Source organism: Pholcus phalangioides, unplaced genomic scaffold, assembly GCF_987345545.1.
Source record: "Pholcus phalangioides strain wild (caught in Gottingen) unplaced genomic scaffold, Ppha-v1.0 ptg000022l_1, whole genome shotgun sequence".
In the NCBI taxonomy this organism is placed as follows: Eukaryota; Metazoa; Arthropoda; class Arachnida; order Araneae; family Pholcidae; genus Pholcus; species Pholcus phalangioides.
Window position 1 is genome coordinate 13897251 of NW_028301615.1, and position 288358 is coordinate 14185608.

Below are 288358 nucleotides of genomic sequence, written 5' to 3' on the forward strand. Positions count from 1 at the left end.
GGCCTTTCCGTCTCAGACAGAAAAAAAAATATTTTCGTCGTCTTATAGCAATAATCGATCAGTTATCATGAGAGGAAAATTATAAATAAGAAAATAACTATGTTTATTCTTCAAAATGTTTTGATATTCAGTTTATGTATATTTATTCCCGGTTTTTTTTTAAGATTCCGCTGTGGTGGGAAGTCCTAAATGATCAGAAATGCCAAAATTATCCATGGAGGAAAGAATAACTATGGAGTATTCTTTCCTCTATGAAAATTATCACAAAACATTCATAAGGCTGATTTGTTTACAAAATACTGTACGATATTTTTTTAGTACCAGACGAGATTTTTTTTCCAAATCAAAACGATCAAGTAAAATAATTTGGAAGTTGAGCTTTTGCAAAAATTTTGTTTAGAAAATCCACTGCATAATGTAAACAAACTGTGAAAGTGAAAAAATTTTCATACTTTAGTCCCGTTGTGGTCATTCCGCCCAAATGGAAATTTTATTTTTTGTTTATAGCCACAAACACTTCTTAGCCATTAGAAAAACATTAAAAAAATATATTTCATGCTTATGTGTATATAGATATATATATATATAGCTTTATACGAGATTGATATATATTTAATTCAACATTTCTTTTTAGATTTTGCTATGGTGAAAAAACCAGAGTATTCTGAAATGCCAAAATTGTCATCTATCGTTTTTTAGTTTGTTTTGGTTGCAAAATGTGGTACGAAATTTTACCAGTGTTTTCCATTTTCTCGACGTTTTTGATCATCCCAGTGTTTGGCCCGAATGTTATCAATTACGTAATGAATGGAAGGGTAAGTTAATGACCCGAACAGCCTCCAATTTACAATCTCAACCGATGCCCTTCATAAAGCTTTGACTCTAAATGTTTTAGATTTGTAAATGTAATCTTATACTTGGGAAAAAAGAAATTAATGTTTTGTAAATGTAAATTTTTCGCAATTTATATGATTAATGCATCCGTTATCAAGATTCAATTTAGAATTGTTTTAATACTTGATTTCACTTTTTTTTATGTGTATAGATTCTCGCCAATGTCTATGAAGTAGAAATTGGGAACGGCTATAGTAAAATCCCGAGTTGGAAATGTGTTGGCGATTTTTTTTTAATTTGGCGAAATATACGTCCGAAAGCATGATGAGAAGTTGCCAAAAGTGAAACGGAGTCATACTTTCGGATGTCTTTCTTCACGAGAAAAAAAAATTGCTCAACACATAGCTGAAACGGGATAACGCTGTGGCTGTTGAAGTGAAAAAATGATTGTGAGAAATCCACAATGAAAACAATAACTTGTACAATAACGTGATGATATGTTAATCTAGAAAAAGTATGTATGATACGAGGTATAATGAACAAAAAAAAAAATAATAATAATAAAGGTAATGTCAAAATTAAAACACTAAATTCAGTATTCATGAAAGTATATATATGATATGACTTATAATGAATGAAGAAGAAAAAGATGCATGTCAAAACTAATGGACAAAATTCAAATGCCACAGCCTATTATAATTATAGCAAACTTCTAAATTAAAATAATAATTGTAGCCAGCAGAAGGGAAAAAGACGCACGATGGAATAACCCGGTTTTAAAACACTGTGAAAATATGCCAGCTGCATACAGATGTAGAAAAGAGTTCTAGAATCTAGAAGGAAAGAGCAGGAACAGCAACCCAGTACCAATAGAGGACCAGAAAAAAGGTTGCCGAGGGAATCCTGTAGCTGTTCTGAAAATTGAATTTTATGTGTTTTTCTCCCTGGTGGATGACTCAGATGATATTCGGTTTCATACTTTGATTTCCACGTGCATTGTATGGTCATGACTATATAGACAGCCCCCAAAGCAGAATGTTTAGCACTATTCTGCAACGAGCTCTCGGCTGACTGGAAATGTTCTGCGGTAAAAATCCCCATACATATAATAGTGTTTTTTGCACATTTTCTTAAAATTCTTCCAAATTGTTCTGTGATGTACGTCACAGATTCCGGCACATTCTGCTTTGGGGCAGACAGCTTGATAGATGAATTTCCAATATGTGGCTTATATTTTGGTATCGCTGAAACAACAAATATGTTTCCAGTATCATCCTCCTTGGCTTAAAGTTAAGTTTAATAAGTGGATACAGGCTCGTGATAAAATTTTATCACTAAAATTGTATCCACACCTATGCTTACAGTTATAGCTATAAGAGCAAGAAACTTGTAAGCTGAAGAGGATGATACTGCCAACATATTTGTTGTTTTGGCAAAGTCAAAATATAACATAACGTTGGTATTGCATCTCGAAGACCGGTATATTAGGCATATAGAAAGGCCTAGATGATGTATTTTTGTCAAAAATGTTTTTTTTTTCAAATATAATTATTATCGAAAGTAAGTGTAAAATGAAAATGTGAATGAACTAAATATGCGTGTGCATGCTGAAAATAAATTGTAATGATTTTTTTATCCCCACCAAACCTTACTAAAGTGCGCAAATTAAAATTAATTTCATGAACTCATTTTTTTCCAGATTAGACGGCGGACAGCGATGACTCCAGAAGATCGCAAATTTGCCATGAGAGATGAACGTCTCACGGGGAACTATTATAAATTTTTAGTAAGTAATATACACTTATCAGAAATCCATTTTTGTTTTGTATAAACATTATTTTACATTGCATTACATACACTATATTGCCAAAAGTCTGTGTCTTTTTAGTAATTCAGACATATTCTTAAATTTCTAGAAAAATACTGGGTGAATAATTCTAAAATTTCTGTCACATGTAGGCTTACCCTATGCTACTGCTCACAATTTCCAGTGAAAATTTAGGCACGAGTGCATTTAGGGGACCGAGGAGAACTTAAATAAGAAAAAAAAGATTTTTGATCAACCCTGTATGATAAAACACTGTGAATGACTTGCAACTTTTACAAAATATTTTACTAACTTTGTGCAATACTTGTGGGCATCTTTGTGAGAATAGCATGTATAGCCTATTCTCTCATGAGAATAGCATGTATATCAGGGTTTAAGCTAGATAAAAAATTCCCTTTGCAAAAAAAGCGAAAATGGGGAGAAAAGTTTTAGCAAAATGCTACAATGCTAATGTAATGATTGATGGTTGGATGTCTACTCATTCTGCACCTCTTGTATGCATTTTTGCGAAAGTGGCTACCACTTCTTTTGCATTCTAAGATTTTCTTTTGCATTTTGCAAAAAATGCGGGCGTAGCTTAAACCCTGACATATATTCATATGCAGGTCCCTCATATTCAAGGTTTCTGTATTATCAGTTTTTTCCTTTATTGGAAAAAAATATTTTAGCAACATACAAAATCGTCATTCATGTGTTTTGTGTATGTGATGTTTATTTGAGTTGTGCATGTTTAGGATGACTCATTTTTTGTTGACTCGCAAATGTTGTTACTGTCAACAGTAGAGCTGTGGCAGCTCCCATGAGAGAAACAGTCACCTCGGGTTGGGTTAACCTTTGTCCACACAACCATTTCTACAGAGCCAACTGAAGAGATTAGAAAATACATTGCCACATTAGCGAAACATGTGGGTGGAGAAGGGTTCAATGATATGAATGTAGACAAAATCACACAGCTAATTGATAGCAATTCAAAGGCCTTCACCAAGGAGGAATTAATGCAGCTGACTGCTCCTGAAACTGAAGTGGTACCAGCCGAAGAAGATCAAGAAGTGGAAGACAAGTTCATCATGAGTAACATAGCGGAAAGGCTTTGCCAGTTCAAATCAGCAATAGATTATTTTTATGATATAGATCCCATAGTTCTTCACATGTAGAAAAATTGGTAGAAGAATAAGCCTTGTCAACATATTCCAACGTACTTAGATGGCAAACAGAAATCACAATGTTTCTTCAGAAAACATTGCCAACAATCGCTGCACCCTCTTTTACATTCCCTTCTACCTCTGCATCACCCTGCTCTTCTCATGATGTGCAATAAATGAGATATACAAAAAACCCATGGTTTCCGCTATTCACGGATTTCCCATATTTGCGGCCACTCCCGGAACGTAACCCCTGCAAATACAGGGGGCCAACTGTAAATATTTTCCATAAAAATTCCGATTTTAATCGCAGATATTTTGCTTATTGTATGCAGACTTTTTCGACCAATTTTTATGAAATTTGCTGAAAATCTGGCACTGTATGCATGAGATACCGCATATAGAAACTCAAAATGTGACAATTCATTATTCAATAAGATATAAGTATATTTTTAGTAAATAGTTTTCAATTGCACATGTGCAGAAAGTTCCTATTCTATTTTTTCATAATTTGGTTGACATATATAATGTAATTTCTATAAAAATTCCAGTTGAATGCCCTGAAAATTCAGAAAGATACACTCGATATCTTGAGCTGTAACTTCAGTTACTGGCTTAGAGTACGTGGGTGATAAGGGGTTTTCTCTCCAGAAATCGGTATTTGAATTATTTTCTGTCATTTGAATATTTTTAAAAGTAAGCTTGCATCTTTATGCGAATAAGCATAGACGTGTGTCTAATGCTATACAAGAGAAATGTTTGAACATAACATGTGTATGATGTCAAAATGGAGAAACTGAATGAAATAAACGACAGAAAATGAAATACTAATTTAGAAAACCCCTTATTATCCAGGTATTCTGGGCCAGAAGCTTAAATTACAGCTCATGATATATCTTTTTGAATTTTCCTGATATTCAACTGGAATTTTTATGAGTTGCATTATATATCTTTCAACCAAATTATAGAAAAATGAAATAGGTATTTTCTGTGCATACACAATTTAAAAGCATTTACTAAAAATGCTCATATATCATTGAATGATAAATTGTCACATTTTAAATTTCTACTGATAATTTTCCTGAAAATTTCAAAAAAATTAGTTGAAAACTCTGCATGTTACAGACGAAAAACATATAATGAAAATTGGAATTTTCATAGATAGCATTTATACCATTGTGAATATATGTGCTATTCTCTCGAAAATGCACACAAGTATTGCACAAAATTGTCAATATTTTGTGAAAGATACAAATTATTTGTTACTTTTTTTATCATACAGGGTTAATCTGAAAAACCTCTTTTTTTTCTCATTTAATTTTTTGTCAGTTCTTTGAATCCACTAGTGACTAAATTTCCACTGGAAATTGTGAGCACAAGCATAGGGTTCACGTGAGGAAAATTTCAGAATGATTTGCCCAGTACTTTTCTAGAAATACGAGGAAATGTCAGAACTAAAAAAAAAAGAGACACAAACTTTTGGAAGTATAGTGTATGAGTCTGCACACATGGTGCACATCTCCAGACTGAGCCATAACTAGAAATTTTGTGAGTGGGAGAGAGACCAACGTGATTTTGCCTCCCTCTCCACTATGTAATGTTCTTTGTTACCTCCTAAAATTTGCTGCAACTCCCCGTCTTCAGGTACGTATTAGTCTTACGCAATATTTTATACACAATCAAAGCATTCAAGGGTAAACTGAATTTGTGGTATGGGGACTAAAAGGTTTTCAATTTAGTTTGGAAAGGAAACGATTGTGGGGATAGGCCTACTGCTAGGGCCAGTGTAGCATGAGATGATTAAACGAGGCACATCATCTTGATGGACAAACACATTTAATAACAAAGAAAAAAACAATGCACACAACCATACTAACACACCAACCGCCAACTTTTTTTTTAGGGCAATGAAAAGTTTGCGCTTGAAGCTCCATCTTCATGAATTGTTATACCAGGTTTGATGCAGGCAGCATAGTGGTGGTTGGCCAAAGTAGTTTTTCCTGTACTTTTTCCTCCCTCCACAGTGAGCAGGTAGACCTTGAACAGGATACTTGCATGAGCGTGAAAATTCACTCATCTTTCACTTCCAATATGAAAGACATACGTCAGCATTTCTCGACTTCAAAGCACAAGTAACTCTGACATAATACCTATGGTAGAGCAACACATAATGTGCACTCAAAACTTTGCCGCATGCACCATTTCATTATAAATTCTCTAGAGAAATGTTTACAAAGCATGTAGAGTTTGGTAGTAGTGGTCTTGAAAGCAAGCATTATGTCTCGATAGGGCAAAATATCTTGAACTTGAAAAAACGAGACAGATAATCACATTAATATTCCTTATGGAACGTCTAACCTAAAGGATATCTGTTGGATGGCAACTGATACCCTTTAGGTTAGTGTGGCGTGGCTGCATAAAATTCACTATCTAAAATCGCCCGCTCCTCAAAACCAGTTTTTGTACTGAAGAATTCTGCTGGTGGGGGGATAGAGCTTCATATAGGCATAGGAATTAATGATGCAAATACAAGGTGGCTTTGCATAAAAATATGGCGGTTTAATTACCAGTCTTACAACATTCTAATGTATACAAATGCCTATATTCCAACTAAGGTACTCGGTAGCTTTTATTAATTATAGTAATCAGACGTGGGAAAAAATGGGTAGACATATCAGGACATTGGCACAAGTTTCTAACATGTGAAAAAGTTCTAAAACTTGAGTCACTTGAAAGTGTTCAAAGAAAGATGGTAGAGTGTAAATCAACTGCAGTGCTATATGTATACAGCGGACTCTGGTAGCTAATCTGGCAAATATCAGATCTGGCAATTCTGGATTACTGGAAGTTAATTCATAAAGCCCATTCAACTTATGTAGGCCTAAACTTCTGTGCACAGACATGCAGCGACATGTTTTCCTCTTCTATGATTCAAAGAAAACCCACCTGAAAATGGCAGATTACTGGATGTACCAGACTGGAGCAGGGCCAGATTATCAAAGAGTCTACTGCTACTATTAAACCAGATATGCACCTCGTCGATAGGAAATGATTATCAAAGAGTCTACTGTGTTTGCAATGTGTATATTTACAATGTTACTTTCATTAATAATTTAGTAATTGCCATTCATAATAACTAAATATACACTGGACCATAAAAGGTTAAAAAGTCCTACTATATATTTAAATTGCAGTGTTTTATCAAACTGAATTGCTTATTTTACTTTCAGGGTCTTGATAGTCTTCCTGATGCAGACCAGAAGAGTTAGAGCAATATTTTCTCAAAATCGAAGTGTGTTTGTGCATTGATTGTGAAGTCGGTTATGGAGATTCAATTCTAGATGTATGTAGCGACAATAAATTACTTTTACTGGCTCCAAATGATAATTTAATTGTTATTTAAAGCTTAAGTTATCTCACCAATACATTTGATCTAATAGGTTATAATTCTCAGTGATTAAATTGATTGCGATCATGTCAATATACTTTTATTTTTTACTACATGTTGGTAGACATTGGTTTTAACACTGTAGTAGTTTTTTGGGATATGTAATGTTTAATTTTAACTGGTGTGGCTGGGAAACAGTGAGGGAGACCAGCGTGCTGGTGATACCCATACTTTCTAACATGCCGGGAAATTCGAGCCATGCATTCCAGGTAATTCTCAAATACCTGGACTCTAAGAATCAATTGAATTATCAGATATTAACATCGTCTGTTTTCTGCATTTTAAGGTACTTTGTGTTTTACGAACTGTGAAAAAAATTGAGAATGACGCTGCAAAACATGATGATGTTGTAATAAAATGACAGCATATTTCTGCAGTCTCTGAATATGGGGAAAGGAATGTGCAAAACAGTATTTTTGTAAGTCGTATTAGGCTTGTGATAATTAGGTTTGAGCATTAGCACAAACTTGCATCCAGCCCATGGGTCCTCACCCCCCCCCCCCACCGCCTAATATTTGTCATCTCCGATTCTCCATAGTAACCTATGAAAATATTAAGTTTGAGCCCCCCCCCCCCCCCCCCTGTAATACTTCTGAGCCCTCTGAATATTTCTAATAATTTTACATCTATGGGTTGCAGCAATAAGTAAATGCTTAATTTTCATGATTGTTATCAAAGTCCTAGATAAACCATGTTTGTTACGTGAAAACTATTATTTTACACCAATTTGGGTGTTTATTCAGTATTTAATATAAATTAATGTCGACCTTGATGTACCATGTAATCCTTATTGAACCTTAATTTCCCCCCCCCCCCGAATTTTATATGCAAACAATCTACAAAAGGCAAATAAAAATATACTAGTGAATGATGACCCATGGGCGGTGATACGGGCCCACCCCCCCATCACCAAAGGTGAAGTCGACTGATCTAATGCATATATGTATAGATGATGAATTGACATTATGATCATCGTGCCCCCCTGCAATAATTACTATGCCCCCCCCCCCTATCTCCATATATAAAAACATAATTTGTCTATTAGATCTGTACGTAAAAGGGTATTTTGTGCAAATTATTTTGGGTACATGTTTTTTTTAGTATAAAATACATTAATACAGAAGTCTGCCATTTATAAAATCATATTCACAGTGAGCAGGTAGTGAGCTCCACTTACAAAAAGACGAAAAATTCAGACACCTGTCACTCATATCACCAATGTGAAAGATCACAGCACTTCTCAAACACGAAACACACATCACATCATATACGTAATATACTTACTGTACAAAATTTTCTGGTGTGCACTGATCCGTTAGAAGTTCTTATTTGTGGTGGTGTAATGTTATGAAGTGTAGTTGTTGATTTGTTACAGTTGTGTGAACATCATGATAGACACAAGCTAGCCCTAACCTGAGCCTACCTGTAGGTGACGCAGTGGTGGTTGACTTAAACTTGTGTGTGTTGGTTTATTTTTGTGCCAGACTTGTTTTAGGCTTTGTCTCTTTGCAGAAATCAGACATCATCTATTTTCCCTTTGAATCTAGAAGATGGATGTCAATACTTTAAAATGAAACATGAACAAATTGGTTTCAGATTTCCCAAAAGCATGTTCACAAGGTGCCTATGGTCTAGGAGTGGTGTTAAAGCCAAGACGAAAATCCCTACTTCTATCATTAGAAATTGAGTTTGCAACTGAGACAGTATTATCTCACACACACACACACACACACAGTGCTAACGTTTTTCAATCATTAATCCAATTGCATCCAGAAGTGGAATTATGAACAACCCTTATCAATGAGAATATTCAGCCTGCGCAGCGCATAAAAACCTGTTTCTTTATTGATGATTTTTGACATGGGACAGTTAGTGAATTCAGAAAAAAGATGGAAAAACAAGAATTTTGTCATCAGAGCTGACAAACAAACTTTTGTTAATTAACAAGAAAATGCTCCACGGACAACACTACCAGAGGCTTGCAAAAGAGGCAAGTTATTACCGATTTTGTTAAGTCGTATTGCGTAGGAATATATTTGTGGAAAAACATCAGTGTAGGGTTAACACCAAATGCATGTTGTTTGCATCCTATTTTCTTCATTTCTGAATGGAAGATGCTACATCCTCTACCTCCCCACTTCAGCAGGCCTTAAATGTTGGTGAGCATACCATGGCATTCTTGAAATGGATATTGCGGGTTTGTTCTTCTAGATTGGTTTTTCGGACTGTCTTTTTCATATTATCCTAGAGCAAGCTGGGCTGTGATTAGAATTGCATCTGCGCTCCTTGGAGGCAATTTAGGTTCTCATATTCTGGGAATTGCGACTGCAATTGGTCAAAGCAAATCTGTTGGGGGTGGGGGAATAAAACGCACACAAACACTTATGTTAATGAAGAGATACAGAGCCGTAACTAGGATTTTTGTATCGTGCCGCCCCAACCAATTCATTTTTCGATATTTTTGCAAGGGTGTGTGTTCCCACACTTCCGGCCCGGAAGAGATATAATTATATTTTAAAGTGAAAAAACAATATTCCCAAGGAAAAAAAAATAATTTCAAAAACCTGAAAAGAAAAACAAGTGCAAATTTTCTAAAACGTAGAAGCTTGAAATGACATAAAAAAGGAGGATACCTGGTAACCCTAAATCAGTGTGCGTTTATTTATATTTCTTTTTTCACCGGGTGCTGCCATCTACCTTCTGGGTTAATTGGCGCAGAGTAGTTTTATGTGTTGTGGACAGTGAATGGGAGGCGGCGATTATAAGCGGCGGCAGCGTAACTTCAGTTAATAAAGACTTCAAAATTTAACACGGTAAAAATTCACATGACTTCACGCTTTTAAGTTATACCTCGACAACGGACACGTTAAGGAAAAAGGACAGGGCCTCTGACCGTAATACCAGAAACAACAATGTAAGCTATCGGGACGGCTCGAGACAAAATCTGTACCAGTGCCGGACTTATTTTTTGCGCTTCCTGCGTATTGCCTCCCCATAGCCCCTACATCCTGCATCAGGGCCCCTAGGCTGAAATCTCGCGGGGCCCAAGCCAGATTTTCCATGTCCCCATTCTACAGTTAATTTATAGAGCGGAAAAAAGAAAAATTATGAGGATTTATTCCCGGACCTCAAGCTTGTGCCTTATCAACCCACCCTTGAAGTCATTCTCCTGCCTCACAATTTATCAAAACAATTTACTTACAAAAAAAAAATTTCACCCTTTCAATCTCGGATTTTGCGCCTCTCCGACAGAAAACATTTTCTTCAATTTTTTTTCGGACAATGGAACTTTCTTTACCCATTCATCTCGGATTTAGCACCCCTCCTGAGCGGTGGCCCGTGCGGCCACAATGGGTCGCATGGCCAAACGCCGCCCTTATACTATATCACAAAGGTCAAGTGTGCATTTTGGTGCCCATGCCCCCCCCCCCTCCCCACAATGGCTCGGGACTATTCTCATGATTTTTTGGCTTTATCACGCGATAAATTATATAGAAGAGTCCGTGACAGGTCTGACTGGATACGGGTGGCCCGCCAAAGATCCCTGCTCTAGGATGGGAGGGGCAATGCTCTCATCCAGAATTTGTTTCACAAGTCAAATGAAAGCGAAGAAAAAATTTGGTTCCTCATTTATCCGGTCCCTGGAGTACCAGAAGTAATTTTGAAAGAAATTTCTCAAAAAAAAAACTTCGTTTAAATCATCTTTACAGGATAAGTGATGATGGCTCAAAATAATAAGCGCTGTTTCAAGGATTAAGTTAAGTAGAATTATTAACAATGTTAAAATAATTATGGGAGGAAAAAAATTGCGGGACGTATGGTCAAGCACATTTTGCACGGTAAATAATGATGTGAGGCTTTCTTCTGAGAGAAAAAAAACAGGTTTATCACGAGGTCCCCTTCACTGAAGCCCTGAGAGCTTCCTGCCAGGGGCGGCATATGAGACTTCACACCCGGGCGGCAGGTAATCTCCAGCCGCCCCTGGTAGCTCGTGGAAAAAATTCGCAAACAGTGGGCCATGGGGGAAATTTTAAAATATTTGACTACGTATTCCCGTCGATAGATGGCAGAACATTTGTGTGGGAAAAATTCAGTCAAAAGGGAAATTTTGCTTGACAAGGTTGTGTGCGGGACTGTTTTTTTTCTCTCATAAAGGAAAGCCGGCGAGAGAATTTGCACCTCGAAAACTAATTTCGTCTGACCATGGAGATTACGAAAATATCACAATTCCCAGTATTTTAACGTATTGATAAATATAGAGGTAATGCTTGTAGCTATGGAGGAGAGTTAATCAACCACACACACACATAATATGTTTTCAGTTAGGAAAACTGTTGTAAACAGCATTACGGATGTGTAAGAGGGTCTGAATGAGGGTCATTCGAATTTTCGGAATTAGAAGCACTTAACACGAGCAAATTCTAACAGGGACTAGAAAACCTCTCTTTAAAGAGCTATTTTCTACAAAAGAAAAAGAAATAACCTCGAAGCCATACATTTATTATGGAATCCATTTATAGAAGAGCCACACAGAGAAACACACCTTTAAATGTTTCTCTTTCTGTCTCAAGAAGAAGAAAAATAAGGGCCAATCTTAATTTCAATGATACACAAGTTAGCACAACTAGTATTTCGCCCATTTGTAAGTGGATAATGATAGGTGTCGAATGGCTTCTGAGAGATACCAGGAGTCTAAACAACAACCAATCGTTTATCTTTCTGCAGTATTGACAGCCAAAGGCAAGAGATATATCGTTTTGGAGAAGATTTTTTTTTTTTTTGAAGAAAACTTTTTTTGCCATTTGATTCTTAATTGCTATCGGGGGATTTCTTGTACGTGACTGGATTTGTTCAGCAACGATCGATTCGACAGCGTTAGAAAAGTAACTGAATTGAGAGGAAAAGAAACTTTTTTTCTCGTAATGAAACTGAAATGAAAAGATGCTACAATTAAGTGAGATTTAAGAAAAAGTCCTTGTAATTTTCTCTGGCGGAGGAAGGTGTCAGTGAAAAGGGGTTGAAACGATGTTCAGTAAGCAGTGAATCATAGTATCATCTGTATACAACGGGGAAATTTTGTTTAAAAACGGAAAATCCTTGTGGTTAGCTGTATGGCAGTGCCGCCTTAAGGCATGGGCCCACCCGGGCACGGACCGGGGGTCTCACAAAAATGAGATCTGGTTGAAATTTTAGAAAATTTGTCTGGTAGGGCCTCAGAAAAATCACTTGGCCTGGGGGCCCATGATGCTCTTAAAACGGCTCTGCTGTATGGTTGCGTATTTAAGTATCGCTGCGAATATTACACTTGGAAATATAAAATTTCTTTTGTCGGCAACAGGAGAGACAGAGCAACTACATATATTGGGGTGTTTGAGGATAAGGGTGTCCGTATAAAAAGTTTATGTTTATATTTTAGTAATTATAAAACTCCTTGCAACATGAACGAAACGACGTATCTGAGTTCTGCATGTTTTATGGATACTTTTTCTATTTGGAAATATGCTTATGGATCATCAATAGTTCGCCAGTCAAATGCAACAAGGGGCATTATGGAAGCACCCTGCATGTCGGATACCATTCTAAAAAAAGGTCTATGGTCTTCATTCCATGTGCTAAAGGGGGTCAGTGAGATTCATTTCATTAGCACAAGGGATCATGAAACACAATAGGTTTAGCTCTTCTTTGTAATAATAGAGTACCCCCCTCAAACTTTTGCCCCCAGTGCCTTCTTTGCCCTTGTGGCCAATTAGCTACTTTGCCCCTAAAGGTCATTAACTGGTGTTTCCCCCGTCCTAAATTTCATTCATCAAGCGTATTCTTGAGCCGCAGTACATGATACCCACGACGCCGTTATGTGGGCAACAGTTGTGCAAGTATTCGAGTAAAATATAATTTTCATTTATAGCTATGTAGGCACACGTCAGTAGCTGGCAGCCCGACTCTTCACGATGCACTTGACAAAATTTGGCGACGCTCCCGTGAGCCGCGACATACAATCCGAGAAACGCAAGGTCATAGAGATAGCAAATTCGAGAAATGACAGTTCTCATGATACCTAAAATTACTACTAATGAATAAATTCATTAGAAAACGATTAACAATTTCCGATCTCTTATGAAATTATCTTCTTAATTAACTCAATTTCGAAGATGGGAGGGGGGGGGGGGGAAGAAAAGCTCCAATTCCGAGCGCTCGTCGATCAGAATCACAAGCAGGTCGGTGTTTTATTCCTGTACGTATCTCTAAATACGTGGGGTAGCTTCTTATTACACAGCTATTAGGACAGATGTAATAACATTGCATTCTTGGCTAGTCCGTGCTTTCATTCGAATTTTTATTGAATTATAATTAACTCAAGTAATCATTTAAAGACCATAATAATAATAATACGAGGTTCCTCTCCAGTCGTAAGAGGTCGTTCGGATCGCTGCGGGCTAAAAAAATATATATGAACGACCGGTCTAATGAGTTTTTGGTCTTTAGAATATCGCCATAAGTAAAAAAGTAACCCAATCTCCGAAAAAGAAAAAGTAATAGCAATGATAATAATGGTAAAGAGATTCTGGCAGGGCCAAATACAACAATTTTTCTTTCCCCCCCCCCATTTCATTTTACGAATGCAGGTCTTAATTACATGTTCGCATTAGGAAAACACGTCCGGTAATTATGTGTGTGAATAAATACCAGTTTAATTCTTTCCTGACCTTTCTATTAAACTGTTTCTGCCACCGTGTTACGAGTTCAAGTCTCTTCTTAATGGTGAAAAATTAGACAGCTGGTAGACGGCTCTGGCTGTGTTGGACAGCAAGCTCCTATTCTAATATGCTTGGAGTCTGTGACTGCGGCTTTTGCTTCACACGTGACGTGTTATGGTTGGAGATCTAGTCTGTTGTATTATTGATTGTCGTTCCTGCATGAATTCTTGGCTCTAATTAAAGTATTCACTATTTCAGAGCTTTTTGGAGAGGATCCAGGCTGATGTGTCGGTGACTTATTGTGTATGCTTGTTAGGTCATCCCATATTTTTCGGGACAACATTTTCTTATGTAATTTGGCTCTTGTGAGGGATGAATGCCCTCAACCCACTGAGATCCGCCAGAGTCTTAGTTTTTCACCAATGCAGACATCTTCAGCTGCGAATGGGGTGAAAGCAGGTATAGTGTGACCATGGAAAGATGGCCTCTGACCTTGTACGGTTTTCATGACGAAAATAGAGGGTTCATTCTTCAGTAGGGAGAAATGGGGGGGGGGGCGGGAATCAAGAAAATAAACATCCTTCAGGGTTGCTCCTGGAGTCCCTTTTACACATTTCTCCCTACTGAAGAATGAACGGTTTCTTTTCGTGATGAAGTTCGTAAAATGTCAGAGGCAACCTTTCCGTGGACACACTATATCTTGTTTTGAACGGAGTGGAGGCATACATTTTCAGCTGCGATTGGAGCAAAGACACACACATCAACTGCGAAAATAGCGGAGGCAGGCATCTCTAGCTTTTAACGGAGTGGAGGCAGACATTTTTGCTCTCGAATAGTGTGGAGTAAAGCGTTGATCCAGGACGAAGTGTTGGAAGATGTGACTTATTGGGTAGGTGCATTAAATGTGTAGGTCTCGTCTGCATCCACGCCTGTGGAGAGGTGCGGGGGTCGACACTTAACGTGGTTGGTATGCTTTATCACACCATGGAAAACGATTTTTTATAAGGTGGGGAAGTTTCAAATATTACCAATGAGGGAAACATTTGGCGCTACTGAAAACAGCCAGTGAGTTAAAAACAGCACTCATGCTCCTAACAATCTAATGCTATTTCCGTTATTTTAATTTGGAAAATGTGTCCACGTTTTCATCGTTCTCGTAAAAATGACTTTGGGCTGGTCTTCCACTGGAAGCTACTAGGAATGAAGCAAGCCACAGAACAAGTCGCGTGTATGCGCAAGCGCCCTATAGTAATCTTGTGCATACACACTTGTTCTGCGTCTAGTTTTTGCTCCTAGTAGCTCCCAGTGGACGACGGTCTTAATCTCTAATAATGCTAATCGAATAATAATATTCAATAATTTTCCAATGTCACGAGTTTTATACACGTTATGCAAATTTGATCGTTTACGTAATAAATCTGCATATACATATACAGTGCCCTATTTTCCACGATGTCGAACATTTTTTTTTTTTTTTTTTTTTTTTTTGCTTTTGCAAAAACAACAAGCAATTATGATCACTGGTTACGAGAAGATTGCTTCAGAAAAAAAAGGTATTAAGAAAGCATTGCTTCAGAAAAATACTTTTAAGAATCATTTCTTCAGAAAAATACTTTTAAGAAGCATTTCTTCTAAAAAAAAAGTAAGGAAGTATATCTTCAGGAAAAATTATTAAGGAGAAGCATTGTGCTTCAGAAACAATTGTTAAGGAAGCATTGGTGCAGAAAAAATTGTCAATGAAGCATTGCTATAGAAAAAATTGTTAATGAAGCATTCAGAAAAAAATTTTCAAGGAAGCATATCTTCAGAAAAAATTGTCAATGAAGCATTGCTACAGAAAAAATTGCCATGAAAGCATTCAGAGAAAAAAATTTCAAGAAGGCATATCTTCAGAAAAAATTATTAAGAAGAATATTGTTGCAAAAAAATTATCAAGGAACCATTGCTGCAAAAAAAATTGCCAAGGAAGCATTCAGAAAAAATTTTTCGAGGAAGCATATCTTCAGAAAAAATTATCAAAGGAGCATTGTTTGAAATCATCGCTTTTCTAACATCACTTGAAATTATTTTTACGAAACATGTTTATTCAGTTTTTAACATGTTTATTAACATGAATTCAGTTTTAGAAAATTTGAGGGAAATAGATAACATTAAAATAGGCGTAAGGGTGGGGGTTTATCTCCAGGCGGAATCTAGAGAGATATGTCGGTTGATGAGAGTGAGTGGGTGGAATTAAATTTCATTCTATATATATATCCGTCAACATCCCGTTTTAACGGGACGGAGCCTATTATTTTCCTTTATTATTATTTTTTATTACATGTTCATTATTCCCTCTTTAAGTTTGTGAAAGATGTGAATCGCCCTATCTACCGAAGAATGTTATTTTTCTTACGGGAAAATATTCAAAGATAAGCATGATAAGAGTTAATGTGTCTTTCTTGATCTCCATAATAATACTTTACCTTATATTTTTCGGAGAAAAAAATAAATAAATTATATACTGTTTATATGAGACACACCACTATTATCAATTTGAAGTTTATTATTATAGACGTTCCACCGTTTGCAATAATATTACAGCCTGAAATGATGTGTTGTGTAATTTATGCCTCTTCCCTCGAACGGTTATTATTATTATTTTCAACCTTTTTTTTTTCCTTCTAAGATTGTTGCTGGTGTTGTGTTGTAGATGTGAAAAATTCGTTCAGACAGACAGACAGACATCAGACACGGCCCAGCAGGGGTCATTGCGGGCGTCCGAAATAAATAGTTCGAATTCTCCTGGCAAGTGGGCATCTAATTCCGCTAATGACACTAATGGTAGGATTATAGATTAGTGGAGATTCCCTCGGGGACAGCTTCTGGGAGCTCCCCTTCCATTTCTATTTTATTTTTCAACTGTCCCCACTCCCTGTTTCATAACGCGTTTCTTCGTGGAGGATGGTAATAACTAGCAATTTTTTTTTTTTTAGTCTGGGGTCTCCGCTATATCTATCTAAGTACAGTACAATGATATATATATATAATTTTTTTTTCCTTTTGCTATTATGTGCAGGATGAGTATATACGGGCTCACAATACCATCCTTTTGATGGTTGCCTTGCCTGCTTCACGCGAAGTTTAGCGCCCAATGTGCCAGCGAGTTCTAAAATTCGGCCGCCAAATATTTGCCAGTCGAGTGATGGATCGCAAAATGTTTGAAAAACGTTCTCTCACTTAATTTTATTTCTAAATTTTTCTTCTTTGACGGTGGGTTCAAATAATGCTTTCAATTTAGAAGTTTCCAAACAAGGGTTTCTAACAATGCTTTAATTACACGAGGTTTTTTTTCTGAAGCAGCCCTACTATGACAACGACTTTTTGATCGAAGTAGGTTTCAAATAAAAAATATCTTATATTCTTTAATTTTCTTTCAAACAATGCTGTCATAATAATAATAAACACTCTATATAATAATAATAAACACACAATAAAAACACTGTTTTAAACACCCCTTTATTTACAACTTTTTTCTGAAATAATATTTCCTTGACCATTGTTTCTGAAAAGATGTTATAATATAGGGTACAAAATTATGTTTGCATAACAATGGTTTTAACCAATGCTTTCATAACAATGATTTTATAAAAATGTTCTCAAACAATGCAAACATCAAAAACTTTCACAATAATGGTTTTAATGGATGCTTTCATAACAATGGTTTTAATGAATGCTTTCATAACAATGGTTCCAAATGATTCTTTCATAACAATGTTTCAAAAAATGGTTCCAAATGATTCTTTCATAACAATGTTTCAAAAAATGGTTCCAAACGATTCTTTCATAACAATGTTTCAAAAAATGGTTCCAAATGATTCTTTCATAACAATGTTTCAAAAAATGGTTCCAAACGATTCTTTCATAACAATGTTTCAAAAAATGGTTCCAAGCGATTCTTTCATAACAATGTTTCAAAGAATGGTTCCAAATGATTCTTTCATAACAATGTTTCAAAAAATGGTTCCAAATGATTCTTTCATAACAATGTTTCAAAAAATGGTTCCAAATGATTCTTTCATAACAATGTTTCAAAAAATGGTTCCAAATGATTCTTTTATAACAATGTTTCAAAAAATGGTTCCAAATGATTCTTTCATAACAATGTTTCAAACTATGCTTCCGTAACAAAAGCTTCAAACATTATTATCACGACAATAATTTTAAACAATCCTAACATGATAAACTTTCACAACGATGGTTTTAATCAATGATTTTATAACATTGGATTCAAACGATGCTTCCATAACAATGCTTCTACAACAATGTTTTTAAATTATGCTTCCATAACAATGCCTTTATAACAACGTTTCCAAACGATGATTCCATAACTTTCAAACAATGTTGTCATAAGAATGATTTTTAAACAAACAAGTACGCCGAACAATTTTTCTATGACAAACTTCCACAACAATGACTTCAAGCGATGCTTTCATAAAAATGACTTCAAGCGATACTTTCATAAAAATGATTTTAAACGATGTTTCCATAAAAGTGACTTCAAACATCGCTTATAGTCATGATAATAATTTGAAATTATGCTGTCACGATGATAGCATAAAATTACGCTGCCATAATAATAGTTTAAAAGGGTACTTTTTCGTTACAATTGTTTTGCGCAATATGCTTCATTATATTATTATTATTATTATTATTTTCAAATTTAAATCTATGGCTTCTACAATTTTCTTTCTCAGACGATAGTTTCAAACAATTATTTGACAACGACGGTTTCAAGCAATGCTTTCTTAGCAATTTATTTTGCAGCAACGCTGCTCGCCAATGAGTTCAGAAACAATGCTACTATGCTTTCGACTGTTTCAAATAATGCTGCCAATACTTGCCTTGTTTTGATGCAAAAAGAATCGAAAATACACAAAGAATTGATCATTTTAGTTTTCGATTGAATATTCACTTGGCTGCTACTATTCAAACAAAAGTAAAACAACGTAAATTAATATTGAGTAGAATGTAAAGTATTAATATCTTTCAACTAAAGTGATGACAACAATCAGGAAAATCTTGGAAAATTTTCGTATATGCAACGAAATTGAACGAAATCTAAATCGCTCGTCAATCATAATCATATATCAATTAGTGGCAATTTCTTATTCGGAACTTATCATTACCAGCTGCTCCCGAATCTAATTTTGTCCGTGTTTTCAAATAAAAAAGAAATTACGTTGAAAAATTTCATGTTTTGACGTGTTTTATTTTCTGAAATTAGGAATTCTTTTTCCACAACCACAGGGAAATGCATAATACGGAGATAATTTTTATTTTTACGAAATTATTATTATTATTATTTTAATAAAACAGTTTATAGATATACTTCTAGCAAGAATAATCTTTGGATACGTTAATGTTCGAATTCTTGGCGCACTTGAAAGAAAAGTTCATCTGAGAAATACATCGATATATTGTTTTTCCTCATCACGCGCATTACCTTTATATACGAATATATGGGACTCCTACTGCCACCTACAGAATAAAAACAAAACTATCTGTTATAACTTTTTAAATTAAATTTATTGGTTTCAATCGGTATGATGCATTAAAACGAACAAAATGTATAATGATATACATCATATATGTCTTTATGCTGCACACCGGTGTAAATTTTACGCCAAAATACCTGTTACTATCTTTTCACGTTTGCAGCAAAATCATATTTTGTAAGTACCAAAAGCATATTAACCTATTTTTTTTTGACGCATAAAATTTACGTCGATATCCGTATAAAAACAAACAATATTAAGCATAATACCACATATTGCTGATTTTTATGCTTCACACTGGTTCAAAACCAAATGACCAATTTCGCTTTGACGAACTATAACAAACAGTTTAGTTTTGTTTTTATTTGATAGGTGGCAGAAGTGGTACAAATGTTAAGCATTTTCTCTCGAGTGTAGTAACGGAACATATTGTTACAAAACTCCGGCTGCGATCTACAAAGAATATAAGAAAAATGCACATCGCTGTAGGTTGTTTGCCATTAAATATCCTAGCGCAAGTTAATTTCAAGTTCAATTATAATCACATTCGTCAATACACACAGTGGATCCCGCTTATAACGTTCTTCAAAAAAAAATTCGTCATGAAAAAACGTTGTGAGCGGGAAAACACTCTAAACCGGAAATCTCAATGAGAATTAGCGTTGGAATCACGAAAATGAGTCGTACTAAGCGTAAAAACGTTCTAAGCGTGAACGTTATCAGCGGCATCCACTGTATACGCGAAAAAAATTTGCAAAAATTCTGCTGCAAGCATAAAAGATTGTGTCGAATAAAATTTACACCGGTATCATACCATACTACCCATTGTTCATTTTCATGTTACACGCCGGTTTTAAACCGTAACCAATTTATATTTCCAGAATTATAACAAACAGTTTCGTATTTATTCGCTAGGTGACAGCAGGGGGGGGGGGGCACTAAACAAAAATTATTTCTCCCGCCGGTCTGCAAAGTTCTTCACTCAATTTCATCGGCACGCAAGTAGAAAAAGGTTCAAGAACACTAATCTGGACGATTCTCCTTTGCTTCGAAAACCGAACCCACCGCGCCACTCAAGAGTGATATACTATGAACCCCTGCATTAAAGGTTGGGTCGAAACTATATTATTGTTTTTCTCTAAATGCTACATAGATATGCGTAACGTAAAAATTGCATAGAGGATAACAGAAAAATTGCATATTGTTTACATACAGGGTGCCCTATAAGTACTAATACTGTGTTTATCAACCTAAGTCGTAGAGGTATGGTTTCAATTTAAAAAATTCTCAAAAGCCGTTCGAAAATTGCCATGTATCAGTTTTTAAAATGAAAATACAGTGTGTTACAAAATAAAATAAAAAATCTAAATTTTTATACGCCCCCCCCGGTCTTCTAACGTCCAATTAGAAAGTTGTTAAACTGTCTCTCTTGATTCCAAAAAAAAGTTTCCAAGTGCAATATTAGCTGAGATATTCGAATTCGAAAATCGAAGAAAAGTTGGGAAATTGAAGCATAAATAAGGGAAAAAGAAGTGTTATTTATAACTTTTCTCCGATATTTGAACTCGAACATCTTGGCGAATATTGCACTTAGAAACATGGAATTTTTTATGTTGGCCTCAGGAGGACAACAACTTTATAATTGGAAGTTACAGAACGGGGGGGGGGTGTATAAAAATTAAGATTTTATATTTTGTGACGCACTGTATTTTCACTCTTAAAGCTGGTAAAGGGTAATTTTTTAACGCTTGCTGAGCATTTTTTAAATTGGATAGATACCTCTATGACAGACGGTTGATGAGATAGCGGTCACATCAGCACTTACAGGACACCCTGTATATAAAATTGATTTTCTCTCTGCGCGTGTGTGTGTTCTCTGTAGAAATCTACAATTTCAGAGCGATCGCATGGGCGGAGATACGGGGAAGGGCGTGCCCCCCCCCTCCCCCAGCGTCAAAAAGAGAGTGGGCAGATCTAATGCATATGTTGTGTAGGAATGGACATCATCATGACCTTGCGCCAAAGACTTCCGAGTCTATCTCCGCCTAGGAGCGATCGTTGCCAAAATTTGCATATATACGAAGCAGAACCCGACTTGAACGATAGGCTACTTTAAAAGTTCATCAGAGCTGGGAAAATGCCAGAAATGTCGGGAATGGTTCGTGGTCTTCAACAAAGGCTTTCGGAATGTGTACTGTGGTTACTACTACTAAACTAGACATGCACCTCCTCCATATTCTTCTGCGGAACTTCTAACGAATTGGTACATGTTGGAATGTGTGTGTAGGTATAGTGAACCTTCCGTGAAGTTTGCTTTTGTGTATGCTTGTTAATGCTTTGTGCACATGCTTGTTATGAGTAGCGCTGCCATCTGCAATCAATTTTTTTTAAACTATGAGTCATCGTGAGTGAAGTGTAATGAATAAATAATTATAGCGGGGTTGTAGGCCTGTTGCTCTCGGCGGCGAGACTTTTTAACGGGGAGATCGACTCGCATTCGCACCTCGAAGTGTACTTTGGTTACATGGTAACCCTAACAATACGTCTCGGACATATTTATTCTTTTACAATGGTTTGTCACTACTTTAATGCTCCCAGTATATTGTAAAACACCAGGCTGGCCCTTTGCTGCTCCATCACCACAGTGCTGGTCAGCTGACGTTAGTTTTCTGTAGTACCCAACTTCGAGGCGCGAGTGCGATCCGATCTTCCCTTTAAAAAGTCTTGCCACAGAGAACGACAGACCTACAACGGTACAATTACTAAATCATTGTATTTCGTTCACGGTTAAAAAATGGATGGCAGATGGCAGCACTACTCATAGCAAGCGTTACACAGAAAGAGACTTCGTGTTAGGTTCACAACATGTACACGCACATTCCAACATGTATCAGTTCGTTAGAAATTCTGCAGAGGAATGAGGACGAGATGCATTTGTGGTTTATTAGTAGTAATAGTCCTTTGCTGCACTTTTATTGTAAAACAGATTGCTCCTCCAGTCCTTTATATTTGCTTTATTTGATGGATGGAAATGGAATCGCTCTTTTGATTTGTTATGCGGTTGTCCCAAGCTGAAAACAGAACTAAACGTTAAAGTTGCAGCTGCGGCACACATCTTCCGTATACTGAAAACGTCTACCGCAGCTGCATGCTCTTGGTTCTGTTCTTAGAGCTTAGACAATGGCTTGGCAACTTTCAACAGGATTCTTACATTTCGTGATAATTTTTACATTTACCATTTCACTTGAAAAATATGATGGCAGATGGCACCACTAGCATAACACGAAACAAGCATAACTCTGCACAACACGCTCCGGCACGGGCAATACGTTATAAATTCCCCAGAGGAATGTACGGTTAGTGACTTGGCAACGGAGAGAAATCATTTAATAGTCGAAGTGTTCCTATAATTATCAAAGATTATCTCATCCATTTCGAGAAATAATATCAGGGATTGTTGAGTTTATCTCGGATAACTGCCAGGAATTTGGAATCGGTAATGATCGGAATGTTTTAATTGTTTCTAACGATGGTCGAAATTCAGAGTTGTTCCGTTCAAAGCGCAAGAGAATGTGACAGCAGAAGTTTTTATAGGGCGATAAGTCGCCAGAACATGCAACCAGGTTTTCCTCATCATTGATTATAGAAGAAATGTTTCTCGCATTATGGGAATAGCACTTAAGGGATCATTTAATGGTCGATGACGATTCTTTTTCTCCCATCCATTCATTTTTTTCTCGCGCTTTTTTTTCCTTTTCTTTTTTCCCCATTTCGATTCCACATATTATATATATCATAGACGACGGCTGTTAGATTTATTGCCTAATTGGATTAGTCGAGTTGGAAAAATCAAAAGCTACCGGGAATCCATTCGTCATGTCGTCCATGCCCAGAGGATAGTTGCACATTCGTCGTTATTATTGCTAAAGTAATGGCGAATAGTGGGATGGATGCGCTCAAATAAGTCGTTAATAAAACGAGAATTCGTCGTCGCGAAACCAGTAATTAATCGGACATTCCGAGACGGACATAGAAAGAGAAATAAGAGGCATTAAGTATCCATGGTGTGGTACGAATGCAGTTGCTGCATTCTTTGTGAACCTCTAAGAGAGGTGGGACCTCTCTCCTCAATGAGTAGATATACATAAAATGAAACGTTTGGAGGCGAGGCTGTTCCCGAAGAACTTCCAAAGTGGTGCTTGAAAGAACTATAAATGTGGAAATGAAGCACACGAAGTGCATACCGTAGAGGAGAAAGAAAGCTTTATTCTAGCTGTCATGTGCTTCTGGAGTCCATTACTGAATTTATAGCCGGTGAATTAATAAATTATGTTATTTTTCTCGCATACACGTTTTAGCTCCGAGCTACGTTTGAGGGATGAAATCCAAATACCATTAAGTATTTGGAATATGGATGAGTGTTTATATTGTTTGTAAGCTATTAATTTATTGAATAAAAATGATTATATTTGAGGTGGATAAAGAAAAGCTTCTCATGACAGTGAACAACAAATTTTGATAAAGTTTTTACTTCCGAAAACAAAGGCTAATTTCTCATGTGTTACGTAACTCGATGTGCTGAACACGAATTTGTCCAGCGATACCACTCATAAAGGCTTTTTTAGTAATTGAAATGATAATATTTTCAAAACGAGGCGTATTGAATATTGATGGGGAAAACTGGCCAGCCAAAAGGTTCGATCCGGCCCGCCAAAGGCGTTCCAGTACAAAAATATCAATACACACAATACAATAAACATCAGGCTGATTATATTTTTCCTTCATAAAAATACGGAAACATGATATAAATTGTATTATGATAATCATGATTAACTGGTGAAAAAAGTCTTAATTCTCTTGATTTCAAAAGTTCAAGTAAGCCTCACTGAAAATAAGAGAGAAAACGGGAAATTTTATTAAAAAAAATTACGGAAATGTCCCGTAAAATTCTTATACGTATATATACAAATATATAAACAAGACAGGCGACATCTGACAGCAACGGGAATCAAGGAACTTCATTGTCTATCAGAAGCCGCGCACAAAGATACCGTGAGACAACCCCAAAATATCTCATCTCATTCCAGAGGATCATAGTTTGAGTCTGATGAAGGGGTTATCAGGGAACTGAAACATTCGTACTTTGCCACTGTTTCGTGACTGTGATTTTGTCTTCGTTTGAAATGACGTATCTAATAAGGCGTTTAATTCTTTCGATTCCGGAGTGTTCTCTCAGTAACTGTAGCTTCCAAGTAGTGTAATTCTGTGGCGTAGTATTCTGTGGAGGATTTGAGAATTATATACAATCAAACTAGGTTATAACGACCTCAGTTGTAACGACATCTTGGCTATAACGTCGATAACGTCGGCTGATTACCATACATAACAATGTTAATGAACCTTCCTTATAACGTCGACGAAAATGCAAAAATCTCGGATGTAACGACACATTTTTCGTCGCGTTCGGTTACGTTTTCCCTAGAATAAGAGCTCATCGAATTGAGGCAATGTTCGTTTGTAATTAAAGTTAAAAAAAAGAGAAAAGATTTATTACACATGTCTAAAGCTCCAACCTCCAACACGCTCACTTACATGGCCCGTATACAGGACAGTCTGACATAACCCCGTAAAATTTTCTCATTCTCGATTCTTTTTTCAAATAAAAATGGTTTTTTTTTTAAAACAAAGCTTACTTTAATTCATAATCTTTACTACATTCGGGGATGAAGGTAACTTGCATAATTTACAAATTGTGTTTTAATGTGAATAACGCTATAACAATTCATCTCAAATATTTGTCGTTATTATTATTTTTTTATCCCTGAAATACATTTCGAAATATCTTTCGCCAAGGGTTATTTATAAGAAATATTTAGGCGGTTGTGCTGAAAATAGTTAACATTTTGGCGGGAATCGGCGATGTTACGAATAAATTATCCGAATTTCCCATTTTAAACTATCAATCAAATATGGCCACTCATCATAATGAAATAACAACTCAATAGGTAGTAAATTATAATATGACTGACACGCTTAAGAGAGAGAAATAAAATCACCTTGGGGTAGATCAAGAAACTTTCTTTATCCATACTTAGAATAAGACAAACATAAATACTTTTATAGGTATTGTATACTATTTTATGACGTATATATAGTTTTTAGTTTTAATAATTGCATTTTTAATTGGGATGCTGTATTTTACAAATATGACATCCATATTTTTTATGGACACCTTTTTCTCAGCCGCTTGTTGTGGCATTGTATTTGTATTTGTATTTGTAATGCATAGTATTTGCACTGCATTAAATTATATTTTTAATCAAAAGAAAAGAAGTCCTGAAATCGTCAGCCTCGGTCGTAAAGACGTTTTGGTTATAACGGCGAAATTTCGTGGAATCTTCAGTATCGTTGTAATCGTGTTTGACTGTAATTATTGATTCAATGTTTTTCTGAACATCATTCTATAGCGTTTATTTAGCTACAGCGTTGTTTCTGTCCCACCGTCGGGCCTGAGAGGGAAAAATGACAAATGAAAGGCATTTTTCAAAAGAATTTTTTTTGTTGCACTGCAGAGGTCTGTAATTTCAGGCTTGCCGGAAATCGTAAATTCTGTCCTTAATTTCGTGTCCAGATTCGCCTCTCACACATGAAAACAAATGTACGTATAACCAATCGAGATTAAAGTGGAAAACAAAACCCCACCCATGATTCGCACCAGGGAGTAACACTCGCGAAATGGAAATGCGATTCGAACACATTGATATTTCAGGGACTTTATAGAACCCTAAAATGATTTGATGAATTGCCATATGTATATATATATGTATACTTTTTTAATATTTCTCAGCATGGGGGGGACGTACACAAATCCAACAACAATTGGTTATTATAACTCGTTTCTTTTCTACCTCTCTTCCAACTTTTATTTGCATAGTAATGGATCGCGGAGTATAAATTGAAAAATATTAACGTATAAACCACAAAAGATAAAGAAAGATGCATTCGACACTAAGTTTAAAAATGAGAATAACTCAGATAAGTAATAGTTCTGCAAACACATGATAGTTTAAAGTTACTGCTTCAATATACCAAGGGTTCTTTAACCTCTCCCAGGGGTCGCGAGCACTGCGAAAACCTATCATCAAACAAAGAACACCTCTTACGGCAACTTTGATATAAGCCTACAATACTTTGATTATAATTAAAGTTTAACATGCATTATGGGCATTATGAGCATTAAACATGGCCATAAAGTTTATGAAGATTTATTTTCGATTTATCTCGCTCAATACTAATAAAATACATAAATAAATAAACAAAATATACGACAGAAGGAAGAGCCGGAGGAGGGGGGGGGGCGGCTTCAACGATAAAAATCTGATCGAAAGGGGGAATCGTGCATAAAAACGTCTGGAAACTAAGCTGTATACCAAGGCTGAACAAATCCCAGGCGCCAGGTCGCCACGGCGCCTGAAAAATTGGTACTGGCGCCTAAAATTTTCTTTGTGCAGTTACTAAATTTCAAGCTGAGAGCAGCACAAAGTGTTGGGAATTTATAGCAGCACATCTGCCAACATGAAAGAGGGTCACTATGCACAGGGGAAAAAGTCAAAAGAAGCATTAATTTGGACCTTTTTCTTCGGGTAAACTGTTTTTTGGCAATTAAAATTTTTTTTTTCTGATGCCTGGATTATTTTGTGATCTGCGCAGTCCTACTGTGTACGTTCAGTTGGTATTTATAAGGGATCCTTCACACAGAACAGAGTAGGTCTAAAAAAATTAAAGTAAATTCTGAAACCTTTTTGGGTATTTTGATTATAAACATATATATATACTACACTAAATACCCTCCAGACAAGATATTTAGAACGTCCAGCACAAAGCTTAATGAAAAATAGACTTCACTGAGTAGACCTTTCAAACACATCTATCAGGAATTCAAGTTATGTGATTAATCTATTTTTATTAAAAGAAGATTAACATAAGAATGCGAAGAAGCCACTAAATAAAAAGAAGGGGAAAATACATTTATTTTATTTTATACAAAATTTCTATGGATGTGTGTGTATCATCAATCATTACAAGTTGAACGTCCCTGGAAAATTCTACTTAATCCCATTGCATTCCACACAATAACATTGAAGTTACGGTCAAGCAACCGAGTGGAAAATTGAGTCAATTTTAATTCAAGGATAAACAAATGAAAAAAAAATAGTAATAATAAAATAAAATTTCAAAAAAAACATGGGAAAACAACTTCCCGGGATTGACTTTTGGCCTATCTATCTGAATAATAATTATAGAGTGTCCATCCAGTTAATCACCTTTATACATATATAGCCATCCCTCCACCTCTTTCTTCTCGTTCGAATACCATTGATCAATTTCTAATTGTAGGATCATGGGAGATAATCGAACTCATTGGACACATTCGACAATCGATATGCAGACAATTGTAGGGTTTTGGAAGATTTTTGAATCATCGTTTTATATAAGGATCGTCGTCACTCACATAACCCATTTCATATCGTAAACCAAGGGTGCCTTTTTTTGGAGAGTGCGAGCCACTTCATTGGGTTTGAAAACGTGTCGCAGGCTGCCTAAGTGCTCTGGAACTGGGCCGTAGGGTCACTCGAGTGATTTGTAAATATGCCACAGGTCACTTAAGTGGTTTCGGAATGTTCCGCTGGCCACTTGAGGGGATGTGCAAACACACCGCGGGTCACGTAAGTGATCTGGAAATGTGCCGTTGGTCACGAAAGTGGCCCGGTACTATGGAGTAGGACACATGAGTGATCTGGAGCAGTGCAGTGCAGCGAGTCGCTCGTGTGATCTGAGAATGTACAGCGGATCGTTAAAGTGCTCTGTAAATATACTGCGGATCATTGTGGTGATCTCGGATCTGGGAATGTTCCGCCGGCCATCGAAATGACGCGGAACTGCACTGCGTGTCACTTAAGTGATATGTAAATGCGTCATGGGTTACTAAAGTGACCTGGAATTGTGCAGTGGGTTACTTGATTGATCAGAAAGTGGGCCTAAAGTCACACGCAAGTAATCTGTAAATTTGCTGTGGGTCACTAAAGTGATCTGGTACTATGCATCGGGCCACCCAAGTGCTCTGGAACTGCACCGCGAATCACTCAAGCGATCTGTTAATATACCGCTGGCCACTTGAGTGATGTGAAAATGCACCGCAAATGACATAAAGTGATTCCATAAATGTAATTCATTTTTTACAAAATTAGGTTCGAGGTCACGGGCAACACCAGATGACTCCGAGGACTACATTTGACCCGCGGTCCATGCGGTGATATTACACCTTTGTGTGCTGTAAACGCTACGGAGGTGATCTTTTCTAAAGGTGTGTTATTTCTAGTTTTTGGAATCAATCCTGTCCAATAAAATAAATAAATAAAAACTCATTGTCTTTAAGTTTAATCGTTTGTTATTCGCTGCTTGATTGGAAAAATAAATTATCCTCGGCACCAATTTCCATCTAACACCGGTGTGTGTAATGGTTTTTCTTTCTTTTTTTCCACCAAGAAATAAGTTGTTGACCATCTTGGGAAAACGACCTGCTTAACAGACATATCGATTTAGATTTTGAGGAGGGGAAAAACTATTTACCTATACGAGATTATGAGCTATAGAAGACCGTAATTACGTATGTATAGTCTTTCGACAATAATCTATCTCTCTATTATCTCTAAAAAAAAAGAAAGAGGTAAAATTTTATGTCGCCATCATAACATCCTCCTCACGAAATAGTTTTCGGAAATGCAAAAATTAGCCTATACTTGAAATCGGATATAAGATGATTGGATTCAGTTCGGAAATATCTCAAATTGTGGAAGAATTCCAATTATTATATTTCCTGTTTTATAAATAATAATGTCTAGTTCAGAGAGAGAGAGAGAGAGAAATGTCATTATATATGCATATAAAATGAATATTCGTAATTGTTTTTGAGTTTATGTGGAAAAAAATACATAAATACATTCATCCGATTCGTACGCTATTGTATTTGGAGATTTAGGGAATTTTTTTCTGGAAGACAAGGGAAGAAATTTCAAGGCTCATACCGGAATAACATAATCATTTTGGGGGGTTGAAAGTATTGTGTTAGTTATAAATAATAATAATGATGATGATGATGGCAGAGTTTGGAAGTTATTCAATAGATATATTGATGTCTTATTATTTTTTACTTGTTTTATGAATTTCTTTATAACATGTATGTATTTGTTGATTTTCGGCAACCGTTTTATCTTTTTAGTTTGGGTGGTCTGATTTCTACTTATTTCGAGGTCTCATATATATAAATAATTTTTTTTACTTTCTTTCTTTTTTTTTTAAGTAAATCGCTATTTATCCATTAGTGATATGTTTGATTGGTTTGATTGGTTCTGAATATTTTTCTTTTTAAAAGAAATCTCAAGGGCTGTTTCTCCAGATTCATACTTAACGCAATTGTTTCTTATAATCCGAATCAGAAATTTGTAATTATTAATTTTTTTTTTGTCCCTTTTTTTTAAGGCTTTGTACAAGGGTGCAGAACCTTTATCGTGCGCGTGCCGGATGAGCAGTAATTCTGCCGCTCGCGGGCCTCGAACTTATATAATCTGTTGTGACCAGTATTCACAGAACGTCCAAAATGTGCGTTTCTCCCTTCATTTCAATTAAGCTTACTGGAATTTTTGAAATCAAGAATCGTTAATCATTAATAATTATAACGTCTTTGACTTTTTTTTTGGTTTGTAACTTGCAACTTTATTTGCTTTTGAAAAGCATTTTGATTGTAATTGGCAACTTCACTTACCTCTAACAAAATATTTTTTCCGATGATATCGGCAATTTTACTTTCCTCTGACAATTATTTTGGCCATAGTTGACAACTTCAGATTTTTTGGCGATAACTGGTGATAAACCCCCCCCCCCCCAGCATTATGGATCGCGATTTCCTGTATTTTTACGATGCAAATATACTCAGCCTAGACTTCTATCGTGTATTGATACTTTTCTTCTGGAACTCTTCTCATGGGCCGGATGGAAACCCTTGGCGGGCCACATTTCCCCCCCCCCGGGCCAGAGGTTGTCTTATGTCTTATATCAGCTGTTCTCAACCGGTGCTCCACGGAACCCTTGGGGCTCCGCGGCCAGAAAGAAAAGTGTAAATTCCACTAATTAAATTTTTTTACTGAGAGCCTCTCATGAAAATTCTCAGATGGGAGTGTTCTCAGAAGGTTGGTCTACTGTGACTGATTTATATTCTCTGATCATTTTTCATATTTTGCTTTGATTTTAAAATTAACAGTAGACTCTTTATATTGCTTTTGGACATTTTTTGTGAAACATCCCATCGTGTTCAAAAATGAAAAAAAATCTGAGCTCCATATGTGTGTGTGTGTGTCTGTGTGTGATAGTGTAATGGTAGAGCCCGGAAATTCAAGCGAATTGCCATAAATGCCTATTTTAACATTGTTTTTCTAGTTAGTTCGTGAATTTCAGAGGCCATATATTTTGTAGAACTTGAATATTTTGATCACGGAGAACTTGAAAAGGCTTGATCTGTTTGAAATCTTTAACACAGTAATAAATTATTATTATCAGAACAGCAATAAATTATTATTATTACAAATAGGTGCAAGTGTTTGAGAGACAGAAAACTAGGTATTGCCACGCATTAACTTTGCTTTGGCCGGATGGTGGGTTAGACATGAATATCTTTTCGGTTTCAGACGAACGCAGGCTATGTATGAGAGAAGCTGAGAAAATTTTGACTTTTTTTCTCCTTGTAACACATCTTGCTCATGCATTGCACTGTATTTTATATGTACAGCTGACTGATCACTGTTCCAAGAGGTCATCAGTTGACGTCTTGGCTCACCCAGGCCGTGTAGGAGTTTAGAGGGTTTTAGCCATGTGGCCCCAGGTTGTGTATTGGGGGTTAATTTGATTTTATTTTTTCACCACAAACGCACAGCAAACAATCAATGGCAAGTTCTTTTAGGAATTTGGTATTCGATTGAATCAACACTACCAAATTCACACCATCAGGTTTGTGTGACAGGTCCGACCACACCGGGCCTTGCCCTTGAAGTATATGTCCGCATATATGGTAATGGTAATATGAATAAGGTTACCAGACTTCCTCTTTTCATGTATTTCAAGCGTCCTCCTACGTTTTGGAAATTCACTTTTTGTCCTCCTTTTCAGGTTTCCAGAATTTTTTTTTTCCACTTGAAACATTTGATTTTTTTCCACTTTGAAACATACATCTTCATTAAATGAGTGCTTCTTTTTGTTGTTCTGTTTTAAATCAAGAAAAAATATTGTTGTGGCCGGTTTTATCAGTCAGAATGGGGCGCCATCTGCAGTGGATATTGGGGAAAGTGATTCCACTAAAGTTGCACGCGCAGGCGTCCTCCTTTCTCAGTTTTCGAATCTGGTAACTCTAAATATAAATTAAAAGAAAAGTTAATTTTTTTTACAGTATAGTGGAAAACATGGCTATTCTATTTCAATTGCAAAAATGATAATGAATTTTATAAAACATGCAACTAATTAATGAGAAGCATTTGAAATTGCGACGAGCTTCCTCGAATTTGGGAACCACAGAAAACAAACTTCAGCCGATCACGACTGTGGTGTAGGTGGGGTTTGAACCCGTGTGATCGAGATGCGAGTTCGTCGCTGTGACCACTCGACTACCACAACGGCCTAATGGATTGAAGAGCACTCCAAAATTTCAAACCCTACAGGTATGCTCAAAAAAAAAAATCACCAACGAATAAGATAAATACAAGAAAAAATACAAAACTAATGCATTTCGACAGACTGGGGATCGTCTTCAGAGGATAAAAATTAAAAGGCTGACCGAGGATCACACTTGAATTGGTTACTAAATCCTTTTCGTTGGTGATTTCCTGAATATTATTAGGTACAATTTACATACTATTTCTTGCGGGCATAGTTCCTCATAGCATACAGAAACAGTTTTCACACTAAAGAGGTTAGCGCTAGCTGACGTCACGACCAGAGATACGGAAGAAAAGCCTTCCGCAATCGGCTAAAAATTCTAGATCATTGTCTGCATAAATGACCACACCAGTCATTTGCGAATATAAAATGACCGTTGTGAGCAAAATTGTTAGAATGGATATTCACACCACCATATGAGTAAAAAAATAGAATTATCTTCGTAAAAAATTTGTCCAATTATATACACGCTTGGGATTAGATAATTTGAAACTTGGTGCAAATTATTTTTGTTACTATTTACCGGGGGGGGGGGAGGGGGGATACGCATACATTCATAAATCGTTTAAAAATTTCTAAAAATAGGAAGCATTGGGGTACATTTGAATGCCGTTTGCGAAAAAGCGGTTCTTTTATAGGAATAGCTTTTTAGGAGGAATTTTTTCAGTACAGAGAAAAAAAAAAAAAACAAATTAGACGCTGCAAATCAGTGGAAATGTGGAGTCCTGTAAATCAATAGAGTGCTGTAAAATGCAGGACGCGTGTCTAACAGTTCATTTCTAAATCCTCCTGTTACTAATGCCACATTAGGTTTTCATTGTGATGTTTACATTGGTGGATGCAGCACTATTGGTGAAGTTGTTTTACCACGAATTACCAGCTTAAGCTTTACGAACGTTTCGGATACAAAAAATTAATTAAAGAAAAGTTCATGTTCAAAAGTCTTTTTTGCTTATGTACAGTGTCCTCTATCGACAGAAATTTCAACTGATTTCTTTTCTGAACCAACGAAAAATCCCCCCCCCCCCCCGAGAGGACGATTTTTTGACAAAAAACGCATTCAAATGTACAGATTCTTCCAATTTTTATGAGCTTTTAAGTTATGTATGACACCCCCTGTATGTGATTTTTTTAATATGTTCAACGGGCACAAAAATTTAAACATAATTTTTATTGAAAATTATAAAACGTATACATTTTATGTCGAGATGTGACTTCACCATTAACTTCAATGAGTTTCCCTCTTGTTGGGAGTACAACTCAGTGAGCTAAACCGCCATGTGTTGTGCCAGAAGTATGAATGTATACCTCAACAGCCTAGCGTTGTGTGTGATTTTGCGAAGTGAAGTGTAATGATTGAATATTTGTAGGCTCGTTGCTCTCTGTTGCGAGTCTTTTTAACGGGGGGGGGGGGGGAATCGGCTCGCATTTGCGTCTTGAAGTTGGGAACCAGAGAAAACCAACTTCAGTGGACCACCACTGTGGTGCTGGAGGGGCTCGAACCCGGGTCCCCGCGACTAGATAAGTAACTGGAACAATAAACTCAATGATCTAAATACGGTATTTCAGGCGGAGCTGTTTGCGCTGCTCACAGCTACGCAACAGGCAAGCGCCAGCAAGAAAGAAACACACATTCTTTCTGATTCACTTTCTTCATTATATGCGGTTCTAGACCCCCTATCACGCCACATGATGGCTCGGAAAATTAGAGACCTGTTACTGCCAAATAGACATATATATATCTCGTGGATCAAAGCGCATAGTGAAAATACTGGGAATGAAGCAGCTGATCGGTTAGCCAAAAGAGCGACCGAAAGACCAGAAACAGATTTCTCTATCCTTCTTCCAAAGTCGTGGGCGATGAAGAAGTTGCAAAATGATCTGTTACAGAAATGGCAATCGCGATGGTCAAATGACACGAAAACAGGTCGTAAGATATATGAAGTTCTCCCACAAGTTAAATGCTCTAGTTATGGCTGGTCTAGAGAGGCTATTTTATTTTTTTCAGAGCATGGCCCCTTCCCCTCCTATCTTCATCGTTTCCATAAGAGTAGGTTTTCAAGCATGTGTAAATGTGGAGGGGAGGGAACCGTCTTTCACTATGCTACAGCATGCGAGTATACCAAGGACTTTCATTTTGGCTCTACTACGCCACAGAATTACACCACTTGGAAGAAACAGTTCCTGAGAAAACACTCCAGAATCGAAAGAATTAAGCGCCTTATTAGATACGTCATTTCAAACGAAGACAAATTAACAGTCACGAAACAGTGCCAAAGTACGAATGTTTCAGCTCCCTCACAAGCTGATAACAACCCTTCATCAGACTCAGACTATGACCCTCTGGCATGAAATGTGATATTTTGGGATTGTCTCACGGTGTCATTGTGCGCGACTTCTGAAGTTCCTTGATTCCCGTTGCTGTCAATGGACAATGTCGCCTGTCTTGTATATATTATATATATATTTGTGGGCCCCCTTCGTGGCCTGCTGGCGACGTGCGTATGCACCTGCCCATGTAACCTCAACTTTTTGTCTTCTTATCCGCTGGTGGTCTTTGGGTGCTTAGTGCTCCGGATATTGCATCGCTCTTCCACCATGGCCCAAACCCTCTGGGTGACCAGCTTATATCCCCTATGGGGACAGAGCGGGGGCCATGGTCGGTTTCGGGTCCCCGCGACTCAAGTCCGTCACTATGACCACTCGAGCACCACAGTGGCTTGTGGAGACTGTACCAGGAACGGAAGAGCTGCGCCGAATCCGATTTGTGGCGCAGGTCTCCGAAAAGCCGAATAATACGGGAAAAATTAGTTTGGCCCGTAAAACACGGGACGATCGAACGAATCTACACAAAACAGTCCGCTCCTCCCGACTCGGTGCCCTGAATCCACGCTAGCTGTCGGAATCGAAAAATCTTGCACTATGCTTGTACTCTCACACGATGGCTTCGGCTCTCATAAGCAATTTCCTCTTTTTTAAATCTACCATCTCCGATCTTATTTGCCTGTCCGCAGTGACGCAGATCGCTGTAAGGGTACGAACATAGTGCAGCTGGTTTCCGATTCTGCAAGTGGGCTCCGTTGCTGATTGATTAAAAACCTGAATTTCAAGTTTTTATAACCAATCCGCAACACCGCAGAATTGGAATCCAGCTTGCACTACGTTAGTACCCTTAAGCACGGTGATCGGTCGGGTAGTAGTGTGCGCTCCACATGGAACAGTGTTCGATCACTCACTCCCCGTCTGTTTAACTTTGTTCTAGGCTCTTCTGCACTGGTCTGAGCCCACTATTGCTACGCATTGTAAAGCTTCACAACGCAACGAAGCCGGTGGGGACCCGAGTTAATACAGATCAATAGTGTGTTCAGCAATTTTTCATGCGCAGGACGCATTTTAAGCGGGTGCGCCCACAGAGCTTGCCTCGGGTAGTTCCGTCGCAGGTGCCGAAAGAACTCTGATACGACATTTGTAGTGGGTCTAGGCAGGCCCGTAACTAGGTTGGGGTGACTGAGGCCTCGAGCTGAATGAGAACTTAGCAGCAAACGTATGTACATTTATTTTGCATAATAATCTTTCATAGCCCTTTCAAGGAGGGAGCCCAAGGAAAAGTCTGCATGCCCCCTCCCCCTTCCTCCGCGAAGGCACGCTACGGCCCTGTGTCTAGAGTTGAAAGACGAGACCGGAAACACGACATGAAAGGGCGTATGTAGGGATGGATTGAATCGAATGTTGATGAATTATTTGAGATCCTCGGATTTCTCTCAATGGTGCGTTGGGGGAGGGGTTATGTAGCCTGAGCTCCTAGATTCCAGTGCCTGTGGGGTTCGTATTTAAATCAATTTAAAATTTTTTTTGGAAATTGAAATTCTTCATGATGTTGATGGCAGGATCTGTGTGTGGCGCAAGCAACTCGAAGCCAAGGATCCAGCATGCCACAAGACACCTGTTCAAGCGGGGGAGGTGGCGTAATCACGGTCTGGGAGAATTTCCCTGCTATACTCTTGGTCCTTTAATTCCATTGGAAACACACGCCAATGCCAGTGCCTACCTCAACATCGTTGCTGACCACGTGCACCCGTTTATGGCCATAATGTTTCCTGATGATGGTGGCTATTTCCAGTAGGACAATGCACCCTCCCACGGGGCTGGAATTATCTCACATTGGTTTGAGGAACATGATTCAGAGTTTCAATTGCTTCAATGCCCCCCAGTCACCCGATCTCAACCCAATTCAGCATTTGTGGGACGAGGTTGAACGGCCTGTTAAAAGCTCCGAAACATCACCTTTTAATCTGAATTAATTGAGAGCTGCCATTTCGTTAGCGTGGGATAATATTCCTCCTCAACGGTTTCAGCAAATTGTAGAGTTCACGCCTAGGATATCTGCTGTCATCAAAGCCAGAGGAGGTCCACATGATATTAGTGGTGAGTAGCAGGGTGTTCCTACTTTTCTGGCCACTGGGTGTATAAACTCCGAGTGAAATTGATGGTCCTGTCATCTTGCTGCCAAGCTTTGTAAATAAGAAGTACGCAATTGTAAGGATAATAAAATAATGTTCCCAGAAGTAGCATTGGCTATTTTGTTCTATCCCAGGACGATGTCACTCTCCGCTATCCATACGGAAGATTTTAACAGCTGGCTGATGCGAAGGGAAGAGAAAATTCAACTGCCCCTGCGGGGGAATCGAACCCACGTCTTTTCACTTTCCGGGTGAACACCCTAGACCACTAGACTACAGAGGCAACGAATATCTCGATCTTTCCTAGATCATCCGGAAAGTGACAAGACGTAGGTTCGATTCCCCGCAGGAGCAGTTGAATTTTCTCTCTTTCCAAAATATATATATTCTCATCAGCCAGTTGTTAAAAACCTTCGTATTCATTCTATGTCAGATATTGCAAAACTTCTTTGAAAAAGTTCTTCTCTTCATAGCTTCATTAAGTTTGAAATGATCTGCTAATACATGAGCTGGTTGAGACGAAACGTATTTGGTGCCTGGAATTTTACACCGATGAAAAATAATTATTCAACGAAATTCTGTCGAAATCAAAGAATCTCAAACTACTGAAAAACGATTCCTTCGGTTTTTCATGATTTTCATTTTCTGAATATTCATGATTTCTTTATACCGTTTTGCACGTTCATAAACTGAATCTTTTTTATTGTTCGTAAACATGATTTTTATTTTCTGAATTTTCATGATATTCTTTTTCTGAGTTTGCATGATTTTCTTTTTACGAACTTTTATAATTTTCATTTCCTGAGTTTTACTGACTTTTATTTTCTGAACTTTCATGATTTCTTCAGACCGTTTTGCACGTTCATAAACCGAATCTTTTTTTATTGTTCGTAAACTGAGGAATTTGTAAACCAAGGATGGGCTGTATTTTGAATTTTCATCAATTTTCCTGGAATTATTTCTTGCATTTATCCTGAATTTTCATGATTTTCATTTTCTGAACTTTCATGATTTTCATTTTCTGAACTTTCATGATTTTGTTTTCTGAATTTTCATGATTTTCATTTTCTGAATTTTCATGATTTTCATTTTCTGAATTTTCATGATTTTCATTTTCTGAATTTTCATGATTTTCTGAATTTTCGATTCCCCTCTCCCACAGAATATTCTCCCAGTGTAAAAATCGGGGCTATGTAACTTTTGTCCCGACATTATCGAGACGCCTCTGGCCCCGCGTGTTGTAAGGGCGGCCCTGTCCTGTAATTAAGTTTATTGTACCGCAGACCCCATGTCGTGCCGATGAAGTATCCGCGGACCCCCCCCCCCCCACCCCTGCAAAACATCCAAAGTTAAATTTCTCCCCCACCCTTCCCATGAAATCCAAAATGTATTTTTTTATAATTGGCTCATCATAAAAAAAAATTAAAAATTACAATTTTACAGCACGAAATGTGTCATTCATGCAATGGTAGTAAATGGAAATGATCCCGAGGTCTCCTTACGGAGTACCCAAGGATTTGAGGTTGAGGAAACACTGTCCAAAGCTAAGGAAAATGAACAAATTAACAATTAATTAATGAATGATATGCGATGGGGGGATACCGTTAATTTTTCCTCATCATCCGTAAAAACAGTTGCCAGTTTCGTCTGACAGATGGCGCGTGGATCGCAATCACGTTATGTGATGGCTGGCGGTCTTTTGAAAAACGTTTGTCAGTGAATAGTGGGGAGGTGGGATCTAACTCACACGGGATGAAAAAGAATACGGTTCCTTCTGACCAAAGATTAAAAGGACTCACTCAAACTGAATATGCATCCGAGGCCTTTGTTTTCTGTACCTTCCACACTGGACTTCAGGTATTCAGGTAAGATTCTATATCATTCCCATATCACTATTTTTATTAAAAATTAATAATAATTTCTATCCATGATTATAGGAAATGCATTTTCAATTGTGGAAAAAACCCCATAAATTTAATTAACAGGGGCGTCGGTAGTGTTTCGAACCTATGGGTGCAAATCTTCAGCTTTATGCTGGAAATTTTGATGTTTGCATCAATTCTGGGGGTGCTCGGACCCATGCCACCGATCACCGTGTGTGCTCAAGAATCCTCCAACGCCACTGTTCATTAATTATCAACATGGAAGTATAACTCAGATTATAGGTAAAATGTGTACCCGTAGAGCTTAATTTTTTTTCAAGATTTTTTCTTCTTTTTATCAAGAAATTTCATTATGTGTAAAAGTGATTAAGATCAGGGTCTTTAAAGTCCAAAACCTATTATTAATATTTACTAGTAGATAGAGCATCAAATGTGCTAATGCTCAGGAAGACAACGTGCTAATGCTTTAATCAGTCTCGATAACAATTTTTTCTTTTCCTTATTCACTTTCATAAAATCAGAAGTATGTAATTAACAAACCTCGCACGCAACTAGGACAAGTCAGTTCTTTCTTAAAATTTAGATCAGTGTTTCCCAAAGTGGGTACATTGACCTTTAGGGGCGATGAAATGAACAGCAGGGGGTAGGAGCTACATGATACAACATGGGATCCTATGGCTTAGCAAGCAGATACGAATGAGTTTGGAAAACTGCTTTCAGATCATGAAGATCTAATCTTCTCTCACTCTGCTTTAAATGATGGGATGATCTGCTTAGATTTCAAAGTGAAGAAAACCTAGATTGATCTGGTTCTTCAGGTTCAGATGCTTCAGATGAAGCTCTTACGCATGAGGTGATTTGAAAACCTTACACCAAAAAATACAACCAAAATGTGATTCAGTTGATCTGAGAGACTGATCAGTGTTAATTCTTTTAACTGTAATTCACACCAGATAGTTTTTGCGGATCATACAGGATTCACACTATCGACATTCAGGTTTAGTGTAAATCGTTGATACAATAGGAGTAAAATGCTAAATTCTGTCATCTACGAGTATATACTAGCCATACCCATCTGTATATCTAGCCGTTTACAAATTTAATATCAAATTACAGCTTGGTAAAGGATACAGCGGTTATTGACTTGGGGGACTCGCTTATCAGGTAATGAAAGATGGAAGACGGCAAAATTAGCATTATAAAACAAAGCAATACTTACAGAAGGAGGTTAAAGTTCTCCTTAGGTGATCCTTCCACGTTTCCGGTTCGTCCTGGATTGGAGTATGCCAAGTGTTTTGAAGACCTTGCCTACAGATTGACATAGACTCGGTTGAGGGCGTGTAAATAAAAGCGCGTGCTCTCTTGATGGCATATGGGAGGGGGGGGGGGTTAAGCTATGAAGAAACTTGATTTGCGGAATACGTTTATAGTGGAAGAACGCGGGTGTCGCGGGGACATGATCGAAGTGTTTGAAATTTTAAACGGAATTGTTAGAATGGGCCGTGAATTGTTTATAATAATTCACCGTCCATCGAGCGCTTTGACAAGGGGACACCCGTAACGATTAGTAAGGGACAATTCCAGGTTGTGGTATTGCAGGCAGTTTTTCTCTAATATGGATGCTTACCCCCGTTAGGTCGTGAACAGGGTCGGAACTAGAGGAGGGCGGGGGGAAGGGCAAACTACCCTGACGGAAAAATTTAGGGGGTGTCAGTTTCAGTTGGGAAAAAAAGAATTGCGTTATAAAAATTATTGAATTTTAAAGTTGAATAGAAAGGTAAATCGAGAAAGAGCTATCCATACTTGTATAAGACAACCATATAAATTTATTTTTTATGAGCAGTGTATTATATTTTATCACATTTATTGTTTTTTTTTATTGTTCTTATCGGGTTGCTGTATTTTTGATAAAGTTTAGATTTATCCGTCATCCATATTTTCTATGGGCTTCTTTTTACAGCCACCTCGTTGGGCATTTTACCTGTTGTGACCTTTACATTTGCATTTTTTAACCTTATAATCAAGAGAAAGTATAACTCTTTTATGGTACCAGCACAAATATTTCATGTCTAAATCAATATTTTCACAAACGCAAAAGTATAAAAATTCGAGCTATATTCTTTTTCTATGTCTTGTCAGAAATGAAAAAACAACGAGCAGATAAAGTAACTTATATACTAAAGTAACTAATATAGAAAATAATTATACTGATGGTTGAAATGTAAAATCAATCGCCTGATATTTTCTTTAAGGATGTCACGACCTCTGAGGTTTCAAAATATAAATTTTTCAAAAATGGCATTTAAAAATATTATATTCACTTGCAAAATAAATGCAAAAATACTCGCGCCAATTGGTTAATTGGCTCTTTCAAAATAATTGAAAGAAGTAATGAATGACAGAGTGTAAAAATATCCAAGAAACAAACTATAAACGTGCTTTTTTTAACAGATCCAATTTCTGAAGTTTTTGAAGCGCATTCGTAGGATTAAAAAGAAAAATAAACCAAAACTACTGCACTAAAAATTTTGAGATTTTGTAGGAATGTTCATTAGACATATGTTATGCCTGTTGTCCACCTACATGTTAGGGAAAAAAATTTCCGCTTTAGCAATTGGAAGTATTTTAAAAAAAAATGTTGAATTTTGAGATTTTCGAAACATCTTTTTCTCAAACTTTTAAAATTCTTAAAATTCTAACGAATGGTTATGTGTCCCCGCTCAAGGTGTATTTTACTAACTCGTGTTGTATAAATATTCCTACAAAATGCCCGAAATTTTGGTGGATTTTTTTTTAATCTGGACAATTTCAAAACTCCAATGTCGGGAAATCACACTCAAATTGGTTTTCCTTGTAGACATTTATACTATTTATTTCTTTTCGATTTCGAAGAAAAAATTGACGGATCGATACAATTTTTTTTTTTGCTTTTGATTTGTGTCAAAATGGAGTATTTTTCAGTCATTTTTGAAAAAATCGACTTTTTAGGAGTCGTGATACCTCTTAAAACTAAGGGGAAAGAAATAATTAATTACGAGAAAAGCCACCGTAAAAAATACCGAATTATACTAAATGTACATAGTAAGTAATCGCTTCTTATTTGTTATAAAAAAATAGTAAAGAAAGAACACAGCATAAACTAACGGACAACGCTTCTTTTCTTCAAATATCTCAGCATAGATTGCAGATACAAACATTAAATTTTCTTTGTTGGCCAAATGAAAAACAGGGAAACAACTTTCCAATTGGGTTTTTCGTATAAAAAGTTAATTTTTTTTTTATTTCAATAACTATACAACTCCTTGCAACACGAATAATGTATCCAAATAGTGCACGTTATATAGATGCCCTTTTTTAATTGGAAGTATGCCTCTAAGATCAACGCACATATGGGTATTGTTCTAATCCATCTGGCCAAAAGTCTGTTTTTCAAAATGCAGTTCAGGCGGGAAAAACGTAGCTAACAGTGAAGGCAAATAATAGAAGAATCGACTTACGGCCATACATTGTTCTTTTGTGTGATATAAGCAGAGTTAGACAAGTTCGAACTCTTTTGTAGCAGTAAATTGATTATATTTAGTATCAACTTCGACTTTATGACTGCATTAATTCAGTGTTATATTTTGAGTTCCAAACTATTGCTGCTGATTGCTGGACACAAATCTGTGTATTTCTATGAATAATACCTTTAAGAGATACTGAAAAATAATGTTTTGATTTTTAACTTTTTTATTATATATAGGAGGGAATATTATGTCAAGAAGACCTTTTAACTTTATGAATAACCACCATTTGCCCAGTTTAGACGAGAAACTAAAATTTCTCGAGAATAACGTTATCTGCAAAGACGATTATTCAGAAGAGCGAAAGAGAAAGATAAAACGACTTTTCAAGACATTAATCTTTCACTGATCAAACTTTTTTTTTTTTTAAATTGGCTTCTAATCGTGTCAGTTAATTCTCCCAAAATATACTGCAATTTTTAATGAAATCAAAATATTAGCGAGATCATCTCAAGCAATTTCATTTCGATTGCCAATTTTTACAAATGTACTGTGATTTCCTAGGAGTATCAGAAGTTACAAAAAACACTATAAATCTCCAATTTTTTAAGTAAAAAAAAAACCACAAATTTTATTTTTTGAATTAATTCTTATAATAAGATACAATTTTATTGATAAATAAAGTACTATTGCAATCAGATAATAATTAATAGCGTTTCATTATAATTAATGTTAGTCTTGCCTGTTATAATGTGTTTTATACACCCTGTTTGTACGAAAAAGATGTACTGTGTGTACATTAAATATGAATTTTTATCAATTTTAAAACTATTTTTCATTAAATGTGAATTTCCATGAATTGTGAATATATTTCTTTCACTATTTCTGGTGATTTCTCTTTATAATTCTCGAATTATTTCTTTCCCTAATTCTGAAATTATTTCTCATCATTTCTGAATTTGTTGTTGTTATTCTGAAATTACAGTTGCTAATTCTGAAATTCGTTTTAACAGTAATGCTGAAATAACTTCTTTCACCAAAATTCATTGAAAGTTTTTTCTCCTTAATTTCCGTGAATTCCGTAAATTTTCAATATTACTGTGGGTGGGCCAATGCGGAAAAGCATTTGAAGGCCCACACCAGGCACATGCGTTTAAGACCTCTGATGTACTTGTAATTCAACGAACTCGATGGAATGTTTTCAAAATCTTCTGGGGGGAATTAGGAAGAGCAATATGCAGATCAGCTAAAGATAAAAATACGTCGGTATACAAACCAGTGAATTATCAATTTATTAATTACCAGATATCGCTATTAACTACCACGGAAATGAATATCTATAATGTATTTCATTATCTTTACTAATGATTCGATATCACTAATGGGTCGGGTAATGAATGAAGAAAGTGTCAGTTCTCTCTCACATAGATCTTTTTTCCCATTTTGATTTGAATATTGAATATGATTTGAAAGGAATTGGAATCAATTTTACTCCTGTACTGAATAAAAAAATTGTGTCTGTACTATCGGATGCAGTGTTACTCGTAAACATAACTTTGAAATGAAATTTCCTCCTCTCCGAAATTGTAAGGGGTATTTCTGTAAAAAGAGGAGGAGCCTACTATACAATACTATTTATTTATTTTATTGAATCAGTGAGAAATAACTCTGTGTTAAATACTAATTGAATGAAATATGAAGTATTTTCACTTTTTAACAAAATTTGGAGGAGTAAAATTGATTTTGAATCACGCATTTAGGTCCGTATTTGTGAACACTGATCATATGTGAAATCTCGGTAATTATATTATAAACGTTTTCAGATTTTTTTTAAAATTAATCTGATATAATGACCAATTTTGAAGAATTTGCATTTTTTGCTTGACGATTAATTATGTGTTAAAAATATATACATATATATTTAATTTTATGGAATATATATAAAATGTCCCACAAATCCTTAAATTTAAAAAAATTCCTAGAAGATAAAAAGGTGTTTATATTGAAATGCAAGTTGCGAAAAAAGTTCTCACGAAGGTTTTTTTTGTTTTAGTACAGGAAAAAAAAAATTAGTTGAAATTTTTGTTGATAGAGGACGCGACATGAAAACAAATATCATTGGAAATTTTAAAATCAGAGTCCTCAATGTAGGGTGTACGATTAACAGCTCATTTCTGAATTTTCCCGTTACTACTTTTTTTGCCACACTAAAACATCGGTCATATCGCCGTACAAAAATTTACTACCCAGAGATTTAGATTGGAAATTATGGTGCCATCTATCGGTGATCGCCTGAGGCTCATTAGGAAATAAAGCTTGTTATTTGTGTTCTTTCCGGGATCGAATCTGCCGACCTGACGGTAACCTTCATGGTGGTAGACAGACACCTTACCACTGCGTCATTCGGGCGCTAATTTTCCCTTTACTTGCTCTTACATAAGATTTTCATGGTGGTGAAGCACCATTTGTGAACAAAGCACTATTGGCGAAGTTGTTTCACCTCGGCCGCGAATTGCCCATCGAAGCTTAACGAACGTTTTGGACACAGAAGAGATCAAAGAAAGGTTCCGGTCCGATCACTCCTGCCAGACTGTCGTTCAGCGCCCTCTATCGACAGAAATTCGACCGAACCAATTTTTCTATAGCAAAACTTATTCTCTTCGTGCGAATAACTTTTTTCGCGAACCGCATTCAAATATACCAATTCCTTCAATTTTTATGAATTTTTAAACCATTTACGAATTTATGGGACACCCCGAAGAAATTTATTACCAGAGGAATGGAATGTGTAGTTGCTTGTGTGAGAAGCTTCCAGAATATGAGTTTGCCAGATGAAGTTTCATTGTAGCTAGCTCAATTCTCTGGTCAGGTCTCATTGATACATTGCTGGTTTCTTCACACCCCTTGGGATGGTAATGATGGAGATGAAGTAATGATAATGGACCCCGCCAGTGGCCTTGTTTGGTCTATTCATTACATCGTTACCGCAGATGACGTGTGCGCTGATTTACCTGTCGCTTGTCATTACAGTGGATCTCACCGCTTCAGGTAGTACGTGGTTACTTCTGTCGGCAATTGTACTCTTGCTACTTAACTTCCCTTTCTTTTGCCCTGCTGATAGTCATTTTCTCCTTTTCTTCTTCGTCATTCACTGATACATTGATGGACCTCACTGAAATCGGTAAAACTCTCGCACACACGCTAATAGAAATTTCCGACTCTTTTAATACTTATGATATGGATTCAAGGTGAGACTAGCTGCCAACTTTTGGTGATTATAAAACCTGTAATCGTTAGCGCTGGTGGCCGAATGCAATTTCAGGAGTATGAGGAAAAATGAGCCAATTTTTTTTTGTCGAGTTTTAAAGTGTCATTTGATTGAATTCGTTGCCAGTTTTTGAACTCCCCACCCGCCACCCATCTCCCATACGAACACTGTCCGCTATAGATGTATTATAAACTTGAATATATAATCATTATTAGAATATTTAAATCATTCAGATAACACTGGGGGAAACTCAGTTTTTGTCAAGATCAGATACGTATTTTCTACTAACTTCTGGGTTGGGAGTCCAAATATACCCACAATTTTTCTTTCTATCTAATCAGATTTTTTACGACACAGGGTACCCTCCATATTCCTCGAAAAAGGGAAAGGAACGCAATGGGAATGAGCTACACAATACAACTAAAAACAATTAAGGGGTCATTCAAGTATAACGTCAGCATCGAGGGGGTTTCAGATTTGCTGACTTTTGATGACGGGGGGGGGGGAGTCAGTGTTTTGCTGACGAGGGTGGGGGGGAGGTCAAAAATGGCTGAAAATCTGCTTACGTAGTACTTGAATGGTCCCTAAGGGAAATGTAGTTTTTATTTAACTGTGATTTTTAAACATTTTAATTGATAAAAAACATTGAACATTGGCAAAGAACATTTGTTAGGTACTCACAATGAGTTGTTGTCACAAGTGTTTAGTCATCAACTTAATTTCAATAAATTTAAATAAACTTAATAAATTCAAAAAAATATAAATAGTACATATCCTCTAATTGTTTTGAGCAGTGAACAAACAAGTGACTCTTGTACATTGGCGTACGCAAAAAGGGGGATTTGGGGTTCTAACCTCCCCCCCTTGACCCAAAATTTTAGTGTTATTTTGCAGGAAAAAACTTAAATCCTCCCCTCTAGAAGGAAAAAAATCTGAACTTTTCCCCCGAAAAAATTCTGCGTACGCCTATGCTCTTGTAGAATTTTGGATCACGCAGTTTGAGGGCAAATCGCGGAGGCCGATAGCTGGTGGTAGACTCGGATACTCTATGTGGCATTTGCTTTTCCTGTTATATATCCTGATGGATCGCGCCAAATCATAGGAATTCCGAATGACTTACCGTGTTACCAAATAAATCTTAGCATGCGTCCTCTTTGTCCACATCTGTAAACTCTCTACACACTGCTTCCACACACTATATGATGAGGGACTCGTGACTTATCCTGATCAAGTTACACTTTGAAATACGTAAAATAGGCTTGTTTTGCAAATGCGCGCATGTTCGTCCTTTGATTAGGACTTTTAAAACTTCCACAGATGTAACAAAATATTATCAGCAGTGGTGTTTATGAACTTCCGACGAGAAACAGAAGAGGCAGAACTCAAAGGAACTTAAATACGTGTTTAAATGAAAAACAGTGTAACCTCGCTACAAGCATATTCGATATAACGATAAATCCCTCTATAACGATATTTTTTGAGGAGATTGTAAAACATCAAGATACACCACAAGATAACGCCACTCATCGATAATTTTTATACTTCGCTCAAAATCACCTTCAATATATACTTTTGAATTCTTTACCAGTTTTTTGTTTTTTCGAGGATGATCAATTAATAACATGTGTATTTTGCACCATATACTCTCCGAAAGTGTTAATGAAGTGGCCATGGCAACTTTACTCAGGTTTAGTAATTTTTTTTTTACTATAATTAGCAACTTTACTAGCTTCCGTTAATTTTTTTGGCTATTAATGGCAACTCTATTTGCCTTTGATAAATATTTTTTTGCTATAATCGGCACTTTTAATTGACTTTGACACTGTTTTTGGCCACAATTTGTGATGTCTCGTATAGATCGCCATTTCCCGTGTTTTTATAGAGGAGATATGGTTATGAGCCTAGGTATACATGTATATATACGCCATCATGTTAATTTTCTAGCAGAACATCTTTCGCGGATGGAACACTTGGCCCGCGAGCAGAGGTTTGTGCACCCTTCCTCCAAGAGTTTATCTGAATATTAAAATTCTATTATTTATTTATTTATTTTCAATTATTTCAACGTTTGCGAAGAAAAAAGAGGCTGAGAAAAAAGCTGTGTAAAGTGATCAAAAATATTCCACGAAAAAAATGAGACTATCTGCGTGATGGATATCACAGTATTAATAGATAACACACACACAGACTCCAAGTGTAAGTTGATCTAGAGCTTAAGGATAATCATTACAAACGAAAAGAAGAAAAGGTGAGAATAGATGATTATGAAGGAAAAAAAGGATTCGCGGATCAATCAAGCTGACGAGCAAAACAAAAAGAAAAAAGACGTTATAACGAGGTCCAGTTTCTTGTTGCCTTTCCTGCCAGACTTCGCACTCTTTGATATTATAGCGAAAAAAAAAAAACGTTCTCTTCTTGCGTGTGTGTGTGAATATCTATGTGTGTGTGCTTTTTTTCCCCCCATCTTAACTTGGTAGTGTATGTAGTTAACTCCGCCTTGTCGGTCTATACCTCCAGAGAAGCCGAAATTTAGCTTGGGGTGGTCTGGACATCCCTGGCGTGGAGCCATGACCCCTCATAGTGCAGGTAGGAGGTGCAAGAGACGATTAACGATTCGAGAAGTAGGTAAGAAAGAGAGAGAGAGAAATTGCCCACCTTCTTCTTCTTCTTTGCTCTTCTTGCTCAATGTGTGTGCTTAAAGATACATATACAACTGGATGGCGTTTGGCTGCTTGCCTCGTTGGCTTCTTGTTGACAGGATTGAGCTATCACCTGGGTTGTAGAGGGTAATTCTCCATTCGGCGATAAAAGAGAGGAAAAAAAAGGTAGATAAATACGTAGCACGCATCTACCAATCGGAAAATTGGAAGCACATGGAAAATCACTAAGTGGAACAGTGACGCCTTGCGAAATTGCCAAAAATTCGGAGTTTTTTAAATTGAGATTTTTCTCTGGTTTTTTTACTAATCATAAGAAAGATATTGAGGGTGTGAAACGTGTGGGTTTAATGTGTGATACCCGGTTATTATGCAGAATCATTGACCACGTTTTGGTCAATTTGATCATTTTTTTTTCTTCATTTTTCACGTTTGTCGGTGGTAATGTAGAATCTCCTGGTCGTTACAGTAAATACGGTGAACATTAATGAATTACAATCTATTCTCGATAACTCGAATTCAGATAAGGGGCTATTACGCTGTTCAAGTATTACGTAAGCAGATTTTCAGCTATTTTTGACCCCCTCCCCCCTTGTCAGCAAAATTTCGTTAGCAGCTTAGAATATTTCATATCTTCAAAAAGGGCTGGTTGATGACATAAGCAACATTCAAACCCCCCTTCCCCCTTCCGAAACTTCCTCCCCCGCCCTCGATGCTGACGTAATACTTGAATGACCACTAAGTCGTGTAAAGTATTTGTTAAAGTCGACGTTTGAAGGCTAAGAACTCAACATTTTTAAGACATTCATTACGACTCACCCCACAAGCCTTTTGTGCCCCCACGATCCTGATTGGGATTGCCCTTCGAGAACACATATAGGGCGGCATAGGCGTACGCAGAATTTTCTCGGGGGGAGGGGTTTCAAATTTTTTTTCCTCTCAAGGGGCGGGGGTTTACGTTTTCCCCTGTAAAATAACGCTATAATCTCGGCTAGTAAAAATGCCATTAAACCTTTTACCCGCCAAATTAAGGTTTGAATTGATTTTTTTCGGTTATTTCTACTTCTGATCCTTTAGTTTAGAGATATAAGCCTTAAAATCCACGAAAAAAAAAAAAAAAAATTCTTGTATGTGTTCTGGGCTGTCCATAGAAACAACATTAAAATCAAAACAAAAGAAATTAAATTGTTTTCTTCCTTACAAACAAGTGATTTAAAAGAAGATTAAATTTATTTGATTTAATAGGTGTTGAAATGAATGAAATTTTTGTTTTGTAAATTAAGTTTGGAATCTCATGAATTCAAGAAAAAAAAAATGAAGTGCATTTGTGTAAGAAAAATACTTTTTTCTAATTAATAAAACCGATGTTCCCAATTGGGAACAAGTTTAAGAACATTTTCATATTTTTATAAAAGGCGGTTGATGACGGCTGTCATCACACACACTCCGACATCAGTGAAATCCCACCCCCGTAATCAAAAGTCATCAAAAGTCCGCCCTCCCCCACTATCGATGCTGACTTAATTTTTGAGTGTCCCTTCCGCACCAACACCTTCAGTAATATTTTGATGTTAAATTTTTTCTTAAGTCGATGCTTTTAGGTATGAAATGAATTTAAAAAAATTGGATTTCTGAGGAATTGAAGGTGCGACGTACACATAAATAAAGAGGAATTTTCTTTCCCCCTTTCTCTGCTATTCTATGTTTTTGATAAACACTGACCAATGACTAGGCACTTGGTCATCTGCTCTTGCATTTATTTCATTTTTGGTATTGTCGAAATCGTCATTTCGTTTCCACCCAGTTGCGTTATAAATGCCAGAACAAATTTCATTGCACGTAGATTTTAAAAAAAATTTCGAAGCGGAATTTGGAAGATTTAGATATGACAGAAAAGAGAACAAATTATCGACGAAATGCATTTCTCAAGAAAAAGTTTGCTGTTAAAAAGTAAAAAGCATTTCTCTCTCCGAATAATTTATCAACATTCTTAAAAGAAACAAGACCGTTGTTCGTTCAGGGTTCTCTTCATACATGGATGGATAAAACGAAAGACGATAAAAAATACTGATTTTTACTGAGAATAATTTTGTTTTTCATTTGTTCGTAATTTTGATTTATGAAAAAAATATTTCGTATACGTCTATACGTACGTCCCCCTTGAGTTTTTTATATTTGATATTCTCATTAATAATTGGGCATTAGAATAATTCATCTTTGCCAATTCGATCATGTCCAGTAGTTTGGCATTTTTCATTCATACGATATTCGTAAATAGCACTGTTATTATAGAAAAAAAAATTCTTTTGTTATTTCACTTCAGAAGCGGAATTTCAGATAAGTTGAACTATATTTTAACTATAGGCCATATTAACGATAACTCGGATTTTTTCGTCGGCCGCGCCACGCATCACTTATCGATACTTATCCGCTTTGCTCACAAGCGATTGGCAAGAAATTCGGATGATCTCTTGGACATTCGGATGATTTGATGAATGAGCGATAAATACGACAAATTTTGATAACCTTGTTCTAACATAATGCCATGTTAGAAAAGGAAGAAAAAAAAAGTAGAAAAGTAAGAAAAAAAATGAAAGGGAAAACAGTACATATTACTATACTCTGTCTTATCTGTAATACTCATAGATAAAAGATAGGTATGAAGTGTAGGTATAGGTATGAAGTACCTCTTTTCACCCTCACCTACCTGTTTTCCTTCCCCTCTTATATACATGTATACAGTACAACCTATTTAACCTTAGAATAGAAGCTTTTTACCTCCCCATCACGGAGCTGAAAATAACTACTTTTTTTCATAGGGCTGTAACAAAGTTTTGTGGTGGTGAGGAGAGAGGAAAGAAAACAGATAGATTTGTTTGAATATATTCCACTAGCGTTTGGACGCAATATTACCTCCTTGATCGTAAAATGGTTACAGTTTAGGACATTTCACATAAACTCAGTATACGATGAACGTGGTGTGAATGGTGCGAGGAATGTTTTTTTTTTTTTTCAATGTTGGGAAACCGTAGTATCCCTCCACAAGGGTAGGACTGACCTGGCTCCCGGCCTCGGACCCCGGACAATATTTCCATAATATTTTTTTGTCATGATATAAATTCATTATAAAACGGTCCGTGAAAAGTCTGGACTGGCGTCCAAAGATCACAGCCTAGGGCAGTGTTTCTCAACCACCAGGCCGCGGCCCAGTACCGGGCCCTAACATTAGTCATACCGGGCCGTGAGTGATTCGCAGTTTCATTTTCCCTTTAATTTCTAGTTAGTTGTGTGTATAACCGTGCCTTTTTCACTTACACAAAAGAAATTTACCGGTCCAGATTGGTCCAGACTTTTAAGGGCCCCTTCTACACTGAATTTATAGCGTGAAAAAAAAAAATGATGAGAATCGTCCTGGGCCCATTTGCTGGAGCCCTTACAGCCCCAAACTTATGGGGCCCCTTGTCCAAAGGACTTCTGTTCTAAACAGTTACGTATATCGCGCAAGAAGACGAGAAGTGTACACGATGCAGATAGAGGTCAGTAGTATCTACGAATAGTGACGGACTCGCATCGCAAGGATCCGTGTTTGAACCCCTCCGTCACCACAGTGGTGGTCGGCTAAATTGGTTTTCTAGGGTTCCCAACTTTAAGACCCGAATGTGAGCTGATCTCTCAGTTAAAACGTCTCACCACAGAGAGCAACAGACCTGCACACAACGATTACAATTATTCCATCATTACACTTCACTCATAATTAGAGAAAATAATAGCAGCACCTTACAAAACAAGCATCACACAGAAACAAAATTTACTTCAGGTTCACAACACATACATGCACATTCCAACATGTACCAATTCGTTTAAAATTCCGCAGCGGAATATGACAAGTGTATGTATGGAGTGGTAGTATATCTATAGCAGTAGTAGTTGTATCTGCGAATAAATCTCTTGTTGAAAAATCTAACTGTGGGACTAAATAAAATGAATAGACTCGAATACTAAATAAAATGTTTCTTGAATTTCCAACTTGAAATTTCCCAAAGGGAGGTTTCTAGTGCCTCCTCCAAACGTCAATCGCGGGTACGCCCCCTTGCTGTATCAGAACGAGGTTGAAAAGACCGTGTGGTGTTTAGGATACAGACCACTCCCAAAGTGTAGTCAATTCGATTCCTTAACCAACGGTTTTGACAATCGATGATTTTTTTTCATTGATTCTATTTGCCGTCATCAAGCATTGGCTTTTTTTTGAGTAATTCTCTCGTCGAGTGAACGGATGCCAAATTCTATTTACCAATGAGACTGTTTTTTTTTTTATTATAGGTCGTGGTCATGTAACCGAATACTATAATTTTCGTGGGGAGATTCTTCTTGAAAATTCTTGTCCTTGTTATTTAATATTTTCTGATTTTTTTTTTTTTATATCAAAGAGAGAGAAGAAAGAGAGAGAGAGAGTGTGTGTATAGCCTACATCTGATTTAGATTCTGATCTCCTCGAACAGTAGTCACTTATCCCCTGCAATAACACATGATGCATGACAGGACTACGTCATGCTATACTCATTAACAAAAGAGGATCTAAAGAAGAAGAAGAGGGCGTTAAGGTCATTGAAAATAAGAAATGAAGAATAGTATATATATTATTGTGTGTAATAATATATAAGATAGGGGGAGTGGGAGTGAGCGAGTGAGTTTTTGGGGACGAATTTCCAGGGATAAGTGAGTAAGGACTGGTGGAAAAGGATCGGCTTCAGGCGCCATGTGTCTTCGAAACGATGATTCCAGCTTATCGGCCACGAGGTGGCATTAGTACGTCCGTCCAAGCATGTCTGTCTCTGTTGCCACCGTTTAAGAGCCGAATAATCGTTCTTCCTTAATTCTTTTTTTTTTTTTGGTAGGACACTCCACCTACTAGGTAGGAACGGATAGGAAAGAAAAAGAAGACGTGGAAGAGAGAGTGTACCATTTGCCGCAAACGAACCGTTTCTCCCGTATAAATGTACATTTAGGCTCCTAACGAGACTGTCTACGACTTTTTCTTCTTCCTCTCTAATGTTGTTTCGTCATCTACTTACGAAAAAAAGAATTCAGTCTTAATTCATTTTACAGTCATCCGACAAATATTTGCGTGTTAGCCCTAGAATAAGTATTGCAGATCCTTCAGGCGAGCGTTCAAATTCAGTGCTGGAGTGCACCTGGTAGTCGTATCGTCTTAACGCATGGGCCCACCCGAGTACGGCCCGGGGGGGGGGCCTCAAGAGAAGAGAGAGTCTCACAAAAATTAGATCTGATTCAAATTTCCGGGATAAAGCATGAAAAATTTGCAGGCAAGCATTTTCAGCCAGGTAGAGGTTCAAGAAAAAACTATTTGGGGAGGGGGCCCGTGATGGTCTTAAGACGGCCCTTCCTAGTAGCATCCCGTAGGCATGATTCTCAACTGGGTAATCTGAGCATTTGCACCACAGGATCTACATAGTTTAGGAGGGGGGGGGGGCTCCAAAAAAAAAAAGAGATGTGAAGAGATAAAGGTTCTGCGTGAAATTTTTTTGGAGAAAGTTTGACACCTTTCCGAATATAGCAGAACCACACATAGAACCAGGGCCGTCTTAACGCATGAGGCCTATCCGGGCATTGCCTGAAGACCTCATGTCCGTCAGGACCCACGACCTACGTCAGTGTTTTTCAAACACTTTTGTCACCCGCGGCTCCCTCACCCAATTCGTGGTTCAAGTCAGGAAAGTCAAGTGAAGTTCGTCGTGCAACCACTTCCAAACATGAATAGACACACAAATGAATATCTCCAGCTCGCCGCGACGCACACTTGGAGAATTACTGGCCTATATAATGAGATCTGTTCGTGTGATTTTCAAGAATAAGTATGCAAATATATGAAAACTGCTTCTTCCAACTATGTACGGGGCTTCCAGAACATAAATTTGCCTGAGGACCCATGATGCTTTAAATCAGGGCTGCACAACCTACGGCCCGTTAAAGGCGTTCCGGTAGAAAAGTATCAATACACACACACACACACACACACACACAAACACACACACACACACACACACACAACACGATAAGAGCCCAGGCTGACCATATTTCCTTTATAAAAATGCAGGAAATCGGGATCCATAATGCATGGGGGTGGGGGTATCGCCAATAATCGCAAAGAAAAAAAATTGAAAGTTGTGAATTATGGTCAAAATAATTAATTGTCTAATTCAAGTAAGATTGAAAATTGCAGTCAAAAAAATTGTCAAAGGTAAGTAAGGTTGCCAATTACATCCAAAAATATGTCAGAAGAAATTAAATAGTCAGTTTCAGTTGAAAAAATATTCTCAGTGGCAAGTGAAGTTGCTAATTACTGCCAAAAAAAGTTTCAAAGGCATTATTATTATTAATTTATAAGCCATGAGAATAGTCTCGATTGTTGATTTCAAAAATTGACGTAAGCTTCGTTGAACTAAGGAAAAAACGGGACTTTTTATGAAAAAGTTAAGACAACCAAAATCATAGGAATGTCCCGTGAAATATGTGTCATATGGTCACAATATAGGCAATTTTCGGCAGAATTACTGCATATTTGACTAGCGGACTCGAAAAGGTTGTCACCCCTGTTCTGTTTCAAATAATTTCTGAATTCATCATTCTGAATAGATTTAGCTTACACGAAAAGTTTGTAAACAAGGATTGATCCTTTACACCTTTGAATAGATATCCGTCAGTCTTGATTATTATCTGACTGACTGACTGAAGCAGATGCATTTTCTCAGGGCGTACCGAGTCATTATAGACCAGGGGTTTACAACGCAGAGTTGCTCGCGGAGCCCTTGATGGTAACGAACAAATTTTTGAATATTTATCCAAAAAAAAAGTATGTCCCTAATGCCGTCTCAACCAGCATTATAGCCCCATGGCAAAATGAAAGTGGGCTTAGCACCACCTCTTAATCAGGGGCGTACGCAGGGTCGATCTTCGAAGGGAGCACAAAAGGCTTGGGGACGGTACGAAAATTATTGTCCAATAAAAATTTTGAGTTACCACCCTTCAAAAGCATTGAAATTAACAGAAAATTGTTAAAATAGCACATACATTTATATTTTCTTCCGATATTTTATATTTTTTTAATTTTTGATCGGGTTAGGAGGGGCACGGTCCCCCTATTTCCCTCATGCGTAGGGGGGGGGGGTCTCTGCTCTTAATATTTATTACCATAAATCATTGTGCGAGATCTTATCGTGTAACCCTTATTCAAATGAAGTCCCTTCATGTCCCTTGCAAGAGGGTGGGGCTAGCAAAGCTCCAGACAGGGGCCCGAGATTGCTTTCATTATTTTTGTTTTTCACACTATAAGTTCATATTGGGGGGGGGGGACGTGAAGAGTCTTACCTGGGAGCCCACCAAAAATCTCAGCTTATGGGTCCTGCTGTAGGATGGAACAAGGGTCTCCGTTAAATGCCCGATTTTACTCATGGTTGAAACTGAAGAGATTGGAGCCCTGTCATTATATTGGGAGGCATATTCACAAATCAAGAGCTTTATTACAATTTTATATAGCCCCAGAGCTCCCGTACAAGTACTCCGACATGTGCTTTAAATAATCATGATGCTTATCATTGAATCATGGGGTGTTAATCTGAGTTGTCGGTTCTTTTACACTAAAAAATTCAGTATAGAGGATGCTTCCCTAAAGGTCTTAGTCTAGAGCAGCGGTTCTCAACCTTTTTTGACTCGCGGGGCCCTTTTGGGCATATAATTTCTATGGCGGAGCCCCGTAGACCTATTTTTTACTTATTCAGCAAAATTTCTGATTTATTTTTATTATTCTAGAGTAATTATAATTATTTTTTTCAAATGACTGTTTCTTGTTTTATTTTCCTCGAGCGGCCGCGGAGCCCCTGAGGAGCACACAAGGAGCCCCAAGGGCTCCGCGGAGCACCGGTTGAGAACCACTGGTCTTGAGGGACCTGGCACCAGGAGGGGGGGGGGGCATGATGGACACAGAAATGATCGCGGGGGAAGGAAAATTTTTATTCCGACATGAAATGGGCCCTCCAAATTTGTTTTCTTCCAGGTGGGGACATTGTCTTTTACTATTTCAGCTGCACTGACCTCTGCGCATAGAGTTTCTCTGCTCATAGAATTTCGATATCCAGAATCTGAAAAACCTAATATGCTGCATTATAGGAAATGTTTTTTTTTTATTTTCTGTACAACAAAAAACTTTATGAACACTGAGGAGCACTTTTATTCATTCTCAGACTAAAAATTTGCATATTTTGTAAACGTATTAACCAGGAAAAAATGGTGCCTTTCTTAGTTAAGCCTCAATTGGTACCTTAATTCTTATGTCGTTAACTAACAAATGGGTAAAAATAAAATTTTATCATCCGCAAAATATGCCTTTCAGAAAACAACCATGCAGTACAGAATGTATTATATTGTCAAACATCATTAAATTGGAACCCCTTCTGCCATCTATCAAACAAAAACCCAACTATTATGATTATTCAATTGGAATTGGGTGACTGGTTTTTGATTAATAAGCGGCATGGAAAAAAAACAATATAGTATGATATTGGTAAATATTTTATAAACAATAATAATGTAATTAAATTGTTAAGTTTACTCCAAAGTTTAAAAGGATGTTTTTGTACAGTAAAGTAGCATTCGTATTATTTGCAAAATATAACCCTCATAAGGATATAGCAATTATAAGCAAAATGCCTACAAATCCAATTAACATTTAGGTCTTATCAGTGCTGTCTTAACGCATCGGCCCACCGAGAAGGGGCTCACTAAAATCAAAACCGGTTGAAATTTTCGAGAATTCTTTGCGCCTTTTATTAACGTTATCTTACTTTACACAAGCATAAACTGTTTTGTAGCAAACTAGCTAATTCAACTTGTATTATTTCTAAAAAAATATTTATTAATATCATACTATATTGTTTTTTATGCGACACATTACTTTTTACCAATTATATCTTGAAGGATCATTAACAGGTGTGTTTTTTATTTGATAGGTGGCAGAAGAGGCTCCAGTTAAATGATATTCCAGTTAATGATATATGTTAAATTAATTCTCAATATAATACATCCTGCACTGTATAGTTATTTTCTAAAAGGGATAGTTCGGCCGATAAAATTTTCTTTTCACCCATTTGTTGGTTATGGACAAAAGCAATTAAGAAAGGCACTGTTTTTTATGTTTAATAAGTTCACAATATATGGACGTTTTGAGTCTGAGAATGACTAAGAATGAGAGTACTTCCGTGTACACAAGTTTCTGCTACTCAGAAAAAAAAATTCCCTATGTTGTATATGAGGTAGTATATTTTTTTTATTCCGCACAGATATCGAAATTTTGTGCGCAGAGGAAAAACAGAATCTGTGCAGGAAAATAAAGAGAACGTGCCCACTCTTTCGGAAATTTGAAAGAAACCTTTGTACGACTGAAATAATTTTTTTTGTATTCAGCTCAGCAGGATATTTTTCCCCATTGCAGTTTTATTTTTCCACGAAATTCCAGTAATTGACAAGGACCCACATAATTTTAGGCTTCTCGATGAGGACTTTGCTCCCCCCCCCCCGACCCGGATGCGGATTTGTCGTTTTGTGGCCTGTGGGCTACACAAATTATTTTGCCGCCATTCATTCACCCATTCTAGTCCAGTTTTCTTGACTACGCATTCTTCCAAATTAGCCGCTCCGGACTATAGCTGTTTGCCTGTGTTTAATGCTTCCCCCTTCCCATTCCGTAAATATGTCTCTGTGTAACTATCTTTCGGTCATGCACATGCTTTCACACCCGTTATGTTACTGTTTTGATTACTCACATGCTTCTACATTCTCTAGGTCAGTCATCCAATTGGTGTCAAGATTTCTAATACAGAAGGTTTTGCTGTGAAAAAGCACGAAGTCGCATAGCACGTAATTGGTCTAATCACTGACTTGTACATAATGGTTGTACATTTGTTTTTGAGGCTGAGTGCAGAGCGTGAGTAACAGACTCAAGTACTGCAACCTTAGCAGCTCTAACTTTCGTATCATGAATGTGAGCTTTAAAACTAAGCTTTCTATCCAAAATGACACCAAGATATTTCGTCTGAGACATGGGTTGAAACTATATGAAGTCACATTTGCTCTCGTTTAAGATCACTGCATGTAGCCGGCACTAGATCTCGACCTTTCGCACCATTTCTTGCAAATTCCTCACAGTTTGCTGAGGGTCTCTGCATGCTATCAGGATTTTCGAATCGTCAGCATAAGAAGCTAAAAGATTCCTCTTTGTGGAGCCGAAAAATCGTTAATGAAATATTGAAGAGTATTGGGCCAATTACTGACCCTTGGCAAATAGATGCCTTTAGTGGGTGTCGAGTAGAGAGGGCGTTTTTAATACGGACTTGAAATGTACTATATCCTTGGGGTAGCTGTGAACCATATGTATAAAGTGGGAAGGGAATATTCTTAGAATAACAATGGCAATGAGTGGTGAGTGTTTATTTTTATCGAAGGCTTTCTGTATGTCTGAATCAAAAAATACTACATTGTCCCTGTGGATGAAAGCCCCTTGTATGTAATCTGCAACACGGACCAGTGATGTAACACAAGAGTATCCGGTACGAAAGGCATGTTGCTTATCTCAGGATGAAGCTAAGCTATTCTCAGATTTTTATCCATGACACAGAACATCCTAAAGCCGTTAAGAGGTCATATGACCAACCACTTCGGTTTGGGAATCACCGGGCTTCATCATAATGAAAAAAAAAAAATGAATCTTACTCACATAAACATATAAAGACGAAAGACAGCAAAATGCCCAAGCCCGTTGATGGATAATTAATTTGGGGGAATCAGAGTTCTGAAACATGACCGTAACTCAAATTTCATTCAAGTCGACGAATGCTATGTAAAAATTTGGCGAGCACTGAGCCTTCAGGTGATTAGCCTATCCTTGTAAAGAAAAAGACGCGTGCGTATAAACAAACAGTGGAAACTTCATATTTTTACTTTAATTGACAAGTTTCTTTCCATTTACTGTTTGAGTTCGAAACGCGTAACGGAAACGGGACGCGGATAGTTGAATGGACAGGAGGACGTGGTTTGAAAAAAAAAAAAATGAAGACGCGTCCTTATATATGTATATTCATTATCCTAATGCACAGGTGCTTTCTTTACCCTTAAAAAAAGAGCCAAATAAACAAGCATGTATTTTTTTCCGAAATAATTCACCGAAATAGACTGTTAATGCTCTTAGAGATATATGAGTTTGCTCAAACAGCACCTGCGCAATGATTTCTTTGCTCGTCATTATTATAATCATTATTATGCCCTTTTTTTCTCCTGTCCTGGCTGGCGGAAACAAAAGAACATTTTTATTTACCCTCTCGACCATAGTGCGTAGTATTTCATTCATTTTCATCTGCTGAGCGTATCCTGGAACTAAATACTTGACGCATTTCTGTGGAGGAAGCGAAATGTGAATAAGGTTTACAGAGATTAATGGGGACGGGGCTTCTTTCGCTGCTTTTCTCTTTTTACGGAGCGTTGATTTATTTATCTGGTCGTTATACGTTGTTTTCACCTGAAGAGCATAGACATGTGTAACTAGATAGCATTCGGGGTTTCAAATGATTTTCAAACACTGGGTTGAGAATAAAAAAACCTTCGTTATTTGAAATTTAGCATGTAAGGAAAAGTTGCTCTTGGAACACAGAAAGGCAGCTACACTGAAACCACGGTATAACGATACTTAGCGGACCAAGAGAAAATATGGTTCTAGAGGTGTTATCGTTACATCGAGAGGTAGTATTATCATTTAGGTGCCATAAAACTTATGCTGTTCTGAATTGTCGTTGTCAGTGCAGCGATAAAATGAATTTATACAGTTCATTCCAAAAGTTTAGATGATGCACTTTTCTTAAAATAACAAGCACGGCGAGTAAAATTATATGCTCACTATAAGCAGTAATTATTAGCACCTTTCAATGGATAGTACCTGAAACATTACTGCATTTATAGAAGATATTTAAAAATAACATGTCCTGACTGATTCATCATCACCGAGCCAAAACCGCGGAAGCTATAAATATGAAATTTGGTCAGTATTATATTTTTTAAGATATAGGCCCCTGGGGGATAGGCCCCCTAAGATGGGGATTTCTGAAAACTCAACCCCCATGGGGATCATGATAGTAGCATCAATACTATATAGGCGAACCATCACTGAGTAATATTCAGATTACCAAATCCACGCGAGCGAAGACGCGGGTAAGAGCCAGTTTAGAATATTTATAGTAGTATCGAAAATACAAAAAATAGCTGTCTTAAAAGTTCAGAGAAAATTCAGATTTACAGGCTTTTAATTAGCGCTAATAGACTTTTCATTTTTTTCTCTAACAACCTCAAACACACTATCCTCCATGGATCTAATTAAATTTTATAGGATTCTAACATCAAAACTGTACCATACTTCCTCGATAGAGCTCTGTCAGTCACCAACAGTCGAAAAGACTGTATTTCATTTGCAAACACATTTATCGTAAGTATACCCCATACATGCCTGATAGCATTCAAGTCAGGACTCATCGATGGCCAGTGTAAAACCGATACATTTTCGCGATTAATTAAACTTTTGTGGCAGCAGATTTTTGAACAGACACATTACAATGCTGAAATGTCAAGTTTGGTCCTCCTAAATCCTCTCCAATCAGTAGTAAATTGTTCTCGAGGATCTCCTTTAAGCATCAGAGTTTTGACGACCAATTTCAAAAGTTAAGGAAACCTGACTATTAGAAGCAAATGCTGCCCATACCATTATCGAAGCTCCAACTTATTGTTTGCTGAAAACATCGTGTAGAACATGATGTGACTCATTTTTTGCACCACTAAATATGATACTCTATACTCTATATGATACTCTATATACATGTTATTAGTTTCCATAAAACATGATTTCGTGCTCATTTCAGTCTCTCTTCTCCACCTCTCTTTGGTGCTTCCTTGTGACCATGGAACCCCGCAAGGGGAAAGCTGACAGGGCCCGGGACGATTCTCATCGTTTTTTTTCACGCCATAAATTCACTATAAAGGGGCCTGTGAAAAGTCTGGTCTGGGGGACCGCCAAAAGGTCCCATCCTAGGGGCCCCGCTCCAGGATGTGGGGGACCATGCTTGTGACATACGATTTCCTATATAACCACTCTTTTATTAATCGAAGATTCCAATGGTATTGTTATAGACGTATTCTTCGAAATTTGCATATGAACGGAAATTTTTCTAAACTTTTGAGAGAGCTATTTTTCAAAATTCAGAGTTTAAGAAATTCAAAACTTATTTTTCCTCGACTATGACCGAAGTTTAAAGTAGGTTTTTGCATTCTGATCGCAAGCAAAAGAAATGAAATCAAAATTTGAAACGGTATCCATGGCGCAGTTAAAAATCTATAGTGCCTAAACTTTTGAGAAGGACTGTAAGTACAGTCGATTCCCGTTTTAACGAATAACGTTATAGCGAAAATTTCGTTGTAACGAACACTTTTCTAATCCCTCAGATAAGTTTGCATAGGAACAGTCGAATTCTTTTATAGCGAAATTTCATTATAAGGAGGTGATTTCTCCGGTCTCTTGGCGTTTGTTATAACGGGATTCGACTGCATAATTAATCGCAGCAAAAAATGCTAAATTATTAGTTTATGAGTGAAATTCAGTTATAAAATCAATGAAATCCTTTGATGCCATCCATCAACAGTGAAAAACGTAAAATGCGCGTTCGTGCTCTTGCATATAAATACAATATCGGGAGGACACACATATGTTCCATTTTGAAATAAAAGAAACATTGGCAAGAAGAATGACTGAAAAACGGAAACAAAAAGCTAGGAAAAATAGATTTCCGAAGGTAGAGAGAACTAGCCATAGACATAGTTGTGTACGGTTAGTTTGTTTCTGCAAGTAGCAAGAATTTACCTGTTTCTGACCCAATTATACAAGAAAAAGCTCGAGTAGCTGCAAAAGATTTCGGACTCATGAATATCAATGCTTCAAATGGTTGGTTGGTTGGATCATTTCTGTGTGCGTCACGAGATTGTATTTATGAATTTGTGGGTGAATATGCTGCCGTCAGTGATGAAGTGTGCGAAGAATGGAGTAAACGAATTTTCAGAAATTATCGATGGTCAATTATATATACTAGGGGTGGCCAACAGCTAACTCACGGGCAGCATGCGGCAAATGCTTGAAGGAGTTGGAACCCTCGGCAAAACCCACCAAACATTGATCGATCATTTTTTCCAAAATAGCTTAATTCAGTATGTAAACTTTGTATATTTTTTTGTAATTTTAATTGCCTATTTATGCAATAACTATGGACTTTCATGACTTTAAACGCATATTATATAGTCAGAATTTCGTTCATTTGCAAACATAGAAAAATTTTAGTTATTGTTAGTACTGTATTTTACAGTTTCAACAGGAACCCCCCTCTGATGCGGTCACCCCTCTTTCATGGTCGGATTTTTTTTGTTCGGCGAGTGACCACAAAAGAGGGGTTTTACTGAAGAGGGGTTATATGTTGGTAGCGTTATGTATAATATAGTAGTAGTAAAGGATATAAAGTCGATCCCGCTTATAACGTTCTCGCTTAATACGACTAAAATTTTCGTGAATTTAACTTTTTTCCTATATTGATAATGTTAAATTTTCCCGGATACAACATTTAAATTTTTTGCTATTCCTCTTACAACGTTCGGAAAATTCCAATTGGACTTTTTCCTCCCTTTTCAAATCAGCGTACTTTTTTTCCACATTTTTTTTTTCATGTAAAGAAACGAAAATGGTGATTATGTGTTATATTAGCGTGTAAATTTTTTTTTCCTGTTCTCTAACTTTGTCCAACAATATTTTACAGAGCATAATTGCCCTTACCACTGTTCAAATGCACATGGTTGATGGAAGTTGTGTCTCTGAATAGGAAAATTATTAGATAAGAACTTATATAGAAGTTCTCATAAGAGGTTACTTTTTTCCCCCGTTGCGGTCTTATTCAAATTCGTCGCATTAAATCGATTTTAAAAAAAATGAATCTTCTTATATTGGTGTTATAGACTATTGCATATAACAAAGGAATAAACAGCGGGCTTTCTAATCCACTTCTGAATCTATTGATACAAAATCAAATCGCAAAAGAGTGACATTGACAGAAAAAACATTCCGATATTTTGTTTAACGGCAAGAAAATGTACCACGTGATGCCATCCAGATTTTACGGAAACTTGACTGTTATAAAAGAAAACTGTTATAGTTTGACTGAATATAACAAATAATTGCTTCTTATTAAACACCTGAATGTACCTTAATGTTTGTTAATAAATTAAAAATGAAGTAATAAAGCTATGATCGGGGAGAAAAACTGTCTTATAATTCTTATAAACATTTTCCGCTTATAACGTTTTTAATTGTGGTTTTTAAAAACGTTATAATCGGGATCGACTGTAACCGTTGCATCGAGAGGAGTTTAACATTAGACAAAAGGTGATTCCAAACAAAATTTAAAAAAATATCGTATCTGCAACCTGTTACTCATCAAATCTGTGGAGCAGAGGATTTCAAACTTTCGTCACCCATGGCTCCCTTTACCAATTCATGATTCATCTGCAGCTGCCCAAAATAGTTTGTTAATTATTTCCCCCCCCCCCATGAAAGAACCCACTTAATACCATAAATAGGCACACAGATCAATATATTCAGCGATCTGCGAGGCCCCTATGAGCTACGACGCACACTTTGAGAAACACTGATTTAGAGAGTTTCCAATACTTGTGCTTCTGAGATTCATTCAAAGAGACTTAAGCGCTTGAGTTACATATACATGCTCAGCCCATGGCTTGCGGGACAAATATGGCCCTCGGATTCATCTGATGTGGGCCGAGACCTCAAAACTAATTAAAAACGATCAATGTACATTTATAGATCACGTAAGTGACTCGTGGTGCAGTTCCACATCACTTCGGTGGCACGCAGCACATTTCCATATCACTTAAGTGACCAGCGGTGATTTGGAACCGCACCGCAAGGTGGCTTAAGAGATCTGGAATCGTGCCGCAAGTCACTTAAGTAATCCGTAAATGTGCCACGGGCTGCTTGAGTGACCTACAATTATGTCGCAGTCCACGTGAACTATCCGGAACTGAGTCTAGAGTTAGTCAAGTGATCTTTAAATAGTTCGACGGTCACTTAAGTGATCTGTAAATGTGATTCGGGTCCCTAAAGTGATGTGAAAATGCACCCATGGGTCACTTAAGACATTTATGATTATGCTGTGGGGTCTCTTAAGCGATCTAAAAATGTGCCACGTTGTTAATTTTCACAAAATTATGTTTGAGGTCCCGGCCGCATTAGATGAATCCGTGGGTCATGGGTTGAGCATGCATGATATAGATGGTGCTTGTGACTCTAAAATGTCAAAGACTCTCTGATCTTGAAGTTCGAGCGTATATAATGGAACATCCGCTAGAATTGGCGTCAACATTGACTTGGTATACTACCCTTTCTCTACCAGGTCCTTGACCGAAGATTGTATGAGAATCTTTTGGCTTCTAATCGGGGCAGATTATTATTACGGTCGAGCAACACGAAATCATGGCATAATCGACAGATGGTGGTAGCAAAAAAAAAAAAAAAATCGCTAAGAAAATCTTTATATGGCAGATTTCATCAAGTCGTGTTTAGGTTCAATTATTTTGATGCTTTAAGTGATTTTTCCATTGATTTTGAGCATCATGGCCCACGTGGAGAGCTCTTCACCTTTTCCTTCATGACTTCAAATACCCTTAAGTGAAGGGCAGAGAAGAAAAATTGTTTAACCTCTTTGGCCTCCTCATCCTTTGAAGGGACGGAAGAAGGAGGCGAAACCTCCGACGGGAATCGCAGCCGCCACCACGTTGTTTCGGGAGGCCTCATGAACTTTTTTTTTTTAGGCTGGCGCGGCTGAAGAGCCGCGAAAGAAAGACGCTTTTTTCAAATTGCCTTAACCACTAAGCGCCGCTGCTCAAATTAGGACGTTCGTGGCCAATACCGGTAATTGCTTTTATTCCTCGGGTAAACACTAGGGATCAATTACCGGACACAAGCATAAGGAGAATGAGAGGTGAAAGGTATAAGAAGGACCCGCTGGAACCGAACCCTCCCCACCTTTTTGTGTGTGTGTGTGTATTTTGCCTGGAGCAGAACGATACCACGAGACGTGTAATCATAGATTACGTGGCTTCTTCGTTCACATATCCAAAGGAGGAGGGGACGGGACACCATGAAGTGTATGGATTATTGGATTCATCTCGAGACATAGAAGCAGCGGAGGAGGAAGAGGGGGAGGAGGGGGGGGGTATCCATGTCTTGCAAATGCCATGGAGAAAGAGAGAAGTGCACTAACTATGAGCCCATACTTTCCTTGTCAGATGTTCGATAGAAGTTGTTTGTTTTTGAGAGACCGCATAGTATATACTTTTGTTCTACCTTTTTCAATTTGGCTTTTCCAGGTGATTCAGCTGTTCTTAAGCTGGAAGGAAGTGAGTAAGAAGCTGCAAATTGTAAGGCCCTAGTCAATCTAGCCTAGTGGTTTCCAACCTTCTTTTGCCATGCCTACCTGAGCATCTTGTAAAAAATTCTAATGCTCCTTCAAATGAAACATACGTAGAGAGGGTTGATATGGGGGTCCCAAGCAGCTTCCTCTACCCCGACATGATCGAAAATTAAACAAAATTTGTAAAAGAATTAAAATATTGGAAAAGAAAATCCTGTTTTCATCAGTTTCTGTGAATTTAAAATGTCTTTTGAAAGTAAAAAGACATTAAAACTCAAAATTTCTTTGGAGAGATTCTCTGTGTTTCCCTCAAATCTGAAATTTACCTGTCCCTCCCCCACCACCGTAAAGTAGCTCCTGCATACGCTACTGTTGTCTTCCCGAACCTTATATCTTTTATTATTGGGAAAGAGAACCTCCTGCCCACGTGAAGGAAGCCCAAAAGCCTTGGCTTAAAGCAAGAGTTTTCGAACTTTCAGACGTTTCTGGCTAAAAAAATTTCCATGAGGCCCCACTGGCCAACAAGTTATACTGTGGTATTTCGATTTGCACAACGGCATCTCAACGGGTAAGCCCAAAAGGGTCACAAGGTTCCGAATCAGGGAGGCAGCATTTAATTATTGGAGAAATCAGTTAATTCTAAAAATATATTATTCCATTATTTCATGCGGGTAACAAAAGCCGAGTTTTTCCTTTTCCATACGTCCCGCTTGACCAAACGAGAGATATGGTCATTGTGCTTACAACCGAGATTTTTTTCGAAAATAGTTATATATCAATTGGCTATTGCTATCAGAAACCCTGAGTCCCGATGTGATCACTGCACTAAAAACTACCTGAAACAGCTTAATATTAATAAAATACCCATTTTTCTTTCCAAGCAGTGTTACATACGAAATTGGACACGAAAATTGATAACAGAACCGAATGTACAGTCGTCCCTCCGTATCCGCGGGGATTACGTTCCGGGGTGACCGTGGATACGGAAAATCCGCGAATAACCCAAACCCTTAAATTTTGTTCTTTAAACATCTCATTTTTCAAACATCTGCTTTGTGTGGAAGAAGTAAAAGGTATGGGAGTGTCCAAGTGATTCAAGGCGATGCTTTCTGGAAAACACATAATGTCTGTTAGTCGTTTTTTTAGTATAGTATACAGTGGAGAACCTCCCTTAACAGACACTCCCCGTTAACGGATACCTCACGTTAACGGACACTTTTCTAATCCCCGGTCCCGTGGAATAGGGCTTTAATGTATTTCACTCCCCGTTAGCGGACAGTAAAATCAGGTAACGTCCAAGTTCTTTTTCAAACTCTAATTTGTGAATTTATGTTCATAAATCGAGAATTTATCATATTCAACGGTGATAATGTATAATCCCAAGCTCGTATTGATAAATATGATAATCTGTCAATTAAATAATTGATTAAACCTCATCAAAGTGTAAATAAGCACACAAATCAATATCTCCAGCTCGCTGCGACGCCCATGAAAAAATATGGCAATCTCCGTAGGAGCCGTGACGCACACTTTGAGAAGCACTGCTGTAGATTCATTCATGCTGTGACACCGGGAAACAACAGCAATGAAGCTAACCTTTTATCAATATATTTCGAAGTTTTTCACTTTTAGAAACAGTCCGTTTAGTACTGTACAGTGCAGTTTTTTAAACAACGGTCTTGTATAAATATTTTCAGAAGCACCAGGGAAAAAACCCTTTAATAGGGATTATTTAAACGTTTATTTAACACGTAAAACTCGTATTTTGTTCCGACACGGGAATCAGTACCTCAATAGTATTTTCCAAAACAAACTTGGGAAAGAAAGAGCGAATATGAAATCCGAAATACCGAGGGCTGACTGTGAATCCAACCAAAGATATAATTTTCATCCCACGCCGTAGACCACCGAGTGCATTTTTTTTCAATTCATTTCATCTAAGCACACAATAGCATCACATAAATAAATCATTAATACAGAAAAAAAAGAACTCATTTTAAATGACTCAATTCTTATATAGATTCTTTTACCGGCATAATATTTTTACATGCAGCATCCATTTCTTATCCATTTTGAATTTCAAATCTGATGAAGTAAGAAAAACCAAAATGGAGGCTCTTACGTGAGGATGCTGAACTTGTTGAGATATCGTACAACTTGGGAAAGAAAAACAGAAAAACATGGGGTGGAGGTGGGCTTCTTCATTGTTTTTTTCTTTCATTTTTTTTTTATTATCCGGAGCTATACCAATTACCCAAGGGCCTAGCAGCAATCGTGACTTCGAGCATAAGCGTCCCCACTTTTGCGTCATTTACTCTAATTTCAGTGATTACTTATCAAAGACTCAGATCAGGAAGCGGGATATAGAGATGATGGTGGTGATGTGAACCGATTAACCACCACACTATAGTGAGGGTGGTTGGTATGGATGGTGTGCAGGTGCTAGAATCTCTCGCATGGAGACTAGGTATAGAAGTTTGCCTAAGGTAGAGAAAAAAAAAAATCTAACCACTTTTTTTTTCCTTTAGATGTTATACGTGACAATTCAAATACGTTCCCGATCTTGTTTTTCTTTGTTAGCAACTTAACCATCGATTGTGTGTGTGTGTATAGAAGCCACATATTTTTGCCAATTAAAGGAAGAGCGTGGTTTTCTCTATGAACTTTTATCGAGTGGGTTGGGCTCTTGAAAACTAGTCCTGATGGCCGATACCGAAATTCTCCGAGAGAAATCGCTTTTCGTTTGCGGATGCGGAGCACGCTTTCGGTCTAAGGCTTAAACAATCATCTCTTCTCCTCCCTCCTATGCTGTTTGAATAATAATAATAATGATAATAATAAAAAATATTCCGTATCAGTTCATTATCTTATCAATCATTGTGATAGAGTGTGATGATGTTGTGTGTTTGTGTATGAGAGAAATTTGCTTACGTTTCCATTATTGTTGTTGTAAGCATTGGATCGAAGACATACGAAGAGAACGGGAAAATATTTTATGATATTAAAATTTTTTTTGGGTTGTATATAATCCTAACAAGCCGAAATCTCCACAAAATTCCGTAATTCCAATAAGTCCTGATAATACCGAAATCCCATCAGAAGAAAATCTTGTAAATACCGAAATCCCATCAGAAGAAAATCTTGTAAATACCGAAATCCCATCAGAAGAAAATCTTGTAAATACCGAAATCCCATCAGAAGAAAATCTTGTAAATACCGAAATCCCATTAGAAGAAAATCCCGTAAATACCGAAATCCCAGCAGATAAAAATTCTGCAAAGTCCGAAATCCAGGAAGATAAAAATTCTGTTGAACCGAAAACTTGACAGAAAACAAAAATTTCAAAAATACCGAAATCCCAAAAAATCGAAATAGTAACGAAATTCCAAACGACAAAAATTCTAGCGAAATCCCAAAATTCTTATGGTATCCTACTAAAATCACCAACAGACCGAAATTCTAACGAAATCCCGAAAGACAAAAAGTTCTGACAATACCGAAATCCCGATAGACAAATTTTTGGACTATATCAAAATCCCGAAATTTCAAAAAATCAATTCTATGACATTAATGATAATTAACATAAACTTCGTTGATTTTTAAACAGAATGTTACCAAGTGTAGAGTAAAATAATAAAGAAATAATAAACAAATATAGTGACAAAATGTAAATATAATATTCCCGTATTTTCCTGTATTTATATACAGGGTAAATCCGACCTGTTCTACCAAACGAAACGGGAGTGATAGACGAGCACAAGTGGATCATAATATGAAACACCCCCACCAATCCTATCCTATCTCAAACCGTTTCCGAGTTATGGTGGACAATAGATTATGGAAAAAACAAATGCGTGAAGCCTGAAAAACACCGGATTTGTGAAGTTTCTGAGACCTGCACATACAAACTAAGCGCAAGAAAAAAAATCCTATACAAAAAAAGGTCACTCCAATTTCATCAAAATATTTGGATTTGATGGTGAACTACAGGCGCTGAGAGATCAGCGAAGTTCAAAATCGAATTGTCGCCAAACTTTTTAATCGCCAATTCCGGAAAAACCCTTCTAGCTACAATCGGTCAAATTCGCCAAAAACTTTTCCATTCCACCAGCTTCCGAAAGAGCTTAGAATAAACAAAATCGGTCGCCTAGTTCAGGAGAAATTTAGTCGTTAGTTTTACAATACATCACTGAAATCTACTTTCGTCGAAGTAATTTCAGTAGGTTTTGATGACAATTTAATTTTTCAGTTCACCGATCTCTCAGCGCTTGTGTAGCTCGACATTAAATACGGATATCCTTCACCTTATAGGATTTTTTTGTGCAAAATGAAATTGTCCCCAAAATGTGTGACCACCAAAATGACACCAACAAAAAAATGAAATCTTTCTAGATTAAAAAAGTATTGTAATTATGCAGCTGTATTTTGTACTGCAATAACGCTAAATGAGATGTGTTTTTTAAAATACTAAATGAAATTAGTACAAAATACAAAATGGGTGTTTGACCATGTATTTGCCGTGTATATTCAAATGCACACGGGACCACAGAGGTTTAAATATTTACAGTATAGGCTGCTCAATGTGATCACTCCGGGACTCGGGGTTACTGATAACAATAACCAAATGATAACTACAGTCGATTCCGGTTATAACGTTTTCACACTTATGACTTATCACTTATTTTCCACTAATGACGCTTTCCCGTTTAATGCGACGTATTTCCGGGGTCTGGACTCTGAGTAATTCTTATTAAGATTTCCCGTTTAAAGCGTTTTCCCGCTTACAACATTTCTTCATGGCGGTTTTACGGGTAAATGTTATAAGCGGGATCCACTGTATATCCGAAAAGTACCGTCCGCAAGTACGGTAACCATACATTCTATTTGGTTGAACTGAACGCATGTATGATATAAACGGGTAATGCAAAGCACCAACTTCGAGGCGCGAATGCGAGCCGATCTCCCCGTTAAAAAAGTCTCGCCACAGAGAGCAACAGGCTTACAACAACACAATCATTCAATTATCACACTTCACTCACAGTCAGAGAAATAGATGGCAGCATTACACACAACAAGCCTTACACAGAAACAAACTTCACGTCAGGTTCGCTACACAAACACAGACATTCCAACATGTAGCCAATTCGTACGAAGTTCCGCAAAGGAATATGGACGAGGCGTATGTGTGGTTCAGTAGTGGTATTGGCAAAGCAGGACAACAGTTTTTCTTTCCCGTATAATAATTAATTGTAAAATGTTCAATCGTCGATTTTTTTTTCTATTCTGAAAACGGGAATTTCTTTCCTATAAGCTAAAATTCTGCATTTTTGTTATTCAGACAATGTGAGGCGTCACGATGAAACTGTCTAATGTGTATCGCTAATTACGATACTTTTAACGCACACAATATGTTTCATAGATCCCTTGAGAAAGTCCGTTCGGGAAAAGAAATGTGAATCTGGTCAACTGTGAAAAACTGATCGAAAGCTGAAGGGAAGGGCTTTTTTTTTGCCATACACCAAGGCCGTTGAAAAAGCAGCTCCACACGTATATGGATCACAAGGAATAAATACTATGGATTGATTGCGACATTAAGTACGAAAACGTTTGTCAACAAGGGAGGGGGGTAGGGGAGAGAGAACACGTTCTAGCCTCTTACATAGTCTTGCAGCCTGATGACGATAACTTACAGGGGGAAAAATGAGTTTGGTTAAACTTTGGCTCCAGAATGCATAAAAAAGAAAACTTTCAACGGTAAAATTATTTGATAGCATTATCCGAAGTCCCGATAACTATAAATGAATTCTCCCCCCCCCCCATGTTATGGTATTGGACTACTTCCTCGCAAAAGTGATACCAATACTAGAATGATCACATTATCCGTGATTCTAATAAGTGGCGTTATCTGTTTTTCAAGACATCTCAAGAAATTTCGGGATATTGGTATATTGTAGGGATTTGTTTTTTTCTTTTTTTGGATCTAATATGATCAATTTTGTGCTGATCTAAAACTGACAGAACTGTTTAGTTAATGAATTTATCTATAAAAATAAATTCTCATTGCATACTATGCTGTAAAAACTAAAAACTCCTTCGATACACTGTGTACAAGAGAAGAGAAAACGTTTTACTTCTCTCTCTACCACTTACATATAGGAAAATTATACACAAGCCGAGTATTTCCCCCTTTTGTAGATTTATTCGCTGATAACATGAAAAGTTGAGTCTTAACGTCACGTTTGATAAACAAGGATGAACTTCCTGGGCTGGAAGCAGTAATTGGAGAGCTTAAATTGAGCACCTCATTTTCGTATATATCTACAGTATTATTTCTCGGACGAACATTTTTATTGCTCCAAAGCCTTTTCCCTCAAAAATCACGGCTGATCTTTTCCCTCGTAAGTATTGTAATCCACGTATACAAGAGGTCAGGATAGTTGATACTAAGACCTTATCTTCAGACATAATCTCTGCATGGGGGCCAGTACCGACAGTAATAGTCATAATAATAATAATAATAATAGTAATGAACAGCTAGGTGTATTAAAAGGAGAATGAAAAGCTGAGGGCAAAATGGAGTTTGTTTCGCCCGAATCTGCTTGGAATGTTCGTCGATTCTGATTCTTTTATACTGTATTTTCAGTAAATCTTCATTTCTTTAATGGGATTGTTTATCCTTGTTTTGGCATAATATAAAAACATGCAATATACATTGTTTTTCAGTAAGAAAGCTCTGCCGCTGTGCGGCCACCGTGCTGGACTCTCGTGCCTGGAGATCCAGGTTCGAGTCCCGTTGACGGCATAGTGATAGTCGGCTGAAGTTGGTTTTTCTGCGGTTTTCCAGCTTCGAGGCACGTTAATGCGAGCTAATCTCCCAGTTGAAAAAGTCTTTCCGCAGAGAGCAGGCAGACCTACAACATGATACAGACATAACATGAAAATTCAAGCATTTCTATCTTTATTTTAGAAAATGGAAGACAGATGGCAATGCGAACACGAAACAAGCGCAACTCGACAACATGTTAGGGCCTCACATACACTCAAAACACACATTCCGGCATGTGCCGATTCGTTAGAAATTCCGTAGAGGAATGTGTACGAGGTGCATGTACTGTTAAGTAGTGTGAGAAAAATGTTTCAATGCTTTTCTTTTAGAATAATTTTTAGACATTTCGGTAGATATTCTAATTATTTTTACATACTCGTGAATTTTGTACACTAATGCTATTTTGCATCAATAAAACATGAATCACTGATAATCCAATATAGAATGTGAAGAATTTATTAACGGAAATTTGGGGGTGGGGGACGTAGCTCAAACCAATGCGATTTGTAAAAGAAGACTCTCTACTCATACACGAGATTATGGGACTACTAGCAATAATATATGACACGCTGTTCGGGTTTACTCCAAATACTTACTGGCAGCATTACAGAAGAGGTTAACTATTATAAAAGAACAAACGTGTCTGATACGCATTGTTAGGGAAACCACGGTAACCAATGTAAACATTCTGAAAGTAACTGTTGAGGCCCAAAAACCATTGTTGCCCGACAGTTTTTTGCCCATTTCGGGTATTTACCTAGCTCTGACGAACAAAACAACTCTGACAACTTTCAAATTTGCCACCTATCGGTCAAGGCCTCTTTGGTATACATATATATATATATATATATATATATGCAAAATTTTGCACAGATCGCTCTAAAATTGTGGATTTGTACAAAGAACATACACACAGAGAAACAGATTGACATAAAATCAATTATATGTATATATATTACGAATAAAGAGCGTCATCCTAACGAAATATTGAAACCTTGGGTAAAGTGATACTGCGGGCGAACCCTCCCATCTGGAATTACATTAGCATGTTTCATTCAGAGGCATATTCACAGGGAAGCTAAGCGGGCAAGGGTGGCAAGTTTTGTAATTGGTGGTCATGAACATTAAATTAGATTATAAGAAAGGCAAGAAAATTTGGAAAGCTCGCTGGAGGCAAATCCGCTTCTGGTTTCGTTATCATCAACCCCAACCCCCCTCCCCCTTCATGCTTCCAATCCTCTCCGGCCCTGCGCAGGCGGGGCCTAAGCATTAACATGGCTCTGATCAAGAATGAGATTGTCAGGATTTTGGTTTTCCAAAATTCTGACCTCAACCTACCAAGAGGACTTTTCAAGATTTCGAAAGTTTAAAGTCGCCTCATCTCTCTGTCAGAATTTTATCTAAAACATAGGCATTATTTTTACTGTGGCACCAAGACTATACCTAGATGATCACTCAAGCAATTGTCATGGACAAGATCCATTTTATGATCGGCTATAAACTGTAGGCCAATATGCTCTCGTATGCGTCAAATCAATACTAACTTATATTTTTCAGCAATTTATATCTTTTTATGGCGTCATTCATACATATCTTGAAAATTTTATGAGTGAATATAAATTAGTTTCTATCTGTAACCACCCCTGTATAGTAGATGCACATATTTTGGGCTATTTTACTTCTAGTAGAATACCTTTTGTAGCCGTATATGAGCCAAATTACCTTTTCAAGGGAGCCTGTGAAAAAGATGAAATAAGAAATAAAGTGGGTCCCCCCCCCCCCCCCCCAGCCTAAGCTATAGAGGAAACAAATATTTTCTGGATATTATGGTGAAGAGAACGGAAAGAAAAGTCACCTGGTCTCCACCGGGACACAAACCCAGGTCCTCTTGCAAACCAGTGGGTAAGCATGCATCTACACAATTTGAGACACGACCCTGCCTTCCTTATTTGACGCACTATATCGCTAAAGTAGAGGCATTAGGAGCTTATCTTGACATCAACAAATGGCCCCCTGCGCAGGATATCAAGGAAACATATTTTCTGGATAATATGTCATAATATCCAGAAAATATGTTTCCGTGATATCTTGATAAAAAAAGAGAGCCTGAGAAGAAGTCGCCTATCTCTCTCTACCGTTTGCTGACGTTCAGTGGGAATACTAATTCCTCAACTCCAGCGTCTCACACAACAGTGTGTGAAATAAGGAAGGCAGGATCGTGTCGCCAGTGGTGTAGATGGTAGCATGCTTGCCCGGTTAGCAAAGAGGGCTCTGGGTTCGAGTCCCAGCGGAGACCAGACGACTTTTCCTTCCGAGTTCACCTCGGCATAATATGAAATAAATATATGTTTCCTCGAAGATGAAATTAATTCAAAAACATATTTTTTAAAAATTTTGAGAACCGAAATTCTAAATTAGATAGATTTTAGGGGGCAGGGGAATGGATAATTATACAATTCTATGCAATTTAAGAGGTCATATATAGAAAGATCTTGAATAATTCAACTTTTATAGATCATAACTAAAAATATAATAAAAAAAATCTCAGAAAATTATTAAAAAAAACCATTTATTTCTTCAAATTACGAAGAAAATACCTTCAATTTGAAAAACCCCTAAGACGTCTGAGACGGAAAGGAAATAAAAATAATTTTTTTTTCCACGAGTTTTCGCCTAATTAAATTTCAAATTCCGCTGTTTCATTACCCATGCGCACACCGAAAAAAAATACGGGGGTAGTATTCGCATTATGCGCTATTATCTACAATCACAGAGAGACAGAAGAAAATAATATTTCTGTCAGATCTTAGAAGATAAATAAACAAATGAATCTCAGTGGGAGGTCACGGATCCTTCTGGGCAAATGGAATGATATAATATACAGACGAGAAAAAAAAAATCACTGATTCATAAGTACAAGAGCCACGAATACCGTAAATGATGTCTTATACACGTATATATAGAAAAAAAAAGGGGGTATTTGATTTTCGCGAATGCAACGAAGCGAGTGCCCAAATTGTGTAATTGGACCTAACCCTTTTTCTGGATTCCCAGCACGAACTCACAAACTAAAACATCGTTTTGGTCAGTCATTGGATGTCGGGCGGCCTACCCCCCCCCCCTCCCCGACTCAAAAAAAAAAAAAAAAAAATAACCAACGTAGGCGAGATGGTATCGTAACACGGAGCATAATATACTACACCATTCATTCCAGTTAATGAACACGTTATTCGTGTGGTTACGGATCTCGCCCCAGTCATGTTCTTGGGCATCCTCCACTAAACGCTCGGCAAATTACCCCCGAACTGATAAGGTGATAAAGGCTCACGATATAAATATATTCTGGACAAATACACGTAGAAAAAGTAACAACAAAATAAGATTCGGGGAGATCTTCTAGAAGTTTATAAGATGAGAAGAGAGAGAGCCCATTTTTCTCAATAACCTCTCAATTTTCGTTGATGTTTTCTCCGAAGCGAATGTCGCCAATTTGGTAGAGAGAAATCGGTTATATACTATCAATTAACGTAGTTGTTGGTTCATTAAAAATGATATTTCATCGCAATTGACAGGATATGAGGTACGTAATTGAAGCTGATTGAGTTATTAGAGGGGCGGTTAATCGAGTCGGGGCTTCAAATTATAAGCTGATTTTTCAAAGCACTCTCTGTAATTAAAATACTAACGGCATAATGATTTGAACAGCTAATAGCTGATAAAATATAATGTTATTCTTCTCTGTGTGTATCATTTCTTATTGAGGGGGTATTTTAGAAATGTCTTTTTTTTTTATTTAATAACTATCAATGAAAGACTTTCATGTGAAGATTAAAATCCATGATTATGCTTCGTATTCAAGTGGTGGCTAGTTTAGAGAGCTTTACCTAGTGCAGTCTACATGAGTGCCGCTATGCGATCGTTGCTTTGCATCGCGAAAGTCAGGGTTCAAACCGTGTGAGTGGTGATCGGATGCGGTTGGTTTTTCGCTGTCTTCAAAACTTTGAAGAGCAAATTTGAGAGGGGTGGTCTGCATGTTCGAAAATATCTCGCCATAGCGAGAGTTGCAGAAAATATCACTATTCAGGTGAAAATTAATCAAGAGTAGGTTTTCTCTCTTCTAATGTCAAGGGTTAAGGTTGAGGAAATCTAGAAACATCTAGTCTCTGTCACACACACATGATATAAGTATTTTGTCCCAATGGGACTCGGGTGTCAAAGGAAATTTAATAACGTATGAAATAACAAGGTCTGCTTTCAATGGTTGTAGAAAGAAAAATAACGAAGTGTGGACAGGTTGTGTGTGTGTGTGTGTGTGTGTGCCACGCAAATCATCAGTCAGCTCGGCCACCATCTTCTTAGAAAAATCGAATATACAGTTAAAGTGTGTTATAACGACAATTCACAATCACCAGGAAAATTGTCGTTGTAACGGACTTTACGTTATAAGCGAATTTTCATTTTTTTGTTTTTTTTTGTTCTGTCAGGTTGTAAATTTGCTTCTTTATCTACATTAAAACGTATTTTAGATTTTTTTATTCTGTTTACGAATGAACATAACTCTCTAGACATGAAACTGATTTTAGGTCTCATAGCAATTGATTCTGTGAGACATTTTTGCATAGAATTGCATATTATCAAAACAGTTTCGTCGATCAACTGAACAATTTAAATCCTCAATTATTATATCACTTGCTCACTTCATGGGTGTAACGACTCGTAAACATTTTCTTGCTTTCAACGACGTTAACTTCTACTTCCGTGGTCACTTAGTCATTGAGAGAGACAAAAGTGAAATAAAACCATAACGCTTACCATGTATATTGCGGGGGTGGGGATCAAAACTATTTGACATTTATGTGTCCATTCGAATGAACAGAACTTTGTTCGAAGCACATATCGGAGTGATTTTTTTTTTGGGGGAAGCGTTTGACTTCCCTGCAATGAAGCACCAGCGGCAGAGGCTGGCTAAGCCTCGCTCAATATTCTTTGGCAAATATTTGTTTCTAGAATAATTTAATATGCCAACGCATGTTGTGACTGTTGTCGTTCTTCGACCGATGTGTGGCCAGACGGATTGGAAGATCGGGTAGAAAGGAGGCTCCTTTGACATAGGCTGTAGGCTACTACTACTAAACCACGCATGCATCCCGTCCATATTCCTCTGCGGAGCGTCTAACGAATTGGTACATGCTGGAATGTGCGTGTACATGTTATGAACCTGACGTGAATTTTTTTTTCTGTGTAATGTTTGTTGTGTGTTGTGCCGCCAGCTGCCATCAGTTTTTCTAATTATGAGTGAAGTGTAGTGCTTGAATAACTGTCGTTGTAGGCCTGTTGTTGTCTGTGACGAGACTTTTTAATGGAGAGATCGGCCCGCATTTGCACCTTGAAATCGCGAAATACAGAAAACTAACTTCAGCCGACCACCACTGTGGCAACAGTGGAGTATGAACCACCATTGTAGGCTGGAAGGTCCTGGTCATTCTCTTCAGTTAGCCTTCCGATACCTTCCAGTCTCCAACAATTTTCCTACTTCGAGTTGCGAAATAGGTTCCCCCATTTGAAAAAGTCTGTCAGCAGAGAACAGAGTGAAATATCGATATTTATTGTTATATCAAAAATATCGTTGGAGCGTATTTTCACTAGAAATCTAAAAAACCAGAAAACAAAAAATTTTTAGGCGCCAAAAATTTTTTTAAACAGGAGATAAAGGTCTGACTTTTCCAAGTCATGGTGACAATTTTGATGTTGTCAGATAAGCTACTGTAAATTCCAAACATTTTGTGCTGCTCTCAGCCTGCACTTTAGTAACTGCACAAAGAAGCTTATATAGGCGCCAATACCAATATTTTAGTCATCATGGCGAGTTGGTGCCTGAGATTTGTCCAGCTCTGAATTAGCGATTGATTAGAAAACGATTTTCAAATCATTTCCAGCAATAAATGAAATACAATATATATTTATAATATAATGTTTTGTTAGGGCAATTAGTACTTCCATAACTTTTTGTAAACCATTCTAAATGATTATTTTCCTTCAATTACTCTATTTCTGTGTTGAAACAGCTGCAAAAACTCCGTCATCGCTTAGGAAAAACAAGTTTATTTTACCTACTTCTTTAAGATTAACATAAGTCTTGATTAATTTCGCAAATTCAGATAAATACGCTAAGGGATAATCTCCCGCTCGAAAACAAGGAGGAATATAAGATATCCTCTAAGTTTTTGGAACTCAAATATTTTTTTGCGAAAACCGTTTCCATCTTAAGATGCATCATGATGCGCATCTCGACATGGAAAAAAAATTTATTCGGAGAGAATCAAAACTGAAGAGAAATTTTTGTTTTCAAATTTCAGATTCTCTCGATGCAATCCGTGATACCATGGCCTCAGCGTGAGGAAATGCAAACAGAACTCTAGCTCAAATGCTCGTGACGAATCTTTTGATTTTGAATGGCAGTTTTATAATTATAGGGTGGGTTATAAAATGATTTACGGAAAATTCACCGACAACAATTCACCGCCAGGAAATTCACCACTATGATAATTTAAAAGCGAACAATTCACCGAAAGTAAAATTCATCGCTGGGAAAATTCACCGACAATACTTCGACGTGAGTGAGCTAATGATTTAGCGAGTAATTGAATAGGTACGTGAGCAACTGAACAAATGAATGAGCAATGGAGTGAGTGGGTAATTGAGCAAGTGAGTGAGCAAATGAGTAAGTGTGTAAGCAGTTCAGTGAGCAAATGAGTCATTGAGTTGGCAAATGAGTAAGTGTGTAAGCAATTCAGTGCGCAAATGAGTAAGTGTGTGAGCAATTCAGTGAGCAAATGAGTCATTGAGTGAGCAAATGAGTAAGTGTGTAAGCAATTCAGTGAGCAAATGAGTAAGTGTGTAAGCAATTCAGTGAGAAAATGAGTCATTAAGTGAGCAAATGAGTAAGTAAGCAATTCAGTGAGCAAAGAGTCAGTGAGTAATCAATTCAGTGAGCAAAGAGTCAGTGTGTAAGCAATTCAGTGAGCAAAGAGTCAGTATGTAAGCAATTCAGTGAGCAAATGAGTCATTGAGTGAGCAAATGAGTCAGTGTGTAAACAATTCAGTGAGCAAAGAGAGAGTGTGTTTAAGCAATTCAGTGAGCAAAGAGAGAGTGTGTTTAAGCAATTCAGTGAGCAAAGAGGGAGTGTGTTTAAGCAATTCAGTGCGCAAATGTGCCAGTGTGTAAGCAAAGGAGTAGTCATTGAGTGAGCAAAATGTGTCAGTGTGTAAGCAAAGAAGTAGTCATTGAATGAGCAAATGTGTCTTCAGAGAGCAAGTGGGCAATTGAATCGTGGGCAATTGAAGTTGGCAAATGAGTCAGTCATCCAATGATTCATTCAACGACTCTAGAGTATTATGCATAATTACCTTTGACCTTTGAAGACCGGATACACCCCGCTTTCCATCTCAGAGAGATATCGAAGCGTTCCCGAAGGATGGGTGTATCCGGAAAGTTTTATTAAAAACAACGTAACATGACCACCTCAGACGAAGGCAGCAAAATAAAATAATTTACATAAAAATTGATCGTCAACTCCTGAAGTCATATAACAAATAAATAAAATCTAAACAATCAACGCCAATGGGCAATCAAAATTATAAACGGGATTATAAGATGGTGGTGTATAGCCGTCCATCCCATAAGAATCCAGTAATCGTCAATTGATCGAATGATTGCCGATAATCTTGGTATATAAAATTTCGAATCACTGTGAATTAGTCGCAGATCATCATCGTCTAAGCCGCCAGACGTTACCGGAATCGTCACCGGGTGAACTGAGATCAGCACAATTCACTATATAGCCGAGTAAATAACACTTAATTCGTCCTTGCCATCGATGACTTGATTCATCTCCTTGCAGGTGAACTTGCTTCTGTTTTCCATTTATCGGTTACTTTTGTTGACGCCGACGTGGTCGAAGATCATATTTCCTCTTAAGATCAATCGCTGGGGCTCTTGCCGGTTTGAACTCGTCATCGCTCCCACCGCTCAGACGCGCACTTCCAGTCTTCTTAGTATGTATGGGATGTAAGTTCCTATCCAGGAACAATATAATCCACCGCACCCGAGCAAGGCCCATAGGGCTCTTCAAAACTCTTTTTTTGAAACACAGTCGACCGTTTTCGGGAATAGCACCAAAATGAAATTTTTTTATGCATAATAACCGGTAAAAGCGATAAATTTGGGGAAAATTTATCAAAAATGAACGGTCATTATGCATGATAAGCGGTTATTAAGCATAACAACCGGGTTTATCACATTTACCGTAACAATATCTGATCTGATATACATTGTGTATATCAGAATCTATCCGAAATTCAAATCATCCGTTTAATTTAATTAATTTAACAGTCGAGGAAAGACGTTTCTTCGAGATAACGGGAAGAATTTCGATAGCTCAAGTTATGCAGATGAATCAAGAAATTTAATATCATTGGTACGTCATGTTTCTGTGTAGGCTCCGGAAGTCGACCAGGTGCGTAACCTCGTCAAACGCACAAGCAACAACAACAAAACAAAAATAAACAATACGTACATATTTGTGGCTTTATTTTATTTTCACTGTGAGATTGCAAACAGAACCGCAACAGTCATTTGCGCAGCTTTTCTAAAAAATTCATTTTTTCCTCTCTCTCTCTCTCTCTCTCTCTAAGGCTCTTCTTCTTACGCCAGATGTAAATATCATAAATTCGAAAGAGTAAATACTCAGCCTTTTAAGGTGCATCATCAAAGTCTATTGCTTTACCTCCTCTACAAAAACCAATGGTGTCGGAGCTACAAGTGGTGTTGTTACGGAAAATGTGATAAATCGGTTGTTATACAAAATTACCGGTTATTATGCATACTTGCCTTGATAAGTTTGATCATCATTTTTACCAGCATAAAAAAACCAGCGTCGTTAGTAAATTTGATAAATACTAAAAACATTATTACATTTACCGGAGATCATAAATAAAGCCTGCTATAGGCGCCGTTGATAAATTTGATAAATACTTGAAATTTATTGCCTTTTTTTATCTGGGATTTTGTATAATACCCTTATGTAATTGTTGAACTTGATGAATGACATATGAATATAGTCGGCCCCCAATATGTAATACAATACATGTTAAAATTATCATGTATAGTATATTATATAGTACGATTTATCATGTTCACCAACGACGCGACGCTTAGGTACTATGCATAATCGCCGGTAAAAGTGTGACTATATTTAGGGAAGTTTATCAAACTTACCAAAATGCTCCGCAATTATGCATAATAACCGGTTATTATATATTTATTGGACTTATCATATTTACCGTAACAGTGTTAGTGATCAAGCACTGACTGATCGGACTGATTTAGAAATGCATCGCGAGCCGCTCAAGTAATCTGGAAATGTGCTACGGGCAACATGAAGAAGTGTGGAGCAGATTGTTTAAGTGATCATACCATGGGTCATTTAAAAATATGTAAATATGCCGCGGGTCACTTGAGAGAGAGAGTGGTTTGGTAATTGGTCGCGGGTTGCAATCGAATAAAATATTTCATGTGATTTCCAATTTCTTAAAATTTTTTACACGGCAACATGAGATAACCACTGTTTAACCCAGAGTTCTTCAGCCTTTCAGACACGGCGGGCCAGATTGAAACACTTCCCACAAAGCCCGCGGGCCACCAACTCATGTGATTTAGTTTCATGTTAATAGAAGAGGCAGGGCGAGTTGAACGGGGACAAAAATGATTGAATACTTTCATTCATTCTGAAATTATTACTTTCGATAATTAATAAATTATCGATTTCCCCCCATTAGCTCTTAAAAAAATTTTCAATAATTTGAATTTTTTTATTAATTACTAATTAAATTAATTAATTCTGAGATTAATTTTAATTTGAAATCACTTATTAAACGATTCTTCAATTATCTACTGCGAAAATAACTATGAAATTATTTTCCTTCTCAACATATATTGAAATCATTTCTTTCAATAATTATGCAATTATTCTTTTATTGATTGCGAAATAATTTCTATCAGAAATTACGAATTATTATTTCTCTCATTGATTTAAAAGGTATTATTTTCCACTGATTCTGAAATTATTCATATCAAAAAGTCAAAAAGTTATTTTCCATTAATTCCGAATTTTCATCAACTCCGGAATTATTTCTTTAATCAATTCTGGAATTGTTTCATTCATTAATTCTGAGTTTTCAGAAAATTGTCCCGTATTTATCTCTTTCATTTATTCTATAATTATTTCTTTCGTCAATTCCGAAATTATTTCTTTAATCACTTTCAGCTTCAATCGTTTCTCAGTGTTTTCAACCATTGTCTGAAAATGATCGGCGGGCCACGACAAAAATCTCCGAGAGCCAAATGTGGCCCGTAGGCCATGCGTTGATGATCCTTGTTTTAACGAAGCAATACTTACATGAATAATGATTTAGTTAATCTTCACGAAATTTGTTTGAGGTCACGGGCCACATCAGATGGCTCCGAGGGCCACATTTGATTAACGGGTCGTGGGCTGAGCATGCTTGCTACGGGTCCTGAACGCACAAGTTCCACATTTGTATTGTATTAAGAAAATTTTTACTAAGACTACCACTCCTTGAAATTTCCAGCCAGAACCACCCTATAGTATTTTACACAAACAAAAGCCAGCGTTATATGAATTGTTTTATTTTTCTTTTTTGAATCAGATGAGTGCAAAAGCCGTAAAGTTGAATGCCACGCACAATAATAACAATCTGTTAGTAATAATGAAAAATAAATTGTCTCGATGATATGCAACCCAAATTCTCGAAAGGCATCAGTTGCCAATAATTTCGGGTAAGTGGCTAGAACGAAATGGCACTTCGAGTAAGTTCATACGCCTACTCACTTGTATAATAATTTCTCTCCCTCTTCTTCGGTATATAATAGATTGTAACATTTACCTTCTCATTCCCAGTGATGGTTTCATAATTGCCCAGATCGTTTTACTCGATAATACGCGGCAGGGCTATTGCTGCGTTTACTGCTTTACTTCCCTATGCGTTCATATAATACGCCAATTTCTTATCTTTCGATTTATTTCGTCGATTGGAGCTGCTATGTTGCTGCCCTCTTATGGGGGAGATGTTCTGAAATTCTCGGATCTGTAACAGACGCTTATTTCTGCACATACAGAATAACATCATTGGAAGATTTCTCAATGAATGAACGATATCTATCTTAGAATTATGAATATACGGTGAAACCTCGCTACAACAATGCTCGATACAACGATAAATCCCTCTACAACGATATTTTCTCGAATCTTGTTTGCAATCACTGTAGTCTAATGTTAAACTCTTCTCGATACAAACGATGTCCTTTTCTACAACTATTATATTAACTCTGACAACATGAATACAATAGAACTATACACACATATATGTTACGATAAATGTGATAAATCCCGTTATTATATATAATAACCTTTTGTTACGCATAATTGCCGAGCATTTTGAAAAGTTTGATAAATTTTCCGAAATTTATCACTTTTACAGGAGATTATGCATTGCACCCAAGCGATTAAATTTGATAAATTTAAATAAATTGATAATTTTTACGCTGATTAAGCATGATAGAAAATCGTCGCGTTGTTGGTAAACATGGTAGATCGTACTATATGATGCACTATGTATGATAATTTAATAATTCGTACACGTACGGTATCATTATATCGCGATCCGATCGCAAAATTTGTTATCATTACGTCGGGTTCTGATTATATTAATTATGGGTCTTACATTTGGTAATGGCCTCATTTATAGGCCTCATTTGGTAATTTTTTAATATTTATCAAATTCACCAATTACGCCAGGGTATTATGCATAATCACAGATAAAGGCGATAAATTCTAGGTATTTACCAAATTTACCAACGACACTTGGTTATTATGTATAATCACCGGTGAAAATGATAAATTTATGAAATTTACCAATACGATTGGTCTTGGAAAAGACACAGCGTTAAGGCCTATGCATATACTCAGAACACACATACCATTGTGTAGCAATTAGTTGAAATGCCCCAGAGCAATGTTAATAAGGTCTGTGTGCGGTAAAGTAGTAGTGTACGCGTTAGACCGGTTGTTCTTAACGTTTCTTTCTTTCAAACCGAGCACAACTCAGTTCTATCACCATCTATGGGCGATTTACTACCTAATGAGTTGTGCGGAAGTGTAACCGCGTGTGTGTGTGTGCCTAACAGTCTGAGTATGTATGTAGTGTTGTGTTTGATTTCTCAGTGCTGCCATCTATATTTCAGAAAAGTAATGTCTGAATTACATTTGTACTGTTTGTAGGTCTGTTGCTGTGTGTGGCGAGACATTTTAAAGGGGAGATCGGCTCGCATTCGCGCCTCGAAGTTGGGAACCACAGAAAACCAACTTCAGCCGACCACCACTGTGGCGACGGTAGGGTTCAAACCCAGGACCTCGCGACGCGAGTCCGTCAAAATTTACTTGTGATTTGTCTGCCACGAGCTTGAATCGATAATCGTATTCAAGTGAGAAAACCTGCCTACAGTGTTACACACTGTATTTTCCCCCTCAAAACTGGTACGGGGTAATTTTTGAACGTATGTTGAGCATTTCTTAAACTGCAATAATACCTCTACGACGGACGGTTGATGAGATAAAGCACTTACAAGACACCCTGTATATATTTTGTTTCTGAAGTTAGAGGACAAAATTTTTGGTTTCACTAGTGTCCGTTATCGAGATGTTCTACTGTATATTTAAAAATGTTCCCTTTTGAAAATAAGATCCTCAACTGATCCCAAACAGAATCATCATCAGTTTCACTTCGTTAAATTGATTAACGATCCATGCATTATCTACTGAACTTGGCGCTACCTTAATATGCTATGCTCCAGCAACATTTTATTCTTTTTCTTTTTGGGAATGATTTTCTAGATCATTTCACATGATGTCATGTGAAAGTTCTCGACTCTTCCTTCGAACAGAAATAAGATGATCTTTTAGTTAGGATACGATCCCCCTTTAGTGTTTGTTGAGAATTTGTCGTTGCCCACACTTTATCAGAGTCAAGACACGGAATCCGAAGAAGAGAGGAGGAACAATGAAAACTTCGTTTTGCTTGTTCGCAAGATCATGTTGTTCATGCCCTGTTTAGCCAGATAACTCGATTTCGAATGATTCTTCCATATGGGTGGTTTTTTCACGAGCTCATTCGGATTGGCCAGATTCAGTTTTTGGCTTTTCCACCCAAGGTAGAAAAGAGCGTTTTTAATAATCCTTCACTATCATCATCTTCTTTCGGCCGGCCGGTCACATGCAACTACGTCCCATGAGGGGTAATGAGTTTATTTGGTTATCTCCAATGGCTCTTAATCTTTCACGAAAAGGATTGCTCACATCCGGAACACACGTTGGTACATGCTTTTCGCTCTTATCAATTCGTGATGTTCAAGGGATTTTTCGAGGGTCAACGCCCCAACCGTCGTCGTCGTTTCTGTATCGTCGACTTGATCTATCAGGATCGCTTCTTTTTTTTTTAATATGTGTATTATTGTTATTTCTGTGTAGTGCGTACTATATTTAATGGGCCTTCCCGGTGGCCGGTTGGAGGAAAGATCCCCGAGTACAATGTAATCTTTTGTTTCCTATTTTGGGAAGCTGTATCATTTTGAGCCAATAGAGCTGATTCCATGAGAAAGCTGAGGAGATCAAACGTTTCTCCAAAGGAGGTTATGTACGGCACTGGTTTTTGTCCTCGTGAAAATTCTATATCATCAAGTTACTTATTGTGGGATCAAACATATTCAATTTTTACAATAAATATTTGTGTCAGTAACCCTTAAAGCGGTTTTTCAAATTTCATTGATCTACATTATAACTGCCGGTGTAGAAATCACTAAACCCTCTGGAAAATGTCATTCCTTTTTTCAATAAATTTCCCCCCCCCCCGATTTTGTACAGCTGATAGGGTTTTTTCCCTTCCTCCCTATAACTCCAAGAATAATATTAAAAACCGAAGAAGAGAAATACTTTGGGTTTTTTTTTTTCAATTATTTTTAAACAGAACGAATATTCCAATACTACCCCGAAGGAAATGGGAGGGGGGGGGGGTGGGACACCGTCTCTTCCCTTCTGTTATCAAACTTTGAATAAAAGCTGACTCCACGCTCTGGTAGCAGATCTGACTCGTTGTGAGGACGGGATGGAGGAGAGCACATTCGATTGTAAGAAAAGCACAACGCTGGGCTCGTCATTGCCAATACAAGAAGGTTTTCAGGAGGCGAGATATTACGTGATTACCGAAACATAAAGCATCCAGTTAGGCGATATATCTCTCCAATGCCATTGTAAGGGTTAAGGATTAAGCATTTGAAACAGGACCACGAAATCTCACGTATCCAGAAGAGTGCAGAAATTAAATATATTACACTAAAAAAGTTGAATTAATTTGAAAACAATTAATTAGAAATTTTTTATGAAGTTGCTGATGCCCCTTCCCCATAACAGCGATGACGACAGTTTTTGTTGTCAGGGCAACACCATTTGAAACAGGGCATTTATTGTTTTTTAATTTAGATCAGTTGTTCTCAAACATTTTCCACCCATGGCTCACTTGCTCTGCTCGACGTTCATAGATCCCCCAGAATAGTGTATCAAAGAACCACCTCAAAGGTGGTCCATAATGTGGTGACAATCATACGTCAATATCACCAGCTCACCGCGACGTCATTGGGAGCCACGAAGCACACCTTGAGAACCACTGCTTTGAACCTTTCAATAAACAACTGTTCGCAACGACATCACTTCATCGATGCTTAATACAACGATTGTTGTGTCTCGTTTAGTATAGAAGTTATCCCAAAGATATCCTATGTAGTAATCATTTTCAACAATGTGCGTCCAATACGCAATATTCATTTCCCATTAATACTCACTCATGCTCGTTTCTCAGCAATGCTCCATATAGAAATCGTTTCGAGTCAATATATGTCCTCCATTATATATGTATATATTTCTTTCAATAATGCAAATTTGTAAGACAATGACAACGATAGTTATCAAACAATGGCTCAAAAATAGTCGTTTCTCAATAGTAACCCTTGCCCAAATACTTTACAAAATAATGGTTTTTCCTATCGATTATCTTTGTTGCAAATTTTTCTTCAAAATGGTGCGAAATTAAAAAAAAAACAATGAGACATACAGCGATCGTTTCTGAGTAATGCGTCGTATTATATAGTCTTGACAATGCCTCCTTTCCCACAATTGCTTTGTTTAAGAATAACAATAATTTCCGGACAATGCTCTTCGTTATAATTTTTGTTTCTTTCAATCACTGCGAATTCATGACAAAATGAGGCTTTTCTCTATGAGAGACTCTTATATGAAGCATATCAACAAGGCCTCACACAATAATGGTTTTTCAACAATGCTTCATACAATAATCGTTCTTCCACAATGATTTGTGCAATGATCGTTTTGCAACAATGCTGCGTACCTAATTCCTTTTTCAACAATTGAATTCGTGACAAAATGACGCTTTTCTCTACGAGAGACGCTTATATGAAGCATATCAACAATGCTTCATGCGATGATGGTTTTTCAACAATGCTTCATACAATGATAGTTTTTCAACAATGCTTCATACAATGATAGTTTTTCAACAATGCTTCATATAATGATAGTTTTTCAACAATGCTTCATACAATGATAGTTTTTCAACAATGCTTCATACAATGATAGTTTTTCAACAATGCTTCATACAATGATAGTTTTTCAACAATGCTTCATGGAATATTTATTTTCAACAATGCTTCTTGGAATATTTGTTTTCAACAATGCTTCATACAGCACCCGTTACTCTATAGCTTGCCATAATAGTGTTTCCTTCGTACGATTCCAATCTTGACACAATGAAGCATAAAACGATCGCCCTCAGACGGTGATGCCTTGTGCGGTATAGTCGTTTCCTCAGTCATAAGGCCTGGATTACGCTATATTAGATTACACAATAAAAGTTTTATTAAAGTTCTTTTAAAAAACTTGAAAAATATAACCAATAAGCTCATCTGTTACATTTTACCTAATGTTACCAATAGGCTTATCGGTTTTTTTTAAGAACTATTGATTCTAAGATTCTTTTAGAAGTTTTCTAAAATAACTTTAATAAAACTTTTATAGTGTAATCCCGGATTTAAATAATATGTGTGTGTATGTGATTTCTTTAATCTATATTTCTATATAATCATAGTTTTATCTTTCAATTAATGTAAGTTCGTGAGAAAAAGAACATACATGTAATTTCTCGTTACATTATACTTTTCTGCGTAATATCTCGTAAAACAGTAATTTTTCCTCAATATTTTTTTCAACACTGGTTTCTCGTGAGACAGTGAGGTGTATATAATTTTTTTTTATTTTGAACGGTGACATGCCCTTTTCTGAACAATGCTTCATACAGCAATAATTTTTAAACAATTTTCTTTGCTATAATTTTTTTTTCAATCCAATTTAATTTGGGAGACAGTGGTAACGACAACTTTTCAATAAGGCCTTGCACAACAATAGACTCTCGACAGATTTTTTAAATTAAATTATTTTTTCCAAACACTGCAAAATCTGTAAACAGTTACGCGTATGACGATCATCTTAAAAAAAAAAACGACGCCTCCTACACGATTTGTTTTTTCAACAGTGCTATCAATTATGACATTTTTCTTTAAAACAACAAAAATCGGGACAATAGAAAATACCTCAGGTGATTTAAATTTGAGTTCTAAAAAGTCGTGCCATTATATCGAATAATTTGTTATAGAGAAACAATTTTAAATGTACAATTACGAAAATTTTAGTGTTTCAGTGAATAGTAATGAAATTTCAAAGAATGAAAGGGTTAGTCACTTTTTTTGCAGAAAAAATGTTTTTGTAAATGAAATCCGCACGCCATCTATAGTTTTTCAAATGAATAATTCTTACGAATTTAATTATTAGAAAAAACTGCATTTAACTTTTTACTCGACCCTCTCTCAGAGCTGAAAAAAACGTGTGCTGAGATATATACACAGCGGTGCATAATTCACATTCACAAAGCCGGGTATTTTCCTAACGAATAATCGTGGATTATACAGTATAATCCACGCTGCATATACGGTAGAAAAAATTTTAACATGAAAACTTTTCCTGTAGAGATCCCACTGTATACAACAAAATATAAACTATTTAGAAGACACCAACGAATAAGGCATTGCCTTATTCGTTGGTGTCTTCTAAATATTCTTGGGCAAAGTGGATCAACTCTTCCAAAATATAAACTATTTTCCCCTTTAGTGACAACATTTCATTGTCATAAAATTCTGAAAACTATTTTTAATCCTCATCACATGGTCTGAAACTTGATCACAAAATATGGAAAAATGTTTGAAAATTTCCACATTTTTTCCTTTTCATTTTAACATCGAAAAATCCTTTTTCCTTTTGGAAAAAAATAGGGGAAAAATACATATATACACACACATAAGCCATTCAAACGCGATTCAAAGACCTTCTCAACATTATGTCTAACAAGAAACGAAGCTGACATTTTTTCCACACCCCATGCGTAACATATTTTTTTCCCCTTATACATTGCCTTTCTCTCCATTTACTGTCGAATAAATAATCTAGAATATAAACGGCTACGGAAATTATAGTTTTTTCAATATTACAGATGCCAAACGAGACTGGGAAAAAAAAATTATATATATAATGATAATATACAGTACATATACATATATGAGAAGAAGGTCTTCCAAGGGACCCTTAGAATTTAAGACGCGATCAAGTGTGGGCGGGTATCATCATATGTATTATACCTATCCATGCGTATAACAGGTGGTGCATATCAAGGATTTTTATAAAAGTCATAGGTAGGCCTCCTCGTTCAAGTTAAGGCTGGAATTTTCTTCTACCTCTCCATTCGAGACTGTAAAACGGGAGCAAAATACACGTTTTGTGCTTTTATAAGCCTGTAATTACATCTTATATATGTATCGAAGGAAGTGGAAGGTGGGTTTGGAATCGAAATTTGCCATTTCTCTCCCCCCCTCTCTCTCTAAAGAGTTTCTCGTTTTCTCTACATTATTTAGATAGAAAAATAAAATAGAGTTTATATATCCACCCACAGTCAGCCTTCTTCGGAACAGAAAGGTTTTTGAATAACGACCATGAATTTTATACGAAGACACACAACATATCATTTCCTGGCGGGTTTATTTCCAAAGTCCCACTCATTTCGCATCCGGTAATTTGTCATCGCTTCCGTAGTTTTACGGATTGGGAGCGATGATGTGAGGCTTTGACTCCTTTACTTGTCGCCGACATTTATTTTTCTATTTTAACATTCGTCTGTTTGTATGGTGCTTGGCCAATTTATTTTTGTATTTACGAACCGGTTGGGAGAAAAACGGGACATCTATCTAGTATCTACTTAACCCTTGACCTGTGGAATGTTAACAGGGCGTAGATTAAAGTAGTGTGTAGTATATTTATTCTTTTGTACCGTTATCTTTGGCTTGAGACGCTTCTTCTTTTCCAAATAGTATTTCTGTTTGTCTTTACAGCTGAAAATTCAGTTTTCCTCACGAATATTTCAGTTATTGCTTGCTTTAAAATCTAAATAATGAACAGAAAGTTGTTGGGAGACTCTGATATATGCCTTCTATTTAAAAATATTTTTGATTCATTTGATATTTGGGCTTTATGCAAGGTGGATACTATCGACCGCTTAATAATTACACACGTGATTCCTTGTGTAAAAGTAATATGGAAAAGTTTTTTTTATTTTAGCGTCGGACGAATATTAAGGGAATTGTAACGTTTTGAAATTTTGTGACTTGTCAGTTTTCTAACGGTCAGTTACTCGCCAAACACCCAAAGAAAAACAAAATAAATAAATAAAATGAAATAAAACAATTCCCAGGTTGGTGTTAATTGAAAATGAACTGAAATATTCAAACTCGTTAGAAGCCAAGTTCAGTTATTTTCTTTCACTATTGGCGCTTTTTCCTCTTCGTATAGAGCAGCGTTTTATGCTATCGGACCAGAGGTGGTTTGCGACGATGGCATAGGTTGTCCGCAGGCAGGCTTGATAATTTTATTCCAACTGAATGAAAAATTATCCTACCGTTCTAATTAGTATTAGTAATAACGGTATGGGCTCAAGAAAATATTACACCTCCATATTTAGAGGCATGGCCCCCTACAAGTGGTGGGCTGGCAAGGCTCCAGCCCTGGGGTCAGGGACGATTTTCATTATTTTTTGTTTTTTCACGCTATAAATCCATCATAAAGGGGCCCCGTGAAAGTCTGGTCGAAGGAGGGGGGGGGGCGCAAAAGGTTCCAGCCTAGGGGTCCTACTCCAGGATGTGGGGGGCCATGTTTAGAGGTTCACCATACATCGTCGAGGAGAATGTGATATCCCAATTTTGGGATATCACTAAATTTTGCCAAAAAAAAATTCAATTTATTGCCTTAAATTCAGTAGGATAATTGTAACTGTTAAAATTGCTTAGGTTGGGGAAATAAAGAACCAAACTTACCATGTAAGTGACCTTTTGAGTGACCGAGTGACCGAGTGTGTGAGTGACCGTATGAGTAAATGAATGACCGTAAGACTGACCATGGGAGTGGGTGAGCGACCGTATTGGTGAATGACCATAACGCTGATCAGGTGGGTGGGTAAGTGACCACATGAGTGACCAAGTGTGTGCCCGTATGAGTGACTAAGTGTGTGATCAAGTGAGTGGGTGAGTGATCAATTGAGAGGGTGAGTGACCACGTGAATGAACAAATGAGTGGGTGGTGACTGTATGGGTAAGTGACAGTATGTGGTCGTATGCGACACCAAGTAAGTGTGGTCACTCATACAGTTATTGACTTGATCATTCGTACAATCACTCATACAGTTATTGACTTGATCATTCGTACAATCACTCATACAGTTATTGACTTGATCATTCGTGCAATCACTCATACAGTTATTGACTTGATCATTCGTATAATCACTCATGCAGTTATTGACTTGATCATTCGTACAATCACTCATACAGTTATTGACTTGATCATTCGTACAATCACTCATTTTGTCACTCATACAGTTATTGACTTGATCATTCGTACAATCACTCATTTTGTCACTCATACGGTCACTCACTTGGTCACTCATACGGTCACTCACTTGGTCACTCATACGGTCACTCACTTGGTCACTTACATGGTCACAAACTCACTCTTACGATCACTTACTTGGTTACTCACATAGTCAGTCACTTACTTGGCCACTTACGTAGTCAGTCACTTACTTGGTCACTCTTTCGGTCACTCATACGTCAGGGCAAGCGAAATGTCATTGTCAAATGTCAAAATTTCCGGGATCTAAATGTACCGGGATATAAACGTGCTGGGTGCGAAATGTCGGGGGCGAAGAGTCAGAAACGAAATTTCCGGATCTCGCTTTCAATCCCGACGTTAACCAATCAGAGAGAAGTTCGACTTTTTTTTTCTTCGTATATATATTGGTTTTCTTTAAAAATTCACCAGATCACCATTTGACCCGATTAAACCAGAACAGAGTCATCATCGCACACCCACGGAACAGTTTCCTCAATCTCAGATTTGCAGTGACTCCGTAATTACGTAGTTGATCATTCCATTTTAAATGAGCAGAAAGAAAAACGAAGAAACACGATTTTTAAGTTATTTCATCTTTTTTCTTCTTTTTCCAGGACTTAATTTACTCATATTTTGTAGTTCATTCGATTGGGATCTCGCGAAGTCATTTAAATTCGTTGATCGAAAAAGAAAAAGGAATTGAAATTTCATTTAATTAAAAACAAGAAAAATAATTGTGACATATATTTTAATGTTCCTTTTCGATTTAACGAAGCTATTATTGATTCCGTGGGAAATTCTCTAATGAAAAATATTAGTGATTGATATTTATATCCTGATATATGTCTATGGAATAAGTAATTTACGAGATAATAAATGCTTGGATTTTCCAAATTGATATGTAAATTTTGATGAGTTTCAAAAGAAACAATTATATTCGTGTTTGATATGGGGGAGAGGAGGGAAATGTTAGCACACGTTAAATACGTTTACTTGATTGCTTTTTGAAATTATTGAAATATAAGAAAAAAAAAACCATTGAATTTAGTATTTAAAATACGATATTTTTAAATACACTATATACATTCGATTTCAATTACGGTAATTGCAACATGATTTATAGAATGAAAACTATAACGATTTTCTCTGGCAATGATTTTTTCAAGAAATGACGCTATGCATTTCAATTAATTTCCTCTCGTTCACCTATGGCGAAAATCAAGATAATGTAAAAGAATAAACGTACTGTCAATCAGTATAATGACCATGCGATATAGCGACTCTTCCAATATAACGACTGGCGGGATAATTCCGAATGATGTTTTCCAGTTTGTCCCATGCTATTTGATATTGGAGAATGCCGTTATTTGGTATAAATCCAAGGGTACACAACATTATCAGTCCACGGGCCAGATATGTGATATTTCTGCCACTCGCGAGATAGACTTGTGTATAAAGAGTAACCATATGTCCCGTTTTTGCGGGATACTTACGTAAATTTGAGCATCCGAACATTTTTATAAAAAATATCCCGTTTTTTTTCTCTTATTTTTAAGGAGACAGTTGAATTTTTGAAATAAAGAGTTAAGATTATTTTCATGACAAATTATATTGTAATAATTATGACTCTGTTATCGTAATTAATTGTAGTCACATAAATGTATTCATCTCACAATTTTGTCAAACATACTTTTTTTTCAAGTTAATTATATTTTGACTGCAACACCCATCATTTTTCGCGATCGGCAATTTTTCAGCAATTTTAGCAATAGTTAGCAGCTTGCCTTCGACAGTTTTTCCGACTTACTTTTGACAAATTTTACGGCTGTCAATGGTGAATTTACTCGCCTTTGAGAATTTTATGTATGAGTGGATTCACAACAAAGACACACATGCGTCAAAAAAAATCAAAATTGATTTAATACAGGATTTTTCTCACTCTTTTGAATGGAGAAATCTGTTTCTAACGGACGCAAAAACACGTTATTTCTGGCTTCAGATAAAAAAAAACCATCAGGAAATGATTCAATGGAAAGCATTTTTGTATTAACTTACTGAAGGTTTGCAAATGCCGTCTTTGACGTGAAGCCACTCGCATGTAATTGGCAACTTTATTATTTTAACCAATTTTTCTGCTATAGTTGGCAAATTTACTTGCCTTTGACAATATTTTCGGCTGTAATTTATCATTTTTATTGTCTTGACTATGTTTGTTGGTGATATCACGTATATTTATGAAAGAAATGTAGTGAGCCTAGGTGTTTATCATATTGTGTCTCTATTGACGCTTTTCTACCGGAGAAACTTCCGTGAGCCAGATGGAACCTTTTGACGGGCTACATTTTTCCCGCGGGCTTGTTTGTAATAGTCTGAGACAAGATGATTTTCAAAATAGAGTCTGGACGGTGCACGGTATGAAATGTGAAAATGTGAGCTTCCTTAGGTAGGTATCCTTATTGGGGAGAAAAAGAACGGAAGGTTATATGGCTACGACATGAGGACATGTCGTTCAATAGGCGTTCACAATGAATCTCTTTCAGTAAAGGGACAATATGACATGTTTTCGTGCTGAAAATCAGCTCTCACTATCAATCCCGATAATCCCGACTATCTCTCCCGATTTACTAACTTGATGACAAGGGGGGGGGGGTTGGAGAATGCTTACGTCGTCAACCACTCTTTATAAAAAACATGAGATATTCTTTATGACATCTTATACTTGGTGCGCCAAAAACTAGAAAAAAACCTTTCGTTTCTGGGCACCTGAACTAACGTTCTTCCTATTGAAAAGTCCCAAGAATCTTAAGTGTTCAACACAGCCACTTTAGTGATCTTTAAATGTTTCGCGGATCCGAGTGATCTGGAAATGTGTCCGCGGGCAGCGTAATTACAATCCCTACTCTCTTAGTAACACAGGAAGCATTAGCACGCCGGTGATTGGTTTCTGCGAGCAAAAAAGCTAGTAAGACGTCACAAGGCTCAGTTTTGAGCGAAACTGAATTTCGAAGTTCATTAACGAAAAATGAAAGCATTTTTTATTGAATCAGTAAATGATAGCTGGGCCCAGCTTTATTCGTCCGTTACTATTGTCTTCTCGTGAACAGCATTTGATTAAATCAGAAACAAAAGTGGAAACATTTTTTAGTAAATCAATAAATGACATCAAAGGTGGGAGAAAAATTTGGATGGGTTTTGAGACCGTATCGAACACACAACCTTCGGTAGAGTCTCGCATAATAACCATTATTCCAACGGTGGATGTTGGATTCCAGTACAATTAAACAATTAAATGTATCTATTGTTAAACGTCGCCAGCAAAAATTTGACCAGGAGTGACGTAATGGCTCATCATTCATTCCTGCCAATCGCGATGCGCTAGATTTCTACAATGTAGCTAGAAATGTAGGGATTGTTTATAAGCGTCCGGGTCGTTTAAGTGCTCTGAAAGCGTCACTCAAGCGATCTGTAACTATGCTGCGGGTAGCTTGAGTGATGCAGAGCAGCACTGGGGGGGGGGGGGCGACATAAGTGATCTACAACTGTGCCACATACCACAAAAGGGGATCTCTAAATGTGACACGCATAGCTTAAGTGTTTTGGAACTGTGTCGCATGGGTTACCTAAGTGATCTGTAAATGTGCCACTTGGTTCATTTTTAGAAAATTGTGTTTGAGGTGGCATGCCACATCAGATAACCCCCCAGGGATATCCAGGGTTATCAGGGTTATGTTTCCACCTCTTATCCCACCAATATGTGTTAAGAGGTAGGGGGCAGAGATGACCAAAGTTTTGCTGACGGGAGGGGGGGGGGGGAAACCAAAAATGGCTGAAAATTTTCTGACGTTATACTTGAACGGCCCCTAAACAGTTGCAGGCATAGCTTGAAGTTGCGATCATTTTCATACCTGAAATTTAAAAAAAAAAGAAGCAAAAAGTTTAAAATCGTATTTTCATCTGATAACTGACAACTGCATGGATGTGAAGTTTTTACCGGCTGCCTCCGTTTGCGACCCTATATTGACTCCATAATATATTTAGTTGCCTTTCAGGAGCTTGATGGCTTTAATTCACAAAATAGAGTCGGCGAATATAATAGCGGTAATCGTGCATTTTATAATGGTTTTTGTCAACTTCTAATATTTTATAAAGTAAGATAATTGACTTATTTTCGCGCTGGAAAAAAAAAATCCGATATGGACAACACAGCATCAACAACCATACCGGACATAATAGGCAGGAAACGACCGGACAAAAATACTAAATGATGGCATTGGGATATCACGCGGCAATGCACAACCCCCCCCCTAACGTCATCATTGGTTTTTGAAAACACGCTAATATACCGTACATACGCCACGTATGAATCCATCATCTATTTGAATGGAAGAGGGTGGGCATCTAAAACTCTGGCAATAAAGACTTTTTTTGGACAGAGAAAAAAAAAAATAGATAGTTAAGGTGAAAAGAGACGGCCAAAATAAAATAGATTTTTCTAGGGGAAAAAAAAAAAAGAAGCCCACTCAGAATTGTATTTTAATGACCCTGTCACTGACAGACATTATGAGCTCTATTATCCGTGTATGCGATCATTACACGACTGTGAAAGGGGTGCTGCGAAAAAGTAATTGCAGGGGAGGTGTATAGTAAAAATAAAAATAAAAATATTTTCACGGCAATGGACAGTAAAAGCCCTCTGTCGTATACTTGGATTTGGTGTTTATCACCAAATATTTCCGCCCATTTCCCTCCTTTGTCTCCTCGTCCATTATGCAGACGCCATTTTCTCTTCCCCCAGATGTGGTTTTATACGTATATATTATGACAATTATAATCATGGACCAATATAGGTGTTTGATATCATGTTTATTCCAAGTTTTTTTTTTTCAGGACCTCCCTCGACTAAATTACCGACATTTTCCCCTCCCAATTCCATTTCAATAGCTAAAATAAGTCCATTTAAAATAAGAGGGGGGGGGGAATGGCGTATTGTCTGCATCTTGACGCTACCTCAATTTTTATCTGCTGGTCAAAGCAATCAATGCACTTTTTTGACAGTAATTTAGACGTTGCAATTTCGTATTTGGACGTAGGCGAGAGACATTATCTCCAGTAGCGTATCGGACATGATAGTAGCATACGATGTAGCATGTAGCGTACGATGAAATGGAAATCCGATAAATGAATTCATGTTCTCTGATGATATTGTCAGTGATATGCATATTGGATATGTACACGTAGAGAAAGATGTCCTTCCTTTGTTAATACAATATATAGATATGTATATATGTGTGTGTGTGTGTACGGAAAACTGGCTGTGTGAAGAGATATTGATGTTTTCGGAAAGAAAGATTCATCTTTCCTTCATGGGGACTTAATACCCGGTATCTCGTAATGCCGGACGTGTGTACTCCTAGCAATCCAAGCAGATAGAACAGTCCCGTCGCCATCTGGTGGCCTTGATGTAACTTTCGCGCTATTAGCGGAATTTTGCCGCCGTTCATCGCACGGGGGCCATAGCATACATATGTATATGCTTCAAGGAGGGAATATTCTATCTGCTTTGATAGCGTAGAGGCAGAGCACTTGTCCGGCATACGAGATACCGAGGTTTGAGTTCCCGTGAGGGCACAGAGATAAATCTTTTTTTTTCTTGAAATCATGAATATCTCTTTCTCCAGACAGCCAGTTTTTCGTATATATTGTATATAGACATGTGTTTTATTTGCTTGTCACGAAAAACAGTATTCATTTATGATATACGTGCTCGACCCAAGGTATGCGGGCAAAATATGGCACTCGGAGACATCTTATGTAGCCCACGACCTCAAACCTAATTTTGTGAAAATGAACTAAGAGGCACATATCCAGTTCACTTAAGGGACCTGAAGCACAGTTCCATATCAGTCAAGCGGCGCACGCACAATTCCAGATTACTTGAGTGATGACAAGCATCACATTTTCAGATCACTTAAATGACCCGTGGCTCATTACCAGATCATTTAAGTGACCCCCACAGAACATTTTCAGATCACTCAAATGGCCCTCGTTACATTTCCAAATCGCTCAAATAACACGCGGCATATTTACAGATCACCTTAGTGACGTGCGGTAGCCTACAGTTCCATATCACTTAAATGACTCCGCATCTTCATCCATTATGCAGAGGCGATTTTCTCTCCCCCAGATGTGGCTTTATACTTATATATTACGACAATTACAATCATGGGACATTATAGGTGTTTGAACCATCCAACTATGTGTGTGAGTACTCAGAGTGTGAAATGCATGGGCAAAGGGGCGTTGCCAACCTTTGCCATGGGCGTGACTGCGATCTAGAGATATTGATTGGTATGCCTATTTATGGTTTGAAAAAGTGGTTCTTTTTATATGCGAAAATATCTGCCCAACTGTTCTGCGGAGCCATGGGTGACAAAAGTTTGAGAACCATCGCCTATGAATATATGGTCGCTTCCTCCCATGCGTTAAGATTGCCCTCATCTTATGATGGGCAGTTTTGCTGGATTATGAAAATAGTCACTTTTTTGCCCACTACGTTTCACTTGGAAGTTTCATTTCTTCTCATCTGATTTTTTTTTTGTCGCAGCTCTCTGTACCCCCCCCTCCCCCCTCCACGATCACTTATTCTGCCCCCCTCCCTCCTTCTACTTGATGTGCCCTTAAAATGTGCCCCCATTCAAATATCCCGAAATTACTAGATGAGGGAAAAAACCGTCTCACCTAGAGGTCATTTGCTGAAGTTAAAGGCGACCAATATTTCTTTTTCTTCAGCGCCTCACCCGACAGTACGTGTGAGTGAAATGAGGAAGATGGGGTCGTGTTCGTCTCTAGTGGCGAACATGGTAGCGCATACAAGGCGCATTGCCCGGTATACAAGAGAGGACCTGGGTTCGGTTCGAAGCAAAAACCAGATGATTTCTCTTTCAGAGTTAAACTCTGCATAAAATCGAAGAAAAGATCTATTTCGTTCACGCATTCCTTGGTGGGTTACGTCGATTTAGAAGAGGCATCAACGACAGCATAAATTTGGTGACTCGTGATGGTAATGCCGTCTTTCGATATAAGGCGCCTACACAGGATTTCCAAGCTATAGAGGCATTTCAAGGAGCATGATCTTGATATATAACTGTAATCCCCCCCCCCTAGAACGATATTCTTTGGTCCGCAAAATATCGTTACAGCGGGATTTGATTGTGTACTCTCGAACAACTGCAAAAGTATCCACGTCGAAAATAATATCTAATTTACGTACGGACATTTTCCCTCCTAACAGGACCAATAGAAGCTTCTATACTTCCTTTCCTCTAAGAGATTTTCATCTCAAATATCCACCGGATACGCTATAAATCAGTTATAAGACCCGCGAATAAGTTTCAGTCTCAAAATTCTGAGACTTTTCTTTTCCCTCCCGTTTACTTATCTGTTTCCTCTCGATATATAAAAGCCGCTAGCAAATACATTTATCCAAAATTTCAAGAATTTGCTTCAATCTGAGTATCACGATTCTTTTAAAAAAAAAAAATGTCTCTTTCGATTCTAGAAAGGAATGAAATTACGTTATAAATCCTGTTTGTTTGTTTTACTCTACGTACAACGACATATCTCGTGCCCAATATATATGTATATATATTTTTTATTTTGCTATTACTTGCTGATTTATCAGAGACCCTTTTCACAAAAAAAATCCGTTATTCGTGAATTCGGGATTGCCGTTCCGATTAACGAATAAAAAGATTCCGAGTAAAAATGACAAGAGGTAGTTTCAGTGACATCCATGACGAGAGGAGTAGATTTTTCCCAACTCCCAGCGGCAGTGTGTGTGTGTGTGTATATATCAGAAGCTAACTTCGTTAGTCCGAAGTGACTCCTGAACCAACATCGTCGAGTAAGAAAAATCCTGATTAAATACTGATACACGAATTTCAGAGAAACACTCAGGAAATGATGCCTTTCTTCTTTATTTTCTTTCGGAAACCGCATTAGATCAGAGATATAATACGACTCTCGGTTCACAATCCATCTTTGCTTCTTTTTTTTCTTCTATCCTAGCTCCGGAGAGGGAAGCTGAGCAAACAGCTCGGCGGATACGGACTCATTACGTAATGCTATTTGACATTAACCCATTAGCTGCAGAGAGACGCGCATAAACACACGTATACACAGGAGACGCGACCAATTTGCCGGAGAAATAACTCGCTCGAATGTTGAAGTATATTATTATTGCGTTAGTCGCCCCCGGGACGATGCTTTATACTGCGAGGAGAGCTCCGCACGTATATTTTAGGAGCCCTCGTGTTTGGAGACCGGAGTTCGACGATAAATAAATTCAGCTGCTCTTTTATCCGTTTCTTTGCGTTTCGAATCGAGTCCTCACAAACACAATTAGTGCGACGAGGAATCGACGTATTTTATGCTAAGAAAACTGTTTACGACGTGTCTTTGCCGTTTTTGTTTTGTTTTGCTCCCGCGTCGTGATGTTTAAATTTATTCTTCTGGTTGTTTCGTTATACATCAACACGTACTGCGTAATGAGCGCGATAATATAATATCAACACTTTTTCGAAAGTATGGCGTTAATTAGCCCATTTGGATCACTCATTCACTTACATGAGATTGCACGGATGTTACTGAGAAAAAATTAAAAATTTGTTTCGCAGTTATCGCTTGGTGTCATTGCAGGTGGGGAAATATTGTTGAGCATCATGTTGGGGATAATTCGAGGAAAAAAATTTTTTTTTGTTTTGTCGCTAAGTACAGCCGACGCTCGATACATCGACCCGCTTCGTCCCGTCAAAAACGGACGTTATATTGGGAGGGTCGTTACATCTGAAGTAAAACATAAATGATAGTCGTTCTATGGACAAAAATCTGTGACTTATCCTACCGGTCGTTGTAATGGAATGGTCGTTATAACGTGGGGTGTGTGTCGTAATAAAGAGCGTTGCCTGTACATGCCATGCACCTGGAACGGTGGTGAAAATATATTTATGTATTAATTTTATTTTAAAAATTAATTCTAAAAAATGCAGCTGGTGGGTTTTGGGGTTGTTCATGTAATTACAAATCAGGGAGTGCACAACCTCTTCAGTCCGCTGGCCAGATATGCGGTATTTCTGCTGCTCGCTGGCCAGAAACTTGTATATGTAGGGTGACCATATGACTCGTATTTTACGGGACATTCCCGTAATTTTGACCGTCAGAAAAGAAAAGCGTCGTGTTTTTCCGCTTATTTGAGGCCGTTCAAGTATTACGTAATCATCGATGGGGGGGGGGGGTTTGGATAATGCTTACGTCAGCAACCACCCTTTATGAAAATATGAGTTAGGATTCAGAGGGGCAGAGCAGATGACGAAATTTTGCTGACAATGGGGGGGGGGGGTCACAAATGACTAAAAATTTGTTTACGTAATACTTGAACGGCCCCTTTACAAACGATGTTTACTTTTTGAAATCAAGAACTAAGATTATGTTCATGGATTATAAGTTGCAATATTATAATTATGACTATGTCATACAGGGTTGAAATTAGCGGATGCTAAAAAAAAAATCTACTTATTAAATAAGCGGTGTGATTTCATTGTAGTCATATAAGCGTATAAATTAAATTCTCAAAAGAAAAATAATCATTAACGATATATATTGGATATGACCATCGTTGCTAATATAAGATAATTATACGAAAGCAAAAAAAATTCTTATAAAATGCAAGTATGATTTTATATTTGGAGATATCATCGTTTTCAGCAGCTTAGAGGTAAAACGTATTGTCTTCACAGCCCGTTTGTTTTTAGAACCGGCTATTAAAATTTACATCAGGCATAAAATCTTATGGACCAATTGAGTTCCGAGAAAATAGAGGATTATAGGGGAGGATATACATATATATAAGACTAAATGAGAGCGAAATACAGGAAGCACTTAAAGCAAAAAAAAAAAACTAGAGTAAATAATAGTTAGAGTATTATATTGGAGAGTTTATATATGAAGGGTAATAGCAAGGAAATGACGGGTTAAACATTATATAGAGAAGAAAAGAAAATATCGAAGAACAATAGGATGATCGTGATTGGCAAATGAGAAAAGCGTCTATTTCCCGACGACCAATAGAAAAGAATTTTATTAAACGCTTGGTTGGGCAAATCCTTTTATACATTTATTTTATTTTTAGTTTTTAGTTATCATTGAATAGCTATTGGAGCAATTTTTTTTTACATTCTTTTTATATTCCTGTTTTTAGAGTAGCACCAAATGATAGAGTGAGCAGACTGTGCATTTTCTGCTCCAGGGATTTCTTTCCAAGAAAATCGCTCTGAATTTTTACTCTTAAATATTTAAGTATCCTTCTACACAAAATGCAGTTCTCTTCCTTTCTCTGCCTCTCCTCCCTCCCTTCCTCCTTGAAGATGTAGTTTTTAAATTGCAGTTATTGCGAATGTTTTCAGTCATTGCTTGTAGGAATAGCTTATTGAATAGGAATTGCTTATAGAAAATGGTGCGTGTCATTGATTGCCCTCTGGAATTCGAATATAATTCTGGGAATTCAAATCGAGTATGAGTGATTGGCGTCATTTAGAAACGATGGCTTAAGAAGCATGTGTGATATTTATCTAAAATAATTATCGACTCTTTTTTTGGTTATTTCTATATCCAGCATGTTCGACGGCTTTTTTAATAACAATTGAAATAATTTATTTTTATTCTCTCTCGCTAATTTGAATGTCTGATGATCTCCTAGCCAGGTCCTGATATGAACCTTCTACCAAGGCAACGAACATCTTTTCTTGGAACTTGTATTTTTTTGCATTGAAACATGGACTTTTTTCCTATAAACTTTTAAGGAGATTCGTAATACATGTAATTTATATTTCACGAGTACTTGAATCGATGAATTAATCTATCTATAGCATTTGAATGTGATTTTGAATTGGATCTGAGTCGGAATTCTGACAGGTCAGAATGATCATGTGAAAACCAGACATTACCGAAAACGCAACAGTTGAATCAGCACCTCCTAGAGATAGGTCTGTCTATAGGAGGTGCTCGCTAAAACCCTTTAAGGCAGAGGTCTTCAACCTTTTTTCAGTCACGAGCACTGCCTGTATCCATCATCAAAAAGAAGAGCACCCTTATGGCAAGTTCGACATACGAATGCATGAAATCAAAGATGATTTCAATCCTTGAATGCAATTCTTCCACGTGTTAAATTGGATCGTTAATCAAATGCTCGCGAGCACGAGATTGGACACTAGAATCGGGCACTCTGGGTACTTCAGGGAGCACAGCGCTGCTCGCGAGCAACGGATTGAAGATGCCTGCTTTAAGGGGTGTCACAACCCCTAAAGTCGAATTTTCAAAAATGACTTCAAAAAATATTTCATTCAATTCCAATTAAATTGCGAAAAATTTCGTGTTAATCGGTTAATTTGTTTTTTCATAATAAAAGAAAGAAATAATGAATTACAGTGTAAACGTATACAAGAAAAAAACACTTTTTGAACGCGATATTCTCAAATTGCAGTTTTTGAGTTGATCCGTAAGATTTAAAAAAAACTGATGCCCCAAAAATTCTGAACATTTGCAGAAATGCTTAGTCGACATGTGTTAGTAAAATTATATCCAAGTTCAAGGTCCATTTTACTAACACATATCGGATAAACACTTGTGGGAAATTTAAGAATTTTTGTGGGGGCATGTTTTTTGTAAATCTTACGGATGAGCTCAAATACTGCAATTTGAGAATATCGCGTTCAAATTGTTTTTTCTCGTACACGCTTGCACTATAATTCATTATTTCATTCTTTCATTATGAAAAAACAAATTAACCGATTAACACGAAATTTTTAGTATTTTATTTATATTCGAATGAAATATTTTTTGAAGTCATTTTTGAAAAGTCGACTTTAGGGCTCGTGACACCCCTTAAGTAACTGTCTAAACAAAATGCAGTTCTTTCCCTGCCCCCGTTTGATCGTGCGTGTCATTGATTGCTCTCTTTGAATATAATTCTGGGGAATTTCAAATCGAATATGAATGATTGGCGTCAGTTAGAAACGTTGATTTCAGAAGCATGTGTGATATTTATCTAAAATAATTATCGACTGTTTTTTTTTTTTTGGTTATCTTTACACAAAGCAATCATTATCCATCATGTTCGACTATTCTTTAATGATAATTAATGATAATAACTTAAAATAATTCATTTTAGTTCTCGTTAATTTGAGTGTCTGAATCTCAGTCAATTTCTGATATAAATAAATCTTATGTTTTTTGCGATTATTGCCTCGAAAATAGCACATAAAATAAATGTATTGAAGTAGTATTACTTTCTAAATATATGTATAATTAGCTTCTTTGTGTGATTCAAACTATAACAAGAAACAAAATTCGGATTGCAAACTTCAAGGTAAAAAATAGAAGAAATGTAAACAAAACATTTCAACAAATCAGCAAAATCGCATTCACACATGCTCCGCGACAAACAAAGATTTGTTGTCGTTAATTGGGACATCTACCAGGAAATTCAAAATGTAAAATGGGGAAGGAATTATGATCTCACCTTTTATGTGCAAAAGCGATTATGAATTTTTATCTTCAAACTGGCTGCTGCAATGAACGTTGAAAGAACCCTTTGTAAGTATGAAAGCTACGCATTTAAAGGTTAATTAACATTGAAAATTTTATAAGAGATTTAAAACATTGACTCTCTAATATTTTTTATTTTCTTTCTCACTGTGCCATTTATCACATGACTACTGTCATTTTAAAATATAGTCCCACTTTACTTTCAATATCTGAAAAAATTCCCCTCATTTCTTAAGTTTATCATCGACATCGATGAAATATATATCACACACACACACACTCAGATAAAATCCTCTTTTTTTTATTAAGCTCAAAGGCTTCACAAATTACCCTTTGTAAAGAGTTTTTATTCGAAAAATTTCGGGCTAATCCAATAGAAGCACTGTACCCCCGGTCTGAGCTTCCCCACAATTCATTCAGAAATCAAAATTTGTCATATAGAAGCTCTAACCCTGATCCCACAGGCGCAGAACACTTCCGATACTTCTGACGGAAGGGTAGAATTTTGAAGCACTTTGAGATTTTTTTCACATCATGCGTTTTATATTGTCATAATACACAGCGTTTTTCAATGCAACCGAATATCAATATAATTCATCATTGAACGACATAATATTTCTTTACGAAACTTACTTCTCTACTATCGAATTCAGTTTAAAACCACAAAATGCAAATAACATTGCAGCCATAGTAGAGATGTTTTCGTATCTCCGAAAGCTATATGAGAACACGTACAACAAATGATTCGGAAAGATATATGTATAAATGTCCGAACTATACATATATACATAAAATCTATAATTTACATTTCTCCTCAAGAAAGCCTTCATTTCGACTCATTACATCGAAATGACACACACACTTACAACATATTTCTTTATTTCCTCTTCATCTGTTTGATGGACTGAAAAGTTCATTATTACGACTCATTTCTATTAGAACTGATACGGACTCGTCTCTTTTCCGATATATTTTTCATTTCCCTTCCATTACTTATTTATTACTTTTATTGTTAGGCTATTACTATTATTATTGCTATTATGTCTTCTTCTTCGGATGTTATTATTATTATTGTAGAAGAATATACTTACCTGTCTTATGGGAAAACATCTCTCTCTGATCGAATCCGAAAGCTATTGAATATAATGACTGATTGATGAGATCAACGATACTGTTGTTCAGATGAATTTTGTTTTTTAAGACATGTGAAAAATGTCATCCGTAAGGGGGAAATTCGACTGTAATAGTATAATTCTCATTTTTTTTTTTTTTTGGATCATAATTAGATCTAATATAGGAATTGACATTTCATACGAGCCTCAAATGAAGAAAATTTCAAATACTAAAACTTGTAATCGAAAGAGCTCTTTTTATCTCGTAACAGTTGAATAAACATTTTTCAATTGTTGAGTTTATTTTTTTTAACTTTTTACGGAAATGACGAAGTCTCAAAACGAATGCGAATATTCCTTAAGTGTAAAAAGTGGCAAAAAATTTTGTCTTTTTTTTTATTAAAAAAATTATCGATGTCTGAAATCTCAATTTCAAGCTAATTTTCGATTGAATGTTACGGTGATTTCCGGTATGATAGAGAAATGGCCATTTTTCATGACTAAATATATTTTTTTGTGTGTGTGAGAAAGATAGGAAAATGTCAATTTTTTGATTTTTGAAATATCGAAATTGAAAATTATTTAAAAAAAATTAATTAAAATTAATTACAAAAAAAGTTAAAACCAATTAAAAAAATTATTTTTTATTCAATTTAACTAGTTTTTAAATTTAGTTATTTTTTTATATTTTAATCAATTTTAAAATTTATTTATATTTAATTTTTTTTAATTAATTTTTAACTTTCGAAAGGAATTCAATTTTTATTTGAAAAAAATTCCAATTTGAATTTTTGAAAAATTCTTTTTCATTTAAAAATTCACAATTTTTTAAAGATTCAAATTGCTTTATCCCCCCCCCCCCTTATCGATTTCTTGAGGAGGTGAAATTATCGATGCTAAATTTCTCTCTCGCTCTGTTAATGCTTTTTTTTTCATATTTCATCTCAATTTTTACCCTTCTCTGACATTCTTCATGACACAGACTTCTTAAATTATTCGTATTTGCTAACTCCACGTGAAAATTTTATCACACGCATATACTTTAAATCAGGGGTTCACATGCACAACCTTTTCAGTTCATGGGCCAGAGACGCGTTGTTTCTGCCGCTCGCGGAACTTTTACCCGTACGACGCAAAATTTCCGTAATTTTAACTGTTATATTTAAAAAAAAATTAAATATCCGTTTCCTCCTTTCCGCCCCCTCCCTATTTTTAACAAGGCTTAGTTGAGTTTTTGTGATCAAGAATTTAAATTGTTTTCTGGGCCAAATTATACTATTCAATATTATCATAAACCCTATCGATTAAGTTATGACTATCATAATTAATTACAATCAAATTAATATATTCATCTCATATATTTGTCCAACATATAGGTGAATATACGTTTTTAGTGAATTATATTTTGACCTGCAGCATCCATCATTTTCAACGATTGGTGATTTTTAAGTAATTTTAGCGATAATAGTTGACAACTTGACTTGCTTTTGACAATCTTAGGCCGAATGATTGAACGCCATAACTTTGCCACTGGACTTATCCCGTTGCCGAGATTTCTTCCAGCTTAGCTTCGTGGCAGAGTGACAATCTTAGGCTGTAACTGGAAACTTTACTTGCCTTGGACAATTATTTCTGACAGTAATGGCAATTTTTTGAATGGCTTTGACAATTTTTTCGGCTGCAACTGACAACTTTACTTGTCTTGCCTTTGAGCTTTTTTTTTAGTTGTAATTGTTGTAATCGGCAACTCCACTAGCCTTTGATAGTGTTTGCCTGAAACTGGAAAATTCACATGCATTTCGCAATTTTTTCGGCTGTAATTGGCATTTTGCCTTGATAACTTTTAGGCGATGCCTCGATTTTTTGTGAAAGAAATATGGTCAGACCACGTATTTATCGTGCTGTGTTGTATTGATACTTTTCTACAGAAACATCTTTCGCGGGCTAGAAGTTTTGCACCTTTTGCTTTAAATAATGCAAAATGTATATACCAAAGATAAAATTTTGAGTAATTAGCTTACTCAATATTACGAATTATAGTTTATTTGTCATTAACAATACCAGGCCGTATCTAGGCTTTCTGTGGAGCTAGGGAAAACATGATTCCGCTGCCTCCAACACTGTAAAATTCGATGTTTTGAAAACGGTGTTTTCGTCCCACCTAAAATTTTCTGCCCCCTACAGTTTGGCACCCAAGACAGTTGCCCCATTCTAGTTCCGGGTTTGGATGATATCAAAGTAAAAAAAACTTTTGGGGAGGGGACAACATTGAATTTAACAATTGTATGGCACATACGTTGCAAAATTATTATATCCAACTACAACGAACACACCCCAAAAGTATTTATCATTTTATCATTGTGGTCACCAGATAAAAACACTTGCAGGAGACAAAAAAACTGAAAACAGGCGATATCACTCCCTGGTAAGCACTGTAACAAACCGAAGTAGAGCGGTAGAAGGTATGGGTACAGGAGATATGGTACGGCTAGGCCTACATTTGAAGGCTTATATCTACTTGACTAAATACGTTTGAAATATTTTTTTTAACTATGTATATTTCAAGTTTATAAGTAGCCTACAATATAAGATCGAATGTGTTATTTCAAGACGGGAAGGGGGGGGGGGGTCCGAAAGGAGGGAAAATATTCTGCAAAATGGTCGGTGAAAAAATAATTTTAGAAAAATCCGGACGAGAGTATGATTGAAAAATAATTGCTGTAATTTTATTCAGGAATGCATACCGAACTGCAGACCAGTTTGTTTGATAAAATGTTTTCCGGATCATCAATTTTGATTTTTTTTCAAATGAAATGATTAAACGTGAGGCCTACTAGACCTATATCGGCTTGATATGTATGCCCTGTACGGTAAAACTCGATTATGAACTCTATAATGAGTGTCCATAAAGCTTATTTTTCCTCCTCTCCTTTCAATTACTTCCTCGAGAAAGTATTATATCTCAACCAATATCTGTCTTCTTCGAGATGAAGATTTCGTCTGAGAAAACATTTTGGATAAAGTAACATTAATTACTTTTCCAATTACTCTGTTAGATGTAGAATTTCTTTTGAAATTTTCGAAGGTGTGGTTACGACTATATCGAGTCCATTTGAAAAGCCACACCTTCTAAAACACCTGTTGATTTTACATGGGATTGATTTTTGTTTTTTTTTTGTAGCTGATTTCTTCAATAATGAAAGAGAGGAGGAGGAAATATATATCCATCCACATAAGAGAAGCCATACGTCAAAAAAATGTTTTCTCAGGGACTTTTACAAAAGAGGAAAAAAATTATGAAATTATATTTTACTTTGCAGAATAAAAAGAACCCAATTTTTTTTTATTATTATTGGGGCGGCCAGATCAAAAGATATTAATTAAAGCCATACCGAGTTTTGTCACAGGGGACAAGAGAAGAATTCATTTGGATAATTAATACCATTAATCACTGAGAGGGAACGTTCCTAGCCACTAGGGAGTTGAGAGGGTGTGACCAGAGGCAGCCAATCATAGCTCAGTCTGTCCAAATGGGAGGTTGTACTTTGGCGCTGGAAATCGCCTCCCCTGGCGATTTCTGAACGAAAAGATTGCGCACGCCACACTCAACGTGTGTGAGTGCATGCGAGAATTGTGCATTTACTTCTATGCATTCGACTTCTCAGAGGAATCATTCCCTCATGTACTATGAGAAGAACTAGAAGTATAAAATAATATGTTTCAAATTATAAGAATTTCTCAATTAAACTGTAAAAGGAAGCACACTTTAATGAATTAGCCATTGCCTGAGGTACAGGACCTCAAGTTTCTAGATTAATTCAGGTGAAAAGACAGACTGAAATTTTATTTTGGGGCCGTGAGCCTGTTACAATTTGGTGGCAATAAATGCATAATAAACACTTAGAAAAAAAAGAGGGGGGTGTAAAATAAAAAATTAAGCCAGATTGAGTTTATGAATTACAGTAGATCATCGGTTATCCGAATACCGATCAACACAAACATCGGTTAACCGAAAGTGTTTCAGTCGGAAAATTCTAACTTGCGCGCTATGTAGAAGTTCCGCTAGCGGCCGCAATGATTTCCTCTAAATGATATATTCCCTAAAGTGATACAAAATATATACAGTTTTTTGTTACAGTTATGTTTACATTGGATGAACGCAGGTGTCGAGGAGATATGATCGAAGTGTTCAAAATTTTCAATGGGATGGATAGGATGGACCATGAACTTTTAGTACACCGCCAATCGACTGCTTTTACAAGGGGACACCAGTATCGATTGGTGAGGGACAATGCAAGGTTATGGTGTCGCAGGGAATTTTTCTCCAATAGGGTTGTTAATAAATGGAATAGCTTACCCCCGGAGGTAGTAAATTGTAACACAATTGACACGTTTAAAAAGAAATACGATAAACATGTTGGGGTAAATCGAGAAGCTATCCATTCTTAGAATAAGACAACCATAAGTATTCTTTATGGGCATTGTATAATATCTTATCATGTGTATATATTGTTTGTAATTTGTGTTAATTGCATTTTTAATTGGGTTGCTGTATTTTTGAAACATATGACAACCATATTTTTATGGGCATCTTTTTATCAGCCACCTCGTTGGGCATTTTGCCTGTTGTGGCGTTGTATTTGTATTTGTATTTGTATTTGTATTTGTATTTGTGTTTAATATTGCGCCTATGATATGCTGGTACTATTTTTTCCCATAAACGGTTATCCAAGAGAAATCAGTTCTCCGAACACTCCCAGTTCTCAATTGTTTCCGATAATCGATACTCTACTGTACCTACATTGCTGTTGAAATACATTAAATAAATGTTTACTAAAATACATTTTATTTTTGCTAAAACACATAAAATACATTAAAGTTAAAAAGAACACCAAATATATTTGCGTTAAAAATACACCAAATACATTTGTGGTAAAATACATCAAATACGTACTTAGAATTCATTCACATATTCATTCACTTTCGGTGAGAACAAAATTTTTCGGCCTTCGCGCAGATACAATGAAATCTAAAATTGTGTGGTATTGTGTGTGTGTGCTTATGACACACAACATTATATTGATTTAAATTATCTTAAAAAAAAATCATTTAAATCAATGTGACTTGCAAGATTAGATATATATATGCCGTCTATATTGGTAATAAATGCCACCATCGAAAATAGCATGATGCCAGGTTCTGAGTTCTTTCACATAACACAGATTGCAGAAATTGTGGGCGATACAGAACAGGACGGACCGAGCACGATCAGGCTCTGCCACTTACGCGAGAAAGTTCATTGCCCCGGAGGGTGTGAAGGAGAAAATTCTGAGTTACAACGAAAAAAAAATAATAATTGAGAGGTCCCTATCATGTATCAAAATGAGCCCTATCAAGTATGTGCATTTGTAGTACAGTTACAGAAACACAAAACATGGGCGAGGTCAGACATAACGAAGAGAATCAGATTATACAATGAGTTCGAGGGCCTTTTTTTTTCAGGGTACCTAGAAGACCTTTAACAATATGCATTCAAATACGGGATTCAAAGTAACATGTAGGCTACTAGTATAAATTTATATACACAAAAGTACAAGACTGTACAAAACACAAATAAGTAAAAATAAAAAAAATGAATCGGATGGGGGGGCGGTGGTGTGGGACCTAAAGGACCCCAAGTCATGTACATTCAGATACAATTCCGAAAACCATGTGCGAGGTCAGGCATGACGAAAATACTCAGGTTATACAAGGAGTTCGGGGACCCCTTCGAAAATATGCATTCAAATACGAGATTTTGTGGAGAGATATTCATTCATTCATTAAGTTGAATACATTCATAGGCCTCATTCTTAGTTGGAAAAGGAGTCTTTCACAATGATATTAAGTTTTGATATAACTTTTATCAAAATTTCAAGATTACTGAAGCAGCCCGCGGCACATTCCCAGTTTAATGAAGTGGCCCACGACACATTTTCAAACCAATAAATCGACCCACACTCCCGGAAAAGCTGAGGACCCTTGCCCCAGAGTCTAGTCTACTAGACTTTGGGGCATAGAGGGTGATATCACCCGATTTGGACAACACTCAGATTTATTCTTTCTTTGAAGTCATACCATGAAAATTTTTTATTTCGGATCAAAATGTTTTCACAAATTTTAATATTTTCAAAATAATGAAGATTTAATTCGTTTCACATTCTTTAAAATTGAAAAGTGATCATTGAAAATTTGATAACTTGCTTAAAGTAATTAGATAAACATCACTTGCTTCAATGTACAGTAGGTCCACATACATTTATGTCTTCTAGGGTTGTATGCTGTAAATAAATTTAAAATACTGTGCAAATAAAATTAAATGAGCATGATAGAGTAGACTACAGAATGCATATAATATAGTATGGCCGAACACAAACCTCCACGCTTTCATTTATAAAATTAGATTTATTTTTTATTCTCGTATGTTGAATGCTCAATGATCACAGATTGAAGCATTTTTAACATTTTTTGCTCATAAATTGGATAACTCGCTAGTCATAGGCTGCTCGATATCTGAAAAAGACAAATTATTGAGTTCCTTGCAAATTAATGACGCGTACGTACAAAAAAGTACACAACTATTATTTTTTCGTGACAGATAGATAGATAGATAGAACCGTTCACAATCCCGGACTGATGCAACTTACTTCCGTTATCTCAATTGAGACAGGGTTGAGTGGGAAACAAAGTTAGAGCAAAGATATACACATAGTTAGCGGGCCCCCGCGCTATACTTGCAAGTATCGAATCACTGTAGTCGTTCCCCCCATGAAGACAGCTATCAAGTCGATGTAGCATACAAGGCAATTCACTAAAAATGAATAGTTGAGCCCGATGCCCAGGGAGAAAAATTGTACGTGCGCCGAGTGGCTCATAAGGGCTGGAGACCGCAGCCTGGGATTTCAAAAGACGTGTGGAAAGACTTGTGGAGCAAGTAAGAAAGAAGTTGGCTTGTGGAAATGGGAGATAGTCAAGAATGGTCTAAAATGCACGATACACACAAAACATACTGTATACAGAGCCTCCACTTCGACGGGAAACGAGGAAACAGCTTGTGTCCACATAACTGGGCAATTTTGCTTCCCTTTATTTTTCCCGGCATATACAATATACACACATGTGAAAAACACACAGAGCCTCCACCGTTACGGAAATACGGAAATAGTCATACACAGTCTCCGTTTGCAGTGCCGGACATTTACATTTGAAATACTTACATATATTATTTACTTTAAATAAATTTATCTTTTTTATATATTTAAAAGAGAGAGAGAGACAGGGAAAAACACATCAAGGAAAGGACATCTATTTAAATTAAGGTTTTGGATACCAATTGTGAACGTGCATATTTAGCTATACAGATATTGTTACGATGAAAATACAATATTCCTACGAAAACGTACAGCTGAGCATACAAATATTACTGTAATCTCAATACAATACAATTGATGATAAGAAATTTCTATACGTTACCCAATGGAAACTTTTTAACCTCCCTATGAAGTTCATATTTTTGATTTGAGGGAAAAAGAAGGAAAGGAACGCGATGATAACGTTTCAATTTTTTCAAATTTTAAAACACATCGCAGGAATATTTTCTATTTCATCTCACTCGAGTAACAACTGTTCTTTATTAATAATTATAATGGCAGAGCCACACACACATTATCGGGAAATTTGCTCGCGTCACTTACCGCCTGGTAATAGAGTGGTTAGGGAGCTAGCTAGGAGCTGAGATTATTAGGAGCTGAGAAGCTAGCTTCTCACTGTGCAGGTCTGTGTTTGGGCATGGATGTTTACTAAAACAAATTCCCCGGACAGATCATGTCGATCCCTTTGGGAATACGTGAGGATCACGTTTAAATTTTGCTTGTCGTGATCCACATAATTCGGAAATACGTTTGGTTCTTGTTTACGTTATATTTTTTGGGAAAACCTTGTAGACCTCTTCAATCAGAGAGTTCAGACCTTCACCATTATAAGGTGTTATCCTGCAAATTGTAGTGCTCATACTAATTGTTCGCGCACATATGTAACTAAATGTATCAAGCTTCACATGGCAGGGAATTCAAATCATCTACAACCGTTTGTTTCGATTAATGCGCATTTCCAAAAAAAATTAGTTTTGCTAGCGCCATCTGCTGTTCATCTAAAAATCTAATTTCGGAATTGATGCATATTTTAGTAATATATTTTTTTGTTATTTTGTTTGGATAATATAAGCTATTATTTTAAAATGTGTTACAGTTGAGCTCAATTATAAAAAAAAAAAATCGATGCAGTAAAATATCGGTTAATATCAATTTTTCGATATTGAGTTCTGGTGAACAAGCTTGTCGAATCAGTTTCGATAATTGCCCATGCCAAGATAAATTAGTTTCGTTTTTCAGCGTTATCTCTCTTTGACTTTAAATATTATTCTACTTTCTAGTTTCAGGCCACTATAAAAGTTTGATAAAAGTACTTTTATAAAACTTAAAAAATGTCATCAATAATATTATTGGTTACATTCTGCAAAATGAAACCGATGATCTTCTTGGTACCATTTTCAAGTTTTATAAAAGGAATTTTATCAAACTTTTATAGTGTAATATAAATTACACAATAAAAGTTAGTGTAATTTATATTACACTATAAATTTTTGTCATAGTTTTTTCATCCGAGAACTCAATTTCTCAATACTTTACAGATTGGCCTACTTGTGTATTTTGATAAGTTGTGCTCGCTTATAAAATAATCGGATATAATAAAATATCGTTTTATCTGCCTTCATGAGCCTGAACCATTCAACGTTAATTAAACTTGATTCCGTTGCAATTCCATATGGCTTATTTATTATGTTTCGAATGTAAGAACCAGGGTTCCTTCATTCAGGGTTCCAGGGCTCGTACGACAAATCAATTAATTGACATGCCCGGGGCATGTACAAATTTTGACCGGGCATGCATTTTTTTTATATGCCTATCAGTTTCAGGATCGGGAAATTACGGAAATTGGGAAATTTTTCAGAACGAGACGAGGAGCCCTGATTTCCGCTGGGATGATTTTTTTCACACACACACACAATATGCCTTCCCCCTCTTTTCTTAAAGTGGTATTGTTTATTATTTGGTTATGGGATAATACCTAATTGAAAATTTGTTGTACCATTTTCATCCGTGTGAAATTTTCATTTGTATATCTCCGTTCGATACATTCGTTTGTGTTGCGACATTTATAAAACTTGTGATTAAAATAGAGAATCAATATTTTCCCTCTATTAAAAACGAACTCCATATTGGTAGATATAGTATATTGGTAGTATATAGTATAGAGAGAGCAGTGTTTTTCAACCGCCGGGTCGCGGCCCGATACCGGGCCCTAACACTAGTCACACCGGGCCGTGAGTGTGATTCGCAGTTTCATTTTTTCCATTCATTTCTCGTTAGTTGTGTGTATGAACGGGCCTTTCACTTACGCAAAAACGATTTACCGGGCCGCGGACTTCCAAAGTTTGAGAACCACTGGTATAGAGCTTGTCTCAGATTAATCGATCAGTTGTTAACCGCAGTTAGAAATTTCAGTTCAGTTAATCGACTCGACCAATCCGATTACGATTCGATAAAACTTTTAATCGAAAGTTCATAATTTATTTTAATTTGTTTGACGAAATCGATAAGATGTCTTTAAATTAGTATATTCCTAGCTATAAAATAACATTTCAGACAAGTGACCCAAATTGAAAATGATTGATTGAAATGTTTGATCACATTTTTCGACATGATGGGGTTCGACAAGTCGATTCAACGAAAACTGGTGATGATTCCAGTTTTAAATTGGGCTTGTTGGTTACTTTTTAGGAGACAAAATTGGGATCATACCCCTTTCAGTTTCTCACATTTTTTCCAATAAAATATGGTCCCTGTAATCGTAATGAAATTTCGACTTATGTTTCGACTTTTATTCGAAAAAAGACGACTTATTATCTGATTATACTTTTTTTTTCTTTTTTGAAGGTCTAGAAAACGTCAACCTCGGTTCTAACGATACCTCAGTTATAAGGACAGAATTTCGCGGAATCCTCGATGTCGTTATAACCGAGTTTGACTGTATTTGAACCGCTTGATTTTAAACTAGGACTTCTACAGTATTTAAAAGACCGCAGAACTCTTCTTTTAAAATCAAGTGGTTAATTTTTTAAATACGTTAAAATTATATATTGACTTCTATTAAATTGATTATAAATTTACAGTGGATCACTCTTACAACGTTTTTTTTTAAAAAAAAACCTTCATGAGAATTCGTTGTAAGCGGGAAAATGCTTTAAAGAAGGAATCTTAATGATAAATAGAGTTCGGACCACTAAAATAAGTCATAGCCTACTAAGCGGGGAAATGTTCTAAGCGGAAACGTTATAAGCGGGATCGACTGTATTACTGATAGCAACGAATGAAAATTCCCTTATTTATCCCAATAGCAAAACAAAAGCTTGGAATAATAATGATTGTAGCATTTCATAAAAGTTGTAGATTTTTTTCTCCCCTTGGGAAACAAGCCAAATCGCGCCAGTGAGAAGAGACGTTGGCGCGTGTTTAGTAGTGAAGCGTGGTACGGCAGCTCTAATCTTGGACAGGAGTGGTGTCCCGCCCAGCACTCAGTAGTGTGTTGGTTTGTGTACCTCGAAGCATCACCGGTTCTCTCCTTCGATATTGTTGTCTCTTTCAACAACTGAAGGGGAAAAGAGAGAGAAACTGAATCATTTGATGTGTGTGTGCGTTCGTGCATGTTGTGATCATAACAGACAAGTGATCGTCTTCGGTTTCCCAGTCAGTGATCCGGGGACTTCCATCTGAAAATCTCTTTCTTTTTTTTTGCCGGGGACATTCATGTTGTTTTCAAGCTGTGGCCGGTCGAATCAAGTAAAGGTGAGTTCGATTCCCGTCAAAACTGTTAATCATCGTTATAATGGTGTACAGCCGATAATCAACTAGGCTATCCGGCCTAATGTGGCGGGAAGCTAGGCCGAATAACAAAAAAAGCCGTGTAGGCCTGAGCTCTATAAACGCTCAAGGCCTACCCTCACACACATGATTAAAAACAAACCCTTTTTATACCGAAAACCACTCTTATTCATATTTTCTGACTTCTTAGTGCAGGCCAATACTTAAGTAGGTACTACTGAGCGCTGCACACTTTAAATTTTATAACAGAAAAACGGAAGTCTCTCAAAGATTAAAAATAATGTAGGTCTACACAGTTTAAGATAAATGTCATAATGTCTCATTTAACATCAAGAAACATTAAAATGCGCACTGTACACTATGAGCACATGCACTTTTAAAATGAACAAAACTATAACTTGTGTGAAATGTAGGCTTTTGGATCTTACAAAAAATATTTAAACTTATTTTACTGTTGATTGACAAATTGTTACACCAAATGTGAAAAGGTAACATTGCGATTCATTAGTTTCTCGTACCAGTTAATTGTAGCTCCTACAGTAGACTTACTATAGATCTCGCTTATAGCGCTCCCACCTAGAACGTTTTCCTGTTTGACACGATTTATTCTCGTTATCTCTCAACTATCACTACAGTGGAATTCCGTTGTAATGAACTCCAAAGGAAAAGAGAAATCACTTCGTAATAGCGAAATTTGTTGTATGGAAATTCTAGATTATTCTACACTGAATGTTAATGTAGACATTTGTAAATTTATTCGAGGGATTAGAAAAGTTTTCTTCAAAACGATATTTTTTCTATAACGGTACTCATTGAAACAGGAATTGACTGCAATGGGCGATTAGAGATTTCCCTTTCAAATCGTTTTCCCTCTTACAACGTTTTTTTTGTGATGGTTTTTTGGTAAACGTTATAAGCTGGATCCATTGCAGGCTTATATGCCTGTATACAACAACTAGTTTGAAATTTGTAACATTTTCACATTGTGAACTAGGCCTACCAAGGTCGCGAAATCGACAGAGAGTACACGGTTTAATAACTTCTAAGGCTTTTTTTAATTACTGACAATTAATGAATACAATTAAGATTGGGAGCTATTTCGGGGCCTTCATAGAGCGTTTTTGGAGACCTTTTCAGCTCAATTTCTATTAAAGCTTTTGTATATGCTTATTTTAGTAAAAGTCTCCGATAGTTTCATGTTCCCGGTTGACTTAAGACCATGGTCCCACGTGCCATTGGTCCACCTACAAAGATGCTAAAGCTCCTATCCAAACACAAATAGTGATATTGTAAGAAAAATATTCTTCTTTCATTAAATATTTTGGGAAAAAAAACAACATTTTTTTTTCATTATGAGAGATTATCCCTCGTAAATATTTCTGAGCATTCAACTGTGAAACAATCTTTTTTTTTAGAGCATTCCGCTCGTACATGAGAAAACTGCGCATATATTTGAAACGGTGCAGACCTCGGAGGAAAGTACGTTGTGTAATAATCAAACCCATTCCAATGTTTCTTGAATTTTTAGCAGCAACGCTGCATATGCTTCAGCTCTGCTCGAATTATCTCTTAGGCCGGGATCGCACCGTAAAAGTTTCATAAAAGTTAACTAACAAAACTTGAAAAATGCAACAGGCTTATTGTTTTTTTTTACAATAAAAAATAACTTTTCTAAAACTTTTGTAGTGTTTAAATCAATCAATGAAACTTTTATAATCCCAGCCTTAAACTAATGAAGACATCCTTAAATGCCCAAAACAAAAATATTTCATACTTTCTGTCATATTATAGAAAAGCTTTATTTCGCAAAACAGCTGACAATTGAAGGGGCCTATAACTTTTAAATTGCTAGGAATATCTTATTCAGTATTTATCCTTTCCTCGGATATTTCTTGGTATGCCTACTTCGTGGGGGGAGGGCGGAGGGCATTATTTTTTTTTTTGGGACCCATTGACCAAGATTCATTACTTAAAATTCTTCTATTTTCGTATTGATCGAAATCTTCCCGAATTTGATGGTCTTAGCTTCGTTGATTAATGGATATGCTTTAAAATACACGGTATTCATATATGTTAATAATTCATTCATATATTTTGAAAATTTTTAATCAATGGCCAAGTGACTATCTGGTTCTTCTTAAGCTGGAGGGCGATGAAAAAATAAATCCTCTGAGGAAGGGGAGGTCGTAAAAATAAGTTTAATAGACTCTATTCCAGACGTTCGCTTACTCATTGCCAATCGAGTCTTCCTCGCCATGACAGTGTTTAACCACGGCTCCCCCAGCTTAGTCTAAAAGATAACTGCTCTTTTTCAAAGCACTTAATGGCCAATCATCAATGTCAACAGCTCACTGCGACACCCTTGGCCAAAGTCGGTAACCGTGATGCTCACTTTGAGAAACACTGCTGTATTCTAGGTTGAATGCCCCATTATTTTTCGCTGATACATCGAAATAAGGTCGGTCGTTTGCGATATTCACGGAGTAGTGGAGAAATTCCAATGTGTAGAACAATTAATGAAGTGCGATATCGAATACGGAATGAAACACATATACAAAAGACAGTATATTTCGAAAACACTCCGGTCGGTGATAATTATTGTTTGACCATAACTTGGTAATTTGCATACTTCCGTTTGCGAGGACGGAAGTTTTTTGACTAAAAAAGGAAACGTGGCCCTATTGGATAGTGTGCCGTGATTATAGGCCACTTAAATTAACAGGGATGTGTGGGTGTTGTCCTAATTCGGCTATGAGATAAGGAAAAAAAACTGATATGTACTTATTGTGTTTTATAGTGCAAATGGAATTTCAAAAAAATACTGCAAACAATCCTCAAAACATATACCGTACTTTACTGCTTATAATTCGCAGATGCTAATTTCGCTACGTTGAGAGTCGCGACGTCACGTCGTTTGTGTATAATCCGTAGATGAAAGTTCAATTCATCAGTAATGAAATCTTGTGTGTACGAAATTCTGTCTATGTGCATTTGATTGTATATAATGAAGTTTTCTCCGGCACGGTCCCGGCCATTCACAGGAGCAATGGATAAAATTTGTTAAAATCAATAGAGCCAGGGCCGTGTTCGGTACGAAAGAAAAAAAAATAAAGTAATGAAATCTTGACCTTTTTTAAGTGGCATTGCGAGATATCTTGCCTCCTTAAATGTCTCAGTATGTGTGTGTGTGTGTGTGTGTGTGTTGTCTTAGCACTAACATGCCCATATATTTTGTAAAGTTTATTTCTCAACACTTTTTCCTATACCCCACTTATTTGCACCTACTGAAAATTAGAGAAGAAAGCCTACTTCATTAAAAAATATATGACGTTTTGAAGGGGGGTTTAGTGATTTCTGCTGTGCCGCTTAGAGGGTTAAGTAATGGAAAGGGTTGTCTGTCAACTTTTTGTGGAAAAAAATGTCAAAATTTTTCCATAAAGAAAGGCAGAGCAATAACTTTGTAATTTGGTTCTTGAGACAGTGTCCGTATAAAAAGTTAATTTTTTTATATTTTATTAACTATACATCCAGCTGAGAAAAACTAGGCCTACTCAAATAACGTGTAGACCTCAGATACCTCTTTTATATTGCAAAGGGTCATACATTTTATATAGGTATTAAAATAAGAAAAAAAAATGAATAAAAACTTTTTATTTGACTCCCTTATCCTAAAAATCCCAATTAGAGAGAAAGTTTTAGCCCTGTTTCTCGTGCGCCCAGCAAAAGAATAATAATAATAATAATAATTATTATTATTATTATTAAATAAATTCATGCCTTCAAGTGCAATAGTTGCTTAGATATTTGGATTCAAAATTACTCAAAACGAAGGAAAGAACAACATAAACTAACGGCCCAAATTCATTCTACGCTTCACGTATGTTGTTCTTTCACTTGTTGCCAGAGGATTTTGAACTCAAATATTTCAGTGAGTAGGCCTATCGCACTTGAAAGAATGAATTTTTTTTATAAGACGGAACATTCTTATTGAGTTTTTAGGACAGGGTGACCAAATACATGCATACATATATATATTGATAACTATATACGCCTTGCAATATGTATGAAGTATCTGAGATCTAAATGTTGTTTGGATACGTTTTATAACTGGAAATAGGTCTATGCTGCTAAGATCAACGGTTCTCGAGTTATTCCAAGATAAAGGAATTTTCTTATGCATCCCGTATACTGATGTGTACTATCTACAGCCATTTTCTGAACAGTTGAAACACAAAAATGAATATTTTAAAATCATGTTGTAAAAAGATAACTTTTTAAAGACTTATAGATTGCGATATACATGGAAAATTCATTAGCCAATCAGCGTAAGTCAATAAACATTAAAAATGAGATGAAAGAATCTTTTAAGGATATTATATATTCCGTGGTCAGTATAAGTGGCGCTATCTCTGCCGTTGCATTATATGGAGATAGCGACCTGAATGCTTTGGCAGCTGAAAGTTTTAACAATGAAGAGACTTGCAATACGAAAGTCATTTTCAGAAAATTTACTTACACTGATTGACTTCTGAGTCGTGCATATATAAATGCGAGTAGAAGAAATCGACATTTTATTCTACAAAAAATGTGACCTACAATCACTTCCATTCCCTTTGATTGCATTTATTCGAGGCTTTCATATTAGATTAATTACGCACCTAAACATTGTGGTTTAGGTGCTGAAATTTTGTCTCAAACTTCAGCACCTAAAGCGCAACGTTATTTAATTACTCTACTTATGGAAGCCTCGAATAATGCAATCAAAGGGAATGAAAGTGGTTGTAGGTCACATTTTTTTGTAGAATAAAATGTGAGCCTCAGCGGATCGTACACTGCTGCGGATAGTATGCACAAATTTGGGGCGGCGGGTTCCACTGTTATTAAAATCATATGTCTCAAAGAAATAAGTAAGTAATAGGTCCCATTCACTTGCGTATGTAATGCTCTTAACGATTTAATCGACTCTGTGACCATATCGATTTATATGTAAGAGGTTCCAATCATTTAATTATTCCAGAAGTTCCTCAAAAATTTGTTTCAAGTCCTAATTTTTTATAAGTTAAAAGCTCTGGTCATTTATTCTAATGAATGTCTGAAACGAGTTAATAACTTCCTATAGGCCTACTCGTATGTTAATCAGGTGACATATTCATCACATAAAAAGGAAAATATTTCCAATCTTTACACAAACTAATACAAATATAAGAAACTCAAAACCAACAGCCCTTACTCATTCACATGTAATTATCATTATCATGCAAGAACGGTATCTGACACGGTTTGCATTAATCACGTTTTTATTGGTGGTTTAATTTGTTACAATTTGTTGGTGGAACTTGATAATTACTTTTCGACGACAGCCTAAAAAATGTCTCCGTATCCAGCAAGTACAATGAATACGAATGAGACGGATGGATATATGGGTAATGTAAATTTGTGGGAGTGGGAAAAAAGTATTATTATGGGTCAGAATATCATTGGCGTTCATTATTGCAACGATATCCGTCATGAGAAAAACACATTCATTTCCTCGTGATTTCCATGCCCTGTCTTAATGTAATATACATTTACCACCTTTTCTCTCTCTTTTTCTTTTTTACTTTTGGGTAACTCCCAACCTTTTCGACACTAAAACAACTCTGTATTCCGAAGCAAATTAGCCGAAATATGACGTTTTACGACGTCCGGTAGTTCACTGGCGATTTTCACCTGAGCCATAAAAAAGTGATTTAAGAGGTTTCTTCTCGGTAGTTACATTACCGTATCTGGCGAATTTCTGTCTGTCACGGCATCCTCACTTTCAGTAAGCTTGGGGGCCCCAATTATGTACCTATACATATATATATATATATATACACACATACACATACACCTCACAATTAAAAATGATGGGTCGGTGACGAGAGAGAGAAGAGAAGAATGGAAAGAGAGAGAAGCCCCGTCGGTAAAGAAACGTGTGCCGTTGTTGTTGCTGCTGCTGCTAATTATTCGTTCTGAGGGGCTATTTACGGACATATTAATGCAGCAAAAATTACCGGTTGTCATGTTCGACCAAATGATCCATACGTCATTCGAGACGCACCAGAAAAACTCCCTGTCGATTAGGTCGACAGCCGGAAGCCGTAAAAGGTATAGATAGCATCCGTCCGATGGAAGATCAACAACAAGAAGTATGGCGTGTGTGTGTGTCCATCTGTCCATTGATATCTCTTGACGACTATACTCTGTACCAATTCATCACAGCTCGTATTGATGATATTTCAGATTATATGCATAGTGTAGGCAACAATCTTCCCCGCTTAATCAAATATCAACGATTCCAGCACACAATATCCGATTAAGCAGGGGGGGAACAATATAATTGCCATTTTACAACGTTAGTATAGTTTGCATATTGAAAACTGATGAAGGATCAATATTAATAAAGCTTCTCCAATAAATCAGACATCAAAAATTAGATGAAAAAATTATATTCGCAAGTAAAATAATCACACACCACCTGAAATGTTTACTTTTCATTATTAAAGTTAGCGCCATCTATTGGCTCAACAAAGAACAAAAATAAAGTAATCAAATGTACTTATTGAAGACAACTTGAAGGTCAAGCACCTACTGTCAAATACAAATACAAATACAACGCCACAACAGGCAAATTGCCCAACGAGGTGGCTGACTTAAGAACATCATGGATCCCCGAGCCCCCACCCACCACTGCCACACCACACATGCACCCCCCATGCGACCCCCCCCCCGCGGAACCCCCCAACGAATCGGTAAATGCGGGAATGTGCGTGTACGTGTAGTGCAACCTGACGTATAGTTTGTTTCTGTGTAATGCTTGTTATGTGTAGTGCTGTCATCTGCCCCCAGTTTTACTAACTATGAGTGAAGTGTTATGGTTGAATGGTTTACCGTTGTAGGACTGGTGCTCTCTGTGGCGAGACTTTTTAACGGGGAGATCGGCTCGCATTTGCGCCTTGAAGTTGGGAACCACAGAAAACCAACTTCAGCCGACCACCACTGTGGGGTTCGAACCCGGATCCTCGCATCACGAGTCCGGCACTATAACCACTCGACCACCACAGCGGCTGTATGTAATGTATTTATCTGTAATGGCTGTATTGGGTGGTATGTATGGGTGGCTGTAATGGGTGGTATTTGGCTGTAAATGTATTTATCTTAACTTAGTAACATATTTTACATCAATTCAAATGTGTATAGTGGTTGATGTGTATTAACAGTTGACATGTGAAGTGTAATTTTCGATTAAGCGGAAGCTAAAGTCGTTGAAATCATCATACAGTCGAATCCCGTTATAACGAACTCCAAGAGACCGGATAAATCGCTTCGTTATAAATGAATTACAGTTTTTTTACATTTTTCCTATGTAAACTTATCTGGGGTATTAGAAACGTGTTCGTTAAAACGAGATTTTCGCTATATCGGCATTCATTAAAACGGAATTCGACTGTATTAAGACAGGAAATTTCGCATTATCTCTATAGGAGAAATTTTGGTGAAGGAGGATTTTATCAAGTTTATTCGATTATATTAACGGGGCAGTACATATGTAATTGTAATGGAAAAAGAAGAAAATTTTGAGCTTTTGGAAAGAAACGAATTTGTATATTGCACTGTTTTTACGCGTTGCCTGAGGGTGCCTTTGGGACACCCTTAATAAAAATATTTTATAAACTTTTATCTTTTATAAACGTTAGGTACCATTGAAAGTTTTGTTGTAGGTAAATTGTCTTTAAGTACCTGTGAGTATTTTGGAATCACAGGAAAAAAAATACGCAGGGGGGGGGGGGGGAGACATTCAGACGAGATTTTAATGTTTTTTTTCGCAGTGAAAAATGGACAACCCCTGAACCTTCCCGCCTCCTGATAGCACCCTGCGTCCGGCCTATGCAAATCACAGACGAAACATTTAGTAAATGAAACCATTCGAAAGTTCGGGGCTGGGGTGGTGAAAAAAAAGGGGGAGGCGGGGGCTGTTTTTTCCTCTTTCCTTTCAAGGCTTGTTCAAATCGGTGGGAAGGGAGAGGGAGTGAACTTGAATCCATGCTTTTTTACCACGGTTAACCATATAAACGATACACGCTGAACCCATGGTCCGTGGGCTAAATCGAAGCCATCTGATGTGATCCACGACCTCAAACCAAATTTTGTAAAAATGGACTAAGCGGAACATTTCCAGATCGCTTGAGGTTCCCGCAGCACATTCACAGATCACTTGAGTGATACATGGCATATATTTACAGATCAATTTATCAACCCGCGAGACAAAGTTCCAGCTCACTTTAAGAACCGCGGCACATTTACAGATCATTTAAGTGGCCCGCGACACGTTTTCAAGCCAGTGAAATTGCCTGCACTCTTCTAAAGGTTGAGTACTCATTGATCTAGAGTCTAGACTCTAGACTTTAAGAGTAGGCCTAATGATCTTCACAAAAGTTTCACTTAGCATAGAATTTGTTTGAATTTTTATCTCCAAGTGGAAAAACAACTTTCTGAAGACAACAAATACTCTGAAAGAGTGGGTGGGGAGTCGACTATTTGCAAAACTTGTTTAGTGTCCATACCGAGCATTTCCGGTGGAATGTGGGAGATATTAATAATTCCTTCACTCACATCAGCCACAAGTTGATCAATTCTTCATAGAAACGAGAAAATAAACAGCCTCAAGTCACCTGGGAAAAACCTTCCTACGATGATTAGCATAATTAACAACAGGCTAATCACACAATAGCTAGTATTTTAATACCCATGGTATTGTTCCTAATAATTGGAATCTTAAAAATCGATAGTGGAAAATCCCATAGTATAATTACGATAGTAATTAATCAGTTTATTTCTTAAATGATTACCGTAACTTCTTAATTGATGTCTGTTGGTGGACATTGGATTCGAAAATGCTGTTCACCTGCATTCAAAAATTTGAAAGATATTATACGACACGTGCTGTGCGTGGATTTTACTCTGGGGGAAAAAATTAATTAATTAAGCAAAAAACGGAGAAATATCTCTCGAAACATTCAAATGAGCTCAATTATTGTGAGTACTCGCGCAAATGACCGAAGTGACGACCTTCATTAATGAATGAAGGGTTGATATACAGCGGAATGGAAAAAAGACATCTCTCTCAAGTTACTTTTCCCTGCGCATTAGCATACGGTGAGAAGCCTTCGCAACTGATCCCAGTGACATTTTAACATTCTGATGAACGAATTTTGACAAATGTTCAGCTAATTAGACTAAATTGCACGCAATTAGCAAATGGCCTAAATAATCTAAAAAACAAGTAATATACAAGGTAAAAAGCGTATATTTAAGCGGGTCGCTAATCAATTCAGCGTTCTACATATTTAATTTATTTGCTTTTCCAATTTATATATATGCTTTTTTTTTCTTTCTTTAACCTTTTTTTTGTGCCTCAAGGTTACATGAAACGTGTGTGAGAAGGGAAAAACATGATATAGTATTTCGTAAAAATCCCTATCTAATTAGGTTTTGAATTAATCGATTTTTTATTTTGAAAAAATCTGAAATAAGAAATATAAGATAAAATGCGTGTTGACTGTGATGTTGAAATGATTATTTATTATCAAAATTTTTGTGAAATGTTTAATAGAAAACCGTTCTTGTTGTACAAAAACCAATCGTTGGGTTGGGGAAATAATTGAAAATTAATTGTTAGCTGGAGAAATGCGATTTTCTTTTTGTCTCCAGAAGTTTTCGAAACTGTACTTCAAAAAATTAATCTTGGCCACAAGAAATCATCGCTTGTTTATTGAGGAATCATCGATTTTTGGCTGAAAGAATTGTTTAAAAATCATTGTTTACTGAGGAATCATCGATTGTTGGCTGAAAAAATTGCTTAAAATCATTGTAAACCTATTGTTGGCTGAAGAGATTTTTTTTTTTGTTGACTGGGAAATGCTTTTTTTTTGTTTGATGAGAAACTGCTCGAAAACTGTGTTGGTGAGAGATAATTCGAAATATAAATATTTGATCAGAAGATGTCGAGTATTGATCTCTAATGATCATTGATTGTTGTCTGAGGAATCATCTATTGTTGGCTCAAGGATTATTTAAAATCACTGCTAGCTAGGAAATTATTTTTGTAAAAAAATAAATTTTTTGCTACATGATTGTTTGAAACTATGTTGATGGGAAAAATCAAATTTTGACTGAAGGTTCCCTCACTTATTGCCAACAATCATTCCAACAATATTTATTTCTAACAATCATTCCAACAATATTTATTTCTAACAATCATTCCAACAATATTTATTTCTAACAATCATTCCAACAATATTTATTTCTAACAATCATTCCAACAATATTTATTTGATTGGATTATTTAATAGTTTCCCAATTTTTTTTGTCCCATCTCTGCCCCCTTTTCAGAATTTTTTTCTTCCATCGCCCCAGCCCCCAACGCAATTTAACTCATAGGATTCTATGTTATACCCGTAGCTTCTACCGCCCCCTGGAATATTATATCGCCTTCCATGGGGCGTTAACACCAACGTTGGAAACCATTGATTCAATAGATTGGCTTCCTTAATATTTAGGAACAGGCCAATAGGTTTAGCTTGGTAAATCTATATCAGCTACCCAAACTACATACATGGTGACAAGGTCGTACCGGGGGGTTGGGAAATTAGGTGTCTGCCCCCCTCCTCGAAATGTAGAAAAATGGGAAAAGATGGCCAAATCTATTGTTCTATCACTTTGGTCCCCCTCCGAACGAAATTTGTGGCTACAGGCTTGCAGGATGTATGAAACATCCTGGTCACATTAAAAAAAATTAATAACAAACCAACCAATTGACATAAAAAGGTGCGGTTTGCACTGAAATACTCGTCATGGCCTAAGTTTTTTTGTTTTTGTTTCGTGATAACCAAAAAAAAAAACGAGTTCGAATTTCACTCAGAGGTGACGCTGTTAACGAAAGAGAATTCACATAACACAAAATGCATTACAAACAATGCGTAATTAATGTTTAATGAAAATTTGCGTTGCATAAAACTACCACATTTCAACATGAGCACCATATTTCATCTGTTTGGGTCTAGCCCGGACTAAAAAAGATGGTTAACTGAAATGTGATAGTTTTCATGTGACGCAAATTGCCATGAACATTAATTACGCACTGTTTGTGTTGCATTTTGTGTTATGTCGAGTATTTCGTTTCATAGCGCCACCTCTGAGGGAAATTTCAATTTTTTTAACTTATCTAAAAAACACTCTAGACCATGATAAGTATTTTTGAATAAAACGCACTGTTTTTTTATGTCAATTGGTTGAGTTTTCATTAATATTTAAAATGTATCCAAGACTTGATCAGAAAGTAAATATATTTAATAATATATATATGCATAAATTATTAAGTCTCTTCAAAAAGACCACGTTGTCTGAGATTCACACATTTTTTGAGTGAAAGGAAAATTAAGAATAAATAATGATAACAAATCTTTCACCCATGTTTGTGGCAGACGATCAAAATTCTAAACAACCTCAGATCAGAGGGGTCTTCAACCTTTCACACCCAGACATTGCGGGCCAAATTATTCTTTCCATGAAGCCCGCGGGCCACCAAGTGATACCGTGGCATTCTCGGTTATTGCACGGGGTTCTCCAAATAATTGAATGAACACTTTCCTCCAAATTTATTTCTTTCATTATATATAAATTCGAATTTTTTATTTATTTTCAAACAACTTCCTTTGATTAAATAATTAATTCTTCTTCATCAATTAATTTTTTTTCATTGTCTAAATTCAAATTTATCTCGATAATTCTGAAGAAAAAAAATGTCATTAATTATGAAAGAATTTCTTCTTTTGACGAAAGACGTCACCCTCCCTTGTTAATACGACAGATACAGAAAACTTGCTGAATGAGGAGATATGGATGTCGCAGGAAAGAGGAGAATTCATGTCTGCCCTGACGGGGACTCAAGCCCCGGTTTCTTGATTGCCGGACGAGTGCTCTACCAACTAAGCTACGAAAACAGAAAGAATTGCCCCTCCTTGGAGCATATGTATATGCTGAATGGCTCCGTGGAAACATCGAAATATCCTCACTCAGCCAGTTTTCCGCATCTGTCGTATTAAGGGAGAGTGACGTCTTTCGTCATATACCGCCATCTGATGGCCTGATGTCATCTGCGAGCTATTAGCAGAATGTTGCTATCGTCTATTGCACGGAGCCAATCAGCATATACATGCTCTCCAAGGAGGGGAACTCTGTCTGTCTTCGTAGCTTAGTTGGTAGAGCACTCGTCCGGCAATCAAGAAACCGGGGCTTGAGTCCCCGTCAGGGCAGACATGAATTCTCCTCTTTCCTGCGACATCCATATCTCCTCATTCAGCAAGTTTTCTGTATCTGTCGTATTAACAAGGGAGGGTGACGTCTTTCGTCAAAAGAAGAAATTCTTTCATAATTAATGACATTTTTTTTAGTGACATTTAATGACATTTAGAGCACTCGTCCGACAAACGAGAGATCGGGGTTCGAGTCCTCGTGAGGGTAGAGATGCATTTTCCTTTCCTGAAAAATCGATATCTCCAAACTCAGATAGGGAGTTTTCCGTAACTGTCGTATTTCTTCTTTTCTCTAAAAATTATTAATTTTTTCATGACTTTTTAGTTTTAACAATTCGGAAATCGTTCTTATCAATAGTTTTGCAATTATTTCTTTCAATAGGTGCTTTCTTTCCTAATTCTGTAACTATTTTTCCGTTTATTATAAATTTTCGTCAATTATGAAATAATTTTTTTCTCAATAATTATAAAATTATTTCTTTCATTAAGGTGTTTTATAGCATTTCTGTAAATTTGATAATTAAATATACCTTTTCGACGATGCCGAATTTGGCCTCCCGAAATACACCAGCACAGATTTTAGTGGCCAGAGCTCCTTTATGAATTTATTTTGGGATTTAAACCTTTTCCTCTGCAAAGTAGCTATTTTCTGAAAATTGTCGGCGGGCCACAGTAAAAAGAGGAAGGGCAACATTTGGTCCGCGGGCATAGGATGAAGACCTCTGGCTTACGTAAAGCAATACTCATAATTTGTACGAAGTAGAGGAGGAAAAAATTTCTATTTCATCTGCGATTTCAAAAAAAAAAACAAAAAAAACTTTAATGTCGAAGAATGAATAGAACTGGGAATAGTAAAGAAATAGTTATAGAAAAATAGACACAAAAAGATCTTGATTAAAAAGCCTACGTCTCTTTTAATTTACTCTTGGAACAAAATAAGGATTCTGCCGCTGTCACATTTGGTACGTGGATCCCTGCTAGGTTGAATACCCCCCTGAGCTAGATTGCACGAGTTTTGAGTTATCGTTGGGAAGTAAGGTAAGTATTATTTGGATTAGTTTGTGAGACTCCCCCCCCCCCCCTTTTGGAAAATACTTATTAATTGTGTATGTTTGATTATTTCACAGTTCCAAGACCAGCTCATCTTTCGAGTGCCTTGTCGTTCAACAACGTCCATCTGCTGCCACCAATTCGAGGAGGACAGGACAAAGGAAGAGAAGGAGAAGCAGAGTCCTCACCGTCGCCCCCACCATCATCTGCCGGACTGAACGCCGTAAACTTCTCCTTGCTTCCTCCACAATATCACGGTTACCACCAGTTCCATCATTACTTCAACAGCTGTAATATGGGAATATTGGACAAAGTCGAGACCCACCACTGCTTAAGCGAATCCGCCCGAACACTGAACATGACCACCAAACACGAATCAGTCAATCACCAAAACAAGGGACAGCTCACGGTTATGCGACTGATCGGTGACAAATCTCCGCCGTTGGCCAACACCCCGAGTCCAAAGTCCATATCGCAGGAAGTGAAGGGCAATCCGTCATCGGCATACGGAACGAAGGATAATCCTTCGTCACCTCCCGAGGACTTGACCATGACTTCTGTGGTGGACGTCGTCGCGGACAGTGACCACGCGGTGACGGAAGACGAGGACGAAACCGACGGTAAAATTCCTGGAAACGGCAACGAAGTTCCGTCCAACGACAACTTACTTGAAGGTGAGGATTTCCCGAAGAGGAAGCAGAGACGTTACAGAACGACTTTCACGAGCTTCCAGCTGGAGGAACTCGAGAAAGCCTTTGCGAGAACCCATTATCCTGACGTGTTCACTCGGTGAGTAATAAATCATTCAATATCATATCCATTGATGCAATATTCTTCACGCACCATCCAGGTGTGTACTTTTGCTAATTGTGATTGCTTATAAAGGCCTGACGCTTAGTCCTTAGAAGGCCAGCCTTAACTTACGAGAAAAGAGGAACTACCAGCTAGATGTGGATTCCAGTCGGTAGAGCAAACCTAAGGTAACTAATCAGCGAGCTTCAGTCTTTATTACGGGCTGTGGCGTCTTAACGAGTGGAATAACTGGGTCCGAAACGAGCATAGGGTCAAACAGCCGCCCCCCCCTCCTCATTTAATTATTAATTATTAATCACACCAATTTTCGAATCAACATTGAAAAAAAAACAACCCTCATATCCTTACATCAGTGCTTTCCAAGTAGGTAGTATTATTCTTTGGGTACGGAATTGCTGGAACGTAGTCGTGGATTCAGAGAGGGGCGCAATGGAGGCGATCGTCCTTCCAAAGAGCAGAATGATATAGGAAAATTTGGTTTGTGCACGTAAAATATAGGACGATATACAACTATCGTATGCAATAAGTTTAGGGCCGCAACTAGAGAGAAGCAAGTCGATCTGGTGCCTCTGGACCAATGGGGAGGGGGGGGGGGGGACACCGAATTCACCCTTCAACTTCTCCTTCTACATTGCACGGGTTGCTGAAATGCTTGCTTGCCTAAGCTGACAAAGTATCTAGTTGACCTGAATAAGTCATCCTTCCCAACACATCACCTGGATCTGCGAATGCTGGAGCTGACCAGAGAAGCGGCAGTAGTCGGTGGATCTCAAAGTATGCGTCGTGGCTCTTAGAAGCGTCACAAACCTTTGTCACGGTGAACTGGCGATATTGATGTGCGCCTGTTCGTTCTTTGGACGTTCGACTCTTCTGGGGGGGGGGGGGGAGAGTCACAATAAATGTTAGAGATAAGGGAGGTGGCTCTTGAGCTTGAGTAAGAAAAGAATATTTCGCAGTTTATACGTCGCTATATACTGAAAATAATTCTGAAGGGGTTCGTGGATCTTATTTTGCTGGCACAAAGGATCTTTGAAACACAAAAAATGTTGGGGACCCTAGGACTATACCGAATGGAAGCGATGGAAAAATATAGGAAACTAAAAATATATAACTTGTTCACAGCACAAAGCCGTTAAGGTCCACATTCACGTGAGTCTTGGATACATACACAACACGCTGTTTGTTATGGACGCGCTTCCTGCAATAAATTTCATCTTCACGATCATCCCCAGTAATATTCGATTATCATCTTGTCATCACCACTCCATGCGTAGACTGAAGAAATAAAAAAAACACGCGACGACGTACAGCATGTGATTTTTGAAGGCAGCGACCACAGAGAATTCTGACAGGTAGATTTAGCGACCACCCTGCAGCCAAGAGTCCTTCATTAAATGATGATACTTCTTTCTTTCTCACAGCACACCCATGTTATAGATAGGAGAGGAGTTTCAAAACTCACTCTCTCTCACTCTCCGCAATATCCTCCCTTCCCGTAAACTTTGGGAAGAAAACGTTGTCAATCTTCTTGCTCGTGGTAAAAATCTTTGAAGACTCGAAGTGATGGAGGGGGGGGGGGGGCAAAGAAAAATCTCGTGACATGAGCTACCGCCGTGCTAACATCTAATCATCTGTGACGTGGAGATTCTCTATTAAGTGATCGGAAATTCGAAGGGACCGGTTCAGAAATCCAAAATACGCATGTGAACAGGCTTTGGGCCGCTTGGTCTTCTTTGAGTTCATACAAGCTTGTCTGCTCATATATTTCAAAGGAAGAATAAACCTTCCTCAGCTACTTATTAATCTATAGGTCAATCGCACTACTGATTTTGCAAACTAAAGAAATTCTGTGATATGACAGCAAGAACTAAATATTTTTGGGTGTTTTTCCAAAATTTCAAGAGTTTTCAACGATTTGAGCACAACTGAAGTACAGAGCTTCGTTGTTTACGATGTATTGTCCAGAACCGCAGCTTGCGAAAAGTGATCGAGCATCCAAGTTAGACCGGGACACAGCCTATGCTTCAGAGACGTCCTGGTGTCTCTGCCGATTTTAAAGTTGTCCGGGTGAAAAATATATCATATATTGTATTTTGGTCGTAAAAATCATTTACGAAAATTAGCGATACGGTAAGACCTGTTCTAACGTTATTACTTTCAACGTCGTAAGGTCTATAACGTGAATTTTATAGGTTCCTGCCAAATAATTAGTGAATTTGGATTACTAGTTATTAAGTCACTCCACTTGTAAGGTCATTTTATTCTATACACAGATTGACATTATATCGAGGTCTGACTGCATTTCTCAAGGATTACCGGTATTTGACGAGACTTCACTAGATCTCTACAGTTTGGTTGGAATTTGGTTACCCTAGAGGTCAGTGGATAAAGATTCAGGAGTTAACCTTTTCCCCTTCAAAGGGTCCATACACTCCTGGTTAAGACCCTGGTGTTGATTATCAAAGTCAAATCTTAAATGAAATAAGCTGAAATTTTTCACTTACAACCTATGAAAGTTCGGTGGGACAGCTGCTGTTCGTTCGTCGAAGATCACTCCCTTTATACGGTCACGTGCTGCTGTATGAAAATATACGAAAAAAGCAAAGTCAGGCAGACTTTAAGTCAGAAATACATTCAGACAGCACATCGACTGGAAAAGTCACGCAATCATCTTCTTGACATCTCACGCGAGAGATAATCAGTGAAACGCCGTCCGTTAATTGTCATCGGTGAGGGGCTTGATTGCGAAATTCAGCCGTAATGGACGATAAACATCTCTTGTTGTTTCAGCGGCATGGGACATGACATATATAATAAAAAAAGAACGGTCACATTTAATTGAATAATAATAACAACAATAAAAACGGTTTATCCGGTAGATTTCATTTAATTAATTGCGTGTGACTCACAAATGACTCGCGTACATGAATGGGAAATAAAATCAAACCGTTCTCACCACAACATTTTTATATCTATTTTATATTGAGGTTCTTCACGGCCATAAAAAAAAATTCATTGTTCTTGTCTTTATCAAAATATTCATTGGACGTCTAGTGTCTCTTTGATATTGTAAGCAATTCAACTGTGACTCAGAAATACGGAAAAAACGATAGAAGACTGAAGTAAAGGAACTAAAAGAAATTATAAGTGTAATCAATTGAATTTTAACTTTAGATGAAGAAATTTATCTGACTGTGAAATTCAGTTCATTTCAGTTCACCTATAAATTTAAATATATATATGTTTTTAATGAATAGACAGTAATTGATAGCTAAATGCATGTAAGGTAATGATTGGTGGTTGAACAATAAGCTACCCTAAAATAATTAACCATTGAGCTTTGTCCGAATAGCACTCAATGGCTGAAATACGTTGTCTTAAATAATTGGTAATTGAAATTCTGTAAAAGGAAATGAGCGATACATGATGAGAGTAGCTGAAAACGGTAATTCATGGAAATTGATATCTGTGCTTAGGTGGAAATTGGCAGCCATAAAAATTGATAGCAATTAGAAGCTGAAACTGGTCTGCGCTAAATATTGATGAAAATGAAAAGCGGAGAGTAGCTGAAAATGGTCTTAAAAAAAAATATATATATGCCAGAAATGAATAAATGCAAATGGTCTACCATGAAAATTGATAGCAATATTTGAAAAAGGTTTGCCATGTGGAAATTTATATCAATAAGCAGCTGAAAAAAATGGTCAAATGGAAATCTTTAACAATGAATAACTGAAAACGGCCTACCGCGGAAAATGATAACAACGAATAGATGAAAACGGTATGTCATGAAAAATGACAATAATGCATAGGTGAAAATGATCTCTCTGTCATGAAAAATTATAACAATGAATAGATGCAAATGGTCAAACATGAAAATTGGAAACAGTGAGTGCCATGAAAATTTATGGCAATGAACAGGCGAAATTGGTGTGATATGAAAATTGATAACAATAAATAAACGAAAATGGTCCACCACGAAAATGAAAAAATGATAGCAATGAATTGCAGAGAATGGTTTGTCATAAAAATTGATAACAACGAATAGCTGAAATGATATTTCAAGAAAAATGACAACAATGAATAGATGAAGAGGATCTGACATGAAAATTGATGACAGTGAATAATGCCATGAGATTTGATGAGTCGGAGATTATAGTAATTAACTAGAATACAAGTACATTTAATCAGCAATAAACTATGAATAGCTGAAAATGGTCTCTGTCAGTGAACATACCGATAACCACCACTTTTTGCAATGCCAATGACATAACTGAAAGACGGTTGGCTTTCTCAAATGAAAATTAAGGGAAAGTTGCGTAAAAAGTTTCGCGTTTAAACCAAAATTGTTTAGTCATGCTGCGAAATGACCGGTTTACAGACATGTAACCATTGAAAAAGAAAAAAAAAACGTACCACCATCAGATTTTTTTAAACAATGATGGAAATTTTCATTATCATGTCAACGGAGAAAAATGTTTGTTATCATGTCGATAAAGATTTCGCAACTGGAAAATAAAATCGCAACGATATACGAAATTTTAAGACGTCGAAATATTAGCGCGGTCCCTCGTGGTTCGTTAGCGCTAATTGGTATCCGCACTCGGCAGGAGTGAATCCGAGCATGATCATGCTGTTTCTCTTCTTTCTTTTACTCAAAAAAACAGCAGTTTCGTTGAAAGTATAGATATAAGAGAGGGAGTGGAGCTTTTTTCTTTTTAGAAAGATCGAAGATCATGGTCTGCCTCCTGGGCTCGGGCATCGCACGCGATATTCTCATCTTCTTTCCTATCGCCCATATGTGTGTCTCTTTTTGTTTTACCCGAAACCTCGAGGATCAACTTACGGATTTTTTATTATCATTATTTTGCTATATTATACTCACACAACGACGTGCCAAAATAGCTAACACAAAACAGACCAAATTTTTTTTATTCCTCTGTCTCAGTTCTCCACGAATAATTTTTTTTTATGTCATTTGTTTTTACTCAGTGAGCTTTCATTCGATACCCGTAAAACTGGCTGATTATCACTTTATTGTAAGAGTGTACGAGAAGAAGATGCAGAGAGCACTATGCTGAGGCCTCGGACAGGGCAATCGTAAGGTCTTTCAACAAAATAAAATACGAAAATTCACATTGACACATTATTCATCGGTCACGAGTTGACTCGTGTTCTTATACTCGTACGTAGCCGGTGTGATATAAGTGAGCCTTTCCTTAAAATTCGGTATAGGCACAATGTGTCATGATCAACAATATTTGCAATGGTTACATTCCACGTTCAATGGAAAAAATAAGAGTTCGAATTCTAGCTTGATAAATCATTAAAACTCTAGCATGTACAAGTACATTACGATTAACTTAAATCTACTGACATTCTTATTCAGCAAGGGCCTTCACCCCTATTCGAATCGCGAGCAGCGCCGTCTTAACAGCAGCTTGGTATTTCGGATGAAGAGATGCTCAGAGGTCATATTACAGCCCTGGAATTATCAGCCAATCCCCGATTGGAATCTTCTTTATTGCATTTTTTTTTCATATTTGTCTGATTGACACGAGTTCCCCTTGTGTACTAGGTGCCCTCGGGAGGAACCTTTCGTTGAAGCGGCAATTCATGATATTCGAAAAAGAAATTTTCGGATGCTAAAATGTTTCGGATTTTAAAAAGGTGAAAAACATTGCTGTGGACCAGTGATTCCCAACTTGGACGTTAAGGCCCCGGGGGTGATGGAATGTTCCAGTGGGGTGGTAGAAGCTAAGAGTATAACATAGGATTTTATGGGTTAGATTGTGTTGGGGGCGATGGGAGAAAAAAGGCTGGGAAACTATGTTCTAGACTCTAGAATATAGTTCCCCAAACTTTTTGTTCCATCGCTCTTCCTTCATCAGCAATTTCTTTCCTCTCATCGCCCCCCAACTCAAGTGAACCCATAGGATCCTATGTTAAGTCCATAGCGTCTATCGCCCCCCTGGACCATTCCATCGCCCCCTTTGGGAAACACTGGTCTAGACCATAGTTTCCCAACCTTTTTTGTCCCACATCGTCCCCTTCTTCAGAATTTTCTTTCTCCCAGCGCCGCCCCACCCCCCAACGAAATCTAACCCATAGAATCCTATGCTATACCCGTAGCTGCTACCGCCCCCCAGGGGACGATAACGCCCACGTTGCGAATCACTGCTCTAGACTCTAGCGCAGTGGTTCTCAACCTTTGGAAGCCCACGGCTCGGTAAATGTCTTTTGCGTAAGTGAAAGGCCCGGTCATACACACAACTAACGAGAAATTACTGGGAGAAAAATGCAACTGCGATCACTCACGGCCCGGTGTGACTAGTGTTAGGGCCCGGTACTGGGCCGCGGCCCGGCGGTTGAGAAACACTGCTCTGGAGGACTACTGTTGACACCCCGGTGCTCAAGAGAATATGTTAATTGTTTCTTGTTCTAATGGTACCTGGAAACATTCACGTCTGTGGACTGCAAGGAATATTTCTGGACTATTTTTGTCCCGAAAACTATTGTTACTGCGAACACCGTCAGCATAGGATGAAATTAACACTCCCTCATTCTCCGAGAGAGCTTTTTCCGAAGTTAGGACCGGTTCGTAACGCAATTAAACTTTCGCGAGTAAAATAGTATTAAAAAAAAAGCTTGAAGTCTAGATTCTCAAAGACTGACCAATTATCATGAATCTAACACAGGGTGAAATAGTTCTTTATTTACCAATGGAAACTGTGCAACAACATCTCGGACGTAATTTGAACATCTTTAAATTTTTGATGCGAATGTAATTTCACAAAATCCGATTTAATCAGACTCCTTTTTTTTCATTGATGAAGAATTAACATGAACATAAATTGTTTTAGTCATTTTGCTACTGTAAGTGGGATGAGACTATATGGTAAATTTTTTTTCTCCGTGATATGTATTTTGTCATCTCCTGTATTCAAATCCCCAACTCAACAGATTACAAAATGCATTTAAAAACTCTCACAAAATTTTATAATATTCACTAATTCAGATTTCGAGAGTCCTTTCTCCCAATTTTTTGATAATTATTTTAAAGAATAAAAAAAAAAGAAGCATAAAATGCTTTTTTGTTCGAAATGAGTCGTAATAACCGTATAAGACCTCTTAAAAGAGAACGAATCATGTTAATAACAGCTCTTAAAAGATAAATCTATTAAAGCCACACCCCCCCCCCCCCCCCCCTGTAGAAAAATACTGTAAAAGCGCTTTTTTATGAGATTTAAGTTATACCCTGAAAATAGAAATTGCACCGTTAATAAGTTTTCTTATCCACTTGGGAGAGAATATTTCGTCGTCACCTTTAAAACTTCTCCACTGATTATACAGAGGAGATAGAGAAATTTCGCGAGAGGAAAACAAAATGGAAGGCTTTTTTTTCGAGGAGACAAACTGTTATTAAATCCAGCGCGAAAGCCATTGACAAGCGAAGGTTATGACCTGTTATTTTCTGACCTACTGATTAATTTCTTTCACTTCTCCTGTCCTCAGAAGGAGATCTATATACGAGAGGTAAAGAAAAAAGCACTTACTACGTACACGCCCCAACGTTCAGCACGACAAATAGGGGGGATCATACTTTAATTTAGTTTTTGAATACGTCAGAACTATTACCAATCAGATTCATTGAGATTTATAGACATGGATTAAAAACAGAATTATTCCCTCTTTTTCAACCTGTTATTATTATGATAACACTGGAATAATCTGACAGCCATTCAGAAACGGCTCTGAACTGCAGGTTCCGGTTCAATTAGCCATCGAGTGCGTGATGAGACTGAAGTAACAAAATAAGCTATAAGGCGCTAGAAAATTTCAGTAGTTTTATGCCGGGAATCGAATCCAGGTGCTTTTCCAAATCGGGCAAATGTGCTACCATGTACAACACTGGGGAAATGACCTTGTCTTCTTTACTTCACGCACTGAAGAATGAGACACTAATAGAGTTATTTTTTTTTATTAGTTATTAGCCTCTTAACTTCTGCAAATGGCCTTAAGGTGGGATGGTAGAGAGATTGAGATGGCTTTTTCCTCAGCCCAATGTATCAAGGAAATATACCTCTGGATATTATACGGTGGTGAAAAATCGGGAAGAAAAGTTATCTGGTCTCCGCCGGGAATCGAACCAAATTTTCGGTGCGGATGATGCACCGATGCAAACGGCGTTAAATGGAAAGTTCCAGGGAGGGGGCGGTAGAAGCTACGGGTATAACATAGGATCCTATGGGTTAGATGGCGTTGGAGGGCGATGGGAGAAAAAATTTCTGAAGAAAGGGGCGATGGGACAAAAAAGATTGGGAAACTATGGTTTACATCAATGGTGCTTAACCTTTAAGAGAGTGCGGACCACTTCATAAAAAGTTTGAAAACCCTTCGCGGGCCACTTGAGTGATCTATAAATGTGCAAGGGATCACTTAAGCTTAAGACGTGATCTAGAAATGTGTCACGAGCAGCTTAAGTGCTCTGGAACTGTGCCGCGGGTTACTTAAATCATATGTAAATATGTCGCGGGTCACTTGAGTGATTTGTAAATGTTCCGCGGGTAACTTCAGTGATCTCTCAATGTGCCACGGCCCGTTTAACTGATCTGTAAGATGTGCTGCGGATCACAGAAGTGATCTGGAAAATTAGTGGCCCGCTTAAGTATTCTTGAACTGTGCGGCGGGTTACTTAAGCGACATGTAAATTTCCCACTTTTTGGTTTGAAGTTTCGGGCCACATCAAATGAGTCAGAGGGCCACAGGCCATTGGTTGAGCATGTATGGATTACATGACACGGATAAAATGTAACCATGGCCCCCTCGTGTTTGAGCTTGGCTCTTGGACAGGGGTTTCAGGCATACAGAGTGATTCAAAACGTTTGTCCATGGGACTATTTTTGCAACAGTTAACTTCAGTTGCAAAAAAACCAAGTGGTTTCATAAAATAATTCAAATATCGCAACGAATGTTGCACTTAGACAAGTGCAATGTTTTTAGCTGGCGTCACAGGAGAGACAACAACAACATCTTTCTAATTTGGTTTTTTTAGCACATGGGGACCGTATAAAAAGTTAGTTTATTTATTTGTTGTTTTATGTGTACGAACCCTCAAATAAATGACGACATTTTATGAAACCTCATATCATTTGAATATCTTTTGTAACTTCTTTGTTGTGTCAAAGAGTGTCAAAACTTGAAAAATATATAGGATTTGTCCTAGAACTCCCGAACTAGACTTCTGTCAGCCTACCCATTGTGACGACAATGAAGTAATACAGATACATTGAAAACATCACACTCATATAGGCGTCAATTACAGAATTTAACTATACCAAAGAAGTTGTTAAAAGTTAAAAACATTAGCGCAGCAATGCAAGACTACGGACTGACGAACGTAATTAAAAGTGTGAGGTCTCTTGCAATCTACAGCAATCTTTCTGATCAGTATTTTGAAAATGCTCTAGTTTCGCACACATCCGTACGCTAAAAAATTTTTCAGACCACCTTGAACAGTTAAAAGGATATCAAGTCGACACGACCGTACAGTTAGTGCCAGGGACCCTAAACAGCAATGGAGAAAATAAATTGAAAATTTTAGTAATGTTTTAATTAGCATTTTGTGTGTATGTGACGGTGTGACAATTAGCACATTATATAAACCTTGAGAACACTACAAAAATGAATTAGTTTCCATGTTAACTTAACATAAAGTTTCCCATAGTATTCCTGCGTATGGAATATGTTTCTTCTCTTCATCCGTTCAAGTGAATATTATTACGATGGGAATCAATGAATAATCTCGGACTCGGGGATCATTAGCACCTATGAGTGCGTGATCATCCGAATCAAGAACAATAGGATTATTACGTTTGTAATTTTTCTCTTTAGTTCGGCCTTTTGTTTTTCCTAGATATATTAACATCTGAAACTAATTTCTTCTCTTTCTTCATGAACCGTGACTGTACCAAGACAGAAGATATTTTTCGTTTTAAAATATTACCACACGATGATGATGAGCTCAATTTTAGCTTTCCGCCAGTAATTTTCGAATCTGATGTCTCTGTTTCGTTTGGCAATCATCTCGATGCGTGCATTCGACTTTTTTTCTTCTTTTATTTCTGTTCTCCTCTGGTTAGTACATGGACAATGTATTGCAACATCGATACTTATGCAATATTCATTAGCATCATGGAAAACGTGAGAGGAATCTCTCGGAATTATCTCTAATTGGTTTTTTTATCTTCTATGTTTTCGGGGGTTAAAAAAAAAAACGATCCAAAAATATTCGCTCGAGATTGCTGGGAATATACATACATCTTCTCTATGTTCCGCTTACGTACAGGTTAAGTAATAGTAATAATTTTTATAGGTAATATTTTTTAGGAGCGATTCACGCTTTTCTGAGTTAACTGCAGCAAAAACTCGCGGATATAGCAATCGTTGCATGATGTTTCAGTAAAAAGTCTATTATATTGAATATTGAAGATGTGTGTGAATGAAAAAAATCAGACACCGTTTTTGACATGGTTTTGTTTTTGACAAGTTTTTTAAACCCTTTTTAGGGGTTTTTCAAATTTTCCTGATTCGCTTTACAACTGCCACAGTGGAAATCACTAAACTCTGTGAAATGCCTCTTTTTTTGTTTGAAAAAAACTTTTTTCAGATTTTGTGCAGCTTATATGTGCTTCGTCCTCCAACTTTGAAAATAATAATAAACAGAAGACGAGGAGGAGAAATACTCTACATTTTTTTTGTAATTTATACTGTTAGCATATTCCCATACTATTCCGAAGTGAAAGAAAACACCGTCTCTCTATATTTTTGCTATCGAACTTGGAACAGAAGCTGACTTCACCCCCCTCGCAATGGAACTGACGAGTACGGCTTATAACGAAAATCCCGCTATAACGAGTACGGCTTATAACGAAAATCCCGCTATAACGAGTACGGCTTATAACGAAAATCCCTCTATAACGAACAAGCGATTGTCAATAGCTAATATTAAAGACACGAAAAATTTGGAATCATTCGCTGTAACATCAAAAAAATTCGTAAAAAAAAATACCGGTTTGCCTTTTCTCTCTCTTAAGAACTAAACAGCATGACTTTTATCACGACACATGCTCCTCGTAACAATTACTCAGAGGTACTTGCAACAAAGAATGCACACAGAGAAAGTCAAATTTTCTCTTCCCAGTTCTGGGCTTCTCCACTATACACATTGGATGCGTGATGATTTTATTTGACTTATGTCTCTCCAAGTGACTGAGAGATCACATCACAAGAACAGAAGTTTAAAGTCGTTTTTTAATGACAAAAAATCGTGCTCCGCATTTTTCCAAAACATTTTCCTTCTAATCGTAAAATTGTTTTTTACAATTAATGGAAAAATGTTGATGATTCCATGAAGCCACGAATAGTGACACAATAATTAAGAATTTTAATTGCTCAGTTAGTCAACTAAATCGCTTTGATAATACGAAACTCTAGGCGAAATTGCCTTAGAGAATCAACAGCTGTGAGACGAAAAATCAATTCCGTGACTTCAGTTCTGATCACTCATTAATATAAGAACGAAACGATCTAAAATACATTGCTACAGAAAAAAAAGCAGTGATTTTCTGCAATTTTTATAACCTGATAGTGCGGAAATTAGAAATTCGTTTATAACGGGAAGATATCGCATTTAAAAAAGCGAGGGAGTCATTTCTGAAAAGCGTTGTATAAAGACAAGAAAGTAGGCTTTACAAGGCTGAAGTTAACCATACGCTAGGGAATTCGGAATTCTAGCAATTTTTTTCAATTACACTGAGGTTTTTTGCGTAAATTGATATTACGACCGATATCTGAGCATTCAGCGGAGGGGTAGGAGTCGGCTTTTCCTAAACTATACAAACTTCGGACATCGTCATGATATACCCCGATCTTTAGATATCCTAGGCGGGGTGGGGTACCTGTAAAAATAAATAAATAAATAAAAATGATCTGCTGAATTGAAAATAAGGTGCTCCGAAAATTGTAGAAAGGCAATTTATTCGTACATATCCGCGTAGAGAAATATCTATGACCGAATTTATTTTTTTTTTGACATTATAATTGTAATTTACACGGATCTAGGAAATCATGATTAGATATTTTTGTTGTATTTTTGAACCGTATCATGAAACTGATTTGAAGCAATTCGGTCAGTAACCTGCATCAATAATAGTGATAATGAATAGGAGCTGGATATTAGATTTTAAGTATAAAAGGAAAACGATTGCCTCTTATCTATACACGCCATCTATTTCCCCCCAGCATTCAAACTCCGAGATATCGAAATCCTTTGTTGAATTTATTTGAATGCAATTTATTGATCGAATTTCTTCTTTTTCTTTTCAAGTTCGGAAATCGTGAAAGAATAAATAAAAATAATAATAAAATATTAAATAATTTTGAACTTGTTCTTACACCGCGTTCCGGTATTTCGAGAAACTTCCAATCTGTTTCTTCTTTTGTGTTTCCAATGGCCCCATTTAAGTTCTTGTTACCGATGTGTGCTGGGATTCGATCAGAGAAGTTGATTAGAAAAGTTTGAATTGATTAAATCAATGTAAAGACGCATAAATGCGACCCAGCTCTTTGTATTTAAAACTGTTTCCAGAAAAGAAGTAAATACAATAATAATTTTCAGAAATGATTGCTACATTGTTTTCGTTTTTAAAGAGTAGAGTGGATAATGATTGCTGTTGACCGTGCTTTGATTGGAGTTACTGATTTGAATTATGCGGAGATTTGTAATCTGAGTTTTTTTTTATTTTCACATTTGAAATTGTCAAAAAATCAAACAATCGTGAAAATTGTGAATAATTATTATTTTCAGATTGAAAAAAAACAAAGAAAACCTGTTTTCTTCAAAATCTTACGTCCTATGAATTATGATTTTTCCACAACTTCCGAATGATAATTATACCTCCTATGACGGACACTTCCTTCTTTAGTGGACACCTCACGTTAATGGACAATTTTTGAATTACGTCGACGGGCTTTAAGGTATTTTACTGCCCATTAACGGACACTCCTCATTAGAGGACAAAATCTTCCGTCCCAAGGGCGTCCGTTACAAGCCTCAAGTTATTCATTGTTCATATGTCAGTGTTTCATTATTTAAAGCTGTGTTTCATAACCTGTTTTTCAACCCATGTTTACCCCTTTTTGACTCATGTTTCCCATCCATGATCTCTTTTGAACCATATGTTTTTTATGCACCTCCCGTCTCAACTGAGTTCCTCCACGTCGACTCTTTACATTCAATTAAATGGATTTCTAAATATAATTATAGCGCACAAAAAAGTCTGTGAGCGGCTAAAAGTGTGACTTGGAGTGTGTGTGCAAGCATGCGGTGCCTAAAAAATGTTAGCAAGCGTGTGAAGAACCAAAAGAGTGACCTCCTTGAGTGTGTGAGCATGATAGTGACCGAAAGAGTGTCTTGCAGGCGCACGCTTAGTTACAGGGGGGGGGGGCAAGCAGGTTATAGCACAGGGAGGTGAATTAGAGGAATGACTGGTCAAAAAAATTTGACTAGAATGGGAGAAGGGCGACAAAATTCATGTAGCCCCACAGGCGGAAAAACCGTAAATCTACCGCTGTACTTGTAGCTGTTCGTAGGTAGGAATGTGCAACATGTGTTGCTCCAAATTTTTGTCATGAGAAAGGTAAAGCCTGCCATTAGTCAGTCAGGAGTATTCGGAACAAACTTGGGTCTAGCCATTTGTGGTCCGGGGTGAAAACAATTTTGTAGACCTCTAGTAAAAGAATGAAACATCTATTATGTTTCTATTTCTGATTATTTCAATTCTGTTTCATGGCCCCTGATGTTTCATGGATTGACGCGGCTGCACCCTTTGCGCTTACTCAATTCCGGCCCTAAATGGCAAAATTGATAAAGAGGATATCATGCTTATTTTCCCATGTTTATTCAAGGTGGATCACTATTCTGTGCTTCTTGCTAACTGTATGATGGACGGGGCTTTTTTCATGCACACGGGTATAAGAAACTATAATTACCGTCCTGCACAAACCTTCTGTGTGAGAAATGTAAGAAAAGCCTTTTTTAATGGTCTATGAACTGCAGGCCCCAGTCTAATGCACCCTGATGTACGTAAAATAACCCCGAGTGACAATAATATTATAAACAGGCATCTCAAACTGTTTGTTCTCGTGCTTCTCACTGAAGTTCCAAAGAGCATGACCCCGCATCCTGCAGTATGGATACTCAGTTGGGATTTTCAGAACCCCCCCCCTCACCCAGGCCAGATTTGACACCCCCCCCCCCCTCTTTATCCAATCAATAGAATATCCCGACTTTTAGTCTTGTCAGCCCCACCCTTGTGGTGGCGATACTGAAGAGTGCTCGGTGCTTTTGTTGAATTTTACTCTCGAGATCTTGATCGACACCAAACCATCCCATCACGTCGGATTAGAGAAATTAGATTATGCTGCACTTCATTTATAGGCGGAGTTGCAGTATGGGTGCTCTTCTTCTGATGCCGCGTATAAACAGTGCTCGCGACTCTGAAACAAAAAAAAAAGTCGAATTCACGTAGATATTACGTTATCAAACAAAGTCGTTGGCGTCTTAGTTACTTGATCTAGTTCAAGCTGTGACCGATTCCAATCAGTTTTCAGTTCCAAATCCTTAGCAGGCTCTGAAAATATCCCCGGTAATCAGCTTCTTGCGGTATCATGTGAGTGAATTGATCACTTATCGCGACAAACAGATTCTTGTGCTATTCATTTATATAAATTACAGTCGATTATATTTACCTAAATGATAGGAAAATTATCATTGTAATTAAACGCGGAATTCTTTCTTAATCATTAACATAAATAATAGCATTTCGAAACGACATAAATATGGTAATGAGATATTTATATATCTCTTTATACGACTGATTGATTTTTTTTCCCTTCTGTGTTCTAGGGAAGAACTAGCCATGAGAGTTGACCTCACAGAAGCTAGAGTACAGGTAAGAAAGTTTCTTTCTTTTTTTTTCACAAATCTCATGAAATTATAATGATGTGCTCTCGTATGATAATTTTTTCATGTTTGGATGAATTTTGGGAATAAGATTAGACCTTTTCAGGTGTCTTACAGAATTCTCGATCAATCTCGAGGCCCTTTGGTGGCCTCCTAAAGTGCTGCCGTCCAACATCTAGTAATCACTGTCCCAATTTTGAGGTACTTCCAATTAATTTTTTTTTTAATATTCCGTGGTACGTACCTGTTTTGAGGCCTATAGAGTGGCATCCTCCGGTGTCGCGGCACATGAATAAGATAAACAGTATCTCAGGGCATTCCCAACAGATTTATAGACCCTTTAGTATCATCCGAAAGTGACGAAAAATAAATATCCTAGTCATATGCGTACGTACGCAGAATTTTCTCAAGGGGAGGGGGTATCTGTTTTTTTTTCTTCTGGGGGGGGGGTTACGTTTTTTCCTGCAAAATAACACTATAATCTTGGCTTGAGGGGGGGGGGTTAGAACCCCAAAACCCCCCTTTACGTACGCCAATGATCCTAGTTAATTATTATAAAATGGGATTTCGTATTTACGTTAAAACAACGTAAACTTCCGACCAATCCCACAGACTTGGCAGGTCTTCGACACGATACTTTAATAACATGAGAAATTCAGGCATCTAACATTTTCACTTAAAAATATGGAAACTAGATGGCGGCACCACTAAAACATGAAACGCTGCGTTCCTCGGCCATCATATAATAATAATACGTTAGAAGCCACACCTGCACACTTTCCAACACGAACCAATTAGAAATTCCTGATAGGAATATGAACGAGGTGCACGTACGGTGTTACACACAGGAATATGAACGAGTTGCATATGTGGTTTAGTAGTTGGTAATGGTGTGAATAGTGGCTCTCTAGAATTCTCCTAAATAGATTCCTACCACACATCGTTTGGGAATCGCTGGCCTATTTGAAATATAATTTTTTCTTGTAGACAAATCTCGTGGAAATGCCGCTCGATCATTCTAAAGTGTCGCGACACAAATGTTGTAAATCAGTGTCGTAATGGCATCACAAGCTTTTTTGTTTTTTCAAAATATTTTTCGGTCTCTCAAACAGATTGCGAGGCCATCTAGTGACATACATATCCGAATGTGCAACACGCTCACGGAATCACTGTCCTAATTACCGTATTCCCCCCCACATCAGCCGGTATGCCGGGCAACATCGAGGGAGACCGAGAGAGCATGGCTGAATGCATATTGGAATTGGCTGAATGCATATTGGAATTGGCTGAATGCATATTGGAATTGGCTGAATGCATATTGGAATTGGCTGAATGCATATTGTGATCCCCTTATTAAAACTCGTGTTTCGGGCATGCCGGGATTGAGCCAATATTCAGAAATCTTGTGTGGCCTATACCGGTACAATTATTCAATCATTACACTTTACGCATAGTTTGGAAAGTTGATGGCAGATGGCAGCGCTACACAGAACGGGCATTACACAGAAACAAACTTCACTACATGACGCGCACCAATTCATGAGAGGAATATGAACGAGTTGCATGTGTGGTTTAGTAGAAATCTGGTGCCCCTCAAGTTTGGCGACATGCCGGCTAATATAGGGGAATACGATATTTTCTCCCACTTTAAGTATAACTTTTTCACTTGAAAATATTTTCTAATACACAATTTGTATTACTGTATTTCTATCTTACTTTACTTAGATTCAGAAATTCAAATTAGTTTTTAATCCGAGTCTGTTCACAACTTGGCTATAGAAGCTTCTGTGATTCTAATTCCACAATAGTTTCCGATATCCACTTTCATTTAACAGATTAATTAATTTTAAATTCATTTCATTTTCACAATATTGTAATTTCATTTATTTTCATCATTCTTCTTATTTCATATGAATTATGATAATATTTTACCAAGTAAGGGCATGGGCCCTCCCATACCGTTCAACTTGATTTTGCTTAGTCCATTCAATTTTTCTCACCCAAAAAGGGTTACCAAAATTAAAGTGTTTTCCCATCATATCCTATTAAAATCGTTACCTTATAGTTCGAATTATGCTTTGAAATCAGCATAGATATGATGAAGAGGTTGTCAGTTGAGCCTGCAAATACGAGGGAAAAATATTTCGCGGCACTCTTGGCCTGATCTCGACTCTCTTCAGTGCCATTAATTCTGCGGCACATTTTGATGGGATGTATCGCTATCCAATATTACTTACTCTTTAAGAGGGTTGGTACACGATCTTGCCTTCCCGTGCTTTTCTATGGGGAAAATCCCCTTCCTTTGAGGAATTTAAAATTTTTCTATTCACTTTAGGCACTCAATTTTTTTCCCTCAAATACTATAGATATTTTTATAGAATTTAACACGAGCATTTAAGATTTCAATTAGTTGGCTATTTTTTTCCTCGAATCTTAACTTTAATAAAATTTAGCTTTTTCAAAAATTACAAAAATTTTTACCCATATTTTGTGCCATAAAATATTTTTTAAATAATTTTAATAAAAAAAACCCTCGTGCTGAAGTATGTAGCACAATAGTGTTGACACCCAAAGTTTCAAGACATTTGAATGAGTGGTGTTCGAAAAAATGTTCCTTATCTGACAAAAACTATGTTTTGAGGAAAAAAGCATTTCAGTAGAAAAACATTAGCACGTGAAAAAAAATGCCTGCCAGCAATTTATACTAAATATTTTAAGAATATTTCAGTACAGGTAGAGCAAAAACTTGAACTCAGTTAGAGGCATAAAATTCCATAGTATTTGAAAATTCAAAATGTGTTTTTTTTGAAAACTTTGCTGGCACCAACCCCTTTAAAATATCACTTGCGAGTCTCAACTGATCCCGAGGCCCTCAAAGTAGCAATCGAATGTTTGAAGACGCAACATTTGCGTCCTCTAATTACACCTCAAATGAATTTTCATTATCCATCTCACGGCACACAGTTTAGGAATCGCCGGGGATAAGGTATCTACATAAACACCTTTTTCACCCGCAGGTTCGATCTAGCAATTCTTTAACATTTACCAGAACATTTCTCGTGATATTGGAACTTTCATTACAGTGGAAACAAAAGTAATATAAAGGGAAGTTTTCGAAAGAGGGGCTTATGTTTCCCCTGCGTAACAACAGGTAATAACAACAATAAACACATGTTCTTAACCGACCATTAAGGAAAGAATAGGTGTTATTTTCTCCAACTAAAATATCACAGAAACGGTGATTTCGTGAGGTGTAAAGAAATAAATCAAATAATCAATATCGAAAAGACGATGAAAAGCCCCCAAAGAAAATAATAATAGAAAAATAGTTGTTGTAACACATATTGGAAGAAAAATAGGAAAAACAAATGTCCAATCTTGTTGAAAAATCGACCAGGAACCTGCAAATCACCACCGATATTACAACAAACTATATAACAATAGCCAGTTTTCTGACAGCCATTAATGAGATAAAAATGAGGGTTATCGCGGAAGAATATCAAAGAATGGGGAGTCTATTTTTTGGTCTATTCGATTGCAAACAATAAAACGAGGCGATGATATTTGCTGCGAATGCACCTTTCAGCGGAACATTGTTTTCCAGTAGCAACAGCATTGAATGAGGTAGTTTAGGAAAAAAAAAAAATTATTATTATTCCTCTTGTTTCTCGCACGCCCCGAGTTTTCGGCGCCCTCACCTCAGAATAATAATAATAATAATAGAAAAAAATATCTGTTTTTTTTTTTGTTTTTTTTTTACGAGCAGCGTGTGAACAGGGTAAACGCGTAATGATAGTTTAATCTACAGCCTTGTTGAACTGTTACCATTCTTATTCTTCTCCAATTTTATTATTATTACTCTCTTTCGGCATATTCAGACGTGAGTGAGTACGTTGAATGAGGATCTTAGGGGGGTATAGCCATAAAGAGGGGTCGCAGGAAACTATGTTGGTGGGCCCTGATTACCGACTCGTTAAAAGAACAGATGCTGATGACCCTCCTCTATCTCTATCGTCCTCTCTCCCCGCCATCGCATGTCTTAGCTGGATTGATTGATTAGTAAATTTGTAGTTAATAGACGAATTAACTCCGGTTAGACAATAGTTTGACCCACGGGCAGAAGTTATTGCCGCCTTTAGTGGTTCGTATCTCGAGATATATATATATATATTTTTTTTTTACCCATGCACAAAAGGTTAAATGCATTATGATTGTTTCGGAACCACTGAAAGAAACGGGAAAATAAAAAGAGCACCTGTATGTGTGTGTACATGTTTTATTGCCGCGGGAATAGTCAAGGCTCCCTTCACCTATTCATCATCTGTAGTCGTAGTAAATTGTTGCAGTAAAAAACAATGACCTTCGGAAATCAGACACGGAATCGTACATATTTCAGAGAATAGAGTTATATTCAAGAGATAAATTCTCTCTGAGATTTTATTGAATTTGAGAAATTATCAGGAAATCCGAATTGAGAAAATTTGATTTCTTTTTTGCCGCTTGAATACCGATAAATTTTTGCTGCATGAAATTTGTCGACTTAATACGCAGTCAAACTTCGTTATTCCTTTCAGACCCGAGCATTTATTTTGTTGGAATTTTCAAAATGCGTTTGCATTTCTGATGCTGAAAGAAGGCATTAGAAACATAGATGGTCTCTATTTATTTTCAAATTTTAATTTTTTTTTGTATTTGAGAATAAGTAATTCACTTCATTCAAAATTTTTTCAGTCAATATGCTGCAGGGCATATTCACGTACAATTTTTTCCAGAATTTTATTGCTAAATTCTATGCAATGAATGACCTTTTCCCTGAGGCGCTTCCTCCTGGAATCCATCTTAAAACCCCCTGAAAGTTCAACATTAAGTGCTGCCTTCTAATGAAAGGACCATAAGTTCTTATTCTCCATATTTCTATTTCAAAACTTACACAATCATTCAAATGTCAGGGCTTAGCTCCTTTATGTTAAAAAAAAAAATACAGTGAGAGAAAGCAACCCACATATTTGTGCATGAGGGGTCTGAAAGGGTTGTAGCGCTCTGATTTAGCGCCAATCCCACTTAGCGAGACAAACATTTCCAGCGAACAAATCTACCGTGTATAGGAAAAACACTGTAGATCAACCATGATTTGATACAACGTCAAACCTGTTATAGCGTCAGAATTTCACAAAATAAATGTTGTTAAATAGGGATTCGACTGTATTTACCTCAATTTTACCTGATTCTAAATTTTCCAAATGCTCGCCGCCCTACGTTTCGAAAAACGATCGCATTTGTAAATGGATATGGAAACAATTAATAAAGTGTGTCGCCAAAACAAACGGCAGGCCTACAATATCTCAAAAAAATTATTTGAACACTGCATTCAGAACTGGCATTTTGAACGATAGATGGAACCCTCTCAGTTTTCTCAGGAATGTTTCCTGGCAAAAATTTATCATCTCCACTCTTGCATATACAACGTGTCCTATAAATTCGTGAATAGTTTTAAAAATTCATAAAATTGCAGGAATTGCTATAATTGAATACTATTTGCTAAAAAAAGGTTATTCTCACCAGGGGGGGGGGGATTTTTTCTGGTAGACAAAAAATAGTTTTTTTCGATAGAGGGCGCTGCACGAAAACAAATCATACCAGAATCTTTCTTCGATATCTTCTGTGTTCGAAACGTTCATCGATATTCAGCTAGTGATTCGCGGCTGAGGTGAACAACTTCACCAATAGCATTTTATCCACGAATGCCAACATCAGATTTTGAAATAAATTGAAACTTATTAATTAGATAATCGAATTATCTATACGTATAAAATGGATTTCTTGTCCGGGTGAGTATTGTGCGTCTGTATGTGTGTGTATGTTGTCTATACAAATCCACAATTTTAAATCGATCGTCGTAAAAATTTTTTTGTATATATACTAAACGGGAGCCCGACTTGAACGCAGAGCCGTCTTAACGCATGGGCCTCAAGATAGAGGGGGGGAGGGGGACCTCACAAAAATGGGATCTGGTTGCAATTGTGGAGATTAATCATAAATTCAAATACATTTGTAAATTAAGTAAATTTGCCTGGTAGGGTGTCAAAAACCCACTTGACCCGTAGGACCCATGATGCTTTCAAGACGGCCCTGCTTGAATGATAGAAAAGTTTGAACTTTTTAAAAGTTCTTCAGAGATGGGCAAATGCTCGAAATGGCAACGATGTTTTTTGGGCCTCAACAATTACTTTTGGAATGTTTAGTTTGGTTACCGTGGTTCTCAACAATGCTTTTCAGACACGTATATGTCCTTATGGTTTGTCACTTCTTCAATGCTTCCAGTATTATAGGGAAAACCCCGGCAGCGCCGGTTATCATGGCTAGTTCACTATAAAGTAGAAAATCCAGTGTTTAGAAAATAACACCTCATTTTACTAGTTTTGCCCCAGATAGTTACTTGCGGTGAAAATAAATAATTTCAAAAATATTTTTTCTTTCACTTCCTGGATTTGATTTCTTTCTTTACGAAAAACCAATTACACAAAACAAATACGTTATGTGTATAAAACTGCGTTTGTGGCCCCACAGGGTGAAAAAACGATCATTATCCATTGTCTACCGTTACAAAAATGACGGATATTGCTTCTTGCGGAGTAAAAGTTTGCATTTTTATTTACTCAGTTTGGTAAAATGTTTTTTTTTTTGCCTTCCGAATTAAGGCAATTCAATTGTTTTCTTCGTTGATTCAACCTGAATACTATCGTACACATCGCCTTAGGGTTTTTTCGAGGTTTTTCTTATTTTTATTCTCCTTCTATAAACATCTTATGGAATGACTATTTTCTTTCAAGTTATTTCCATTATTACCTACGTTGAGAGGTTGCTCTAAAAATAATGAATTTTTCCTAGCAGAAATCAGAACGTCTGCAAAATTGGAGCAATAGTCGTATATTTTCACAAATTCCACTTTCAGCGGCGGGAACTCTAATAGGTCTACATGCTATGAAAAGAGTAGGGCTTTTTCAGAGTGATCGATACTATTCTATCGCTACTCTGGAATGGACCAGGAGATTGGTAGAAGGCAGATAAGTAGGGTCGAACTTGAGCATTTTTGTGGCTGGGTGCAAAAAGAAAAAAAGGTAAAAAGTGGTTTTTATGTTGACACACGCAGAATTTTAAGTCATGAATATGTTAAGCAGCTGAGAATACGTGATTAATGTATATTTTAAAAAATTCTGCGTGCCTCAATATTTTAGTGTACGAGTTCTGGCTGCACCCTTCGCACCTAGAATCTAACGCATCAGCTTAAAAGATTGAGGGAGGGGCGAGTTCTAAGAAAACAAATCGAGAAGGTTGGGTACCAGAGACAAATAAGTTCGAGAAAATTTGATCCCGTGGTCTCCTCCAGCTTTTATTTGAAATATTGAGCACCGAAATTCATTAATAAAATCCTGTTGGCAAAAAACTTAATTTTGAAGCACGGTGTTTCTTAATCTTTTTATTTTGCCCATGATCTCTAACCCCCCCCCGAACCATATTTTTTTCTCGTGCCTTTTTCACCTAGGGTTTTCCCCTCGCCCTTATCCGGGAGAGAGACTCTATACACATTCAACTGATTTTTTGAGTAAATTTCTGGTGACCAAAAATTTAATGAACAATTCCATATCCGGAGCCCCCGGGCTAGAATACGCTGCTCTTCCATTTGTGAAGGTTTTATATGTGCAGGGATATCAACACACACATTATAGACCCGCAGTTAGAGTGATTTTCTGAGAGACCCCCCCCCCCCAATTTAGTTGAAAATAACAGTTTACCCCCCGCCCCCACAAAATCACACTTATAGATCTCATCGTCCCCTCTGGAAATGACCGGATGTGTGGGCCTATGCGTTAAGATGTCTCTAGTTCTATCCGTATTTTGCTGAAATTATCCACTCCCCCCCCCCCCCCATTATTTCACTTAAAACGTTATTCGCAATCTGCATTTTTTTTTTTTTTTTTCACAAACAAAACTCGCTGTTTCACTTTAACCTGTTTTCATGGGCTCCCCAATTCTACTTCATTTTCACTGGAGACCTTAAAATATCCCAGGTCCGTAAGGGATCGATATGGCCTCAGGTTAGCACGTTCTCTGTCCCGTGACCTCATAGATTTCTGTGAGGTCCATAGTGCTTTAAATAAGTGGCTGAAAATTAAATGGCTTCTTAACACACTCCCCGTGTCCCGTGAGCCATATGTGGCTCACAGAAGGAGACACTGTGAGCACGTGTGGTTAACGAGACAGGGAACGTGTTAAAAACCTCTTTTTCAAAGCACCGTGGATCTCACAGAAATCTATGACCCGTCCAAAAAGGATGCGACCACAATTTTATTCAGCGTAATTTACAGAATTGGCATCTTGAACCTGGGAATAAGCTATGCAGTTTTAGGTCTTTGACCCTTCTGCAAACAGTTGGACACTACTATTAAAATAATGTAACGGTTGCAAATCGACCGTGTCCACGGACAAGCCGAGAGAAGATCAGAAAACAATATTAATATAAATTGCCGGTATACCAAGTAAACAATGCTCCCACAAAGAAGCTGTACATGGGATCCGTATTGGTACATCCTTCCGGTGATTCTCTCCCATTATTTTAAACAAGGTTCCTGTACAAGTCGAGATCCCTGTCCTCGGCTCTTCTCACGGTATAGGACACAATATCTAGGAGAAACGGATCGCGTGCGGACGCCAAAGCATGTGTCACCGAGACTTCGGGTACAAGCCAAGTTATGACTTGAGAGATTGAGAGAGAGAGGTTTAGTGATTTTTTCCCAAATTTAATATTAACTCGGAATCAGGTTAGGCTGTGTGCGTTGGGAAATGAGGTGGGTGAGGATCACGGATTGATTTTTTTAGCCTCTGCGAAATAGCGTGATCTCTACGAACTCTGTGTATAGGCCTCTTTCTCTCTCTCTGGCTTTATCAGCCCGTATCGCTAATCGCAATCTACATAACGTGAAGTTGGATTATCGTGCAGCTTATCTTGTTACGAGAAAATTAGGACTTGACGTCCTCGTCGTAAAGCACGTAGGGTCAGATTATCACGGAAAGGTTATATTGGAAAAGAATTGGGAATCGCCCACCCACCAATTATCGTACAAAAGGGGAGCAATAAGCTTTAAGCTGACTTTTTTTTTTGCATATTTGGGTACAATGGGAATGTACAATATAATTGGATGAAGAATTATAACTCCAATTCATTGTAGCATAAATAAAAAAATTTGTGATGTTGATACTAAATCGAAACCTATTTCTCTTATAGTGCTTTTAAGATTGCTGCAACATTTATAGAGCGATTTGAGTCCCAAATATACTGGTATGTTGCAGAAAAAATACTGGGACACCTGAGATTATGGAATTGATGGTTAAATAACACTTATCAGGGTATGGGGGGGGGGGATCATTTGCCTCTTTTACTCGGTAAATAAAATCAATAGTCATTACTATCTCAGTTGTTATTCTCTCAGTTGCTTCTCTCTCGGCTTGGTGGTTCGGGTGAGTCCTTCGTGTCGCGATTCCGTTTAACATTTCATTTCATACCGTGCACCGCCCAGGCTCTATCGACCATTGTCAATTTTAGCCTTTGTCCCGGATGAGGGGGCTGAGCGGTGTCGGGTGCTTTACTATGCATATAAAATACATAACATGAATATAAACACATTAAAAATAAGAGGTGTATACAGATTTGAATATTTCTATTATACACAACATTTATATCGATGGGCTCTTAGATTCCGTTGAACAACAGGATGTGAAACTATTGTCTTGACGTAATGTGTCTCAGAAATAGCGTCTTTTTTCGTCGGTGAAGATTCTAGTAATATATTCTAGCTTAATAGACACTTCTTTAGCCCATTAGAACGTGACTTAAAAATCGTACACACAGTGGTACATTAGACCAGTGGCCATATGCCATCCTGGGATGTTCTGAACCACGGGTGAAAATCAAGTGGAAGGGAAGCGATGGCAGAGGTGGTTGGGGAGGGATAACAGTAAGCTATGAAAAACATATACATATGTGAGGTTGGGCTTTCTAGTGAGAAATATGGTGGAAGAAAGTGTAACTACTTTCATAATCCAGCAGAATCGTCCAATAAAGCCAAACCTGATCCATCTAAATGCATAGACTCATCTCGGCATAGCCCGGGGAGGGGACTAATGTATATAGGAAAATGCTGCGTGACGAGATAGACTTCTCTGATTTTAGAGAGCATATGTATGAAAATGTTGAGCTGATTGTTTTTAGCTAAAGGCCCATGACGGAACCCCGACCAAGAGAGAAACTCACTGAACTCGTGCCTACGGGTATGGAGATCGACCTTGTTAATAAAATTTCAAACAATATTTATGAAATTGAAAGAGGTCATTGATCGGTGAAAAAAAAAATACTAAGGTACGCTGAATTAGACGGATGTCTCAACCACCTGAACCTACCACAGCGCTGAAAAATCAAGATACTGACGTTTTCAGTAGGCGTAGATCCTCGAAATACACCACTGCCCTGTGTCTCAATATCCTCCAATATTTTACAGTTAACAGCGTACTATCATTACGACATTGAGAAGAGGGGGAGGCGTATGAGCATCACATCAACACCTTCTTTTTTACCATTTCATAAAGAAAAAAGAAGGCTCGTTCTGTGGCTGGGGAATTAAAGAGGTAGTAGAAAAAGGAAGAGGTTTTACGCATTTTCGCTGAAAAAAAAAAAAGTTGTACCTGAAGAGCCCCCCTTTAGTATGTACGAGAGGCTTGTGCTATCGCAAGGGCAATTTAATTACTAGGTCCACCCCAATTACAGTTTAGTCATTGCTTCTGCAGTGAGTAAAAAAGCTCTCTCTATAATTAAATACGAAAACTGAATGGACCAAAGTGGGGAGAGCTGACGCCAATTAGGGAGAACCATTACTAAAGCCGAACCACCCTTTAATTATATCCACGGGCAGTTAGTTACTTACTTTGACTATGCTTATGTTTTTTTTTTTTTTTTTATGTTTCGTATCGTACGGGGGGATTCGACTCAAATCTAAAAAATACATCTCTGTAGGATTTTTTTTTTGCACTGGATTCTTGTTTTAAGAATAAACGCTATCCTTATGATGGCATTTCTCGGTTATATATATTTTAGAATAAAGTTAAGTTCAACTGCAGTCGACGCCGCTTAATGTGATCACACTGGAAATCGGGGTTCTGATAACAGTAACCGAATGATAGCTATATCCAGAAAGTACTGTTTGAAATGACGGTGACCATACATCCCGTTTGATCGAACGAGAGTATTGGTAAAATAAGACCTTTTTTTTTCTTTTATACATAATTGGTTGCCAAAAATGTTCAAAATTGTTTGCATTCTTTTCTAAAAGTGGTCCTTTTTCCCTTTAAGCTAAAATTCTGCATTTTCGTTATTCAGCCATTGTGAGGAGTTGGAATGGAACTGGAACGTGCATGTCACACGAATTACGATATGTTTTGATGAACACAATACGTTTCACAGATTGCTTGAATCTGGTCAACTTAAGATCAATCAAATGATCAACAACTGACGGAAAGTAACAACTGACCATACATTTGCTTCACTGATACGGGGGGGGGGGGGCTCAATTAGACTTTAAAGCTAAAATTTTTGCACAAGAATGATGAAAACATGCAATATTTTTAGATCTTGCAACAATAAAATTCTGCCACTTTCACTTCCGCTATGGAAGTCAGATGGCAGCACTTCTCGAACACGAAACACTCATAACTTTGACGTCATAAATACCTTAGGGCAGTGGTTCCTGGGGCGCCGCCAACCTTTTGCCGAATTCTTCGCGTTGTGAGATGTCGACATTGATGATAACCTGTTCAGAGCATTGAAGTGATTATTATGGTGAAATCTCGATATAACTATACTGTGTGTACCAAGGAAAAATATCGTTGTACAAGAATTATCGTTATATCGAGAGGCAGCAGTTTAATATTAGAGCATAGACATTACAAACAAGACTTGAAAAAATATCGTTGTAGAGGGGTGTCTCATTATATCGAGTAGCTCGGTAGGAAAACACACTTGTTACTAAAGTTCTTTCCCCAGATTGGATCCCGTGGACCTTGACGATAACCTTCATAGTGGAAGACGAGTATAATACCACTGTGCGCCACTCTGTGGCGCGTGCACTGTATTTAGATTATTCTGGGAACCGCGAATAAACGTTCTCAAGACAAGAGAGTCGGGTAGAACCACTGCTTTAGGGCAATGCATATGACGCACGCATCACATTCCTGCGTGCACTAGTTCGTTAGAAATTCCCGCAGAGGAGTGTTTCTTAGAGTGTGCATCGCAGCTCCTAGAGGCATCCCAAAATTTGTCAGGAGCAACAAGCTGGAAATATTGATGCGTGTACGTATTTATGCTCTGAAGTGGTTCTTTTATCGATGCACAACATCTACTAAACCAGGGAGCCTTTTCTATCCGCGGTGTCCCCTTTCCCTAATCAATCCGCCACAATAATCTCTTCAAAATAAAAAGTCCACAGCGTTCCCTGACAAAAGTTGGAGGCGACGCAGTGCCAGTTTGAGAACCCCTGCATCTAAACTATTCTTGGCAACCATGAATATAGGGCAAGGGAGCCGCGAGCAAAGCGTATTAAAGACGCTTATTGATGCGCTTTGGCCGCGAGTGACAAAAGAGAGCCACTGCTCCAGAGTGTAGTTGCGTGCAGTTATAAAATCCATATTACATGTTTGACAATCATTTTCACGCGTAATTCCGTCTTTCAAAATTTCATCAGCGCTATATTTTCCCCTATCGGTCATTTTTGGAACTTTTTTTTTGTTTTTGTAAAAATTCTTTTCAACATGAGTCAGAAACGTATATTATTCAAGTTCTGCAGAGGGGCTCCGAATATTGGTATCACTATAATCTGAATTCTTTCAAAATATTTATTAGTTAGGACCAGGGCCGCGGAACTGGGGGGGGGGGAGGAACATTTGCTTCGGGTGGCAAAATTGAGGGGGGCGGCAATATCATTTTAGACGGGAAAAAACACCGTTATAAATTCATTCAATTTTCCAGTGGGGGTTGGGCAGCAAAATCATGTTTGTCCTCCTCACAAAAATCTCAGTCGCCGCCCTGCTTATTAGAACCATCCTGCATGTGGCTAATTGTGGTAAGAATTATTTATACGTCCTGAATCGTTCTCAAACAGGTCGCTGTAAAATTAAGATGGCAGCCAAAGAGAGAACAAAGCGTCGTTATAAGCTCACTTTCACTCATTTTCTTGCAGGAGACCAGACGTTTTCCTTTTATTCACCTGTGTTTACTTTGGCAAAAGCAATCGTGTTTGTTTTTCAATAAGCTGTGAACCATCAATGATATTTTTGTTCGACGGAAAGCTGATTTCCGTACGTAAATTGTAACGCGCAAAAAAGATGCGACTATAATATGGTTTTACCAAATTACCCCACACGTAAATACAGTAGAAATTGCGATTGATTCTAAAAATTATAGGAGATATTTATGCTGCATTTCTTTTAGAAAGAAATATCGGAAGTAATATCCACATCACAAAAAAATATGTAATTTTTGCTGCCACCTATCAAATAAACACTGAACTATCTGTTATAGTTTTTCAAGCGAAGCTGGTTGTTTGTTTGAAACCGGTTGGTTTTCAGCATGAAAAGAATTAGAATATATCGTGATATCATAAATTATTTGTACACACTAGTGTAAATTTTATTCACTAAAATACGGGTTATTATTTTATCTTTATGTCTCTAGATTAATATTTTTCTACCTAGGGCTATACTGCTCCTTGTGGTACTGGGATATTTTATGAGGGCCACTGAGAGCTGTGGAGAAATAAAGCTTTCAAGTGAAATATGGTGAGGGGAAAAATGTGACTATACTTTCAGAATCCAGCAGAGCTGTCCATATAGCCAAGGTCGTCTTCAACCCACGGGCCCATGACCCGGGGTTTCATATACATAGGGAGTCTATACGATGAGATCTGGTACTATACTTTTCAAAAATGAATTTATAGTGATGCTTGCTACTTTAAACGTAATTAAAGTAAATATGTAAGCTGTTATTGTCAGCTAAGTACGGATCCTTAGAACACCACTTCACCCGGCAGTATATAATATTGGAATGGCCATGCTTAAACCTGCATCTCACGTGAAGGAAGCTTACTCAACCCTAGCCCAGGGCAGACGCTGATCCAGGGTGATGCTTCGGAAAGTCGCTTTATTGTGTTGGTTCACTGGATCGTCTCGTGTTTTCAGCAGACTATATAATTCAGTTCCCGGGAGGGAGGGAGATGATCACCCATCTTCTGGATCCGGGCCGAGTGTTCCTGAGATCAATCTTATTTTTAAAATTTTTGTTCACCATAAATTTATTTTTGATTAAGTTCAATTCAATAAGTAGAAAGGGTCTTACTCTTAGATCAGGGTGGGACGGGGAGGCCACGAGAAGAAAATATGGTCCAAAGGGGCCATGGGCTGATAAAGGTTGAGGAAACACTGCTATAGATTATTTTTTGTCAAAACACCAGAAAGCATATCAACCGCTATTTTGGCGCATAAAATTTACACTAACATAAACTTGAAAAATATTGTAGTTTTAAAGCACATGTTCAAGGTTAAAACCAAATACTATTTAATATAAGGAATTATAACAAATGGTTTTGTTTTTATTTAATAGGTGACAGCAGCAGCCCTAGCTTAACGCGATTTCTCATATTTATATTAGCAAATTTCTTAATCCTGACAAAGGAATAAATATGAAATATGTAAAAAGCTAGACGGTTAGAACATTTTCCTCATGTGAATTTTTTTTTCACCGGTTCCGTAAATGATTTCTCCCATTTATGCCGGTTTGCGAAAATTTTCACTCAATTTCAGTGGTGTGCTATGGGAAAAAAGGTTGAAGAACACTGAATTTTTTTTTATCCATACAAGGCCCAAGCTTTCGGTGCCAATAGGGCATTTTATTCATTGCCTCACGATTTGACTGCAAAAAATTTCTTAGAGGGCATTAAAAGCCTCTGAAATTTTTTTTCCCCGGAAGGCCCGGTTTTTATCAAGATTTGTCTCAAGTTTCTCAGTCCCATAATCTGGCCACCCTCTCCTAGGCCGGTGCGTGCCGTTCGTGAACTGTGACTTGGTTTCTTCTCTTCCGACGCTTACATTGCGAAAAATTATAATCAGCGATTGATCCAGACATTGTCGTACCCGTAACTAGCCATTCCTGTGGCCTGTGCAAGAATTTGCATATACGCCCCATCTGGTCTATTCTTGGGCCCATAGAGAATAGCCCATTTAGGCCCATTCTGAGCTCCCCTTCCAACTGGGCCCTGTGAGGGTGCACCTGTTGCACCTGCCTAGTAACGGCACTGGATTCAGATTTTTAATTGGTGAGGACATTTTTCTTTTGAATTTTCGTACTTTTTTCAAAATTTCGATTTTAAAATGAATTTTTGTATGACATTTTTTTTTGATGATTTTATTTTCATTCAAATAAATCAATTCATTTTCAGAATTTTTTCAAGTACATTCAATGGAAATATTTTTCGGGATGTAAAATTTTGATTCTGGCATCTATTATTTTATGTTGCAATGCCGACTGGTATTTAAAATTTTTTACAGATTTGTCCATTCCTCGTATATAACAAGCATGCTGATTAGACAATAGGTTTTAACTGAAGAAAAATTTTTAACGTTCCAAATATAGAGCAGTGGTTCTGAACCGCTGCTCCGCGGAGCTCTTGGGGCTCCACGTGCACTCTCCAGGGGCTCCGGGGTCGCTTGAGGAAAATAAAAAAAAAAACCAGTAAAATTAAAAAAATAATAATTATAAATATTTTCAAACAGAGTAAAAATAAATCAGCAACTTTGATTAATAATTAAGAAATGGGGGCCTACGGGGCTCCGCCATATAATTTTTTTTACTGAAAAGGGCTCCGCGAGTCAAAAGGTTGAAGCAAAAATACTGAAAAGAATGGATATGTGTAGTATATGTAATATAAACAGGGTGATCCCGATGAGTGTTAGAGGGTAAAATAACGAGCGAGCGAAAACAATACATACACGAGATCAAATCGCTCTTGACATAATGAAACAAGGGCTCTGCCAGGTGCAATACGGGAGACGTAACAGCAGTATCACAGGTGACTTTCTGGCCGAACACATACACAGTCTCTGTGATATAATATATCTGCTTCGTATATCAACTGAACAGATCTCCACCCGCCTGGATTATAAGAACGAAGAGAGTGGGGGGACTGGTAACAAATTCAAATCGCATCGCGGTGAATAATCACCACGATATCGGTTCTGGTCACGATTCCTATAACCGAAATCCTGACAAGCCAAAACCCCGACAGCTGAAAACGGCGAATATTGGGATTTCGGTGACGGTATTTTGGTTTGGTTGGGGTTCTGACCCTTGCGATATAATACTATATACTTTTCTGTAATTATAGTTCTTCGACATTGGAACTGAACTGTATTTCATATGAGTAACCGTAACACGGGGGAAACTTTGCGCTGTTTTTAGCAATTTATTAGGAAAAGCCCATATGCTAAGTATAGCACAAATATGTTTAAAATGGATTTTTCAAAATGATGTTGATATATTCTAAGATGATGGGATAACAGGTTTGTTGCCATGAAAACCCATTGCATTCATTTTGTTTTTAATTCTTACGAATTTTTTAAAATTGATGTAAAGTACCTCACTCCTGTGGGTTAATTTGCACCACATTATATATTGATTATTTCTTAGAGCATGACAATGTTTTAGAACACTGTCGACCCCCTTAAAATTTATTGTGTTACCACATAGTAAGTATTACGGGAAACGGACAGGAAATGGGTATTTTGGTCCTGAATAGAAAAAATTATCAAAATTCACAAAAGTGCAATTCACGTCATTTAACATGCAAAAAACAACAAATATACGAACCAAATTCGATATTATTTTATCGAAAAACAATAGAGAAGAAATATTCATTTAGAACGTTATAAAAGATTGATACTGAGCAGAATTAAGCCTAAAACGAAGAAAAACTATGGAGGGGGGCCATAATACACTTAACTTTGGAGTTGCTTTATACGACTTTCTGGGTGGTGCAAAGTGCCAGTAACGTAACTATCGAATTACTATTGAGCATTAAACTTCGTAGGTATGATTAAACAGCATGTGTAGTATAAATAAACAGCGTTTACTTTCTAATTAAGTCGTTTTTCGGCAGCAAAATGCAGCTGCTTCATGACAAAAAAATGCAGTTGAAATAAATTGGCGCAGATTTTAGATTAGCGCATGTTTAGTAAACGATATCCAAAACAGCGGATGCATCACCGACTCAAATACATGAGTTAACCTATGACGTCTCCTGTCGGGATAAAGTTAAAACCGTTTAGAAATTTTCATTAGAATAGTCATTAGGCTACGACGAGAATTTCTCTCAGGACTGGTGCAAAGTTACCCCTTTAAGTGTAAAGTAGGTCCGAATTAAGGTACGTAATTGAAAGCCTCACCAAAATTTGAGACCTGTATCAAAAGTGTAAGATAATATACAAACTAGTGTTTCCATACCATACACTGCACCAGTGTATTTTAATCGTTTTTGGCCCATGGCTCCCTTTGGGACATATTTTATTCTTGTGCTCCCTGTCTTACTCAGGGCCCCCTACCCTCATCAGTAGTGTGACTTTTTCTAATTATTGAATTAAGAACTAAATTGATAATGAACAAAAATTTTACAAATAATATAAATTTCTGGAACACTGGGCAGCGCAAGGATACAGAAGGGGGGAAGGAAAGATCATCCCTCCCAAGTGTCGAATTATAAAGGAAAAATAGATCTGTGTTAAATACAAAATGATTCAACAAACCTAAATAATAAATCGTCCCTTCCGACACATCACTCTGGGTCCGCACCTTCCCTGGGTGTTCAGTGGAAGTTCAGTGAGCTTCTTTCTTGTGAAAGTTGTATGCATGGACATCTTACAATCATGGGTCACCTGACAAAATGTTGTTCTGGAGCTTTATACTTAGCTGGAAGCATGTATACTCAGCTTGTATATTTACATACTTGCACTCTAAAAAATCACATTACCAAATCTCATCATGTAGAGGGCCATGAACGTGAGGGCCCAGTCCATGCCCACATTGGTTGAGGTGGCCCTGGTTCCATCTACAGCTCTACTGAAATATGAAGTTGGTCCCATTTTTTCCCCAACATATTTCACTCGAAAACCTTATTACACTTAGCTCTCTGTGCCCCCCCCCATTCACCACTTGTCGTGGCTCTCCTTTCATCTGATTTTCACACCCATGCCCCCCCCCCCCAGAATATCTTACGATCGCAAAGGTCATACAGCCCCCAGGAGGAGAACCGCTGCATTAGACTAAAAAAGATTCTGTAAAATAAAAAGTTGGACATTAGTGAAATCGCAACAGGTATGGGACTATTTTCTGACAGTTTTTCGAGACGTCTGACATTTTCTCGGGCTGTAACAAATTTGATGCACGAGGATGAGCTCATAATTCTAATGAGAATAAACAAAAACAAACAATATCACGCAATTAAAAGATCATTAAAGTGAAGACACCGAATGACTGCACAATTGACAGGTGGACAATCAAGAGATTGGCAATTTATGTGACACGTGGTTTTTCCAACATCCTACAATGCTTTCAAAGAGCATGTTCGCAGCCATGTCATATTAATGAAGCATCAAGATTGGACATGTGGAAATGAATCAACTCGAATCATCTTCGTTAACATTTTCAAATTGAACGCATTCGGCCTCCCAACTATTCAGAGAAAGAGATGTAATAACGTCGAATAATTATGACTCCGCGGGTGGTTTCTTTCAATCGTTTCGAAGAAATATGAACGGAAGAAAGTAGAAAACGGTTTTTCTTAGGAGAAATTAATTGAGATGCGTGAAATGTGATCTGCTTCTCAGATCATCAAGAATAAGTCATTATTCAGTCATTTGAGCGATTATTGAGCAGGTCAATCTCCTTCCCCCCACGTGTATAACATATCGTATAATTTACTACGCAAACCACGGAGATTGGTTCTTCCTTCTGAACAAGTAAGAAAAAACAACCGAGGCATGCTAAATCAAGTTCAAGAGGTCAGATGACTAGTTCACACGAGTTTTAAAATGAATTTGCATAATTTACGGTCTTTTCAAAACATGTTTTTTTTGTCTCTAAATTTCAAAGATTTAAAAATGTTATAAATGGTCAAATAAGCATATTTGACGTTGTAGACTTATTTCCGTATTTTGCATACCGGATATGAGAAAATGGTATTTCCATCATTTACAGGAATATATCCTATACTGCGTATTTATAATCAGCTCTTCGTAACCTAACCTTATGCCCGACAAACGAATGTATGACTGAATATGATCATAGGATCAGATCAAACCAATCAAGAACGTCACTGGCATCAGATTACGGAATTTAAATGCTATATATGGATAGTACCTACCATTGAGATATTTTAAGACGAGAGACAGATGGAGATTTTTTTTTTCGGATGTTTGACGTGTTTTATAATACAGACATCATTCAGAGCCGAAGAAAACTTCGCCTGGTTCTTGCTTTATCGGATATCAACGATTCCAGCATGCGATGTCTGATTAAACGGGGGTATCCTGTTATGAGGGGGAACAATTCGATTGTTATTTTGCTGGTATAGCTTGTTTTTCGGTTTTTTTGGAAACTGATTCCAAGAACATGTTCGAAGTATGTTTTCGTTCTCTCTCACACGGTAGTTGGGAAAATATTTCCATAATGGAAGAACCAGTTTATATTATGCTTTTCTTACTGTGAGCATGAGAAGGGCACAAATTTGAGGTCTCTAGTTCCTTTATTTAAAATTCGCCACCAGGTTTATTCATGAATAATTAATTTTCTAGTTCACGCAATGGTCATTTCTGAATTTCTTTGATTTTTCACTCGTCAAAGGTCATCCACGTTATGACAGGTTTTCCGTTCACAGGTCACCATTTTTGAACATGTCCTCACAGACTTGTTGTATCATTCTATCATCCGAGGTCTTTCCTCCCTCCACAAAAGAAAAAAAAATCAAGGTTCCACCTCCATTCTTTACCCATGTGATCACAGTATTCAAAAAATCGTATAATGATGTGACTAGAAAGTGCAGACAAACAAAAATTCATCCAGGGGTGACTCGAGACGAAATTTTCTCCCATGTGAGACATCTTTTCGGCAACCCCCCATCCTTCCTGCGTATAAGTCACAACCAAGAAAACTCGGCGCCGATCAAAAGTCACAGTCTACTCTGAAAATTATTTCATCCAGTACGTCCTTAGTTCGCATTTTGTAGGCAATATATACTTTATATGTATCTGTATATACACACATAAATTTTTCTCCAATCATCTTTTTACTTACCCCTGATTTGGTGCCGCTCTTATAGTGGCACCCTGCGCAGTCGAACCGTCACTGCACACATTTCTACAATAGGATTGATGACAGTCTATATATACTGTATATGTATATATTGTAAAATTTCTATATTTTATATCAAGTATATATATATATATATATAGTGTGTGTGTGTGTGTGTGTTTGTATACTAAGAAGACGTGGGGTGCAGTTAAAACAACGCCTAGTGGCATGATGTGTAATTACAACACACACACACACACACACACACACTCCTGTAATGTTGCTTTTCCGGTTACACTTCCCAGTGCCCTACGAATATAAATTTGTTTCATTAAATTATGTTATTTTACGCAGATGGTTTTTCGGTTTAAATAGCTGTTTGTGTTTACTCACTGCGGTTAATTGTTCCCTGTAAGAATAAGAAAAAAGAAAATGTTATCATCTTATAAATAAGGCATTAAATGCAATTATAGTAAATCGTTGACCAGAGGAGGAAGATTATGGAAATGAGGAGGGGAACCGGACCTCGATGAAAGAGGACCCGAGAAATTGTAGCGAGGATACAGATGGAATTTGAATTTTTCTGACATGATTCATTCCATCATTCACATTAATAATGCTTTCGAATTCAGTTAAAGTAATCATGGGTGAAGAGTTTTTGGAAGACATTTAAATTGAATTATTCTGGACTCCATTTAATGAGTCTAACGGCTATTTGTATAATTCTTTCGTAAAGTGCAATGCTACATTCACACATATATACTTTCCATCTGTTATTTTTGCATAACATATATGTTGACTATTTATTACAATGTGCACAAACATGGAGTCGTTTCAGCTGTTTCGACCATAACTCGCAAAAAAATGCTCCGGAGGCTTAACGAACGCTATTCAAGGGTAATTTTCTAGGGGTATCAGCGTGACTCCACGGTAAAAAAAAAAACACTATACGTTATTGTTAATAATTTATTAAGCAAAGCGTTACCCATTTCTAGTTAAGCGAATGGACTCTCTCGTCTCTCTGTGGAACAGCCACCCAGCTCGAAGGGAAACGACAAATATATGTCTCCTCATTAACACACAAGTACCATAAAACAGTGTTTTTTTTCTCCTGCGTTTCTGATTACCATTCCCAGCAAAAGGAATAATAATAATAAAGTAAAAAAAATAAAATAAGTCCAACGCTTGGTCGTGGAATTCCAGACCTTACCTCGATTTGCGTTGCAATTGCTGCTCATTACGATTCCGAGCACACTTTGCAAGTAATTAAGCCCAATGGCATAGGAAGGCGCTGCTGGTGGGAGGGTGGCCAACGAAAGCCGCAGTTGGAGAATCGTATTCTATGTGCAAAGATGGTAATCTACCAAATAAATCGAGACCACTAATGCTTTACTTATAGTTTTCCATCTTTGTGAGGGGGGACTGGCGTCAAACTGCGCATGCATGTAACACGCGGTCCTTAAAACAGACCGTGCTCTTCGTGGATGCCACCATGAAGTCTGTATTTCCATGTTGTACAGTTCACGTCTGGGTCAGAATGGCCTAGCACAATCCCAATATTTTTTGTTAATGAAATGAATATTTAGAAACAGATTTTAAATCGTCGGGATTTCGGTGATGTTGAATTTTTGAGGTGTTGGAATTCCGACGCAGGCCCATTCGCAATACAGTAGAACCTCTCGTTAACGGACACCCATGAGACCAAGAATTATGCCCGCTAATGGGATGGTACGATATACAGTTCCACCTTGTTTATACGACGTTTGGTTTCGTTCGTAAGGGGTCATTAAAGTATTACGTAAGCAAATTTTTAGCCATTTTTGACCCCCTCCCCCCCCCCTTGTCAGCAAAAGTCAGCAAAACGCTGACCCCCCTCTTGTCATCTCTGCCCCTCTGAATTCTAACACATATTTTCATAAAGGGTGGTCGATGACGTAAGCATTATCCAAACCCCCCCTCCCCCATCGATACTGACGAAATACTTGAATGACCCCTAATTGTTTCCTAGCATTTTAATGATAAAATTTATATGTTACTGTAGAAGTGATACACCGATTGTTATGCACAATAACAAATCGTCTTGATAAAAAATATTTGATTAAATTTCACCACATTTATCACTTTTCCGGCGATTATGCATAATTCCTACAAAAAGTTGGAAAGTTTGATAATATTGAGAAAAGTATGACCTCCCTTCTGTTCATCAGCAATTATTTCTATCCATATATGATACATGCATTACACATATTTTGCAATGAAAATTCAATTAAAATAAGTGTGAAGAAGATGAAAACATTCATAACAAAAACGTCACTATTGTAATGATGGTTTTCTTCACACGTATATGCAAACAAAACCAACACACACACACACACATCACCATTCAAATTCACCATCCTGGGCCATAATTATGTTCAGTTAATCATGTAATTAATGGACAATTTGTCATATTTACCAAGTTTGGAAAAAATAGAGTTTGTCTGATTTTGCTGTCCGCTAAAACGAGGAGTGAAATACATTAAGGTTTCCGTTAACGGGAGGTGTCGGTTAGGAGAGATTCCACTGCATATTTTTTTAATAACATCGGAATTTCGAAACTGATTTAAGCCATCGGGATTTCGGTATTATCGAACTTTGGGGCCGGAATTACGCTATAGAGGTTTTATAAAATATATTTTATGAAACTTGAAAAAAAGACAATAAGCACATTGGTTACATTCGCTCGTTGGTTGCATTTTTCAAGTTTTATAAAAGATATTTTCTAAAACTTTTATAATTTAATCCCGACCTTAGGGTTGTTGGGATACTCAGATTCAATATGAATAATTTTCGATAATAAATGAAATTCGTTATGAAACTAATTTTGAACAATCGGGATTTCGGCATTGTCGAATCATTCGGCTGTCGGTATTCTGACCCAGACCCAATCCAACATTTTCAACGTTTTGCGTTAATCAAATTGATTTTGAGCTTTCTGGTATTAGTATTGTTAGGATTATGTCTTTAACCTGGAATTTGTCATCATCAATCTATAACTACGTTTCGGAAGATAAAGGGTGGAATTCCATAAAAAAAATTATCAAATTCATGCACGTATAGCATTTCAATATGAATAACATTGATACCGATTCAATGTCGCAAGCATATTATTAAGAGTTCCCATACACTCCAGATTTTTCATAAATTGGGGGAATCGTTGCTGCTTGTTAAATAGGAAAATATAATTACAGACAGCACCCTATGTAATTGAACAAGATGCAGAAAGTGTTGACGAGCGTGTTTGGGCGTCAACCCTATTTTTTTTTTCTCCTTTCGGTCATATTCGTACGTCCCAATGCTTCCCACCTGAACGTAGAAATGACCCACGACCCCCGTCTTTATTCTCATATAAAATCGTCCGTCACGTTGTCGTCGCAATTATACCTAAAACCATTCGTCGCTATGCTAATCACGAGCGCCATATTCTCATAATGTTCACGCCTTTTTCGTAAATGTTGTTTCTTTTCTTTTCTTTTTTTTTGTATTTTGGTTTGTCCGGTAATGGTATCGCGTGATCGACAACTAGAGTGTGAGCGAGATCACTTAATGAAGTGTGATGCGTGCGGCTAAATTATATCCCGTTTCGCATTACATTTAGAGAACTCTCACGGAATTATACGCTATATTTATATACGACACATATTTATTCATCTTGACTTAAAATGTGTCTGGAAATGCATGAATAACTACATTCTAGCCTACATTCTTTTTATGCATGGAGCGTAATTTGTTCCAAGAAGGGTTGACTAGACGTCCCGACTTTTATTTTTTCCAACGTAATCTCGAATTTTCTGGTTTTGCTCTGGAATCGGGGCTGCTTCTAGAAGTCAGCTGAGGGCAAGTACACGTTTTGGCGCTCCCTTGTAGTGTTGAAGGAGAGATTTTTTTTTTTTTAAATTTTATTTGGGTCCTTCAGAAACAACTCCCCGTGTTCCACAGATTATGCCACGAGGCTTACTAACGTAAGTAACATCAACAAATATATACCGTTCAAGAAACTCAAAAATTGCAATACAGCGCAATACAAAAGAAAGGAAAAATCAGATCAGTATGTACAATAACAATATACGAATGCAATTCGAAGCGCAATATTGCACCAGTGAATGCCATATGGTATCAATGCAATAGAAAAAAAAAATTCAATACACATGCATGAATAGAAAAATATACGAAGGAGAGATTAAAGAGTGAAATTTGCGCTCCTTTTTTGGTCCAGCGCCTGAGGCACCAGAACCGCCTGCCCCCCCCCCCCCACCATTAGTTGCGGCCCTGTCTGGAATAATGGGAATGTCCTGGATCAGACCAAGTCTGACTATTGAGCCAGTATTTAGACAAAATGTCAATAATTGGGTTCTGACAAAGACCTAAAATTTTACAAACAATGAAAAAAAAAAAATGTTTTTCAACTAAAATTTTGAATCGTCGGGATTTGGGTATTATTGAATTTCCTGGCTGTCGGGATTCTGATTTGGACTCAATCCAAATATTCTTCGATAGAGAAATAAATATTTTAAAACTGGTTTTGAACCGTTGTCATTTCAGTATTGTCGAATCTTCGGGACTGCATACTTCTAAAAATGTTTGTTGCTAAGCTTGATGCACCCACTTTTATGTTGTGCCATCACTAATGTTTCACCCATTTTGTCACTTTAATTTATTTTTACGCTATTGCTGATTATTTTCGAGTATCCCTGAAAGGCTCGTTACGTAACCCCTTTGGGAACGATAGGACAGGTACGTGTTCCGTGGTCGGGAACCACTGATGGGAAATCATCATTCCCCATAGGCTTCAGAGATATTCATGCAGAAAAATAGGCTAGAAGAACAATGCTTTCATTAAAAAAATGACAATAGCATAAAGTGCCTAAAATCAACGCACCGTATTGCCACTTCAGAAAAAAATATTTAAATTACACCGACTGCGATAGAAGCTTTACCGAATAGTCAAAAATATATACAGTCAACCCTCGGTTAAAGAACTTAATTCGTTCCAGACTTCCGTTCGTGAACTGTATTGTTCGCAAACTGAAATAAGTTTTCGCATAGGAATCAATTTAAAATTGATTTATCCGTTTCTGGGACTCTGAAGATTTCTAGTATGAACTTTTACATCCGCTCCCGTGTATAACCAATAGTAATCATTCAACCCACACTGAAACGATGAAACGGAATGAAAACGATGACAGGATAAAAAGTCTGGTTTCGTGAATATGTTTCTTCTACATTTATAATCTCAGTGTCAAAGCCGTCAAAATCTCCGACTGCAACAATATCCTCTGAGTCAAATTGATGGTTCTGTAAGGCACTTTCTGTCAAGCTGTTTAAATAAGATCTATGCAATGTAGGATGATAATATGTTTCCAGAAGTTACTGACTGTTGGTGTATATATCAGATATTATTGCAAAAAACATCTTTGAAAACATTTCAATTTATGAGCTCACCATACGCATTTCACTTATCATGCATCAGAAACGCTTACTCTACGAAAGTAAAACCCTTTGAGATCTAAATTTTCAATCAACAGGATTATAATTAATTACCTAAAAAACAGGAAAGAAAAGAAATGTTTTTATACGGGAAAAAAATGGATCAAAATAAAATAAGAGTCTGGTGGCTCCATAGGCTGAATAAGAGGAGCCGTATTTGGTTGGTGGAACTTTATTCTAATGAAATTCACCCAAATTCTGTTCAGGGGAAAACAAACTGTAATCTGAGACTTCTGAAATATTTCGGAATTTAGACCACTTTGCGTGTTTGTAAACCAAGATCACCAAGACAATCATTTTTTTGTTGTTCGTAAACTGAATTGTTCGTGAACCGAGGGTTGACTGTATTTGATGCATGGGAAAAACTCTTATTTAGTGACCACTGGCGGGAAAAAAAAGTGATAATATAAAAGGATTCCCATTGAAACGTAAAAAGAATCATTTGGCCTAAAGATGGAGAGTAACCGTTTAGAGGTAGTTTAACAGTAATAAAAAGACGCAACAGCAGCTAAAAAACGTAAGCCTTCAAAAAATACTCAAGAATTTCCTAGATAGTCCAATGTGTATTCGTTATTCAATCAAGTCATCTAACTTTTTATAATGTGTCTTATTTGAAATGGATATTGATTACCACTGAAAAAAAACCCTCATAAAAAAACTACCACGGTTACTAACAAAGTTGTCAAATCGGTTATTGCGCAATGATTGCATGGCGTTGCGGAAATACGTCGATAACAGGTTATGGAATTACAAAGGGAAATAACGTACCATTCACGTGATAAATACATATATTCTAGAGTGTGTTTTGGATATGAAATCCCGGGATTTGTATTTCGTGTGGTTACGTGACATTTTGATGTATTTATTGGTTACATAATGGGAGTTTGAATTAACTGCGGTTGTGGGAAATACATCAATCACACGTTTCCTTTATTATTATTTTTTTATCGAAAGTATCGAAAAATAACATGTACAAAAAAAAAAAAAATATCGATGAAAAACCATTTTATATTTCATATTATTCAAATTTTAATACAACGAAAGCTTAGTAAATTCATGTTGAAAAGAATGCAATCCTCTCGCTTTAATAACCATTAAACAATTTATACATATCTTTAAACATGTATGCATTTTCTTTTTTAAATTGGAATCTTATCTCTATATGCGACGAACGGTTGTTGATATAAAGGCCGCATTAGCACTTACAGGACACCCTGTTTACATGATGATTCAGAATAACATCGCCAAACTGAAAAGGTAATTCCGGCATAGTAACAGCCATGAAGTCCATTCAGAATTTCTATCGAATCGGTACAGGCTGGAATGTGTGTATGTCTGGCCCCGTAACGTATCTATTTCGTGAGAATCCACACTTCATGCTTGCTGAGTTCCGAATATGCTTTGAAAGTGTGTGACACAACTCCTTGTAGCTGCTCCGCACTTATGTTCCTTTGTGATTTTTGATTGTTATCTTATGCATGAATTGCCCTATCAGTTTTGGCGATGCTTTTCTGAATCACCCTGTATAGCTGTTTTGAAATTGCGGATTCATTGAGCGCATTTTTGTAATACCACGAGTAAAAATTCGAATTTCTATGTCCGCCTATTAATTAGATCTGCGGAATGCTCCGAACAGTTACATGTTCTGTTCGCTCTGTATATACTGTATATATATACCCAAAGTTAAAAAATTATATGTATTTTTTTCCTAATGTTCGATTAAGTGTTCGATTTAAATTGCTCATTCGATCCGCTGACCAAGCTATATTGTCAGAAAGGGAAAAAAAAGAAGTAAATTGTTCCTCTATTTTTTTTTCACATGAACTTCGTGACCAGTAATTTACTTTTTACGACTATCCTCTTCAACGCAACATGTAATTGTATGGGATGGAATTCACCAATAGGTGAAGTCCCAGTACTGGGGAAAATATCAAAATTGGCTCTTAATTCCGATTGCTTAGTTTAAAAGAAGAAGAAAAAAAAACCACATAGGTGTAGAACTATGAGCAGTTATATGGCGATAAATGATGTCCTTACCTGGTTGTTAGGAGGAAGAAAATAAGAAGGGCCTCAATATTGAAGAAAGAAAATGATATGTCATTGCTTTGTTTTACCAGCTGCTTCCTTTCCGAAGATGAAAACATCGGGTGTTACCAAACGTGGCGAAAACTGTAGAAAAAGAAATACACAGCACGTTATGTGCAGAAGCTAAACGGAGGTGCTTAGCACCATGCAATGTAGGTGATGTTATGTGCAAATTACATAATCACGGAATTATTCATCCGGAGAGAGGAGTCCTTGATAAGAAGCTTGACAAATAGGCTGGAAGAAATCCAGTTGATTTTCTCGCATCTTTAGATTTTTGTTATTTTCTTCCAAAGAACTTAATCAGTAGCGATACTTGTTAACTAGAGGATATACCAAAGGACAGCAGTTGCGGGTGAATGCAAAATTCTCATTCGGACGATATATTTTTTCGGTCCCCCTCCGATGTATCAGCCACGCCAAACACAGATTTGAATCTGGTTGTCTGCGTATCCGGCTAGATCACGACCTCCTATATAACGGTTATATAGGAGGTCGTGGCTAGATCCAATATATCAAAAATTGGTTTCCTTCTTAAAATTATTTCATCCAATACATTCATAGTTTGAAATTTTCAGATAAAAAAAATTTCAAATGTTATCAATTTTTTCTCACCCCACATTTGGCATCCCTCATATGTATGTACGCACGAATCCAGAGCTTGGTCGGACGTACTGTAAGACGTTACAACCCCTTGTCACACATTAAAGAAGAACCATTTTTTTCGACTTTTTTTTGGGGGGGGGGCGGCGAATTTCGTTCGATAACACTCCCACACATGTACTCTAGTGAATATTTTCGGACTGTCTCTTTCAAACCTAGAACAATAATAATCGCAAGACCGTGAATAGCGTCTACCTTGCTTGTAGACAACTTGGTTCTTATTCAATGCGAATTTGTTTGGTTATTGGTCAAATTGTGTAAATATGCATGGGAAAAAATGCATATACACACACACACGGATGCAGAGATACAGTCGGCCCCGCTTAATCGTATAATAGATGTACCGCATATCCCCGCTTAAACGGATAAAAAGACGATGTAAAGTCTCCCACTTAATATAATAGTTTCAACGACTTTTCTTCGCTTAATGGGATATTACGCTTCACACGTCAATTGTCACTACACATCAACCACTATACACATAATGTTTTTATTGAACGAAACATTTGAAATTAAAGCGAAATGTTACCGAATTAAAGTTTAGAAAAAAAATGAAAGTAGGTACTGTGGCCTCTCCAAGTACTCAAGTTGCCTTCAATACATACATTTAATTATTTCAAATTTGTTCTCCGTTGAGTCAATAGAGGGCGCTAACTTTCCTAATGGAAAGTAAATTTCTTAGGTGGTGATCATTGTAATTAAATACAACCTTCATTTTTTTTCATTTTTGATGTCTGATTTATTCGAGAAGAATAATTAGCATCGATCCTTCATTAGTTTTCAATATACAAACGATTTTAATGTTGTAAAATTGCAATTGCATTGTTCCCGCATAATTGGATATTCCGCTTAATCGGATATTGTGTGGCAGCATCGTAGATATCCGATTAAGCGGGGCGGACTGTATAACTTGCACTTTTTTTTTCTTTTCGAGAAAGAAAAATAATTCCAAAAATGATGACAAAGAGCAGAAATTTCATAAACGTGTGAGGACATTAGGAATGACATACAAAAAGAGGATTACTCTTAGTCGTAGTTTTATCGTCACCTAATAGCCAAGGCACAGAGGATCTATTCAAACGGCACGACATCAACGTCAGTTATGACTAAGGCATAATGTTAATAATCATTGTATACATGGCTCATGTATAAGTATTTCAAGTCAAAAGTGAACTACTAATGTTAAAAGGCGGTTACACTTTCTATACGCAATGTATCATGCACCGTCCAGAGACGGGAGATTCCATCTAATTGGGGAGAGAGAATTTCTCTTCATACCTGTCTATTCTGTACCAGTGCCATTTCACTTCATATACTTTGTATAGCACTATGTTTTTTTGTTTCCAAACGCTAAGAAATAATGGAAAAAGGAAGATGTGTGTGGCGCCTATTCTGAAATGAAAAGGTTGCCGCTCCTATAAACCAGTCACTGAATCCGAAGTGTTTATGAGAGACAGAGGGAGCCCTCTCTACCCCTTCCCCCCCCCCTCAAAAAAAGTACATAGTGCGGGTCCTAGTGCAAACAGTTTTTCTTTTCTGGACTTACTAATGCTAATCCCATTGCTAATATATACAGTGAGCTGCCGTTCGTGAAGGGCGAGAAAAATGGCTCACGTATACGAGGTGAGAAAGATTAAGCGATGGCCACAGCTTCTTTCAATTAGGACGTGCCCCTTTTTTTATTTTGCTTTCCTCATCCTCCTCCTCAACAAGAGTATTATGTCTATATAGTTTTTTTTTCCCATCCCTATGGATGCGCAGGGCAACAGCAGCAAATAACCATATGTTTTGACACCGATGACGTTTGGAGCCCACAATAACAAGCCCGGCGTGCTTGTGTGTAAGGTCCATGACGAATGTCGTGTTTTTTAGGGCATTAGTTTTATATTCTCTCGTATAATTGATGTCATTAAAAAAGAGGATTCGGGCAACAGTAAGATGATAAATAGAATTAGCTAAGGGATTTTTTTTTTCCTTGTCCGTCACGATCTTGAACCTAGTGGGAAACATTTATCCTTAGTTATACTGCATTAGCGGTGCAGTAACGTTAGAAGTACGCGAGGAGGCGCAGAATTACAATATGTATAAATGCTGGTGTGACATCTGGAATATACGTTGTTACCGCGTGTAATATTCATGATATTCATTAGACGGTGTCAAGAAATGAATGAGTTACGTGGTCACGTTCCAAGAGGTTTTGGTTCATGTGCTTCATAAATATTCGTTTATGGAGCTAAGGATGCTCGGAATGTGTTAGAAACCTTTTTGCAGGAATAACTGCAGAATATTAGTTGATATGAAATAAGTGATATCGGTTTTGTGTAGGGGGAGGGAATATGCAATACACCATGTCGATTTAATCATTCCTTGTGGGGGGGGGGGGGGGTTCAACTCATTTCATAGAATGTGTTGGGTGCGTCGAGCCTCGAAGTTCCGTATTTCTGAGTAAATAGGCGCGGTAGAAAAATGTTCCCTTTTAACCTCCTTCGCATACAGGCTTTTGACAATAAATCTGGATGCCCTCTACTTGGCGTATCGTTGATAAATCTGGTAACCTAGTTCTAACCTAAGGCACGTTAGCGAAAAGAAGGGGGGGGGGGGAAGGAAAAATAAATAGAAAAGAGGGAATATTGTATTGTAGATAAATATGTAAGATAGTATACAGTAGATTTCTATTGTCACCTTCACTTTACGTGTTCTTTTTCATTCTTACATGAATAGTTGATAGATACATTATATGTGGAGGTAGGGAGGGGAAATCACTAACAGGAGTAGGTGTAGCAAAAACGGGAAGTAAAAAACAACTTCGGTTCATAGGTTACAGTAAATCTTCGCGATGGCGAGGATAGAGTAAAGAAAACACAGAGAACTGGATTGAATTTATTCCACTGGCGTTTGAACGAAATATTTCGTCCGTGACCGTAAAGGGGTTAAATTCATAAAACTTCGCGTTGCGAAAATTCTCTAGCTCACAATGTTCTTATATAGGGTACCCATAATTGAAGTTGACGTGTTCTGAGTCATGTACAGTCGTAACTTTCCATAAGAAAGCTACGAAACTTCATGAATCTCTCAATGAAGGAATGGGTGGACAATTTAGAGCATAATTAATAAGTTCCTACATTCACCACAAGAGAGCGTAATTCCCTCCGAAGAGAGCAGGCCGACCTCCAACACGACACTTACATAACAAGAAAATTGGCACTTTTCACTTCGAAAAATGCAAGTAAGATGGTATCGCTATTGGAACAAGAAACATGCGTAACTCTGAAGACAAGGTTACGCCAACGCATCTGACAAAATTAATACATTGGGCTCAGAACACACATTCCGGCATTTATCAATTGGTCAGAAATTCTCCCGAGGTGCATAAAACGGTTAAGTACCAAGGTTATGTGAAAACTTTCAAGCTTCGAACGTTTTTCTCATCTTTTTCATTATTAAGAGTTTCTGAAATATCATAATGGGTAGATACCTTTAGACAGCTCAGAATATAGGGATTTTGATTATGTACACCAGGGGTGAACAAAGCTATTGTCCGACATGCCCGTGACATATAAAAATTTTAACTGGGAATGTATTTTTTTCGATTACATGTTAACGCGGGGGGGGGGGGAAGAGAAAAAAAGGGGAGAGAGGGAAAGGGGGGAGAGGGGAAAAGGGGGGGCATCTTCCCCTCACTCCAATTTTTTTTATCGACGATTATGCAAATGTTCTTGCGCACATGCGCACAATTGCTTTATTTGGCAGACATGATGCAAATGTGCAGCCAATTTATTTCGATCTACTTTTACGGTCCTGATATTTAGCAGCCGGTGTGGTTGGTCATGGGATCGCGTACACTGCAACTGGGCTTAAGATGGAATCTTTGGCGGGTCCACAAGGCGGTAGGATTTTTATAGGCCTCTCTCTCAAATTTCTCGATTAAGTTTACCTCCATTTAGTAAATTCTAAATGGTTCTTTCGGTACAACAATTAAGAGACTTTCATCCCAGGCTAGGGTGGCCCGGTTTCCAGGGAGAGTCATGGGTTGTGACCAATAAATACACTGTCCGGATAAATGATAAATTGTTTGTCCCGTTTTTTTCCTCCGCTAATCGAATATTTAATGAAATAAATTATTCTTAAGAAACCAACGTGCACCATGAAAATGAACAACATGTGGTATGAAACTATACATATAGCCTATACAGTATAATATAAGCTGCATACTAGTGTGAGTTTTATACGCCAAAACATCGGTTGCTATTCATATATATTTGCTGCTGCAGTTGATTTTGCAATAAACTTAAAAAATAATGACCGATATTATGGCTGATAGAATTTATGTTGACGTGTAACGTAAAAAAAATTGTTTAATTTTACACATATTGTTCATTTTCATGATGCAAATTGATTCAAAAGCAACAAAACTACAATATTTGATTTTAAGAATTATTACAGATAGTTTTATTTCCATTCTATAAATGATGGCTGACGTCCTTTAGCATTTGTGGTTTCTTGTAAAATAGCAAAGTATAAATATGAAATATTAAAAGTCAGAAGGTTAGGCAATTTTCTTCCTAATTATTCTTTTTCACAGGTTCGGAAATTTTTTTTTCCTATTTATGCCAGTTCGCAAAAATGTTCACTTAATTTCAGTGGTCTGCAATGAAGAAAAAGATCACCGAGTTTTAAATTGTACAATGGCCAAGATTGTACAGTTAAAATAGCCAATAGGTAGTTTCAGCTATTGACTTGCAAATCGACACACACAGTAACGGCCTCCGAATTTTTTTTTTTTTTCAAGATGTCCCGGTTTTCATTAGTGAATTTGCGTTATGTCCCGGAATTTATCAGTATTTGTAACGGTTTCTTCCATGATATTCCAACCCGAAAGCACACAGGGATTGACATTCTAATAACAATGGCGTACGTTTTTGAAATAAATGTTAATTTTTTTATCAGAAAAAAAAATCGTATCTTCTTCTCATTGAATATCCGTTGAGGTCATTTATCCCGATGTTTCGTCTAGGAACAGATTCGTTTAGGTCACATTTGTTTACATTTAATAAACAATAAAATTACAAGATGAATAAATTTGAAGGAAACAAATTTAAATCCTTCGAGGAATCAAAACACAGCTGTTATCGTATAATAACAATAATAATAACATATTACCAGTGATTTCGTCGAACACGATAATCAATTCCGATGCATCAAATCTCGTGATATTTTTGGTTGTTGAATGCTATCTATCATTATACTCGAACGTGTAACTTGTAGGACGAACGTAAAACTTCCCTTTTGTATTTTTTTACTTTTCTTCTCTGTTTTTGCAAGATAAAAATATCTAGCCTCGACCATGGTGGATTGTACCCATCATTATATATATATATATATTATATCGTTTATTGTAGGTTATTCTTTTGTTGTATCGATACTAGATTTTAAACGTAGATGAGTGTCTTCAACTGGAATGAGAGGTGATCCATATTATTCCTAATTTGGATCGCGTTACTGTGTGCCAAGGAAATTGCACGGGTCTGCAATTATCCCTTCATGTCATACGTTCACATTATGATGGATCGGCGCACTCTTCAAGCCTGCACTTTTTGTTTTTTCTTGTTTAACATTGCACATGCGTTCGATATTCGGATCTGATTATTGGTATGAAATTCTATAGATAAAATAAAAAGTGGCATATTCCCCCCCTTATCTTAGTATGTATATTTACCTACTTGTATATCATTTGAATTCGCTTTTGAATTTGATTTCTTAATATACGATTTATTTGGAAATAGTTCTTTTTTTCTCACTGAGAGCTTAGTTCTGAAATCTGTAAATACGTGATTTGGTATTCAAATGCGTTTCCTAAGGTGTTTCTTATCTTTCGTATGCAGTCGAACTTGATGATAATGATGTTAAAGGGACCACAAAATTTAGCCATTGAAACTTAGATATGAAGATATTAGCATGAAATACGTAATAAGATGTTATCGTGAAATACTTACCGTAAACACGGTCACAATACTTTGACGCACTTTTATAAAACGTTTTATTTAATCTTATGCTAGAAAATAAGAGTTAAAAAATACTGAGACTTCTATTTAAAAATTGCTTTATATATTTCAAACAGTTCTCTCAATATATAATATAAAAAATCCATTTTTTTAAATTAAATTTATTTATTTTTATTTTGGACCAAAATAGTTCATACGTTAGAGTAACTTTGTTCCACATCAAATATTCGTATATTAAAACACTGTAGGCCATACTTGAAGCAATGGAGCCCACTGGTTTTGAAGTACAAGTACTCTCACATATGAATAGAAAAATATGCATTTTATTTATTCTTAGTTCACATTGGTACTTTGTCAAAACAAAGAAATGCTTATAAATTAGAAAAGAGGAAGAAAAAGAGAGACTAAGCAACATCAGTCTCATTAGAAGCCTTACATAGATACGGTACCTAAGTATAATCTTTGTTTCCAGTCTTTTTTAAACTTCAAAAACAACTTTCAATTCTTGTCTATACAATATGTATTTAAAGAAATACGTCCTCTTTCAGTAATTTTGGAGGATTGGTTACTTGTGTGATATTATACCATTTGTAGAAAAGGTGTGTGTTCTTCTGTTGGCCACTTCCAAGACTTTTTTTGTAGGGTTCATGCAATCCACATTAGTGTCAGTTTCTGCTGCACTCATAACTAGTCTTGAAAAATAATTTCCCTCTCTTCCACAAGCAACTACTACAATACTTCCAAAGTTTCCTTTAGAGATTGGGTTTCCACTGTTATTGGTGGAATTGATTCCCATGGCTCATTTTTCTCCACAGACTTGTTAGTTTCACCATTATCCTGTTCCCGGTTTGACAACAAAGCACGCGTAATACAGGGTTATGAAAACAGCACTGCTAAAACCTAGCTGCGAACATTAGAAGAGGGCTTGCCTTACTAGTGCTACGGAATTTCGGAATCGCCGGCTACGATGCGAATCTGAAGCAATCACAGTTTGTAGTAAGAAAGTTTCAATCATTCTTTTTTTTCGTTTTGAGACAAAAAACGCCCAGGGGTCAAAGTAGCCCGCGATTACGGTACTTGAATATGACGTGCATAATGTAAAAATCAACATCCAGGTGTGGTTTTCTGTACACAGAGAGGCAGAATAAGTTTTTCAAATCTCAGTCGGTGAAAGGTTACAAGACTTTTCTGGCGCCGGAGTATTTTTGTATCAGTCTTTAACACAAAAAAACAAAGTCTAGATTGATATACTCATGCTTTACTCGACCCACAATGATAGATGTACAGGGTTTCCCAGATTTCTACCGCTAAAAGTGAGAGTACCCGTCAATACAAACAGTTTTCACGATGCCACCTAACTTAGTAAGTTTTTTATGTAGCACATGATAACATGCAATTTAAGCCACTGATGCCAAAAGAAGTCCTAAAGAAACCTCCGAGTGGAGGGGAAAAATATGCCACACCCAGACGTATAATACCGTTAAAGAAGAAAAAAAATGCTCTTTGTTTTTTTCCCTCAGTAATTACCTGTCACTTTGAAAAGGGGAAAAATATTTTCTCCTCAGTTACCGTCGTGTATGAATTTTCCTCATGGATCATCATGATTCACAAGCAAAGGTGTCGTATTCTACTTCTAGCAAGAAATTCTACTAGACGACTTCTGAAGTGGAGCGATGCATGTATTTCCCAAATAAGCGGGCTTTTACATAGTTACGGATCTTGATCGCTCGAGAGAGGGAGATGCTTGTTTCTCTTTTACTATGGATAAACAAAAAGAAAAATATGTCATCAAAAGTATAAGACATCACGGAATTCTGCGGTGTGCAACGAATGAAAGTGAACTATGATCGGCAATCATGCAACAAATCCTGTTGTTATTGTCATAGTTATCAATTAAAAATTTAAAAATATATATATTTCTTTTACGTGTCAAGATGAAATCACAGAGAATTTCTTCAAACGCACCTCAAATTAGAGACAAAGGTGCTGAAACGTGTTTTTATATCCAATCCGATATCGGAGATTTTGCATTTCGTTAACTTTATGTTTGCGTAACTACATACTTTCATTAACATTATTTTATAGTCGAGGTGGCATGATATCTGAATTGGACTGTTGTAGGTCATTACATTTCTTTGTAATTTCTCGAATATGTGCTTGAAGAAATTTAAAAAAAACATCGCCTCTAACTTGATCGTGGCGTTAATCTTCTGTCCGTTTTTTCTATTTCCAGGTTTGGTTCCAGAACCGCCGAGCAAAATGGCGCAAACAAGAGAAAGCGGCTGGTGGACAGTCTCAAAACCAGGGGTACAATCCTTATTCGTCATCAACAACTCTGCCGTCCATACCAGCGACCAGTCCAGTATCGTCAAAGTCCTTCAACCCTCTAGGATACCCTAGAACGTACGACCTGAGTCTTTTCAACACAGCTCATCACCATCATCCTCAGTTTCCTCCACCTTACCTGCCACCACCCGGGCTATCGCTGTTCCGCCCGGCTCCGAACTTCCTCGCACCTGCTGGTTACAGCCTCAGGGACCTACCATACCCAGCTGGACTGTTCTCGGCAGCTGCAGCGGCCACTCTATCGTCACCATACAGTGCGTTCCCTCCGACATCGTTCCAAAGTCTCTTGGTTAACCTATCGAGTCAGAACCGACCTAAACTCCCGGTGCCTACTGACCTTACCACCGGGGAAGCTTACACCGGTTTGCTGACGGCTTCCTCCGTGACAACACCCACCGCTGCTTCGGCTACGTCTACGACGTCCCAACCTTCACCGACTGGAACTGTATCACCAGTGGGATCTTTACCAGGATCTGGTTCACCAAATCCACCACCGTTGCCACCAACAACAACGTCTGCAACAGCAGCAGCGTCGTCATCAACAGCACCTCAGACAAGCGTCGAGCTGGACAGACGAAGCTCCAGCATCGCTGCTCTACGCCTCAAAGCGAGGGAACACGAGGTCAGGATGGAAATGCTGAGGAAGTCCAACGGCGAAGTCAGTTGAAAGATTATATGTGGGGTCGTTACCAGACAGCTGGGAAGGACCTGCTTAATTGAAATTTGTGAGATTCTCCAGTGAAAAAAAACCGTCCAAAGAACGAGTCAAGAACAGGAAAAATATAAGACAAACTTCCTCCTATTTATTTTTGCTTGAAAAACTTTTCATACACACTATCCGTGAAGATGCCTTACATGAGCATTGAAAAACGGTCATTTTCATCATGTAGTGTCTGACTGGTCTATTTTCCGTCCTAAATAACGTCCTATTTACAGCTATTCTTGATGTTCAACGTGAACATGAGACACTGAAGCGCTGAATCAGTGCTATTTTTTTCCTCACTAAAAACGCACATTCATTTAAGACTGGTTTAGAAACAGTGAACTATCCTATCATATGGGACATCGATTTCCGTTTTGCACTTTGAATGATCATTTTACCAGGCGAGGATCCAGGGTTATGTGTCGGGGGAGGGGGTCACTCATGTGCATTAAAGGTCAATAGTGTCCCGTATTTCACCAGACAGGCCCATCTCCCCATATGATCGGGTTCTTGAAGAAGAGCATCGCCGACTCTGGATCAGCGCCTGTATCTTGATATAATAATACCATGAACTTTCTCATATCAATAACTGTTATGTATTGTGGTGTGAATATACCCATGTATAAGGCGCTTAGAGAGGCAGGAGTCATCCTCTATCATACTCTATGTTAGAGCGACTAAACTAGGGCTCCTTAAAACCTCAGGTTGACTTATCCGCCATCTTCGAGCGAAGTAGGGGACGTCAGTATTATCACTATAGCCCAGAATTTCCCAAAGTGAATAATATCAATCCCTTGGGGTTGGTGAAAAGGACCATGTGGACGATAGAATCGATGGGTTTAGTATAGGATCCTATACGTTAGCTTTTGAGCTGGATGAGACGATGATGAAAAAAAATTGAAGAAGTGGGGAGATGATGAAGCAGAAAATTTGGGAAACTATGCTATAGCCTAGGAATGCATAAACTTTTCAGTCCGCGGGCCAAATATGTGGTGTTTCTGCCGCATTTTTTTTTCTTTAAAAATGCGCGTTTTCTTATTTACAATGAGGTTTTACTTTAATTTTCCAAATAAAAAATAATGATTATTTTCATGACATAAATTATAGTATGATAATTATGACTTGATCATAGTTAAGTATAGTTATACTGTATAAATATATTCATCTCATATATTGAGTCGAACATATACGTTTTTTTTGTGAATTACTTGCTTATGATAATTCTTTTTTGGCTAAAATTGGCACTTTCACTTTTGACAACTTTTTGGCTATAATTGACATTCACTTACATTTTTGGCAACTTGTTTTGTTGGCGATAATTGGATGAATCCCGATTTCCTATATTTTTATGCAAGAAATATGGTCAGCCTATGTATCTATTGAGTTGTGTACATTTATGCCTTTTTACCAGAACACCTTTCGATGGCTGGATGAAAACCCTTTTAGGGCAGCATTTGCCCCGCTGACCGAGGGTTGTGGATCCCTGCTATAGCCGATTGCAGTTCCCTTTGCTGCTTTTTTAGAGGGTTAGACGTTTTTGAACAAAAAAAAGAAATGGTTTTCACCTCTCTATGATGGAGGACGATGAGTCCACCCAACTCTCTAGGCAACTTAGACATAAGTGACGCCTAATTATAGAAAAAACAGGACGAGGCGAAAGCGATTGGCTGTAGCGATAATACTGACGTCACACTTCTCTCAAAAGATGATGCCGAGTAAGTCAGACCGGAGTTTTTAAGAAGCTACACTCAAGGACAGTGAATCAAATTTCACTAAAGACAGCAAATCTATTTTCCGTCCGTACTCTCGTGATATTCTCTGTAATAAAATATTCCATGAATAATTATTGTGATTTTTTTCGAAACAACTTGGAATTATTTGAAACCAGTGATAATTATTTGTATAAATTGTTTTTATTGCATAAGCTGAATGACACAATCAGCTATCATTCAGCAAATGAAACTAATGCGAATCCATCATTATATTACCTTCGTGCAAGAATAATTCAAAACTGGCAAAAAAAAAATCGAATCCATGAATACAATACGCACGTGTGAGGATGTGCTTGTGTACATAATTGATAACTTTATTGTTTATATTACGCGTAATTTAAATTCCGTTGCATGCAGGCAGAGAGAGCTTTTCAATCACTTTAATGTTGTACGTACTCCAAACATTCCAATGTTGTTACTCGAGTGAGATTTATCTGTTGATTGATGTGAATGATTGTATTTTGTATGGATATTTTACACTTATACATATATAATCGATGAGTAATATTTACATTATTTGCACATTCCTCCCCCGGACGCTTAATGCATCTGCGTGACTCCGTCCATTTTGTCTAACTGACTGAAGATAATTATTTGTATATAAATTATTATTATATGATGATTCATTATATTCATGAGAAATGTTACCTGTACTATGTCAGTGTAAGTATCGATATTCGAATATTGTGATGGAATCTATACCTTCTTTTTTTCATTTTCCCCGTATAAAAATAAATATTATGGCTGGATCGAACTCTTTTCCTGAAATTTATTTTATGAGTTACTGGTATTTGAGTATGAAGTTTTATTGTTGTCGTCGACACATTGTTAAGAAGTCGCTATGTGGCAGAATCCGCTGTGTATGAATCCATGGTTTATTTGCGGCTCGCCACGCTATAGTTTGGTAGATATTTTCACTTCATTTTCATAAACAAAAATGTGCACATAAATCAATATCTCCAGCTCACCGCGAATCCTCTGACAAAGGTTGGCGATGCTCTTAGGAGCCCCGACGTACACTTTGAGAAACACTGCGCTATGTGAGCTAGACAATATCATTTATAAGGTTGTGTACTTGGAGAATAGGTACCCTGCCTAAGGGGCCATTCAAGTATTACGCAAGCAGATTTTCAGCCATTTTCAACCCCCTCTCCTCTTTGTCAGCAAAACACTGACACCCCCCCCCCCCCCCTTCGTCGTCGTCAGCAAAATTTCGTCAGCAGCTTAGAATATTTCATATCTTCAAAAAAGGGATGGTTGATGACGTAAGCAACCTTCAAACCCCCCCTCCCTCCCTGTCATCGAAAGTCAGCAAAATCCGAAACCCCTCCCCCCTCGATGCTGACGTAATACTTGAATGACCCCTAAGAGGAAACAAACTTTCCTCTTTCTTTACTTGAGTATGAGTAGCGATGATAAGATGTAGAAAACGATTTTTTCTTTACTTTTTTTTATACAAGATTAAACAGAAAATTGTCTGTTTAGGTGAAGATACCTGCGATATGAATTAATACATTTCATACTTCACTTTAAACAGCCAGTTTTCAGTATATCTTGCATTAACAAGTGGAAAGGAGACATGTTTCTCTGCATGTATGTCGCATCTGGTGGACTTGATGTCATTTACGAGCCATGAGCTAATTGCATTCACCGTCCATTGCACGGTACCGTTAACCATATATACGCTCCAAGGAAGAAGTATTCCACCTGCGTCATAGTGGTAACGCACTCCTTAGGAATGTGGGTTCGATTACCCGTAGAGGTGCATTTTTCCCACAAAAAACAGCATCTCTATATAAGTGTTCTGTTCCTGTATAAGACGAGACGTTTTTCATACGATAACTACAATATCCAGTCAAATCACGTCAAGGCGGACTGGCCTTTTAAAAAATTAAATAGTCTTCACTTTTGAAATTACCGCTGTTTTGTAGGTTAATACTTACTTCCAGGTGATCTCTGGTCTTAAATCGTCACTGTACCCGAAATGCCCGAGAACGACATCTCTAACACTGCTCAATTCAATGTGATGTGCACCAGAAACTGGATTTCCCTTGTCTTGAACTGCTACTGACATTCCATTAAGATAACATCATACTCTTCATCTTGTGCATTATTTTTTTAAAGGACCATCATAGTAGTTATAATGAATAACAAGACGGGATCCGTTGGTCCCACAACCTCCAGCCCGCGAACCAAACGCGGCCCGCCAAGGAGTTCCATTCGTTCCTCAAAAGTTGTTCCGGTAGAAAAGTAACAATACACACAAAATAATAAATGCCTGTCGACCATATTTATTTCATTAAATTACGCTTTTTTTTTCGTTAAAAAAGTTGTCAAGGCAAGTGTATGTGCCAAACTATGGGGGACGGGGTGACGGAACATTTTATAAAAAAAAAGGTTATAACGGGGAAGTCCGAAATTACGGGAATATCCAGTAAAATACGGGTCATATGGTCACTCTTCATGTACAAGTTTCTGGCCCACGATCTGAAAAGGCTCTGCAATCTTGAATAACAATTATACTTAATGCCCACGCATGGAAAGTGGTAGAATACAAGATTGATCTAGTTCAGAATCCCGACTATAGAAATCCTGATTCCTATCAGTCCGATGGCCAACTAATTACGGTCTGACGGGATATTGGTTTTTTTTTTCCCGTGATCTCGCATCCACGAACACTTATCAAATATTTACCAGAATTTCTTACATTACCGAATGTTTACCAAGTACTTACCTGAACTTACTTTACATGGTGAAAAAAAAAAATACCGAAGCATTCGTCAAAAATAATTTATTTTTCTTCCCATACTTGACCAGACAAGTATCAAATTGAGTAAGAATAAGAACAGAAAAAACAGAGGAAGGAAAGGGCCAAAAAACGCAGGGGTCCATCTTAAACGCTGTTTATTTGTAGGTAAGAAGGCTGTTAATAGTTGTAATATTCCGTGTTATTGTACCTGGGCTTGGCCATCGTTTCTTTTAAGCTAACTCAATTTTTATTATTATTTTTTTTTTTTGGGCTCGACATGATATTTGGTAGTTTTACAAGAAGAGGCTTCGGCTCTTATATTTGCAGTAACTGCCTAATGATGGCGGACAATCAATCTTCGGTTCATAAGCTTTATTGCCTCACTTGAGGAAGTTTTTCGGCTCTTAAAGTCATGCGGGTTTTTATTTATGACGGCAGGGATAATTCGTTGCTGTGTGGGCTTTTTGCTTGCTCTTTCTGTGCATTTCTATTTGTATTTATCTTTAGTGCCGGCATTTTTCTCTTTCTGGTAATGTTTCTTTTATTCTTACTCGTCCAACCGATTCATTTTAGTCTAATCGCGTGGTTATTTTCTGTGTTCTCAGAAACGTTTCTAGATACCGAATTCTCTCTTCTGTTGGGACCAATACCTAAAGACTAATACAGCTGTTCTTTCAACATACGAAGGACACTCGCAAAGGGTTCTTTAACGCATGGCCCGTGGGATATATGCGGCCCTGGAAACTTTTTTGCAGTAGCTTGTCGACGAAAAGGCTTACATGGTTATAGAGATTATAAAATGCTTGAACGTGTCAATGACAAAGATATATTCCATAATTTGTGAACGAAATAATTTCAAATTTTGATTTAGAAAAAAATTTTCTTTAGAAGAAACATTTCAGAACCAGTGAGAGAAATTATTTCCGAATTAAAAAAAATAATAATTTCAGAATTGATGCGGAATGGTTTGAGAACTAATGAGAAATAATTTCAGAATTTATGAGAAATATTTTATGAATTAATGAGAAAAATTTTATAATTATGAAACGAATTTTTTTGGAATTTTGGGGAAAAAAACAATTTCGCAATTCATGAAAATTCACAATTAATGGGAAATACTTCTACAGATATAATAAATTGATGAAACATTCTCAGAGTTAATGAAGATTCGTGTTCGATGAAGAAATAATTTCACAATTAATAGAAGCTCATAATTAATGAAATGTGTTTCTATAACTAAAAAAATGAGAGCTCATAATTAATGAAAATTATTTCTAGAATTATTTCCAGAATTAGTGAAAGAATTATTTCCAAAATTAATAAAAGTTCAGACGCAAAATATTAATGAAAAACATTTCCAGAATTATTGGAAGAAATATTTTCAGAGTTAATGAATATTGATATTAGATGAAAAAATGATTTTTCAGAATTAATGAAAATTTAAATTGACTGAAAAAGACAGTGGCAGCCGGAATGAAAATTCATACTTAATGGGAAGCTTATCTCGGTACATCTGAAGTTACAAAATAATATAGGACGCCCTATTTGTCTCGGAGCCTTGGACCAAGTCGAGTTCCCCCATAAATACGCCACTGTGTGAATCTAGATAACACAGCATGAATCGTTGCCCCTCGGGTTTCATGAAAATTAAATTTTTCTCACAATGTGGCTCGGAAAACCTTTTCTGGTCCGCAATGGCTGAAAGAAAAAGATCCCTGCTGAAAAGGATTCCACCCTCGATCATACTCTATGCGCAAACGTTTGCGCATGTTACATCAAACCTACACCCGATTTAGTTCAAACATCTGCGCAAACCTTCGAACCGCACCATACACGAGGGAATGATTGCACACAAATCAGTTCAGTTTGTGCAAACATTTATGAAATGTATGTATATTATGCAATTTTTGTTGGAGTAATCAGCATGCATGTATATGGCCACAAATCCTTTAGTGATCTGAAATATATATATAGATATATATATATCATCATCATCATCAACAATCATTTTCAATCCACTGCTGGATGAAGGTCTCCTCTAATATATATATATATATATATAGAGAGAGAGAGACAATGGTACATTTTTTCAACCTATTATCGCTAATCAGTGTCTATCCCAAGCGTTTGTGGGTGCCATGAGATCGATGTGTGTTGCCAGAAATTTTTGGATTGATTAGTTGATCATTTCTGTCGCACTATAGCCATTTTCTGCAAGCGAGGGCTAATTAGACCGGGATCTACAATTTATTGCCTATTCCAAACGGCAGCATTTTTTATACTCACTGAGAGGTTGGAGCCCTAGATGTGGGGCTCCCTGCGGTCGCAGTGGTTTTTTTGTGGTCATGTCGCCGTTTCTGTTGTACCCCTGAGTCAGGAAACCTTTCTGACAAGGTCGGATTAGGTATCGAACTCGCGATACCTCTAAATATCCTTTGGTAGTTCAGGCGAGTACCTTACCAAGCTGGAAAACCGAGCCCAATTTTGGGATAGGAAATTATGTAGGATATAGCACTTAAGATGGCGATTCCCAACTGGTATAGGGTACTTATTGTTTAGGGTGCCGCGGAAAATTCGGGATCAGACAGGATTGCTTGCAAGGTGTTTAAAGTTCTTTTATAGCAGGCTCTAATGCATGGGATGCTCTAGGGCAGTGGCCGCACAGGGTGCCACTTTGGAGGGGGGCACCAAACCTATATTCTAACCAAATATCTGGTAAGATAAAAGTTTTCGAAAGATTTTCAGAAAATGCAGAAAAATTTAGAAAAAAAAGATATTCTGTGTCTGTAAATTTTTGTCTTCTAAAAGTTACTAAGAATAGACATTCGAAATTCTGTCCGCCAGGGGGGTGGTGTTCGTTAATAGTTACAAATACAAATACAACGCCACAACAGGCAAATTGCCCAACGAGGTGGCTGACTTAAGAACATCATGGATCCCCGAGCCCCTACCTACTACTGCTACACCACACCCCCCCCCCCCCGCGGAACCCCCCAACGAATCGGTACATGCGGGAATGTGCGTGTACGTGTAGTGCAACCTGACGTATAGTTTGTTTCTGTGTAATGCATGTTATGTGTAGTGCTGTCATCTGCCCCCAGTTTTACTAACTATGAGTGAAGTGTTATGGTTGAATGATTTACCGTTGTAGGACTGTTGCTCTCTGTGGCGAGACTTTTTAACGGGGAGATCGGCTCGCATTTGCGCCTTGAAGTTGGGAACCACAGAAAACCAACTTCAGCCGACCACCACTGTGGGGTTCGAACCCGGATCCTCGCATCACGAGTCCGGCACTATAGCCACTCGACCACCACAGCGGTTAGTGGAATACATTGAATTTAATAGAATACGAAAAGTTTCCACTAATTATCAATGTTAAATTTAGGGGGTTCCACGCCACGCAGATACTCGCATTATTGATGTGGTTCCGGGTTTCACATTCATAAAGTTTTGAAATTCTGACATGAACCAAAACTACACACATTTCATTTCATACCGTGCACCGCCCAGGCTCTATCGACCATTGTCTATTTTAGCCATTGCCCCCGGATGGGGGAGGGGGGTACTGGGTGGTGTCAGGTGCTTTATTATGCATATAAAATACATTACATGAATATAAAACGCATTATTTAAAATATATATATATATACAGATTTAAGAATTTCTATTATACAAAATTTGTCAATGAGCTCTTATTATGTCTTTGTAGCTCTAGTGAGCCCTTTGCTTTTTTCTGTGGCCTGGTGCCAGATCCTGGACCACGTCTTCCCTCGTTGGCTCGGGTGAGCCCTCCCCCGTGGCCAGGGCACGTAGTATCATCATCAGATACATCTATATGTACCATTTCTGAACATTAATGTAGTAAAATCAGTGTTGAATAAAGCATTCACATATTCATGACCCTGTAATTAACGAATTCGTGGCTCTTTTCCAGCCACACTTAAAAAAAGAGGAAGAGGAGGGCAGGTCCATATACAGAGAGAAAAAAAGACTTGATTACAGTGCACAGAAATGCTGAAAAAATCCAAAATAAAAAATATTCGCAGACGAAAACAAAATTTATTTAAAATTCTGAATGAAGGAATTTATTCATAATTAATGAAAGAAATGAAAATTCAGAAACAAATGAAGGCAGCAATTTAAACAGTAATGAAAGTAAAAATAATTTCAGAATTAATGAAGGGAATGATTTTAGAAGTAAAGAAATAAATATTATTTCAGGATTAATTGAAGAAAAATAATTTCAGAATTGATGAAGGAAATAATTTCAAAATTAATGAAAAATTATTCCAGAATTAATAAAAAAAATATTTTAGAACTAATAAAATAAAAATGATTCCACAATTGATGAAAGAAATGAAGAAAAAAAGTTAATGAAAGAAATGAAGGAAATAAAATTAATGAAAGAAATGAAGGAAATAAAATTAATGAAAGAAATGAAGGAATAAAAACTAAACAAAGAAATGAATGAATACAATCTAATGAAAGAACTGCAGGAATAAAAATTAATGAAAGAAATGAAGGAATGAAAATTCATGAAAGAAATGAAGGGAAAAATTAATGAAAGAAATAAAGAATAAAATTAGTGAACGAAAAGAATGAATAAAATGAATGAACGAAATGAATGAATAAAAATTAGTGAAAGAAATGAAAGAATAAAAATTAATGAAGGAATTGAAGGACATATAATTTTGTAATTAATGAAGAAAATGTGAATTTAAAACTAATAAAACAAAAAAACAATTTGCAATTAATTTTATGAAGGAAATAATTTCTTAGAATAAATTATGGCCCCAAATAAATTATTTGGGGCCTTGAGCGACTCCGTTCACTTTCAGACGCTACTGTTCAAATTTAAGATGGCAGGTACGCGAACTACCATAAAAAAAATCAATAAGATTACTCTTTAAACGGGCACAATCAAACACGAAAAAAAAAAGACGCCAAATTCTTCTACGCAAGGAAAGCTTTGATATCTCAACCGGCCAAAGCGTAGGAGTATAGTACCATGCATACCCATCTGTACAAGAGCCAGAGAGACGATGGGACTGTAAGGAATGGATCGAAAAGGTATGTTGCAAGGAGAGAGAGAGATGGCAGTTTCCTGTTGCACTTAAGAGACAGCTTCCGGTCTTCACAAGGCATTTAGCAAAAGTGCTTGGCCCGTGCTACAGGTGCGTAATGATAGTGATTTGGTATCACTGCTCTCCGAGGCAGCATCATCATTTTCCACTCAGCAATCTGATGGCTATGGAAAAAGGTAAAGAAATATCCTTCGAGGAATTATTACCTTTATTCCAACCACGCTCATTCCTCTCCTTTACTCTCTCAGAAGTACACACACCATTCTCCTATCTTATTTTCTTTTTTACATGAATACTTTCCTATACGTCTTATTGCTATGTTTCCCGCCCTCGCCGTATATGATGCATTTGCTGGCAGGAATCATTGCACATTTCCATCGTAAAATTTTAGATGATGCCCCTTCGCGTTGCGCAGATCATTTTTATATATAATATATATATATAAGCTTATTCTCTTCTTTTCTTTTCTCATCCATGTCTTATTCCATTACGAGAAGGAAACCATCCTTATAATCATTTACTGAAGTCACTTTGATCTCTGACTCGAGTTACTAAATGGATAAAGTTCTCGTTGCGATCCCCAATTCAAACATGCTCGACCCATGACTTGTGTGTCAAACGTGGCCCGCGGAACTATCTGATGTGGCCCCTCAATAAATTACCAAACCTTTCGAGTGGCTCTAGAAGGGTTATTAAATCACTTCGGTGTCGCATTTCCAGATCATTGAAGCTTTAACTCCGTGCTGAGCCGAGGCAGCCGGAGAAAAAAATCATCTATTTAAATCAATGATTTAAATGATCTGATCATCAGATCATTAAAGCTACCAACGGCACATATTCAGATCACTTAATCCTTACAGTCGCAATCCCGAAATATCTCGTCAAACTTGATCTGCTTTATTTCGGTCACCCAGGAATGTCTCGGGTAGCTAAAAGCTTTCATTTCCAATGTGGCAGTCATAATTCTGATCAGGAAAATTTTAAAAACCGCTTAAAAAGTTAATCGACCCCTAAGCACGTTTCCAAAAACAGTTGAGTGACCCGCGGCACACCCCCAGTTCATCAAGTGGCCCGCGACGCATTTACAATTCACTTAAGTGACCCACTGCATTTTTATAGACTGTTAAGTGACTCATAGCATATTTTCAGATAACTTAAATTGCATGTGGTACATTTCTAGATCACTTAAATAGCCAGGAGCACATTTCCAGGTCACTGAAGTGGGCTGTAACGGCATTGTTCAAGATCACTCGAGTAACCCGCAGCACACTTTCAGATTACTTAAGTGATCGGCACCCCCGGGATATTTACACATCACTTAAGTGATTCGCGGCATATTTTCAGATCACTAAAGAGTCAACCGCAAAATATTTCAGATTTCTAAAGTGACCTGTGACTGCACTGCTCCAGATCACTCGAGTGGCGCGACACTTTTTTATACCGATGAAGTGACTCGAACTTTCCAAAAGGTTAAGCACACTTGTATTAAGCAGTTGTAAGTACACTTTTAAGTCCATGGACCAGAAACTTGTATGAATAGAGTGACCATTTGACTTGTAACTTACGGGACATTTTTGTAAATGGATGTGTTGCAAATTTTTTAAATAAAATTTTGCGCTTATTTTTCAATGAAACTTGGAGTTTTGAAATCCTTGAACATCCAGAAAATTAAATTTCTCAGCATATACGTTTTTTTTTTTTTTGGTGAATTATAAATTTTCACCCATTGCGTCTAGTTCAAACTCCCTGCTTCCAGCCGTTGGCGATTTTTAACAATTTCAGCGATAGTTGGCAACTTTACTTGCCTTTGACAATTTTTCAATATAATTAGCAAGTTATAACTTGCATTTTTTACAATTTTTTTCGTGATAATTTGTGATATCCGGTATGGATCCGGATTTTTCTGACCCCTTTTTTTTGTTTTTTTGAAGGAAATATGGTCAGCTTAGATATTTATTATGTTGTATGTATTGATACTTTTATACCGGAACACGTTTGGTGGACCAGATGGACACACCTTGGCCCGCGGGCCGTAGAGGTTGCCCATCACTATTATAGAGTATCTTAATGAAAATAATGTGATGAAAAAACACACTCGCAATATAGCTAAAGATCTACATAACAGGTAAAAAAATAGAATTTATACACTTATTCAAGCTTTTTTGATATGACTGATGCTTCTTTCATATCTTCTGATATTTACCGATCTAATAACGGGGATGAATTGAAGACCAGTCGCCATAAATACAAGGACCCGTTTCTGTGACATGCCGTAATATTGACGAATAATTTTATCATTTGTATTGAAACGATTCAGAGTTTCGTCGCAATTAGAGAGAAAGATTGATGGTCATTTTACATTGATTTTTGCGGCAAATTGGGAGCTTGTTACGAATCATGCCAACTAATCAGTAAGCTGCCCTGATTTGATGCAAATTAATGACAAATCATTTCTATAAATAACCTGAACTTATTGACCTGATTGTATGGAAATCTGGGTGATGTGGACTAGACACTTCATATCAGGAATACGGCTTTCTTTTTTATCACGCTTGGATGATATATGACCACCAATCCGGGAATTTATGGTAAATATTTGTTAATATATTTCCCTAGAGGGGGATTTCAATAATTCCAATTAAAAAGTCAGCATCGAGTTTATTGCCCAATTAAATCGAATTTTAATCAGTTTTTAACATCGTCAGATGTAGTTCGCCAACTATATGTCACGGCGTTTATTTCGTTGAGGCAGGTTATCGTGGCTTTTAAGTCGACTCATTAGGGTTCAACATGATACTATGTGATGTGTTATTCACAAAATACGCTCTACTTTTCATCGGCTTTTGTGTATAGCAAAAATGTGATGGATTTGTCAAGTGCCGTAACATTTGATTCTGATACGTGGTCGGGTTTCTCACGAGTCTTAAACGTCGATTCTGATTTGTGATCGATTTCATCACATGTCATGCTTCTTAAAATTCTATCTCGATTCGTGATCGGTTTCCACCCTCACCGTAAGATTCGATCTTGATATGTGATGTTTCCTAACGCGACGAAGATTTGATCCCGATATGTGATGTTACCTAACGTGTCGAAGATTCTATTCTGATCTGTGATCGATCTCCTCATATGCGCGGCGTCGAAAAAATTGACCTCGATACGTGGTCGATTTCCTCACATGTCATATATCGAAAAATCCGATCTCGGTACAAGATCGTTTTCCACCCGTATCGTGAGATTGTATCCCGACAGAAAATCAGTTTCCCACATGTGATGTTTCCTAGCGAGTCGTAAGATTCGATCCCGATATATGATCGGTTTCCTCACGGGTCGTGAGATATCCCGATATGTGATCATCCAAGAAATAAAGCGGTATTAAGGTTTTTAAATCAGCGATGTCAATCAGCTTATATGGCAACAGTTATAGTCAATAAATGTAACTCATGTTACAGCATTCGTGTTAAACTACCATTTAAACAGCACCATGAGCTCGTCGTTTAACCCCCCCCCCCCCCCTACAAATCGAACATTATTGGTATTAAATGCTGTGAAAAGTCACCAAAGAGACTCTCTCGGGCCGTGTCCGGGCAACACCATCTATAGCAGAAGGCCTCCGCGCGAAGCTGAGACCTGAATTGCGTCAACACCTTCTATAGCAGGAAGCCCCCGCAAGAAGCTTTGACGTCACTGAAGTCGTCCGTTTCACCTGTAGCCATTGGAGATAGCAGACGTATGCGAAATCGTTTACCTTTTTTGGAGTATATTCAATGTGGTCGGCTGAAGTTGGTTTTCTGCGGTTCTCCAGCTTCAAGGCACGAATGTGAGCCTTTCTCCGGTATGAAAAAATCTCTCCGCAGAGAGCAGGCAGGCCTACAATACGATACTAACAAAACATGAAGATTCAAGCATTTCCGTCTTTACTTCAGAAAATGGAAGCCAGATGGCAGCATGAACTCGAAACAAGCGCAACTCGACAACATAAATACGTTAGGGCGAAGCATACACTCAGAACACACATTCCTGCATGTGCCGATTCGTTAGAAATTCCGAAGAGGAATGAGTACGAGGTGCAGCATGTTCGGTTAAGTAGAAGTATATTAAATGACTATTAACGAAATGGACGACTATAAGCGAATGACGTCGCGAGCTTCGCGCGGAGGCCTGCTATAGATGGCGCTGGCCCGGTTGGGACCACATGCGCTAAAAAAAATCCATTGATGTTAACATTAATGGCATAAACTTGATACTATTGATGCACGGTGCGATATGATATTCATGACACAAGCGTAGCGTCATCAGTAGATCCCGTGTATAACATCCGGTTCTCACTTATTGTCAAGCATAACAATGTTCGATCACTAAGTGTGATTAGCTATCAAATTTCTAGTCAGTCACACGAATGGAAATTTATCAAAAGTAAAAGAATAACTTTTGCTGTAACGTATATATAAGGGCGAAGTTCTCTAAACATAAACGTTCTCTCATTCTTAGTTATAAAGTCTTCAATAATCTCTGAAATATATCTGACAATTTTCGGAAAAACGAAAAATAAATTGGTGGGATGTGCGCGATCGAAGAGAAATTGCCCAACAAATTACTGTTAACGATATTGTAAAAAATTACGATACCCGCTCCCCTCCCCCCTTCTCTCTCTCAGCACAAAATGATGCATGTGTCTTCCTGTTCGTGAAGACATGAACTCAGAACACAACAACAACGTGCAAGCGTGACATTCACGTAACGAGTAATATTCATGTTGGAAATTGATTAGGACGTTTCAGTCGTGATCGGGAGGTCTCGAGTTCAATCTTCGTGGTATCGATCATCTTTGCTCTAGTGATTCGGAACATCCATAAAACGTTCCACCGTCTCTTCACCACTCATTCCGAATTCATTGGCTCATAACTGAGATGTGACGCCTGAAAGTAATGTCCCTTTATTTTTAAACTGCCAAGAAATGCATGTCACATTAGTTCGGCTATTACCAAGAAACCATATTGGATAATTTCGCGGATGTTAGAGTTAGGAATGCGTCGCAGTCTGATAAAACATCAGAGATAAATAGTCAATTAATATGATTAGAATAAATCTGACATCGATAAATAAATGCAAATTAATGGCATGTGGTCTGCGTGTAATATCGATATAACACAGCACGAGGACGAGGATGGGAGAAGGAAGGGGGATGGAGCTGTGAAATTAGATGGCTCTTGCAACTCGTTCTTATTAAAACGCGGTCTGAATTCCAAGTAACGAGGGGCAAACATTTCACGTCTTTTGCTAATTGGTCAATCGACTCGAAGCACGTCGATCACGTGGGAAGGTAAGCAAATACTTTCTCTCTTCATTCCTTTTTAATAGTACATTTTTATTACAGCGCCATCAAAAAAACTCGTACGTCTCTCATTAAGATATATAAACATATATTCATTCCGCAACTGGCCTGTCTCATATAGGTCCGTATACTGTATATACATCATCATTTGTTCCGTCCATTAAGGTAATTTCTCAACTCAATGAAAACGTATTAGGACCCCCCTTTTTACGACCGCCAAATCATGGGCATAAAGTTCGTTTTATAGCTTTCCAACCATTTTGTTTTTTTTCTTCCTTTATGTACACTGAGTTAGAAGAAGGTGCAGCGCCCTCTGAATAAATAAAAGCGGCGTCCAGTATAGGTAGGTAGGTCCCTGGTATGGCAGCACGCGCCTACGTTCCCACCGAGAGCCCATAGGAAGCCATAAACTGCCTACAATTAGATATAGTTAAAGTTTAGTTCTTTTTTTTTGGTTATAAAATTGCCATCGTTTGTTTACTGGAGCGTTTTTGGCTTAATCATTGGCTTTACGAACTCGAAAATTGTGTCGTATATTTGCCAGCGGACGTTTACAATCGCGCTCGTAAATTTCCGAAATGAATTAAAGACCGACTTTTATGTCTTTACCGTCCATTTTCATTTTAATCCACGTATTAGGAGCAAATCATCAGTCTATAGTATTCGACGAACGTCGAATGTGCTTTCATCAATGCTTTCATTGATTGATGGCATAGGCGGGAATGTTTGTTGAGTAATTTGTTCACCGAACCTTTTAAATAATATATTTTTTTCTATTAAATAGCTCCTGTTAGAGACTTTTGCAGAGAAGTATATCGGGGTTATTTTTCTTCCACAAATCTATGAGAGGTAGATCAAATGAAACCGGCGCTAGTGAATTTTTACACAATGGTTTGAGTTATACGATGCAATCAAACAATCATAACTTACACGTGTTCGTTAGAAGATGTCACCGTGAGCATTTGGGCATTACATGAAACTTTTTAAGAAGAATGTGACAAGACCTTAACCGGAGAATATTGTCTTCGAACGAAGACTATTTGGCGCGATTGTCGATTGGTTATCAACTTATCATTGGGTTTTTATGCGTTATTGAACATATTGTCATCTAGGCCTCGATTAATTTTGGAACAGAAGACTAAGGCCGGTATTACACTATAAAATAACATCATCGGTTGGATTTTCTAGAATGTAACCAACGATCTTATTGGTGGCGTTTTTCAAGTTTGATAAAGGTTCTTTTATAATATCTTGAATATCTTTTATATATTCTTTTATAAAACTTGAAAAATGTCACAAATAAGCGGATTGGTCACATTGGAGCGAATGTAATTGATACGATTATTGATTGTTCTTTTTTTCCTAAGTTTTATAAAAGGACTTTTATCGAACTTTTGTAGTGTAATCCCGGCCTAAAAATCTGTGCACTAGTAAATCTGATTCGCATACAGCGATATTGTCATGTAATAAATGCAGTGGCTTACTGCAGCGCATTTTTCTTTTGTTTAGCTTCCAGTGAATCTAATTTCATTATGAATCAATAACCAAGAAATGGGTCGGCTCCATACGGTCGCCTTCCAGTCCCGTCTTGAGGCATTCGTAGTTTGGGAACAACACCTTAATCCCATGCACCTCGCGATCGGTGAAACTAATATTAAAATAATATAATTAAATATGTTAATTATGAATAAATTAAATTAAAAAAAAATGATTATGAAAGAAACGATATTAAAAAAAATAAGTTAAGGGGGAAAAAATCTCTCTCCGCTTTTGCTCGAATCATTAACTTTCGGATTGACATTCTACCTACTTTTTGCGTTCGTATTCAAAAACACCCGCGCATGCGCTTTAAGAATACACGAGGACAATATTCCCCATCTCTACAAAACCATCCATGAAGAAAAAAAATTGCTCACTGCTGTGGCACCACCACAGTCACTTTGACCCAATGAACGAATGGCATGAAGTACATTATATCACCGTTGTGGGGTCGCGTGGGCATCGTGTTGGACTGTAATCGCTAGAATCCAGGTTCGAACTCTGTTGGCGGCACAGTGGTGGTCAGCTGAATGTGGGTTTTCTACGGTTTTCAAACTTCAAGTCATGAATGCGAAGCCCCCCCCCCCCCCCCCCCCAGCCGCTGTGGTGGTCGAGTGGTTATAGTGACGGACTCGCGATGCGAGGATCCGGGTTCGAACCCCACAGTGATGGTTGGCTGAAGTTGATTTTCTGTGGTTCCCAACTTCAAGGCGCGAATGCGAGCCGATCTCCCAGTTAAAAAGTCTCACCACAGAGAGCAACAGGCCTACAACGTTACAAATATTCAATCATTACACTTCACTCACAATTTGAAGTATAGATGGCAGCACTGAAATATCATACACAACACTAGCTACACACTCAGACTGTTAGGTGTACACACTCACTTTGTTCCAGACTCTGCCACGAAGCTGGACTGGAAGAGATCTCGGCAACGGGATAAGTTCGGTGGCAGAGCCCCTGGCGTTCATTCATTCACCCCCCCCCCACCCTTTTCTCACTTGAAAAAAAAAATCTCTCCACAGACAGCAGGCAGACCTTAAACACGATACTTACACAACAAAAATTCAAGCATTATCCATCCTCACTTCAAAATATGGAAGCTGGATGGAAGCACCAACAAGCAAACAAAATAAGCGCAACTCTGACAACATGCGTTAGGGACCGCAAACACACTCAGAACATGCATTTCGGCATGTACCGATCGCAGAGGAATGTGTACGGAGGTGCATGTATCGTTAAGTTGTTGTATTAATAGAATTAGAATGCTTTCGTGCATTCTAATGTACTATTACAACGCACTACCTCCATTTGAAAAAATCTTTCTGCAGAGAGCAGGCAGAGACCTTCAACACGATACATACATACATAGCACGAAAATCCAGGCAACTGTCGTTTCCTTTCCAAAATATGGAAGCAGGATGGCAGCACCTGATTATATAAAACACGCATGAGTCTGGCAACATAAATACGTGAAGGACATATATGTATGTATGTGTGTATATATATATATATATATATATGGGATTTTAACAGAGAAATTATATTCAGCCGGTATAAGAGGAAATATGTTAGAATGGTTTAAATCATACTACTACACTACACGACAAGCTGTCATAATAGAGAAGAAAATTAGCAATTTTCAAGAAGTTAAAAAAGGCGTCCCACAGGGCTCGGTCTTAGGGCCGATACTATTTTTAATTTACGTAAATGAACTGAGTAAACTAAATCTAAATGGTCACATTATATCTTTTGCAGATGACACAGTTTTATGCGTTGAGGATACAGAAACACATAGTTTGGTTAAAAGAACAGAGAAAGACCTAACAAAATTAAATCACTGGCTAATTAAACACAGATCAAAAATAAATACACAAAAAACTAAATTTATGTGCACGAAAACAAGAAATATAAATGACAGTACAGAAATTCACAGTAAAATTACACACTCACTGCCAATCTCAAACTATATCAGTATGCAATTGTGAAGAAATAGGTGGGGTGTTCAATTATGAATACTTAGGAATAATTATATAATTATATAGATAAATATATAATATAAGATAAGGAATAAATATATAATTATAAGATAACCTAAAATGGAACATACATAGTGAAAAAATGATAAAAAAAACTCAGAATGTATTCAGGAGTGATTTATAAAATTAAATACGTAGTTGATAATAACTTTTTGAAAGATATCTTCTATGCGTGGGTTTATTCAAATATAAATTACGGAATATGTGTCTGGGGAGGAGCATATTATGAAAACATACGCAATCTAGACAATCTTTACAATAAATTAAGAGAATTAATAAATGTTCCAACAGAAAACAAAAACATACAGTGCCATATATTGACACTGAGACAGAACTACATTTACAGAATTTATAAATTTATCATCAAAAACGAAGAATGGTTAGTAAAAAATGAAAATGGAACTTCGAATAGATATAAAAATATCTATCAAGTGCCTAAAAGTAACAAAACATCATTTCAAAAAAGTTTTTGTTACACCGCACCGAAAATAATGAACTTCATATACTCTAGTAATTACACAAATAGTAATAAAAATACAGATTACAATGTCTTTATTATGATCAAAAACACAGATATAAATGCAGTACTTTGAAATAAATTATTGCACCAATGCATATTAATTATATACTAAAATACATCTAATGAAGAAAAGAGCTGTTGCTGAGGGACAAAATCATGTAATTAAAATCATATAGGCCTGCTGGAAGGACTTCATAGTCCCTTGGGGCTATATAGTGTATGTATTATATGTGTGTGTGTTTTATGTCGTGTAACATATGTTTGTATTTGCATATTCTATTATTATATACAGGGTGCTTTGTTAATGGACCGACGAACTCAGAGTATTGTTAGTAGGCATCAAGAGGAACAAAAAGAAGAAAGTGGTGTATGTGGTAGGGCTACATCTTTTCACTATGCAGAATATTCCAGACCGCCGTGTGCTGAACATTGAGTTCAGCTGCAACAGCTCGGGCACTTGTCCACGGGGAATCGGCAAACCGTTGCAGAAGGGTTTCTTCCATTTGAGGAGTGCGTACATTGCGCGGTCTCCCTGCATCGCGCCGTGCTGGGTGGAAGGTCCCCGTCTCTCGTAGTAGTCGATCGATCGTGACGAAGGTAGTATGGTGCGGACAACGCCTCATCGCGGATATTGCTGTTGGTACATCCGATGTGCTGAACGCCCATTGCCATCTGCTCGACCGTAAATCAGAAGCATATCAGCGTATTCCTCCTTCGTGTAGTCAGCCATCACGATACTCATTGAAACAACAACTAACTGCTACACGTGCATATTACATCATTAGCGCTAATTTACGTCATCCGCAGCGCGTGATCCTACCCCAGCGCATGCGTTTCGCGATGCTGCATACGCCAGATATGGTGAGCGAACCCACGAACGCCCACCTTTCGTCTCCTCTGGTGTGGATTTTGGTTTCATTTGATGCGTACTAACAACACTGTGAGCTTGTTGGTACCATTAACAGAACATCCTGTATACACAGAACGATTATTCCAGCATGTACCAATTCGTTAGAAATTCCGCAGAGGAATGTTTACAAGGTACGCCGTTAAATAAGTGGTGATCATGATTCATTTCATGAAGGTTTTTTCATTACTGTTTCACGGTAGTTTACTCTGTTGTAAGTTCTTTTTAATTAATTTCAGTAATTAATTGATTTTTGCTTGCCCCCAAATTAATATTAATATTTCATTTATTTGGCAAATGCAAACATATAATACACAAATACCAATGTATAATAAACAAAATACACACGCATATAATACAAGCAAACACTTCGTAGCCTCAAGGGACTGAAAAGAGTACTCCCAGCAGGCAGGCCTAAAGGAAATTATTAAGAATGTTGCCAACTTAATTATTTTCCAACTGAATCTGGTCCTTTTTTCGGCCATTCAGTTGGAAAAAATTCACATTTAGTTGCTAGTTGGTCTTTTTCTCTGACTGGTCTTATTTCTTCTGGTCTTTTTCGAAAAATGTTCTGTGTCAGCTTTTTCGGTAGTTTTTTTTATCAAATTACGTGAAAATAACTGAAATTTCCCGGAAAATACGGGACGTATGATCAGTGAAATAATTAAATAATTCCAGATTCTAGTTGTTTTTAGTTAAGAATCTAATTGGAAAATTTTCTTACTGTTGGCAACACTGATTATTCATTTGTGCCATTTATTCGTTTTTCAAAAGCCTGAAAGCTTTTTTCTCCCATTATATATGCTTATTTTTTTAATCATGTATTGTTTGTAATTTCATTTTTGATTGGGTTGCTGTATTTTTGAAATGTATGACATCCATATTTATTATGGGCATCTTTTTCTCAGCCACCTCGTTGGGCATTTTGTCTGCTGTGGTGCTGTATTTGTTTTTGTTTGAAGATTATTTTATACTGTTAATTTTTTTTTTTTATTTGACGATTCGATAATTATTTCTGACGTTAATTTATTTTTGCTGACACGCAAATAATTTCTTCCATTTCCATGAAACTGTTCAACTACTTTCACCAGTCAGCAGTTGTAAAAAAGGTTGCAAGAACACTACCCTAAAGTATTTATGAAATGCGAATTTTTTTTCAATTTTATATCGTTATGTTAATGTGATTTCTTAGAACAGTGTTTCTCAAAGTGTGTGTTGCGGCTCCCAGGATCGTCGCCAACCTTTTTTCTGGGACGCCGCGGTGAGCTCGTGATATTTATTTGTGTGCCTATTTATGCTTTGAAGTGGTTCTTTACATGGGAAAATATCTACCAAACTATTCCGGGGAGTCGCGGATAACAAAAGTCCGTGAACCTCTTAGTCTTATTAGTTTCTAAAACGACTAATGAGCGAAAGCTCGACGGCAAGCTGTTGTAGATTTTCTCCCCCCCCCCCCCCCATCCGTATTATTATATATTACTAAGCATTATGTTCTCCAACGCAATCACATCTCTATCGAGACAACAAGCGTCACTAATGGTGCTATCTTACGGAAAGAAGTCAAGGGAATTTCGGAATGCACATAAATACAGTGTAAAAGAAAGGTACTCGTGCCCCTTGATTAGCGTGATAGCTATGGGTAATACGTCAACTAGAAAACGATCTCACATTCAAGAACAGCATGGAAAGGTTGGTTTTTTTATATTGCTGAATTGGATAGCAATTACGGTCCACGCCGAGTTTTTTATATACATTTTTTTATATTTCTCCGCGGATCTGAATCAGCGTCTTTCTGGGTAAAAGTGTTCACATCCACGCATTTATGTGTGTTTCGAAGCCATTCATTACCTCGCGACCACCCTCGCCATCGTCGTGATTACCGAGGACAAGAAGTATTTCGCAAGAAAAAGCTGTTCGGATGAGAGACGTATCATCGAAGAGAGCTCTTCTCGAAACTACTCGTAAAGTATACCATTCATATTACGTATACCAGGGAATTGCGATTTCTTAATAGAAGGTTCTGTGGAGATATTCTTTTCCTCCACTAAACTTATTTCGGATGATATACATGTATATATAGGTCTTGGAGTTTTTTTTTCATCCGTTTAGTGTTTCCACTTTATAACCCTACGTTCGTTACTCGCATGGTCGCTGGCGTAAATAATAGGGTCGTTTTCTGTCTCGTTTAAGTACAAGAAGGAGGGTTGCCTATTTTTTTTTTTTTAAATACACAATCCTATGACCCTGAACTTTTTTTTAGGGCATCTGGAGGATTGAAGTAATTGTAGAATCACGGTTAAAGAATCATTTTGAGCATCCGGTGTATTTAGTTGATTGGTGATAGCTTTTACACATTGGTCCGTATCTTGAGAGAGCTAGCTCATCAGATTTCACTCTCATTTAGCTACGACTAAAATTAGCGTTGTTTACTGATTGAATATCGTCGCTTGAATGAACATTTAAGGGGGAAAAAAAGTCCGGGTAAATTCGATTTTAAATGATAATTAATTATATGGGGAAAAAGAGGAAATTCCTGTGGAACCAAATAACTTGTTGAATAATTAGAGGTTTATTCTACAGATTCGTTAGCATTCTAAACTTTTTCTACGGTCGTTGCACACTTAGGAATGGGATTCGACTGAGAACTGGAGACACTTCTCGGCATCATGGCATTGGTATTCGAAAACCATATGACGCATTGGTTACGAATCATGCAGTTCTATTTAATGTCCAAAGTATATAATTAAAGAGAAAAATTTACTTTTGTTGAAATTCAAAAAACGTGATTTCTTAAGAAACTTTCCACGTTCGTAGAATGGTATTGTAAAGACATATCTTCTCTTTTTCGTGATGTTGGTGCTTCAAACTCGAGGAGCTGCCTTTTGGTAACTGTAAAAGGGACGTGGCACGCAAGTTATGAATCCCATTACCTTATTACTGTGCAAACTTGCAGTTATAACAAAGTGAAGAACTTTCTTTTGTTGTTTGTGGCATTTATTTATTTACCAATATCTGTGGTAGGCCTTGCAAGGCTCTTACTCCACTACAAGAACTTACACGCAGATCGTATGCGATTACTGAACTTTCCGCTTTCTCGGCACCTTCGGGAATGGGATTGGAATTTCAAATACCTCATAATGCCCATGCTTTAACTCGGGAAACTTCCGTAGCACCTCCACGTCCGTGACAATAGTATTAATTCTGGCCCGGTAATGTTTTGGAATCCCTTGACTGGGTGGAAGTTTGTTTGTTTGGAACGGAGCGCAGATCTAGTTTATCGCTATGGGCAATTCAAAACCGAGTGAGAGATTTGCCAGAACTATGCGTCTATATACCCAAAAGTGAACTTGTGATGTATCTAATTTGCATGTAAATTTTCCAGTGCTGTTATCTAGATTTTTAAATTTTTACTAAAGTGCATTGATTGAATATTTATACCACTGTAGGTCTGTCGCTCTCTGATGAGAGACTTTTAACGGAGAGATTGGCTCGAATTCGCCCCGTGGTCATCACGTGTGAGCATCAAATTGGATTTGTTGATTCCCGCTGGTGGAACAGTGGTGGCCGGCTGAAGTTGGTTTTCTGTGGGTCGATGCGCCGCACAACAGCACCAGTCTGGAAGTACGTGAATACCAATTTCCGTACGGATAGTATGATGACTCCAAATCCCATTATCATGAGTTCACCTATGAATTTGCGGCACCCAAGTAGGCTCATGCTTTAAGACTGCCGTAGGCACCCCCAGAGCCGGATTTAATGGCGGTCGCACCGGGTGCTCCCGGGGCCCCGAAAAACCCAAACTTCACATTATTTTCTAATTTAAGGGGCCAGTATTTTCATTTGTAGTGTGACCCGTATTTTACGGGAAATTTCCGTAATTTTAGCCACCTCGACTTTTCTAATAATATGCCCCATTTTTTAAAATTTTAAACGAATCGTACGTGAATTTCTAATAACTATCACTCTAATAATCATGATTCAGATAAATATGCTTCATGTATGTGTAAAATATATGTTTTATTTTTTGGTGAATTAATCAATTGTGAGTTGCGGTAGGTCTCTATTTCACGCCGTTGGTGATTTTTCGACAATTTTAGCAATAGGTGGCAACTGTACTCACCTTTCAAAATATTTATGTCTATAATTAGCAATTTTACTTCCCCCCTGACAATGCCTTTGGCTATTACCAGAAATTTTACTTCCCTTTGACAATATTTTCTGTCCGTTTGGCAATTTTTTGGAGATAATTGGCAATGGGCCGTATGGACTCAGCCAATGTTATTGTCCGCCTTCTAATATTGATAATTTTTTACTAGAAACCCTTTAGTGGGCAGGATGGTATCCCTGCACGGGCACATCTGGCCCGCTGGCCGGAGGTTGCGTACTCCTGCAGTAAACAATGTACCATTCTTTTCTAGACGCAGAACCCATACATATAGTTAACAAGGTATGTATTTCGCCTATAAAATATCTTCAAATAGCAAGCCTCCCTTTTTTAAAATGGTACAGAGTGTATCAGACGTGTGCAGGAATTTAGATTTGCAGTCCATCCCTCTGGCAGGACATTATAGTGTCGGGTGGGAATCGGGAATCTTCTCTAGGATAGGCGCAGCAATAAACCCTCCTTCGAGAAGATTGGCAGCTTAATAAAGATATCAGCTGGTCCAAAGCCACTCTGTTCAATTATGTCGATCTAAGATTCATTTAGAAGATAATGGACGGAAAATTGAGCGACATAACATGTATGAAAAACTGCCCTGGGAAGAGGAGACACCAACTCAAGAATTAATGGCCCTGTTTATAACCGGCAAATTTCTTGCTAAATTGAACCCCTGCCTATACGTATATATATACACACACACACGTGTTATTTCTCGTCAATAAAAATGTTAATTTGGGTCAAGTGTCTAATGGCAATTTTGCGAAATTGAAAGATGAGGGGCGATTCACGAGTGAGCCTCGCATTGAAAATGAATGTTCCATGAGACAGTTTTCACAATTACTACATAGTTTAGCCTAACAATTTATCGTTTATAAGAACAATAACCTTTGGTAATTAATTGGAGAGAAAATATTGGTAAATCAAACTGTAAATCATTATTATGTTTTTTTTCCTATCTCAGTGTAGTATTCTATAATAACGTAATAAAAAATTTAAGGCATGACACTTACTTTTCTTGACCGTCCACAACCCCGACCTATCACGATGCTGCAATAATTTGGAATTGATTTATTTGATTATGATGTGAAATAATTTAATATGAAATGCATATGCACTAGATTATGCACACGCACGGAGATTATGCATTTGGCCCGGGATACACATGCTAATTAGCAGCACGAAAGCACGGTGCTTTCGAAAGTAACGTGCTTTCGTATTGCTAAGTAGCATTTGTATTCCAGGCCTTATAACCCAAGGGTCGTTGGTATACAGGTAATAAATCTTACTAAATTCATCACATTTTCCGGTTATTATTCGTAATCGTCATTTCGCATTGGTAAAGATGATGAATCGGTCCCACTGGCGTGATAAGATTTATGATTTAGATAAGATTTATGATTTAGATGACATTACTTGTGACCTAGAATATGTACCGGATATAATGAACTCTTATTTAAGGATTTTTACCGAACACTCCCAAAATAACTCATATTTGACGAATTCTGAAATAGGACCTTGAAATAACAAACTGCTTTTTAACAAATTTTTACGATGGTACCTCGATGTAATGAGCTTTCATTTAACAATTTTTACGATCGTATCCCTATATAACCCACCCTCATTAAACAGCCATTCGTCAATCTTCGATTTGACGAATTCCTAATCATGAAAAGTCACGTTTTTATTTGTTAAATCATAAAATTTATTACATAGGAGTTCGTTACATCGGGGTCCAACTATACCAAACATACTAGACGAATCTGGGAGGTTTTTTTTCATACTTATCCAATTGGTCAATCACAAAAGCGTATTATGCACAACTGCTGGTAAGTTATAAATTTCAAGTATGTATCAAATTTATTTTGTACGCTTGGGTATTATGCACGATCATTGGTAAAATGATATTTTTTTAGTGTTTATTAACTTTACCAATGACACTTGGGTGTTATGCATAATCACTGGTAAAAGTGATAAATTTATCAGCGAAATTTATCATCTTTTCAACACAATAGGCGATTAGGCACAGCAACCGATTGATCATATTTACCGTAACAGATATATCTGTTAGGTAAATATCATAATCATTAACTATTTTGGTAAGTTTGATAAATTTTGCGAATTAATAACATTCACCGGTGATTACGTGTAATCCCCGGCATGTATTGTTAAGTGTGACAAATCAACTATTATTAACTCAAATTTACCAGGCATTTTGCTCAAACTTCAATCTGGGACAGTGATTCTGTCCTAGAAACGCTATATTTAGTTGGAAAACGAATAAGTTGGTGACGATATCTCTAGGTGGCGATAGAAACTTTTTATCCTCAAACCTCCGCTGTCTCTGAAATGGACATTGTGAATTAATTCACTATTAACGTTGTGATATCCACGAAAAACCGGGTACAGTCGAGGCTCGTTATAACGACCTCCATTTTACATCGGCTATTCCATTAAAACGACTGGTAGGGTAAGTCCCAATTGTTTCCATAGAATAACTATCATATATGTTTTGCTTTCGATATAACGACCATCCCAATATAACGTGCATTTTCAATGGGACGGGATGAAGGGAGTCGTTGCATCGAGCATCGACTGTATTAATATTTTTTGAAAATTTTTTCGCATTATAGGTATACACGTGCATCATCATCCTTTTCGAAATATGGCAGCAAAGCTTTACCGTATGCTGAGGGCTCAACCGGGAACTCGCAACACAAAGTCCTTTTGGCCGGCACCTGGGTCGGTAGCCAACTCCGAAATATGGCAGCAACAGCTCAACCGATCCCGGGGGCTCAACTGGGAGCCCGAACTACAAAGGCTCCCTTTGGCCTTTAGCTGGGCCAGTCGGCAACATAAAGACTTGGCTGAAAAGCACAGAACCACGCCGAATGAGGCTTCTGCTCGCGTGACAGTGACATATGAGATCTGTTTTGTAAAAATTTATTGCTATTGTGAATTTTTTGCTATTTGTAATTTTTTCACTTTCTTCCTTTTTTTAAATATGTTTTATTGTCGTGCATTTATACAAGCATAATAAAGCACCCGACACCGTCAAGCCCCTCATCTGGGAAAATGGCTAAAATTGACAATATTTCAACAGAGCCTAGGTGATGTACGATATGAAATGAAATGATCCTTCTTTCTTTCCAATCGTACGCGGTTCAGGATCTATCGACAGTTGCCGATATTAGCCATTGCCACCGTTAAGGAGCAGTACCGAGTCGGAGTAAACTTTATTAAGGTTTATTAAGGTAAAGGTTATACGTAATACAACATGCATCATTGCTAGTAGCAGCTATGGTGATTCTTGTCCGAGAGTGGATGCGTGTTTAAGGCACCATTGTTTTTAAAAGTGCTTTCTCCACGGAGAAGAAATTCCAATTGCTAACCTTGAGCGCTGACAAAAAGTTCGTTTTATACCATTCAAGTACATAATTCATGATGCTAATATGGTTCATTTGGATTCTCTGTAACTCCTATCAAAGTCTTGGCATTTCAAACGATCTGTATTGTTTCGCACCCCCTTGAACCAAATTTTAAACCAACAGTCCTTGACCAATATACGATAATTTAGCGTGAAAGATCGAATGTACGTATTATTCTCGCTGTGGTAGTGAATAATCACGCTTTCTTTTCCTCTAATTTCCTCAGCGCTCTTAGTTAATTAATTAGGTAAGTACTTTATTTAATCGACCTTGATCACGCCAATTACTCTCTTGACGTTTTATAAACTACCTCCCCCCCACAACCTCGTGAAGCCCCCCCCCCCCATTTGATTATACCAAGCTATTTTTCTCTCCCTTCTCTTAAGAATTTCTTATTTTTTTCCCCCCTTCTACTATAGAAGATTCTTTTCCCACCCGGAATCTTTTAATTTCTTTCGCAGTTAATCTCAAATTTCCATCAACGATCTTTTGATGAGTGGGCGGGAAGAATCGCAAATTTCTCATTAGAAAAAAACACCAAAAATAAGAGGAAAAGGTCTCGTATGCCGCCGTTAAAGGTGGGCTTTCGGGCATCAATAACTGGCCCCATTAACACCTGGTATACGGCGATAGATAAATATCTACCGCGGTGTGGTTTAAAGTTCGAAGTGGTTGGGCCAAAGAAAAAAATTAACAAGGGTGAGAGAAACCAGAATGTGTATAGAAATAGACAGAGATAGAGTGGAGAAGAAAAAAAAGTGAAGAAAAATCATGTTTTTTTGTTTAGTTTTATACTCATAGAAGAATTTTAGTTTTTTTCCATGATCTAACCTAGGCGAGGTGTACAAGAGGGGCTGAACTCAAGATATGTGGAAGTGATGAGTTTATACATGGTCTCCGCCCACGGACCTTTACCTACAAAATCCCTGGGGAACCTCCATTAATGAACTACTGAAGAAAAATAGTCTTTCATGATCTCAATTTTTACGATAAATCGGAGGTAAATAAATCTTGAAATCATGTCTCCTTATTTACTTTAAAAAAAAAAATTAACAAATTTTCAGTTGTAATTTGTGCATTAATTCGCGTTTTGTAAAGTGAATAGACTTTTTGAAATTTATGAAATATGGAGAAACGTTATAAAAAAAACGGATTTTTTTTTTTTTTAATTTTTGCAAAACAAAAACCGAAATTAGTTCAGATTTTTCCGATAACTGGTACTAGGGCTATTTTATTTCCCGGATGATACTCTATATCTGAATACGAAAATGTTATCAAGCTGAAACAGCTAACCCAGGTAGAATTGAACTCAACTTACAAGAAGTCCGAACAAAAAAATTATAATAAACTGTCATGCATGTACAGCTGTTTTCAGAGGTAATTTTATTGGTAAATCCACGCTTCTTGTGAAGGAATGTCCCCTATGATATTATTTAAAAAAATAGAAATTTCTGTGCAAACCCCATGCACTTCAGAAAACTAGGAAACTAGGAATTCATTCCAGTACGACGAGTTTTTTTCAGTATAATAAGAAATAATTTCAAAAAAATAAAAATTGTTTTCGGAAAAATAAAAATGCGCATATCAGAAAATCAAAAACGTATTTTAGTACAATAGGAATTTTTTATAAGAAGAATAGGAACTAATTTCTGAAGAATAAAAATGGATCAAAGAAACGTAAGATTATATTTATGAAAAATAAGAATTTTTTATGAAAAATAAGAATTTTTTATGAAAAATAAGAATTTTTTATGAAAAATAAGAATTTTTTATGAAAAATAAGAATTTTTTATGAAAAATAAGAATTTTTTTTTATGAAAAATAAGAATTTTTTTTTATGAAAAATAAGAATTTTTTATGAAAAATAAGAATTTTTTTATGAAAAATAAGAATAAATGAAAGAAAAATAAGAATAAATGAAAAAGGAAGAAAAATAAAAATAAGAATAAAGTTAGGAAAAATAAAAACAAATGACGGAAAATTAATAATTTATTTCAGTATAATAATTCCGAAGGTGGTGTTCAACCTCAAGCCAATTTAACGAGTTCGGGGGTTAATTAATTCGTGTTTTGTAAAGGGATTGAAATTTTAGGGGAAGGCACATTGTCGCCCTTTTTTTGCGGTCTTTTCTGAACTTCTCTAAAAAAAATACGTTTTAGCTGTTAAAAGACGAATTGGATTACTTACAATAAAATGAAACATTGAACATAAAATGAAGAAAAAAATCACTAGAAATTCACACAGAATGACTAAAATTCTAATGATTAGTGTGAAAGAGGGGGACGCCTTGTTTGTGTCTGGCCTCACTGAGACAACTCTTCTGAACCATAATTTTAAGAGTATCGAAAAGTCTCTAATTTTTTTGTATTGTAACTCCGTAAATTTTTCAATGGGCCCATAACAAATGTTGACGGAGGTGAGGCTGAAAGTGTTAACAAATCTTTAAGAAATCGTGACGTGATAATGCTCGTGAGTTTCTATTTTTTTTTTACACTATCTCTCATACACGCCGTCATGTATTTGTTTAATGAACGATCGACCATGAGAAACTGTCTATTTATTGGTGAAGAGTATAAAACATGCGTTTTCTCCGCCTTCTCTGCTCTTTATCTCGGAAAGATCGCATTCGCCAGTCGGCCTTTTTCACGCTGCCCATTGTTATTCTACGTGATTACTGATATATGTTCTCGGAACTCCACACGGTCCACGCGCTCTTCATTAACTCTACACAAACAACACGTAAATCGTCCAAAAATAAATACATGTAATTATTTTTAATTATTTCAAAATTCCTTAAGGGCATCAGCAAAAGACCGTATGGACGATCGAAATCTCATAAATCGTCAGAACTAAAAATAATATTTCGGAATTAATGAATGCATCATGAAGACATTTACGCTTCTATTTTATTATTTTGCCTTTTCTGCCAAAAAAAAAACATGTATTGCGCATAAAGCATTGCTGTGAGGGAAATTGCTGTTAAAGTTATTGTAAGATATTTTTTACACTGTTGAATAATTTCTCCTCATAATCCTGGTATTTCGCAATAGAGAAATTTACTAATTTTAGCAATAGTGTTAGAAAATACGTTTCCAACAACGTTTACGCTCCGTATTGAAATCTTTGATGAAAAATTATTAGTCCATCTAATGTAAAGTAGTTTAACAACATCTAAGACTGTTTTGGTTATTATTTATGAATATCCAAAATAAAAACTTGTTCAGGAATTGTAAACACCCAAAATACTCAAAAAGCTCACGGATTACAAATTGCCACCACTACTACTACTAAACCAGACATGTACCTCGTCCATATTTCTCTGTGGAACTTCTAACGAATTGGTGCATGCTGGAATGTATGTGTATAGTGAACTTTCCGTGAAGTTTGTTTCTGTGTAATGTTTTATGTGTAGTGTCGCCATCTGCAATGAATTTTCTAAACTGAGTTTTATTCTCAACTCATGGTGAGTGAAGTATAATGAATGAATAATTGTACCGTTGTAGGGTCGTTGCTCTCTGCGGCAAGACTTTTTAATGGGGAGATCGACTCACATTCGCGCCTCGAAGTTGGGAACCGCAGAAAACCAACTTCAGCCGACCACCACTGCGGCGACGGTGGGTTTTTAACTCGGGTCCTCGCGATGTGAGTCCGTCACTATGACCACTCGACCATCACAGCGACAGCCACCACTACTAAAAAACTCTACATTCACCTCGTGCACATTATACTGTAGAATTTCTAACGAGTCGACAAAAGTCGGAGCGTGCTGTATGGGTGCGTGTGCACTTGTGTAGCCTTAACGTATTTATGATGTCAGAGTTGTACCTGTTTCGTGTTCTAGCTGGTCCTGCTATCTCTCTTTCATATTTTGAAGTGATGCTTGAATTTTCATGTCATGCAAGTGTTTTGTTGAATGTCTGCCTGCTCTCTGCGGAGAGACTTCTTCAAATGGGAGACAGTCCAGCACCTCCTAGAGATAGAAGGCCTCTGCACTGTTTGCCATAAACGTCATTCAGACTACCTAGCAAGTTTGCCACATTTTGAAACACAGTACCCTGTTTCGTTTCTTTTTGCTTTGGCGTAGAATCTTCCCGATTGGCTCACAAATACCGCATAGTGATTGAATGTGGGGCATAGAAATCGCCAATTCTGAGCCGGGTCATTTCTTTTCCTCACAACGATGCTACTGGCACGAGCAGGGAATTTTTCCCCTGAATATTCTGAGGGAGAATGGACTACTTACTGACGTCACAAGCAGACTGCGGAGATCTTCTATCTCCAGGAGGTGCTGGACAGGCTCGTATTCGTGTCTTTAAGTTGCAAAACCGAATAAAGCAAACTTCAGCCGACCACTACTGAGCCGCTTCGACAATTCCGCGTATGTACGTTTTGTTTCTCATTAAACGGTTCAAATTAATGTTTTCCATTCCCCTCCTCAAACCTCTTCCCTCAAGTGAATGAAAAAAAGACATTTTCTCATGTTTGCTTACAATTTCGCTCACACACACTCTTTGTGTTCTGCAAAATATATAATTTAAAAAAAAGCATTTTCGGTGAAATTCGTAGGTGATGTCCACACGTTTTCTATTTAAAAAAATCAATGTTACTCTCAACGCATAAGATGTTTGAATAAATCTATCGAATGGATTTGAACTTGTTCACAGCTGCCTGACAAATGTGAAAAACAGAAAGCTTTTGACAAAAAAATATTATCAATATTTCAAAATCTTGCAACTCACTTTAGATAACACAAGTGTTGTACATACGTGTAATATTCGGAAGAAATACAAAATTTTATAATTGCCAATAATATTAACTTGTCAAATCATACTTGTGAAAAGTACCTGAGTCAGCATTTTTGATGAAAATAAAAAAAAATTAAGTATTCAAGTAAACTTCGTTTTAAAAACAGAATACTGAGACTGTCCAGGGAAACACGGGACGTATGGTCACCCAAAGTACAATATTATAATATTACCTCTGGGGACCGAATAAAAATGACTTCTTAAGCGGGGTAACTTAATAATGAGAAAGTCCAATTTACCAATTGCGCTAGCAGTTACGTTTAAAATCCGACGTTGCAGACGTAATGACATTAAAAGAGATCGAGGTCTTACTGTGTTTAGTAAGACCTCATTTTAATCAATGAACCATGCCTAGAAGTTTCATTGAAACCAACTCGCTGTCATTCTGTAATTCTACCAAGGATTTAATCCTTTAAAATTCCCGTGAAAGTTTTTACACGAAGACCATATCCTTATGATAACCACCGCTTAATTCGATTCAAAAATAAAAAAAGAAAAAGCAACACAGGGTTGCGTTGCCGCAATTCCAATGAAAGCCACAGTTCAAGCTCAGGCTATATGCGTTATGCGTACGTACGTACCTAGCTCTTTCTTTATTTCTAGAGCTGGATTTCCCCTCTCCAATTTTCTTTTCTGCGATAGTATTATACGTTTTTGATGATGAGGGCGGTTATATCCTCAATCAGACGCAGTTTGCTCAAGCAATGGGCCCGGCAGCTGAACTTCTTCCTTCGGGTGTAATTATTGTGGTGATAAGATCGAGACGTTTAAACCAAGAGGACGATCGTTTTTAAGTACTTTGAAAGTCTTGATCTCTAATCATGAATTGCGCTTTGATAACGTGGTTCGGGCTATCTCTCTCCACAGTCTATTTGAACTGGTGTAATACAGAGAAGAAGAAAAAGATTGGCCACAGAAAAAATGAAAAAAAAAAAGTTCATTCCTTATTCTCCAGACTCGTGCTTTGAGAAAAATGGGGATCATAGTTATATTTAACGGCGTATGAACGATTATCATAGACGTTGTGTGCGTATCGTACAGAAATGAATACTTAAAAACTCTGAATTATCTCAAAGTCACGATACTGTTGTCCAAGGGAATTAAAGACAACTATTTTGTAACCTATAATTTATCCACATAATACATATCAGGGATATGATCTCAACATTGCAAAATTAGATGCATTCCAAAAAAAAATTCGGGATAAAATTAATTGAACTCCTACTTGTTGAAGGGTTTTTGCATTGCAAAATAATATTTTTTTGCCAAAAATAATTTCGTGTGAAAAAATAAAATCTTTAAAAAAAACGAAATCTGCGGAGTTTTTTTTTTTAAATTAACGGCAATTTGTTATTTTTGATGAAAACTTATTCAATTTTTTAAGCCATACTTAACCTGTTAAAAATTTACCAAGTTGTCATTTTTAATCTGTAATGAAAATTATTGATTGAAATTGATTTCAAACTTTTAGAATTTAGGTACAGTTGGTATTCGGCTGTCGTGATTACGGAGGTGTCAAACGTAGTGTGCGTCCGTGTTCGGTCCTTCAATGATGAACATCGGAATTTCGGTATTGTTGAGATTATACTGGTGAGATATCGGTAGTGTAGTTATTCGGCTGTCTGAATTTCGGTATTGTTGAGATTCCACTGTTAAGATTTCGGTATTGTTGAGATTCCACTGTTAAGATTTCGGTATTGTTGAGATTCTACTGTTAAGATTTCGGTATTGTTGAGATTCAACTGTTAAGATTTCGGTATCGTTGAGATTCTACTGTTAAGATTTCGGTATTGTTGAGATTCTACTGTCAAGATTTCGGTATTGTTGAGATTCTACTGTTAAGATTTCGGCATTGTTGAGATTCTACTGTTAAGATTTCGGTATTTTTGAGATTCTACTGTTAAGATTTCGGTATTGTTGAGATTCTACTGTTAAGATTTCGGTATTGTTGAAAATCGGCTGTCAGGATTTCAAAAGTTAATGTATCTTGGCACCTTACAACTCATTTGCAAATGAATAAAATAAAGTTGATCCAAACGCTGTTTTTTTTTTTTTTTGGTAAAATAAATGTAAAAATTGTGTTTGGACTGTTTGTATTCGGCTGTTGGTGTTACGGTATTTTTGAGATTCGGCTATCCGGATTTCAACATTGTTGGGATTTGGTTGTTTCGGGATTTCGGTATTCGGGGGAAATTAATTTTATTTAGAAACGCTTAATCCTTTACCATATTAATAAAACTGAATCAAATTGAAATTTGTTTTGAGATTGATTTTGAATTGTAAGGCCTCTCGTATTGGCAGACTCATATTATCAAGAAAGACAATGAATGTACACTTTAACCTGCTATTTTACACTTCATGAACTATGCTGAATGAATGAACGCCAGAACTTTGCCGCTGGACTTATCCCATTGCCGAGATCTCTTCCAGCCCAGCTTCGTGGCAGAGTCTGGAACATCATAAACTATGATGAAGAATCAGGCTAGTGAAATCTAAAATACCAGTTTTATATGGAGATATGAAACAGAAAACACGCAGTGCATGTATAATTTCTTGTAATTACCAAAAATATGTACCGTAACATTATAATGACGAATTAATGAAATTTGTGATAATAATGATGATGATGGTGCAGCTCTTGTAAGTGTATTACAGCAAACAGTTCCGATAAACTCGAACAGAGAACAAGTCTCATTAAAAGTCAAACAAGGACCCATTAAGCTGATCGATTAGTTGTAAGGTATATCGAGTTACAGTGCGATTAAACGTCCAATGTTCATGAGCAACTTATTCTTAAACGCGTAATTAGCATTGATTTGATGTTGTTGTTGAAAGGACTTCCATTATTGATACCCACCTGCTGATGGGCGGTTGGGGGGAAAAATGAATTTAGTAGTAATTGGTCTACCGATTGCTGCGAATATATTAATTTTCTTTCTTTTTAGACGTCGTCATCTTCAAGGATTTTGGTTCAGGCCCAGAACACATAAACACACACACACACCACCCGAGACACCCAACGCAATTAAGATGGAATCTCAACCAACAAAACACACTATTCTTATGAGACTCACGTTTTAGTAGGAGATAAAAATCAGCTCTTAAATACACCTTATTCCTGGTTAATTCAATATTCGTTAAGTAAAGTCTCCGCGAAAATTGCGTTTGTTATTTCTCTCTCTCTCAACCCTCTCTCTCTCTCTCTCTCTCTTTGGAATATATCTTTTGTTTTTTTTGCTTTTATTATCCCCCCTTCGTGTATTGTGGAACAGTAATTTTATTCCTTTGTTGAGACACAGCATTTATGTAATGAGTGTTTTTCTTTTCCCTGAAGAGGACCCATGGAATTATTATTTAAGGTCAGATTTCATGCTATTAAAAGGGTAATTGTATGTTCTTTTCCACAGTTTCTTGCCGAGACGATGAATCTTTCCACGGTTTTATTGTACGGGATAGGAAAAAAAAATTGAGGACAAGGTACACGTTTTAAGTAGCGCTTGTAAGTGGAATATGTTCACACGTCCTGTGGAAAAGTGAAGCTCTCTTCGTTAGCTGACAGCTAAATTGGTTGTTCCCGTAATTTCTGATAATAAGCTTTCTCCGCTTACTGTGATTAAAGATGCCACGGCTGCGACCAAGATGGGGGGGGGGGGGGGAGGGAAGAAGAACGGACATGGCTTCTCGTCAAAAACTACTCCGTAACGCTTTCCCAATTAATCAAGGCAAAAAAACACCCTAAAAAATGTGTATATATATAGCAACATCGAAAAGTAATACGACGGCGCGATTAATACGTTAACGATAATAAACGTTAAGAAAGAAAAATAATAATAAAGCAATGACCATTTTCCGTCAATTATTAAGGTTATTACTGGATCTGCTGGAACTATCATCACCTAGTGTATTTTAAGAGCGAATAATGAAGCAAGATTGCTAATTTCACCTTAGCATCTCGAATAATAACTTCTTTAGACAATGACTGTACTTGTTCAATGGGTTTCGCATTCATTAATTGCTTTAGCGATGTTTTTATACAACGGCTCTTGTATTTTTCAACCTAGTTTTATACAATTCCTTATTTCTTACCTGTTTAATGTGCGATTGATTATATGTGATTTGATGTATTATCTCACCTGGAAAGAAACAGTAGCAAAAGGAATCGAATTGAAAACGGACATCAACCTGATTGCTCTGGTGTAAAATCATCATGGAAAGGCAGCGATACTTCGAATTACGAGTTCGTTCTTTACTCGTATCATAAAAATCTCGTACTTCGAGAGAAATAAATAAGATTTCTGCATTTAAAATAACGGTGAACTTTTAAATTCATCCGGAACTTTTACAATTCATACTGGAAATATCAGCTTTTCTCCAAGCCAAATTTCAGATTCATCTTTAAAAAGTTAATTTTCCGACCGAATTCAGATTTATTATCGTTATTTTTCCCTTTGATTTCCCCTTCTGATTTTTGTATTTTAGAGAAAAATTCACGGAGACAAATTTATGGACTCACCTATGGCCAAGAAACAATAAAAAAAACAAACTTTATTGGCAAATTGATAGCTGAGAGCCTTAACATTTTTTTTTGAGGAAAGACCACGTGTACATTTAAACAAGTACAATGTTGAGATATTGTCGTTTCACATAAAAACATTAGTAATTCCTCAAAAAAAAAGAATTATACACAGAAAATAATTATAAGCGAAAAAAATACATGTGATGTTATTACATTATTTCTAATATATATATAACAGAAACAATTCAAAAGCATGAACATTTTTCATCATCGGAATCCCATTCATCATGAACCATGCCTATTTCTTCCCATTGCGTTGCCCAAGTTACGTATGGAATCCAGGTCCCACACACCTACAATAAATAACAAAAATAAATACTGTTTGTCTTTTTACCGTGCAAAAAACACGTTGTATCGGGATCTGTAATTATGTCATTTATTCAGGTAATTATATTTTACTTATCGTCGGTAATCATTACGTGGGGGAAACCGATCATAAGAAAGTTATGAAGTTAACCCCCTAATCAAAATGAGAAGGGGCTCTTCTATGAGGAAAAGGCGTGGCTGTCGAGGCCACAAACTTACACTGAGGAAAACTGATTGCGGGTTGGATACCTGAAAGAAAAAAGAAAAATTGTTATTTATTTCTTAAAAGATCTCCACGGCAAAAGCACCAGCAGCAGCAGCAGCAGGAGTCAGTTCAGCAGCACATGCTTTTGGTGTGTCCAATTTGCGAGGTGTGACATCTAGGCGGGGTCCAACTGCCTCTGACGTTAATATGAACAGTGGGGTTTTTTCTTTTCTCTTTTCTAAAAACCCTGTTTGTCGAAGGTAAGGTTAATATATAATAAACGGGGGAAGGGATAAATAAAAACGTTATTACTCATATAATATATATATATAAAAAAAGAGTAATGTATTACCCTACGAGTATTTTTTCTTTCTTTTCTCTTCACTCACTAATAAAAAGTACGAAACCTACTCGGGCGGTCCCTTGACTATATACAGGGAGTTGCGTAAACTCCCGATTTGTGATTGTAATAAAGGGACCGAAAGCTGAATGTAATGATAAATATATTTGGATTCAATATTGTGAACGAATTTCAATGAAATTTATTAAGAAAGAAGATAGAATGATTGATGTTCATGGAAACATTCGGAGAATCTCGATATTATCATTTTACTACTGTCCACGCCGCTTAATGTGATAACATCGAGACTCTGGATCTCTAATAACAATAACTGATTGATAACTATATCCGGAAGTAATACCGGTTGTATGTACGGTGACCATATGCCCCGTTTGGTCAAGCGGGACTAATTTTCTTTTCTTTCCCACGTAACAGGTTTCAAAATGTTAAAAATCATGTTTTTTTATTTGTTCTAAAACAGACCCCCCCCCCCCCCACTTTCAAGCTAAACTTACTTTTTTTCAATTCAGAAATTGAGAGGGGTTAGAATGGAACTGCCTAATGTGTGTTGCGAATTACGATACTTTTTATAATGTACGGTCCGTTATAAAGATTTCTTTCTGAATGTCTCCCGGCCAAGGAACTGTGAATGTGGTCAGTTGAAAGAAACTGACCAAGAACTCTTGAAAGGGGTTCATTTTTTTATCTCACACAGTCCTTCACTACAGGAAAGCCATTGCAAAAGCAGCGCTACACGGGCTTATAGCGGCTACTACGGCCCATTGACCTCAGGACATTTTGAGTTGAGTACGGAAATTTTTGTCAATAAGGGAGATTCCTGACCTCCTACATAGTCTTGCATAGTATCGATAACGATAACTTATTGGGAAAAAATAAATCTCTCTGGTTCAACGTTGCCTTCAAAATGTACAAACCGAAAAACATTAGACGAAAAATATTGATAACGTAAATCGAATGTCTGATAACAATAAATTAATTTTTCCATATGTTATAATACTGGTACGTCTCGTTCTTAGCGAAAGTGATAACAATACCTAAATGATAACATTATCTGTGATTTTAATTAGCGGCATCATATTAAGAATTTCAGCAACTTTTGCTGTTTGAGTTGAAGATCTACGTCAAGTCGCATAATCTATTGCTATTATCAATTATCATGTCTATTATTACGGTGTATAGTAAAGTAGACGCTCGTTATACTTTATAACGACTCACGTTGTTCCATGAAATAAGGGCGTTATATTGTGATGTCGTTATATCAAACGTTTAAAAAAATCACAAAGTTTAGCTTCTCTGAAAAATGTTATATTGTATTGATGGAAGGAATAAGAAAAAAAAATTTTCATTGTGTAATAATTTTGCAATGAAAATGTATCTGGCTCTGAAAAAAAAAACCTTTTAATACAATATTTGCATTGCATTTACGAAAATACTGTTTATTGCATAAATCTATACTTGTTTTTCACTACACGCAGCAAAATAATAAGTTCACTTGCCTGTATATTCTCCAATTGAGAAATTAAGTAAAATTGCGCAATGAAATTCAGAATAAGATTTTTTTTAAAATCAACCACGTGGGAAGTGAGCCACCAGTTGAGCTAATAAAACAGAATGGTTCGTCCTGTTTCCAGTGATGATACAAGTGAACCACCGGGTTTCCTATAGAAGTGACGATGCTTTATCTTTACACAATCTGTGTTCCACATATCGCTTCTTCTCCAAGCATGAAAATCCACGTCAAACACACTCAACGGAGGAGTTTGTCTATTTCTTTGGAAGTAAAGCAACAAGAAAATGTCGGTGGTGCTCCCTCACTTTTAAATGACATAACTTGGAAACAGTTATGTGAAACAAGTAATTTTTTCGTTTAATGGGCAGACAGATATTTAAATATACCAGTTTTCATTTAAAAAATCAATTAAAATTTTAACTCATAGATGGCGCTACAGTTTATTTTATGCCCTTTTTCTTTACGATTTTTTGAATGCCATTGTTTACAGTAAGAATAACAGTGAGAGAAATTTCTGTTGTATCAGTTTGAATAGCTTACGTGTGAGGCATCCACATACGTTGCAGGAAAGTGACTATGTTTGCGTCATCACCTTGCTAAGCGAGGCGAATATTTCGAATCCAATCCATCGTTAATGCGATTTGATACATATTTGTGAAGGACAATATCGTCTATCGTTTCAAAGATATTGTATGCCGAACGTGGTGCGAGCGATCGAATATACTAAGTTGTACATAATTTCCAAACCCAACGTAATTAAAATCACTTGGTCACAGAAATACTAACTTTATTTTAGGTTTGAAATGCATTATTACAAGTTGATAATTATATTCAATATTTCATCAGTAATCAAGTGAACAAAATTATTATAAGGGGAAATTAAAACTATTCTCATAAATTCATAAATAATTTAAAAATGCATATAAATTGATGGAATTGGTTGAATGTGTTGTGCAAAAATGTCATTCTCATGAAGGTAGCCTTTTTTTTTGGTCAGATAGGAAATTTAGTTCAACCGTTTATCGATAGAAGACACTGCACTTGAGTAAATAAGAATTCCTTTTAGCTGAAGTTTTCTTCAATTACTTCTATGTCCAATGCGTTTGTAAAGTTCCATTCGGTGATTCGTGGCTGAGGTAAAAAAACTTCACCAATAGTGGTTTGTTCAGTGTCAGCATCATGACGAAAACCTTATGCAAGTTCCAGTATCAGGAAATGCCATAAGTGAGCTGTTACTGGTGCACCCTGCATATTATAGGAAACCGATTTGCATATTCCCTGTGATTAACTTTCGTGAAGTGCCTTCTGTCGACAAAAAATTTAACTAATTTTTCTTCTCGTACAAGAAAAAACCTCTTCGTGAGAACCCACTTTTCCACTAACCGCATTCAATTGTACTAATTCCTTCGATTTTATGAATTTTTAAACTATTAACGAATTTATGGGACATCCTGTACAAACATCCTCATCTGGCAGACTATAGTAGCTATAATTTCAAAATGCAATGGTCGTAACGAATTTACCAAACGATATGTATCACTGACGATCATTCTAAACTGTGAACTCATTGGAAAAACATCCATGTGCATTTCAAACATGGAAGCTTCTTGAGAAAGAGATTAGAAAAGAGAGAAAGATGGAGAGGAGAAATACTTCACCATTTTGTAGCATTTAGCCTCGTTTCTGTGCCTTAATTAACGTTACGACAAGTCTGTGAACAGTTTTCAAGATAACCCCCCACGATTCTGCTAATGCTGTTTAACCCGGAGAATCGGGTTCGACTCCGACTACCTACTGAGTCAAAAGAAAAGAAGAAGAAAAAAAAAACTGAATCCACAGTGAGGACAAGAAGCCGGCTGAGCAACATCTAATGAAAGCTGTCTAAAGACCACCGCAGATAAAAACTAGTAATTGATGATAGCACACACATTCCCTTGTTACCTTTAAAAACCCTCACATGACTGAAACACGGTAGAGGAAAAAAAAAAAGATGTGTCTACGGAGCTCCAACCAGTTATGAATGGACTTGAACTCTGAAATACTCATAATATAGTATTAAAATGCAAAAAAGTATGTATTCGATGGTAATTTTTGTTGTTTGATATAGCCAGTGAATTAACCTGGCATGGGGTTTGGATATGAATATTGAAGTCATTATGAGTTGTATTAAGTTATCAATTTTAACTCTATCTCTGTAGAGCAAGATGTAGAGAAGACTGCTCAGTTCACTGTATTCGTTTCATGTCGCGCATTTGTGTATAACCAACACAACCTACAGGACCAATACAAACAAATACCTTAACAAATACCTATTTTTGATTTTCAGTTTTATATCATGTTTAATGAGTGCTTGACTGGTGAGGGGGGACTCGTCCGGCCAGGTCACCGGCTGGAACTTAGTGCATTGGTAGAAAAATTTGTACATTCCAATTGCGGCAAAACCATAAATCCTCCTCTGAATTACTCTGTTGGCTTCTCTGAGACGCAATGAATGAATGAACGCCAGGATCTCTGCCACCGGAATTATCCCGTTGCCGAGATCTCTTCCAGCCCAGCTTCATGGCAGAGTCTGGAACAAAGTGAGTGTGTACACCTAACAGTCTGAGTGTGTAGCTAGTGTTGTGTATGATATTTCAGTGCTGCCATCTATACTTCAAATTGTGAGTGAAGTGTAATGATTGAATATTTGTAACGTTGTAGGCCTGTTGCTCTCTGTGGCGAGACTTTTTAACGGGGAGATCGCGCCTTCAAGTTGGGAACCACAGAAAACCAACTTCAGCCGACCACCACTGTGGGGTTCGAACCCGGATCCTCGCATCGCGAGTCCGTCACTATAACCACTCGACCACCACAGCGGCTTCTCTGAGACGCAGTTAGTGTGAAAAAGATTTATTCTATCGAATGATCTGACGATCAGTTAACTTGTTAAATATGACGTACTTTGGTATACTGACAACCGAAACGATCGAATCGACTCCGCATTCGTCCAACTCTACCGCAGCTACGGCAGTGGAATCATTTGCAGTGGAAATTTCTCTTCACCATTCTGAGACCTCACAAAGATCAATTTTAGGTGACATCAAGCATCCTTTGTGTCTTTCCTTTGAAAAACCTTTGAATATCAAAGTGCGTCTCATGAAAGAAAAGAAAAGAAGCATTCCCTATTCCTTTTTTTCCTTCGTCTACGTCTTCGAAAGTAAGAAATTTCTGAGCGAATACTCCGTAGAAAATAAAAAATTACAAAATTAGCATAAAGCTGCCCTTGCCATCAATTATAATCAAACGAGAAGAGAGGGAGAGAAAATAAAGGTAAGAGAATATTGGTAAACCAGTGTATGATAAAGCCGTGTCCTGGCCAAGTATGGGCAGGGAAAAATAAAGAGAGATTTTTCGCCAAAGTAATTAAATTGGTCTTCTACGATTCTCATTCATTGCTTTCTTGGGGTGGTCCAACATGTCAACATTAACCAACTCTCGTTTAAGTGGAAGACTTTTGACTATAGGCCTATTGAAAGGGCTCCAGTGATTAATTTACTCGTAATTACAAAACTCGTTATTCAAAATACATTTCTCAGGTTTGTCTAAACTCATTAGACGTCGCTCAATATTTGGCGTTGGCTCCAATGTCTTATGAATTTCAAGAGGGCATTATCCGCTGCCTTCTTTGAGTAAGAAATGAAGGAAAACTGAAGATGGATCGCTTCGAAGTGCCAAATACTTCTTTTTGGATTCATCAATTTCAGGTGGAGCATTTTATTCGACGTCATTCTGGGTCAATTTAGGGGTTCCGGCGATGATTTAGAAATTCGATTAATTTCGGACGTGAGATAATGAATTGATGAAAAGGAAAATATGTCTGAAAAAGTTGGATAATGTCGTTAGAAATATCTGTTGAATTTTCTTTTCTGACTACGATATACCAAGTAGGCCACACTTGTCAAATAACATGCCAAATTACTTGCGAGAGGTAAAATGTCGAGTTACTTGTCAGATACGATGCCAAATTGACTTGTCAGAGATCAGATGCCAAGTTGACATGTCAGAGATAAGATTCCAAGTTCACTTGTCAGAGATAAGATTCAAAGTTGACTTGTCAGAGATAAGATTCAAAGTTGACTTGTCAGAGATAAGATTCAAAGTTGACTTGTCAGAGATAAAATGCTGTTACATTTCAAAGATAAGATGCTAAGTTGGCATGTCAAAGATAAGATGCTAAGTTGGCATGTCAAAGATAAGATGCCAAGTTGACTTTTGGGAGATAAGATGCCAAGCTAATTGGTCAGAGATAATTTGTTAAGTTGACTTGTAAGATATAAGATGCCAAGTTGACTTGCAAGAGATGAGATGCCAATTTGACTTGTAAGAGATGAGATGCCAAGTTGACTTGATAGTGATGATTGCCCAATTTGGAACATAACAAGTCTATTTCAATTGTGTAATACCCCAGCCCACGGGTAGGTTAAATATTGAACATACCAAGTCTACTTGTCAGACATTACTGAATAATTGGACTTATCAGACTCTCAGTCAACGAGTCATAGATGAATGGATCATTAGGAATTTTCAGAGATTATTTTTTCCATACAACTGTCTAGAGACTCTGTGAACTTGCATGAGAAGATTGACTCATTCGATATGCCAGAGATCTAATTCATCAGAGATGACACACAGATTGAACTTTTCAGAATCGGTGTATCTCTCAGTCATTACCTGCATTATTTGCTCAGTCACAGATGTATTTTGTCGGTGGCTTGGTCAACTTATCAGAGATAACTGAATCATTCAACATGTCTGAGACTTGGATGATTCGTCACAGACGACAAACTCATTTGACTTGAGAATGGTATTGCCTTATTATTTATTCTGCTACAGATGATAATCGACAGGTCAGAAATGACTGATTCAGACAAAGAAGTCAGATTTTTTGAACTTGTGTGGAAGACTGATTCATTAAAATTGTCTAAGACTTGGTTGATTCGGTCAGAAAGAGGGCACGTTCATTTGACTTTTCGGAGGCAACACATTCATCAAATTTGTCAGAATCATTATCTGTATCAGTTCTTCAGCCACAGACGAGTTTATCAGAGATTCGGTTGACTTGTCTGAAATAACTGACTCATTCGTCTGAGACTTGGTTGACTCGTTAGAGACAACACACTCGTTTGTCTTGTCGGACACAACCCACTCATTAGACTAGTCAGAATCATTGTCAGAGTTATTTATTCTGCTACAGATGACTGAGTAAATCGGCTTGTGAGAAGTAATTGATTCATTCAACTTGTCAGAGATTCTGTGATGTGGGATAACTTACTCATTCTGTACTGTTTCTTCTGTTACAGATGGCTGATTCGATGGACTTGTCAGATATGACCGACTCGATGGACTTGTCAGATATGACTGACTCGATGGACTTGTCAGAGATGATTGACTCATTCGACATGTCAGAGACGAAGCACTCAATGTACTTGCCAGACTTGACCCTGTTACCTTATCAGTCATTGTCTTATTATTTCTTCTGCCAAAGATCACCGACTCAGTGGATTTGTCAGATATGATGAACTCAATCTACATGTCAAGGTGAAACGTCCATTTAATTGTTCAGAGATAACCTCTTGTACTTGCTAGACTCGATGCTGTTGACTTGTCAGTCATTCTTGTTAGTGGTGACTGCCGTAGAGGACAGACTCAGTCTGTTTCTCTCTCAATAGCGGGTTTCCTTTTGCTAATCTCGATAAAATATCTCATTTGGCGAGTAAATAAAACACAGAATTCTATATTAACGTCATTGGGATAAATTTCTCAGGGGCACGTTTCGGTATTTTTTGACGTTAAGTTCCAAGAACCACACTTTGTAACTCGGAACATAGTATAAGCCTGGAACTTTTACAAGTAATTGGCGGAAACCAGATCCGGATTTTATCGCTAACTAAACAGCTGTTAGAGTTCGCTGCTATCTTATGCTTTTTTTGGAAGTCCATCATCACGATTCTTACCTTCGAACCATACACACGGCATCACTGAGAAAACATGGATCGGGGATAATACACGTGCGAAGGAATTCGAGCTGTGTTCTGTCCTTAGATGACGTTGTTGATGACGCAGATCACGTGAAGCTTATTGGAGTAGTCGGGAATCCAAGCGATAGAGATAATTCCTTGATGAATATGATTGCAGCATGAGCTAATTAATAGAGCATGGCTTTCAATGTTGATGAGTGGATGGTCGCTCATTTTGGTTCGAACAACCTACTTTTCACTTAGGAGTTGAATGGTAAAGTTACTCCCAATGCAACGAAGATCACCGCTTTGGGCATTCTCATTGACGAACGGCTACATTGTCCCTTGGTGGTCATCATAAAAACACAAATAGAATAGTCGGTTTCATTCTTAAAAATGTCTCCTCTGCGTTATCCTGAAGTCATTCTTCTGCTTTTCCTGGGCTTAGTTCTTCTCGTCCTGGAGTATGCTGTATGTGGTTTCGAAGATCATACCTACAAAGGGCCATTGACTTGGTCGAGGAAGAGGGTGCGGAGAAGAGCTACTCGTGCACTTGTTGGCACACGGGACTTGAGCTATGAAGAAAGACTCGATTTCTTGAATATGTTTACATTGGAGTTAAGCAGATATGATCCAGGTGTTTGAAATTTTTAACCGGATAGATAGGATGATTTATTAATAAACCGTCAATCGACTGCTTCGACGAGGGGACACCAGTATCGTTTAGTAAAGGGCAATTACCGTTTGTAGTGCCCTGCGAGATCCCGAGTTCGAACCTCACCGTCACCACTGTGGTGGTCGGCTGAAGTTGGTTTTCTGTGGTTCTCAACTTCAAGGCGTGAATGCGAGCCGATCATCCTTTTAAAAAGTCTCGCCACAGAGAGCAACAGACCTACAAACAGTACAAATGTAATTCAATCATAACACATCACTCACTTCACTTCTGAAATATAGCTGGCGGAACTGAAAAATCAAACACAACACTACATACGCACTCAGACTGTTAGGTACACACACAGATACACTTCCGGCACAACTCGCTGGGTAGTAAATCGCCAATAGATGGTGATAGATCTGAGTTGTGCTCGGTTTGAAAGAAAGAACGAAGGTTGTGGTGTCGCGGGTTGGGCTCTATAATAGGGAAATGTTAATAAACGGAATAGCTTACCTCCAAGGGTCGTGAATACTAACACAATTGTCACGTTTTAAAAGAATTATGATAACCATAGTGGGATAAATCGAGAAGCTTTCCATACTTAGATAAGATAACCATTATTTTCTATGGGTATTGTATTATATTTAACCATAATAATTAATTTTTCGTGATAATTACTTTTTTTGGGTGTTACTGCACTTTGGATATACAATCAAACTCGGTTATAACGGAACCTCGACAAAATTTCTTGGGATCGTTGATATTATTATAATCGAGTTTGACTGTAATTGACATTCATATTTTTTTTCAGCCATCTCGTTGGGCATTTCACCTGTTGTGACCATTGTATATTTGTATTTGTTAGGCTTAATGTGCGACCAGAAAATACCAAAGATCACGTGGTGGAACACTAATCAGTATATGTGGTTGACTTTTATTTATTTATTTATTTTATTTTTTGAAAGGAAATCGTTTTCAAGTGCTTCATCACAAGTGTGGTAGGTTGAAAGAGAGTGACTAAACAGTTTCTCGACCGAGCGTAGGTTCTATGAGCCAAGTCTTTTCGATCATAGGGAAGTCCTAAGGATACAACCATGGCTAAAATGTGACATTGATCAATCGCCTTTCTTTTCCCCTCTAATTTCACCTCCCCACGGTAAAAAAAAAAAAACCAAAACAATCGGCCGCCTTGACTGAAAGATAAACTCCTCTTTAGAATGGATCCAACTTAGGTAACTAATTAACGAAGGTCGAAGAAACTGGTCAAAGGTCTTGACCTCAAGTTAGGTATTTTAAGAAGAAAAAAAAAAGAAAGAAACGTTCGGAGACGTCGAAGATTAAGAACAACACGAAGAGAGAGAAAATAAAAAAAATATAGAGATATATAATGTTATATATATTATTATTTTTTTGTTAACATGACTTCGACCGCTTGCGGACTCTAATTGGATGTGACCGTCCCTATCACGAAACTGATTCTCCCATCACGCAACATTTTAACAAATCATCAAATACATTTAGAACCAGTGTCTGATACTTATGCTAGTATCAATCATGAGAATATCTAACATTCGACACAAGGAAAACATGAAAAAATTATGATGATTTTTTTTTTTAAAAACAGATTTCCGTGATGACTCATTTGTGTGCAGATTCGAAAGAGGCCATTTCTCATGGATTGAAACTGTGTAACATTGAAGTCAGATCTCTGACAGAATTCTTCATATATTGGTGGGAGGGAGGATTATTTCACTTTTCATGAGTCGTGAGCATAATGTACATCAGAAGAAGAAGAGGAGCACCCATATGGCTACACTGAGAGATGATCAAACTTCAATTATCTTGAAGCTAATTCTGGAACGTGTGCTGAAAATTCATCGCAGTTTACCGTCTCGCAATTCACCGGAAGGAAATTTCACAGCCAATCAATTCACTGACAAATAATTCATCGACGGAGAGGCATAATTAATCAGGAAATCGATGAGTAGGTGAGTGAACCAGTGAGCAAGTGAGGGAGTGATTGATCAAGTGTGTCGGGTGATCAGTTAGTGAGCAAATGAGAGAGGGAGTTGGTGAACAAATGAGTGAGCGAATGAGTCATTTACACGTTCCCTCACTCAATCGTTCACTCACTTGGTAACTCACCCACTCACTCTTTCGTTCATATTGTCACTCACCCATTCACTTGGTGAATAACCGTGTGAATAACACGGTTACTCACCTGGTCACTGATATGATCATTGACTCGTTCAATCACTCACTTACTCGGTAACTAACTCACTCACGAGCTTATTTCGTTAGCTCATTCACTTACTCATTCGGTCACTCACTGACTCACTGGTGACGAGCTGTTGTCAATGAGTTTTCCTATCAGTAAATTACATAGCGGTGAATTATTGTCAGTGAATATCCCGTAAATCATTGTACTGTGTACAATGTTTACGTGTACCACTGTACCACTGTGTCACAGTGGTTGTCGGCTGGAGTTGGTTTCCTGTGGTTCCCAACTTCGAGGAGTGAATGCGAGCCGATCTCCCCGTTATAAAGTCTCGTCGACACAGAAAGGAACATGCCTACAAAGAGTACAGATATTTAATGGCGATAGACCGGAGTTGTGGTCGGTTTAAAATATAAAAGAAAGAAAGAAAGTGGTTCTCTCTCAAACTTTAAAATCCCGCGGGTCCGGTTGATTTCTTTTTCATGAGTGGAAGTCCCGGTCATACACAAGAATACTGAGAAATAAATGGCTAAAAATGAAATGGTGGACCATTCACAGACTGGTGGTTGAAAAACACTGCTCTAACGGAGAGTGTTCATTTAATTATAACTAAGTTCATATTGAAGCCCTTCCCCAGGAGTTTCAATACTCTACGTTGAAAGGAGGTGTTGGGGGGGGGGGGGGAGTTTGAAGTATGAGTAAATTAAGATTTTGGTCAATTCCCCTCGTGAGTGAAAAACTATGTATCAACACTGTGCCCTGTCAAGTGCTACAGGGAGCACCGTCACCTCTGTGCGGTCGTGTCAAAAAGTCTCTCCGCTGAGGGCACAGGCAGACTTTCTGCATAATACTTACATAACATGAAAATTCAAGCATTTACCATCTTTACTTCAAAATACATTAGACAGGTTGCAGCACCAGTAAGAACAAGAAGCGACAACATAAACACGTTAGAACCACGCATATACATACTCGCATGTTCCGATTCGTCAGAAATTCTGCAAAAAAATTTGTACGAGGCGCATGTTCGGTCAGTAGTAGTAGTGAGCACCGCAATACCTGCGGGTATTACATTTGGACCATCATCCAAAGAAGGGTATCCATATGGCAACAGTGACAGATCCCTCAACTACTTCAATTAGCATAAAACCCGAATGTTGTTTTTGATGGGTATCGATCAATGCAAAACTGGACACCATTCGAGAACTTTTATGTGAATCAATGAGCACTGTAGTGCTCCCGAATATAAGGATCAAGATGCCTATTTAAGATTTTTTAAAAACAAATTTTGTATATGATCTTGTAGAGCAACGGTTCTCAACCGGTGCTCCGAGGAGCCCTTGGGGCTCCGTGTGCACTACCCAGTGGCTCCGCGGGCACTCGAGGAAAATAAAAAAAAATTAAATTTGAAAAAAAAAATACCAATAAAATTTTAACTAATAAAAATAAATCAGCAACTTTGATGAATAAATAAAAAATATGCCCACGGGGCTCCTCCATAGAAATTATAGACCAGAAAGGGCTCCACGAGTCAAAAAAGGTTGAAAACCGCTGTTGTAGAGCATCTCTCCCCCCCCCCCCCCCCATATCTCATTCTTTGTTACTTGGGTATAGGGCTGGTCCTAAAATTTCGCCGCCTGAGACGAATAATTTTTGCCGCCCTTGTTACGAATACCTGAAAAGAGTTTTCTTCCTTTATGTCTATTACACTAACACAGTGGATTCCAAAGTGTGAGTTGTGATCCTTGGGGAGTGGTGGGTTACAGTGAGGTAAAGTCAAACCTCATTAGTGCGTCACCCGGTTAACACGTAACTCCGCTTACCGGGTCACTTTTTGGAAGTCCCAATTGTCCTCAGGCAGGAATTGGCACAGCTAGGGCTTATTCTGTTTAACGAGTCACTCCGCTTACTAAGTCATATTTTGTTCTCCCAAGAGTGATTCATTAACGAGGTTTGACTGTATTCGACCAAAAGAAAAGTCAACTGGAAAAATATTGATAATGAGTGAAAAGATCCTTTATAAAGAACAGAAGGATCCTAATTTTTTTGAGCAATCCGTTTCTTCATAAACCTGGACCTGAAAAGCCAGATGCACTCAAGTTCCCATCACTTATGCGATTCTTCGAACCTTCCCGAAGGATGGAAGCAACAAGAATAGATATAGTCCGACTACGTCCGACCTATCTGTAAGACCGGCGGCAGGTTTTGGAAGTGCAGGGAAGGAGGTGTAACGAGATGAAAATTGAGCATTCAATAGCATTTCAAAAATGTTGCATTTACTTGCGCTTTTTTATTTACCCACTCCCGGTCCCCGCAAAACGATTTCTATGTGCAAAGATCGCGAGATTGAAAATACCGTCATAGCAAATATGTCATTCAAAATGTCGCCCTAGGCGGCTGCATCATGCCTGGTGTCGGCCCTGCTCGGGCACAACCATTTTAAATAATTTCAACGTTAATTTTTCGACGCGGAAGTTCATTGCATGGGAATTCAAATCGTGAAAGAAGACAACGTTCGCCATTCACAAATATTTCTGCTGATAATTCTCGTTAAACTTGATATATAGCCCAGAAGTTTCAAAGCCGGGGAATGCTGAGGTAATGGCGTACAAATTCGGCTCCAAAAAAGAAAGAAGACAGAGAAATATGCACGAACAATTTCTAGAACTCGTTTCACGGTGGGTGGATGGAAAGACATTTTGAACTTCGGGTTCATGAAAGGTTGATTTAATTTTCGTTAGTCCATTACGAGAAATATAAATGGGATGGACCCGATATTAACCCCGTTTTGTGTGGCGGCTGTCTCAAGCTTAGCTACGTAATATGTATATAACCATACTTGGGGTTGTTGTTATTATCCCAGCTTGGTCATACCGAACGCGCTGAAAAGTTCCTATTTTCATCTTTTTTCTGGTCGAAGGGCATTAGTCATCTCAGGGGGGATCGGTTGGTTACAGCCATGGCACACCATGACCCATCGCAGAAAACCATCTCAAATAAATTACGGTTAATACGGCAGGATTACATGGTTATTGCGAAGTGGAGAATATTCATAAGCTAATTCGATCTTCGTGCGTTTAGTGAATTCTATCCGGTAAACCAGGTCGTATAGAAATCGTGAGATGCAGTTTTCGAATCTGAAACTATGGCTCTCTTGGCAAGCCATATTTATGGAAATTTTGTTCACAGTTCATTTCATACGTCATCTATTTTGCATGAAATGATTCGATTCGATCTCATCCGATTCAGTCCAGAACTTTTCCTCCGGCACTTATTACAACCCTTTCAGTCCCGATTTCAACCCAGGTCGCTTTAGTTTATCTCGATACTGTACTATAACTGATGTTTCCAGCTTAGAAAATAGAATTAAAAAAGTTATACACACACACAAATACAAGGCCACAACAGGCTAAATGCCCAATGAGGTGGCTGAGAAAAAGATCCCGTAACAAATATGGATGTCATATACTTCTAAAATACAGCAACCTCCACAATTAAAAACGCAATTACAAAAACTAAAAGCTATATATACATAATATAATGTTATACAATGCAAGTTAATGCTTTTGTTTTAATAATCACATGCGATATGGGCTAAAGGCATCCAAAAGTAAAATGACCTACCGATGAGACGAAGTTCACGATTTCGCGGGCGAAATAACTCGAACCAGCGAACTGGCGAAAAAGAATGAAAGGAGGAAAATATCCTAACCTTCTCCACACACACACACACCTTTATATTTTATCATGTGACAAACATCTTTGAACTGTGATGTATGCTGCCACCTTTGAAAAAAAAAGCTATTTGTTGTAACTCTTTTCAAGTAAAGTTAATTTTTGGTTTTAAACCGGTGTGCAGCATGAAAACAAATCTCATGATGAATCATGAAGTATGATACTATATATATATATATATACACTGCTGGCCACCGTAAATGCAACACCCTGAAGGGAGCATGCAAATAATATGAAATTTACAACATGCATTAGCGGAGGTGAGATATGCAAATGATTAGAATTTCAGCGCAGACGCACATCACGCGCACCTGTGGCGCCACTTCAAAGCGCTATTTAAGGCTTGGAGATTTCGACGATTTGAAGTACGGCAATTGTGTTTTTCTTGTGGTTTTTTCAAAAAAACGATCAATTATGCTTCGTAGAAAACAGCGATCATCTTTTGATCAAGTATCCAAGTTCGACAGAGGAAGGATAGTGGCCTACCGAGATTGTGGATTATCTTTCAGGGAAATCGGTAGTCGTGTTGGACGAAACCAAACAACTGTAATGCGGATATGTGATCGTTGGATGCAGGAGGGTACGACGGACCGACGTGTTCGATCGCATCCACCTCAGTGCACCACTTCACGTGATGACAGGCGTATTGTGCGTATGGCAGTGACGGATCGCTCAGCCACATCACGAACCACAGCACAGCACATTCAGTGTGTACCGCATCATCCAGTGTCTGCGCGTACCATTCGACACCGTTTACAGCAGAGTGGTCTGTCCGCAAGACGTCCATTGCTTCGTCTACCCTTGACGCAGAACCACAGACGTCTCCGCCGCTAATGGTGCGATGAAAGAAGGATGTGGACGGCACAATTGAATGAAATTGTCTTTACTGACGAGTCACGCTTCTGTCTGCAACACCACGATGGTCGGATTCGAGTCTGGAGACACCGTGGAGAGAGGATGCTGAACAGCTGCGTTATGCACCACCACACTGGTCCTGCTCCGGGTATTATGGTATGGGGCGGTATTGGATATCACTCTCGCACTCCTCTAGTACTCATTGCCGGTACTTTAAAAAGCCAGCGCTACATCTCCGAGGTGTTGGAGCCAGTTGTCCTTCCTTACCTTCAGGGCTTGCCCACAGCCATATTTCAACAGGATAATGCGCGACCACACGTGGCACGCATTGTCCAAAGGTTCTTCGTCAATCGCCAGATTGAATTGCTTCTCTGGCCAGCTCGCTCTCCGGATCTTTCGCCGATAGAAAACATGTGGTCCATGGTTGCTCAACGATTGACCCAGATTACATCCCCAGCTGCCACACCAGATCAACTTTGGCAACGCGTGGAAGCTGCTTGGTCTGCTGTACCCCAAGAACACATCCAAAGTCTCTTTGAATCAATGCCGAGGCGTGTGGCAGCGGTGATCTCCAACAATGGCGGCTACTCTGGCTACTGATTTTGGCAGGAACCACACTTCACAGAAGTCTATAAATTTAATCATTTGATGCTTGGTCAACATGTTATCTACAAAATAAATATTGTTGCGATATCTCTTGTCTTTCTTGGTGTTGCAATTTGGGTGGCCAGCAGTGTATATATATGGGGTTTTTATTTTTGTGATGCACAGGTGTAAATTTTCTGCGTCATCTCATACCGGACACTATACTTCTATGGATACGTTCAGACATTTTTGGCATACAGAAAAATTAATGGGAGACCCTGCTGCCACCTGTGACATAAAATCATACCAATATTTCTATAATTCCACAAACGAAATTTGTTTCTGGTCTTAACCTATATTTGCGTGTTTCACGTGTAAATGTAGCATGCAATAAGTAGCCTAATATTTTGTTAATTCTATATTTAATGTTAGTGTAGATTTTATGCGCCATAACATCGGTAACTGCATATGCAAGATAATTAAATATACTTATATTTAAGAAAATGAAAATTTATAATAATGTGTATAATAGTGCATATATAAGAGAGATATTTACATTAAAATATCCTGAATGATAATGGATGACATATGATATCATACCAATGTGCTGTTTCTGTGTATGCTGCACACCGGTTTAAGGCTAACGATAAATTCTACTTGAATAATTACGGCAATTAGCTTCGTTCTCATTAGGTAGGTCACAGCAGGTCCCTATGTCCCTAATATGCTTCAAGCAATATTTATACGCTTTCTCTTGCGTACAAAAATATTAGAACGAATAGAATTCGAATTAATTCATCGATATTTTAGGCAACACAATTTATCTCTATGATATTAGCATTTCATTCATATAGCATCAATATCTGCATTTTCATCATCTCATGTTTTTATTTAGTTCCCGATGAGGTTGATCTGGTTACTACTCCCGTGGATGAAAAGTACTTCCCCCAACCGGAATTTTCCTTTCTCTTCAACATTATTTGATGGTGTGAAATTACTCTTAGATTGTCAATTCACTATTACTGCAATTAATTAGTAAACCGATGATGGAGAAGGGTGTGAGCTATTATAGGTTCATCTACGGTGTTCCGCTATACGAAGTAAGGTTCACGAATCAAGTTTCTTCAGATGTTGGACATCCGCTGGTTTTTTGTTTAAAAAAAATTGTATGCATCACTTTTCAGCTCTGTTTCTGTGATGCAAAGCGCTGCAACCACTCCGATTCCACGCAACACACGGCCTCCTGCATTTACGGTTCAACCTATCCTGATCAGTCCTCGTCATGTGTGAATATTTTCAACGTAATTGTGTACCAGTATCTCTCATTGAAAATACAGGGTGTCCCATGGATTTCGCAAACAATTTAAAAATTCATGAAAATCGAAGGAATTGGTATATTTAAATGCGATTTTCTCGAAAACGTTATCCTCCCAAGGGAAAGGAGGATTTTTTTTTCACAAAAAATGGTTAATTCAAATGGTCAATATTGAGTACTACACGAAACAAATTACGCAAATCGCAATCCTACAAAACACAAGGGGCGATTAACATCTCATTTCTGAATTTCTCTGTTACTGGCGCTTACATAAGGTTTCCCTTGTGATGTTGACATTGGTGGATAAAGCATTGCTAGTGAAGTTGTGCTGCCTCAGCGACGAATCGACAGATTTAAGAACATTTCGGACACAGAAGAGAGATTGAAGAAAGGTTTAGCGCCACCCATTCCTGCCAGGCTTTCATGCAGCGCCCCTATTTACAAAAAACTGAACTAACTTTTTTCTGCAGCAAAAAAATAATATTTTTAATATATTCATATATAATTTCTTTAGTGAAAATAATCCCTTTTGTAAACCTCATTCAAATGTACCAATTCTTTCAATTTTTACGAATCTTTATACGAATGATATATTATAATTATATTACCAAATTTATGAATTATTCACGAATTTAAAGGGCACCCTGTACACAAATTATCAGTCACCATCTGACGTAAACTTCATTTAACATGGCAATCCCTTATATAGCCCATGAATCAAGACAAACTTCATTCAGCAGGACCACGCTACATAACCTGTAACCACATCCGTCTCGCTTATTAATGATTAAATAGGAAGACAGATTTCAGGAGCATTCAATTAACATTCCGAAATTTAATATCCTCCATACAGCACACACACACACACACATTGCACAGGTTGTATCTCATCGCATATATAGAATATACACTTTCATTATTAAATAAATAATAAATGTTTCCAAAACGATAATTTTCTTTTACGGTGCGAACACACAACGTACGGGCCGCGGCCGTTAATCGTTGCGCCGAAAATTGTGCATCGTGAAGGCGTCTCGTTCTAACAAAATTACACCTTTGTAATTAATTACTGAAACGAGTTATAGCAATAATGTAAAGAGAGAGAGAGAGAGAAAAAAAATACGCAGTTTTCTCTTTCTTTTTACCTCTAGTGAAATATGATCTAATAAGACCGATTGAATTAGGCACAGAAGAGATGTTTCTCGGTTGATGTCCGGGGAGAAAAACTCATCGCCTTTTATACACTCTCGCCACCTTCGTAGCCCACCTCTGAGTTATGCCGCGTGGGCGGAATTCAATAATCAACCTTTTTATTCTGTGTTGGGCTCTAGAGTTTTATAATGAATATGAACTGCCGCAATTAACCTTCATTTGATTGATGAGAGGCTGCGAATTGATTAAAAAGTGCCCACCTCTGTCTCTCTTGCGGGAACATCAGAGGTTAATTGAAAATCATGATACTTCTCTTTCGGGTACCTCGGTGTTTCCTCGTGATGATGGTGGTGGTGGTGATGATGATGATGAGACCTCACCCACACTGGACCAAACAAAAAATATATATATTCCGCTGCACATATGTCGCGCAGTAGCCGTCGAGATTTTTTGAAAAATGTAAGTGGTGCGTCATGTGTGATCGTTATGTTTGAAGCATAAATCAAGGTTACCCGATAACTAAATGTGGCAGTCGGAATAACTTGATGAGACCCGCGAACTCGATACATCAACCAAAATGATAATTAGGCCGAAATTACACTAGAAAAGTTTCATGAAAGATCTTTTACGAAACATAAAAATAACAAAAATAAACTCAATAAACCTATTGATTGCATTCGCTCAAATGAAGCCGATACACTTACGGGTTTTTTTCCAAGTAAAATATCTTTTATCAAACTTCTGTACTGTAATGCCTGCCTCAGGAACAGAAACGACTCGCATAGGCTTCTTAAACGTGGTATCTCGTTCCATAAACTTTCTAAATTCCCCCCCCCCCCCCGAACTCTCATAAGTTTTGCAAATGTGAACTCGACTCTCATGAGCCTCCTTCACTTCACTGTTACGAGCTTCTTAAATGTTGACTTCCGTCTAATTAGTTTCCTGAATATGGACTCGCTTTCTAAACGTATATATAGACTTTCCTTCCCTCAGTTTTTTCTAAATGTGAACACACCCCAGAGTTTCCTGAACATGAACGTTCATTTACTGAGCTCCTTAAAATGTCTAAACAACTTTCACATGCTCTATTTCTATCAACTTGTTAATTGAATAATTATACCGTGATTCGGGGTTACTTTCAACCTACAGGCAGAGCTCGACTGCAGGCGCTATCGGTCAACTCATGTATTTTAGTAGCTGATGCATCCGCCATTTTGGATATTCGTTTGCTAAACGTATTTGTGCTGATCAATATCAGCTGGAACTTTCGTCAAGAAAAAATTAAAGTTTCACTCTCAAAATGACGAATGTATTAGTAACTCAAATACATGACTTTACTGATAACGTCTTCTGTCGTACAGAATCAAAACTGGTTAGAAATATCCATTATAGAATAGCCACTAAGTAACGTCGAAACCTTTTTTCCAGCATTGATGTAGTCACCCCTGTAGCGAATAGTCCCGGAATATTATGCAGGTTTACGGTTTACTAATTCGGTAGTTCTCATCCCCCCCCCCCCCGCCCCTGGTCTCAAGAAATCTTGATGTCTTCATGAAGGGAGGCGTGCCTTTTACAGAGTTTGACAATCCTGACCATTGTCAGGGATTCTCAAACTTTTTACGTTTGTATCTAGGAGTGAGATCAAAATAGTAGAGATCTCTCTGCCTAACTTGAGGCTCTTCGGTGGCACCCTAAAGAGCCACGAGTCCCTGATTGAGAATCTCAAAATGCTACTATTACTACGTTTAATATAATTTTATCCTCAAAATATCTTGCGGCACGTCTGACCAATCTCTGGCATCCATCATCCATTCACCTTTAACTTCACATTGTTTTTGGTTTTATTTAACAATTTTTCTTTCCAAATCTTGATTAGTTTCTTTTCTTATATACGATCTGAATAAACAACATCCATGTTTGTATTTTTTCCCCCACTCTCTTGAACGCATTATCGCTCCTTAACGCGATATATTACCCACTATGACCTTATTCATAATACGTTAAAAAATGGTTACGCCCATTAAATTTCACACATACAAAAAAAAAAGAAAGAAAAAAGTTATATATAGTTTTTCTCCAGTTTTCGGATTATCGATAGGCGGCATCTACATTACGAAGTGCTATTAGCCTACGCTGTGATGATCCCGCCCTCTATTGGCGAGTTCGTGACACTAGCACCAGTACCTTCCTTTCAGCTGACAACACCTGGTGTGTTAAAAACCTCCTATCATATTATGAAATCACACACACACATCACTTGAAGGACTAGTTCCGACCCCTATATATACTTCTATACATTGCATACGTGGTATTATGGTATCGCATCTCTGACCTCTTTACTTTGGCACCTATCAACCTTCAGAACGCTTCTATCATTATACCATGAAGGTTTATACATTCGTGTGTTTAGCTCTCTCTCTTTACTTATCTCTTCATCTCTCTTCCCTTCGGAAAATCTTACCGCGATCACCATCTACATTTACACATACCTAGACGGTAAAATATGGTATGGTACAAATCCCCCCCCCCCCACCTCCCATTAGCATTGTTTAGGATTTCCTCATACACTGATCAGCTGTCTGGAGCATGGAGAGTCTAGTCTTCTCGTACTATATAGCGGATTTCCTGCAATTGTGTATTCATTTATTCGTGTGTTGGATATCTGCTGCAGGGCGGTACCCTCGTACAAGAACCTAAAATATAAGGTTATTTCTGATCACAGCTTTATTGTGTAATTTTTGTTGAGGTCCTTTTTAGGCTGGAAGAGAGCATGTCAATAGAAATTATTGGATTCATAAAACAACTTCTATACTAAAAAAAGAAAATCTCTGACAATGATGCTTTATTCCATGATAGGTGATTTCTATACAGATTGTGGTCCGAAACACTCCACGTAGAAACATTAAAAAAAGTAGATGAAAGCAATAATAATAATTAATACAGATACCAAGGCCACAATAGGAAAAATGTCCAACGAGGTGGCTGAAAAAAGATCATTTGACCATTTCTGTCGCACCACGGTCATTTTCTGCACACCAGGGACAATTACACCGGGACCTACAATTTATTGCCGATTCCGAACAGCAGGCTGGTTTTTTATATCCACCCAGAGGTAGGTGTACTAACCCTGAAAAAAGATGCCCATAAAAACATGTGGATATCGAACGTACATTCTAAACTATATCATAAATACAGTAACCCAAGATAGAACAATGCAAAACCAATAATTATGATATAATACTGTCCATAAAAAAAATGTCAGTATCGATAGCTCCTTGATTTATCCCAATATTTTTATCGTATTTCTCTTTAAACGTGTCAATTGGGTTACAATTTGCGACCCACGGAGGTAAGCTATTCCATTATTAATAACCCTAGTAGAGAAAAATTTCCTGGTAAACTACAACCTAGAAAATTTCCCTTACTAATCAATACTGCTTTACCGCACACCAACTCCGGTCATATATCGCCATACGGCAATTTAAATCCAGAGGAGTTGGGTGGGAAATGAAGGCTCCATCCACATCGGTGGTCGCCCCAGGTTCGAATCAATATTGGTACCAATCAATACTGGTGTCCTCTTGTCGAAGAAGTCGATTGACGATGTATCCTATCCATCCCGTTGAAAATTTTTTCACACTTAAATCATATCTCCCTTGACACCTTGTGATCTTCCAATGTAAGTATATTCAAAAGATCATGTCTCCCTCTTTATAGTATGAAATCGTGCCACGAACATGAAGGTGATAGGTTGAGCTGTTCGCTAGTGTGTGCCAGTTGGTGCTTCGAGGTTGGAAAACCTTATGAAACCATTAAACACATCTTTATTCAAAATACTGTATATTGCCTTTAAGGGTGGCACGACCCGAAATGAATGTACAATACGGTGTACCTCCTGAAGACATTCATCTAAGAAATTAGATATCACATTTCTTAAAAGAAAAATCATAGGAAACCAAAAAACTGGTACAAGAAAAATATAGAATAAAAAGAAGTTAATAATACAGTCGAATCCCGTTATAACGAACGCCAAGAGACCGGAAGAATCACTTTGTTATAACGAAATTTCGTTATAAAGTAATTCCAGGTTACCTAGCATTGTTCTTATGTAAACTTATTTGGGGGATTAGAAAAGTGTTCGTTGAAACGAGATTTTCGCTATAATGGCATTCGTTAAAACGGGATTCGACAGTACAAACAAGGCATTGAATAGAAATTACACGGAAAAAAAGACCGCTATTGCGCCGTCAACAGGAATATAAATTATTATATTTATACGGGGGTATTACGCGATAATGACATTGTCGATGTGTTACCAGATGTTGCTCATTGGTAAGATCTAGTGAGATAGATTTTATATTTTTTCTCCCATGTTTGTCTCATCAAGAAATCCGACAGATTTCGCAATATTAATTATGCCATATTTTAATTTTCCAGCCCATCTTCAAGACAAAAATCAAATTACAGACCTAATTTTGCTGGTCGTAGTTTTGTAAAATCAACTTTTCATAATCGCGTTATAGCGAAATTGCGTAAAACGAGAGATACCTGCACTAAATATAGGAATGTATTTTCAATGAGTCTCGACTCTCGTTAAAGGCGACGGGATGGTATAGCCCCCTGAATGGCCATGGGTGAGTGTCAATTCATTTGAAGCTCTGTTGAGGAATTCGTGCAACATATGGTCGAACGTTGTCTTGTCAGCAATGAAAAGACAACCGTTTCCAAAAAAAAGTAAAAAACATATGTACAAAAGGGTTTGTTCATTCCTTAGCTTTTCAGAACCTTCTTATCCTTGGAGAACATTTGGTCCTTCGAATTTTGAACCAATTCGTAAAGCATTCTGAATTTTGCAGCAATAATGATTTTTTTAACTTTCAAATAATTTAATTCCTTAGCTAAGAACGAAATGAAGGACTAAAACATATTGGAATCACGTTTATATAAGATGGAAATTCATACTTTTGTATGTGAATAGTTCAAATTTTGATCTCCCATAGAAGATTTCACGGGGAATTTCGGACCACCATGAACTTATTTTATTTTTATTAATGAATGAATTTTGATTGAAAATAATGCGAATCACATTGAAACAAACAAAACAAAATTTTCTGGGAAGAATTTTTGAATGAAAAGCTGATTTGCTACATAATCGTTCAATCTCACATCGAAAACAATCGTAGCATGTGTCGAATACAGACTAATATTGATAAGACGGAAAATTAATTACAAAAACAAGTTACGAGGAAACGTAACTAATCAAAAATATTTCTCACGAGTGCATAATAATAATAATAATTATTATTATTATTACGATCTCAAACAATAAAATTTTTAACAATAATTGTTTGATATCAGTTAGAATAAGTATTGAATACTACATTTTTCTTTCCTAATTTCTCATTTATTGATTGCGGAACAGCTAATCAATTTTTACGATCACGAATATCAGCAATACGTTTTCTATTTTTCTTTGAAGTTATGTCGGATGAATAAAGATTGATCGAAACAACATCTTATCAATCAACAATGAAAGGAAAATACTTTAAAAAAAATTTTTTTTTTTGTTACATTATGTTTTTGCGAGAAACTTGTGCGCATACTTTTTTAACTAACCCTATTGTTTATCGTCATTCCTGTTCACATTTCAAGGATTTTTCAAAAAATTTCAAGGAGCTCTAGGTTTGGTCTCCGACTAAGACAGTTATCAAAATGTTTCCAAAAACTTCCTTTCTTTCCCATCTACACTGGTAATATCGTTACAGGATTTTCTACTACCGATTGAACTCGGTTGGAATTCTCTAGGAAAAGTACATCAAGAGCATAATCTCATAATCTCTCATGATTGACATAAAATTGTATAAAATAAAATCATGATTGACATAAAATTGTTTAAAATAAAATCATGATTGACATCAAATTGACATCATTGACATAAAATGTCAAAAAATTAAGGGGTCTCCTACCTTTTAATTAACATGGTTAAAAACTGTGTTTCAGTAGAAAATATTATTAAAATCACCATTTAGATTACTTCAAATTTAGTACATATATATTGGATAGTATGTGCTATCCTATGCTAGTATGAAATGTATTTCATACATCTTCAATACTTTGTTCTGTGAAAACTAAAAAAAAATATATTATTAACACCACATGATAAAATAGTATGGAAATCAGTGCAATTTAGTAAAAATTGATGTTGAATAAAGAAAATTGACAAGTCCATAAAATTATGAAAAATATAAAGATTTCTCATTCATTGACTCAATCTCATTTGAAACCGAATTTAGAGTTTTAAACTGAAAAAAAGAATTAAATATTCATTTCATGACCCAAGATTTGAGAATGGATCTCAAATCTCGCAATTTTATGAACTGAGCACACAGTGTATCCTTTATTCTTCATAAAGTTTCATTCAGTTACATTAATGTCATGCTATTTCATCATGAGTGAAAGGTTTTAAGGTTTTTTTATTTTTAAATTTGCAAACAAAAAATAATAATTATTATAAGTGTTGAAGATGTGTAAAATATTCTATCGGCATATGATAGCATTTTCAATGTGTACCAAGTTTGGAAGAGATTAATGGTTTAACAGTATATTTAATGATATTTTTTACCAGAACAAAGTTTTTCACCATGTTAAAAGTTAGGAGACCACTTAAGCTAGAGGGTTCTTAACCTTTTCAAGCCACGACTCAGAATCAACAACGGGATCAGCTTAGCGACCTCTGGACTGTTTGTTTTTCTAAATTAGTGAAATCAGTGTTTCAATAAATGCTTTAATAACGGCTACACAACTACATTTGTACGACTCGTCTAGGAAGCCTCTGCGAATCAAGTTTGAATCGTTGCCGATAGCTTAAGGGGTCCCTGGCTATTAGTGGATTTGAACGACCCATCTGGGTAGCCCTTGCCACCCGATTTCGAGTCGTGACTAGATAGGTTAAGGGCCCCTACCTTAAGTGACCAAAAAAAAAAGCATTTATGAAAAATTTAGAGCAGCTTCATTACACAATTTGACTGAATAATTTAATTTTATTGATTTTTGAAAATTTCACTCCATCTTTGGATAACTCTTAAATAAATGTTAATTAATTAAAAGAGGTTGAGGAAAGAAAATTTATCAGTTTACTATGAACCCAATTACAAATTTCCCAGTTCAAGACTAAACAAGAACTATTAAATGATCGAATATAATTGAATAACATGCCCTAGGAAAAAACTGAATTCAATCAGCCATTAGATAAACGGTATTTTATAATGGCTTATAGCCTTTTGAAGACATTTTTTCCATTAAGACCAACACAACACCATTTATACGTAATGTTGTTAGGAACATTCGTAGGTCAAACAATAGCCACTTCTTCTTGAAGGGGTCAGGCATGAAAGTCAATTGCGATGAATCTAACCCTGGTCATAGAAAAAAAAAAAATGAGGAAATAATAATTAATCCACAGATACATTAAATGGCCGGGCCCCGCAACGAAGAAAATGGCCTGGGATACTAATTAAATTTTAAGCGGGAATTAAAATTCTTTATCTGTCAATCACGAAAGAGGCGTTCGCCGTAATTAAGGAGCAATTATCTCGCCGTTAATTACTCAAGGGGGAAGAACTCATATAATATACCATACGTGGTTTCAATTTACTTTACCTTTTTATTATTTGAGGATGATGCCCAACCTTAATTGTATATAACACGGAAGGTGACCCGGTAGGAAATCTAATTTTCTCCCTCTTCTTTGTATACGTAAGAAATATTTTCTCTTTCTTAATTTTTTTCCATAGGGCAGCCATCATTTCCCATCTCAGAAAAGAATGCGAGGGAGAAATATTCCGAATTTTTCTCAGTATTTCGTGAGAAAAGAATCCGAAGAATTCTTTAGGGATTTCACATAATAAGCTACTTACTGATTGATCAGTTGAGGGAAATATAAGACCTTATTATCATTAACTTTAAAATTAATTAATACTGGAAGGACTTTAGATAGGAAATCGTTATATCGAGGTCTGATTTCAGAATTCTTCAAATAGGAGTTGATTATAGGAGTTATTTCAAGGATGATTGGAAGGATTCGTTAAATCAGTGTTCACTATATCCTGATCAGACTCTGGCTCACAGAATAAATCTTATCACGGCAATGGAACCGATTTATCATACTTACCAATACGAAATGGCGATTATGCATAACAACCGGTAAACGTGATGAATTTAGTACGATTTCTCTTGTTTGACAACGACGCTTGAGTATTATGCATATTCGCCGGTAAAAATAAATTTATCAATCTTACCAAAACGGTTGGTGATTATGCATATCAACAGCATTTATCACATTTTCCATAATATATAACGCGGAAGGTTACCCTGTAGGAAATCTATTATTTTATCTTTCCATACATAAGAAATATATTTTCTTTCTTTCTTTTTTTTTTTTCTATAGGTGGCCGTTTTTTCCCATCTCGGAAAATAATGCGAGGGAGAAACATTCCGAATTTTACTCAGTATTTCGTGAGAAAAGAATCTAAAGAATTATTTTATGGATTTCACACAATAAGCTATATACTGATCGATCAGTTATACGAAATAAGAGACCTTAATCACACACATTTAATAAGTTCGTTATTAACCGAAGCATCATCGTAAAATTTGTTAAATAGGAATTCGTTATATCGAGGTTCGATTTCACAACTTAATATGAATTAATTATAGGAGTTATTTCTGGGAGGTTCGGGAAAATTCGTTAAATCAGAGTTCATTATATCCTGATTAGACTCTGGCTCACAAGTACGATCATCTGAATAATAAAACTTATCACGGCCATGGAACCGATTGATCATAGTCCCCAATAAGAAATGGTGATTATGCATAATAACCGGTAAACGGGATGAATTTAATACGATTTATCATGTGTAACAACGACGCTTGAGTATTACTCATAATCACCGGTAAAAGTCATAAATTTTAGGAGTAATTATTGATTAATTTATCAAACATACCAAAATAGTAGACGATTATGCACCGATTATTATTCATAATAATCGTATCTATCACATTTAACGTATATGACATTTTACTGGCGAACTGTTAATGCTAAATGCTTCCTCTAATTAAGAAAAGTATGCAAATAGCGAGTAGCAACTTAGATATTTCATTGTTGCAAGGGGAAGTATAGTTACTAAAATAAAAGAAAAACTAATTTTTTATAAATGTCCTTGTGTACCCAAAAACCCACTTAGAAAAATATTTCCCTGTCTCTCATGAGGCTAACAAAAGAATTCCATGTTTCTAAGTGAAAGAAGTATTCGCTGAGACATTCGAATTCGAAAAACGGAGCATAAATTGCGGGCAAAACGGTTTACCCGTATTTAACTCTGCTTTTTTTCCAATTTTCCTCCGTTATTCGAATTCGAATATATCAGCGAATATTGCACTTAGAAACGTGGGATTTTTTTGGCATCGGGAGAAACAGGGCAATAGTTTGTAATTTGGTTCTTGAGCACAGAGTTTCCGTATAAAAATCTAATTCTTTTTTTTATATTTTAATAACTATACAACCTCTTACAACATGAATGACGTATCCGAGTTTTACACGTGATTTGGATACTTTTTCTGATTGGAAGTATGCCTCTAGGATCAATGGTTCACCAGTAAAATTCAATGCGTCAAGAGGAATTATGGAATCACCATGTATGTAATACGGAAGGTGACCTGGTGAAAAATCTGGTTTTCGTTTATTTACAATAGAATCCAAACTATCGGGCCCAATGTAACGGAAGGGCGGGCCGGATAACAGAAAAGCCAGATAGATCTATAAATGCTCACTTCCTACCCCCACCATATCATCAAAAACACAATTTTAGTATCAGAAACATCTCCTATTCATATTTTGTGACCTCTTGGTACCAGCTATTACTTTACATATAAATCTATATATAATGCAAATGTTTGTTATATACTGTACTGTACGTTTCAAAAATTTATTAACAGAAAATGTAATTTTATATCATTTCTCACCTGTAAATAGTCATTATCTTATGCAAAAAATGAAAATTAGCGCATTGTTCTGGAAATCTCGCCAAATTGGCAACAAACTTAGCGAAGTTTGGATGATTTGGCGATATCATGGTGCCAAGATAATTAGGCCGGATAGTTTCATAGTCACGAGCCGGATAGTCAAGATTCTACCGTATATATAAAAAGAGAAAAATTTAGATTCTTTTCTTATACGGCAGCCATCTTTTCCAATTTCGGAAAAGAATGCGAATGTAAAATATTCCGAATTTTTTCCTCAGTATTTCGTGAGATAAGAATCCGAAGAAGTATTTGCGGATTTCACATAATAAACTATTCAACGATTGTGATCAGTTGTGAGAAAAATATAAGACATTAATAACATTAAACATAAAGGAAAAGAAATAAATAATACATGAAATAATGATTCGATTTCAAGTATTATTAATTATTGAAAATAATGAAATGAAACTTTTATTTGAGAATAATGAGATTCCTATCTCTCTAAGGAAGGAATCAAATATTGATGAATGCATGAGAGATAAATTATGAATGATACTTTTCTGGTATTCATCTAAAGAACAGTGGTTAAGATATCGACAGCAATTTGATTTTGTTTCAGTCTCAACAGAACTAATGATAATAATCAATGAACAATAGCCCACTTTACAAGAAATAAAGAATTAAATTTTTTTTTGATGAATTTTGAATTTTGTTTTTATTTTCAATTTTTGAATCGATATTCAATTACTAATTTAGTACTGTATTGCATGATATGTGAGGAATATTATGCTTTCGAAAATGTGCCGACATGTCGATGGTGTCTATTGATATCGGGAGTTCCTACTGGAGACGAATGAGAAATAATTACCACGGAACTGTCATAATCAGTAAGATCTTTCTGAAAATAAATTATATTCTCATAATATTTCGAAATTTTTGTTTTCTATTTCATAATGAGATATCATCGCAGTGATTTGGACATCCGGAAATATGGCGAGATGACTATTTCGTAAATACGCCATTTTTCAGATTTTCAATAAGAACCTAGAATCATTTATATGCTTCTTTTTTTATCATTTTGTTCATAAAATTATACAATAACGTCGGCATCGCTTTATGGCGTCAGATATGTGATCTTGAAATTATATATTAAGGTTATTATGTAAAGAACGTATTCCGTATGAGAAAATTAGTTTTTTGTCGCATCGATTCATCTTTAAAACTGAAAACATATATAAATGGTTTCCAAAACTGGCATTATTCTTAAAGATACATTGATGGTGGTGGGGAATCTCATCTTACACGTGTATTCGACTACCTCTATCATATTCAGTTATACCCGTCGATCGACGCATAAAAATGAGCGTTTGATGCATATACATGAAAATCTGACCACATTTTATAATCTCTTCTGTCATAGATACGAATTCGCGATAGAAGAAGAATTGAAAACATCCAAAGAACTGTCTAAATTCTAGCCAATACAAGAGTAAGTTCGACATTTTCTTTCTAATTTCTCTAATACAGTACAAGTCCGTAATAACAACAGTTCACAACCACGAAGGAAATCGGTGTTACGATGAACTGCTTGTAATATGCGAGTTTCAATTTTTCAAGGGAGAACTTGAACCATGAAAAGTGTGGAACTACATACTGTCATTACATGAACTTTATGACAAAATTTTATCTAAATATAAATTTTTTTTTTACTGTGTTTTTCACTGAGTAGAGTTCTCGATCAGTGCCGACTCGTTGTTTTCAATGCACATAGAAAAATTTCATGGGGGAATCTCGTAAAGGATGTTTGATTTTCCGTGCGTGTATATACACAGTATATGAGTGTGAGAAGTTAACATCGGATTAAAAGTAGTTGCCGAGCTCTTCTCTACACGCCCGAAAAATATTAGAAACGATCGGTTTGGCAACGAAGCCTGTAATCAAGTAGAGGGCAGTTAATAATTCGGGAGGAGATACCACCAAAAACGAGTGGATGTGGTGATGAGAGCCAAAAGAAAAAAAACAGAAGAAGTTTCGAATTAAAAAAAAAAAAGCAACATTAATAAGGTTACTCTCTCACACATATAATGTATAAACCCATACAACAACACCAAACCACCAGTAGCTAGTGTCTCGAACTCTCCCATACACCGAACAACGAAATACAAGCACCACGAGGGGCGTCGTGACTTCAAAACTCGGGATGTCGTGAGCGAAAATTTTCACGCTCGGACCTCGAAAAAACCGAATATAATACTGTTTCTTTTCTCTTCTCTCTCTATCTCTCCTTATTACTATTTTATTATTTTTTTCTTACCTTGTGTAACTCGCTTACGAGGAGTTTTTTTTTTCGGTCGGAAAGAAACAAATTGCGGCAGGTGTTAAATGGCTGTTATCACGTCACATTAACCTTCCGAAGAGGCCACGATGTAATGGAATACGAATTAGAGATTCGGTCGAATATTTCATCTCGCGATTGTTTTCGATTCCTGGCGTAGTAGCAAATGAAAGGTGGATTAATGGTAATAAGGAGAGGAGGATCTGGATTCCAGGCCACTTAGCAATTCGTGATGGACGCCACTAAGGTTCTTCTCCATATACATACAGAAATACGAGATCATTATATTCCTCGATTAAATGAAAATCGTGCCTACTTACTGATTCGTTGGTGAGGGTTTCGTACGGGAAAATTTCCGAGTGACTATTACGGTAAATTCCGATATTCCCACTGTATTACAATTATATGTGCGTTGGAAAACATTGCTTCCGTTTCGGTTACTGGATGATGATCGGTATTGTACTGGATGTGAGAAATGATTATAGTGTTCAATACGTTTTTTTAGGAAAAAATTGCATCGATTAATAAAATATGATCAATAAAATGCAACTCCTATTCCTAAATGAAAAACTTCCCAGTAGATTTCATTAGAATAGGCGACAATTTAATTTTTCTCGCAGAGAAGCAGAATCTACACTTACTACTTCACCAGACACAAACCTTGGCCATATCGCTATTTACTGCCATTCATGATTTGGGTTGGGAATGAAGGAACCATCTATCGGTGGTCGCCTCAAACTCGTAAAGAAAACTATGTTATCTACATTCTTCCCCGTGTTTGGTTCTGGGACCATGACAGCAGCAACCTTCACGATGGAAGACAATCATCTTACAACTACGCCACGTGAGCGTGGAATCGACACCGCACACTCTAACGCAGAGAGTTTCCCAACTTTTTTCTTATCGCCCCCTTCCCCCACCACCTCAACTCAAGCCAGGGATCTTCAATGCATGGCCCACGATCCACATTTGGCCATCGAAGCTTTTTGTCATTGCCCGCCGATCATTTTCAAAAAAAGAAAGAACACATTAAAAAACGATATAAATTCTAGAATCAACGAAAGAAATAATTACAGAATTAATAAAAATTCACAACTATTGAAAGAAATAATTTTTGAATTTTTTAAACAAAATAGTTTCAGAATTAGTGAAAAAAAAAAAGTTATGCATCAGTAAGAGAAATAATTTCGTATTTTCTGATAGAAATTATTTTACAATCGATAAAAGAATATTTACATAATTATTGTAAGAAATTATTTCAAAATCTATTGCGAAGGGGAAAATAATTTTCATATAATTACCGGAATAAATAACTAAATAATCATTTAAAGTGATTTCAGATTAAAATTAATCTCAGAATTAATTACTTTAATCGGTAATTAATCAGAAACTTTTTCCCGAATCGGTGGAAAGAAATTATTTCAGAACTAATCGAAATCGATAATTAATAAAAGGAATACTATCAGAAGGAATAAAAGTCTTTAATTATTTTTTTCCAGGTTTAAATCAGGGGCCCCTATTGGCCCTTTTATTAATATGCCACTAAATTATTAAATTAGTTGGTGGTGCGAGCTTCGTGGGGAGATTCGATTTGGCCCACCCTGTCTGAAAGATTGAAGACCCTGACTTAAAGAAGATCTCGTACCTCTCAATATGATCAAAAAAGCCTAAAAAACTATGCTCCTACTAGAAATATCCCTCTAAACATAATATTTACTCACTGATTCATTTCAAATTTTCTGTACGGTTGTGAATGTGCTACTACAACTTTCTACGCGCGAATCTTCGGTACTTAACTTCATGTCAATTTTCAAACATTTTCGCAAAAATGTATTTCCCTACATCGACACCTTGCAGCTTGTGCGCATGATAAAATAGCATAACATCACTATTATGATTCATTTAATTTGATGTAAAGTAATTAAAATTGATTCAAAATGTCGGAAACTGCTGAATAAGTCAAATTAGGCAAAATTATTTTTTTCAAATTTACTTTTTTTTCCCCCTCGAGCGGCCGCGGAGCCCTTAGAGAGTGCGCATGGAGCCCCAAGGGCTCCACGGAGCAGCTGTTGGGAACCGCTGGTCTAAAGATACAGGCGGCTCATCAAGAGATAATGACGTCACAGTGCTCTTGGTAATGGTGGATATGATGGCTACGCCTTCGCGCTGCTGCTGTACATAAGTTGTTCGAAACCATTATTTATTAAAAAGTTTTTCGGTTTATTTTCTGTTTTTGATATTTGTTTGTGGACGCCTACTAGATATTCTCGTCTTTGTGAAGTAAGTGACATTTTGACGATTTCTGAGGCATCGTTGGCCATTACTGGGCTCACAAGGGTCGCCACTCTTAGTGATGAGCCCGCTAAAATTTCTAGGCTTCCTAGCTCCAATTGTCGTCAAAAAAGTTGCCATTCATTGCTAATAACGCTGAAAACCTACTAAAACTGAACTTTTGTTTCAAATACAAGGGAAAACGAGTAGTTTTTACATAAGGTCAGCACATAAAAGTACATGAAGATACGGTTTTGTCCCGCGAAATACGGATGGAATATTTCTCTGATGAACGCAATTAGGTTGTGGTTTCGTACTTCTGTCACACCATATGGTATAACATAACTGTTCGCATTCGTTTTTTTTGTCCCGAAAATTCACCGACAAACAATGCACTCGCTCACTCACTCCCAAGGTCATTACATCATAGGTCACTCAATTACTCACCATCTAATCAACTCACACACAATGTCGCTCACTCTGTCACTCGCTCACTAACCCACCAGGTTGCTCATTCTTGACTAAGTCATTCACACTGTCACACACTCAATCACCAGGTCACGCACTTACTCACTAGGTCATTCATTCTGTTACTCGCCCACTCACCAGCTCCCTGATTCTATCACTCACGCACTCACTAAATCAGTCAGTCTACCACTGTGTCACTCACCATGACACTCACTCCATAGTTTTTTCACTCACCAACACTCTAACAACTTGACATTCATTCACTAACTACTTTATCATTTGCTGACAACTCACTCGGTCACTTACTGGCGCATCGACTGAATGTTAGACCCGGTTGTCGGTGAATTTCCCTAGCGGCGAGTTTTTCGATGCCGAAATTTCCGTAAACAGTTAACATTAATTGACTTTTTCGGGGGAGGGGGGGGGGCTGGGTTGACTGTTGTATCACTTTTTTATTACAAAAAGGCGGGTTCAGTTTTTTTATTGCAAAAGAAAACATAGAAAAAACCCACTAAAATCTGGGACCAGTTGTTGAGGACGCCAATGTAGCTGTACGTCCATTATAATAAATCCATTCGAATGAGTTCCATTTGATCGATCCTCAATAGGGATATTGAAATTAATCAGGAATTTAGATACTCGAATTTATCGTTTTTATAGCTGCTTTTTTTTCAATTTCTTGCGGTCCAGAGGTTTCTTCTATCATTTCCTGGGTACGGTTCGTACTTTATATTTTTTAGTCCCTCCCCAGCAACGAGAAAAGCCCCTGGAAGTTTGTTCCTTTGCAGTTTCTGTATAGATGATGAGTTCTGCTAAGAAGCTGAATTCACGGGGGCCTTCCTATTACTAGAAGGGGCCGTTGTAACAAAGATGCACCGTTGTTTCCTGATGCAGACCTATGTCGAGTCCACCTCGACATATAGAACCGCAATATAATAGGACCTGGAAAGGTTGATCTAACTGCTTAAAATTTAATAAGTGAATACTGGTACTGAAGTGAGCGGAACCATGAAATTTACTCCAGGTTGATGAATTCATGACACAGCCACCAAAATAGCCATTAGCAACGATCAAACATATTTATCTTTTCCGATTTATGACACACCTGATGGTCATAAAGCGCCCATAATAAGCACGATTTTCCCATTAAATACGCGTTACGTGTTAATGATTTCTGTGCGAGGATCGGTTTTCTAATAGATTTCCCGTCTAGACATGAACAGTTTTTGTTTCTTATTATTGTAACTTGGAGGGATTTATCAATCAATAATATCAGATTATGTATTCGAACCATTATTAAAAATAAATTAAATTACCGTAAATTCTGCAGGAAGCGTCGCATTAGCACCGCACTCGTGAAAAGTTTCCCAATAACATCTAGAACTAGTCATTAACACCGCACCCGCGGAAGAGTTTTCTGGCATTGGACGGTTTGGTGGAGAATGATTCTTTTTCGAGAGATGACTTGAATTTTTTCTCCTACGTATAATAACTGCATGTGAAAATCTCATTCTTCAGTAATGAAATTTCAAAGAACGGAAAGGATTGTTCGTCTCGCTTTTGCTGAAAATGTGTCGACTTTTCCATACGCCATCTATAAATATGTGAATAAATGTTACAAATTATATTTTTTTAAATATTTATTGCTATTCGAACCTTTCAGAAAAAAGCTGCAGATAAGAGGCGTATTATCTGTACTAATAAATTAGATGCGCGCGGATTATTTTCATTAAAATACGGTTTACAAAAAATTGCATTTGTCAGATCTATCCAGTCCCAAGTAAGGGAAAAAGTGAAAAAAGTTCAAAATGTATAACTCGAAAAGTATGCACAGCCAGGGCCAAGACTTTGCGAAGGGTGTAATCGCACCGGACAGCGAAATGTTGAGGGCCGTAAAACTGAACTATTTTACATCGATTAATTCGAATCGAAGAATTTGTTAAATCAGAGTTCGTTATATCGGGGTCAGACTGTAATTTTCCATTATACATAATTTTGCTTTGTAGGTGTCTTGTCAACATGAGGCTCCCTATCCACTTGAATTACCCACTGGGCCTATGCCCCTGCGTTAAGACGGCCCTGCACTCTTGAACTTCCTTGGAAATGTTCTTTGCCGAATTAAGGGTCTTTTAGAGGGGCCCCATATGGTGAACTTGATTTTCGGTGAATGTATAAACAAGCATGAGAGTTAATCTCTAAAACTAATCCCTATCATGTCTTTTAGGGGAGGGTGGGGGAGATGACATACATATAAAAATTTAATAGGGTCGCTAAAAATGGCCAAGCCCCTTCCTGTAGACAGTAGCACGATCCAATTTTCATAGAAACGCACAAAAATAGGTGGAAATTTATTTAATAATGAAAAAAAAGAAATTTTTAAACCAGACTATATATAATTGTCTGACCGGTGGCGTTCTAGCAATTTAGAAGCTATTGCCTAGTGCAGATAGTAAAAAAAAATCCACCACTATGCAAACAGCTGCACCGTATATTCATCTCGTAAAAAACATCTCTAGATTACTGGTGCGTCCTGGAAATTGTAGTGTGTGCATATGTGTCACCCTAACGTATTTATAATGTTAGAATCATGTATATTTCGAGTTGGAGAAGTGCCATCTGTCTTCCAGACTTAAGGTGAAAGTAGCGGTTGCCTGAATTTTCATGTTAAAGATATTTTACTACAGCTAAACCCCGCGGGCACGTCGTAAAAATTCATCTGATGAACTGCTAATGAATTGGGGAATGTGATACACACCCAAAGTGAAGTTTGTTTCTAAAAAATGTCCGTTATGTGTTTGAAAAGCATGCTGCCATCTGGCTTTTGAATTAGGAAAAAGTCAGCTTGGCAAAGGTAATTGTGCTTGATGTATTGCGCGTGATTTTTAAATGTATGCCTAGTTGCTCTCTTAAAAGAGTCATTTTTAAATGGGGCTCGGGTGATGGATCAGCTCACATTCGCGCCTTGAAAGTAGGAAACCACAACAGAAAGTTAACTTCAGCCGACCCCCACTATGACGTCAGTGGCGTTTGATCCTGGGTTTCCGTAACGAGAATCCCTCACGATGTCCACACGACCGCATAGGGGCCATAACGAAGGTCTGCTTCTTCTGTGAAGAGCTATAATAAAATGGAAACCGTCTCGCATTGTTGCACCTCGAGGTTGCAGAAATTCGAATCACCAAAAAAAAAAAACCAACTTCAGCCGATTACAAGTCTGTGGAACCGAACCCGGGTCCTTGCAATGTCCACACTAATCCTGTGACACGATCTATCAAACTAGTAGCCAACTGTACAAAACTGAAGCGTCATCTGTCTGTAACAAATGTAACTATTTTGGTAATAAATTATTTTATTATAGAAAGAAAATTTCATGTAATTTAAAAAAAAAACAGCATGTATTTCTCAAACTAATTTACATTATTTTTTAAAATTTATTTTTGCTTACCTGGTGCGCTTTTTATTACTAAAAATTTAAGGAAATATTGTTTGAAAATAAAATAAATATTTTGTGCTCCCAAAGAGATTAGGGCGTATAAAATATCGTTATAAAATCTATGTTATACGGTATTTACTCTTCGCTTGAAAAAAAGATCGTGTCAAAATTTTTTAACATTATTGTTTTAATTTGAAATTTTTTCCGACATATTTTTGTGACATTATAAATATCCAATCATTGTGCGTGCACACGAACATAAATTATTACTGTTTATTGTTTATGATAATAGAACAATAATGAATGTCCATTTTTGTTTACTTTTTATGAATTTTTGTTTACTTTTTATGTATTTTTGTTTATTTGTTATGAATTGTTGTCTTATCATCTGTCTTTCTTTTGTAACGTGTTCTGTTTTGTCCAATTAAAAAAAAAAAATCTTGAGAAAAATCTCATTTTTTTTCAAAAATCTTCTGTGAATTTTTGTGAAAACTGCGTGAGTTTTTAAAATTATTGAGTTTTTATTTATCTTTGATCACCTGGTGGTGGACGCATTGTTTTTTTTTGTTTTTTTTGCGAAGAAAGTTTAAAAAATACTTTTCACAAATAAAAATACACGTCAGAAACTTTAGAAAATTGGACGTCCATTATTCTCAAAAATGTGTTTGAGTGTCTTTCAATATCACTTCTGTAGATCTTTCTTTACAAAAAGATACTGTTGAAAATTACTGACACATTTCTTCAAGAATCTTTAACCCTTAAATGCGTAGCTTTGTATTATAGGCAAAGCGTTCTTTAAACGTTCATTACTGCAGCCAGTTTGAAGATAAAAATTCAGAATCGACATAAGCTGAGGCCATTTTCTTTCTATTCTAAAATTTTAATTGGCTGGTAAATATCCAAATTAACGACATCAATAATTTGTTTGTTGCAAACCATGTGCGGCAGTGATTCCACTAATTTGGTAAAATGTTTTGCTTTCATTTCTTTTTTTTCACCTTTAAATTTTAACCCGGTTTTCTCTTTCTTACTGTGGTTAGAGTCACAAAGGTAATTACATATTTGGAATGTAATATTACGTCAATACATCTATTTTATAGGCAATTTTTGAAGCCTAAACTTCAACTTTAATCCTCGCATAAACAGTGCAATTTGAGATAGACTTTTTTGATGATTTTTCAAGCTTTCTATATACGTGTCGTCAACTACGAAAAAAATTATCTGCTCGAAAAAAAAATCGAGCATTTACGAGTTAATATGACGATGTTTTTTTCCTTTTTGATCCCATTTGCTTCCATGTCAAAACAAGTTTCAACATTCACAAAGAAAATGGAAAATAAATAAAATATGTGTTGAAAACTCATAATCATTCAACTTGAGCTCAGTAGGTGGTATCATGTATGTAATGTGAAAGCAAGAGCGAAAAAAATAGATGTTCAGCGACTATAACGAAGAGTATAAACCTCACATTCAAACACAAGTTTTATGAGTGACATTTCTCTAATGGAGTTTCATTGGTAATTCATCTTCATACTTCACTCATGTCTCATGGACGTCATCGCAGTTAGACATTATAAGTTCTGAATGTGAAAACAAAAGAGCATAGTAATTAAGAGGACGGGAAATTATGCCTTTGACGAGAAGGGTTCCAGGTGATTTCGCAGCTCAGTCTAAGCTGAATCCGGACATGAACGTCGGCGTTGGTGATTTTCGTTCTTGAGATTCAGCTCAGTGGAATCAATTGACGCGTAGCAAGAAGTAACTCTTCATCCTATTGGAGCGATATTTGAATCATAATTATTAGCGCTAAGATTTTTGTTCTTTAAAAACTTCTAAAATATTTTCCATAAAAAATGCATTTATGCTCTTAAAAAATTGTAAATATATATGCCCTATAAAACGAGAAATATGTCCTAAAAGATTTTTCATTCCTATCTCAAATAGCATTAGATTTAGCCAAATACGTAATATGATAACGAGAAGTATCGATGCAGTCTAAACTATTATGAACCACCTGACCTCACCGAGCCAAAATTTCCCTTTCGAGTAAGTTTTTCTCTACTGATTCAAAATTATGTGCTGCCATCTATAGGTAAAAATATCTAGCCAAGTAAAGTATTTAACTTTAGAAAAGAATTGCACAAAAATTAAAAAAACATTAAAGAATTTCCCACAACACCAAAAAAATCTTCCCCCCCCCACCCACCCACATTTGCCAATTTTTCCCACGAGTTACCACCACGTTGCAATCAGACTAACTATTTACAGCCACATACCAGTGTTGTTGAAGGACTAGTATTTTCACTCTTTAAAAATTCAATGTGTCGTTGCTGATTAATTCGAGAACCTGAATTTCAGGATTTTTTACCAATCAGCAACGACATTCCATTTTTACTGTATACAAATCCTTCCTATAAGAGCTCTCGTCAGAGGCGGGAACCGAAAAAAAAAAAAAACCAGCCTGAAGCGAGATTGGATTAGCGAGGAAAAAAATTACTTTGTATCGAAAAATTATAAAATGTGCCTTAAAATTTTGAAATGATGCTCTATTACGTAAAAATAGTGAAATATGAAAAAAAAAATTGCAAAGTCATAGAAATTCCAGCCCTAATAATTTATATTACACCAAAAAAAATTAAATAGCATCCTTGTTATTACGGTGGATTCAGCTTATAACGTTGCACTTAGCACGAATTATTTTCGTGGTCCCAACTGTTACCAATGCTAATTCAGCGCCGTCAAAAGCGTTTTCCTCTTACGATGCTTTTCCATGTTGGGGGAAATTGCATTTGAACGCGATCTTCCCCCAAATGCAGAATGGAAAAAATTCATTCCAGCTGTCCATGTTTCTTTCATCTTTTTTTTTCTCTGTGGGGGAAAATGAATGCTCCCTCCAGGGAGCCCTGTATAGCGAACTATATTGACCACGCCTGGGGTTAGTATCTTTTTTTTATTTTCTCATCATTGCGAAGCTTCATTGTAACTCTGTGAACGGAAGTTGTTTTTCCTCTCCCCGTTATTTCTATACTTATGTTTTGTGATTTTTCCTCTCATATGCAATGTATATTTTCGATGCATATTTACGAGACAAAAAGAAAATAGATAGGGAAGGTTGAGAAAGAGAAAGTGGGGGTAAAATTCTGCACAGTTTTTTTTTTTTATCCTTTTTCTAACATGCGATTAAGAAAAACAGTTTTTTATAGTTTTATCGAAAATGTTTCAAATGCATCCAGATTTGTTACCAAAAGCCTTTAAACGTGAAGAAATAAATATGTTGGGTTAACACAACAGCTCAGCAGAAAGTATGTAAATAGTTATGGTGTGGATTCCTCAAAGAATGAACAGAATGTATCAATGAAGCTTGAACAAATGCAGATACTTAATCAGTGTTCATTTCATGCGTATTTCCAACCGTACACTGCCAATGCTAATGCATGTCAAAGCCCAAGCCATAGAACGCATGCTTACATTGCAAAGAAGGGTATGAAGCCTTCAACGCATAATTTCGACACATGTTCATTTATGACTTCAAGCAATATTTTTCCTAAGCATTTCCTCTGAAGTAATTCGTACCGCAATGTCATCTCATTTACGATTTACAATGTCACGGTTATAAGAAGATGATGGTGCGCTGATAGCGATTCCATCACTTAGGTGATTGATAGCCTCCATTAGTGGTCACACAATATCTTATTCGTAACAGAGAATATCCTTCCCTTTTTCATGTGCAGGAAACGAAATGCACTCCGAATGGAAATCAGTCAAAGATTATGGGATAATAGCAGTTAATATCAGAGAGAAGAGAACAGAAATGAATTTGTTTCTCGTTTTTTGACGCTTCGTGCCAATTACGACCTAATGACGTTTTCGTCACCTTTTCCTTTTCACTTGAATTACAGCGTTTTCCACTTAAAGCAGAAACAAGAAAAAGATGGTCATTAGATGGAAATTATCGCAATCTGGACGGACACTTGAAAGGGAACAAGACATCAACACCGTTTACTGGAAGGTAAACGTAAGCAGCAGATGTACCTTGATTAAACCTAGCAGGTGATATAATACCTGACGCCTTACATTTCCTCTCTCGCTCTCTTTTGCAACATCATTCTGAAATTGAGATAATGAGATAAATAAGCGTTTTTGAGGAAATTATGAGTTGTAATACATGTTTCGGTCAAGATCTCGATGTTATCTATAAAACAAGCACTACTATCAAATGTTAGTTAGATAGATAGATGGAACCGCTCACAACTCAAATGTAAGTATTCCTTTGCAACTGTTCGAAACCCTGGTGCTTTAGGGGCTAATTCGAATTTAATTTATCATGTGCATGAACTTGCAGAAGTTACCCACGTTGGATCTATGCGTTATATTAAATAGACATACGAGAAGTTAACTCATGTATAATTACCGGATTGTTTGGCGTAAGCACCGGAATCGGAAAAAAAAAACCCATCAAAAAAATTTGTGTATAAGAGCCGTACTTTTACGGAATGAAAATTTTACTTTTATGTAGTTACTATTAATTTGTATTTTTCTTTTTTATTTGAAAAACACAACACGTACAAACTGTTACAAAAATACAAAAACAGAAACACAAAAAAAAGATTAGGAACATTCACTCAGTGACCCCAAAGGACTCTAACGTCTTTCCAGTGGGTCTACAAAAAAAAAATAATCTATTGTGTTGGCGCATGGCAACCGTCATTAATTTTTTTCAAGAATTAGTTATGTTATTGTTAAATATATTTTTTTAAATGAAAAATAGCACAACACACACATTGAATTAGTTAATAACAAGTTATGTGTACAATTACATTCTATGTTTTTAGTGTAATCGGTATTACACATACATTTTCCTTCCCCACCTTTTTTTTGATCAATATATAAAGTTTGAAATATACTCATGCAAGAACGTACAAAAAAAAAAAATATTTATATTTACACTGTGCATTTTACTAACACTTAAAAATGTTCTAACCTTAAAACACTAACCTTAAAAACGTTCACATGTCCATGCTCAATGTTCAGAGCAGTGTTCGACAATATACGCATCTAAATTAATTTTATTCCTCCAAATTTCGTTGAAAAGAGGAAAAAACTCTTTCAAACCTGAAATTCAGGTTTTTTAACCAATCAGTGTTTTCACGCTGGAAGCGGTGCAGATAACCTGTTCCTAGGAAAACACGGCTTAAGGGTTAATGAAGACATTTTTCTATTTTTCACTAAAAAAAAGTACCCTTCTTTACAAATTTAACCCTTAAAATAATTTTGTTGAGGAGTGAGATAACTTTTCAAAATTATGATAACACTGTTCTGAATAGTTAAAATTCTTTTCAGAATTGGTTGGTGTTTGAATTTCACGTGATGCTCATCGTTCATTTTTGTAAGATTTTGGAAATTTAAATTAGCGAAGGTGCCACTCAAGGCAAAGCGAGTCTCTAAAATTATGTTTCTTTGTTGTTGTCGTCTTTTTTTTTATGCAAATACTGCGGAGGATAAGCCAAGAAATATAATAAGAGTGGGATATGTCCATATTTCATCAAGAAAAATTCACGAGGAATTGAGATCCGAAACACAGCAATATACGAGACATCGAAAATTGTCTTCTTCAAAGTTGCCAAGGAAAGTTAAACTCACTAAAAACTCACTAAAAAAGAAAATAAGGAAATAAAAAAAATATTGCAAATCAAAGAGAATTAAAATACATTTGACGGGGAAAAAGCACAGATGAACATGTTGTTAAATGAATATTTATATTTATGGTCACGCAATTATGATAATATTGTTTATTATTTATGAAAATTATTTTTATGAGGGAAGTCGGGACGGCTTACATCAGCTTATTGGGAAATAACAATAATGTCCTATGAAATATGGGCCATATGGTCAACCTTGGTGAAACAAATTCAGAATGTTCTCCGATCAGTCCTGTGAAAAATTTGAGAAAAATTTATTTGAATAATATTTTTTTCAAACTAGGAATTCACCGGGAAAAGTCAGGGTTTTGGTACTGTACAGATATATACAGAATTCATCACACATTAATTTAAGTAAGGTAATTTATATATTCAAGTTAATAAAAGATTTACATATATATTCAGGGTATAACTAAGTGATGGTCAGAGCTGTGAGGGGTGATAGAAAAAAAAAAATCTTCAAAACGAACAACTTTCATCACATAATGTAGGGTCGGGAAACAAGCTCCGCGTCTGCGGGATGAAATGGGGAACACAGTAAAGACGAATATAAGAAAAGACAAAAAAACCTTTATTTTCGAAAACTTTACAACAAATGCTAAAATGAGCAACCACCAGCTACAATACAGGTGTCACATCGGTGACGGATAACAAGTGAATGACGGGCTCTGCAAAAGGCGACGTTTCATCCACTCCAGAGAACATCCACTCCCTCGCGGATCGCAGCTTGCTTTCCGACCCCTTATTTTACAGTGAAAGTTGTTTGTTTTAGTGAGTTCTATCACCCCTCACAGTTCTGACCATCAGTTAGTTCGATCCTATATAAGGTCATTATATTTTCAGGTGAAGTATTTAATATTATTATTTTGCTGCCGTTTCACTTTCTTTTTCCCTTTAGTTCTTTTAGAATTGGATTATAAATATTCGTATTCGTTACCATACATTAAAAAATCATTCATCTCGACACTTGTTTCATAATATTCCAAACAGATGGATTTAATCGATTACAAACTTTATTATACGTCAAAAAGCAATTCAATACATCAATATAAAGACGGTATTGTGAAATAATAATAATAATAATAATAATTCTCAATGGAAAGCACAGGGAAAAACAATGATCCATTAAAGATTTACTGATTTTGATGTATTGCTATCATCCTGATAAACACTGGTATTGTCCGGCATTTCGATACAGCAAATCATATTTCATATCGTCGAGAACCGATTCTTTTTCAAGCAGTATAATTTCTCTAACAGTTATTTATCGAACATATAAAAAAATCGATTACTTTGAAAAATGAGAATTAAAAAACTAATAATAACAAAACCATATATTGTTCTATAGATTAAGTACGCGTTTAGAGCGAACCGATTGATAATAAATTATCGATAACAAAAAGTTCCTTATTTTTTTTAGTAATTTTTATGATCGATTAAGAAGCCAGCTGTCCAATACCAGATCGAAATCCCAATCATATCCGGAAACAATACGTTTTAATATCGCGCTTGTTATATCCGAATTGAGTGTATTAAGAGTGGGTTTTTTTTTCCTCCGTCTGTATACCGTTGTATATGGCGGACCAATCTATGTATTGGGTGCGGCATGCATTTTAGTAAAACAAAGAAAAGAAATCGTTTAAGGGAGAGGCTTCTTCTTTGGAAAAAAAAAATGTATTAAAATATTATATAGGTGTGGTATTACTAGGGATGAGGCGTCAATTAAAATGACAAAACATAAAATGACGAATTACAGATCATGGGAAGTCCGTGGCCTGCGTAAGAACGGAAAAAAAATTGCAGTAGGAGGAAAAAAAAGAATAGCGTTGTTAATCTTTATAACGCCCAAAGTCTCAGTTTTCGATTGAAAGTTAATTTGGGATAATAATGAGATTTTCTTTATTTATTTGATCGTCGTATAGATTATATATACAGCATTTTTTTTTATGTATATATTTTTTTAATATTTAAGAGGGTGGACTGAATTAGTCTTCAAAAGCAATTTATTCCGATATCTTTGACATGATGTGGATTTCTAAATGACTTATCATAGCCATTATCGATACAATTAAGCGTTGTATGAGCAACGATTATGCTGAACTATTTGCAATTAGCGTGTGTGTGTGTGTATCTTTATAACTGAATAAGTATACCGCACCTGTGTTTTGAGTGTGTTTGTGTTTTTTTCTCCTTTGTAGAGGAATTCGTTTTGCAAGCGATTGAATTGATAAAATATTGGAAGTTTAAATTTTTTATTTTTTCTTCACTTAGATTTTCCAAGATGAATAAAGTATTATATTGTCTGTGAATAAAACTTAACTATAAAAAATTAAATTGCTCCATTAAAAAGAAACCAGGAATATACAGTGGAACATCTCCCTTAACAGACACTCCCCGTTAACGGACACCTCCCGTTAGCGGGCACTTTTCTGATCCCCAATCCAGTGGGATAGTGCTTTAATATATTTCACTTCCCGTTAGCGGACAGTAAAATAATGCAAACTCTGATTTACTCATTTTCGTTCATAAACCAAGAATTTATCAGATTTAACAAAGATTATGTTTAATAATGAGCTCGTGTTGGTGAATAATATAAATCGTCAATTAATTACTTAATATGTATATAATCGTCAATTAATTAGTTGATTAACTGAACATAACTATGATCCAGGATAGTGATTGGTCCGCAATAACTCCGGTTCGAATCCTGGTCACGGCACGAGACACTTTTTCAAAGTTCTGGCGTTCCTTCAGCGGTCCAGGATAGTGAATTCGAATGATAATGATGGTTTAGTTTTGCACATGTTGATATGTGTGAAGACAACCAACATTACATGACTGATAATGTTGTTGTGAATGTTTATTTTTCCTTCACACTGATTTTATTTCAATTTAGATTTTATCGCAAAATATGTGTAGTGAACGACGTATCATGTATGGGTAAAAATAATTAATCGGTTTAATGAAGTTTCCGAAAGGTTATACATTTTTCCATATTTACCAGACTTTCCAACTTTATGTGGGAATTATGCATAATCGCCGGTGAAATTAATAAATGTAGTGAAATGTAATCAAACTTTCTTCACTGAGACGATTGGTGATTATGCACAACCACTGGTGAACCACGTCTGCACGCAGTAATTCATATATTTTAACATTAAAATGTATAAGAAATAATTCTGTGGTGTTTGGTCAGAACATGATATCTCCAAGAAATGGCTTTTTGATCTAAAAGTAAGTCTTGCTATAGATATCCCGGACTTCATTTGTGGTGTTTGAGCTTTGAGGTATATGTTTAGCTGCCATCTGTTTTCCAAGATGGGAATGAAAGTGGCAGTTGCCCGAGTTTTTTTCGGGTTTAGTGACTATCGTGTTGTGACTATCGCTGTCTGCGTAAAGACTTGTTCAATGAAGGAGAAACCCTATATTTTCCATATTGATTTAAGACAATGGCTCCCAAGCTGTGTTTGTAAAATAGAAATGTCTAATCGAAGATTTTGATAAGAAATTTATAATCATCTTGCGACAGAAAGACAAAAAGAAAACTACAAAACAAACAATAATTAACAAAAATATCGATGGGAGATGGAAAAGTAATGTTTTTGTTATTATTTTGAATAAGCCTTATTTAGGGCACAACCTTATTGGCACAGCGGTGAAGAGGGAAGAAGTCACTAGTTCATGTAAAAATTCTTGTTAAAAAAAAAAGGCGGGATGGATCACCGATTGAATTTTCATCGAAAGAGGAGCCACCAATTGAATTATCATCAAAAAAGATGGTTCGCCGATAAAAAAAAAATATTTTTGAAAGAAGTGGTGAGTTCCCCTGGATAGTTTAGGAAACACAGATTTTGCAGATAAAATTTTCAAGTCCGAAAAAATTTCACGTTTCTGATCGATTTATTATTAGGAAATTTGTCACCGCAATAGGGCACTGTGCGAGTATTTATTTGATTATACCGTGTTTTCTTCCCGGAATTACTGCCGTATATCGGTTCGAAAATTTAATAACTTCCCGGTGGACCACATTTGCGATATAGAAAATAACTTTCGTATCTCGTATTTTATGTTATTAGTTAGTTTTTGTGTAACTGGGAAAATGGTTCTATTATAGTCATATTCAAAGTTTATGAGAAAACTGCTTATAATAATATGTTTACCAAGAATCCAAAGTTTTAGTTATATTGACAGACTTATAAAAAATTTATAAGCTTCATGTAATTTTAGGGTTCAGTAAAAAAATATAGTTGTGTTTTTAACTGAAATACAGTCGATACCCGTTATAACAAAATCCGAGAGACAAGGAGAAATAATTTCGTTACAACGAAATTTCTTTATAAAGGAATTCCAGGTTTTCGCATTGTTCTTATGTAAACTTATCTGGGGGATTTGAAAAGCGTCCGTTAAAGCGACATTTTCGCTATAACGGTGTTCGTTAAAACGGGATTCGACTTTAATAATTAAGCGAAATGGAAAAAGAAGGCTCTCATAAAAATACAGTCGAATCCCGTTTTGACGAACACTTTTCTAATCCCCAGATAAGTTTACATAGGAACAATACGAAAACTTGGAATTCCTTTATAACGAAATTTCGTAATAACGAAGGGATTTCTCTGGTTACTTGGAGTTCCTTATAACTTGGGTTCAACTGTATTCTGGGATCACGGGATTTATTTCAGAGTTCAATGACTATGTAAAATTGCTATTTCCAAACATTTTCTGAGGGAACATTCACTATGTGTCCAAAAGCCAGTGTCCTTTTTTGGAGTTTAGACATTTTCTCGAATATCTAAAAAAATGCAGGTCAAATCGTTCTGAAATTCCGGTTACGTGAACCCTATGCTTATACCCACAATTTCCATTAAACATTTAGTCACAATTGCATTTAGAGAACCGACATATTGGTGCATTATTTTGTAAAATTTACAGATCATTTGCAGTATTTTATCATACAGGGTTGATTAATAACCTTTTTCCCCTTATTTAATTTTTTTGTCGGTTCCCTAAATGCACTCGTGACTAAATTTTCACTGGAAATTGTGAGTACAAGCATAGAGGTTCACGTGACCAAAATTTCAGAATGATTTGCCTAGTATATTTCTAGAAAACCTAGAAAAAATGTCTAAACTCCAAAACGGACACAGACTTTTTGAAACATATTGTATTACAGCAGCGTTTCTCAAACTTTCTGAGCCCAACGACCAGTAAAATGTCTGAAACAAATCGACGGACCACTTGTATCTCATATTATGGGACATACCTGTAATTTTGGATGTTTCGATTTTTTTTCATGCATTTGTCCCGTTTTTCCAGTTTATTTGGATTTTTAATATTTACTAAAGTCGTGCATACAAAGTATTTTCATAATACATAAATTACATCATAATATAATCATGGCTAAAAATATAAGTATTCATGTCAGATATTTGTCAGGTTCAACGTTTTCTCCACAATTTTTCAGAAATTTTAATAACAATTGGTGATTATTCCAACTTGACAACGTATTTGATCACAATTAGTGATGTCCCGTATTTTGTCCCATTTAAGATCCCAGTTTGCCGTATTTTTCTCAATGAAATAAGCTCATCATTTGAATATATTTTCCATGAAATACATTTTTTTTATTGCGATTTGTAGCAGTCCTTTATTTTTTCACCCTTCACCAATTTTAGCAATAGAATTACCGAATTGCATTTAAGGCAACAAATTTAATTTTTTTGGCTAAATTCAGTGATATCCCGAATTCAGGATCGCATTTTCCTCGATGATGTATGGTGAACCTAATTATAAAGGTGTTTTAATTGAACCTATACCGTTATTACTAATATCAGTCGGAACCGTTTGGTAATTTTTCATTCTGTTAGAATTAAATGATCAAGTTTACCAGTGCCATCGTCGTGCATCACATCTGGGCCGCGGACCATATGTTGAGAAACGCTGCATTACGGTGTCTCTTCTTATATAATACATACCATTCAGTGGACATAACTTTAACCATGAAGAAGTAAATCAATGGCTTTCATTGATACCTCATTATATTGAGACAGTTGATGGGGCATAATTTGTGAAAAAAAATTGCATTTTAATTTAGAATTACTCTTTCCTTTATTATTAATACGGTGAGCCAATAAAGAATACGATAACGAACTTATGACCCACAGCAAAAAAGGAAAGAAAAGCATTTGTTGCTTTTGAAAACAAGATCAAGGAGATTGCCAATCGATCATGAATGATTGACAGATTTTAAATGACTCTTTCTTTGAACGATTGATCACCGCGAATAAAATAAAATCTACGCATAATGTCTATAAGGGGGCGTTGGGGGAGGGGGTTGAGAAAAATAATATGGTATAAACCTGTATGCAAATTGACTCCAACGACAAGATGGAAACATCATGTAGAATACGAGTGGCCAGACAACCGTGTCAGTCAATGTACAGTCGTTGTACACACCAAGAAGAAAACAATTTCAAAATATTACCACATTCGTCAGTAATTTGCATATTTGATTAATTTTATTCATTTATTTCTATTATTTCATACCATTTCGTATTTTCAATTTATAAAAAAGGAATCACACGGAAAACCGAAATTTTGAATGATATTAATAATGATAATTATCCAGCGCTGTATGATGTTGAAGCAACGCTAATCAAAGATTCTCGAAGGAATTCTGTAGAATCCAGCGAGATATCTCTTGGGGGGGGGGGGTTCAAAATAACAAGGAAAAAACATTTCCAAAACATTCTGGCAATATTCTAAGAACAAAATGGTTCTTAACGTTTATTTCCCTTCTTCTAATTCCGAGTACAACCTCGATTTATAGAAATTTCGGGAAATTTTTAAAGTGTTACCCTCCTCCCCCTTTCAGGGTTGGTAAGGGGCCATTCAAGTATTACGTCAGCATCGGTGTGGGGGGGGGGGGGGTTCGGATTTGCTTGCTTTTGATGATAAGTATGGGGTTGACTGATAATTACGTCACCAACCATCCTTTTTTAAAATATTCAATATTCTTAATGGCATCTTCACTTTTTATCTTCACTATCTATTAATTCAGTGGTTCCTAAACAGTGGGTCGTGACCCCCATGCTAGGTCACGTGAAGAAACTAGACGGTGGGGGTTACGAAAGATTTTCCTAAATTGAAACGTCTGAAAATACGTTTATTTTATTCTTTCGCAACGTAAATAAGTCAAACCTAAAACACACCTTAACTCTTAGCTGTGTTCATTGGCATACGCAAAGAGGGGGGGGGGAAGGGTTGGGGTTCTAACAACCTTCTTTCAGCCAAGATTATAGTGTTATTTTGCAGGGGAAAAAAGTAAACCTCCCCCCCCCCCCCCACTCCAGAAAATTCTGCGTACGCCTACGGCTGTGTTACTTATTATTCGTGTATTTATTCACTAGCAGAATTGGTTTGATTTTGCCCAACCAGAAAAAAGCTGAAAACCCCTTTGATAAAATCTATGAAAAAACCCACCGAAAATTACAGCTTAAAACAGCACTTACGTTATGCTTTCTAATGCATTGTCATACACTATATATAAAGAGAAATACATAATTAAATTTACACATTTAACGCAATTTATACTATAGGGGTTGGGGGTACCCTTGAAAAAACCCATTATTTAAACACATTATCATAATAAGATGCAAAACGATTTTGTCCCCCCCCCCCCCCCCCGAGAATTTTCTGCAATGAGCTACCACTGATAAATATTGAAAATAAAAATCATTCTTTTTTCCATGCTAGAGGAGACAGCTCTGTATACAACGGTACAAATCTTCAACTATTACACTTCCCTCATAATTCGGAAAAGTCAATTGTCCTGTAATAAGTATTACACAGAAACAAACATCACGTCGGGCTCACAACACCTACACACTCACACACACACACACACACACATGTACCTATTCGTTAGAAGTTCCGCGGAGGAATGTAGAAGAGGTGCATGTACGGTATAGTAGTAGCAGTAGTTGCAGACAGCCCTGTAAAATTGTTATTAAAATGTTTGACGAAATCATGTAGTTGCAGATTTTGATGACGGGAAGCACTATAATCATTCAACTTGCATTGGTTGCCAAACACAGGTTGATGTATTCGCTGCGCAGGCAACACAAGCACGAGTACTGACGTATCTCGATCAGAATGTCAGTTCTTCAAAAGAAAATCGAAAAATGCGGATTTGATTATGCATTTCAAACTGGAGTTTGAGAAATAAGGGGAACAGGTCACCAATAAAATTCTTATCAAAAGGGGGAGGGAGTCACGCTCCAAAAAGTTTGGTAACTACTGCATTAAGTAATGCTCAAAACTGAAAACGCAAGCTAAAAATATCATGTATTGAAGTCTGTAATCAGTTGAAAAAACATTCCCTGTACACATTCCATAGCAAAGTTCACTACAGCACGCTTAATATATATATTATCGAAAGGCTATCCCACAATCAGGGACGTGCCCTTTGAATCAGGCACAAAATTCTTGGAGGGGTCGGGGTGAAGCACAAGGAATGTATTAAAGCGAAATTTTGAGTTTTGAAACTTCAAATAGCATTGAAATTAAGAGAAATTGGTTAATAATAACGTATAAAATTATTTTCCTTAGATGTTATAACTTGACATTGACGCACCGGTAACATCCCGCTTCACGTCTCCAAGAACACATTTTGGAAGCGTTTCCCAGGCAATGGGTGCATCCGGATGTCCAATAAACCTTTAAAAAATAAGCAAAAACTTTTATACAAGAATATTCTATTGCATCAAAATAACTACAGTAGAACCTAATTATAACGGACCCTGTCATAACGGGCAGTTTAAAAAGTTGTAATAATTTTAAAAGGTACTCGTTTTTATATGGTGAGTTTTCACTTCCTAGCAAGTGATTAAAAATCAATCGCTGTGTGTTTTGTTTTACACGAACATAGATGCGTTGCATGACTCGAGACATTCGCCAGTGTGAAAAATAAGATTAATGCTGTGTATATAATATTTACGTACACACCTTAATTCAATTCAACCTATGTTGAAGGCTGTTTTTTATTTGATATATAATAAACGCTTTTTATAGGTAACTACTGTAATGTCATTGATGTACACCTTGTAGCATTGCACCCCTATAAGAATTGTTATTTGTAATAAACCGAGCTTTTATTAAGACTATGGTTTCCAACTTCGAGGTACAAATGTTAGCCGATCTCCCCGTTAAAAAGAGCAACAGGTCTCAACGGTCAATCATTACATTTCATGCATAGTTAGAAAAATTGATGGCAGATGACAGCACTACACATAACAAACATTACACAGAAACGAACTTGACGGAGGTTCACTACACGCACGTGCACACTCCAACATGCACCAATTCGTTAGAAGTTGCTCAGAGTAATATGGACGAAATGCATGTCTGGTTTAGTAGAAGTAGTCCTTTATACGGTGAAACTTTCCATAAAGACCTTCACTTCTTTATTTTTGGCCATCCCGACATTTTAGTAGAAATGTCCCGTTTCTTTCAAAGAAGCTTGCTGGGATTCTGATTACCCACTGAAATAATGATGAAAAATTATTTGAAAAATTTTTCAATCACTGGATAAATATGAATATTCGTCTCACATATTTGTCTGTTCACTATTTTTTTTTTTTTTTTTTGGTAAAATAGGTATATTTTATTCACTGCGACTTGCAATGGTCCTTTATTTTCCAACCCGTTGGCCCTATTTTGTCGATTTTAACCATAAATGGGAATTTAACCAACAATTGGAGATACTTTTCTTTTGCTGTCCATAAATGATGTTACTTTCCCACCGTTAGTATCTTCATTTCCTGCTTTTTCTCGATGAGATATGATCATCCTACGTCTCACTGTGTTAAGTAGGCCTTTAACAATTTTTCTAATTATAGTTATATTGTAATTATGCAGATAAACAGCTGCCAAATTGTTTGATTTTAGAAAAAAAATAAAATAATGTATATGCATTTCTATTTCCCGAGTGAGGGGCCCAATGCGGTCGTAGCTAGGGTGGCTCTGTCGTAATTGAGTTGATTCGGAAAAGTGTGCACGTGCCTTACAGTCTACATACAGCTGCCTTCTGTATTTAAAGTTTTGAGTGAAGCGTAATGATTTTGAATATTTGCACCGTTGTAGGGCCTGTTACTGTACCTTTCAACGTGGAGATTCACTCGCACACGCTTCTTGAAATTGGGAAACAAATTCAGTCTAATGAACTATGTTGAGTCCCCGTTATCACGATGACCACAGAAGCACACAACTGTACTCTACGCCAGTGTTTCTTAATCTTTTTCCTACGTCGCTTCCTTTGAAACATATTTTCTTCTTGTGGCCTGTCTCATCCAGTGTCCCTCCAGGAGTGAGGCCCTTTATAATTACTGATTTGACTTATATTTTCAAATTTATAGTACAAAAAAAAGTTTCTTAAGTGAAGTCGATATCCGGAACCCCTAGGCGAGTGGGTCCAGCGAGCTTCCCTTTTTTTTTATGGTTCAATTCAGGACCGTCTGAACATCATAGGCTGCTAGGCAAAGTGATGTTTGGGAGCTCTGCGCAAGGAACAGCTTACAATTTGTTCTTAAAAATCGTAGTACCAGAGCTGATCATGTAAGACCCGAGTGGATATGAGGCCCCTGATATGCCCGAATTGACCCCATACGTTAAGATGGCCATGGGTTTTCTGCATAATTCTGGAAATTATGCAGAAATTAACAGAAGAGGGTCACGCTCCCTCTTTCCAGCCCACTCTCCCATGTTTCACTCTTAGAAGCTTTATTTCTTCACATAGAAATTTTAACACAGCTCCCCGTGGCTCCCTTAACCACTTGCCATGTTGCTCCCCTTCCATTTAATTTATGCCTGTGCCCCATCTCTCAGAATATCCCAACACCACAATATGACCCCCTCGATTGAGAATCATTGCTCTACACTCACTCTATTGCTTGGCCTACCTAGAGAATTTTTATTTGTGAAGATTCTATTCCATAAAAGTGTATTTATTGATTTTCTCGCTCCAAATCTAAATTACGGTCAGAATAGTGCGGTGATTTGCCATAAAAGAGTTCTAAATATTTCTATATAAGCAACGAAATTAAGCACGAATTAAACAAGAAACAAAGTGAATGAAACAAAACACCGTATTCAAATGCATTTTTGAAAGAAAGAAGAAGAAAACGTTCTTAGCAAATGAAAAAGAGTTGAAAGAATAACATCCTATTCCCATTGGGTGACCCAAAATCCATCTCCAAAAGGCTCAATGATCTCAATTCCAAGAAAATAATAAGAACGTCAACGTTCCTCATTTCTCCTTAATTTTTTTTTTCTTCTTCTCAGTAAATAAGCAATCGGTAAATAATGAGGGGAATATTTATTCCGAAAATTCAATTTGGTTGTTTCTTCTCCGTGAAGCGATAAAGACGAGAGAGAGAGAGAGAGAAAATAGAATCGATATCTCGAGATCGATACATATTACGTGTAATAGCCTCCAATGGAACAGGAAATCCTTTCTTTCGCTTACCACGGAATTATCGTCGTCGTCATCATGATCCTTTGTATAATTACATCAAGCGGGGCCTTCATCACTTTGGCATTTATAATTTCTATATATTTCTTTTTTTTTTATTAGTATACCAATTATACGATTAAGGTCTCGTAGAATTTCACTGTACGTATACAGAAAACAAAATAAGCTGAAAGAAAAATAGCGACTGGCCATTTATCCCGCTGTTTATTTACTTGTTTTCTTATTTTCTTTACGGAGTTAATTGAGGTATTTTACAGACCGACAGTCTGGTCATGTCTCAATTACTTAGTACTATAACGTATTTATGTTTCCTGGATGATAGGGATGATGTTTGGAGAAGAAAACCGAAGACAGCGGTGTATGTATGTGCATCATCGTCATCGTCTCAATCAGCGATAATTCTGACGATGAATTATTGGGACAACTTAAGTGATTAGAGTCTAACGCTGACCTTAATTATTTTTTCGGCTTCTCTATTTTTTTTTCTGTCATAAAATTATTGAAAAGCAACTCCTGGTCCTCACGTATACGTGGGTCGAAACAGAAATGGTAATAAAAAAAATCACGTGGTAGAGAGAGGTTCAATCTTCCATTTTCTTTTCTTTTGAGAGGATGTAGAGGGATTCTGTGGGTCACGCAGGGGTAGGCCCGATATTAATTGTTGCTCCCCACTGAGTCGTTTCGTCGGAGAATATGAACTCGACGGGACGCACTTAGAAAAAGACTTCGAACTTTTGACCATTGCTGAGTATTTAACCACCACCGCCGCATACTTAGCGTGTATCTTTCAGAACACACTAATTCTATTTGTTTCGATGGTTCTAAGGTCTTGCGAAATATTCGGTCTCGACTGCTATGTTTTTAGCTTTTTTTTGGCCTATGCTGTCTTCAGGTTCTCTGTCAGTTTGCTTTCGTTCATTTTCAGAGTTTTGTCTTCCATGACGTTGATTCCAGCTCATTCTAGAAAACGTTGAATTTCACTCGTGGCAATGTCGAGAGAGATTGATCTCACTTCTTTTTTTTCAACCAGTTTACCATTCTAAGTGAGTTTATCCTCTCAGCGGCATTGACGAGATATTTCGCTTTCTTATAAAAGATTTTTTCTTGGGAAATGACAAACCCAGATATTTTGTAAAGGTGATTTTTTAATGAAACATATTTTCCTATAATCTTACTTTGCACCTGCTGAAACTTGAAAGAAAGCCTATTTCATAGAAAGTATTTAAGGCATGGTTTGTTTAGTGATTTCTGATACGCCGTTTAAAGGTTTAAGATCTTGAAGCAGACCGGTGAAGATGAAAAAATAATATATTTTACAGACACCCATACCATCAGAAAGTAGGCAGAAACCCAGTTCAAATTACATCCTGCAGAAACTAGGATCTGTTGCTCCTATGGAGTTGAGTTGGTGACTAAATCATCCTGCACAGCCCACTCTTGTAAAAGTGGTGGTCTTTGTTCCCATATCAGATCTTCGTGATTCGGCTCCTGTTAACTTGCCGAAGTGATTGCCTTCAATTATAGGAGAAGCAAAGAAGTTCGAAGGTCATACTCAAAAAAAAAATTAAATAAATAAATTGTTTGCCTAAAAGAAGGAAAATATTTCGAAGTTAAGGGGGGAAACAATGGAATCGTTTGCTTGAAATTTGGTATTCATTTGCTTTTGTTTTCTTTCTCGAAAAGTCAAAACCCCACGGAAACCAAAATCGTATTCAGAAATAGTGGATCGCCAGCCCCCTTCTTAATGGTTTAACATGGCATGGTTGTTTTAGAATGAAAAAATAATAGATGAGATAAAACCCCCCACGAAAACCAAAACAGCATTAGAAAGGCAAGAAGAATGAAAGGGGTAAAGTCTCGCGGAAACCGAAATCGTATTTCAAAGTTCTTGCCTGCTGCTGAAACGGCCATGAAGTCTTACACGTGCCTGCTGATTGAGAGCTTTCCCATCGACTTACGAAGCTTCTATTAATTACATGACAGACTGAAGTCTGTAATAGAAAACGACACTTTCAAACCTTACAGCACCATTCACGTCCATCTTGCGCGTTCTTCGATTAGATACCGTTCTCATTGCTAGTTTTGAAGTTTGTATCATGATCCATTTCTTGTATTTTTCCATGGAAAATAAAATACAAAGGTAAAACCCCCAGAAAATTGAAATCGTATTTGAAACTAAAGTAAATGGAAGGGATAAAGGCCCAAGGAAACCAAGATCATATTTGAAAGGGAAGAAAAATACATGGGATAAAGCCCCACGGAAACAAATCATATTGAAAAGGAAGTGGGCTAGAGACCCAAGAAAACCGAAATAGTATTTCAAAGTCCCGAGGTTCTGCACTTGCAGGCAGGTGAAACACAGCTGCGAAGTTTTGTGCGTGCTTGCTAATTGAGGGTTTTCCCATCGACCCAGAGGCAAGACTTGGTTGAGTTGAAGTCTGTCATAGAAAACGATGGTTTCAAACCAAACAGCATCATTTCACGTCCATGTCGTGCATTCTTCGACCAGACTACACTCCCACTGTTACTAGTTTCGGAATTTGAATCATATGACCCATTCCTTATCTCTTTCCTTTAAAATAAAATAAAAATAAAATGGATAAAGACTCACCAAAAACCGAAATCGTATTGGAAAGGGTAAAAAGCCCCACGATACAAGGGATAAAGCCTCACTGAAACCGATCAACAGATTCACTTGCAAGTGACATCTTGCTCAGGTTAGGATCGACTAGAAGAATTTGGTAAGAACGAGAATCTGGCGTGCGATAACTCAATTTAAACTGAAATTCTACGCTCAGTTAAAGACCAGGCCTTATGACGACGCTGAGGGAATTCGCGTTGTGTCACCCGAGGTTCATCTGCGAGGATTCACCTACATCTTGCCCTGCAACTGAGCTGCAAGGATCTGCACTTTGTCCTGCAACTCAGCTGTGAGGATCCACTCTTCGTCCTGTAACTTAGCTGCAAGAAACAGAACCTCATCCTGTCCTGCAACTGAGTTGCGTAACCTTGACCGTTTCAGACTGATGTCCCATCTTCGTTTCCTCTTTGACAAATCTCGCCTACTCTAGTCTTGAAATTCTCATCATAATCTATTTCAATGTTTCAATGTTTCTTAACCTGTGGTCCGTAGACATCCCCCCCCCCCGGGGTTAAGGGAAGAGTCCGTGAGTACTTTGCAAGCAACCGCATCGCAGGTTCCTTTACTACCAATATGTCATCCCATGAATGGCATATTGACTTGAATATTAATGGTCACTGCCGTTCCATATTTTCAGAGACAGACCCATTTTCTCCTATTAATGGGATCTTGGGCTGCGCGATAGGGCCAACAGCTGTTTTCTGGATCTAAACTGGTTCCATCTCTCCTCTCTTGTAATTTTTACTTGAATTCCTTCTTGGTAAAATTCTCGGTAATTCTGTTTAATGAGTTAAACGCAAGTGCAAAGCACATGATATTCCCATACTACGCATTTGAGTCTCATCGTATAAATCCTTCTTCTACGTATAACGGATGATTGCGCATTCAACTAGAAAGAAACAAAAAAAAAAAACTAACTACAAGTCGTAGTATTAGGTTACGAGGTCCCATACGTTAATCAATGAGGTCTTTTTCATTTGCTGGCTTAATTAAACTAATGTGGCCGGCAAAGCACTCTGTCTAATTATTTCCCACGGCTGAAACACGAGAGCGGCAGCCAATCCCATTGCCTGAAACAATTTTTTTTACGACCAGTTATAGAGTAAATTTTGAGGATGAGAGAAAAGAAGAGTTGTTCAGCTTCCAGTTGAATTATTGTTTTGTCTGCAGGCGTTTTTTACGTGGAGTAAAGGAAAAAAAAAATATATATATATATATTATTATATATAATATCGAATAGAGACCGGGGTTGGCGAAAATAGGTGGGAGTCGGCCGATTTTTCTGTTGGACTTCGTAGCCAAAGTTAGTGTTGACAGATTATCTTGAAGAGATTTATGAGAACAATGTTCTGTCCCATCGATTATAAACTCAGGTGTATAGCTGGCGTGTCGGGCCAAATAAATCAATTTTTAATTAGCGACGTATCAAAAAAACACTCGAATATAATGGAACTGACCCCGAGGGTGCGAAATCAGTTCTTCTCGGCCTAGTTTATGGCTCTCTCTCGAGTAGAAATTCGATTTAATTATTTTTCCCCCGTCGCGGTATTTTGATCGGAATGATGAGCTGCAGATCGTCTTACAATTTGAGTATTTATTCGCCATGTCACCGGTAGGTTTTTATTTATAACGCTATAAATTTATGGTCATCCTATTTTGCTATCCATTCTGTTTCATGTGCATTCATTCAGAATGGAATCAATGTCACGTGCTGACCAAATGATCCACGGATCGCGAAAGGCATCTCTAATTACGGCTAGCGTCGCCGTTTAGTAACCAAGTCCCGTTTTCACTCGTCAAATAAACTATTTTCCTACCAGCGAGTCATTAAAAGGGTCCTACCAATTTACACGTCCTTCCACTCGCCGCGTTTTCGTGTAGAAGCCATCGGAGTAAAGACACTTATTACACACGCACACGCAGCAAACTGTTTCTAATGTATTTTAAATAACCGCAATTTAAGAATAGGAGGAAAATGAATAGCGATGGTGTAATTATAACGAAATATTTTCCTATGACAGAAATATGAAAATAAAGCGTAATAAAATAATTGTAGGTCCCTCATAGAAATAATAAATATCCCCGCCGAGTGACTATAAATAACATTTTGTCACCGAAGTACCATTTATTTTTCGACAGCGTCCGCTGAAATAAATCGCATCGTCGTTCTCTTTCTATTCATTAACTGAGAGTTCAATGGCGAGAGAAGTTCTTTGTTTTCTCCTCTATTACAGTGGCGTAAGCATACTTACAGGAAGTGTGAGGTGGATTTATACGGTTTTGTCGCCTGGGGGCTAAACAAATTTTGGCCACCCTCTCTTCCCATTTTACTAATTTTCTTGATTACTTATTTTCCCCGAATTTTCCGCCCTGTTTCCCCATACATCAGTTGCCCAACCCCCCGTCACTTGTCTCTAAGTCACTCAATTGGTGGTTACCCACGTGTTTGCAAACTTCCTTGGTCACTCATTGATTTTTTTCCACCGCTCCCTATATCACTTTTCGGTCACTCTCTTGCTTACACACTCTCAAGATCAATGTTCTTCAACCTTTTCCTCTTTGCGGCCCTGTGAAATTAGGTGAACAATTTCGTGGTTTCATATTTATTACTATTACATGCGAGGAACATCGTTTAGTTGGGACTTGTGCTGCCACCTATCGAATAGTAATAAAAAAAATTAAGAATCTCCGAGTAAAGTGGGTTGTGGATTTTTTTTATCGGTATGCAGCATTAAAATGAACAACATGTGGTGTGACACCGTATACTTTTTTTATTTCTATGCTGCATACTGGTAAATTTCATGCGTTATAATACCGGTTGCTCTTTGTTCCTATGGTGCTTACAGAAAGTGATTTTTCGGTAAACGTAAAAACATATCAATCGGTATTATGGCGCATAAGATTTACACAGGTTTTGAGCGTATAAGTAAAAAATATACAATGTCATACCAACATTTTCTTATTTTCATGTTGCACACCGTTTTAAAACCAACAGTCAATTTTACTTGGACGAATGAATGAATGGCAAAATAGTTTTGTGTTTATTTAATAGGTGACAGCATGAATCCCAGCGTGAAGGCGCGAAGGCATAAATATTTGATCGATATTTATGCGCGCTTTTCTTCTATGTAAAAAGAATCGAATAGAATTCCAATTATTTCATCTGAACGTTCAAAAAACGCAACATAATTTATTCTTCTGACACATGCAGATATTTTGGAACAATCTTTGATAAACTTCTTTCATTCACACATCATTTCCCTAGAATTATAAAACAAGCCGAAAGGGGCTTCTTTTGCAAAACATGCCGAAGAAACTCGGCTCTGGTTCTTATTTCTGACTTAGTTCCTTGCTCTTTGGGCCACTCTTTTTGTCATTCACAAGCTTACACACGTTCTAGGTCCCTCTTTTGATTACTCACTGACCTAGTCTCTCGGGGTAAAAGTGGATATATGACGGGATATACAAATTATTCCATCCTCCTCTAGGATTTCTACTAGTTTTCTTGATTACTCATTCCTCAAATTTGCCGTTCTTCCGAACTTGCCGCTCTAATCTATATAATCCACTCTTAGCCTTCCTGTAAATACACCCCTCCAGAAAGTATATCAGTATATTACTGTTTTTAAGAAATATATACAAATACAACGCCACAATATAGGCAAAATACCCAACGAGGTGGCTGAGAGAAAGATGCCCACAACAAATATGGATGTCATACATTTCCAAAAATACAGCAACCCAATTAGAAATGCAATTACGAAAACTAAAAACTATATATACATGATAAAATAATGTATCATACAATGTCCATAAAGAATACGGTTGTCTTATTCTAAGTATGAATAGCTTCTCGATTTACCCCAACATGTTTATCATACTTCTTTTTAAACGTGTTAATTGTGTTACAATTTACTACCTCCAGGGGTAAGCTATTCCATTTATTAACAACGCTATTAGAGAAAAATTCCCTGCGATACCATAACCTAGAAAATTGCCCCTTACGAATATTCTGATGGAAAGTGTTTTAAATACACTAATTCAATGACTCAACCATTTTAACCGGTCACACTCTCAAGTGGCATCGATTCTAGTTCATCTATCCCCAATAGTGTTTCAAATTTTGTTATCTCATCTCTTTGATAACACTGTATTTATTCAATCAATAACTCATATCAGAGAAAAATAGATCTCTCATGACTAAGATTGATTTTTCGCACCTGCAAGGGCTTATTAACTACTGCTGTGAATAAAACTAAACGTAGTTAAAACTATCCATGAAATTAATCGATTCTCTAATAATTAATTAGAGAGACCACGTTTACATACACGAATTAAGTCAATTTACGACATTGGGAAGAGCAGGCGTCTTCAACCTGTTGGTTGCTAGTACCGTGGCACACAATGAAGCCTTCAAAAGTGCTCGCTACTAATGCTTGATTTTGTAATTGCGAAATTACATATAACATCGACATAAAAGTTACGCTGAAGAATTAACTTAAAGCATTGAACTAGTCGGAATGTGAGTGTAGTCATTTCAGTTTACTTTTTTCGGACTGACATCCAACTATTATTTATTGCTCTGCTATGGCCTATTAAACTGTAATAGGTTTTTTTTGAACGAAGGTTGATATGCTACCTAGACCCTACTAAGTAGCATTGAGTACCTATACATTAAATGGTAGAGGAGAAAGGGGGAGCAAATGGTACAAATTTTATTTTTTGATTATTTTGAAGTAAAAATGAATTGTTTCTTTTTTCATTAATGAACATGCACATATGTACTACTGTATATGATAAAATATTCAAAACAAATATTGGGCATGAAAAATTGACCCAGTAAAAATTGGTATGCACTTTTAAACAGAATCTTTGACATTTGTCTCAAAATTATTGTTTAATAGTTCTTAACTCAATCGAATTTACTTCACAGGGCGAGAAAACTAATTTCCTCCTTGCTTTTTTCCTAGTAAGCAGTAATGGTTCTTTTCTTGTGATCAATGACAGAAGTCTAATTTTTGCAATTTATGTAATTAACCCTTAAACACTTAGGGAATTAACCCTTAAGTGCTCAAATCTTTTTTTTCGAGACAATTTTTTTCATAGGTAATAAAGCGTAGGATTATATATAGAAAGCCGAGAAAAAAAATTAAATATATATATATGGAATTTTAGGGCTTATACAGGGCCTTATTGTGGATGGGCAAAGCTTCAAAAACCAAATAACGGATGGGCTTTTGCCTCTTAAATTTGCAATAACATTATTTTCCAAATGTACTGCCAAATAACTGCGTTCTTGGTGATTCAAAATATTGTAAAAAAAAAAATTCAGATTACCAAACCTCTAGGGAGAATTTGAAAAAAGGTAAAATAATAATTATAAAATAACGAGAACAAACCACAATTTGTTGTCATTAATTGTGGTGGCATCTGCCAGCAAATTCAGAACACAAAATGTGAAGAATATGATTCATTCTTATGCGCAAAAGTGATTTTCAATTTTTATCTTCAAACTAGCTGCAGTAATGAGCGTTTAATCCTTACAGCGACAATACCCCACTCACACGTGCAAATATTGCGGTAGCATCGGGAGTTCTAGCACCCGCTTGACGACTTTTCTCCTTCGTAAGGAAAGAAGGAAATGGAGTGCAGTCACATTGGAGAAAAATTCTTAAAGCGGGTTTAAAACCCGCTTTTTACTATTTTCCCACGTGAACGGGGCTAATGATGAGATAGATATCTCATTCAGTTTGATCTGCATTATTTCGGTAACCTCGAAATATATTGGGTTCGTAAAACCCTCTCATTTTGACAATCCCGAGCCCAACCACTTCGTTGAAGGTCTTTTTACATTCAAACAGGTTTTCCGCCTCCCCCCCCCCCCCTCTAACCTATCAATGTTTGGGCGGAGTCAGCCTTTGTTCAAAGTCAGGTAACAGAAAGGGGAAAGACGATATTTTTCCCTTTCCTTTCGAGGTAATATAGGATTATGCATACAACATAAATAACAGAAAACGATAGTTTTTTTCTTTTCCTCGTTTTTTTTATTATGCTCGGTTTTAGGGATATTCCATTTATCAGCTCACGCTTTCTGAAAAAGTTTTTTTTTTTTGGATTTAGGATTTCTACTGTGGCAGTTATAATGCAGATGAGGAAAATTTTAAAAACCACTTAAAGAGTTAAAGAATGTTTTGTATATGTACTGCCAAAGCCGAAACTAGCCAATTCTCGACGAGACCGGCCACCCGGTCACTTCGTGAACTGGCCGGTGGTCCCTGGCAAAGTCCGATAACAAAGACATGGTTCGGGATCATCGTCAAATTGTCGTATTTTTTCGTGATAATTACGTCCACGTTAGTTATGGCGATCCATCAGACCACAGTCACGATGCGGTAATCATTTTTTTCCTCTCCGAAATTCTAGAGAAAAAAAATTTACGTTTATACAATTATTTTTACAGTTTTTTCGCTCAAATTCCACTCTTTTTCCTCTCTTAACATGGATCTAATCCAATACAGCTGCTATATGCATATAGACATGCATCGCACGTAGGCGATTAAAAAATGGATTTGGCTCCTACCGGGCCATCTTACATCAGCACATCGAGCTTTGGCCAGGGATCTCCAGCCATTTCGCGAAATGGCCGGTCGAAGTCCGAATCATTTCTGCAATTCCGACTTTGGCCGAAACTTTTGACCAATTCCCGAAATGGCCGCACTTCGGGCTTTGGCAGTAACATATCCATGCAAAACTACGCATTAATGTCACAGTCGAGATTTAATTTATTTTAGTGTTATACACCCCTCAGTCGCCAAGAGATAAATTACTATTTCTTCTCACATAATATAATTGCTGAAAATCAATCAATTTTTTTTTTCATTATTAGTTCTTCTAATGATGCATGCATTCTACGCCGTATGCCTCTTTGTATGGGATTCCAAAAAGCTCCCAATCACTGCTTATTCCAAATTTTGACACCATATATACGCTGAAAATAGATAAAATACGTATTTCACTTATCCTAATAAAATATAATACTACATACCACAAAATTCAAGAAACACAATCCAAAAATCAGCCCGCAGTCATCACAATTACATCCACGATTTCGTTTACCTCCATACAACAGACCTCCATACAACACTCTAATAGCGAATATAAATGTCTTGTACCACGGTTAAAAAAAAAAAATGTTCTAAATTGATCCTGAAAAATAAAATAAAACACCAGAGGGAAATGGTTGGACGGAGTAAAACATTCCCGAAGATTAAAGCAATCACTCATGCGGATGTAGTACCGAAAACGTCAGTTTTTCGAAATTACATTTTCACTTTTCCAATCGTAATCAAAGGAAAGGGTTGAAAGCAGCAAGCGGATCACGTATCCGACTCGAGGCCATAAATCACGGGCTAAAATACATAGTTGAAATACACTTGGGTCTATGTATTTATATATATATACGGAAGATGAAAAGTTAATGCCAGAGGAGAAAAAAGAGCCCTTTTCTCTCCTCCACAACCCCTCCATCATCAAATAACACGACATTCTAAGCGTGTCCTACCCTCAATGTCATCTCTCATTTGTAACCGAATTAACTCGAATAAAGCCCAGAACAAGGCCGTCGAAAAGCCAATTCATATCCGAAAGGCTACTATTTTTCTAGCTCTAGAGAGAGATAATCGACATCAAATTGCTTTTCGGCACCTCTTGTTGTGTATGTGTGTGTGTCTCTCTCTTTTTTTTTATTTTTTTATTATTATTACATATCATTCTTTTTTCCTATTGCTACTACTATTATTATCATCATCTCGGCTCGTACTTTAGTTACAGGGTGGAGAAATTCCCTAAAGGTTACGCCGAAGAGAAGATTTCATTTGGAAAATATCAGTAACAACGTTACGAGAAATTGTTCCAAATACCAGCGTAACGTTGGGTAACATTAAAAGACCACGAGAAGAGAGTAAGAGAGATAAGTGGGACTTTATATTATTATTTTTCTGCCATTGTTCCCGAGTACGCATGGCGTGGAGATAATAAAAAATTATTCCAAATGGGAACTACACGCCTATACCTTTCACCGTGCGGACTCTATACGTGATACGAATGTTTGCCGAAGGTGCCTACCGTACTTTTCTATATATATGTAGCAGGCGAAATTGCAGTGAGGGAGGGAAGGTTGCATAGAGGGCCGGGAGGTGATAATGAAGGAGCCGCTAATTTTATGTCACTGGTAACTTGATGGCTGGCATCAAGTCAATTCATCATAACGATGGGGAAACCAGGCAGATTAACATCCCTCCCTAGAATTTACGTAATTGCGGGATGGGCCGTTTTTTCTATTCCTCAGCTTTCAGGACGTATTATCATTAACGCCGTATTATATATATATATATATATATATACATCGGGAGTTGAATCAAGTCCCAGATACCCGTATGACGTAAGTGGGTACGCGAATAAATGAGATATGCACGTGTGATCTTTACAATGGATCGGGCTTCGAGCACGTACTAATGTAGGGTTGAGCGCCCGCTTTTTTTTTTTTTCAGTGTTAGATTCCTATTTCATTACTATCTCTTTATACTATACATGCTCAACCAAATAGCCACGAGCCAAATGTGGCCCCTCGGAACCATCTGATGTGGCCCGCAACATCAAACGTAATTTTGTAAAAATGAACTAAACTACACATAAACAAATCACTCAAGTGACGCGCTGTGAAGTCCCACTTCACTCGAGTTGCCAGTGAACAACACACAGTTCTAGGACACTTCAGCGGCACGCGGTGCATTCATAGATAATTTAAGTGATCTGCGGTGCAATTCCATCATACTACGTGACCTGCAGCACATTCCAGGTCACTTAAGTGATCCAGGGCACATTTACATACCCTTTGAATACCGTGCGGCGAAGGTCCAGAGCATATAAGTGACCCCGCGGTACATTTATAGATCACTTAAGCGGACCGAGGCACATTTGCAGATCATTTAATTGACTCGTGGCTTATCAACAAATCACATAAGTGACTTCCACAAAGTTACATATCAATGAAACTGTCCTCACCACATTTACGGATGACTTAAATATAGTGAGAAAAAAACCCGACGTTTCTTAGTTCTGTGTCTGAAAGTTAGGCCTATATCTATATGTGTAGTGCAAGAAAGATAATTCTCCAAGATCCTGTATTAACCCTCCAAATACAGTCAAACCTTGTTAATGAATCACTTGGGGAGAGCAAAAATATGACTTAGTAAGCGGAGTGACTCGTTAAACGGAGTAACTCATAGCTGCGCGAATTCCTGCCTGAGGACAATTGGGACTTCCATAAAGTGACCCGGTAAGCGGAGTGACGTGTTAACCGGGTGACGCACTAAGGAGGTTTGACTGTATTTGAAGCATTTGAAAAAGTCTCTCGGCACAGAGCAGGCAGACCAACAACACGATAATAACATAACATGATAAGTGAAGCGCGTCCATATTCACTTCAGAAAATTGACGGCAGATGGCAGCACGAACACGAAACAATCTCAACTCGACAACATAAATACGTTAGGGCCACACACATACTCAGAACACGCATTCCGGCATGTGCCGATTCGTTAGAAATTCCGTAGGGGAATGTGCACGAGGTGTTTGTACGGTTAAGTAGTAGTAGTAGTTTCAAAAAATTTTAACATTTTAGCAATAATAGTTTGTTGAAATTAAATATAGTACTTTGAGGAATAATAACTGGATTAAAAATTTTACTATATGTTTCACTATATTTTACTACACAGTTTTTAACATGGCCAAAGTGTAGACTCTTAAAGGAAAAACTAAATGTAATATCATGTGAAAGACAGGCAAACGTTCAATCATATTTTACTCTTTCAACAGCATT

The 288358-nt window shown here is 37.0% G+C and overlaps 2 protein-coding genes and 1 long non-coding RNA gene across 5 annotated transcripts in view; 2 read left to right on the forward strand and 1 right to left on the reverse strand.

Annotated features, from left to right (window-relative positions):
* Positions 1 to 394, reverse strand: part of LOC149069501 (inhibitor of growth protein 2-like) — a 9911-nt gene extending 9517 nt beyond the window's left edge. Inside the window, exon 1 of the mRNA XM_089249418.1 lies at positions 322 to 394. The gene's annotated coding sequence lies outside the window, so the exon portion shown is untranslated. The remainder of the gene's footprint in view (positions 1 to 321) is intronic.
* On the forward strand, positions 216 to 7185 carry LOC149069502 (uncharacterized). Of its 2 annotated transcripts, none has more exons than XR_016195046.1 (4): positions 216 to 356; positions 635 to 815; positions 2534 to 2620; positions 7035 to 7185. It is a non-coding gene; the product is annotated as an uncharacterized LOC149069502 (long non-coding RNA). The 2 variants fall into 2 exon arrangements; XR_016195047.1 differs by having other exon boundaries at positions 287 to 301.
* Positions 7186 to 38426: 31241 nt separating this feature from the next.
* Positions 38427 to 186799, forward strand: LOC149069503 (uncharacterized). 2 transcript variants are annotated; one of them, XM_089249695.1, is made up of 4 exons: positions 38427 to 38571; positions 130756 to 131467; positions 146460 to 146505; positions 183463 to 186799. In XM_089249695.1, the coding sequence occupies exons 1-4, from the start codon at positions 38517 to 38519 to the stop codon at positions 184240 to 184242; spliced, it is 1593 nt and encodes a 530-aa protein (XP_089105821.1). In that variant the 5' UTR covers positions 38427 to 38516; the 3' UTR covers positions 184243 to 186799. The 2 variants fall into 2 exon arrangements, with proteins under 2 accessions (XP_089105821.1, XP_089105822.1); XM_089249696.1 differs by lacking the exon at positions 38427 to 38571 and adding an exon at positions 116961 to 117257.
* The last annotated feature ends 101559 nt before the right edge of the window (positions 186800 to 288358 follow it).

Bases quoted from the DNA above. Each gene is read 5' to 3' on its own strand.
- LOC149069503 (XM_089249695.1), top strand. From the start codon at position 38,517: ATGCATCCGAGGCCTTTGTTTTCTGTACCTTCCACACTGGACTTCAGG. The intron at 131,468-146,459 runs GTGAGTAATAAA...TCTGTGTTCTAG, and splicing joins TATCCTGACGTGTTCACTCG to GGAAGAACTAGCCATGAGAG. The intron at 146,506-183,462 runs GTAAGAAAGTTT...TTCTATTTCCAG, and splicing joins TCACAGAAGCTAGAGTACAG to GTTTGGTTCCAGAACCGCCG.